At 45.3% G+C, this 207,389-nt stretch overlaps 4 protein-coding genes across 24 annotated transcripts; all 4 read left to right on the top strand.

Annotated features, from left to right (window-relative positions):
- The first annotated feature begins 7,557 nt into the window (after nt 1-7,557).
- ZNF148 (zinc finger protein 148) lies at nt 7,558-48,750 on the top strand. 6 transcript variants are annotated; one of them, XM_041124099.1, is made up of 8 exons: nt 7,558-7,887; nt 26,240-26,415; nt 29,264-29,609; nt 30,819-30,944; nt 34,012-34,135; nt 34,805-34,888; nt 40,849-40,967; nt 41,298-48,750. In XM_041124099.1, the coding sequence occupies exons 3-8, from the start codon at nt 29,280-29,282 to the stop codon at nt 42,888-42,890; spliced, it is 2,376 nt and encodes a 791-aa protein (XP_040980033.1). In that variant the 5' UTR covers nt 7,558-7,887; nt 26,240-26,415; nt 29,264-29,279; the 3' UTR covers nt 42,891-48,750. The 6 variants fall into 6 exon arrangements, with proteins under 6 accessions (XP_040980033.1, XP_040980034.1, XP_029872986.1 ...); XM_041124100.1 differs by lacking the exon at nt 26,240-26,415 and adding an exon at nt 17,157-17,284; XM_041124101.1 differs by lacking the exon at nt 7,558-7,887 and adding an exon at nt 25,042-25,275.
- On the top strand, nt 43,073-111,434 carry SLC12A8 (solute carrier family 12 member 8). 6 transcript variants are annotated; one of them, XM_041124103.1, is made up of 15 exons: nt 43,073-43,183; nt 52,534-52,646; nt 61,509-61,731; nt 62,484-62,630; nt 65,494-65,685; nt 69,295-69,526; nt 86,802-86,915; nt 94,354-94,441; nt 95,941-96,028; nt 99,199-99,345; nt 101,776-102,448; nt 103,318-103,415; nt 105,689-105,806; nt 108,053-108,113; nt 110,032-111,434. In XM_041124103.1, the coding sequence occupies exons 3-15, from the start codon at nt 61,663-61,665 to the stop codon at nt 110,195-110,197; spliced, it is 2,193 nt and encodes a 730-aa protein (XP_040980037.1). In that variant the 5' UTR covers nt 43,073-43,183; nt 52,534-52,646; nt 61,509-61,662; the 3' UTR covers nt 110,198-111,434. The 6 variants fall into 6 exon arrangements, with proteins under 6 accessions (XP_040980037.1, XP_040980036.1, XP_029872990.1 ...); XM_041124102.1 differs by having other exon boundaries at nt 110,029-111,434; XM_030017130.2 differs by lacking the exons at nt 43,073-43,183; nt 52,534-52,646 and adding an exon at nt 56,238-56,703 and having other exon boundaries at nt 110,029-111,434.
- An 8,566-nt stretch (nt 111,435-120,000) lies between these two features.
- Nucleotides 120,001-176,378, top strand: HEG1 (heart development protein with EGF like domains 1). 11 transcript variants are annotated; one of them, XM_030017488.2, is made up of 23 exons: nt 120,001-120,463; nt 139,732-140,010; nt 141,027-141,257; nt 141,634-141,927; nt 142,531-142,713; nt 143,215-143,523; nt 143,934-144,248; nt 145,333-145,659; nt 146,573-146,878; nt 147,572-147,901; nt 148,603-148,908; nt 149,446-149,787; nt 150,784-152,148; nt 154,399-154,518; nt 156,154-156,248; nt 157,555-157,613; nt 158,076-158,236; nt 159,991-160,125; nt 165,614-165,656; nt 165,768-165,805; nt 166,350-166,437; nt 167,902-168,076; nt 169,971-176,378. In XM_030017488.2, the coding sequence occupies exons 1-23, from the start codon at nt 120,292-120,294 to the stop codon at nt 169,980-169,982; spliced, it is 5,685 nt and encodes a 1,894-aa protein (XP_029873348.1). In that variant the 5' UTR covers nt 120,001-120,291; the 3' UTR covers nt 169,983-176,378. The 11 variants fall into 11 exon arrangements, with proteins under 11 accessions (XP_029873348.1, XP_029873339.1, XP_029873338.1 ...); XM_030017479.2 differs by having other exon boundaries at nt 120,003-120,463; nt 147,575-147,901; nt 169,706-176,378; XM_030017478.2 differs by having other exon boundaries at nt 120,003-120,463; nt 169,706-176,378.
- A 5,258-nt stretch (nt 176,379-181,636) lies between these two features.
- On the top strand, nt 181,637-205,736 carry MUC13 (mucin 13, cell surface associated). The gene is made up of 15 exons (XM_030016517.1): nt 181,637-181,844; nt 185,127-185,183; nt 186,335-186,391; nt 187,543-187,646; nt 188,697-188,808; nt 190,439-190,558; nt 191,487-191,593; nt 194,497-194,555; nt 195,974-196,119; nt 197,425-197,550; nt 198,683-198,794; nt 199,876-199,913; nt 202,172-202,259; nt 203,336-203,543; nt 204,790-205,736. The coding sequence occupies exons 1-15, from the start codon at nt 181,787-181,789 to the stop codon at nt 204,838-204,840; spliced, it is 1,443 nt and encodes a 480-aa protein (XP_029872377.1). The 5' UTR covers nt 181,637-181,786; the 3' UTR covers nt 204,841-205,736.
- Nucleotides 205,737-207,389: the final 1,653 nt, after the last annotated feature.

Here is a 207,389-nt window from a genome sequence, read left to right as displayed (position 1 = left end):
GCTGTCCTGAAGCTCAGCCACAGATTCAGTGCAGGTCCTTTCCTCTGTCCTTACTGTGCTGAGCTCCATCTTCTCCGGCTTGCTCCTAGACTATCAAGAGGAGGCTGAACCTGGACCCCAGCCATTCTTGCAGCCATCTTCAGCTTGGTGTAATCTGAAAATTTAGCAGTCTTCATCCTCCAGTTGAACCACTGAATAGTCTGGTACAAGTCCTGAGCAATTCCGTTCAATGCATCCTTGTATTTTGAAAAAAAAATCAGTCACAACTACTTTCACGAAGGGTTTAATAATTAGCTTGCGTTGGCCTTAGAGAAATTTCATCTAGTCCACTTCTCATTTTATGAGAAAAGTAATTTTCTCATGTGCCTGTCAACAGCTTTACCTTCTTGCTTTTCCCTGCCAAGAACCCCCCACCTGAAGCTGTACCTTAGCCATTTTTAATTTGTAAGGTATCTTAGCAGTTTGCCTTTTCTCCTAAATGCATAACTTCATGCAGATACAACTAACTTCTTTGGCCATTATATTGTCCATTCATTTAGCTTTTTTGAAGGTTCCTTTAGTCCCCTCTGGGGCCTGGTTAACTTAATAAATTCATACCTATGTTTTCTATTTATAACTATCGTATCCCAGTTTAGCATTCATCTTTTCCCAATCTGTACTGTAACAAACAACATGAAATGTATTTAGGATGGAAGGCTGAGGCCTTTGCTGTTAATCTGATGCCCTGATGAAAAGTGACCACCTAGCTTTCCTCTCTGCTTTCTGTCTCCTGAACAAATTCTGACATTTTAAATTGTCAAACATATTTTAGAAGACAAAGTAAACTTATGTTTTTCCTTATTCCTTACCTTACTGATAAAATCAATAATTCTAAAAGATTAGTGAGATGTGATTTTCATTTACAAAACCTTACTTGTCATAACATGATCTTTCAAATATTTTGAAAGGCCGTTCTGACCAATTTGCAGGTGAAGATGTGTGGCTGCACAGTTTTGCTGGCAGCCCAGTTGTTTCAGCTTCTGACAGTCATGGATATACTCTATGTGATCTGGAGAATGGTTAATAGCCTGTCTGGTTCCAACATTTCTTTATTATTCTGATGTAATTTTTGAGAGTACTACCAGAGGAGACCAGTAAAGGGAGAGCAACTCCATGATGCTTTTTATTATGAAACTGCAAAACCCTAAACCCTTCCTTTTTTTTGCTGTGTTGAGCAATTAACTTACAGAATTCCAGTTCCAGCCTTTTAAGACCTTTTTCCTTCTTCTCTTCAAGAATCAATCCCCGTTTGGTCTTCAAGGTCCGTTTGTGCCCTTCTCATTTTCCCTTTCTTCACTGCCAGCTGAAATTTGAGATTTTCCTTTTTACTGGCTTTCATAGCTTCAGCTTTCTATACTCTGTTGGCTTTCCTATTGGTTCAAATAATGTATGGGAACGTCCCATTTAGCATAATGGCTTGATTATTGTCACCCAGGGAATGTACATCCTCTTGGGCTTCATTGTTTTCAGCAGTATCCACGTCATCTCCAAAAGGTTTTATTTATTTTTCTTTTACATTTTACTTTTCCTGTTTTAACTTTGAACTTTTTGTTAATAAGTGTCAATCTCCCACCATTATCACTGCATCACAGTCTGGTATCCTACCTGCTCTTTGAATCATTGAGTCTCACTTTTAATTGGGTGAATGTCAGGCTTCTGAAGAGGTGTGAATCTGAATTTAAAATGCAGTAGCTGCTTTGCGCAAACTCTCAGTGTATGTTAGGTGGTGTGATGCAGTCTACAACACTTTAGTGTGAACTAAGAGTATTGACACAAAGTATATATGAAGCAGCTGGTTACTCTGCCCTGAGTAACCTCCTCACGTGGACAAGCCTTTAGCTAATGGTTCAGCTAATGCTATCTTTTGAATTAGATCCACTGTAATACTTCAAACTGAAGAAGTCAGCTGCAGTGGGACACTTGGGAAAGATTAAGATGAATTAAGCAAAGGTGTGACATTAAATTGCATTAGTTAAAGCCCACCAATCCCCCGTGTGGATGTTCTCTCTTTTAGAGATAAAATATCCCTAGCTTCCTTTACATTTCATTCTGAAAGGCTTAATCCTAAAATGTTCATGTGGGGGTTTAAGGCCCTCTTACTTTCCCATCTGCAGTTAATTCAACTTAAATGTCTTAGGTAGACAGCCAATCTAAGTTAAGAGTAGATGTTTTTCTGCTCTGCTTATAACTTGTGTTTTAGGGCAGAGAAATTGGTTCTCTAAATTCTGCCTCATTGTGTCATTTGACAATTTGTGTTAGGCAGAGTACAATATTATCATCATTTTTGTTGCTTTTTCTGCCTATTAGGCATCTCAGCATGGGACATTAAACATCCTCTTTTCTTTTAATCTGGAGAATTATAATGCTAATTTTACAGGAATGCCGTGTGGGACCAAGTCAAACATATTACAGGTATCTGAATGTCTCGTGTCTACACAAAACCATCTTGACTGATGCTGACTTGCTATCTTTCTTTTTTTCAGACAGGTATATCTCTCATCAAAACATTACTTTTCATTTTCTCTGGGATTTTTGCGATGTCTTCAGCTCAAGTTTTAAAGCACTTCAAGCTGCTGTATTATTGCAAAATAAATGAACGAGTCAAGTCAGGCATGTTTGTGGCATTAGAAACTAATCTGGTATGAAGACTTCTTCAGGGCTCAGGTGGAAGCAGAACAGTGTTCTCCTCTAAACAGATTTGAGAACAGAAAAGATTTTGGGAATAAGGAAAAGAGCCAGGTGACTTGCATGCACCCCTTCCTTCTGACCAATATTAGCCATAATTAATTACCTTTGTTTACAAACATCACATGCGCAGGTATTTTGAGACACACCATATCATCACATTTCTCTGCATCAGCTAGTGTCAGGATAAGCATACCGTACAACTGTGTGACTGATAACATTACGATTGACTCCTGATCTGCTAGCAATATAGGGCAATGCAGACTCAATTGAGTCAGGCTTATGGGGGATCATGAATTGAAAGTCTGCTATAAAAAAAATAATAATTAGAACACAAATTCAATCAAGGATGCTGAAATGAAGAGGAGCAATTTACAGACAACGTGAGTGGATGCTCAGACAATGGACTCATTCAATTTTCTGCATTGAATATTTGTGCTAGTTAAAGCCCTAGTGAAATATTTGAATTGAAAAAGAATGGATGGAAGGAGATTTTCTAGCTTTCAATAGCAGTTGTTCCCCAATTGCATCCACTGTTGAAATGTCAGGCATTCATCTAGGCATTTCTGAAGCATCATTCATTGTATCACTGGTACATACTAGTATTAACCAGGGCTACAGCGACCTTAGTGGTCCAAGGAAGGAAGGGAGGGGAGGAGAGAAATTGAAGAAGGCATTTAGTTTCCGATTCAGTATCTGATAGCTCAATTTAATTCAATGGGATATTTGCATTTTTGAAGTTAGACATGTGCTTGGTTGTGTTGCTGAACAGGGAATGAGACACAAATCTGTGATGAGGACTAAGTAGTGTTTATCTCCACTTCTGTGGCAACAAGGCATTTACAATAAACCAGTTTATATTTACTTCTTGCTCTCCATCCTGGATTTAGTCCTAATGATGATTACTGTTCCTTTATGCAGTTACGATTTGGTACTCATTATTGTCAAAGGGTTTCCAGGCAAAATTGCAGCTCATGCACAGTGTATAGACTGGTGAGACACACAGACACTAAAGCTTAAACTAACTTTCACATTAAAAGAATAACTCAAGTGGGTGGGGGAGAGCACATCTGTTATCTCTGAAAGTCAAGTTACTCTCATCCTCCACCAAAGTTATTAACTTCAATTCTTTGATGATTCCACAAGCACAGAAAAGGCTGGTTTAGCATTGTTTGGGAGGATGAATTGTGTATTTCCACAACCTATCACCCCATGCTTTATCTTGGATTTACCTTGGTTTTGAACTTTCTGTTTGCAAATACCTTTTTTTGAGAACATAAAGATTTTTCAGGCAGTGTTCTCCATATATAAACTACTGACATGAACTCTTCACTGATAATCTTAAGTCTGTTTCTTCCGAGACTTAGCATGCTTATAAAATACTCAGTAAAAATATTGATTGTTGACATGCAGATTGCTTTTCACATTTCCTTTGGCCTGATCCTGTAACCATGTACAGACATAGATTTTTTTTTTTTTTTTTTTTTTTACTCGAGAAAAGCCAGTAGTGTGTGTTCGAAGGAATGAAACTACTAACTGGGACTTGCAACATCCACACCGGGAAGGGGAGAAGACGGACAGGTTGTACCTTCTTTTACATGAGGAATGACAGAAAAGTAGCAAGGAAACTTCACCTTGGGCAGAGTCAGTAGGACAAGCCACATCACTAGACTTTGTACATCACTCCAAAGGGACAGATATAAGGTTACACGGATACATGGAATTGGGGGTGGGGGTGTGTGTTGGGAAGCTACACTTAATGTTTCTTGATCTACCTGTGGGCTAAATGACTGAGCAGTAGGCCCACGCTAACAATATTTTCAAACAAACAAAAAATACTTTCTGAAAAATTGGAAGGGCATTTTAAAAGAGTTACAAGGATAAAGCAAGACCTGGAAAATAGAGTTAAAAATTTGGATACATGGCCCTTGAACCCAATAGCTAAAACTAATGATTAGAAGCTCAGGCTAGATGAATTCAGACAAATATGAAGGCCTAACTTTAAGAGTTAGGCTAAGTGGCCATCTCAAAAACCTACCTAACCGGTGGATTTCTCTCTCAAATTCCCAGACTGGATCTTTCCAGATCAGCGGCTGCTTCACTAGAAGTTACTGCCTTGATGCCTTAATTTCTGAATGAAATCCTTCCGTTTGCCATGCAGGAGGTCAGATGAGACGGTTCTGCTTGTTCTACGCAGTTACTTCTGAAGCCACTTCCTGCTTAAGACCTTTTAAAACACACATATATTCTCCAACGATTCCCCAAAGCCACTCTTTTTAATATATAGCCTACTTGTGCTTCCTATTTTTCTTGGTTTCTAGATTAATACAGAAAAGGGAAGAAAAAAACAAACCTGGGGGGTGGGTGCCTTTTACTTTCCATTATTTAGCCCTCCTAAAAAAAGGAAACTGAAACGTACTGTGCTCCACGCTGCACACACATTGCCTTTTAGAGGGTTTCTCATGGGTGGGCAACTTCTGGAACTCAGAAGGGAGAGGGAAGACTCTATTAAAGACTATTAAATTTTTCCCTAGGGAAAAGCAGAGTTTGTCTGCTATTTACAGAGCAGCATCAGAAAAAAAAAAATGTAGGTCAAAATGCAAGTGCTCCTTTAAGCTTCTCAAGCTACTGGCTTAATATATTCCTTTTCCATTTTGTTACGTCAAAACACTAATATTAATAAATAAACACCACAGTATTAAATGTGTGTCAAAACACTAATACAAACACCATCAGTGCCATAGCTGTGTGACTTGGTGAGGAACTACCATCATTTGAAAATGCAGGTGGCAAAGAGGGAAAGGTCCAAGGTCTGACGTGTCCCTTGACTACCCCTGCCTCGGCGGGGGGGACTTCCAGATGAACAAAGCACTGTAAGAGTCTCAGTGAACTTGACAATTTGTAGGTGCTCAATTCCTCTTAAAGCAACAACAGAAAACCCCACCCTAACCCAAACTGACATTTGAAAATTGGAGCATGTCTTGATTAAGGTCATAGAAGAATGGTAGGAGAGTAATGAACAGAACCCAAATATGCTGAGTCTTACTTTTTTGAATTAAATGCAAGACAGTCTTTCTTCTTCACATTACACTGTTAATTGCCAAACAAAATTTTTTGAAAAGCAGGTTCCAATTGATGTGTCCTTGGAGAAAGACTTGTGCTCACCCTGCAGAAAGCTTTAATTCCTCAGTGTATTTTAAAATAAGGTTTTAGTGCTGAGCTTCCTGACTCAGACTTAATGAAATACAAAAGATTTTTTTTGACAGGTAAAAATGAATAGAGTCACCAAATTAATTGTCTTTGAAAGGAAAAAAAAAAAAAATCAAAGCTGCATAAATGTACATCTTCCCTCAGTTTCTGAAACTCTGTTTTTGGAAATGAAAGTTTCCCATTTTATTCAGCAAGCAGGTTAATGACACTTGTATTTATGTAAAATTGTAGATGACTGCATGAAATGTAGCCACATTTTATTAACTCCTTCCTCTGTTCATACAGATTGAGTACTCGACGCAATTATTTTGAAATATACCTCTTGCATAAAGTCAGGGCAGACCTTCAAACTGGGTCCTAATGTCATTAATATTTCCTTCTTAATGCAACTTCTGCCACTGTAACTGGATGGCACAATCCATGACCTGCATAAGGATGCAGAACCTTATTAATGCATCTCGTTAAAGGAACTAGAAACCCTACATGAAGCTGACTCACCAGGCAGATGCATCTTACTTCTAACAGGACCTGAACGAAGGGCATAAGCCTCGTCACAGAGACAGGGTGATCCTGTAGGACAACCTGGGAATAACTAAGCTTGTAGCAAAAGGCTTTGGGCTGCTGCTGATTGAATGACTGACTCACAAAGCTAAGCCCGACGAAGCTGGTAAATTTTACCCAACAGAGCTTATGCAGATTTTGGCTTCAATCCAGCAGAGCACTTAAGCACATGCTTAATTATAAGCAAGTGACATAAAGCAATTTAGTTAAGCGTGCGCTTAAGTGGGTTGCTGGGCTAAAGACTTTATTTAGAGAAACGTGGAAAAGTTGGTCACCCTTAAAAGAGATGTAGTTGAGAGATGCAAGAGAGACCAAGACACAGTCAAGGTTGTAAAGGCGCAGACGGTTTGGGTGGAGAGCTATCCCAAGGAACGCCCGGCCTTTAAGAAGATCTGGCCTCTAGCAATTCTCCCAATTGTTAACCGTGTGGGGTCACGGAGGACATCACGATCACGGGGATTACAGCGCAGAAGCCTCATCTCGGGGCTTCTCGATGGATTTGGAGGCGCCGGGAGTCCCACAGCCACCCCCCCCCCCCGAGCACACCGGTGGTCCGGGGCCTCCCGCGGCCTCCTGCGTCAGGCCCGCACCCCTCCGCCTCAGCGGGCCCCGGCCTCGGCCGAGGGAAGCGGGGTGCGTCGGGCCGAGGGGAGCCGGCCTCAGCGGCGGGGATGGGGGTTTCCTTCAGCCCCCATCCCTGGCACCGACCCCAGCCGTTCCGGCCCCTTCTCCTCCGAGAGCCCCCGCTGCAACGACGACGGGGGGACGGGGATGGGGGGGGTCACCCCCAGCCCCTCCGGCAGCGCCATCCCCTCGGCCGAGGCCTGGGCACCCCCCGCACGACCGCAGGGCGCTCCCCGCCCCGCCTCCCCTCAGGGCCGGCCCGGGGCAGCGCTCGGCCGGGCCCGCCCGGCGGGGCTTCCCACGGCCGCGCCGGCCTCCTGACCCGCGCGTAACCCGGGCCGCCGGCACCGCCCCGGCCCCGGCGGGAGGCCCGGCCCCGGCCCCGGCCCGTAGCGGCCCGTCTCCCCCTCTCCCCTTCTCCTCCTCGCTCGGCCGCGCCGGCGGCCCGCCGCGCCCGGGCGCCCGCCGGTCCTCCGGGCGTGTTTCCCATGCTGCACCGCGGCGCGGCGGCGCTCTGGCCGGGCTGTCGCTGTCACCGCCAGGAGGAGGCTGAGGGAAGGCGCCGCTCGCCCCGCCGGAGCAGGAAGAAGCCGCCGCCGCCAACTTCCCCTCGGCCTCCCCTCCCCCGCCGCCGCCGCCTCCCCTCCCCCGCGCCCCACCGCCGCCCCGCCATGCCCGGGGCCGCGGCACGGGCACTCTGAGGAGCCGCCGCCGCCGCCGCCGCCGCGCCCCGGCCCGGCCCGCCTTCTCTTCGCAGCTCTGCGGCCGGTAAGTGCCGGCGGGCGGGAGCCGGAGCGGGAGCGGGAGCTGGCGCTGGCGGGGTCCGGCCGGGCCCGCCCGCCCGCCCGCCGCGGCGGCGGCGGGAGGTGCACGGAGGGAGGGAGAGAGAGAGGGAGGGAGGGAGGAGGAGGAGGAGAGGGAAGGGAAGGAAGGGGGGGCCGCGGCTCGGCGCGGCCCGGCCCGGCGCGTCGCGTCCCGCCCGCATGGGCCGCGCTTGGCCCCGCCGGCGGAGAGGCCGGCGAGCGGGGGATGAGGAGCGAGGCGGCGGGCGCCCTCCTCCTCCCCCCGCTGCCTGCCGCGCGGGGGGGGGCGCCGGGAGCTCCCTTCCGCTCCCCCCGGCCGGCGGCGGGGCTTCCCCGGCGGAGCCGGCCCCCCGCGCGGCGGGCCGGCAGCCGCGGGGCCGCTGCGGGGCCAAGCAGGCCTCGCCGGGGAGGTGGGGATGGGGCCGGCGCTGCCAGCGGGGCCGTCTGACAGACGGACAGACAAAAGGGCCGGGGGAGCCGCGGACGGACGGGCGGGCGGGCGGGCGGGCGGGCAGGCAGAGTGTCCCCCCCCCCGGCCCCGTCCTCCCGGGCGGCCGTATCCTCCCGCTGCCCGCGTCTCCATTGTTCCTGGTGTAAGATGGGGTGAAGCGTGCCGACCTGTGGAAATTCATTTCGTTTAATTTTATCTTTTGAATAACCTTCTCCGAGTCTCGTCTCAGCTGCTCGGAGGAAGCGTTTGCAAAGGGACCTCTCTCCAGCGTCGGGAGCTGCTAACAAGTGCCAGGCTGGAAGTGGTTGGGAGGGCAGGGGGGACCGGTAGGAGTTGCGGAGAAATCGGCTGGGCTTTAAACACTTTCACTTTTCATCGCCTTTCCTCCCCCAATTCCTGCCAAACCTCAGCTGGGATGAGTGCAGCAGCGTCTGTGTTAAGCTGGCTCATAAAAAGGGAAGACATTTATGTTGCAAATGTAAATCATCTCTCTGATCACTTTGTCTTTGTAAACTGTTCAGAGCAGCTGTGAGGGCTTTTGCACAGTCGTAAAGAAAGTAGATATGTGGAATCCAGCGATCACAGCTTTAGTCTTGCTTTGAAAGTCTGCCTGGAGCATGACCTATCTCTCTGCCTGCATACATGTGACATTCTGGTCCAAGGAGTTTTAGTCGGGAGAGATGTCTTATTTCTGCTGAGCAGCATCTTTGCCGTTGGTACAAGACAAATGACAGAGGACTATGGTTTTTCTTTTGAATCGGATCTCAGTTGCTTTGTTTATTTGCTGTACTTAGTCACAGGTTTCAGTAATACTTTACAAGCTTGCTAGGAATATGTACCTGGGCCTGTCATGCTTAAACATTTTGGAGTGCCCATACCAGATTTTGTCCTTGTAAGTGGTACCACTTTTGCAGTCATTCTCCATGAGTTTGGTGAAGCATGCCTTGTGAAGGAAAGAGGTGGAAAAATAGCGCTAACCTGTATCAATTTCTGCAGGTGCCCTTATGCTGTACTCGGAATCAGACTAGCTAAACCAATGGTCCAATCTAGACTTCATATCTATCCTGCTGTGTAAAAAGTTCGCATACCTTCAGGCAGTGTTAGTTTTTCAGTGTTCCGCTTCTACTGTTTGGGATTCGTGCATGTGTCCAGTGACAGCTGTCATCTGCAGAAGCTTTGGCTGTGCTGGGAAGCTCTAGAGCTCACGAGGCCTGCCTTCCTGTGGATCTCACGGGATCTGCAGACTCCTGGTACAGGGTACAGACAGATGCATAGGAGAGGCAAGCAAATCCCAGTCTTGTTGCAGTAATTAAGGAAAACTCTACAAAATTGATTTTTCCAATTGCACAATTTCCTGAAAACCACTGTCATGGCCTTTCTTGATGAATATTCAGCTGAATGTACATGTGTATTCAGTTTCCAAAAGTATTTTCTTTGTAGTTGTTTCTGGGTGTCTGCATGCCCCTCTTGCCCAAATATATATGTAGTTAGTCAGTGAGCTCATGTAGCTGAATAAAGCTAGAAAAGATGAGGCTGACCTCTTGCATTTAGGCTCTCATGTGCACATGTACTTTTTCTGTCTTCACTTCTCAGGCTAAGGCCTGAGAGAACAAATGTGTATGTAATCTATGTTTCTGTTATTGTCCTTCTTGTCCATATGTATTTAATTTCTACTGTATTGCAAATGTATTCTATTTATGGAAAATCCCTAATATAATGGATTATGAAACCAAATCATAAGTAGGTAAGTAGCTACTTGAAGAACCACAATGATTAAAAAACATTAGAAGAAAAATTACTCAGAATGTGAAAAGTTATGTTGCAGGCTAAATTGTTCACCCGAAGGAACACATACTTCTGTAGTAATATTATGTAGCTTCTCAAAAGATGATTTACCCTCTCAGTTCCGTGTGTACAAGTTTATTTGTATGAGGATTTAAAGCTCTGTGAGCGTGCGTGTGTTCTAGAGACAGTTGGTGTTGTAAAACCATTGAGGTTGGAAGTTCTTACTTCCAGCTGAGAACTTCTGTGTACCAGTAATGTTAGAGTTGAGCTATGAGAATACGAAGCATATTACTCCAGTGAAATATGGTGATGGTACATCTAAAAGAGCTTAGCTTAATTCTAGATGGGTTCTTTGCACCACAGGTTTGATAATGTAAATTTGCAAATAGTGAAGTTCAGGGTATTGGTTGTTAGTGTAAGGATTTAGGTAAAACATTTTAAAATTTACTGATGGGGAGGAAGGGTTTGTTGTGTTCTAGTATTTTGGGGAAAAGCAGAGTGGGAGTGTCTTCTTCTGTATCTGCTGCTAGAGATTTGTGATGTTTTTTGTGACTAGCATCTTTGTAGAGTCTTCCTCTGGTGAGGGCCGCTATGTGGGCTGTTGTCCCGTTGTAAATATTACAGTTGGAGGCCTGTCTGTGTGGAGCAGCTTGATGGAGTGGGCCTTATTCTAACAAAACCACTTTAAGTGTTTAGCATAATTTGGGATTAAGTTTGATTTAATTTTGGCTCTAATGTAAAATACTTTTTTTAATGTGAAGTAACAAAAGTTAAATAAGAAATAGTAATGTTGGTATAACGTCTTTGATAAGTAAATGTACAGCTGTTACCCTAAACATGAAACCGAAGTGTCCAACTTTCTTGTCCAAACGTAACAATGTCTTGTATATTAAATGAATGGGACAAGGAATGGAAAGTAAATGCCATTGGAAAGATTTTTTACTTTGAAGACTCTTAAGTAGATCTAACAGAGAAATAGATATGTTTTGTTTAAAATAAGTACTTTTTGTGCCTTTGCCTGGCATTTTAATGATAGCTGCTTTTCAAACCAGCATCATTTATGATGAAGTAGATTCAAGCCTTCAGCTTGCAGTCTGATCTGCGTAACTGAGTGTTTAAAGACAAATGAAGTCCCAGGAAGTCTCCGTGGATCTAAGTAGACATGGGTGTCTGCTGCTATCAGGTTGCAGGGCTTACCTGAAGGATCAGTACTGTGATTAACTTGCACTTTAATTTGTTTGTTTTTTTTTGACAGAAATACTTTTGGGAAAATAGTATTTCTTGGAGTACTGAGATACATGAAATTTTTCTCTTTTCCCTTTTCCCTTCCTTTTTTCACTTCTGTATATTGGAATCTGTGCAGAAACCCTTGAACTAGTATAGAGTTTATACATTTAACTTACTGCTTTTTAACAGCTGAGACATAGCTATTGACAGCCCATGTCAGCAAAATACAGCCATTGGCTGTAATATATAGCTATATGCCAAGCAAAAACTTCCGTCTAACAAAAGAAAATCCATTCAGGTTTTCACAAGATTTATTTTCATTTACACAAATGCTGTTAGTTACTTTATTTCCAGTGAAGTTAACACGACTCCATCTGTTTAGTTCATTAGTACTCTATATACATTTTAAATATACATTTTTTTATCATCTACATAGAACAGAATATTTTATACATCAGCAATAATGCAGTAAACTACACAAGTGACATAGGTTTAAACTATTTAACTTATAAATTATCATACCAATTAAAATACAATAACATGTGTGAGTATTCCAGTATTATATGTGATTAAATTGTCTTCCCCTGCCTCCATATAGAGATATTTTTCATATATCATTCAGCATGTTGGATAAAATATCTGGAAAAATCCATAATATGTTCTCACAGAACTTGATTATAAGTGTGTCCTAAGGGGAAATTCGGTGTCTTTTAGAAAGACTGTGGAAAGCACAACATGCAGAAGGGTTAGAATCGCCTGATAACTTCTTCCATACTGTAAGATTTTTATTTTGGGAGATAATGTAGAGACTGATACTGCTTTTGCTCAGAAATAATTTTTAGTGTACTCTTATGATATTATCAGTGTATTAATGTATTCTAGGCTATAATATCAAGAGGTAACAGTGCGAATACTGTAATATAGTTAATGTATTACTAATTTGTATTACTTCATGATTTCATTGCACTTTGGAAAACAGCAAGACATAGCTCTTTAATGGGGTATGTATATTGGCCTGATCCTGCAATTGATATACTCTACTGGCATACTAGTATTACAGTATTACATCTTGTCACAGTTTGTGCAGAAAACTTAGGCAGTACTGTCTAATTCTTCCCTTATGACTAGGATGACATTTTTATAAGTGCAGAATTAAACAGTCTGATGATAAAATGAAATCTGTGTGGGAAGAAGTTCCAGCCTGCAAACAGCAGTAGGGTATAATTTATGAACAGCCTATCAAATATAAACTGTCTAGATATCTTGCACTGGGGGAAAAAAAAGCAGACCAAAAAACAAAAATCAAGGTGCCTGTAAAATGTCTGTAAAACAACATAATTTCTTGATATAACATGTGATACTATTAATGTGTAAAGCTGTTGTGATATCTGTGTAAATCAGCTCAGATATGAGGCTGATAAGCTTTCTGCTCTAAAATTGTTTCAAATGGCAGCTACATCTATAGGTAAAAAGATGCCCATTCATAAAAATTTTGACGAGTATCTTAATGTTTTTGTAATAATTTTTCACAAAGTCTGTATTAAATTTTACTACTTCTGTACCCCAAAATGGATATAAAAGACACAACTAAAAAGGTTTACAATGCCAGTAACATCATGACCAGGTCATGTTACCTTAGTGCAAGAGGTGAAGTAAGAAATATTGATGCTGGGCAGATTTGACATAGTCATATGTTGACTAGCAGTATTTAAGGAAGGGGAAACAAATGTCTTTTTAAACTCGGAATTTTAACAGCTATGTGATTGCCCTGAAAATTTATCAGATTTCTTTTTTTCTGTTGTTGGGATTAGATTTGAAACAAGAAAATGCTGATATGCTCCTAAAAAGTATGTGTGCATATGTATGTATGTATATGTAAAACACTTGTAGCATGTATTTATGATGATGTCTGGCCTAAAGCTCTAGTCATCGGGTATGAGGAATGTTCAGCATAAAGTGAAGTTTATTTTGCCAAGCAACAAGCAGCATATTATGTGGGTTAGCTGCCTGGGATGTAGCTGTGATCTGTAGTTCACTGGGAAGGGGCAAAGCAAGTAAGCAACTTCTAAATTCACCAGCTTTCTGCAGGCTTCCTTTGGTAGTAAAAACTATTGAAGTCCTGCTTTCAACAAGTGAATCTGTAGTATTGCATTGCAAACATTCTTCAGTTTTGTAAAGGGAGGGAAGAGGGAGCAAAACGAATATTAAAGCCAAGAAATGAGTACATTTCACAGGATGCATGGATGATTTTTTAGTCTGTAAGCATTATAACAGTCAGTATTTCCAGATGCAGTGGATGATTTCAGAGTTTCTCAAATAAGAGTACTCTGAAGCAAATTATCACCTCTGTTGCTGACCTCCTGAAGTACGATTCTCCTCTGTTTTTGGCCACATACACAGTGGTTCTTAACATAGGTCACTGTTATAGTCTCTGTCAGACAAAATGTATGTGGAATGGATGACAACTGTCAGGCTTTTAAGTTGGGTCATTTATAGCACTGAGCATTTCTGGATACAACAGTAACTATATAAATAAATTTAAGAAATCTTCTCATTTTGTGTCTTTAAAGTTTCTTTTAACAAAGAAGTTCTTCATGAAACATTGGTAAACTCAACCAACTCCCTTTTCGCTAGAGTAATCTTACACTTCTTACCTTGAAAATTTTTGTCATGACCACAGTAGATCAACTGCAGAGGGAGGTGGTCAATCATCAGGGTACCAAGATGCGATACAATTATTTTAGACCACAATCACTTGCGGATTTTCTAGATGTGTCCCTGGAATATTGGTTTTCAACTTATGTTTTGACCTTATAAGCGTTTTTGGGGGTAAAATCTAGTGTGAAGGTGCCCTGCGTGAATATTGCTTTAACAATATAAAACAAAAATGAATCATTCATATAGGAGAAAGGCTGCCATCATCCCTCAAGGAGGAAAGCTTTATTAGGCTGCTGTTCTCAGGAGCTTCCTCTGTCACTGGTGAACCTGACAGTTACACTCTGTAATGAATTTTCATCTGAGTCAGCAGAAAGACGTGAAAGTTATGTGATTGTCTTCTGGGGGTTGGGAAGGCTTGTATTGTTAGGGGGTGTAAGGAATTGAGAGAAAGCTACTTGGCTTTAATCTTGCTTTTTCCTGGTAGAGATTATAACGTTTTCTTTTTAAATGACTTGTAGAAAAGAGTATTTATGTACTTAAAAGGTACTTTTTATGATTATCAATGATTTATACCTGACGTGAAATTAAGGGATTGGGAGGAGGAATAAAATAGAGTTTATAGAAAAGGAGCATGCAGAGGATGAACATCCAGTTGTCACAGTATATTGCTTGAATATCTAGAATAGGTGGCAATTTGTAGACAAAACCGGTGGGCTTGTTGTCTTAATCTGGCAGTTAAAAGTAGATCATGCAAACCAGGTGTGTTCAGGCTTTTCTGGTGCCTGTTAGGAACCTATACTCAGTGTTATATACACTGTATTGGATCAAATATAAGGCAGCTTTAAGTGTGAATTTACTGTCACTTTTCAAGGAACAGCAATGTCAAAGGACAAACTGACAGAGGAGCTAATCTCTCAGTTCTTCACATGACCTTGCAATTTACTGTCTACTGAGTCCTTGTGTTGTCCCCAGCTTACGTTCCTTATAGGTCACAGGACAGGAGTGGGGCTTTCCACAGTTGTGGTGGTGATGAGAGTATGGCTGCATATCCAGAAAGCATGGGATCTGTTGTGGTTCTGTTACATGCCTAAAATTGGCTGTAACATTGGGCAACTCTTCATTACCCATCTTTGGTTGGACACAAGTTCAGCAAAGCGGTCTCAGCTCTAGGGCTTGCATCTTGCGTGCCTGAAATTGTTGCCTTGTTACCTATGGGACACATCTGTGCATTGAGGGAACCTGGGTGAGTGCAGCTGCATCAGCAGGTTGAGGGCTTGAGGACTTGAGACTCTTAACATCGTTGGATGAGAAGATAGTATCTGGAAAGCAGTCTATAAACGCAGGACATGCTGGGTTTTTCTTTTTCCAGACTCCTGTAAGAGTATTTTCTTACTTTACAGGTTGTTTTTCTGCTTGCTTAGTAATATGGGTTGTATTGAATGTATTTCACTAAAACTTGGCTTCATCACGAAGTTATTTGACTGTGGGTTCTCAGAAATTTCAGACCTGTTTGGGATGGTAACTCGTAATTGTTGGCCTGTGAGTTAATGGCATCAAGAACCTTCAAGATTTTTGTTCCTAATAATTATAGGAGTTATTATAAACATGAATCATATCTTTTGATCAATATGAATTTCTGTTTTAGTGTATTCTAGCACTTAATTAGCAAGAATTAGCTGCAGGGTACCAAAGTCATTGAGGTAGAATCCAATTTTCACAATCTTTTTATTCAAGAAGGCACAATCCTGAGAAGTCTGAGTTTTATTTTTTGGATTGTTTTCAACGTTAGTTAATGGGCCAGGATATCTATGTTATTACTGCTCTTATACAGTGGCTTCTAGACATCTCATGTTTTGGCTTGCCTTGATCTGCAAATGGGCTTAAGTGCTTTAAAATTGTTTGAGAAATGTAAAATCGTAATGAGGAGTAATCACCTTGGGGTATGTGATAGAAGTCAGCGGGATTCCTTGTTCGTACCGTTCTCCGAGTATCAAGGTGAAGAGTTACCTGGAAGTTCTTGTTGGGGTTGTGCATAGTCTTTTGAAGAGGATACACCGCAGAAGCACACTGGATTTAGTAGTTACCTGATTTGACTTTTTTTTTTCCTTTGGAGTGAAGATCAGCCAGGTTAAAAAAGGCTGATTTACAATTCTGGAATGTTATGTAAATGGGATAGGAATAGTTCTTAGTTGATTTAATCTGACCACAAATGTTGGTGGTCAGTAGGGAGGTGGTGGATTTGTTGCAACAGTGTGGAAAAAAAATCCTAACTATACAGAAGTGTACCTTTAAAAAACTTCTTTGTTGTCTTGGCAAATTTACATGGTCTGTAACATGCTTGTATTCCAAGAGGGGCTTTTGAGAAAGTGACCTAGTTGCTCACTTTCATGAATTTAAAGTTTATTTCTACTTCTTCCCCTTCTGGCTGATTTCATACTGTCTTTAAATACTAATGTGTGTCCGTTTATGTGCTAACTCTTCTGCTTATTCTTGATGAACATGCTTGATGCCGTTCTGATGCTGTTGTAACAGAGTGCTAGTTAGGCCACAACAATCCCTGACTCCACTGATGAAAATTGCTCCTTGGTGCACAGTTCATAACTGCTTGAATACCTTGAAGAGCAGTGATAGATATTTTTTTTGTTGTTCGCTGTTGGTCAGTGGTTTCCATAATGGAGCATCGCAAGATTCTCTGCTCCTTGTTTTTCATCATGCATTGAAGGAAAGAAAGGGCTACCACCAGAACATACTGTCCGAGATGCTGCTTCTAATGATACCTAAATCATTATCACTTCACTGTTTTTATATTCTTATATAGCTACCATCTCTGAAGGGTCCAAACACCTTATGGAAATGTCTTGTGCATTACGATTAGTTACTGTCACCTGTGAGTCTTTTTCTTTCCTCAGGGGATTATTATATGAGCTCATTTTGTTCATCGACTGTGTTATGTGTGTGTTGCCTTGTGTTTATGTTAGCAAAAGTGAAGTAGCTTTTTATGTGCTTGAAGTAGTTTATTTTCTATGTTTCATGTTTAGTTTCATAATTTTTAGTTGCTAGGTGTGTTAGTCTTGTGGAGTAGGTCCCTGAAAGGCCTTTATTTTTTTTTTTAGGTAGGGTAGACCTATGGCATTTGAGGAGTGGAACAGTCAACAGAGATCTATGACTTTGAACTTTAGGAAGGGCTCTTTCAGATCTTCTGGCCCAGCCCACTGGTGGCTCTGAAAGATGGCCACTGAAGGTAACACTGTGGTGTTTGAAAAACAATATAGAAAGCATAGGATTTGCTTGGTCTGTCTGCAGTGAATGTTTTACTAAAGAGGTATTCATTCTATCGTGTTTCAGACTAATTGGATTTTTTGAGGTTACTGTTCCACGTGTAGATGAAGGGTATGTTTGAAACACAGCTGAAATGAAATAAATATCCATTAAAAATGAAGTGATGCTGGGGTGTGACTCTGCCTCCTCAGCAGGTTTAAATGAGAAAATCTTCCTTGCCAGTACCACCATGTGAAAAGTTAGTCCACAGAGAGCCAACGATATTTTGCAGAATTTGTTTCTAGATGTTACACAGAATGTAATCTTACCCTGAATAAGTTTACCATAATGAAGTTCAGGAAAAATGTGTCCTTAGTGCGTGACGATACCCTAAACTTGAAATTGCAACTTAGGAGAATGGTTCCTGTATTCTAACACACTTGCATTGCCCTCACAACCTGAGAGTCTGTGTTGAAATAACGCTTTCAAATACTGAAGTAAGATCATAGAATCATAGGTTGGAAAAGACCTTCAAGATCATCAAGTCCAACCATCAACCTTGACTGCTAAGCCATGTCCTGAAGTGCCTTGTCTACATGCTTTTTGAATACCTCCAGGGATGGTGACTCAACCGCTTCCCTGGGCAGCCTGTTCCAATGTCTAACAACCCTTTCAGTAAAGAAATTTTTCCTAATATCCAATCTAAGATCAAGAAATGTTGCCTGTGCTCTGTAAGATCTGTTTTGTATTGTTATTCATGTCCTTCGCACCTATGGTTTATATTAGTATTGGTATTTTCCTGAAAGTTTTCTTTATGCTGTCATGTATGTAAATGAGGGATGTCTTCCAGAATCTGAGACCACTTTTGCTGCTAACTTCAAGGTTTTTTGATCAAAACCTTCTTGATTATACTTTTGTTAGCTTATTGTCCAATGTTATTTTGTCTACGTGGATATATTAAGTAAATATCTTGCATTTTTCTGTAATTACTGTTTTTCTTTAATGCGTGTAGATAGCCTTTTAGAAAACAATGAAGCTGAAGTAAAGATATTACAGGCAAGAAAAGCATGCTTTTAAAGAACAGTTTTAGGTGTAAGTCAGGCATGCAAACGTTAAAATTGCAGCATTGAGCTTTACCTATGCCACCTTAATTTTACCATCCTTACTATATTACTCATGTATTGTACCTTAATATTATATCGTAGTCTTTTGTGATACATGAACACGGTATTTCCCGCCACAGAACCCCCTTTTTTTTGAATGTACAGGATACGTGCTGCTCATTGAATAAGCAGCTGCTCTGTAATTTACTTTCTTCTCGTTGCATAACGTATGTTCTCTTACTGTGCTCTGCTTAATCCTGCTCTGAAGGCAGAATGAATATATTTCTTTGTGAAATTTCTGGAACGGTTATCACTAGGCTTGTGAGGCCCTCATAGATAGTTCCTACCTCTCTTTTCACACCTAAATCCTAGGTGGGTCATTGCCCCTGTTTTGGAGATAGGGAAGTGGAAATACAGGGCAGGGAATGATTTGCCAAGATAACAGATTTGCCCAACAGCAGTGCCAGAGCTGAGAAAAGAAGCCAGATCTCTTACAGTTCTGTTACAACATCATGGTGGTAACCAGTGTTCCTCTCTTCAGTCTCACTGTCGTGCTTACCTTTTCTTGATGACAGTCCTACATCTGTGTGCCACCATTCCTCTCGTGATTCTCCACCAAAGTGACTACTCTGTTAGTTGGAAACCTACTGGTTGGTTGCACTTTCTCATCAGTGATTAGGTTCCAGGAAAGGCCAGACCCCTCTCGCCCATCCTCTCACAGTAGTTACCTAAGTAACTGATGTGGGCTTACCTTTCCATCTTACATGTGCCACATTCTTCCCTCAGGACCTGTGCTGGCCACAGGAACAACAGCACTATAAACTGATTAGTTCACCCTTGTGTCCTATATTGAACGTTGCTTATTATTACAAGTACTTCACTATGCCTCAGGGAAAGGAAATGAGTATTTCTTTTTTTATGGCTGGAGAATTGATGCCTGGGAGTAAGATGAAAATTTGTGTTTGGTGTGGATGTCCACTGAGCTCTTTAAGAGCTTTTTTAAAAACAAGTAATATACAGCATTGCATTCGTCTTTGTATTTTCAAAGTACTGCTGTCACTGATTTAATTGCAGCCTTGAGTACTCAGCATTTAGGGTAAATCTGACTCAAATGTGTCAGGGTAAGCACCCAGAAAATGAGGAAAGTATAATTATTCATCACCTGTTTTTTTAAAAAGTTTGGTAGAAATGGCTTGTGTAGACTTGTGTAACATCTCTGGCAGGATCAAGTATAGGATCCTATTTTGCAAGATGGCATTCAACTCCTTAAATGGTCGTGACTTTCTTTTCCTGCTCTCTGTGTCTCATTTACATTCATTTCAGCCCTTGCAACAAATGGAGCAAGGATATTATAAACTATCTTACTAGTTTCACCTGTTCCTGTGGAGCAGTTCCATCCAGTGTGCTGAAGGAAATGATGCTTTGTAGAAAAAGATACACATGTACACACACACATGTACATATATGATCTTTTTATTTAAAAAAAATAAAAAAAGCACAGTGCCAATAGGCTAGAGAGGTGAATTATGATGAACCAAGGTATCTTAGTCGTGGTAATCCCTGAAACTTCTGTATGTTTGCATACAACTTCTTGTAGTCTCCCAGGGGTTTTAGTGTATAATGTTTTAAGGATTTTCAAAAAGCAATCTGGAAAGAAACACCAGAAATTCTGTTATACATACATGTATACAGACCTTTGCCATTTGGGCCAGTAGGGTAACTGATAGCAACAGCAGGTTGTCATCTTCTGTAAAACAACACTAGCATAGTGCTAGTAATGAGAAGAGATGCTTCACAGATATTTGCAGATAGTAGAGGAGTGGTGAGACCCAAGGACTTTAAGGGCTTGTAAACAAAAAAAAAAAATCACAGTTTTTAAAAAGCAACATATTTTTCTTTTCCATTTATTTTCAAGGTGAAATTATATGAGATGGGCTGAGATAGTTAGGCTGTGAATGCTGAACAGGGAAGGGCCCACTTCTGCACCCTGTTTTGAGCTGCTTCTTACACACTGTCTTTATGGTAAATTCAGTCAGTGAGTTAACCTGGCAGAAAATTAATAACTGGGGGGAAAAAAAAAAATTGCCAGGCTGGTGGAATCTATAAACCAGTATGTCTTTATATGAGCATCAGAGTAGGCACAAAAGATAGGGTGGACTCTCACAGGAGGAGGGAGCAGGATTGCCCCTTTCAATGACAGTTAGCTGTTAGATTGGCTCAGCTTTGTCGTATAACTGCACTGTTATCAAAACCAAATGAAAAAACATTTGATACATTATCTGAAATATTTTTACAAAGATTCAGCTTGAGGTATGCATGTAATACATGAAACTTCACAAAATTTTAACCAGTTGGAGTGAAGTTATAAACTACTAAAAGTACTTAGACGATGCTGGGTAGCCTTAGTTATGTGTAGTGCTTGCTTTCCTGCATATAAATTTTATCGGAAGTCTCCAGAGTGAGCACTTTCGAGTGCCTGGCTTTCATAGTGTAAGGGCAGAAATTCTGCATTGTTCTTTTGAGGTTAACTGTACAGTGGTAGAAATGCCCATATAAATTCTCAAAATTAACTGTTTTCTAGTAGTTTATAATTTAGTGCCACAAAATCAGTGGGCTTTTTTTCCCAAAGAAAAAGTAACGTTGCCTGTGATTTTTGGAATATTTAAAGTATGTTTGCTACACTGGTGACATCCCTGTGGATTTTGACATGTAACTGTACCTTTGTTAATATAGTATTGAAAGCTTTCCGATACACACGTTTGATATTAGATTATGGTTGTGCTGGTGATGATCTAATACTGATTTTTAGTATAAGCAAGGTGGCAAAGATTTTCATGCATGGATAATTTTATGCACGATAAGTAGATTTTCTGTGAGTAATCCTGTTGATTGTAATAAGACTATTCACAGCTCAGTATGAGTGTAAATCTTTGTGGGATCAGGCCCTGTACTGGCATGTGTTCAGCAACATGGAGCATTTAGAAATAACTGTGCAACAAGTCTTAAGAGTGTTTGTATCATATGTTACATTTTAGAATGTGTTAATTTTATGATCTGTGAACCTTTTCACAATGATTTATGTTTGATTACTCTCTTTTTGCAAGTCAACACATTTTAATTCATTCTTACACTTGTGTGTTAATTTCAAAATTTTTCTTTTAGCTATGTCTTACTTTTCTGAGTAGGGAGAAGAGATAATTTTATTTAATGTTCTTTATTTAGAACCATTAGGTGGGGTATTATTTTTTACTTTTCAGGCTTCTGCAGTATGTTAAAAATGAACTTTTCATATTGTGAAAGCTAGCTGTGTTTTCTTTTATATTGGACTGTATCCATATTTTAATAATGCAAATAAATATATTTTCTGATGTGAAAATACTCAACATGTTTCGTGGTCTGATAGGGTTTTTAAGTGGACATTAGGAACCTGTCAAGTTCTAATTTTTTCTTTCTTTTGGAGAGGATTGTGTTGATGGCAGTTTTATTCATGGTAATGCTTAAACATAAGTAGTTTTAAATATGCTGTTAAGCTATGTTGCTATCTCTTTCTTCATTAGCATTAGGAATTGCATAATTAGTTGTGACTTTTATACTTCCTTTTAGCAAGAAAGCACTTGAGAATGTAGATACACATTTTTCCCCTGATCTAAATAGCTGTCAGGTATGTCTGCCTGGCAGCTGTAACTTGTTCATTTGTGTGTGTACATTGCATTTGTGGAGCAGTTTCACAATATGCTTTAATCTAACCTAACCACTGACTGCTGCTGAAAGAAGCAGTCCTTTTCCCTCTTCCCTGCTTCTTCACGTCTTCATCTCCCATACACCCTGCCTGCACGGTCCTACTGATCCAAAGGAAACCTAATGGCTTTTCTGGTGGGTACGTTTTTGTCCAACTCCCTTCTTAGTTGCACAATGCTATGCTCAACCCAGTGAAGGCAACAAGAAGGTCTAACTGGGGGAGAGGTGCAACGCACTACCCCTTTGGGCAGGTAGCCTGTGTATCAGATTGTTTCTTGCAGCTGTATCATTGAGAGTTGGGTTGACTTTTTCTAAATAAGAAAACACCCCAAATGTCCCACTGGAATGGCCTTTTTGTTGTTTGTTTCCCTATATGAACTTCCTGAAGGATTTATTTTAATCTTCACTTTCTGATAGAAAAATGTGAACCTCTCCTGGGACGGTAGCTATCAGTTGTAGGTGATTTTATAGAAATTTGTCGACTTAGAAAGGTTTTACTAGTCGTGCCAGTAAAACTGCTCTGATTATATAGTGATTGGCTTTTTTTAAATTTAGAATAAACCCTTCCAAAGTGAATTACATTAAATAGGGAAGGAAAAAAAAATCAATTCTGTACTAGAGTAAGAATGTCTACTTAGGAGTTTTGTAGATTTATATATGCTATATTAATTTAAGTTTATAGTTTAGCACAAATCATTGTAGTATGACCATGGAGATGAGCACTAAGAAGCAAAATATGCTTAGAGGTTTCCATAGATTGCCTTTTTCAAAGTTTATTGTATGTACATTTTGCGCTAGTAGCCTTTATACAGTTTGTTGTTTGGGCCCTGCATGCATTCATTCTTCCAAATGCTGTTGTGGAAGCAAGGATGTGGTAGGAATGTGCTCAGGTACATACTCTGTACCTTCAGGTATTTGTTCATTAGGAAGTTTGCCTTGTCCTACCTTAAATGAAAACACACTTCCCAAAATGTGGAACTAAAATAATGTCGTCAGGCTACTTCCAGTGTAAAGTTACCATGAAACCATTTAATACCTAGAATTGAGCTCAGCCTCAGCTGTTGTGAGGGGAATCTCGGAGGTAGATGTTCTCATCAGAATGCTATCAAGTTGCTAAGGGCATGTTAGAATTGCTGTTGTGCATCCTGACTCCTGTGTTTGGGTTGTTGAATCTTGGAAAATAAGGTCAAAGGTATTGTGGCTATATATGGAAGTAATATTTCTATCTCAGGTCTTTGTTAGAATCCTTCAGAAGGAGCTAAGGTTTAACCCAGAAAAATAATTAAATTTTAACAAACTTTATTTTCCTGTCTCCCTCAACCTTCCTCCATTCTATTTTGCCTTGGAAAAACAGGGAGAAGTTAATATAGGAAAGAAATGGAGTTGGGATATGAATATAGAAATCAGCAAATCCTGCTTTTTAATGCTTAAAAAAGAAGTATTAAAACAACAAAGTCTTTTGCAGGAAATTGTTTACAAATGGAGAGAGTCCATCTTACTTTAAAAAACAGACCAAAACCATTAAATTAGTTCTGTTCTACAAATGCAGATGACTTTCATATTTTGTCTGTCTGTTATTAGTCCTTCACCATATTTTCTTTTTTAATCTCTCATAAATAATCTTTTAAATCCTAACTACAGAAACTCAACCCAGTACTGCATGCATGAATTTTATTTTTAAAGTGAACCCAATTAATATCTGTGGGTACTTGCTCATTAAATTAAATAATGCTTTACTACTTGCTTAAGAAAAGAAGGGAGAAGACCGAAAAACCCTTACCCACCATCAGTTGAAGTGGAGAAAATGAGCTGGACCATGTGTTGTACTCTGGTGGCTAACAAGTTTGCCACTTTCCTTCAGGATCTCTGTTTGGCTTTACTTCATAGCAGCCACCATCCCAGCAGACTTTTAAAATCCATTAATGTTTTCTTTTGATTGTATTTTAATTTTTTATTCTGAATTGGAAGGGTCATCACAATTCTCATTTAGTATGTTTTTGTTTAAATGGCTGTTTCTTTAATTAGGAATATTGTCTTTACTACTTAGCTCTCCAACTTACTGCACCAGTAATCTTTGGAAAAACTGATGTCAGGGTTACTGAAATGAATAGTTCTGAAGTACTGCCGTAGGGTTTGGCATAGCAGCAATTTTTGAAATGAAGCAACATGGTTCACTGGCTGTGGATGTTCTGCAAGCAGCTGTGGAGCACTGTGTGAAAAGAGAAGGTGCTGGGATAATCCTATGGGACCTTTTCTTTCCAGTCCCTCCCCTTCCCCTCTCTCCTCCCCCAAAATGTGTGCATACCCAGGAAGCTCTGCCTGTAGATGTATGTCTCTTGTGAAATGCTTTGCCTGGAGTAAAGGCTTGGAGAACCTCTACCAAGCAAAATGGATACTTGAAAGGTTTTGTTGACAGCTCTTTTTCTGTCAGCGTATAGAGAAACTATATATTCAAAGCAAAATCATATGATTATTTGGTGAAGCTTAATAGAAGTTCTGAAATTCCATGGAAAACATCTCTGCAATAAGGATAACAATGTCTTATGCCAAGAAACGGGCTTGTGTGCATTAGTATGTGGTTTGTATTATTGTAGCTTCCCTCAAGATAATCTCGAAATAAGTTGATCTTTATTTCATAGATGCATCTTGCACTTGAAATATTTATTTAATCTTTGCAGGCTTGGTAAAGTGAGCTTGTTCGAATGCTTTTAACTTACATTTTCTTTATCACACTGTCTTTCTTCCAAGAACACTTTTCCTCATCTTCAATTTAAATGATAGGATTCCTTTTTATGTGAGCCAAAAGGTGTCAGTTGACAAATTACATGTGTTTTACTGAATTGATTGCAATTGGGATACTTCTTGTTGGGATTAATAGCTTGTTTTTGTTTGTGGTTCTTCATTTTAAGACAGTACCTGCATGTCATATAACTTACATTGTGTTTCATCACTTAGATTATGTAGCCTAACACTATGTGTTTTCATTATTTTTCTATGAAAAGCCAGATGTTTGAAAGCCTGATTTAATAAGCAGTACACTCACTGTACCAGCTTCTGATATGACTCAAGATCATGACTGGAAAACAACTTGACTACTTTCGGTTGCATGACTCTGCTAAGCCTACTAGTCAGGGTGAGAAAGAAAGTTTCCATATCCTCGGCAATTGAGAGAACTAACAAGACCAATAAATAACCAGTACGCTGCTAGCCTGTCTTCTGGGCAGCTGCTGTATCTCGCCAGCTGTCCTAAGATTCTGCATGTCATGAGTCTTCCCGCCTCTGTTGGTGAGAGTAGCAGGCTCTTCTGCACTGTTAAACACTCGGTCTATCTGCATTTGCCTGCCTACCTTCCTGCCAGGAAATAGCTTTAAATCCAGGATTTCCGCAATTCTTACCTAATTTCAGAGTGATATGGCAGGATCCTCCATGTGGAACAACTTTCTGTGCTGTTTTCATCAGTGGCTTGAGCAGACAGATTAGGGCCACCGTGTTCTCACGCTTGATACTGTTTGTTCTCCCTTGAATGTGTTTCAGCATCTTGAGTTCTTGTATTCTAGTACCCATCCACGTCATTCCTCTAAAGAATCTGCTGTGAGCTTATGCTGTCATATTTCTGTAGTGTGGAACAAAAGCATAGGGAATGACAATCTGTGTGAGATGTACCCTGAGTATGGATTAACTTTGGTTAAAGGCTGAAATGAATAAATATATCTGCTTGTTTTCCTTGGAGTCTATCAAGCTACATATTTAAAATGCCCTACCTAAGAAACCAGTCTCAACCTTAGATCTTTTGCACTCATTATTGTCAAATAATGGCTCCATGGAAGACAGATTCTTAAGAACTTCAGTTCCTTCTTACATTTCTTTCTTGGCACAGGATATTCCACACTGATAAGATGATGAATTCATCCTCATTTTCTTCTTCTAGGATGTTGTTGCAAGATCTCTCTGGGAGATCTGCACTGGTGGAAAAAAATACAGCCTTAGTGCTGTGCCAGGTTTTTTTGTTTGTTTGTTTGTGTTATTGCTGAGAAACTATCAGTATGGTTTCCCAGTTACCTCCAAAAAATACTTCATGAATTATATAATGTCTGCAGGTGGCTGTGCGGCATACCGGATGTGCATTTTCCCTTGAAGCCATGTGAAATCTCATTCTCTTACTATAAAGTGGATTGACTTGGAAGTAAACTTGTCACCTAGCACTACCTGAGCTCACTCAAGGCATTAAAGAATTGTTGTCTGTATTTGAAGAGAGGTGCTGTGAAAATCAAGAGTAAGATTTCAAACTTCTTTATGTTAGAATTGCAGAAGAACAAAAAAGGAAAAATTGCAAGCATAAATGTTCTGAACAGAAATTTTCCCCATGTTCTTCTCCTGTCACAGGCTTTTTTGGTCCCTTTAATGTGCTTTTTACATAAGAAGGAAGAATATTAAAAATTTTGATGACATTATCATATATAAACAGATTTGGCTTGGTGACTCTGTCCTTCTGACTTCCAGCAGAGGAAGGCTTACTAAAAAAAAAATCAAATTCACTGAAAAGCTTCTTTCTTTGGCCTGCCTCTTAAATATTTGAAACTCAGAGAAGTCAGCCCATCCTGCCTGTCAGTCTTTCTGTGATATATTCAGAAATTTAGAACCTCTCATGATAGAGAATAGGGACAAATGTTCTTTCACATTTAAGTTATATGACATGAGTTGCTACCAGAAGGTGTTAATGGGCTTTGTTTTATTTGTTGGGGTAAGTGGTGGGTTGGTTTGTTTCTTTGGTTTGTTTTTTTTTTTTTTTTTAAGACATTGAGTGAATTTTACTTTCAGAAGGTTAAGAACTAACAGTAGTATTTGAAACAAAGTATCATGTAGGAGAACTTTGAGATCTTTTTCAGCTGTTTCTGCTGGTGGCTTGCATTCCTACCAAGTACTCTAGGATCTCACCTGAAGAAAGACCACTATTTATTTTGTAAACTCACTGTAGTTTGGTATATACAAATCTTCACAAATGTTTAAGATACATTGAGAATTTTCAAAAGATTTTCTTGGTGAAGAGAATGTTTTGGAAAGTGATCAAATGGATCAAACTGAAAATTGAAATTTAAACCTTTAATGTACATTTGTTTGATCCAGTCTTTCTGCACGCTGGCAGGCTGTTAGACTGGCAGGGGGTTATAGTGGTGCAGTTCTGCAGGGAGATGGCCCTGCCAGTTCTAGGCAGAGACATTTGATTTCTTTGGTGATGAGTTGTCATCGAGAGCTGCAGGGAAAGAACCATAGCCTCTGACTTAAAACTTGGATGGAGGTGGAGCCGTTCACCATGCTGTACTCTTAGGGGGACAGAATTTGAAGCTGATGACTAGCAATATAACAACATCACATCTATATCATAATTCTGAATGCATCAAAATCAAAGATGCTGATGCTATCATAATACTCCCCAAGATACCCATCTTGTGCTTTGGCTAGGCCCGCTGTGTGTTGTCCAACTTCACTGTGCCTCTGCTTCCATCCCTGTGTCTGCTGTAGCCTTTGTATAGCCTTTGCCCTCCAGCTGTGGGAAAATAGAGGGATGGAGGAAGGATGTCTGTGTGTCCATCTGAAGGAATAGACCAGAGCACTGTGGAACGGGTAGGAGTTCTGGGCCTGGGGAATAGGGTGAAGGAGGCTGACTGCAGTGACTGGATATCCAGTATGCCAAGGAGAAGAAGAGTCTTAGGACTGTCTTGCATATATAATAATAATAAGTAGAATAAGAAGATGCTGCCACTTCCAGCTTCACAAAAGCCTGCTGCCCTATGTTAAAAAACAATAATGTCATGACACTTGTTGGAGTATTATGATTTTATATCTATCTGTGTACCATAAGTCAATGTAAAGGTATTGCTATTCATGACTGGAATTTGTATTTCCTGACTAATGCTCCTGCTTAGTAGGTGTGAAAGTGAATGCCTTTTTATAAACAGTTTTGACCTCTCTAGTCTTTATTTGACATATACCTTTAGCCAGAAACTTGCATTTTCATGGAATTATAGAATAGATTGGGTTGGAAGGGACCTTTAAAGGTCATCTAGTCCAACCCCCTCTGCAATGACCAGGGACATCTTCAACTAGATCAGGTTGCTCAGAGCCCTGTCCAACCTGACCTGGAGTGTTTCCAGCAATGGGGCGTGATGGGGCATCTACCACCTCTCTGGGCAACCTGTTCCAATGTTTCGCCATCCTCATAAAAAAATTTCTTCCTTATACCTAGTCTGAATCTACCCTCTTTTTCTTTAAAACCATTACCCCTTGTCTTACTGAAACAGGCCGTACTAAAAAGTCTGTCCCCATCTTTCTTATAAGCCCCCTTTAAGTGTTGAAAGGCTGCAATAAGGTCTCCCTGGAGCCTTCTCTTCTCCAGGCTGAACAACCCCAACTCTCTCAGCCTGTCCTCATAGGAGATGTGTTCCAGCCCTCTGATCATTTTTGTGGCGCTCCTCTGGATTCGCTCCAACAGGTCCATGTCTTTCCTGTGCTGGAGGCTCCAGAGCTGAATGCCGTACTCCAGGTGGCGTCTCACCAGAGTGGAGTAGAGGGGCAGAATCATCTCCCTCGACCTGCTGGCCATGCTTCTTTTGATGCAGCCCGTTTTTCTCTCACTTGTGGATATTAAGATGTTCCAGCAGCTACAGTATGCCGTGGGGTAGCAGCAATGAAAGGGCACTTAAAGGACAAGGAAGTAAGGAGAACAGGACCAATATGAAAGAGGCATTTGTAAAAGACAGTCGAAATGGAAAAAGGGAACAGAGTAAAAAGGGCACACAGGAAAAAAAACAGTTTTCTAAGGAATGAGAAAGAAGAATTAGCTATCGTTTAACTACCAGAATTTTGCTAGTAATCAGAAGGCACTGTGATTTTAAACTTTTTATTTGGAAGTGTTCAATTGTCTACACATGCATGTGTGTGGAAGGAGAATCTTTTCATGTTGAACCAAGATATCCAACTTTTCACTTCTATTCAGATATCAGATTCAGGAGTGCATGTGTGTATGCTGAGTACTGACTGAGTTCTTATAAAATGTTTTTAAGTAAAAAATTTTAAGCAAGAGCACCAATTGTAGATGTTTACTATTAAAACTTTCTTTGTAGGTTATTGCACTTAAGAATGAACATTGAAGACAAGCTGGGAGGATTATTTCTTAAATGTGGTGGCATAGACCAAATGCAGTCATCCAGGGCTATGGTAGGGATGGGTGCAGTATCTGACCAGTCTGGAGTGTCGGGAGAACGGCAAGAGGCAGTGCTTCAAGATCGGACTATGGCGCACCAAGAAATTCTTGCAACAGATGAAGTGTTACAGGAAAGTGAACTTCGACAGCAAGAGATGATTTCACATGATGAACTCATGGTCCATGAGGAGACGGTAAAAAATGATGATGACATGGATACGCAAGATAGACTTCCTCAAGGGCTGCAGTATGCTGTTAATGTCCCTGTAAGCAATTTCTTTGTGAAATATTGGAGAAATTACTAGGAAGCTTAATCTGGTAGTCTAATCCTACTCTGGCAAGAATCTATTAATTGCTTGTTTGGATTTTGATTATCAAAATATTTATGAATGGATGCTATTTATGAAAATGTCATTTGCCTCTGGCTGTGGATAAATTTTGCCAATTAAGTATAATCTTTAAGTGTCTGTTTTATAAATATTTTATAAGCAGGCTGTTACCATAGAATTAATGCATTAAAATGTGTTCCTTTAAATATATTTAATGTTCAAGGGTAACTACAAACCAGAATAAATAGTGTTACTCAAAGGTGCATACTGTTTATGCTGTTCATAGTACTATTTAGTTTCTGCTATAGGAAGCATCTTGTATGTTTTCAAAGTATGTGGACGCTTAGCAATTGCATTCACACTGCAGGTTGGACTGTGACACTTCATACATGACCATAAATATGCCCCTCCTTGATATCTAATAGAAGGTGTACCTCAGCTTTCCCAGAGAGAATATAGATGACTTCCTTTTGAAAACAGAGCGTCTGTCTGTAATGCAGCACATCATCACTGTTACCCTTCAAACATACAGGATATTTACCAGGACTTTAAAAGTAGATAGCCTTATACACGAAGAATAACCTTCAGAAAGGTAGCATTGTTAAAACACTACTCTGTTAGCTGTAGATCAGGTGATTCAGGTGTTAGAAAAAATGTAAGAGTATCATGCTCTTTATTAAAGTTTACATTAGATCAAGAAATATTTTTTGGAAAAAAACCTCATTAGTACTGTTCTTCTTTTCTTAAAAAATACTTCTGTCTTAAATATACAATAAACTATTCCGTTAAATCTTGCATTGACAACAACATGGACTAAAGTAAAATAGGTATGAAAAACTGAATGGTTTTACAGATGGAAGTGATTTTAATATAACTGATCTCAAAATCACCACAGGTCAGAAAGAAAAAAGACCTTGGGAGGTGAATGAAAGGATACATCAAAATGTCACTGTAGAAATTAACTATGCCCTTTTTATTTAAGATACTTACTACTCCTTTCACTTAAATTTCTGAAAGAATGAAGCCACAAGATAATTCCCTTAGAAAAAGGTTTTCTGTTTCAGCAGTTTGTCATCTTCTAAAATTGAAAAATTGCTTTTCTGTAGTGAGAACCTTACCTGAAACTGGCACTTGGTATCTTAACAGATCAGTGTAAAGCAAGAAATTACCTTTACTGATGCATCTGAACAACAGAAACGAGACAAAAAACAAATACGAGAGCCAGTAGATTTGCAGAAAAAGAAGAAAAGAAAACAGCGTTCACCAGCAAAAGTAAGACATTGATTTGGCAAAACCAAGATTAAAAGAACCTGAAGATTTGGTTGACTATGACTAATTTCATTAGCATTTGAAGTAGTTAGGCTGGAAATTGTTTGTTTGCTCAGTAAAGATGCAGTTCTGAAGTTCACCAGAGACCCAAAACAAAACCTGATATAACAGTGTTTTTCTTTGAACTCTTTTTAGCAACATGAACCCTTGACATATTTTAACATCTGTCTCTCCAGGCAGTTCTCTTTCCAAATATTTTTTTTTAAATTATGAGTCAGTAGCTTTGTAGACAATTTATAAATCATTACTCTGTATCTATCTAATAATAGTTGTGCTTTTCTGTGAGCCTGATAATTTTATATGCTTCATGCATAGTAGTGAACAGTTTTTAAAAAGAAATCTAAAATGGTAGTTTTGAAAATTCTAAAAAGTTTACTAATATATATAAAATAATTTACTGGTAGGGAATATTCCTGTGGTCATAATCATCTTCATATATGTATTTATTTATATCAAAAGATTCTTACCATAGCTGCTGGTTTGTTACTTCAAAATTTGTTTTGTAGATCCATTCATGAAGAGTATGTATCCCTGTATGTCTGAAAACAATTTTCTTCTATTGAGATGCACTTCAGATAAAACCAGAATCATTTCACCTCATGAGGTAGCTGTGTTATATCTTCTAGTAATTCCCCAAATCAGTATTAATCTTCAGACTTAAAATAGAACATATACAGGCTGCTCTGATAGGCAAAAATCAGTTATATATTATCACACAGCAGCATTAAAATAAGCCTACTCTGAAATCAGCCCAGACTGTGTATACATTGAAAGAAAACTCACCCTAACACCAAGAAAAACTCCAAACCCTCCTTTTTGTTGGCCTGGGAGTGGGACCACTCAGTCCTCCCTCAGCACTGTCAAATTAGGTTGCACCTGTAGTGTTCTTGGAAAGTTGAGAAGTTGTTTCAGATTGGGTGTGGAAGCAAGTTCCAAATCCTGTGCATCAAGATACTTTTCCCTTTGATAGAAAAAGGAGATCTAGTTTGACTACATCCACAGATCACTTCCATGGAAACATGGCAAGGTAGGAGAGGCATGTGTCCCTCTTTCTACAGACATGTACTTGCATGCTTCCTTTTTATCTCCCAATCTGTCAGTGTTAGTCTTTTGAGATGACAAAAGATTGAAAAATGATCAGGAGAATTGTTAAACAGGTTCTTTTTCTGTCTCTCTTCCCCCCTTTTTTCAAAGTTGTCAGAGTAGAAAGGCAGAAAGAAGCTGAAGGACTGACATAGGTGAGAGCCTACTGCAGTTTAAGTTAGTATTCCCAGAGTAGAGGTTGATTTTTCCATCCAAACAGCAGCTGGGACTTTTACAAATGGAAGTCAATTAACATACTGAAACATTTTAAATTTTATTTTATATTAATGTAGCCATCATATCAATAAAAAGTCATTAGCTTTTATGAATCCTGTCTACTTTTCCCTCTTCCATGCACACAAACACACGTGCACATGCGTACACACAGGCATGCACGCACACACACACACATACACACATGCACAAGCTTTTTTGTTGCTTTTATTAGGCAAACTGCACTGACAAAGTTAACTTTCTTCATTTAAGAGGTGGTACAATGAATGGATGCAGTAGAAGAGCCCAGATTTAGGATAACCGTGAAATTAAGTGTATTTTCTGCACAATTATTTTAAAATTTCAATATAATATATGAAAAGCATTTCATAACCTGTATTTAAAGTTATTTTAAATAACCAGTCAGTGTTTCATTAGCTGTATGTTGTTACAGAACAGAGTTTTTGTAATTGTCTCTATCTGTGACTTACTGGAGCTGTAACATACCAATCTTACAAACGTATGAATGTGCTTGTCCTTCAGAGTGAATGCACAAGAATTTGTTAGCTTGAGACTTTCACTCTTGCTGAGTTTTGATGCAGCAGAATTAAAAATTGTTTAAGTAGATCCTACAGTATTTGCTACTATTGCAGAGATACTATGTCAGTTATTGACTCTCTCTTTCTCATCACTGTCATTATCATAAAACCTAAAACATCGTAGCTAATCAAATTGCAGATGTGTTTCCCCAGCAGACTTTTATTTTTGGTTAATAACAAGGGACTAAACTGTTTTATTTAAGGTTACTTAAGCTCTTCTTTATAGTTCTGTTTCCAGTTAAGTAAGACTTTTGGAAATGTAATTTGTTTACTGGTTTTCTTATTCTCTTGCCAGAGATAGTAGAGAGTTTGGGGTTTGTTTTTTTCTCTTTTTGACAAATTAGAGAAAACCTGTGATAAGCTTTATTAAATAAGCTAGATATGGTGCAATTTTTTTCATTTAAGTTTTTCAACTTTATATGAAAATAGTGGCTTTGTTTGGCAGCAAAGCAATTGAGTGTGGCAAGTTGAATTCATCAAGGAGATGCTCTAATATGTATATTGAGTGAGCAATACTTTATTGAGTGAAAAACCTGAAAGGGGAGAAGAATAATACTATTTTCTTGGTTGTTTGGCTTTGGGGTTTTGGTTTTTAAAATATAATTTTGCCTCTGAGACTATTGGTATTATGTAGATATAGATAATTTGTATGACTATCCTGGAAAAGTTTTAATGCCTTTTAGCAAACATTTACAGTTGTGATTTGAAAAAAGAATATAACTTTTCACTTTTGCTTTAAAATATGATTATCCATGGTTCAGTGCCCAGAGGTGGTTTGGTTACTTTGCATCCTTTCCAACAGACGGACAAAGTAAACGGTAGCATATAAAGTGACTCAGTAAATAGGGGAGCGCTAAGCTGATTTTCCATGAGCTGCTTTTGTCTCCGTCCTGTTGAAATATCTCTTAATACACAGCAAGACACAAGTTGGATTGGACTGCAATTGGAAATGTATACTAAAAGCCTAACACATAGCTTTGTAGAAATTAGCATTGTTATACCTGAAATATTTAAGTTTTCTGCATCGAAAAAATTAATGTTTTTTTTTTTTTTTGTAGTTAATAAGACATCTTTAGAGGGTAGTGTGAGAACAAATTTTACTCTTTTTAAAATAGATCCTTACAATAAATGAGGATGGATCACTTGGTCTGAAAACCCACAAATCTCATGTTTGTGAGCATTGCAATGCTGCCTTTAGAACCAACTACCATTTACAGAGACATGTCTTCATTCATACAGGTACTGCTTGACTTCAAATTTATCTTTTCTACTATATAAAGAGTTGTTTACTTAATGTTAAAAATGTTTTCAGCTCTATGCGAATTTCAGTTTTAAGAGTGTAGCTAACTTGGCATCTAAGCTTAGAGATTCCATGCACCAAAGTGTCAAAAGAATACCAGAAAAAAAAATAAATATCAACATATGTTTAATAAACTGAAGACCTAACTGTTTACAAGGTTTCTTTTCTTTCTTTATCAGAAAGTAATGGGTTGACTTGTAGCCTAAGTGCCAAAATTGACCCCTTTGTAAAATGTGCTCCGGCTGCTTATTTGCCTGATGAGGTATCTCTCTGGTTCGGAGAAGTGAAAAAGGTACTTACCATTATAATAGCTTGCCAGTATCCTGAATGCAGTCTTATGCCAGCATCGTGATTGATCTTGTTCATGAGGAAATTACAGCCATTTCAGATCACTCTTCCGTGCTAGTCTCAATGTGACTCTTAGGATCATGGAAAGAATTCTGCAGTTCATATACTTAGTAAGGCTAATGGTTTTTGGTATTAGAGTATTTTGGAATTCGCTCAGATGCTGGTTTTTTTAATAGACATTTTAATATTCCTCAAAAGTAGTTATCAGAAACAACAGTGTGTAGTTATTAACTTATGGATGTGGAATTATATTGTTCAAGGTGAAAAACCATTTCAGTGCAGTCAGTGCGACATGCGTTTCATACAGAAGTACCTGCTACAGAGGCATGAGAAGATTCATACTGGTGAGTATAGTGCCTTGAGTATCTTTCTGGCGTGCTTAAAAACTGTTTCCCCACTCAGGCAAGGTTTCTGGTAATAAGTATGCAGCCTAAAATTCTGTTGTAGTTTGTTTTAACTTAACAGATGTTATAAAACTTTTTAAAATAAATTAGTTTTGTGCTTTCAACTTGCTCCACTTTTCTTTGGCTGTAAAGTGAGTATAAACTCTAGTAAGCAAATCTGAAAGTAGTATTCTATAAATAACCCCAGAGTAGCAAATCCTGAAGTTTGTGCATTCATAAAAGTCAAGGTTTGTTAAGAAGTTCTATCTTTTGTTGTATCAAGTTAATTCAGACAATGGGGACTTCCAAATTACATTTTGGTAGATTTATTTATTTATTTATTTTGGAATTTGATGGAAAAGTGCCAGGACTAAAATGGCCAAAATGCCTAACCCCAAAGGTATTAGTATCAGCTTTACTTTTCACTTCTTTTTTTTTAAAGGTTTAATTCAGAACTGTTCTAAAAATAAGAGCCTTAGTTTAAAAATATGCAATATACGTCAAATAAGGCCCGAAGTTTTAAGCCAAAGAGCGTTAAAGTTTATACATGTTTATTTTTTTATCTTCTTGCACTGCACAAAACCATATTCTTTAACAGGTTTGGCTTCATTGGGTTTTTGGCATTTTGGTGCATGGCCTTTCAATCCCTCTTTAAATATTTTGTAATATGGTCCCTTTGGACTAGATGCCTATTTCTCAGCCTCTTTTTCAGAAAAGCAGAGCTGGTGAATGTGCACAGTGTTTCTTGGCCGTAGCATTTAAATGGATATGAAAGCTACTAACACGCAGTGCAGTGTGTGCATGTGTAAGAGTTGAGAGGGAGAAAAAACTCTGCAAAATGAATTTTCAGAGCAGTGTACAGGGAGTTACATGCACAAATGCCCTGTTGTTTACGGGATTTTTGTATCCTAGGTTGCCATGAGTCCAGACTAAGTAGGTTTCCTTCAGCCAGTCAGCCACAGAAGAGTCCTCCATTCTTCTGTCCAGTGTCTTTGTTCTACTCCTAGTCTTTCCTCTGGCTCTGAATTGGTGAACCATGCTGCCTCCACTTTGTGTAGATACTATTCTTGAAAAGAATGCTCATTCACTCTCTTCCATCTATCTGCCCACGCGCCCCCCTCCCCCTGCAAAAAAGGCAAAAATTTAAGTGCAGTCTTTACATTTTTCAGAAGTTTTTTGGTGGTTTTGGTTTTGTTTTTTTTTTTTTAATGAGGATTATTCCCTGTATGTGGCTTTGAAAATGAGAGTCTGGGCAATATAGTTAATTAACACTTGACTGCAAATATTTTACAAATGGATTTAATTATTTTTTAAAATTCAACTTCTAGCTCTGATGAGAATTGTGTGTTGATTGTAAGCTTTGGAGGGAGGGGGTGGTTGTGGTGGGGTTGCAGGTTTTTTGCCTGCCTTTTTGCAGCTCTTACATATACTAGTCTTTGTTTAGCAGAGAAGAAGGTGCCATTTAACAAATTAACCGTATTGTTATCGGGCTTTTTTAGATAACTATGTTTTCGTCCTTTCCTCAGCATCCTGAGGTATAGTTTGGTTGTTTCTCAGAAAATTGAAGATGGTGCTTGTGTTTAAATTGTTGAATTATAGGTGTTTTCCTAGGTGACAACTAGTAGCTGGTTAGGAGAACACATGTAAGACCCAGCTTCCAGGAGTGGAAGAAGCTTTTTTGAAGGCCGTTCAGTTAGCAAGTATTTGACTAGTGCTTAATTTTTGGCTTGGCCCAGTTATAGTCTAGCTAATTGGCATTCTACATACCTGTCTGTGCTTTCACTTCTGTATGACAATATTCACTACTGGGCCTTAGCTGTTTGTGTAGCGTTACTCTGTTGTTCAGGACTGCATAATTGAGCCCATCCAGAAAAGCTGAATTTTCAGCTTGCTTCTCTCACCAGAAGGTGAGCAGTGGGTCTGTGTTTCACTTTGATGGAAGTAAAGGAAAGCTCTCGTTGTATTATTCATACTCTTTTAAGAAATATTCCTTATAAATTCGATACTGTATTTTTTCTTCTTATTTTGCATTTTTATCTGTCTGAATGACCGCTTTTAGCACCAGCTTTTGTACAGTGTTCAAAACACTGGTGAACAACAGGATGTTTCTTACTCTTTTAAAGATGTTTATCAAATTTTCCAGTTTATTTTAAGCCAATCAAAGGTAGTGGTAACACATAGAAGCCCCATTTTATGCGTTACAAGCCCTGAATTTACAGGTGCTTCAGCTAGTTCCAGTGTGATTTGAATTCGGTACTCTGAACCACTCCTTCAAATGAAATGTTATGAGGGAGTTAGGAAGCAATCAATGAACAGCCTTATTCTGTGTAAATAATTAAATAGTTGCATCTAAAAGCAGACATTGCATTAATACAAAATTCACTTACTAGAAATAATTGTATGTAGAGCAGGGCAGAAGTGCTGGAACCCTGCTGCTAAACTTGTCACTGATGATACAGAAAATCACAATTTCAGTTTTAAGAGAGCGAAGAGTCATTGGTACACAAATATTTTCATATTTTGAGTTTACTAGGCTCATGAAGATGTACGTCTGCTTTCTTTTTGCTCAGAGTTGTTTCTATACACCTTACCCACTCATGTGTTCATGTGTCCTAATTCTGTAACCCACCCTACTTTCCATTTTAAACACAAAAAATGAGATTACATTTTAAAAAAAATAAAGCAACATTGGGGCTAACAATTCAAGCGCCTTCTTCAGTCATGCTGCTTTTTTATTGCCTTCTTTGGCATTTTATAATTTGTATTTTGTCTGTTTAGATTTTAAAATGCCTGGGGGTTTGTAATTGTTACAGCCTTCATACACACAGTATTTGTACTACACTTTATAAATAGTTCTATTGCTCAGTTTTAATAGATTTCCAACGTAGACACAAAACATAGGCTGTTTTCGCAAATAATGCATATAATTATTGTACTGTATTTTTAAATTTTTACTTTTTTTTTTTCTACATCTGATTCTTTCCCACTCACCAAAGTGTTTCAGAAAAATATGTCCTGGTTTCTCCTTACGTTAGCAAAAGGTTGTTAGTAATGATCTCCTCCATTTGCGATAGATCCTGTTTGAAAAGTACAACGAAATGCAGAAGGCATCTGAAGTTTCAGGCTTCTGCTAGGAAGAAATTATTATAGGAAACATACCTTCATATTAATTTTTAATCTTTTTCTAACATTATCTTCCTTATGAAGATTACAGCAAAAATTAAGTATGGTATCAGTTTCACAAAGTGTTTCTTAATCTTACTTCCAGAGTGTTCTGGAATTCAACTGAAAAATATTACTTTCCGTGTTGTGCTGAGTAATTAATTCAAGGGCAGCGTCCCCAAACATTTCTTCCTGTTGAGGCATGGCCAGTAGTGCCTTCGTATGTACTCTCAAAGTCTCCAGAGTAGCTGGTGGTGGTAATACTCTACACCGAAAAACCTCAAAACCCCTGTTTTGCCCTATTTAAGCCTTGAAATGGGAATAGGTAGCTGGGAGAGTCTTCTGCCAACAAATAGCCAGCTTGAGTAGACAAATGTTAAGGAACTCTGTGACCATTCGTTTACAGAAATGGGTATAAGGCTGAAGGTAAGTGTATTAATGAACTGTTCTGCATTTCCTGGGATAGCAGGATAGCTCCCTAGAGGGCTGTTCAAAGCTAGACTGAGGTGTCTTGCTTCTCTGACTTGGTTTGGCTTCTGTAAGGCTCAGGATAGTTTTCATCCCAAACAGCTGCTCCTTTCTCTAAAAAAAGTCTTAAGTGTGAAAGCAAACTTCCAGACAACGTAAGGAGAGTCGTTTTAAGGGGCGATTTAAAAGAAACACAAAGTAGAATAGTGGAGCAAAGGGAAAGAAAACAGTAAGTAACAAGGATTAAGTAACTGTCCTTGGGAATGGAAGAGCTCCCGTGTATTAAAGAAGAGCAATGAGACCTAAACGTTTTGCCTCATCTTCTTTAAAAGTGAAGACAAAGACTGGAATTTGATTCAGAAAGTCTCAACAGGCTTGGTGCAAGTAAAACACCCTTAGCAGTAAGGGTGCCTAATGAATGAAGAAAACATGAAGAATGAAACTGGAGTTTGGAAGTTAAGAAGTAGGCCAGAGAGGAGGATTTGCTTATAGACATTACGAGAGAGGATTATATGATAGGTGTTATAATTTATAAAGGGTGCTGAAAAAAGCTAAATATTATGGTGATTATTAATAAGTAAGAAATGGTAAAAGTTAGTCTCTGACTAAATGTGAAAGAAGAGTTAGGATGCTGAGGTTGTGAGCCTGTAGAAAAAGAACTGATGGAAGCTGAGAGATCTTAGGAGAGGAGATAATTTGATTTAGGAGAGAATAAATTGGAATAATTTAATCCAAGAAAGGGAATGGCCAAGAAGCCACATGGAGAGGTAAGAATTAATAATTGGAAATAGGGCATAGGCTTACAAAGGTAGAGATTTAGAAATTGCTTGGAATTAAGAAGGTTGAAACTCTGGGCATTAATGATCTGACTAGAAGCAAATGTGTGGGTGATATAGATATTTTTCATTCTAGTTTCTATAAATACTGGCATCTTATTTTAAGGTACCGTATTTCCATTTGTAGAAGGACGTGGCTAAATACGTCTATTCTAAATGGAAAATATACACTCTAACAACATTTAAAATAACATTTATTAACATTTTGATAATTAATTATTAGTAATAATTTAATAAAATTAGTTCATAACATAATTTTAAAGAATAAAACTACCTCAGAAAAATAGAAATAGTCTGCATATTTCTGGAAACAAAAGATAGATGGTTTATATCCCAAAAATCAGTAAAGTATCCAGAACAAAGAGGATGTTGACAGAGGCTGCCAAGACAATCCCTGCTCTCTATGTCAGTTGGAAAGATTTCCTAGTAAATATTAAGAGGAAAGATTACTGTTGTTCAGGGTGAGTTCTATTAAATAATAGCGAACTTTTGTAAGAGCAAAACTAAATTTCGAGTGCGCTTGGAATTTTTAGGTTTTGTCAGAGAAACCTGGAAAAAAAACCAATATCAAAGGGTAGATGTAAGGCAAAAGTTAAAAGAAATAGAAATAGAGGTACTCCATGTTCTGAAAGGATCATTGCAGGGCTTCTTTGTGAGGAAAAATAAGGGGAGATCTGCAGATGAATTCAGGGCAATGAATATTGTCTGAACAAATATTTCATGAAAGTAAAAACCAAACCAAAACCAAAACAAGCAAACAAAACAACCAAACAGAAAAACCTCTAAGTATGCAAACACCAGTTCAGCTACAGAGTTTTCTTGTTTCCAGCTTAATTTTTAAAATAAAATATTTTTTAATTAATTAATTACTTTAAAAAAAATAAATACATTTTGATTCCAACCCAAATACTAGGATTTTTTTCAGAGCAGTTATTTCAATTCTACATACAGGTAAGGGAAAAAAATATGGAAAATACAGAGCACCCTACAAAAATGTTCAGTTAAAAGCTTGGAAATGCATAATTCTCTTCTAGAAAGGGTGGGCTTGAGTTAATGAGTTGGTGAGAGAATTGAGTTATTTTTATACAATCGTCTGCCCTAAAAAAAATACTAAGTAGCAGCAGTTCAGGAAGGCTATCTTTGCAGTTCTTCATTTATTAGGTTTAAGAGAGATATCTGCACCTGCACTAGAAAGAGGGGGTAAGAATTTGGTTTTAAAGGTGGGTGTTGGGCTTTTTTTTTTTAGTGTAAAAGCTTAAAATAGTTTTGAGGCATCAGCTACTGAGTACTGGGAAAATAGTGATGTGAGCAAGCCCTATGTTATTTTTCAATATCAACAGAGTAAGTTCTCTTCTTTATTACTTCTAATAGAGAGTGTAGTATTTGACCTGGTGATTGTATGGAGGAACATTGATTTATTTTTTTAGATTAACATTGCTACGTGTTTTTTATCAGGTGAAAAGCCATTTCGTTGTGATGAATGTGGTATGAGGTTTATTCAGAAGTATCACATGGAAAGGCACAAAAGAACTCACAGTGGAGAGAAGCCTTACCAGTGTGAATATTGTTTGCAGGTAAGATGCCTTAGTGAAATCTTTCGCAATTGAAAAACAAAACACCAGTCAATTGCCAAGAAGTGCAGATAGGACTTTCTCCAGGTGTTGTAGTCATGTGCATAAAAATAAACGTATAATGAATGTTTTTTTCTGTTAAGGTGGGTGGTCTTGGTGCACAGGTGGAGCAGAGTCACAACTCTCTGTGCTTGGTTTTATACTGTTGTTTGACACTTCATTAGAAATCAGTAAAATGGATGAGTTGTCAAGTAAATTTGTTAGAATGAAAGGTTTCTTTTCTTTCTGCTAATATATTTATTTTTCTATAGTAATAATAAAAATCTTTTGCAGTATTTCTCCAGGACTGATCGTGTGCTGAAACATAAACGTATGTGCCATGAGAACCGTGACAAGAAACCGAACAGAAGTGCCACCAAAGTTGGCTTTTTGCCATCGGAGGAAGATTCTGGTTTCTCTACGCCTATGAAAGACAGCTCCTTGCCAAAGAAGAAAAGGCAGAAAACGGAGAAAACGAAATCTGGGGATAAGGAAGGTACAGATAAATCAGAACAGAAGAAGGACAAAAATGACTATTTGCCTTTGTACTCTTCTAGTACTAAAGTAAAAGATGAATATATGGTAGCGGAATATGCTGTTGAGATGCCACATTCTTCAGTCAGTGGAACGCATTTAGAAGAAGCAAATTCTGGAGAAATACACCCACCTAAGCTCGTTCTCAAAAAAGTTAACAGCAAGAGGAGTCTGAAACAGCCACTTGAGCAAAGTCAAACCATTTCACCTTTATCTACATATGAAGACAACAAGGTTTCAAAGTATGCCTTTGACCTTGTGGATAAACAAAGTTTACTGGACTCTGAAGGTAATGCTGACATTGATCAAGTTGACACATTACAGGAAGGGCCCAGTAAACCTGTACACAGCAGCACTAATTATGATGATGCAATGCAGTTTTTAAAGAAAAAGAGGTATCTACAAGCAGCTAGTAATAACAGTAGAGAATATGCCTTGAATGTAAGTACCATAGCATCTCAACCTTCGGTAACACAGGCAGCTGTGGCCAGCGTCATTGATGAAACTGCTACAGCTTCAATATTAGACACACAGGCACTGAATGTTGAAATTAAAGGTAGCCATGACAAAAATGTCATTCCAGATGAGGTACTGCAAACTCTGTTAGATCATTATTCACACAAGGCTAATGGACAACATGAGATATCTTTCAGTGTGGCTGACACTGAGGTGACCTCCAGTATATCAATCAATTCTTCTGAAGTATCTGAGGTCACCCAATCTGAGACAGTTGGAACAAGCTCTCAAGCTTCCTCATCAGATAAAGCTAGTATGCTACAAGAGTATTCAAAGTTTTTACAACAAGCTTTGGACAGAACTAGCCAAAATGATGCCTATTTGAACAACCCGAGCCTTAATTTTGTGACTGATAACCAGACTCTTACAACCCAGCCAGCATTTCCTTCCATGGAGAAGGTCTACACGTCTATACCCGTCAATAGCTTTCGATCGGGAATGAACTCTCCATTAAGAACGACTCCAGACAAGTCTCATTTTGGACTAATGGTTGGTGATTCGCAGCACCCTTTTCCCTTTTCAGGTGATGAGGCAAATCATTCTTCTTCCTCCTCTACACAGGACTTCTTGGATCAAGTAACTTCTCAGAAGAAAGCAGAGGCACAGCCTGTTCACCAAGCATATCAAATTAGCTCCTTTGAGCAGCCCTTTAGAGCTCAGTACCATGGGGCAAGAGCTGGAATATCATCTCAATTTAGCACTGCCAATGGACAGGTGAACCTTCGGGGACCAGGGACAAGTGCTGATTTCCCAGAATTTCCCTTGGTGAATGTAAATGATAGCAGAGCTGGGATGACTTCTTCACCTGATGCCACAACGGGCCAGACTTTTGGCTAAGAAATCTTTGTAAATAATACTGGCACTTTAGAACACATTTGTCAAAAGGGGGTTGCTCTGTATAAGATGGAGTTCTGTACAGCTTTTAAGAGCGCTATGTTAAAACAAAAGTAAGCTGATATTAGCAAGACCAATAACTGCTTCTTCTTTTCTTTCTTTTTTTTTTTTGGTTAGTCACCAGTCATTGAACTGCCTGATGTTGGTGCCCCTATCAAAGGCAGTTTATTATTCACTTGTTTGAATCCCGAAAATATTTTACCTTCTATGAAATTTAAAATAAACAAAATCCCCAGGTAAGACTTTCCCCCATGATTGTTTCCTTACTGGTTTCCTTGTATGCTTTCGGAGGACAGTTTATTGTCTGATGCTATTCATATTGTCATTTCTAAGCTTGTCAGTATAGTCATTGCTCTTCAGCAGGGAGTCAACATGTACTAAACACACAGAATAAATAGTAAGTTTCAAAGTCAAGCAAATATGGCTTTAAAAGATGGCATTTTCTAGAAAAATAATCTTTCTTCCATCTCTCTCAGAAATAACTTTAGACCATGTGCCCTTTATTTCTGCTTTGCATTACCTTGAGTTGTGTTTGGAGGAAAAAATGAATTCTGATAGACTAACTCTACTATTTAAAAATCTAATTAATTTAAAATACTTTAGACACTTTTTAAAGCAAAATGCCTAACTGCTAAAGCCTTTACTTCATTCCTGAAGTAATGTGTATTTCTTTGTACAGCTGAATCTAGATGTAACTTTTTAATGACTTTTTCATACGCAGATATCAAGATTTTGAAGTTTTAGTTAAAATACTCTGTAGATGACATTCCCAATTGCATAATGCTTACACAAACTGTGTATTCCAAGATTTAAAAGCTTAATTGTACCTTACCCTACATATTCATAATGATTAACATAGAGCACTTAGTCAACTTGATAGTTTTTGATTTCTCAAAAAATAAAACCATTTTTAGATTTTTAGGTTTGATACGGTTGCATCATTTTCATCTCATACAGCTCCAATAATTCTTTTCAATATACTTGAGATTGGGTATTCTTAGCTTCTGTAAAAACTGTTTTAATTCTCTGTCTAGAATTTTGACAATTCAGATCATTAAATTTATTGAAGTATCCCTGAAAGCTGAAGAAGTGGGCATTCAAATTCCCTATCTTTTTAGTGTTTGCTTAGTAAAAGTCATTATAATTTTACCAACCAAAACTGCTGAATAATGCTAGTGAACAGGATATCTTTTTCCAGCGTTGGCGAGTGATCAGAAGTTTTCGTTGCATTTCACAGTATAAATAAACCACAAAGTTTATCCCTGTACCATGAATATGTTTTTTTGAATAGTACTTTGTCTTGAAGTATACAGTATGGTACGATAAGTAGTTCTGTGTGCATTTTTAAGGTGGTAAGATTTGAGTAGCATAACTATTGTGTAGTTTAAGTTAACAAGTTACAGATTTTTGAACTGTATGTTCATTCTATTGCACCTTCCCTAAAGGGACACTGTCTGGTAGTTTAAGGCAGTTTAAGCCTAATGTAGGCTGGTTAACCAGGGAAAAACGCACACACACACGTATATATATAGGTATGTATGTATATGGTGTTGTTTTTTTTGTTTGCTTTTTTTTAAAATAGGATTGCATACATCCTTTTACAGCACTATTCCTAGCTGGTATCTCTCAGATGAAGCCATCAGCTAGGAGGAAAGACTGTGTCTCAAGGGGCTAAAATATATCCTGTCTTTTAAGAAAGGACTTGAGCAGGACATACAACAGTTCCCACTTCTTCCCAAAGCAGTAGCAATATTTTTCTTAATTTTCATTACTAGGAAACTGATCCCACTCTGTCTCTTTTCCCTTATGGTAGCACTATTATAGCACTAACTTCACTTGGTACAGTTGAGGGAGAAAGTGCATTTATTACCCATAGCTTGCTTCTTATATTTACAAGAAATACAATGTATGTAAACCTCTTGCGTAATATTTTTGTATGAGAAAACAGGTTCTGTTTTGATTCATTGACCCTGTGTATCATATAGGAAGGTGTTTAAGCGTGCTATGACTTAGCAGTAATTTTGTCTGAATATTTGGCCCCGAGTTAAGAAGAATGAGGATCAAGGGAGAAAAGTAAATTCCTTATGGATTATTAATGATACATGTAAAGAAATTTCTTTGAAAGAATATTTTTAAACTGCTTCATGTGTCTCTGTTTTTCTTCCTTCATGCTCAGTTTGATTTTTTTGACTTTCCATTCTATGTTGCACAGACATAATACATATGACCCCTGTATCCCAGGAAGCCCTCTCTTGCAACACGTTTCGTTTTCAGTGTTTCACTTCCATGACACCCTAGCTTGTGCCGTGTGAATAATACTGTGTTGGCAGCTTTGTTCTAATGTCCTGTTGTTGCAAGTAGATGGCCATTAATAGTACTATTTGTTAAATACAACAAGCAGCAAAAGCCAAAAAAAAAAAAAAAAAAAAAAGAAGCTAGATTATTACTGCACTTCTCTGGCCCCATAGGGAGGTAAGAGGAATAAAGCCTCCTTCTGCCTAAGGAGATTGACTGAGCTTTATTTTAAAAAGTTACTGTATTGATACTCTGCTGTGAGAAAGTGATCGAGGAGTAGGATGGAATAGCTCTCGCTCTATGCCATCTTCACACTTAGGAATTGCTGCTTGGGTGCATGAGGGAGCAAGGTATTGTACAGAGTAAGGAACTTGCTCTTCCATGGAGCAAAGTTGAGCATCCTCTGAGGAACTGTTATTCCTTATGTCGCAGCTCATTCTCTAGCCTGCTGCTGAGCCATTACAGCTATACTCTGTGCCTTAGGACAGGTTGTAAAGTCCCCTTCTAGCCCACAGGGACTGTCTCGCAGGGTTCTTCCATGTGTACAGTTAAGGCGGTGGTGTGAGTAGTTGATCTGCTGGTGCTTGAAGCTTTCTGTACTGGAGGAGTTAACCAAATATACTGCTATGATTTCCTGAGTACATGCCCTTTTATTCTGGAATAAGTGTGTATGGAGTTCTGGGAGGTTCAACTATGTAAAAAGCACTTGCCTGTTTAATAATTACATTATTTAATAAGATTTTCCACTGCTTGTGTTTTGCTGCTTTTAATCTGCTACAGATGCACACTCATCATTTTGATCTGGTCAGTGTTCATTTTTGTTAGTTTTCCGTGTATGTCTGGAAAAAAGCGACTTTGGTTTTCTGTTCTGTTCTTGTACTGATATTGTTCAGTCTGTCAGCATAAGGCTGGGGTGAGCATTTATATTCCACAGAGCTAACAACAGACGTTCTTACTTAAAGGTCATGCAAGCACTGAATGTGTGTGTGTGTGTAGGGTGGAATTTTTTGGGGATATCTCCTAGTGATAGAGCAATGGTGATTTTAAAAAAAAGAAAGTTGATGACATTTATTACCAAACTATATATATATACACACAATACATGTGTGTGTATATATATATACACACATGTATTAATAGGCCATATGTTGGTCCTAAATTACTTGACAGTGTCCCTTTTAGCATGAATCCTTTGATATGTTTTACCATTAATATAACAGACAATGAAGGAATCAGCTTGTAATGGTATACTAATAGGCATTTACATTTTCTTCATTTGATTTGAGAATGAATTAATCATAAATTACAAGGTTTGGGGAGAAGGATTAACCATGTGTATTACTGTATGTTGGTTTACGAATAACAACATAAACAATTTAAATTGGATGATAAAAGAACTATGTTTATGATCTTGTGTCTCCTAGTGTTGTCTTTAGGAAAATTGTGTTTCAAGAAGAAAATAGGACAAGAAAGTGTTCATGTGGAATAACACTTGTATTATTTTTATATTGTACTTGTCAATTTTTTGGATGACGGGAGCTTTTCATTGTTAATTGAGAAGTACAGTAAAATCTTGCTAATTCGCTGACCGCTAATCAGAACATCTCATAGGTTTATACATCCCCGATGGTCTCTTCCCCACCTCTCTGCAATGGTCTAAAAAGTACTGTAGTGAGGTCTCATATTGGTAATACTGTACTACTTCACCCAAGTATACTACAGAATCTATAGGAGTATACTGGGAGGTACAAGAAGTATTGAAAACTAAATTACAGTTGTCAAAATAAATGAACAAAGTACGTTTTGTGATGTGACATCCTTGCTTTTATTGCCTGCTTCTTCACTATTTTCAAAATTGTCATTTGTAAAGGGTTTCTAAGGCATTGCTGCGAATTATTGGGGTTCTACTGTAACTTTTGGAGTTTATTCTAAAGTATTCATGTTCTCCTATGAAAACTTTCCACTTGGACAGATACATTATATTCCGTGCTTGTTCAGAATATTTTTATAGTGTTTGTATCATATGTAGTAACTGTTTGAAATGAACCAGAATATTTGGATGAATCCACTCTGAATTTTGCAGCATTGGATTACTTTATGTATGTATATTTGCTAACTAAATTTTCTTGGTTTTGAGAGCTTTGATTTTTATTCTTCGTCGTCTGCTTGTTTTAATACCATTACAAATCACAGGGAAAATCCTAATACTCCTGGGAATCTGTTTGAAAATTTTAACAGGCAGAAATATGCTTATGGAGTTGGTACCAGTACACATGTGAACTTTCAAATTACATGGTTGGTACTGAAGCAAATGAATAACGTTACAGTTTCCTAGTGTTAAATGTTTTACTAAAATGAAGCCTTGTAACTTTGAAAGTTCATTCAACTTATGGTAATGCATGTTTATGTTAGGCATGTAATGCATTTAGCTAAAACTCACTTTGCAAAGGACAAGTTCTAAGAAAGTATTACTGCTAATGAAAAGAAATGTCTTTAAGTTAAAATTTAAACTTTTGTTCGGTTTTAAATTGCTTTGTGTCAGGGAAATAAATTTATAGTCGCTTTTGCTCTACTTGGCATATAAAACCTTATGTTTCCTTTTTAAAATTACATCTTTTGGTAGGAAACACAAACTGAGGCAAGCAAACATTTATAAGAGTTGTTTCTTGCTTTCCTTAATCCAATGGATGGAAAGGTAATATTGTGTAAACAACATTATTTTATTTTTTTATGCAATATCATGCTGTAAATATGATTTATCAAATAAGGATGTACCTATGATTGAATCTTTGATTCTGCACAGCTAGAGTTTATATATAAATATAAATGTGTCTTGACAATCAAGGACTTATGTCAGTCTTCCTTTATGACGTTTCTTATTGTTATGCATTCCATTTGTTTGACTTGAGTATTTGTATTGTCTGTAAAGTATGTAATGTTTTTATAGCTTGTTTAAAAAACAAACAAAAAAGCCTGTAAATACATAACGAACTGATCACAGTACCGCTCTGTTCGAAGGCATATGATGATGTACTGTTTGTAAGCAATAATACACGACAGTGCTAACTTTACAAGTAGCATAAGGATAAGTTCCAAAAATACCTTTGGGAGTTAATAGCCTTGTTTGAGTTAATGAATATTCTTACATCATTTTTTTAGAAATAAATTCAAATGTCCTCCTGCTGGAGTATATAACATTGTTTACACAGCACAATTTCAGTCACAGAGGGGACAGTCTTTAGATCTATGGCTTCATCCGTACACTTTTTGAGTAAGAAATGAATGGCTTGGCTGCACTTCTGCAAGATGAGGAAGACTGCAAAAGTTGAATAGCTGTGTCTCTAAAGGATGAGAGATACTATTCTGCTTCTGTGCTGATTCCTGACAATTCCTCTACTTAAATTTGGAGTCTTTAAGTCCTGATATTGAACTGACGAGACTTGGGCCTCCAGTAGAAAGGAGTAGTTCTCTTACTTCATATGCAGATAAACAGTGAACTTACACGTCACCTCTTCATTTGAGTTGCGTATTTTTCAAATTATGAGCTATGAGATGATGAAATGGGTTTATTCCGATAAATAAACTTAATGTCAAACTTATAGTTTGAATTGAATAGGTATTAGACTGTACAGAGCAGCATAACTATTTGAAGTCATCACTGCTTTAGAACCCCCCCCCAATTTATAAATGTATATGACCTACATTTTATAGAAAAAAAAATGTTTTTAAATGCTAGTCATTTATATAATATGTGCTTTGAAGGATTTGCTAGTCCACTTCTGTCACTTTTAGTACACTGGTATCTTTTATATGTAATGTATGCTTTTTATTATTATTATTATTATTATTATTATTATTATTATTATTATTATTATTGTAGTAAAGCATTTCAGTAGGAGGAATTTTGCAACAGTATGAGGGGTTGAAATTTTCATTGTCAGAAATGAATTATACTGGACTTTGTCTGTGTAGTCTTGTCTTTCTTTTAATGCTGTCTGGAAGGGAGCTTGGTATTCAATAAAGCGAGTGACCTCCTTTTATTTTGAAGGCATACTATGTAGTGCTGAATTGGATCTGGAAATATGATGAATTTGAGGACAGAAAAATTAGTACAAAATCTAGTGTACAGAAGAAATTGTGTTATGAAAAACCTGATGATATATATAGTGGAACACTGTTACAGTGCATTTCCGATATAGTGTTATTTTCCTGAAGTCCACATGCCTTCTTTGTATTTTCAATTAATTAAAAAAAAAAAAAAATCCGTATAGATAAATTTAGGATAATAGGTTTATTTCAATGATTATACAGCATTTCTTTATCCTACAACATCTATTCCGTCCCTTTATTATCAGACAAAAGACAGTAACCTGAATTCCATCAGTAAAAGTATGTATATAGGTGAGAGATGGTTTTGTAGGACCCTGAAAAGTATGATTTTGTATATTCCTTATGTTTCTGACAGAAATCAGTATGTGAGTCTTTCTTTATTCCTGTGAAATGAGGATTTCCTGATACCGAGAGAGAGAAAGAGTGTGTGTGTGTGTGTGTGTGTGCGCGCGCGCACGTGTGTGTGTGTGTGTAGGTACATGGAAGATATTTGAGTCTCATGGCAAAAATGATGCAAGTATAAAAGGATTTAATGTAGTTCAACATGTGACTTACATTTAATATGTAAAAGAAACATTTAAATTTCATAATTCAAAAAAGACAAAAATAGTTTTGCAGGAAACAAAACTATTTGGATAGCAGGCTTGACCAAATGAATTTTTTTGGTTAAACTTGATATATTTTAAATGATTCTATTTCTGCCTTTATTTCTGCCCTAAAAGCAACTTAAAATATTTTGGGAGTTACTCTTCCTGTTCATTTGACTGTGAGTGTAATTTATATCATGGTTTACAAAATGTGGCATGAAGGATTGGATTGTTTTATCTGTATAATACAATGAAAGATTGCTTTTTTTTTTTTTTTTTACATAATCATGGTGAATGGTATTGTATTCTTAGGACTGATTTATTCATTAAGTGACTTAATGAGTTTCATCACTTTTGACATTACTGTTTTCTTATGGTTAACTTAGTCTTTTTGGGTTTATAATACCCTTCTATGTATTGTGATACTAAGGGAAGTTATGTTTTTGCTTTATTTTTAATTAAACTAATAGTTTGATAATTTATATTTGCAAATGATGCATTTTAAATGTGGTCACTTGCTGTTTGAAAAATAAAAATATAGAATACTGTTTTATGAATAGACTTAGTATTTTTCATGTTAGATAATTTCAAACAAAATCTGCTTTCTTAATGAGACAGATGAAGGCATGTAAAGATACGTATCATGCAAGAACTGAAGTGGATACTTTCAACAACTAAATGAAATACTTAAATATTTGGTTTGAGACATACAAAACTTATGTGGGTTTTCTTCCCCTTTGGATCTCCTTCTTGCCTCCTCTGATTATAGAAAACAGAGTACCTGACCTTAATTTTAATCCTGGTCGTCTTAGAAGATTGCGCTGGAATCACTTTAATAGAAACACCTAGTATTAGACCAGCTTTCCTTTTGTGATTTTTTGTTTGCGCTAGAGGGAATTCATTCAGTGCCATCAGCTCTTTATGTAAATGAGAATCAGGACTTTGTTTTAAGGTGAACTTGATTACTCAAGTTTTCAAGTCTATTGGATAACAATATGCTGTGTGCACACTACATAATTTTGTAGCGTGTTGTATACAGAGTATTCGTTACATAGATTTTTCTATCATTGAAGCAAATATTTAAAAAATATTGAAGATCATAGCGTTTATGTACTTACAAAACCAGAAATGTGTCCCATAGCATTAATTACCGATAATTTAGTTTTCTCGCCTTTATTTATTGATGTGTTAAAGGCATTGTTTTCCCTGAATCTTTTGGTAGGGTCCCTTCTGATAAGGACTTGATTTTTGTGAAATGCGCGGCTCTGTTGATTTTACTTCATATAAGAACAAGTTTTATGTAAGAAAATGTTAAAAGCCCCCCACTACTTTTTAAAGAGGAAAAAAAATCTAGTGAAGTTCTGCGTCAAGACTTGAGCCGTGATCCGATGAGCACTGCAGAAAGAGCTGTGTGGGTCTAGGATGTCGGCGGCTCCCCGCCGGAGGGGCACAGCCCCGGTCCCGGAGCCCGCAGAGTCACTGCCTGGGCGTTCTTCGCCAGCCACCTCGGGGAGCCTCCTCCGGGCAGCGGTGGCTGCACGACAGGAGCTTTTCGTCTGGCCTTAGCCTAAAGCCCTTCTGAGGACGATTAACCCAGTTGACTGAATTTGCACGGAAGCAGAGAAAGGGCGCTCGAGATTTGCTCTAGTGTCTTACCCGGGGGACAGCAGCCCTGGCAGGGTTGGCCGCGCACAGCCGCAAGGCAGTAGGAGATTAAATCGGCACAGACATTTCTGAAACGGGCCCTGGGAAGGCTGCCCGTATTCAGTCCCTCTTAGCTGCGTGAGGCCGTAGGCATTGCTGTCTTGCAGTGCCTTTACGTACTTCTGAAGTACGGAGTGAATACAGCAACATGACTTGATGTGACTTTGTTTCAGTATTAGTCCAGTGTGCGCGTCTTGGTATTGTTTTTTAAAAGAGCCTATCAAGAGCTTAACGTGGTGTGGTAACGTCCAGCCAGTATAGTAACACGGTTTCATGTTTAATAGTTTTAAATTGTGGGTGTGCTCTGCAATGTGCCTGAGTAAGTAGTGTCTGTGTTCTTAGCCACCCTGCTTGTCTTCAGCTTTGTTATGTTCACTTACCTTAGTTATACCGATTTTTATTTGTTTTCATTATGCAGTGGAAATAAGAATCAAAACTTACAGTTTCTGCTTATTGACTTTCGTGATTAAAATTGTCAAATAGTAAAGTGATACTGAAAAGAAAGCTATTTTTCAATATTTTGATGTTAAAAAGAATTGCCCGAACCTACATTTTGTGTTGAGAAAAATAATCCACTAAATTAGCTTTCTTTTTTTTGCTAGGAGAAGGAAACAGTTTTCTGTTAAAATGATTGGTTATTTGTTTATTTAGAGGGCTGGAAAAAAAAATCTCTCTCTGAAATTAATATTTTTCTTGCACTGCACACGAGAAACTATTTTGTAGCTCCAGGATAGGCAGCAGTTTATGAAAGTAGAGAGATTTGGAGGTGGGTTGGTTTAGGGAGGTAGTCTGGAGTGTTCCAATTTGTTGGTTATCTTCTGCATTGCACTTGCCAAACCAACAGAAGATAGTTTCCTATAGAATATTGTTTGCTTTTTTGTCTGCTTTAGTTGTCAAGATAACGGAGTTTAAAGAAGAGAGCTTCCCACTGGAACAGGGGGTTAAAACCGAGCCCACGTGTGCAGTCCTTTCAGAAGCCAGCAGCCCTGCCCTGCTCGCCCAGGTAAGTTGCCTCCGCAGCGTCCTTCCCCTTTCACATCAGGGCTGGTCTTCAGGTTCATAACATCCCCGCTCCAGCATCTGCTCCAGCTTTTGAACTTCAAAGGCGGTCGAATGCATACACGTACGAGTCACTGGCAGAAATTAAATACGATGATTTGGTGAGGTTCCATCTTAAAACGTGTGCGTGTGTTTTGCAGTCTAGCCAACTACGTTACTTCTGCCAGTGTTGGCAGCCACGCACATCATGCAAAAAGCATGGGATCCAGTTCCTCCCTCCATTATTTGTACTTACTTCTGGATGCTTGTTGGGTGTGCAGGTAACGGCTGGTTTTCTCCAGTCCATCTACCCTGGGCAGCTCCACCTGTCTTACACAGGAGAGCCAAGGCGTGTTGCTGCGTGATAATTGTACGCCGCTGCCTGTTGGTAGCAAAGCGGCTTGGCTTTTGTTTGGCCAGCGGCTGCACCTTTCAAGCCTCTCAGCTAGAAATGCGGGTGCCTAGTCCCAACCCAAGCTTTGTGCTGATACCTTTTGACGTAGGTCAGTGCGTTGGCAGTAGCTTGTCCGTAGCTGCCTTCATCTAGAGGAGGTAATACCTTCTCGGCTGCACAGCCCGAGAGGTAAGCTGGCCCAGCTGTGGAAGTGCAAGCTGTGCCACTGAACACATGTTAGTGTTCACTTTTATTTACATGTAATCTTTTTTTTTTTTTTCTCGTGGTCAAGTGTGATCATTAGTGCCTTTTCAGAGAGGAAGAAGTGACAGAGCTTTTGTAACTGCTGTTAGATCAAAAGCACTAGCCTGGCCTAAGTGAAACCAAGAGGATTCCATTATTTTAGCAGTGTAATTTATAAAAAAAAAATAGCTCTGTGTTGTAAGATGAATAATGACTGTTCAAAATGTATAATTTTTATACTCCGAAAGCTCTTCAGGAGCAGCACTTCCTTAACCGGTCTGTCTTGTCACAAGATAAACTGAGTCACGAGAGATGATAAAGCAAGGACTACGAGTGCTGGGGGTACGTTCAGGGTAATTGCAAGGTAATCTCGACCACGCAGTAATGTGCAAGAACAAAGCAGAGGATGTCATCAGAAGCTCCCAGGATGACTTGTTGGTTTTCTCTCAAGTCCTGTGTTTTCTTCCATTTGTCTTGCCAGTTCCTGAAATCATCTTTGTTATAAAGCTAATTGTAGACAGATCAGAACAGCCTAAGAAAGTTACAGCTCATAAAGACGGATGACCAAGTGCAAGGATACCAGTGTGCCAAAGTGATCTTTTCCTCCAAAACAGGACTCAGAAAGGACGATTTTCTTTAAGATGGCATTTGTTAGCTTAAAGGAAAGCGTCAAATCAAAGTAAACAGGATGATCAGTCCCCTAGTCAAATGCGTAGCTAGAGCGGTGGATGTTGCAGCTACTTGGAAACGAGCCGTAAGGACAGCACGAGTCCCTGCATTGGATATGGAAACGTGCTTTGGCAGTGTTGGCTCTCAGAGTCCTTCTTGTTGCCCGAAACTCCATTTTTAAGGAATTGAAACAAGAATGTTGTTTGTGGTGATGCTCAGGTACTATATTGATAACTGCTGTTATCACGCGCTGAACAAAATCAGGTAAAAATGCATTTTAAAAGCAAAGCATATTACAGTTTACAACTATGAGTAAACTCGAATAGAAAAGGTCTGGCTCTTCATTTAGTCTAGGAACATACTCTTCACTCGTAACAGCCCGTTTTACTGTTGATCTGTTTGTAGGTCATTAAGCGATGCGATTAGCTAAATCGTGTAGTTTATTCACAGTTTGTGCTGTGTGTGTACATGGAAATCGGCTTGCATGTTGCCGTGTTAGGAAAGACGGGTATGTCTAGCAACTGAAGAAGATGGTGAATGAGGTATGTGATAATTAACATCCAGTCTACTAAGAATCAATCCTTTCCACGTTTCACGGGATGGCTCAGACCTGTGGGTGTTTCAAATTCACATCTTCTCTTGCTGACCGACCTCTGTGCTGCTACTTTCCCTCTTTCTGGCGGCCACGTTTGTATCTTTGACACCTCTGTATTTTTCCCTTACCTGTTTTATCCCACGTAACCTTTTGTCACCTCCTTCACTCTCTTAAATCCACCTCCAGACTCCATCCGCTGGAACAGTTTCCACCGAGTGACACTGTATGGACTGCCGAAAGTCATCTTCAGTCACAGTTCAGGATGTCCGATACTCGGGTCTGCCAGGCTTCGGATGGTCCATCTGACAGTCCCGAGGACCTACATAACTTGAGGGAAAGGATTCCTGCTGGTCTGTGGAACTTGCAGCATTCATTGCTAGCCCCAAAAGCACCCAAGAATTCGACTTTGATAAAACAATTTTAACTTTCAGTTGCATTTCCCGCCCCTTTTTCCTCCCAGTAGAGCTAAGGTACTCAGCGTAAGGAGAGAGAATTTTTAATTAGGACTTTTAAAAAATGGTTTGCAGTGGTTTTCCTGGAAGGTGGTGTAGACTTCGGAGCGGTGCAGAGGAAGGCTCGCATGAACATGCTGGTGGCTGAGCCAGCTGTGAGTCACGCAGCCATCCCAAGCGTGCACTGGGGGAATTGATACCATTCCACACCATCACATACTTGTTACGAGTAATCTAAGTTAGAGCTGCTTCTCTTGCATTCAGGTTGCCTCTTTATTTTTGAAGCCTGTTCTTTAAAGAAAGCAAACTGCTTTGCATGTGACTGCCCCTTGTTGATTGCATTTGGAGAAGTGAGAGTGTATGTCAGGCTATGGTTTTGCTCGTGTGCGAGTATGGAAAAGCGGCGTGCTCCTCAGGAACGCACGCAGCCCCGCCGAAGGAGTGCTGCCGGCTGGATTCTCTTGCCAAGGAGGAAAATGCTGAAAATTGCCATGATTTAAACAGGAGCAGACGGAAACCAATGCCAAGCACTCCTGAAAGTGCTTTTGTAACAGCGGTGCTTGGTGATTTTAACGTGTCGGTGTGGTCCTTGAAAATACCTTTTGCTGGATTTCTGGAGTTGTTATTTCCAGTAGAGAGGCAGGATTTCCTAAAGGAGTGGTCGGCAGTGAGGGGTGGCAGCAGCAACTGCCCCAAGAAACTTCTTCAGCTCTTGCTTAGCGTGCGTATGTGTGTGTAGGAGCAGATGCGTCTGCAGGCAAGCCACAGGACTTGGTGAATTAGTGACTCTTTAGCAGTTAGGCAACAAATCAAAGATACTTATTTCAGATTTTGCACTGGCCCTCAAGATAAGAGAATCTGGCTGAACCTGTTCCCTGGTAGTTGTAAAGAGTGTCCTCTTTGAAGGGAGCCGGAGGAGAGCTTCTGAAATATTCCAGGAATGGGAGGATATCTTGGAGAGAAATCTGCCGATTTCCTCAGCTAGGCTTCATCCTCCTCTGAGAAGTGTGGTCTGCTTGCTTTCCTCTTCTGCCGCTTGCTCGTCCTAGCTGTTTCTGTCCTAGAGTAAAGGCTTGTTTGCACTTCGCAGGGCATTGGAAAATCAAAGCGTGTTCGCTGGATTATACGGGTGTCTTTATCGAAAATTAAAATGGTCCTAACTCATTTTGGCTTACTTCATTTGGAAGTAAATGAAGCCAGTGAATGCTATTCAAGCTCTAAGGAAGGGTGTCTAGCTTTAGATTTGATGCTATTGAGACTATCCAAAATTCCTGCCGTTAATTCAGATGGAGCTTTGTCTATGCGGGGTCACAGGGTTTCTTGGCAGACCTGAAGAGGGAAGTTACGCTGAAGTGAGTTCGTATCGAAACCAGGTTGCAACCGCTCCTATGCGGAATCGGAGTCCCGTTTCCCTGTGGCTGGCAGCTTTCCCTCCTGCTGAAACCGAGCAGCCGTGAATTATTATTTTTTTTTTTTGTCAGACTCCTGAGAATTTCCGATTTAGTGGAAGTCTGCTCCTAAACCCTAATTAGTTGGGTTTCCTACGTTCAGCGACGCGCGTGCCGCCGATCGCTTTTGGCACCGCGACGTCTCAGCCCCTCCTGGAAGCGCTGGCCGGCGCGTTCCCCGAGTGGAAACGACCACGGAGCACGTAGATCGACCCGAGCAGGTGGGCGGCGGGGGGGGGTGCGCGGGTGTGTTCCCGCCGCCGAGGTGCGGCTCCCCGGCCCGGCCGCAGCGCCTCAGGGCGGGCGGCGGTGCCCGGGCAGACGTGGCAGCCGCCCGGGGCCGGCCCTGCGCGGGAGGCGGCGCCGCGGGAGAGCGGGCCGGGGGCGGCGGCCGGCCGGGAAGGAGGGAGGGAGGGCCCGGGCGCCGCCAGGTGAGTGGGGCCGGGGCGGCGGGGACCGCGGGGGGGCCCGCGCGGCTCAGCGGCCCCCTCCCGGCCCGCAACGGGGCCCAGCCGGGAGGGGGGGAACAGGGCTAAGCGCCGGCGGGGGTAAGGGAGGGGGGGGGGCAGGTGGCAGCTCGCTTTGCTTCGCTTCGGTTTTGCCGGCCGCTGCCTCCGGCTGGGGCGTCGCGGTAGCTCGCTCGGGGCGGGGGAGGGGAAGGTGGAGGGGCGGAAATGGAGGAAAGACAAGCGAAAAAAGAAAAATGAGGGGGGAAAAGGGGGGGGGGGGAGAGAAATTAAAAGAAAGGGGGAAAAAAAAGGGAAAGCAAAAAAAGGCGGGGGGGGGGAGGCAAAAGAAAAGTTACAAAAGGCAAAAAAAGGAAAGCAAAAGGAAAAAAAGAGGAAAGCAAAAGAGGCAAAAAAAGGAGAAAAAAAGAAAGGCAAAAAAAGGAGAAAAAGCAAATAAGAGGAAAAAAGGAAAGCAAAAAAAAAAGAAAAGCAAAAAAAGGAGAAAAAAGGAGAAAAAGCAAATAAGAGGAAAAAAGGAAAGCAAAAAAAAAGCAAAAAAAGGAGAAAAAAGCAAATAAGATGAAAAAAGGAAAGAAAAAAAGAAAATCAAAAAAGGCAAAAAAAGGAGAAAAAAGCAAATAAGAGAAAAGAGGAAAGCAATAAAAGAAAAGCAAAAAAGGCAAGAAAAGGAGAAAAAAGCAAATGAGAGAAAAAAGGAGAAAAAGCAAAAGAAAAAAGCAAAAAAGGCAAAAAAAAGGAGGAAAAAAAGAAAAGCAAAAAAGGAGGGAAAAAAGAAGCGCAAAAAAGGGCCAAAAAAAAAAGGGAAGAGCGAGCAGGTACTTGCAGCGTTTCCCGGGGAGGGGTGGGCACAGCCCCGGTGCGGCGGTGGGCCCCGTGGCCGGAGGCTCGGAGGTGTTGGCAGCGCCGCGGCCTCTGCAAAACCGAAGGAAGCCTTCTGACCGCACCGGGGAATTAAAGCTGCTGAGGTGAGCCCGGGCTTGTTTCCCATCTCTCGTGTTCCGCAGCGTTAGTTACGCCGCAGAGATACGCAGAAACAAAAAGAGTTGGGTAATTGTCCTGGCTGTTGCAGTAAATGAGTAACCGGGAATAACTGGGAATAACCGAGCGCTCCTATGCGTGGCGTTACCTTCGTTGCGCTGATGGCTGCTTTATTTCCCTTTAATTCCTGCCTTCCTCAGGGTCCCCTAAATTAGGTGTTTTTAAGAACTTGACCTGGAGAGGAGTTGAGGGGATTTATTAAAACTAAAGTGCGGTTGGCTGCTGGGTCCCTTGAGGGAGGGAGGCTTGGAAGTACCTTCTCTGGCAGGGATGGAGGCTTCGGAGGTCGTGGGACCACACGCAGTTGTGCTTGGGAAGGCGTTAACCTTTCCTCTTTAAAATCAGCCAGCAGTTGAGTAGCTCAGAGCAGCGATGCTTGGCTCAGAAATGGCTTTAAAGTGACAATCAATAAAATATTATTGCTTCGCAACGATGTGGAGGGCACAGAAATTTCATCTGTAGGAATCTGGTTTTGTAATTAAATATAGAAGCGTTGCAGGAAAAGGAGACGAGCCTTTGTAACGTTTCTGTGAGGAGGTTTGCTAATGCTCTTCTGCTCTCTCGAGTGCTAAATGGTATGGAAAGATTAAAACAACCATTCTTCTTTAATTTATAGACTGGTTAGTGGCTTTGGCAGAAACTTTAGGAAAAGCAATATCAATTAACTTTTGAGTTAGAGGTTCGCTTATATTAGAGGAAAACTGTGCCTGTTTGGGTTTTTTGGCAGACTGGTGTGTATAACAGAAAAAGCTTCCACTAGGTTGGTGACCTCCATGGATAATACCACCCAAAAACATCTCTGTGCTGTGCAGCAACTTAGAAACCACGCTGCGCTGGTAGCGTGCTGCACGGGACAAGAGGAAGGCTCCTGCCCCAAGGACTTTTCACTTTCAGACCCTAAATCGCAAAAGTAACGTGCACGTCGCGTGGATCGGGACGTGGCTGCGCGTACAGCGGCTGTCCTGGCATGTTTGTTCAGCTCTCGCTTCTGTGCCTTATACCCCCTCCTGTGTTTGCTTCGGTTACCTCGTAGGGCTGAATGGATCCATACGTTGAGGAGGGATGTAAACAGTTGCGGAATTGGGTAATAAGATATTGGGCGGTTGGAAACGCCGCAGAGGAGCCATAGCGGAGAGGCAATTTCCTGCGACTGCGGAGGAGAAAGCTCTTGAACCGGAGGGAGCGGGAGCAGGGCTGAGCGGAAAGGGCACGGGAGCACAGGGCTGGAGAGGGGTTTTAACACTGAGAAAAAGGAAGGAAATTGTGAGATAAGGGGGTTTAAATGTCTAGGAGGGTAACGTTTCCTGCGAGGTGAGCTCCAGGTCTGAAATCTGTGCGTGGAGCCCTTCTCTCTGTATTTTGCAAGTCTCAGATTGATAGTACGGGTTCATCAAACCTACCTGTGCTGTCGCACACCGGGCACGCTGAACGAGCGGCTTCAGCCACGCTGCGCTGCTGCAAGGGGTCGGGGCCACCTCCTTCTGGGCTCCCTTGGTGGAGCGGTTTAGGAGAGCCGGGGGCCGCAGGGCTGCAGCCTCCCTGTTCTTTCTACGTCCAGCTGGAACTGCTGTGAAAGGCAGGAGTTTGGATGGCCACAGGGAATCCTTTACTGAGTGAAATCTCTGGCGAGGAGGGGCTGCGTTGAGGAATCTTAGGAGAATATGACTATTCAGTTGTAATCTTGTTTCACGTCGTGTATTTTCTTCCTTTTTTTATTACAATGGCTATTTGCATAAAAACATGAGCTTTGTTTCGTCAGAGTTCATCTGCTCCTGCTGCTTTCGCCCCGCTTGAAGCCCCGATCTCCCAGTAACAGCGGCTATTTGTGATATTGTTAAGGGTTACTTGCTTCAAAAAAAGAGGAGGGAGCGGTGCGGAATCAATGAACTCTTATGGCTTTGGTGCTGCTTAACCGGCCACGTGGACAGGGTGAAGAAAATCCTCCTGTGCTGGCCATTGTACCCCAGCTGCAGGAGTCCTTCTGCGGCTGAAACACCGTAGTGGAGCAGCAGCAGCATTGGTTATTTATTTTCAGGTATTTAAAAGTAGAATAATAAAGACAGGATGGTGAAAGCGCCTATCTGGGAGCTGGGATTCCGACCCTGATGCAGAAATCTTGAGTGACCCAAAGTAGTTTCTGTACGTCTCTGACCCTGTGCAATAGGAAAAGCACATTTCTGTTGGTTGTCTTGTCTCCGTAGCTTGCAAGCTTGAGGATTCAGAGATTCCCACACTGCACCCATGATAAATTAGGTCTGTGGTCTCCGGTAAGGTGTCCAGCCATTGGTACAAGCCTTGCGTGATCATGGTTGGTTCTTGTAAGCATGTGAGCTCAACCGGCCAGGAAGCTGTCAGCCCCAGGAGAGCCAACGATCCAGAAAAACTGCCCTCTCCACATCCGTGGAGCATGTCTTGCTTCCCTCTGGCTGCAGCCCTCTTTGTCTTACCTAGGCACGGTGTAGCTGTGCTGAGGAATGGCCAGAAAGGCTCTGTTGGCAATTGGTGTGGGAGACCGTGGGTAACTGGTTGATGGCCATCACAAGACCATTTGGGCAAAGTTAAGGCTTGCAGCCAGCTGGAGGGAGGTGTGTAAAAGCAGCTTTCCACGATTAGAGGGAGAACTTCGTATAAAAACCACCCCAATGAGGAGAGGAACCAGCAATCTCGAGGCAGAGAAATGCTTGTGCTAGCTTTCCCCTTCTGTAAAGATGGGCTAAGTTATCCTTGAAATAAAGCCTGATGCTGCTTTCTTGGTACATACGTGGTGTTGAATTAAGCCTGACCCACTGCCGGAGTCTGCCTGTGGCAGGTACAAACCTGAAGTTGGGCCACTGCAGACAAGACAGCTGTACCTCCGAGGGCGGGTACGACCATGAAGAAAGGCTGCTGTACGTCGGTGCAGGGGATGTGGCTGAGAGCATCAGGAAGGCAGAGTGTGGGTCTGTGTTGGTGGACGGCTTCTGCTGCTCCAGTTCCATCGCTGCGTCATACTGGAAGAGGGGCAGAGCCGGGTAACGAGGTCATTTGTCAGGGGAGAGGTTACATCGGCAGGACTCTAGTCTGCAAAAGGTACAGCTGAAAGGCACGTGATCAAGGCTGTGAAGTGATTAGTAGTGCTGGGCAGTGAATAGTTCACGTGTCCTATGTCACCAGAGCACAGGGGCATGCAATGAAATTACCAGGCACCAGATTTAAAACCAATGAAAGGAAATACTTCTCCCAGACAGCACACAGTGAAGCTGTGGAGCTAGTGCTGCGGGATGTTGGGGACCCCAGGGGTGTGGATAGATTCGGTATAGGCCACCAAGGGCTGTTAAATGTAGGGCTGATGATAGAGCCTGTGCCACGGACAGGTCCTGGGAGGGTGCTGGGGCAGTACTGCTCTCTGCTTGCTGTGGTGTCACTCTGTGGTTCAGCATCTGCTATGAGTCGCTCTCGGCTCCGTCTAGGTAATAACCTTGTGCATCTGCAGACTCAGAAGGCAAGAGCAGTGTCTTCTATCTTTCCCGCTTTCGCAGTAAGTGCAATAAAATCATGAATCTTCTACAACGGGGGATCCAGCACCGCAGGAATTTGACCGAGGAGAATAGCTGACCTTCTGCTCGGATCAGCCTCGCCTGTTGTAGTGCTAGAGCTGCGCGTTGGGCAGGCAGAGGCGACACGAAGGATACGATGTTCAGCCTGAATGGTGCCAGAAGTGAAGGATATGTCCAAGAGCTGTTCCACGAGGAAGCACAGCAGGTATGTAGGAGAGTCATTTCCCTTCATAGCCCAAGTTTCCATCTCTGTGGTCTCCGCACCTCCTCCTGGTCACCTCTGTGGCAGGTAAACAGGGCTGAAGTAGCAAAACTGCCCTTCTTTTTGCTGCGTAAAGCTCAGGTGTATTATTTAAAAGGGAGAGAGGGGACTTGGTTTCCAGAAGGCAGGAGGGAGCAATTGCAACAAGAAAACTGCGGTTTCCCTGGAGTGTCAGGTCTCGGTTCCAGCAGCTCTGAAATTCACTGGTGCCCCGAGTACCAGAGTCCCGTGTCTCCTCTAGAAACGTGGTGTCCTGATCAGAGGTGACTGCGTGTGATGGGAAGACCATCTTAACCTACGCTGTCAGTCCCAGTTGGTCCAGCCTGGTTTGTCTTCTCATCTAAGAGACTTCTCCAGTGCACTGAGGACCCTGCTTGTCTTGGTGGTGTGCTTGGCAGGGACAGGAGGAGAAGCACAACATATAGCTGCAGGCTCTGTAAAGGACCCCTTGAATGGTGTTTTTGGTTTGTGTAACATCATCAAGGGGGTTAATTCGCTGAGGCTGAGTAGGATTCTGCTGCTGCTTATCCTACAAGAATATAAATAGGGTATTACAGGGAATGCTCTCTTGCAGCTAAGTGGTGTGTTAGCAGCTGCTGGTGGCCATCCCACTGTTGGTGGCTGGCTGTTGCACCACTTCTGCAGCCTGCCTGTAAAGCACAAGAGGTAAAACTGAAGGCTTTGCTTTCCTCTAGGTATCTCAAACACAGACCAAGCCCTGGTGGAAGATCCAGCTGTTTGTGTGGGAGCCGGTGCTTTTTGGAACGTGGGATGGCGTCTTCACCTCCTGCATGATCAACATTTTTGGAGTGGTTCTTTTCCTGAGGACGGGATGGCTTGTGGTGAGTGAGTGCTGACTTGGTTGAACGTGTGAACAGGCATTTTCCTCCTCAAGTCCTTATCTCGTATCTCTGTCACCACCCAGGTACTGTGGATTCTTTGCTGCTCGTTGTAGGCATTGCTTACATCCTCTGGTATTTTGTAGCATTTCAAAAAGTTCCACTAAAATGGAAAGCTGAAGCGGTCTTTGTAAGTGGTTTCCTATTTTAGCTTTGGGAAAGAAAAAGAAAAACCCAACAACCAACCTTGACAATGAGCAGGGACACCCTTGTGTTGTATTGTTGAGACAAAATAACCACTTTTCAGGTAAAATGTATTGCTGTAGTTACAGCTACTCGGCCATCTTCCCAACACCACTGAAGCAGGTCTCTTCCAAACGTGTCAGTGTTGGAGTCCTCAGTCAGGTGAAATTGTCATCGCTGCCAAAGGGACTTCCACTTGTGGATCCAGAATAGTATCTTACTGAGGGTCAGAGCCTGGAAGAGTGTCTCTGCTCCCCTCCTGATGCAAAACATTGTATTGTCCCTCAAAATTTCCCCTTAGAAGAAGGAAAGCTCCCCCAGGGACGGGTGGAATTTGAGCTTCGGGCAGAGTTCGTGTCACAGGCACGAATTCGTGTCACAGGCACGGTGGACATCTTCCAAAAGGAGCAAGAAGACACTTGCACTCTGTATTGAAAATTACTTCACTGGAGGCTTTGAGGGGAGCTGCAGTCATCGTGGTGGAGAGGTCGGGATGATTTTCCTAGCTCCCTTTTCCTCCTGATCTTATTTCCTCCACGTCTCCTTTGAAAGCAAGTTACTGCTGGAGCAAACACAAATAAAAATAAAGCCAGTAAATAAAAGAAAAACTGAACCAGCTGGAAGCTAGCATAAAAGGGAAGGGAGGAGAAGTCAGGGTTGGCAGAGAGCTCCCCTGGCAGAGGACAGTCATATGTCGAGCCGTTCGCAGAGTCAGGCTTTTGCTATAAATTTCCAGAGCCGGGTCTGGTAAAGCTTTGCAATTCCAGGGGACCCTAATCTTGCCAAAATGCTCAACAACTATTATAACACTGCACTAACCCCTTCCAGCACGCATGCATAAATAGGCATCAGTGTTTAATGGGGGCTTTTTCTTCCCACTTTCTCTGCTTGCTATTGTTGCTGTGAGTCCAGCCTTCCTCCCTGGTCTTTGTGTTAACCCTTTCTTCCGTGGGAACCATTGGACTGCCCATTAACTAGCTGCTGCCATAGCCTGCTGCCACCAGCAGATTCTGGAAAAGCCCAAGGCTACGTGTATGTTTGCGTATGTGTGCTATTTTATTTGTTTCTAACTGAAGCGTGTCGTGTTTATTAACCCTTTTAACCTCAGGTAAGCTGTTGAAGAAAAAAAGTCCAATTGTCCTTCTAAAGAAGGAGTATCAGGTTGTAGTGGGCTGTGGTGCTGACCCAGCCAGCAGCTGCACTTATAGCAAACCTTGGCTCCGTTCCCTACTGACCAGATAAAACCCCTGTCAAAGGCAGCAGGATGCTGAACCAAAATAGGATTTTATGATGATAGCAACATCCTGGATATGTTTCTGTTGTTTCACAAAAAAAAGAGAAAAGAAAAAAAATCTGGGATTTCAACCAACCCCAAAGCTGAGAAGCAGTCTTTTAGTGCTGGTGATAAACAAACCCTCATCAAGGCTAGTATGACCTCAAAAATGAACGTTGCTGGAGCAAGGTTGGAAAGGAGGGATGCGGACATGGCCTGTAATATGAGTAAAGACAGGGGAAGGGAAGGCAGACGTTAACGAAGCGCTGGGCACTGGAGGAGATTTCTGATTGTACAGTTGGAATCACTGTGCACCGGGCTGAGCGATTTGTCAGCAGGGGAAGGTGGGCTGGAGCACGAGGGAAAACTTTTGACCCTGGAAAATAAATTACAGCCGTGTGTGAGAGGGTTGGGAGGTTCCCGAGCTCAGAAGAGGTGCTTGAATGCTTTTGGAGGTACTAAGCGCCTTCTCTTTCTGAAAATCCAACCTAAATGGCAAACTGAACCCTCAAAAATAAGGGTGATGCTGGTCCTTGAAGCCGCTAACAGGGACCTGCAGCTGGGTTTGTTCAGAGGCTTTTGCTCCTCACCCCCAGCCAGACCATGGCTGATGCAGCAGCTCCTCCCGGAGTCCTCCCTCCGACCCGAGCTGGAAGGGGGTTGTTTTTTCAGCGGGGCTGAATCCTCTGCACAAAACTCCACCGAGCACAGGGAGGGCGAAAGCTGCCTGCCACTCGGTGTACGTCCTGCAGATAAGGCCCAGCACGCGCTGGTTTATGAGAGTGTTATTTATCTTCCACGCCGTGTTGCCTTTGGGGTTTTGTTCTTTGGTATCTCATTGTTTGGGAGGATCAGAGCTTTTAAAGGTAAATGTTCTGAAAAATTAAAATGTGAGCTTGATGCTGTTAATAAATCAGCTGTCACAAATCCCAGAGGTTCAATTTTGAAACTACTTTTTCTTATGAAAGTGTTTTCTTTTTTTTTTTTTTTAAGCGCGTCATTCTAAAACATACAAATAGGCGGTGATCCCCTGCCCTTGGTGGCTGAATCATTGTTTGTCCTCGTTCTTTTTAAACCAGAGGAAAAAAATCAGTGATTCATGCAAAGGTCTGCCCAGCCCCAGGACGAGGCAGGTCTTCTTCAGCGGGACGTTAATAGGATCTGTAAATTTGGCAATCAGTTACGTTAATTAGATAAGTAGGGTGTGTGGGTTTTTTCTTTTAATCTGTGATGACTCCAGTTTCATTGATCACTAGTGACGAGGAGCAGATAGGTTCTTTTTCTGTCTCGACATCTTCATGGTGTAGGTTGATCTTTATTTAGGTGTGTGGTTTTTTTTTTTCATTCCAGGGAAACACTGGCATTGTAATGGGCATGTTTCTGGTGTCCTTTGTCATCCTGGTTGCCCTGGTGACAGTCTTATCTGGAATTGGGGTGTGTGAGAAGTGCAACATCGGAAGTGGAGGAGTCTACTCCATGATTTCTACTGTCCTTGGAGGTCAAGTAGGGGGGACCGTTGGCCTCCTTTATATTTTTGGCCAGGTAATTAAAAAAAAAAAAAAAAGTTATTTAAAGAAAATATAGAAACTTTGCAATGCAGATATTAATCTTGTGCTTTCCCGCCGCAGGAAGTAATGCTCCAAGTAAAATCCGCGCAATGCTCCAGTGTGCTGGACAGCATGGGAGAGCAGCACGGGGAGCATTCAGCCCCACTCTGCTCCCCAAGAGCAAGCCCGTGCATGGCAATACACCGCCTGGCACGGGTCACAACGGTGCGGGAACTGGGTGTCTGAACAAGCAAACCGTGCAGGACATGCCCTCCCATCCCAAATTACCCCCATTGCCGGGACATGCCCTTGCCGGCGAGAGACTTGACTTAAACCAAAGCGGGAGAAGCCAGGGTGGCCACCTAAAGCACAGCGAGCGGCTGTGGGCTGGCAGGTCGGCCTTGGCGTGCTCCCTGCGCCCTTAGGGACCGGGCAAGCCTTGGCTGCTTCTCTGCGGGAGCCAGCAGAAGTGGAGCTGGTGTGGGAGGAGGACGGTAAGAGCCACAGCTAATTGTCTTCTTGAGATCTAAAAGTCACAGTTCTGGATTTTCTGAAAGGCCCTAAGGAGCTGTCGTGGTGGTGAAGCACCGAAATACACAAGTAATAAACATAAAGAATGGAAAGTAATCTCTTAAACCTGCAGTAACTTAACCCCCTCCCCCCATAAAGATGTTATGAACAGTATAAAATGTGGCGAGCAGAGAAGCATTTTTACTGAGGTTTGTTTTTAACTGACTGGCTTGCAGCAGTCTCCAAAAACCCTTAAAAAACCCCAAACCAAAAATAGTCCCCTCTTCTCCTTTCACTCCAGATTAAAAGCAAGTGTCCATAAAATACAAACTGAACACAGTTACAAGCCAAGATATGGAAACGGGCCACACATGAGAATCCTTCCTGTCATATTTTCCACTCTTGCTCTCCGAGCGGACCCCGTCTGGGAAAGCAATCAGGTTGCAGGCTGTCCTGAGGGCTGTAAAAGCTGGGCTGCGGCAGCCCCGGCCCCTGCCGCTGCCGAGGCATCCCGTGCACACGGGGGGCTGCGGGGTGGGAGCTGGCAGCTCGCTGAGGAGCGCTTTGCCTGCTCCCGAAAGCTGATGCCTTTCCCTTCTCTTTGGCCGTGCTTTCTGCCCGACGTGCTTTGCAACAGCTGCGGGCTGCTCCCCCGCTAAAAGATGCTCACGGAGCGCTGTAGCCTCTGTCACGAGGCGAGTCTGGCCAGAAATGGGGGTATTCCCTGTTCCCTGGTCTGACTGGGGCAAGTGGGGAACGACTGACCACGTGCTGCTGATGCCTTTGGAGATGAGAGGTGGCTCACTGCCCTGGGCTGCTGCAGAGATGGGCTCCTGCTGCATCAGCCAAGGTGAGTGGTGGCCAAGGTGGGCTTTGCTGTCCTCTTGGCATGCTCCAGAGGAGAGGCTTAATCAGACTGCCCTAAAAGATGCAGCACACGTCTACTAGGTCCTACGGAGACCGACGCGTGTTTAGTCACCACAGGTCTAACCATGAGGCTGGGGTTTGGTGCTTTTCTCTGCAGTCTCCTTTCCTGGAGCGGTTTGCAGTAAGACCTGCTTGGGCAAGCAGAGGTTTTCCAGGGTCCAGCCCTAAAATCCCAAAAGCAAAGGTAGTGGCAGCTCTTGTCTGGGTGTTGAAAGTCAATTACGTTCCTCGCCCAGCAAAGGGTTTGTTTTACAAAGGCTCGTAAGGGACTGGTTTCTGCAAATTTCAGCCTAGAACTCAGCTCTGATTTCGAGATGGGTAGTTCATGAGAAGCCAGCCTGTGTCACAGTGCCGCAGGGGCCCCGGCCATTGCTGTGTGCGGAGCAGCGGGGGGTTTGTGGGCACCCAGCTCTTCCATTCTGCTGGTGATGCTCATGGGCCGTCAGAGGAAAGGCTTCAAGGAGGCTTGCGGTGCTGAGACTGTCAGAGGCTCGCTCCGCTCTGCTCCCTTCAGAGTGTCCTTGCACATTGCCGTCCTTGGTGTGAAAGGAAAGAAAACTTAATTAGTTAAGAAAACGTAACTTCTTCAAAAACTGTTGTTGGTCAGGTATAGGGAGTTGGGGTTAGGTGATACTGCTTTCTGTCTACAGGGCTTTTCCTCACGTGAGAGGCAAGAACTGCACCTGGTTTTAATATGTTTATTGGACTGAGATTCTGTTTGGGGTTTTTTTGGCTTCAGGGGTTTTTTTGGCTTCAGGTCTCAAGTGGAGTTTTTGTGGGTGCCCCAAGTGGAGCTGTGCTGGCACAGGGTGTTATCCTCTGCTAGCTCAGGAGGGACTTGTTTTCCGGAGAAAGCACCCCTGTAAGACGTGTGCGGTCCACTCAGTGGTAGTGTAGGCCATGCTAAACACGAGTAAACAAGAATACATCCACTTATTTGGGGACTACCTTGCAGAGTCTGAGACTTCTCTGATGGACACATTCACGGTGGGGCTGCCAGCGAGAATGAGAGACTTTCAGGGTGTAGTTCACCCGGTCTGTGCTAGGTGTCTGCCTATGATGGAAGTGAATCCTTCTCCAGGATCTCCAAGTTGTAGGTGCCCAAGTTTGAACAGGTGAATCCCGTGCACCGTGCTTGCCGAAAACCGTGCGTGAACCCGCAGCTCCTGGGTGTGGGTCAGGTTGCCAACACCCTCAGTGGAGCGGTGCTGGGTCGGTCCAAGGGGCATCTGCAGCAAAGGAGGGGTCTGCTCTGACTCTTGCTGGCTTGGGTGGGTGTTTTCTCCCTTCCAGTCGTGTGGGAGCTGTGCTGCCCATCCCTCGTCCGTGGACGGGGATAGTGGATATGGTCGCTGGACCGGCATGCAGCTGTGCCCCGACCTGGTTTGCCAGGGATGCCGTGCACTGGAAGGGGGTTGTTGCTGAAATGTCAGTGAGTGGGAACCTCTGGAGGGAAATAAATGTCCTGGTATTTAGGATTGCTGCCCTGCAGTGGTGTTTGAGGCCTGAAGCTGTGCTGCAGATGTCCCGTCCTGCAGACTCGCAGCCATCCAGGGCAGAGCACGTGTCCTGCCCTGCAGCAAGACAAACAAGCAGCTTTCCCGGGAGCTCGGGGGGCATGGCTTGCACAATGCGCTGTCCTCAAAAGTGCAGGCTCCGTTCCAGCAGCGAGATGGGGAGCCAGTGAAACATCAGACTTTACATCCAAACTAAACACAAAGATAAAAATAACCCCTGGGAGGCAATGAAGGGGGAAGCAAACTGCCGTTCTTCAGGCAGGTGTTGAGCTGGGACCATTTCCTTCGGAGAAACAGAAGAAGGGAAGAAACTTGGAGGTTGACTCATCCTTTTCTCCCTCAGAGAAGCCAGCGTGGTTTCTCCTGGAGCATTAGTGGAGGGTAAATTTTAAAGCCAGTGGAAAGTTGCTGGGCTGCTGGCCCTAGCGCCCAGCCTTCTCTGTTTACCCGGACAGTAGGTATGCTGCCCTGGCAGTGTGCTGTCTTATAGCAATAAGGTTCAGTCCCTGTAGGCCAGAGTAACATTAAAGATTGTATTGTGACAGCAAACGTCTGTCTGTCTGAACAGAGAGCCACCCGGCCTGGCATGGGGGCTGTGCGTGGGGACCCCTTGTTCTCCCACGGGGCGCTCACTGAGCTCTGTCCTTCAGTGTGTTGCAGGTGCCATGTACATCACTGGCTTTGCGGAGTCCATCGCAGATGTCCTGAGCCTCAGCAACATCTGGGCAGTGCGCGGGATCTCCCTGGCTGTCCTGCTGGGCCTGCTGGGGATCAACCTGGCGGGGGTGAAGTGGATCATCAGGCTCCAGCTCCTGCTGCTCTTCCTACTGGCCGTCTCGACGTTGGACTTTGTCATCGGGTCCTTCACACACCTTGATCCAGGTAAAACTGGGGGTTCATCACATTGGGGTCAGGAGGCACTAATCCGCTGGGGTTTTCTCCTTAGGTGTCTTTGTGAAGTTACACATCTGGGCAGAGAGAGACTTCAGTGCTTCCAGATGTGTCCCCTGTCCTTTGGTACCAAACTTTTAGAGGCAACCTGTAATTTTGTAAGGAGTAAGTATTTCCAGAGTGTGACTGAAGATGTCTTATTAATTTAGGTGTGTAACCTCAGGAATTGAGCTCTCAATGTGTGCGCTTGTTATACTTGTATTGCACTTGGAAGTTTTCTAACAACAGAGAGTGGCTACATTTGCAGTCACTCTTTGTAGCCTTCTGCTGTCTAACTCCGCGTTAAGCATTGTGGCTACGAAAATGGAGGATTGTGACTTTGCGTTGAGGAGATCTTCTATCCAAAGACCCCCGAGGTCACTTAGACCCTGGCTGTGGTGAGCTGTGCCACGAGTGCTGACCCCAGGCTGCACACCGGTGCGTTTGCTGCCCAGGACCATGTTGGGGAGCCAAGGAAGGAGCTGGGCGGGCTGGGGCAGGTGACTGCTGGGGTTTCAAGGAGCCGTGGGTGCAAGTCTCCCCCGTTAACCTTCCCCAGCCTGACTTCAGCCTGCACCAGCAGCTCCAGCTTGGGCAAGGTGGAGGTTCGGGGCTCCCACCTGCAGCCCTGCTTGCGCCCCGAGTCCTCTTCCCCTCCCTCCATCCTCATCCCCAAGAGGTGTTTGCAGGGAAACACATCTCAGGATGCGGGGAGTTGCGGTGAAAGGGGTCCACGAGTGCTGCAGCGGCCACTCCAGCAATAACAAAGTGTAATTAACTGAGTAAACAGAAGGTGTCACCTTTTTCTTGGATTCCCCTGTGTCCAGCAGCACCTTAGGGGGTTGCAAGCGGCCTGCTAAAGTCGGTTTCAAGGAAAGATCTTCAGTTTTGATTTACAGTTGGGATTCAGCCGCCGAGCTGGGAGGCGGGAGGTGAGTCACGTAGGTGTTCGTCGGGCTGATGGCTGGTGGCACAGCTGTCTTTTCGTGCTGTGGTGTTATTTTGTGCTGCCGGTACGGTGTGCAAGGACGGTGGGGTGGGGACAGAAGCTGCTGCACCAGCAGCTGTTCCTTCTCACAGAGAGCCTTGTGGAAAGGTGTTTGCATTTTATATTTAGCGTGTAAGAAATGCCCCAAATGAAAGCCAGCAAAAGTCTCAGCAGGTACTTGGAAATGAGAATGAAGCGAGGACGGTTGTGCTCGGTGTGGCGTGTTTTGCAGAGAAGGCAACTGACTTGCTTCAAACAGCTGCGTTTCATAGGAAGTTGTTTTCTAAAGGAAGCGGGGGGTTTGCGTTTTGGCTGTGCTCAGAGGAGACCTTTAATGCGGACCTAGAGACCTTTCTAACAGTAGAGAGAAAACAAATACTTGGGGTGAGACCTGATGGTAGGAAAGTGAACATGGGACCAGGAGGAGAGAATTAGAGGAATACAAACGTCAGCAGGAAACATGCCCAAGTTGAGGTCAACGTAGTCGTCTTTGATTTCCTCCACTGCCGAGCACTATGTCATTTTCTTCTGACAGAAAATAGAGAAAGGAAGGGAAATGAGGCGGTTGAGCATTGCAGATGCTGCAGTTTAGCCGTGGCTGGCTAAAGAGAGGAGGGTTTCCAGTGCATGGAAGAACATCGGGCTGATGGTGGCCGGATCCAAGCCCCAAACGCCAGTACCCCAGACTGGTGCTGCCTGTATGATGGGACCTGCGGCCGTAAGGCTGCCTGGAGAGAGCTGTGGGTTTCTCTGCTTTTACAGACCGCTTCCGTGTGAGAGAACTGTTTCGAGCCAGGCTGAATGGTTGGTTCCTCCCAAGTCCTGCATTTCCCCAGAAGGCCTCTGAGTGGTGTGTCAGCACCAACGGTGAGCGCTGGGCTTCAAGAAGCCTCCTCACTCTGTCTTGCGTGCTTTCTGCAGGGCATGGATGGATGCTTGTCTCTTGGGTGCGATTGCACCCGTCAGCAAAGCATCCCTCCTGCAAGGAGGCTGCGCTTGTCCGTGCAGGTGTGGCTGAAGCTCCGTCCTCTTGAGTTGGCTGATGGCGATGGCAGGGTGCGGTGCATCTGAGCCCAGCACCTGGGGAAGCATTTGAGACCCCTTTGGGGTGGGCAGTCAACTCGATCAGCTCTCCGCAGCCTTCATGTGCGTGCGGCTCTTTTGGGTTTGGTTCTTCGGCTGCAGCGGTGACCGAGATGCGAAGGGTAGCGTGCAGGGAGAGGTAATTTTTGAGGATGGACCTGTGAGCTGAAAAGATTTCAGCTGACATCTTGTCTGGGTTGCTTCCTTGTTTTCTGACAGGTTTATGGGGTTTCAGTTCACAGCCTCAGGTCTCGGTCTCCGAACCTGTAAAATGGGCCTCATGCAGTCATCCTGCCTTTCCTGCTCCTGCCGTGGCAGCCTTTTCCCTCACTTAACATTTCCAAGTGCTGCGCACATACCAAAGGAGTGCGCATCTGCCAAGCAGCAGTTATTTGGATTTAAATAATCTCCAGGAATGCCTGTCCATCTTGAAGGTCTTAAACGGCTGCCTTTGTGTGGTTGCGCTGGGTGGAGTCCCCTGCTCTTCTCCCCATTCCCTCAGCTCACACCCAGGCACACACCAAATCGGATATTGTCCAAGCACTCACTCCCTTCCTGTGGTTTGCCTTTATTTTTAGTCTGAGGACGGAGCGTGTTTACACAAAAGGGGGCTTCTCAGCAGGGCTTCCCACTGCTTTTTCTCCTTTTCTTTTTTTTTTTTTCCCCCCCTCTCTATTGCTGTGGCTCGCTCCCGCTCTGAGAGCCGGCCGGGCTCCTGCAGCCCGGAGCTGGGGCTGGAGGATCCGAGCGTCCCCAGCACACAGGGATTGCTCTGGGTCGCTTGTCCAGATACTGCCGACCCCGCTGAGACTGCAGGCAGGCCTGCCTGCTCCCTGCCAGGCTGCGGCGTCCCAATGCCTGGCCTTGAGGGCTTTTGCTCCTTTCCGCAGGCTGCCTGCGGGGCGGGGTGGGACTGGCTGATTTTTTGGAGTCAATCCTAAATCCTCCTCTTGGCTCCGGCTGGCGCTTCCCCTGGGGACGGGTCACGGTCCCAGGCTGGGATCGTGGCCAGGCGTGGGTAGCGAGGAGAGGGGCTCCCTGTGCCGTCTGGAAACCAGCCTCATTGAGCTGTCTCTGGCCACTCACCTTAAAATTCAGTCCCACCTCCAGAAACGGAGTCCCCCGTGGTCCTTCCTTGGGACGGAAAACATCCGTATTCTTTTTCTCCCTAAGCACAGTTTACTGTTTTTACCAAACCTAACGCAGGTGAATTGAAATCAGGCAGCGCTTGATTTCTCAACCCATAACCAAGACCCAGCACTTGCTACACAATTGCATAGTAGCAATGCAGGGGATTTTTTGGCTTGTGTACATTTGCATTTTAATTCTGGAGGTCTATACCTCAAAGTCACCCTAAGTTGTTCTGGGGGGAGCGGTGAACGTAAAGGAGAGGATGCTCCTCTCCGTGACCAGCTCCTCAGAACAGTATGTGAAACTTTTTGGCCTCTTCACGTCCCAAACACTAGAGTCACGGAAAAAGAAGATAAGCCTGCCGTTAATGCCCACTCTTTTATTTTCCTAGCATATCTCTGCTAATTTTTGTGTAGGGTGACTCCCAAATACTCCCTTTCAATTAGGCGCCTGCTTTCCTGTTTTGGCAGTGGCTCTCAGGTGCCCTGTTAATGCAGAGCGGCTGCGGGAGTGCATGGCGGGGGCGGTTATTGGGGGGAGGGCTGGTGTTAATTTGGTTGCGCTTTGTTGCGGAGATGAAAGGAATCGCAACCCAAGCAAAAGGGGCCCGACTACAGCCTCTTAAATGCCTGGGGAAAAAAAAAAAAAAAAAAAAAATTGTTGGGAAGTCACTAATTGAGACCCCTTGGGCTAGGACCCCCCACCCAGTCCTGGAGCAGACGGTACCCCATGGCTGGGGCATGTGTGGAGCCTGGCTGCCTGGGGCTGAGCCCCTCTCCTGCCGGCTGGGAACCCTGGGTAGGTCATTTCTCAGGGACACAGGGAGGTTTGGAAGGCGTGTTGCTGTCAGGGTGCTTCTGCTTGGGATTATTTTCCAGGCAAACCACATCCTTCATATAACCCGCTTGGGTTTTAGCTTCCCAAAGTTGCTCTCACAGAGCCCAGAAAAGTCATTTATCATCTTTGCTTCTTCCTCCGAGGGTGAGTCATTTGGAGGATTCACCCCACTGCAGGCCTTCTGGGTACCACTGGTGAGGAGCTGTGGGAGGTGAGCTTCACCTAGGGCTGCTCCAGCAGACAGGGAACCTGCAATTGTTAAAGTGATTTATGTATATAAACACTCTGGTGTTGTAAAGATCCCTCAAATGGTGCCTCAGGGGCTTTGATGGATTGAATTAATTAAATATATTCCCACATATTTAACATGAAAGTAATCAAAGCGTCCTAATCAGGGGCTTTTGCTTGGCTCTGGGTTGTTTTATTTTATTTCTGGGCATGAGGGGTGTGCCCCAATTTCATAAGAGAGGGTGCAGGAAGGATGTGTGTGTCAGAAGATGATCTGCAGCTAATCCCAGAGGCTTTATCCAGGCTGATTGCTGACTTCCTGGCCTGAGACACATCTGGAAACTGGCATCAAATTCCAAGTAGAAATCACTGAGCGAGCGGCAGCAGAAAAAAAATCCCACTTTGCTACCGAACAAGGTAGACACCGTGGTGAATAAAAGCAGGAGGTTGCTAATACGCTCTTTATTTATTAAAAAACATGGGATTGCTTTCCCCAGGTTTTTCCAATTATAGCGCATTGAATGGCCCTGACATCACTCTTGAGCTGGGGCCAGCCTATTCAACAGTCTGGCGAAGACATTTATTAACTGGTTACCTGCCAATTGTCTGGGCTAGGAGCTGCGGGACAGATGTGTTTTGAAAAGTGATAACATTGTTAGGGGCCTTATTTAGATAGTGAGAGGAAAGCTACACCACTCTGTCCAGGCTCTCTGAAGTAGGTATTTAAAGCAGTTTATTTAAAAAAAAAAAAAAAAAAAAAAAAAGAATGAAAAAAAATTAGGTTGAGATGTAACGTTGCTGCGTGGTTCCACTCTGGCGTCCTGTTTGTAGGTAGGCTTTCATGGTGTTTCCTCGCTGGAGATCACCCAGCAGTAGGACTTTGTTGAGGAGCAGCGGTCTCGCCTGCCGGCGGATGCTCGGGGTGCCGGTACAGCTGCTGCTCGCCGGGCGCCGGGGCTGGCATCCCTGTGCCCCCGCTCCGCCGAGGCCAGGCGGGATTTCTGAGCCCATTGCCCTGAAGCATCTCGCAGGAGGTGGGTAAGGAGGAGGGGAGGAGAACTCAGGGTCTGCGGGTCCCTGCCCTCCTGCACCCGATGGGATGCGCTGGGGATGCCACGTGCATCTAAACCGCTCTTAAAAATTTCCAGTGATGGATCCTCTGCTGCATCCCTGGGGACCCTGCTCTAGCCGCAGCTGTCTCAGGCTAACCCCCCCTTCCTGCATCCGAAACGCCCTGCTTTGGGTCTGTCGAGGGCTTGGGGACCCGCTGATGTCCCTCCTTTCTGCATTAAACCACCTTGCTTGGAAGACCTCTTGTGCTTCTCTTCAGTCTTCTCTTCTCCAGGCTGCGCCATCCGAGCGGCCACGTGGGGCATGGGAGCGAGCTGCCCTTTGCCGTGTGCTGCCGAGGAGGAGGAGGGTCCTGGCCTCATTTGACACCCTAAAACGTGCCACTGCACGGTGCCATCAGGGCCAGGCTGGCCCGGGTCCATCCCTGGAGCAGGAGAGGGTTTGCTGAGGTTGTTACAGGTTTAAACTTGCTTAAGAGGTAATACTGCTCCTGGTTAATACAGGAGATTTTGTACACTGTTGATTTAACCTTTAATTTCTTTGCTGTTTCGCTGCGAGGCAATGCTAAGCTCGTCTTCCTAGAGCTTGTAAATAAATCCTGAAATACCTCGGCTGGCTTTGTCCTCCGCTAGATGCTGCCTTCACGTGGGCTTTCCCCACCAGCTCCCCCCATAAAACCTCCCGTGCAGAATCTCTGTTCAGCAGCAACTTGTTTAATGGTAGAGACCTAATAAAACTGACTGGCTTGAGGAAGGTGTATATCATCCCATAATCTCTCCATCTCTCCCCGTTGCTGTGTTTAAATGGGACAGCTTTATTTAATTGCATTGACTTTTTTCTTTTTTTTTGGTGCCACTACATAATTGTTTTCAAATGATTGAGATATTTTACCTCCTCTTTTTTCATTCCCCTAGTGTTTAATTCCAGTCACAGTTCAGCTGAGCCCTGAATCAGCTTTCCTTATTTAGGGATTTAATTTATGAAGATAATTTCTAGATATTAGATTCTTTCTCCAGCCGCTTCACTTCTAGTTTGCATTCCTCTCCTAGGCTAAAGAGAAAATTGTGTGGGACATGGGTCCTTATCTACTGCTTATCATCTTCTTTGGTGGCTTGTGTAACAGTTTTTGGCCTTTTTTGGCTGTAGGTAAGAGATTTTAGCCTGGTTGTACCTTCACTGGCCTGGATGATGGCCTTGTTCTCGCTGGTTTTCTTTTCTGCTCAAAGGAAAAATGCATTCATTGAAAAATGTGATTTTGGTAGGGAAAATGCATTCTCTGATTTAAACTGAATTCAATTAATAGTTTCAAACAAACAAAAAAAATCCTTTTAGCGGGCAACATCTTGCTCAACCTTTCCAAAATCAAACACTGTTTTATTTCCAGTTTGATTTGCAGTCTGAAACTAGACTTGAAGCTGTAGGTGTGTGTGTTGTATAGAGGATAATGAAAGCCTTCCAAAAATAAAATCAAACTATCATTTTGGACACAGAATCAAAACATCAACAAACAGAATAGTTCTCTTTTGAAATACCTTTGCCATCTGTGTAACATATGCATAACTTGGAAGTACACGATGCTCTAGCCATGAGTATGGCAGAAGACTGTAGACCACGGCAGAAGACTCTGTAGACCATGGCAGGGTCTGGTGGATTATGTTACATTTTGGTTAACTGCTTTCTTTTGAAAGATGGGGAGTTGATCGGCATGGATTGGGCTTTGTCCCAAGCAATACACAGAGTAGCTCCGAGTTAGAAAGGAGGTCATTCCAACGAATCCAAAGGATGTGTGTCATCGCCGCTGCCGCTCAACTGCTATTCATTTTCCTCCAATTGTTGTGCCTTGACTCAGCCTAAATTCTGATTTCTCAAGGCTGGGCTTTTTCATCAGAGAAGTTCTGCGGAGCCTCCCACAATCAAGGACTCTGGGCATGACTTCCAAGAAATACCACTCTATAATTAATAATAATATCCCATTGATGCAAACTATTTTCCTAGAAAAAGGATGAAGCAAGGGATGCTTTACTTCTCGTCCTCTTTGTAATGAATAAAACAATTTCTGCTGGCTGGTTTGAATACTGCTGAACAAGCCAGGTAGCGGATACCACATCAAAAAATAAAATAGTAATAGAAGGATTTTATACATTATGGCAAGTCTGGTGCTTAGCATTAAATAATATAAAACATCAGTGGACTTTATAAAGTTGAAATAACCATGTTAAAATCTCTTCTTTTTTTCTCCTAACTAAAATTTCAGATTTTCCACCTGCAGAAAATATCCATTTTTTGGCTTTTTTGCAAAAAATAATTAAAACCCACCAACATGTAGAGACAGAATAAATGCTAAACAGCTCTAGTAGCTACTTAGCTACTTCCACATGCGCATTCCTGACTTTTCCTTTATTTAAGCAATGCTGAGGCACTGGGCTTTCACAATGAGGAGCTGCTCGTGTGGGCGCGTTTGGGCTCCGTATGTGCTCTTGTGTACACCGGTGGTTTTCCACTTCATCCTCCCGAGAAGCCGAGGTGGAGATAAAGCAGGCGCATGGGGAGCTGGGCAGAAATTAGTGTTTCCTCCCACCCAGCCCGGTCCCACCGGAGACGTGATGTGGCTGGGGAGAGCTGAGGGGGAGCGTAGGCTGCTTCACGATCTGAGAGAGCTGACAGCATCCTGCAAATCAAAATTACCCCATTAGCTAAGTACAAATGTCGGAGACAGATTTAAGCAGCTCCCTTTGTTTATTCTGCCTTTTGTGCTATTTTTAGCTGTTGGCCAGCACCCATTATTGCAGGTCCATTGGCTTTAGGGAGAGGAAGATGCTCGTGACCTGATGGCTCTCGTGGCCGGGGTGCTCCATGAGGAGATCGGGGATGGAGTGTGAGTGCATTTACCAGGGGTGCATTTACCAGAGGGGGAGGATGGGAATACTTGAGTTTGTCCTGTATGCAAAGGACTGATGCTCCCCGAGCAGGTTTTTTGCAGGTTTCCTTAAACAGATCACCCCCCAGTGCTTCTGCTTGAGGCTTTCTTGGTCGCTCAAAGGTTTTCAGTGCACAAATCCCATGTTTCCCTGTGCCTCCCGTAACACGGCAGACTGTTGCACCGGCCGATGTTAAACCTCTTTCCAAGAGCATCCCGTGCAGGCCGGGCTGCAGGGCGTGCTGCCGAAACCCCGAGCAACTTGAGAAGAGGTCACCTGCTGCGTCCGGAGACTTTGGAGAAGAGCGAGACAAGTGAGTGCTTCCCCTCGACAGCGCTGTCAGTCTCCACGCTCGCTAATTTGTCTGCTCAACTGAGAAATATTTATGCACGGGGGTGATTCATCGCCCTGCAGCAAGGTTGCAGGCAGCTGTTGGCGTGATGCCTGTCTCTGTGCCGGTGCTCGAAGCGTGACCAAAATACCCCGTTTTCATCCCCAGTGGTGGTGGCCAGGACAGACAGGTGTGTGGGAGGTCGGTTTTCGGGAGAGGGTTAATGGTGGGATCCCTCGGAGCCCGTGGAGGCAGGAAGCTGTATTGTGTGTTGACTTTAAACAGGAGGTTTGGGAGATCAGCTCTGGAGCAGAAAACAGGGACTCAGGAGGAACAAACACTCGCTGCTTCAGAAGGGCGGTGATTTCCTTTTGGGTAAACACGTCATTAATCTCAGGGAGCACATTCTTTTCCATCAAAAGATAAGGAATTTGAGTTGCCTTTCTCAGGGCTTGGCCTTTTTAGATTGTTTTAACTGTGGGTTTCGCTCCTTCAATTACAGACTTTACATAATCTCTCATTTTGGGTTTGCCGGGCTTATTATGGGTGCAGAGAAAGTCTTGGGCAAGGGAACTCCTTTCCTTCTCTCTTTAAAATTGCTCTGATCCTTCTCCCCCCACCCCCTTTTGCTGAATTTTTTTTTTTTTTTCACTAAAACCTGCCTATTTTTTGCTATTTGCAGCTCTGATGAATTTGAAACAAGTGTCCTGTTTGTCATAATTTATGAAACCATCTCCCTAGTGCTAATGATAAAACAGGAGCTTATTTGCTCACCAGAAGTGGAAAAATAGCAATGGGCTCCTATCCCTGCCCTGGGCTGCTTCTTGCTGCTCAGCTTTGGTTTGTCATTTTTGCTGTGGCCAGCGAGGCGCGGGGAGGTGCTGGCTATGGCACCCAGCGCTTAATTTTCCGCTGGCACCATCCTGCCACGTGGGGAGACAGCAGCGGCAGAACCGCTGCTTTCGCTCCCACTGCCTGTGGCTCGGGGTCTGTGATCGCTCTGAGCTCTTTTCACGGTAAATGTGTTTAAATGGGATTTAGGGATGAAATTACAGAGGGAATTTAGTCCCTTCCCTTTCTTACCTCCTCTTCTTCCCAGTACTTTGTGCCTAGGGCTGTCGGCGGCAGCAGCATGGGTTGGGGTGGGGTAGAGCAGGAGCTGGGGAGCTCCCGCATCCCCCGTCTCTCAGTGCCCTGGCAGCTTGAGCAGATGCTCTGCAGTCTTTCTGCACTGATCTGTCAGTGCGGCCACGTGCTGTTGTGTTAACTGCGTAATAGCTGCGTTTTTATCACTGCATAATCATTGACCTGCATGTATTCAACATAAAAATGCCTCTCTGTTTTTGCCTTCGCCTGTTTTAAGACTCCCAAAGCAGAAATACTGAGGCTGTGGGAGCTGTCAGCAGGTAGGACGTGGCCCTGAGGACTGAGACAAACCCAAGGCATGACGTCATTTGTGACATACGGAGGGTGACTCTGCAAGGACAGGTATCAGAAGTCTTGTGTTTGCTCTTCTCCATCTGGCCTGGGCTGCATATGCCCCATTTCCAGCTACGGAGCTGTGCTGCTGCCCACAAGTCCAGCATGGAGCAGATGTGCTCCTGGCTCCTACGAAGCGTGCACTGATCCACGCTGACTCACATGGCACGCACGTTGCACTGGGGCTGCAGAAAAGGGCAGCCTGGGTTTGGTGAATGTGGTCCCTTGGGTAGATGAGTCCAGAGGTAGCTGTCAGGAGACAGGGGCATCGATCTCTTCAGTCCGTCCCATCCTCCTCCAGCTCTGCTCCCCTGCAGCTCTTCTCTTTTCCTTCTGTTTCTTCCCAGTATTCAAGCCAAAACTGATATATCCAAAGGTGCAGCAGGAGGTGCGCTGGAAGATGTTAAAACATTTTTGTATCCCTGTACGAGTTCAGCAAAGGTCATGTTTATTCTCTGTACCTGCCAGCGGAGCTCTGCCTGTTAATGCGCTCTGCTTTCACGACTCACCAGTTCCCTCTTAGAGGACTGGGACTTTCTGGTAAAAATCTGCTCATGCATCTCAAAGGCTGAGTGTCAGCCCACAGCAAGTTGAGCAGTGAGCTTGTAACACAGAAAAAACACCATGCTGTCCTCTGCCACCTCCAGTGCTGTTTCCCTTTTGCTTTCCCCCAACCTTTCCACATTTTTCTCATACATCTCTGCCTCCACCTGCCCTGTCCCAGGCTGGCAGCAGGAGGGCAACGCCTGGGAGTAGTGGTGATAGTGTTGGACTTGGCCTGGGAAAAAATACTGGGAGGACCTCGGGAGCTGGAGCTGGGCAGTTGCAAAGGCACGGCTGCAGAAGCGGCCTGGCCTTGGAAGAGCGTTGGAAATGTGATTGTTAATGTCCGTGTGAAACAAGCCCAAACACAGGAAGCCGAGCGTGTGCACAGAGGGATGCGGAGGGATGGGGCTTGTGACTGCACCGCTTTGATTGATTTATGTTTTATTCTGTTGGGAAAGGTGAATCAAGTGTTATTCGTGACCCTGGTGCCCTCTTCATGCCTCTTTGATGATGCCAATCCGCTGGAGAGGTGCACCGTTTTCAGTGACCTTCCTTGGGTGTGCTGTATGGTGCTGCTGCGCTATGGTTGCGGTCAGCTGGACCCACGTCGTTCTCCAGCACATGCGAGTACCCCCTTTGCTGGGGAAGCCCAGAGCCATCTGGAGCGTGGCTGCATCGGCGCAGAGCATCGTTCAGGGCTGTTGTGTCAGAGGATCCTGTGCTGCTTGTTGCCTCAAATTAAATTTCAGCATTTGCGAAGTGGGGGGGGGGAACACAAAGATAAAAAGACCGTGGGGTTTGGATGACATTCGTGGCTTTGCATCCATCTCTTCACATCCACAGTTTCAATGTGAATGGTTAATCCTGTGTATCTGCAATTACACACTGAGATGGTGAAAAACCTATTGCTCGTGGTGGTTTGGCATCATTAAAGCCAGGCATGCCTGACTTGCCCTTGGCAATGAAGATGCTGTTCTTGTGTGATAGGCTATGGGTCGTAAGTATATTTTTGTGAGTTTGGTGACCACTGGACCATCCATGGGTGAACTTCTTCTGCAGGCAGGGGAAGAATTAGTATTGCAAGGGCTTTTGGAGGGAAAATTTCACTCCTTCCCTGCTGTAGAGCCCTTTGACCTATGTAGAAATTAATTTGGCTTAGGCAACGCAACAGTCATCTGATAGACCACAACTTCTGGGAGTTACCAACCTGACAGGACTTGACTTGCCCACTGGGGAGTTAACAGCTCAAAAGTCCTGGGCTTGTACCTTGCCTTTGGCTAAGAGTTTGGAGGAAGAAAATGCAAGCATGCGGCTAGTGAGGAGTGAAGCTTTATCTTACTGCTGAGGTGTTCGGGTGAGGATGGCAGCTGTGGGACCAGGCTGTGAGGACCGTTCCTATTTTCTCCACACTGATGTGCCCGGGTATCTCCAGCACGTGCATCAGGACCTTGCTCCGGGCATGCACTTGGACTCGTGTCCAAGGGGAACGACTGGATTTTGGAGCTTGCGCCAGAAGGGTTTAGAGATGGAAGAAGAAATGGGAAAGAGAGAGAGGAGATAATTATGCCAAGGATATATAATTACTCCTTGGCTCTCCATGTCTTACATCACACAGGATCCTGAAAATTCTGGGGTCAGACCCGGGAAATGTGCTGCAAGACAAACACTTCCAGCTGTTCCTCTGAAAGCAAATCTCAGCAAGTACTGTCCAGGCTGGAACGTGTGGGCTTACTTATTTAGGAAAAGTAAAAATCTCACCATTTCAAGCCTTCAGCATTCACCTTCATAATTAAAATCTCTAATCACAAGCAGAGTGCAATACGTGACCGTCTTCTGGGAGCTGTTTCTTAAGGTGGTTTTCCATTTTTGCATTATTTAGCCCCTGCCTCGGTGCCAGGGTTTACTTAACCTTAAGCTTGTGAACAGGCTTATTGAATTTGGCCAAGACTTGACTAATCTGTAATGAGCTCCAGGTTGCCTGGAACTTGGCAGCGCCGTCGTCCTCTGTGCCGTTGCATAATGGCCTGACCCCGCGTAACCACGGCTTCGCCTCTCGCCCCTTCTCCAACCTCCTTGAATCCTGCTCCGAAACCCCGGGCTTCATGGAGGGGCCGCCCTGCTAAGGTGTGTCCCAAGCGCCAAAAACCTCCTCGGCTGCTTTTATCCTCTTCTATGGGGTGAGAGGTGGGGGAAAGTGCAAGAAAAGCTCAAATGTGGAAACCAGCCAGGGGCAGAGGGGGGATGCAGCGGTGGCAACCAGGTGAAGGCTGGTGCTTCCTCCCAAGCATCCATGATGGCTGGGGGGGACATGAGAATCCTGGCCATCTTCCTCCTCCTCCTCCTCCTCCTCTGCCTGCATCAGGCTGATGTGCAGCCCCCTGTAGTCCCCCTGTGCTTATGAATGGAAGATGCTCATCCTGGAAGCTCTTCCATTTGAAACTTGCTAGGTGGGGTTTTTTTTTATTATTATATCATTTTAATAAGGGCAACTGGAAGGACTTAATTTGTCAAAAATCATAGGAATAATTCAGATGTTGCTCTAAGTCAATTTTTTTCCCCCATTGTTTATTTACTTCAGCTCAACTGCTTGAGAAACCCATTATTTGCCTGTTCCTTATTGAGAATCTAATGATGAAAATAAATTGTTACCACTCTTTATTGTGCATTTCCCATAAGGCTGACACGGCACAGAGAAAGAACTGGATTCTTTTCCTTCTAGCATGACACTGGGAAGATTGTTTATAGCACTTCAGCCCTCTGCAAGCCAGCCGAGAGCAGGATCATTAGAGGCAGGATTTAGAGGCTGTGGAGTTGCATAAATTAATTGAGAGCAAAATTTGTCAGACAAACATTTTGTAATGAGCGAGGAGGGAGGAATCTGGCTTGGATCTTATGTACCCAGCAGTAAGCTGGAGGAAAAGATCCTCTCACAAAAAAAAAAAAAAATTAATAAAATGATCTTGCCTTGTTTGGAGATCAGAGAGCCAAATATAGACCCTATCGTGTTTCCTTCCCTCCTCCTTCCGAAGCTCATCCTTTTGAAGTGCACTTTCAATGGGATGTGGATAATTGACTCTGTGAACAACCGACCGAGTGCTCTGTTGGTTTAACCGATTGGTCTCAGTTGCTGATTCCTGTTTTGTTTTGGATGATTTTCATCCCAATTGCCCCGTCAGCTACAATTAGTCCCATTAATATGACAGCTGAAGGGTCACAGATGACTCGCTCCGGTCGCAGGCATGAGGGCAGCCAGGAGGTGCTCACAGTGTGTTGTTCTCAGCTCCGCCGTCGTGTGCCGATAGCTTGCTTGAATTGACGGCGATTGCAAATCCTGGTGTAAAACCGATCAAACGGGACGTGAGATTTGCTTCACGGGAGGGTGATTGACTGAGAAATGAGATTGCAATAGCAAGTAACATTTGGATGAACTTTTCTTTAATGAGACAAGAAAGCTTCTGGTTCTGTATAAAGGGGAAACGTGGAATGGCCGGGCTTCCTCTTGCCCGCCAGCGCCGCGAGGAAAGGAAGCAGAAGTGGGATGGAGTGGTAGGCGCATCCTGTGGCTCTTTCAACAAATCCATGGCTGTCATTTTCTGTGGTTCCAGTGACATCTGCCATGGTTTTGGGCTTTGTCTCTTCCACCCAGGATTTACGCTTAAGGGAATAAAATAGGAAAGGGAAGAGCTGATGAATGGATGGAGCACGAGAGATCGTTTGGCTTCTTAAGATTAATAGGAATCAGATGCACGCAGCTGCAGGTCAGATGTCGGACTCATGGGTCTCATGGTCTCTCTTTGGCCATGGTATGGCCAAAACGGTATCACAGAAAATGTAGTCTGGTTGTATACTTGATCTTTTGGATGAGAAAGGAGACATAAGGGACCCAAAGTACCTGGATCAGCCTATCGTTGAATAGCCCCAAAACCCAGTTGGAAGACCCCGGTTGGAGATGGTTCACTTGCAAAGCAGGACGCTGTGCCTGGTGAGGTTCTGCAAGGGTCTGGTTTTGGTTTGGTGTTATTTGGTATTTTCCTTAACTGCTTGGATGATGGAAAAAAGGATATGCAGATTCAATTTGCAGATGACCCCCAGCTAGCAAGGGCTCGCAGCAGCCTGGCTGAGAGGGTCAGACTTCCAGATGACTTTGCACAAGCTGGGGAGGTGGTGTGAAACGGATGATTTGCGGTTTAATGAAGACAAACATAAAGTTTTACAGCCTGGCAGAAGCTGTCAGCTGCACCAGTGCAGGATGGGGACTGTTTCCAGTAGGTGAAAGGATGCTATTAAAATATGCAAATAGCTTATGGATCAGGCAAGAAATAGCATCATGAACTTCAAACACGGTGATTTTGGTTAGACAGTAGGGGAAACCTAAATGATAAAGACAGGAAAATATGAGAGTAAACCATCAAGAGAGGCTAGAGTCCACTTTACAGGAGATTTTTAAGAAGTGGTGGGGCAAACTTTGGTCAAGAGTGACATAGATAAATTTGATGCTGCTGCTGAAAAGCACAAGTTGGAGAAAGTCTGCAGATCAACTTGGAGCGAGATGAATATTTTGCCCACTCCTTTTGTTTTACTAATGAAACATTAACATTTCTGTGAGGAGCACATACTTAGTGAAAAATCCCTTGGCCAGGGACCAAAATTTTCCTCGAGCAGTTTGGTGGGAACTTTGCAGCCAGCCCATGTCCATGCCGTTGGGGACACGAATTCCAGTTGAAGGAACTCAGGTCTGGTCTCGCAGGAACGTATAGGCTACACAAATCTCCCCCTTTTTTCCTCCAGAAGCTGCACTTTCTGCAGACATCTGTGAGGTCCAGAGGTCAGTGTGTTGCGCTGAGCTTATTCCCTTTAAATCTTGTCTGGGACTTGTTCCTAGTGAAGATAGCTGGTGCTTTTAAAAAGCCTAGCAGCAGGAGACCTCTTCTATCAGTGTGTTTCCATCCATGTTTGGGCAACACAATGAATGCAGATGTAGTAGGAAACTTTTGATTATCTATAGGATTTTTCTGTGGCAACTTCAAAGCTCTGTGGTTAGTTATATTCTGAGACTTTAAATGGATATGTCTTGCGTTCAGAGCTCTGATTTGATTTTCCGGTTTAATCTATTGTCCAAACATCATTAATGTTGTCTTTGAGGCATGGGACAGCTTTGATGGAGTCTTTTTTTAATTTCTGGCCATCACCCTGTGCAGCCATAAACAACATCCTGCCTGCTAATGAGAAAATTTAAGTTATTGCAGTCACATGTCTTGTGGAAATAGATCGTAGTGGCAGGAGAAAAAAAGGAACCGACTTTGCTCACCTCCCACCCCCAGCTGGCACGAGCATTTGGATTCCTGACAGGGAGGAGAAGTTTCCACAGATTAAGATACTCCATTAAAAAGCAGTGTTGCCTGTTGAAAATGAAATTATTAATTTCATAGATGTATCATTAATTCCTTAACCTGCTTTCATGATTTATCTTTTCTACTTATAACCATCTAAAACCTTTCCTAATTAATGTCCTGCTGGCACGTCGGCTGTCGGGCTCAACTATTCCTAACAAATCCAGGTTTGTGGAAGAATTTGACCTGTCCTTCCAGTGTGAAGTGAGGGAGCAGGATCCTCCATTACATACCCAGTAAACCAGTTGCATGACATTGATATCCTACCCATTGCTTTCCCCTCTCTCCCATCTTCTGTAAAACTTTTTGTTTGGAAAGTAAAACTTGCGTGTGTATGACCTTGGAAAGACTTGGCAGAAGTCGGTGTGGGGAGCGGGGCACAGCCCAGGGTCTCAGCATTTGCTCCTTGTCGCACCGTGATAAACATCTGCAGAAGATTTGGGAGGGGGCGGCTGGGTGTGATGCACAGCCCTGGTTCAGAGATGATAACGCAGCAACGGGAGAGCAATGGCATCAGGAGGGTAAGTGCACAATGCGGCAGGGGGCAGTTTTAGAGCACCTTATTCCTTCTCCACTGGGAAATCCATCTTGTAGGGGAGAGCCCACCCTGCAACAAACTGGCTTTATTGGCTCTGGGCTCATTGGCAACCAGTGTATAAACTGGGTGTGTCGGTAGCAGCTTCACAGCATGGGCACATCTCAGGTCTTGTCTGTGCAGGAGCTTGACTGGCAGAAACACAGAACTGGGATACGGTGTGAGATCTTGCTCAGGGATGCGGTTGTCTTATGGCAGCATAATTTTGCTCTATTTGGAAAGATTAAAGTGGCATGGATAAATAAGTATAAATATTAGCAGATCCCTGCAGCCAGCTTTCCTCCATGGACAGGTTTTACAGGAAGACGTCCTGCTTGCTCGCAGACAGGACTCAATACGATCCATGTTCTGGCTTGGCGAGAGCCGCCCAGCCTGGTGGTGCCTCTCGACGTGCTGACCTGCACCGCTGCACCTTTCTCTGGCATTAGCACCCTTGTAACCACACTGACCTCTTCTCTGCCTTCTCCCCCCACTGAATAAGTTGACATTCATCCTTTCAAACGATCTCTGGAAACAGCCGCTGCTGTCACACGTGTTTAGAGGACGGGTGGTGGCCGAGAGCAGGCTGGAGGGTCTCCTGCAGTCCCTGTGGTTCCTAAAGTTCTCCTCTTGCCCTCCATGTCTTTGCAGAGCACGGCTTCGTCGGCTACTCCGAAGAGCTTATGTTCAACAACACACTGCCGGACTACAGCCAGGGGGAGTCCTTCTTCACTGTTTTTGGAGTGTTTTTCCCAGCTGCCACAGGTACAGTTAAGTTTTATCCTCCCCTTCTTTCCCACCACAGTCACATCTCGGAGATGAGCAGAAGCAAGGTAAGTTCCTCTGGGCTGTGAGGTGAGGCGAGCGGGACCGTACTTGGCCGTAGCAGACTCATATGGTCGATTCAAAACGTTCAGGCTTTCCTCCAGCATCTCAAATTTTGCACACTCCTGTCCTGTTCACTTGAATGTGCTCTTCTGTCTCTCTGTGGTCAGAAACTGCTGGTCAACTCTATGGGTTGATGTGGTGGTGTAAATCCCCCCCTGCCAAGGACAAGGCTCAGGCACTGATCTTGGCCAGTGCTGTCAGGCCACAAGGTATCAAGCCTTTTTAAAAGCGCTGACCATGATTTATCTTATTAGATAAGCCTTACGACTTGATTGCACTGGGAGGGTGGGAAGAGCACAGGCGGGCTTTCCCTCCATCCTTGCCACGGGTGGGTGGCCAAGCTGCACCAATGCCATTGCTCATGATGCTGACCCACCGCTCTCTTCACCGTGTCACAGGTGCATCTTTGCGTGTCAGCAGAGTTCACATTTATGAGCTTCATTGGATGCTTTCATATTATTCATTCCCTTAAATTACTGGGAAGATCCATGTCCCCTTTCCAAAGCTGGCAGTCTCCAGTGGGAATGAAATAACTATCAGCTGGAATTACAATACCTTTTGTTGATGCTGGGTTTTTTAAGCTATAAAAAGTACCGATTATAAGCAGTTTCCATAGCGATGAATCCTTGGCTTACAGAATGAATTTTCAGAGGATTAGCTCTAAGCAACTCGCTGGAAGTTGTTTGCAGAATTGCTGTGGTACAGGGAGACAAACTAAAGGGTTTTGTGAAACAGATGGGACTGGAGGAATGGTCTGGTAGCAGAAGTCACTTTGTCAGGTGCACCTAGTGCAGGACTTCAAATTTTCCTTTGAAATCCTCTCTCCCAGCTTATCAGGCTAGCTGTTGCCTCCATGTAGACTTCCTCCTGGAAAACTCACCTGCCTGAACTGTTGGCACCATGGAGAAGTTGGCTTCTGCCCTCTTTTTTGTCATTTCTGGCTGGTCCAAGTGAGTCCCCCAGCTAAAGAAAGAGACCTTCCTTGTGAGCCCTGCCTCTGATGCAGGAAAGCAGTTTTTTCCAGCTCCCTGGCTGTAGAAGAAGGAATAGTTATGAGAAAGCTGTGCAGAAAATTACCGTGATTAACCATATTAAATGGTTCTTCATCACTGCTAGTGCTTGGCTGCTAGGAATAATGCCAAAGCTAATAGATACAATTTATTTAAAGCCCTGGCAGCCTGTTGCTTTGTTAGTTAGCAGTAGTAATACCAGTAGTAATGTTAAACATTCTCTGAAAATACAGTTTGGGATGATGTATAATTACTTTGGTTGCTGCACAGCTTTTTCGTGCGTTCTTTTTAATTGCTTGGTTATTTACAGGATTTGAATTATTCCTTCGGAGTAGCGGTGCCAGTGGTACCGTACAACATTGCTATTGCTCCTATTATTGCTGTTTGTAGCACTGCAGAGTTCAGGAGCCTCATAAAACGTAGGGCTGCGCTCGGTGCTTTACATGGAAGAACTTGTTATCTGATTAAGAAATTTTTAGGGTGGGAGTCAAGACTTCTCTGCTGCAGATCACAAACGGGGAGCCCAGTGCAACTTCAGAAGTGCTGGGAACGAAGCTCACATCTCCTAGGACTGGGGCGATGAGTGAGAGCTGGTTCCCCCGCGTCCTGCCTGACCCACGCTGGCTTAGCTCGCCTCCTCCCCCACGATGGGGCTGTGATGCTAGGGCTGCAGAGGGGACCCCGGCTTTCTTGGGGTCCCACGTGCTGGAGCAGAGCCGCTTCCCACCACATTGCGGGCGCTGAACTGGACGCAGCCCGAGCCCGCCAGTGGGGGACAGGCGGTCCGCGAGATCGGAGGTGACATTTCAGGGATGGGTTTGGCAGCGGCGTTAATAGCGGGCTGGAGAGATGCGATAGGACTGCCAGCACCTCTGAGGCAGGGCAGGCAGCGTGATGCAGATTGCGAGCGAGCGAGCGGCAGCGTCGGTCCCCAGCACCTCCGCGTGAAAAGGAGCGGCAGGGACACGTGAACATCACTCCCAGGCTGTCACCTCCAGCCTGTGCTCCTGCCCAGCACCATCCCCAAGCGGTACCCACCTCTGCTGGAACCCCCGCAGTGACCCGGCCACAGCACTGGAAGCAAAATCCTTTGCGTTAAGATGCAACAGAAATTCAGGGAGAGTTCAGTGAAACAATATGTTGTTTAGTTTTCAGGGGTTACTTCGAGCCAGTTTGAAACATTTCTTTGACCCAAAGCAATGTTCTGTTTATCTTTAATTATTAAATCTTTTTAATTTTTAGCATATGCTAGTTTACAATCTAAGATGCTCTTTTGATAACGAAGTTTCTTAAAAAAGTGTTTAGGAAATTGTGAAACAAGATGTTTGGTCCTTTCTGAGATGAAATGTTCCTCTTTGAAGTGAAACTATTTTGATCTCTTCAGGATAAGCTCTTTCCTCTCTCTCTTAAATGGTTATCTGAATTCAACTGGTTTTAGTTTGGTCTCTGGGATGTACTGAAAAGTGGTTTTAGGTTGCCCATTTCCACCAGAAATAGCAGTGAAACGGAAACTTCAGAAATACAGGCTGGCAGCTGTAAAAGCAAAGAGGGGCAGCCACTCTGGGGAAGGGGAGCAGGACCTGTGGGGAGACCCTTGCCGGGACCGAATGGGCAGAAGGAGCAGCTGGGTGTGTGCTTCGGCTGGAGGGGATGATTGTCCCAGCCTTCTGTAGACTGGTAGCGACATGCTGCCTCCTACGAGCATCCTCCTTGGATTGTTTTGCTCCAGGTCGGGTTGTTTTCTTTGTTTCTCTGTATTTTATTGGTACGAGTCCAGCAACGTGAATGAAGTTATCCCGGTTTTATGGTTGAGCAGTGGTAAGCAGAGGCTGGTCCGTTTGCTTCCTGGGTAATAGCTGTTTAAAGCATTTCAGCTGGATGTGCGGTGCAGCTGGCTTTATTCCCCCAAGTTTGTCATTTAATAATAGAGAAGTAGATGAGTGATCCAAAACATACATCTAGAGCTGGCCTAAATGGGAGTGCATGGGCATGGAAGAGTCAGATTTGCCGGCTTCAGTCAAAAAGACTAACGTACTTGCTATGGAAGCTGTGAACATACCCCTATAGAGATTCTGTGCATTACCCAGATGTTTTTCTGTGTGTTTGTAAATACCTTCTTAATGGACGTTTTGCTGCCGCGCTGTGATATGCAAACACCCAGCTACCAATCTAACCAGGGCTTTGCACGGGGAAGAAGTCTTGGGAACTGCCTGCCCATGTTCAGCTCCCAGCAGCAGCCACGCAACTGTCAATGCATTTTTAAAATGAAGTTAAACATCATTTCTGTTGTGCAGAGAATGTTTTTCTTCTTCTACTAAATCCCCGAGGTTTTCTGTCTAATGAAAGAAGTGTGTTGTCATGTGATACAAGAAAGTAAAACGACGTTTGAAGTGGCGTTAGTGGAAAATATCATTGTACTGAAACCAGTTTTGAAATAAACCGTACTTGGCACTTGCAAAATGACAGCAAATAGATTTAGAACTTTTGGGCTAAGTTATCAGATGATGTAAACTGGCACAACTCCATTGAAGTCTATGGAGAGGTGCCAGCTTACATCAGTGGAGAATTTGTCCCTTTTAAAAAATTAGCTACAATTCTTATCTAAGATTTTCCATTCTTCATCTCTTGGGTGAAGGAAAAAAAACCCTTTTATATTTTATAGTAAATTCACTGGAAAATGCAATGGGTGTTTGCAAGCGCTCATATCTACAGTTATAAGCCATAGCTGGTGGAGTTAGAAGCCAGAGCTGGTGGAGCTGATGGTTGTGTCTAATGTACAATGTAGGTGGTCCCCTCATGCACATATCCACCACCTGGATGATGCCCAGGACAGGATTATGCTGGGAATAGCAGCAATGTACAGACTGTCTCAGCCATAATTTCCTGGCTGAGTTGACCGTGTTTTCATGCTTCCTTGTCCAGAAGCTTTGTCATTATCTGCTGCTCTCTGAGATAATAGCCAGTGTGGAAAATCCAGCCTGCTATCTCGTTGAAACAGAGAGGTGGATAATTTTCTCCGTGGACAATCTGCAGATATGATTGCTTGAGTTCAGAAGGGATTGGCCATTTCCCTAGGGACGGGTCTGTGCCTGGAGGAAGGAAAGTCCCAACTTCTCTACTTCTCTATTGTTGAATTTTATATGCAAGTGTAGGGTTTTTCTTCTGTTGAGTAGCTAGAGTCTCTGGAAAGGCTGTTTGTGGCTACTCACAAGTCAGACCAGTTCTCTGGCAGGGGGTGACTGAGGCTATGGATGGTGGAGATTGTTTAGTGTTTTTTTTTTAAATTAATCAGTTTGTCCTTTCATTGAAAGGTGGGGTCGTTAGTTTGCTGCTCGCAGAAGACCTTCTCAGTACTGCTCTTTGGCAGCTGTTATCCTGTCTGGAAAATTACTTCTTGGGTCATGGTGGAGAGGTGGCTTTGGCATTGTCCATACGTCTGTACTACCAGATTGTCCCTACTTCTGTAGTAGCCAGGTCAGAGGCATAGTTGCAGCACGGAGGAGGTGGCTTTGGCCTGAGGGGCTGAGAATAAATGTGTTGGTTCCCTCTGTGGCGGCCTTGGTCTTTGGCAGTGGAAACCATGAGACTCCAGTGACCTCCTGGGGGTCCTGACAGAAGCTAATGGTGTGCACTGGCCTGGGTCTGACCCCGAGTCGCTGCTGGGCAGGAGGTCAATCATCAGTCTCAAGATCCCGTTTATGTGGGCTCTGGCAGGTCATCTCCTGGCTGCTCCCGAATATGCGTGGGTCTGTGGGAGGGAGGCAATGAGGCGGCCTAGGCTGTGCTGTCATCGCTGTGCCGATGACTCGCACGTCTTCAACTTTTTTCATATTCAGTCCAGAAAATGCCATTTTGGTGTTTCCCCAGTGCTTTGCTGAGGCAGGAGTTTGGATGAGGAAGAGGTGAGTCAAGCTCAAGCTGGAAGATTTAGAGGTCGTGCCAGATGTTTGGGAAACTTGGCCAAGAGGCACACGAGATTAACAGCTGTCCTTCTGACAATAGTTTGCTCCCTTTGGAAGAAAAATTCAGAATATTCTCAGCTTTCTCCTTTGCCCCTGAATTGCAAAGTAGCGTGTCACCGAGGAGTGCTTCAGAGAGACTTCATTTAACATGATGTTTGTGACCATTTCCGTGGACTTCTGCCTTCTTAACTTTTCTCACCTCCAGCTAAGCCCATTGTATAGCTGTTTAAAAGGAGCAGTGCTTGAACAGCACTTGGAAGCTTTTTCTGGGGAAAAGCATACCAGTTGACGGGCTTTTAGCAGTGCTATTCAGAAGTACGTCCACACAATAGTCTTCCAGGAGAAAATTAAGAGCTCATTTTGATTTGTAATGTTTTCAGTGTGGTGTCAAGGATTCAAATCTGGTCTGAATCTGGAAGACAGCTCTTCCAGGAGCTGAGGAATGCCAGGAGCCCGTAGGGACCAGCTCCTGGGGCTCTGGCTTTGTGGTGGAGAAGAGGACAGAAAGAGATGGCTGCTGAGTGGAATGATCGAGAGGAAAAAAAACAATGATCAAGGAAAAATATTAATAATAAATAAAGCCCTAGATGCTTAGCCGATGCGTTTGGCAACATGCGAGTGCCTTGTGCTTATTAATGTGTTATCCTCACGGCAGCACAGCAAGGATAGGAAGTGTTACGACCCCCCATCGAGCAGACGGGGAGATGGAGCTACGAAAACGCACAGCAAAGCCTGGGACAGAGCAGGGAGATGAGCCCCTGTTCCTCTATTAGCAACCCAACCGTTGCTCACTGTTGGCAGTCCTCTGGTGGCCGTGCGAGGTCTGTAGGGAAGGCATCCATCTGGCTGAGCTGCGTTTGTCCCTTTTACCCTGGGATTTGTCCCACGGCTCCTGTCTACCCTTCGTCTTGGGAGAAAACCCTCCCAAGCAGCAATCAATGTTTGAGCTTTAAAATGCAATGGGTTGTCACTGATTTAGAGCTGTAGTCACTCAGATTTGCGGCCTGACTTCGCCATTCTTGTGCCCTCTGAAAATGAGGAATGACTGCTGGACTTGGCAGCCGAGTGGCAGACTGACGCACGGTCGGTCCCCTGCTGCCGGGGCTGGCAGATGCTGCGAGCGCCGTGGCATTGGCATCCTCCTTCTCATTGTTGTTCCGTGGTGATCTCACCCCGGCTCCTGGGGACCGTCCCACGGGCGCTGCTGGCTGGCACCTGGCCCGCGTGTCCTTATGAAGATGTTAGTCTGACATCCGAGGGGTGGGACAGTGATGGGCAGAAGTTAGTGTCTTAAAGAGGCTCTTCTGTCCTGCCTTCAAATTGTCCAAATTTGCATCAGGATTCTAAATCACAGATTTTTTAATTTTTTTTTTTTATTTATAGCAGATATCTGAAGTCTTCTAGGAAAAGTTGTGGGATAACGTGACGAGAGAAGTTGTGTTTTCTTGCCAAATCTGCTGTGACTTCTCCTTCAACTGTGGGCAAAGCCTCTTGACCAGTTTGTGCCTTGGGTTCCTAGCCTCAACGTGGACACTGTAATCCTTTGCTCCATCCCGTTTCCCTTTCTTGTGTCTTTAGATGGTAATTTTTTAGGCAAAGGAGTGTCCCTGATTGTACAATACCCTGTACTCTGGCCTAAAATAACAGTTCAGTACTTTATTCTTAGTCCTACCACGTGTTTTCTACGTGATGCTGGGACAATCACTTGCCCTCTCAGTGCTTCTGTTTCCCTATCTGCAAAGTAGAGATAATGCCTACTTCCAAAGCAGATCCCCTGGCTGGAAGGTGCCACCTACGTGCTGAGCACTGTTATTCCCTCTGCTAAATGCGCATGTGATCATCATTAAACACGGACGGGACAGGCCGTTTTGTAACGGCAGTTGTCCCCCATGAATGCAGGGACCTGTAATGGATCTGGTGGGGGGGGGGTAGTACCACCTGCTGAATGCACTGCCGTGATGAACAGTAGCATTTTTCTTTTCGACAATTGGACAGCACTGTCTTCTGCGAGGTTTGCATTAAGATAAGATGGGTTTTGTTCAGATTTCTGCTTTTTTTTTGTTTGTTTTTTTCCTTCTCCCCCAGCATTGTTCAAGCTGAACAAAGGGTTCTTTGTAGATATGTTAGTGGTTGCTTGCTTCTATTAAAGACAGGAACAGTTTCTTACTAAGCAATCGATGGGAGCCAGTATTCGTGTGTGTGGAAGTGCAATGAAGTGATACAATTACTGTTCTGAAGCAATCAATGAACTGATTGATTAAATTATATTACATATTATAATATGTATTATATATGCTATAACGTAGATTAACTCTAAATTGCATTTATGTCTACAAAATACAGGTGTGATGGCTGGGTTCAATATGAGCGGAGATCTCCAGAAGCCTGCTACCAACATCCCCCTGGGGTCTTTGGCCGCTATTGGCACCTCGTAAGTCATAGATTGGGGAAAATTTACTCTTTGGAGACTGCCTTGGATGTGACCAATCCGTTTCATATTCCCATCAACCTTTTATTACTCAGCCATCTGGAAAATTAAAGTCTGGCTCACATTCAAATTATCCTTCATTACCACCACCTACTCTGGGTGGGTTAGAGAAGAGGTTCATCAATGCAGATGTAATCAGTCCTTCTTCCGCCGGATGGGATGTGTGTTGGTGCTGGAGCGGTTGTGCTGCTGCAGCCTGGCTGTCCCAGAGTGGGATGCAAGGTTCTCAAAGGCTTGGGGTGCATGATTTTGTCATATATTGCTGTTGATTTCAACGTGCTTTCTTTTTCTATATAAATAGAAAACATAAAAAATACAAAATATAAAAAATATGTAATTTTTATTATTGGGAAAATGGGTCCAAGACAAGTGAGGTGACCTACTGCTGCAAGGCCAGGGGAATGCAGGAGCCCTGCATCCCGGAGCAGTGCTCTCCCCTGGGAAATGCTGCTTTCCAGGAGTAAAATACTGTTACGTATTAAAAAAGACCTTCCGCAGGTTTTCCTGCCTGCTTTCATTACCACATAAATTGCTTTTGAAATTATTAATTTTAATTGCATACCAAGGTTCAGACAGAAAGCAAGGATCTTCAGAATTTAGAGGGATTCCTGCTGAAATTGGTGCTTGTTTTAAGTGAGGTGATTCCACAGGACACAGAAGTATCACTGATGGATGGGCTGTGGTCACTCATATCTCTGCTGTCTGGGCTTTGCAGACAGACTAGCTTATCCCTCCACCTGAGTACTGGAAAGGCCAGAGACACCAGAGGAGGATCGTGACTGAGGTTGCAGAGCAGGCTGGCTGTGGTGTTTAATGTTACTGCCAAATGAGGGGACCTGTGTACCTGCAGAATCACAGAATCATAGAATAGTTTGGGTTGGAAGGAACCTTTAAAAGTCACCTAGTCCAACCCCCTCTGCAATGAGCGGGGACATCTTCAACTAGATCAGGTTGCTCAGAGCCCTGTCCAACCTGACCTTGACTGTTTCCAGGGATGGGACATCTACCACCTCTCTGGGCAACCTGTTCCAGTGTTTCACCATCCTCATTGTAAAAAGTTTCTTCCTTATACCTAGTCTGAATCTACCCTCTTTTTGTTTAAAACCATTACCCCTTGTCCTGTCACTACAGGCCATACTAAAAAGTCTGTCTCCAGGACTGGGTTATTCCCCCCATGCACACACCAAGAGTGCAGGTAGCCTCCCCTCAGGGGTACCGTACCGTCACGCTGCAGCTCTCCCTGGTACATTGTAGTGGGTAAGTAACGTGGACTGGTGTTAAATTTAGTCCCGAGGCTAAATCATGCAGGAACAGCCCATGCAGAGTGATTGAAGACCCAGCTTGTGGGTACTTGACCATCTCCTGGCTCTGCTAATAGGGAGAATTGTCAATGGTCTTGTCTTCCTGGATAAAAAAAACCAGTTTATTTTTATTGTTTGCAGGTGGTTTCTGTACATGGTCTTTGTTTTTTTGCTGGGAGCCATTTGTACCCGTCAGTCACTCCGCTATGACTTCATGATAGCAGAGAAGGTAACTTGTTCAAATAACCCAGCGTGGTTTTATATAATGGTGCTTTCGGGTTGTCATCTGCCTTACTGAATGCTTGAACTTTTCCAAAAGCCTAAGGAATTTGGGTACCCATCCCTCATTGAAATTCAGGGGGATTTCCCCATTGCAAATCCCAGCGTACAATTGGTTTGAATAGCTTTGCATTCACCAGCATATCCAGTAATGCTGAATCTTGGCATAATCACCCAGCAATAGCTTTAAGAGCTAAAATATGCTAATGTGGTCTAATGATAAATGCTGTATTTTGTTCAATGTATCCATTCTCGTTGGTGAAAGCTTAGACCAAATTGAAATCTCTAAAGAACCCCACTGCTTATCTTTACTAAGTCAAGCGAAGCTTACATTTCCATATCTAGCAGGCTGTAATTGCAGGGCGAGCAATAGGATTATTAAACTCAAGACATTCCACATGGGTGTATATACACGAGGGAGGTTTGTAGTGTTACAGGCAATGAACCTTATCACTGCAGGCCTTTAAAAAGAGAGCAAAAGATTTTGGTGCGTGCCATTGTCTTACTTTAAATGGGATATGGAAGGGCTAATTTTCTGTTGTTCAGCATTATGCAGAATCATGGGTTCACCATATATGACACTATTTCTTGTGATTAATTTAAAATTGAGATGTTTGCCATTTATTTGCCTTGTAACATTGTTTGAATCTAAAATATCAACTTGAAACCCTGGCTTTGTTTTCCTTCTAAGTAATTGTAGCTGTAGACTTCCTCCAGCCCCCCAAATAAACTCCAAATTATTGGTGGGGCTCCTGCCACTTCCTGCTAAGGTAAAAAATCATCTTTGTTTCGGGATGAAAAGAATGAGCCTACCTTCTTTAAGGCAACGTCTTTGTGTGTCATTGACTTAGTGGGTGAAAAGTACAGTAACTAAAAGAATTAGCTTTAACTGAATCAGCTGAAGAGAAAGAGATCATTAAAGCTGTGTTTTAACTTCAGAACCCTTGGGGGGGGGGGGGGAGGGGAATGAAAAATCTCCCAGTAAAGAATATGAAGATATTTAATAATGTTAAATATAAACAAACGAACAAACAACCCCCCCCAAAAGCAAATTCAGTTTTCTTTTCCCTACTATGGAACAAAAGAGTGGTGCAATCCCAATATTCATGTTGCTTCTTTGAGTTATTACAAGCTGCTTTAGATTTTAATGACTTTGTTTGGAGAGATGGAGGGGGGAGAGATCATTACACATCCAAACTCTCCCTTTCTGTCACTCACAGGTGACTGACTGCTTGGCTGCTTTTCTCCCTTGCAATACTTGTTTGGCTTTTTAAATGTAAAAATGAGGCGCAGTAATTTCACTTCTAATGAGCTCAAAGTGCCAATTTCTTAGACAGTATTCACACTCTCTGTGCTCAAAACCCCCAGCAAACCCTTTCATCAGCCTCATTGAAAAGGACTCTTCCCCTCTAACCCTGAGTTGAATGTCAAGTAGTACATTTAAATGCAAGGATTTTTGGCAGCTAAAATAATATACGATGTCTGGCACAACTGATTGCTTCTTCCAAGTATTTCTCAGAGCAGGGCAGGATTAGAGGAGAGGGAAGGGAAGGTTCCCCATCGAGTGTCTGTCCATTGGTCTAATGGAAGTGAATATCTGCTCATCTTTCTCTCAAGTTTCTTCTGTCCCACGAGATAAAATTTACAAGGCCAAGTGGATTTTCATGGAGAGAAGAAACGTTGTGGTAGGAGGTTTGTACGGTTCTGGACCATGACATTAATTTTACATGCCTTCCCCAAACAGCAAGCATTTTATGGCTTTTTACCCAATCTCCTTTCTGCTGCATGTGGATTTCATAGATGAGGAAAAGGCAGATGTAACTTGAACCATCTTTAGCCATGTAAATTTTTGTAATTCCTTCTAATAAAGCATGTGCCACCTGACGTCAACAGGGGCAGAAGCTGGGAGGACCCGTGTTCTTTTAGACCTCGTTTTCCACAAGAGGAGGGGTGAGAGCGAAGGACGCGGGGGACCTGCATGCAGTGCCGTCCCTGCCACGGATGTCTGTGGGCACCTCAGCAGCTCGCTTCAGTGGAGTATGGGCAGGACAGATCTGGACCAAAATTTGGGGGTTTTCTCCCTGCCTGGCCTTTGTGCTGGTGTCACCCCCCCATGCCTTGCCTTTCTCTGTGGCTGGCTGCTGGCTCTCAGGCTCATGTGGTCTTGCAGGACTTGGGGATGGCTCAGGTGACCCTAGACCTTAGTCTCCTTGGCTGTGTCTGCCCGTGTCCTTCCACCATGGTACCAGGAGCGCTCCCATTTCAAAGCTTTCTTGCACAGCATTCATATTGTGGGGTTTTGTGTATTTGGGTGGGTTTTTTTCAGATATGCTGCCTGTGCTTGCAGCTCTTGAGAGTGGGGACATGCACAGGGGGGCCCCGGTCCTCGCTTCTGTGTGCTAGACCATGAGCTGCCCTCCTTTCCCTCCACGCCTGCAGGAGATGCTCCCCGTTTGAAAGGGTGCTTGCTAGAAACTGGTAATAAACCCAGCCTTGTTAGCACTGTGGCTTTAAAGATTTTTTTAAGTTTCATGTTGGCCAAAGGAAATTCTTTTCTCACTGAAGTCAGGAAAATAAGGTTATTGTATTGTATCCTTTGGAGCGTATTTTTTGAGATGCCATTTGTTTAAGTGGCAATTTTGATTTGGTTTTACTGTGGATTTTCTTTCAGGATTGGTTTTCCCCTCTGGGACGCAGGGGTTTGTCTTCCTGTTTTGGATGGTTGGAAGCCTGGGCAGCTTTTCCTGTATGATGTGCTCTGTATATAAGTGATCTCTCCTGAAATAAACTCACTTCCAGTTACTTAAGGGGAATCTAATAGCTCCTGCTTTGCCACAATTGCTCCAAGTGACAAAGAATTTCTTGGATATGAGCTTGTCAAATGGCTCTGTCGGTACAGGATGTTCAGTATTAAATTACTTTTATGGGATAATTTTCCTGTATTAATTGCTTGCACTTTATACCACAGACCAGTTAAATTGCTGCTTTCCCAGGGCTCGCTCTGTTCATTTAGCAATGTTACAAAATGTATGTGATCTCTTTAAATACCTGTATTTAAGACTGCTCGGGGGTCTTTAAAGAACAATATAATCAACTTTGTGTTCTCTCCGCTTCCTCCAGGTATCCTTGGTGGGTTTCTTGTTTTTGCTAGGGCTGTACATCTCATCCCTGGCCTCCTGCATGGGAGGGCTTTACGGAGCACCCAGGATCCTGCAGTGCATCGCCCAGGAGAACGTGATCCCCATGCTCGGCTTCCTCGGACGTGGGGTTAGTCATCCTTTCTCTGAAATTGCTGTCAGACCTTCACCTGAAGGAAGATCGGTGATATAAGAAGCCAGGATTTCGATGCATCTGTAGTGTGAGATGGGGGATGTATGAAATGCAAGGAGGGGAAGGCTCGGGATCTGGTACCCTATGCATAGGCAGAAAAGCCAGGAAATTGGTGGTTTTATTAAAAAACCAAGAGCCCAGCTGCCTGTGGTCCTTTCCCTGCCTGTCCCCTGTGCTGCACAGCCTCTGCCTTGAGCCCTCCCATGGGGCTCGGCACCGCGCAGGAGGAGCCCTCCTTCCCCTACATCTCGCTCACTGCTGCTAAGCTCTAGATATGCTTTGAAACAAAGCCTTGCTTTGAATATGACAAGAGGCTTTTTCCTTGTCCATACAAATAATCCTCATTCACATGAGTCGTTCTGCTGAGTCAAAGTACCAGTCACTAATGACTCTGTAGTCTTGGGCTATACACTCAGAGCAAACTATTTTTTATGGCTTTCCCTTCCTTTAAACAGGGAGTAAATAATTCTCTCACTCGCAATAACTTGCAGTACCCATCTGTCTGTACCAGGTGGCTGGGAAAACCTTACAATGTTTTGCTCCTTCAGAGCAGCTTGTAAATACAGAAAAATATTTTACAATATTGGTATTTATGAATGTTTTTAAATATTTAAATGTTTTATAAGTATAAGCATTTTCTATCCTGTTTTCTGTTTCTCAAAGTAATTTTCTAAAATTAAAGTTATAATAGTAGCAATAATAATAATAAATAGTAATAATTATAGGGGAAGCAGGAGCAATAACAACAGCAAAAACTTCCAGCTCCTGAAGGCAGTTGTCAGGTGATCCCGGAACAGGCTGTTCTCCACTTGGCAACCCTTGTGAAATTCTCAGTGATTTAGCAAAGTTGACTGCAAAGTTCCCTCTCTTCTCCGATAGTTTTCTGTCTTTTTGTCAAATTTTCTGCTCTGAACTCTGTCCAGGCAGAGTGCCATGATGGGAAGGGCTCAAAAAGAGGTGAGAAATCAAAGGCAGATCACTTTTCTATCTTCCTTCTCTCTTCCACCTTGAAAACTGTCTAGATTTGGTTTATGAAGAGTTAATAAATTTAGTTTGCCCTTACCAATCTGTTCCACATCAGTACTTCTTTTGCAAGGTTGAAGAAAGTGGTGTAGTCACCATAAGCCCAGCTGATGGGAAGCACGATTGTTTTCTGTAGAGTTAAACTCAAGCCAGAGGTATCCTGAGATCGTCCCAACTGTTCCCATCTCAGTACGTCTTTCTGATACCGAAGATACTTTCTGAGAACCGTGTTCCTTTGTCCCCAAGATGTATTTCTATTTCATTGTGAAAAGGCGTAAGGTCCAGAACTGGTCCCCTTTTCTATTAATAAATAAGAGTGGAGGAAATAGAAATAGTTTCCATTTGAGCTGTGTGTTTATTAAAGAAGCACATGCAATAAGTGAAAACCTAAGATATTTTGTAAGATATCTTGTAAGACATTTTCCAGCGAGGTCTTCACGCAGCCTGCATAGGCTTCTTGGGTACCGAAATGGTAAGACAGTGCCTGATCCAAGGAAGGGCATGTTAGACCTGGGATTAAAGTTCATGAGCTGATGGTTCAAGTCTTTCCACCCCTGATGCCCTTTGCTTTGTCTCTCTTTTTCTCCTCCTCTCCCTGCCTTCACTCCACCCCAAAGGAGAAGAGCAGGCGATGCTTCTCCTGGCTGCCTGCCTTCCCGACACGTGCCCGGCATCGCTGGCGGCTGACTCCCACCCTCCAGCACCCTCGGCTGCCTATCCTCTCTGCTGCTTTCCTCCTGCCGCAGCTTGGGTGGATGAAAGGAGGGAAACCCCAAGTGCAGAGGCTCGGCAGACCATGGATTTAGCTCAGCCTTGTGTCAGGGCAAGGCCAGAAGCTGCTGATGTGAAGGTGGCACTGCTCCATGCAGGCAGAGCTTCCTTGACTGTGTCCGGCAGCCGAAGCCTTTCCAACAGCAGCGTGCGGGAGCCTTTTGGGTAGGCAGTGATGCAGAATGCTGTAGAGAAATTAGAGATGAACAGTTAACTCTAATTAACACGTTTTATTGCCAGGCTTCCCGTAAGCCCCACAAATCTCTCTGAAGGTTTATTGCTGCTTTAATGACCGTGGAGATAGAGAGTGAGAGTGGATGAATTTTCCGAAGACAGAGCTTGAGTAAGGCTCAGAGGTGAGGTGGGAGCTCAGCAACTTTTGGCTTCCAGCCTGTTCTTTAATATATTAAGCCAGTGAGCCTCTGCTTGCACATGGATGCGTGTATTTCATGACTAAGGGGGTACTGCAGACAGCCCAGGTAACCACCCATGACAGCTGAGCAAGCGGGGAATCCTCACGGTGAGGCTCATGGTTATTAATTTAAATGTAAGTTTGATTTATTTATGAACTAGAAAGGACCCAACAAGACTCCAGTGGCTGCGATTTGCTTAACAAGTGTCATCACCATGGCTTTTGTCTTCATTGGGCAAGTGAACGTTCTTGCTCCCATAGTCACCATCAACTTCATGTTGACATATATTGCTGTAGACTACTCCTATTTCTCGGTCTCCTTGAGCTACAACGTTCAACAGAAACCTGGCGAGACCCAGATGGAAAACACTAGACCTGCTCACTCTTCCCAGCCTTTAATTTTCAACAAGCCCTCCAGCCGTGCAGCAGATGGAGTAATTCAAAGCAGATCAAATGGCACCTTGCTGGAATTCACAAAAGACATGGACCAGCTTTTTAAACCATTTCGTAGTGAGCGAGGTACTTGCAAAAAAGGAGCCGAGAATTTAACCCAAAAGGTCAAACAAAAGAAGGCAAAGAAGCCAGCCAAGCAGACGTTACAAGACAGCTTTCTCCTGGATCTCCACCACGATGCTCCCATGGCTCAGGGCAGCTGGGATGAGACCGCGGAGCCCCACAGCGAGAGCCGGCAGGACCTGGCTGAGCTGGGCTGTCGGCGTGACGCGGGTCCGTGCTCGTCACCCGCTGTGGACGCCCAGCAGACACCCGGGCTGCTGGAGCAGGGGGAGCAGCTCTGCAGCGAGGTGCCGGCGCTCCCCGGCCAGAGGGGAGAAGGTAAGGGCTGTAGGAGATGGACATCTCCATGCTCACGGGGGAATGGTTTATAACCTCGGTCCTCCCGGTGCTTTCCTGAAGGCAGGCATGAAACTAGCTTTATACGGGGCTGTCATTCAGTGATTCATAGCAATAATATCAGGTGAGGGTAGAGTTCATCGCAGTGCATCACAGGAGAAGTTCCAATGCAATTTCCTATGGAAGATTAATCACAGGAAAACAGGCAGGACTATATTTAGTGTAGGGTTGTTTATGGTGTACTCGTTATTCTACACATGCACTCTTAGCGCTGTACATTAAAAAGGTTTTGAGTATATCTTGGCATTTACTTCATCCTGGTGCAGGGTAGGAGGGATGGAGCCATGCAAGTCTAAAACACAGGCTATCAAAATGCAGTGGTCCCCATGCCGCAGGTGGAGTCCGTAATGCCACATCCACAGCTAAGAGTCTGAATTTGTTTTGTTGGTGATATGGGTTTTTGATACCATGTGTTTGCTCGGAGTTTGTCGTCTCAGTGCTGTAGTGTTTTATCAGCGTTAGTCAGTTAAGCTTCGTAAACCCTTCCAATGGAGAAAAGCTTTATTTCTCTTCTTTTGCAAATAGAGAAACTGAGGCAGAGATAGGCAGATGTGGCCTTCAAATGGACTCAGCACCAGAGTTGGCAACTTGGTTTTTTTCTTGCACTTCTTTTTTGTTTTCATTTTAGAGGTTTTGGTTTAACTCTGCCATACCCCGCTGTTAGCTAGAATTTCTGCTTTGGTTTTTTGGAGTGTGGTAATGTAGAGTAGGAGAAAAAAAATCCACTTTAACTCCTGTCTAATGTCTCTTCTTTTTTTTTTTTTTCTTTCTTTTTTTTTTTTCCCCTGTAGATTCATCTATAAAGCAAAAAAATCCAGAGCTGGGAATTCAGCAAATACCAGAATCCTTCTACTCCAAATTCTGCAACCACTGGGTTTCCTTTGCTGGTGTAAGTAATTTTCTTTTATTTTGAGCACTGGTTTGTGATCGTAAAAAACAGAAGGAAATTCCTCACTTGGTGCAGTGTAGATACGCTCCAGTACTTTAAAATGGCTTTTGTTTCTAGTATTCCAGGTCACCTGAATTAAGTACTCAAGGTACCATGCATCCAGCCATTCAAATTCAGAGGAAGCCAGATGACATATTAATTAAAACAACAACAGCAAAAACCCAAACCCCAACCCAAACCAAAATGATACAAATTCAAAGTCTGGCATCTTAGGACTTTAGAGATGCATGGCTGGCTGGGAAAAAAATCAGTGTCCCTCTTTTCACTGTCTGCTAGCCTGCTTTTTCTTGCCAGGGGTTGGAGTGAGACATCAGCTTCAAAGCTGTGTTGCTTTTATTTATGAGCCAGTTTCTGCAAGCTCGGGGTGGGGTTTCAGTAGTGCTGACCTCCTGATACCAGCAGCCTGGCTGTGAAATTCCATCTTTTGAGGGAGGAAAGTGGAGCATTCCTCCAGCACGTTACTTTAAAGAATAAATAACTTTCAAATAGCTTCTGTCTCAAGCCACTGAGGAGTTTAAGATGCTTAAATTCATCTTGGGAAGATGGATTTTGGGGCAGATGACAGGGAAAGGGTCAGATATGCATAATAGATGACCCATATCGTTTTGCTGGATGGATGGGAATTTCATAGATGCGTGTAAAATGTAACAAACCCGCTCGAACAACACAGTGAACCCTTTTAGTTTAATCCTCAGATGGAGTTTGACACCTACTTTTCAAATTCACTGCTGCTGCCAGCAGCCAGCTCCTGGCGAGGTCTCCCCCTGGACTGCAGCACCAGGGGCGGGATGGATGTGGAGGCTCCTCTAGCGATGACGTCTTTAGGAGGTTGCGCACTGATGCTGTCTCTGGGCTCGGTAACTAACGTGGCTCCCAAGCGCGTGTCATCGCGGAGCGGTCAGCGCTCTGCCTTCGCGAGGGAGTTTGCTTGCGGAGATGACTGACGTGTTCATTAAAGCAGATTTGGTTTCCTGTCAATAATCAGACTGGGGAGGAGGTTGCAGCAGAGCTGAGAAGGGATCAACGATGCAAAATAAAATCACAGAAGCAAAAATCAGACGCATTTATTCATCCTGGCTCCTTTCCCCTCTGCCTTCTCTCTGAGCTTCACCGATTGTGTCAGTCTGGACTCATTTAGCTCTTTCTTTGCATGCTGCCCCTTGCTGTTCCTAACCTCACCCGTGAAGATGCTACCCCTGCCCCCGTTCATACGCCCCTTGAGCCAAATCTACCTCCTGAGCTGGTGAGCCTCGGGATGCTCCTCTTGGAGTAGCCCAAGCAGAGACCCGAGGCCCACGCTGCCTCAGGGTAGCTCACTGAAAGCTGCCTCCATGCTGCTGAAGATGACGCTGTAGACCTCTGCTGTCCCGCCTTTTAACAGTGAGACCAAACGAAGCTCCCTGTAACATGGGAACCTCATTACCAAGAAACCTCAGCCGTGCCAGTCCCAAATCTTTTCAGATAACGCTGGGTGGAAATGGTCTGTGTGTGGCCAACAGCCGCGCACCGTGGAGTGTTTTGCAGGCAGGAGATGACATGGTTCCCCAGGGGTCCTGCAGCACCGCTGGCCTCAGCCAAAGATGCCCAGGAGCATCCATCCACCCACGTGGTTGCAGCTGGGATCGTTCCTTCCAGGGGCAGGACCTGGGCTGTGCAGCAGAGGTCTTGTGCAAGGAGAGCCTCTGTTGTGTCCCCATCCCTGGACATCGTTAGGAGGGAGACTCCTGAAAGGAAACACTCACCAGGATAATTCCGAGGGGCTGCATCCTGGGTCCTGACTGTGCATGTCTCTTTTACACAATGCTCCCAAGAAGACCCTGAGAAAGACAAAGCATGGAGATGCCATCAAAGCACTGGTTTTGCATGCATTTAAAACCAAGATGCAGCATTTCTGGCAAAAAAAAAAAAGAGCGTTTACTCATGCTTTTGTAACAACTTGAAAGCCCCAGCACTGCCTCTGTTATTAAAGAGTTTCCATTAGAGTTGCAGTACATGCTCATCTTGCCAGGTCGAGGAGCAAACTGCTGACCCGGTGTCAGGCTGTGTCTGAAGGTGAGCAGTCCTCCCCAGGCACTGCGCTGCCAGCTCTCCCACAGGGCCAGAGCGGGAGGTCAACGAAGCTGCTGGGCTTTGCAGAAAAAGAACCGTCACATTGTCATCTTCGTATTATCTTACAGACTCTGGGGTAACCCCAAACCATGTCTTTCCAACAGGCGATCGTGTCCCTCGTCATAATGTTTGTCATTCAGTGGATCTACACGCTTGTCAGCCTGGGTGCAGCCGTTATTCTGTATTTCTACATCAGCCAAGTGAGCCCAGGACTCCCCCTTGGTGAGTTTTTTTTCTGTATTATTAAATCTGCTTAAAAATTCATTAAGCTTTAATTTATCTTAATTAGGAATTGAGACTCTTGTATTTAATATGCAGGTGACACCATGAATGATGAGGTTTTGTTTCATTGCTAGTTTTAATACATTTTCTCTCCGACTCTTTAATTTTATTTTGGATTCTAACTGTCACTAGCATTGGTTTGATAGTTTGAACATTGTGCTTATTGCTTTATTACATTGTACTTTAAACGGCAAAACCAGATACTAATACTAAGACTTAACAGGGGTGGTGGATTGTAAATGTATCGCAGCAATGAGAAAAATCTGCCATAAATAGGTTTTAATAAACTTAATTAATCAATCTAAACCCACCTGAGAAAACTTTAAGGAAAATGGGAATTATGATGAGTATCTCATTAAATCTCAGCATTTATAACTGTGGAACAAGAGAGCCTTTTGATTCCAGAACTAAACAGGTTGAATATGTTGGGAAAGTAATCTGGGAAAATACTTTTAGGCAGAGGGCATTAGAAAGGTCTGTGCATGTGATCGGCTTAAACAAGTTCAAAATTAAACAGTGAAGCACATTCAGAAAGCAGCTCATGAGAGCCTACAGCTCCTTGGCACAGCCGCAGGAGGGGTTTGCATTGGTCTGTGTCTCTGTAGGGAGAGGGTGATACGCACACAGTGTGCGCGTACTCGCGTACTTATGCATACATCCATACGTAGGTGCATACATCCATACGTAGGTGCGTGCATGTATGCATACCTGCACACATGGATGTGCAATTTTTTGCCCGAGATGAGAAAAGTCAAAAGAGTCTCAGTTCGTATGTCTTTTAGGCAATGCAGAAAGAGCTACCTGGGTTTATTTAGATGAAAGATTATTAGACGCTAGGTAAGTAGGTACTAGGTTTCAGAAACCCAGACAATGAGAAACCAAAAACTAGTTGTCACTCCGTAACCATCAAAACATTGCTCAACAATTCTTCTCTTCCTACTCTTAAGTGACTTCTTTTCTATGTATCTTTATGGGATAGTAGAAAAGAGCTGATATTGGGGATAGTGATAGTACTTGCTAATTTGTATCTTTTGAAATATATCTAAGTTTTAACAAAGTTTTTTACGGCCCTCAAATATTAAACTAAACACAAGCAATGTTTTCAGGCTTTGGAGTTTTCTTTGCCTTTGTATGTTCACTATATTATATCTCTGTTATCTGCTTTTGAAATATTTAGAAATTACTTTAAAAAGAATTTCTCAGTCAGTGTGTAGAGGATTTGGGAAGGTGATCTGAGAAACAGCAGCATGACTAGACTTTTTTTTTCTTGGTTTCTTTTGCACGTGCATTCTCATGCATACAGTAAAACAATGCACGGCAAAGAAAAAGTTAGAAATGGAACACTCCACGTTCAGCCTGATTTTTATTTGGCTGTGAGCAAACGTTATTTTGTGGTCGCATGGCATCCGATGATCTGTGAGTTTGTTCTCCAAAGGACCGAATGATCCTTCTGTCTAGAAAGGTTGGGAGACACTGGCTTGAGAGACGCTCTGGATTACGGACTAGATGAAGACCTTGGGAGCAGAACTGCTCTGGGATTTCGACATGTCCCTTCTCCTCTCTCTTCCTCCCCAGCAGCCTAAGCCAAATCCAGCAGGCGCTGCCGGGTCTCTGTTCTCATCCCTGTCCCTCACCACAAACTTCTCCTGCTGCTTTTGCTGCCAGCTCCAGCACTTCTCTGCCCCTGCAGTGAGCCAGTGCAGGAAACTAACTCTACAGAGAAATCAGAAAAAAATAGTGTTGGTGTAATAAGCTAAGCCAGCTCTCCATGGGGTCAGACAAAAGGGAATGAATGGTGAGACTGCAGCCACCTTGGCTGAGGTTGGCTGAATAGCTTCTCCTGCCTCCACATCCCTGCAGTGGGAATGATCTTTGCAGTCCAGGGAGGAAAAGGTACTGGAGTGGGTGTTTGTACTTTGCTCATGGCTTTACTGGGGTTTAACAAGCTGTTGGTCTGGGAAAGGATCGCTGTTCTCCATGGGAAATTTGGGTTCATTTCTTGACAAGCGTTTAAAGGCCACAGCGTGTGGGAAGACTGCAGGAGTGTTCTCACCATCGCGAAATCTTTGGGTACTGAAGGCTAATAACAAGCATGTTGGTTTGAGATTTTATGCAAAAATTCAATGGTGTAATGCTATTATGAGAGAATTAGCAGCGTACTGACTTCTCATACCTTTTCTCTGTAGGAGCAGCAGCGAATTTCAGTTTCTTTGGCTGGATTAAGTCGGTTTTGATCACCTCGTGCAGGTTGGTACCAGTCACTTGGCAGTGACCGACGCGGTGCTCGTTGTTCCCGTGACCCACGAATGTGCACAGAGAGGGGTGGAAGAATTGACTTGCTTATTACCTTAAGCAGTCTGTCTGGCCCTTCTAGCATGCTCAAAGTTATTCTTACTTAATGCTAAAAATAACTGTTTGCTCCCGTTAGCCTGGCATATGGCTGGCCATGTAAGTGGGGGAGCAGGAGTGTCCTCTGCCTTGTGCGTGGACATGTCAAGCTGATAACCGTATCTTGGTGCCTGAAGCTTTATCTTACGGCAAAGGTCTGTGCTCAACCTTTATGGCTCAGATTGAACTGGAAAATCTGGTAGGAAATGAGAAATGGGAGACTCCATCTCTTCCACCCACCATCCAGTGAAAGTGAATTACTACGGTAGTGGTGGAACAGGCATGCGTGGCAGCTGTGCTCGAGTTTCAAAGAGGAAATTTGGGGGGAAGCTGCAATAGCTACGGGGCAAATACAATAAACAAGGTCTTCGGTGAAGGAACCGTTCAGTATTGAGTTTGCATGGGACTGCAGTAGCGTTGTCTCGGGCTTTTCCTTCCCAGAAGACCTTAAGGGTTTTGGTTGGTTGGTTGTTAACTAGTTTTGTTAATCTGTTTTGATCCTATTAATTATTAATGCCATCATGTTTGGGTTTCCCATAGCAGGTTGTGACCATCTCTGCCTCTGTGCAATGCAATGGGATTTGAGGTTCTCAATCTGTTGGGTTGCTTTTTCATTGCGGTGGTTGAACACCGTAGTAAGGACTGCACAACGCGAGCTGCCATGCGTTATATGTGCAAATTTGGTGGCTCCTTTAAAAGAAATGAAAGTCCAGGCATTTAAACACATTGGCTCATGTTTATGCCTATCTTGCCAGCTCCTGCCTCCGCCCACAGTCCCTATAACATGGCCACATGCCTTTTTGGTAGCAGAGGTGGCTTGGGAGAGAAGCTGGGGGTGACGGGCCTCTCTTAGGTTACCAGACCGGCAGAGTCCTTAGTGCTTCGATCAGTGCAATTGATGAGCAAAGACCGTGCCGAGGAGGGCTGAGTGGGGAGCTGGTGAGTGCCCAAGGCAGAAACTGATCCTATTTCTCTCTCCTAAAAGAGTGCGATCTCTGGGTCAGCCAGCCAGCTTGGTTGCCTTAACCTAATGCTAGGGCTCCTGCTCGTGGTGGCACAAAGACAGTTTTGGCTCTGCTTGGGGGTCGGGTGGGTCATTTTGAAGCCCACCGTTGCTACAGTGCAAAAAATTGCATTTTATTGAAGTAATTTACAAGTTTTTCCTAAGCTTTGTTTCCTTGAAATCCAGGCCAGGTATTTTAATGAATTGGAGGTCAAGAAGAAATCCTATTAGACTGCAAGAGAGTTGGAGGCAACCAAGGATCTTTGACACCTCTAAGGCTCTTAGGTGCTCAGTGAGGTCTGAGTTGGTGTTATAAGCTCTTACAGTTTTGATTTGCAGATGTGCATTAAGGTTTTCTTAAAATCAGCCTCTAGGATAAAGGGATTACAGGAAAATCTCTTTCGTTTAAGAGAGTTACAAAAATAATTGTACACTAAAGCTTAGGAAACTCTAAGAAGGGTATTTTTCATTAGAAATGGCTCACGCTCCTTCTCCTGCACGGTGTGGAAAGTGCTTGCCATAGCCAACGTCCAAAGAGGAAACTTATTTGTTAAGAAAATGCATATTTTCCAGTGTTGTCTGGGGGAAGGGAGTGTATTTTTTGTGCACCTTCTAAGAAAAACGCTTTCAGATTACCTCTATGCCTCCTAAGGGTGCCAAGAAGGATTTAGCCTCTTCTCGAAGCACCCTGTCTTGTTTGCGCAGCCAAGAGCACGGCTGCTAATGGATGGCGAACAAGGGGCGATGCAGGTGCCTCTGCTTTTCTGTTTGCAGGAGAAGGCCATCTCCCAAGGAGCAGATTGTGGTGACACCGTCCTTTGCAACAGTTGGCATGGAGACCACGCAGCTCACCGAGGAGAACGCAGACTTTGCCTCACGGGACCGCTATCACCAGTCCTCGCTTATCAGCAGAGAGGAGTTTGGGAATCAATTCCAGTAAAGGACACACAAAAAAATCAAGCCATCACTTCAAAAAGCATTTAGAAATGCTGATGGCTGCCACAGTGCCTTGTGAAATACTTGAATATATGCGAAAAGGATGTGAATAGTTATTTATATATTCGAGGCTTGTTTGTTTATGCAAACTACAACATTGCTGAGTTTCAAGTCTTACCCAAAATGGGGGAAAAAACGCAAATGAAAGGGCCAGTCCAGGGAAGTAATGAGTTAGTGAGGACAATATAATCTTTTCAAAGAATTCAATTACAAGCGTTATTGAGCTCTAAAGACCGTTGGCGCTATAAAAGCTTACAACACCCCATTTCAAATGTCCTCTGGGTGACTAGGGATGCTTTGTGCCTGGGAGCGGTGACCTCGGCAGCAGGAGCCAGCGCCCCGCTCCCAGCTGTGCCACAGATGGATGCGACCTTCCAGGTCAATTCACTTCTCTCGGCATGAATTTGCCTGCTTGTAATACAGTAATTTTCTACCTCAGCATTTCAATTACCAAGGTTTTAGAAAGTACTTTAAGGCATTAGACAATAGGCCAGAATCAGTGGCAAGTGCAAGAAGATTATGAAATATATTCACAACTGGAATCGCACATTTAAATGCAGTAATGCAGTGTAATGACCTCTACTGTAAAACTGTGAAATGATGTCTTAGAAGCTGTTCACAGTGATTTCCCACATCCTTTCTGACGTGACACCTGGGACCTGACAACATAGCTGGGTCCAAACAGAGCATCTCCTGGCTGAAGGGACAGATGATTCAGAAGTGCCTTAACAAAATATGTTTAGCCTCATTTTTGCTTATTTTGCATAAAGCCCATCCCATAGTGACCTCCCACAAGGAGCCATTTCTCCCACTGCCATGATTTGGGATGCAGGAGGTTCAGCCAGGGGTGCTGCAGGATTTCCCACGCAGACCTTGGGGTTGGTGGGCAGTGGCTGTGGCGTGGGGTGAGGTCTTACATGGACACCCCCATCACCGTCGCTTCTGCTCCCCAGGGAAAAACCCCTCTGTGGAGCACTGTCCTGCCTGCAGGCAGCAGTCCTGGCAGAGACCCGCAGAGGCACGAGGGAGAGCTCTGGGTCGAGGCAAGCCCCAGCACCGCAAATCAGTTCTGATGCTACAGGGATGGGGAAATCACTGCCTTTCCCTTCCTTTTATCTCTGATTGTTTCAGCCTTTAGACTATTTATTTCTCCTTCTGTGCAATAAAAGCTTGAGACACAAGGAACTCCTCTCCGTGCTTGCCGTGGGCACACCTTTGAGCACCGTTCCGCTTGCCAGCGCTTGGTGCCCTGGCATTACCAAGTTGTGGGGGGACCCTCTGTCCCATCTCGTGGTCTGGCCAGCTGCAGCTTTGGCTCTTCCAGTTTTCTTACAAAGGGAAGCAAAGGAGGCTTTCTGCTGAGATGAAGAAAAGAGCAATCCTGGCGCACTGCAGAAAGCGTATTCATTTTTCAAGGTCTCAGGTCTTTTACCAAGTTATCTTAATTATCTCAATAGAGGCAAGAGGGAAGTTATGCTTGTGTGGCCAGCTCCGAGCCAACCTCCAGTCAGTCATTCTGTATTGGACATGCTCCTTCCAGGGCTCCTTCCTTCCATTGCCTTTTGCCTTTGGTTTCCGAAGAGTCCGAATCTGTTGTGGGGATGTGTCTCTGTGCTGAAGCTTCCCCTGGGTTTCCTGGGACCAGTGGCTCCAGAGAGCCCTCCCTGTGCTTGCAGCATCCTTGATCTTGGCAGCTACTGCTGTTGTGCAGACTTCACACACTCCACGGTGCTGATCCACTGCTGGCAAGCCGCATGGTGCTGTGTTATCCCCTGTTACAGTTTGATACACAACCATAATGCTGTTACTGTAAAATCTTGTATTTCATAAAGTCCCATCGCATCAAAATATTGCGGGGTGTCTTCCCTCCCGAGATGGGGATTGCCCAGCCCTGCATTTCTCTGTAGCTTGAACAAAAGAAAACCCCAGAGCATGGCATGAAGTGATTAATGGGCAGAAATTCCTGGGTTAACTTCTTTGTTAGCTCCTAAACAATTTAGTTCCCTTCGTAAAATAAGCCAGCAGTCAGGAGGTCCAAAGAGGGAGGATGGGGAAGGTTCCTTGGCTGTGTACCTCACCGAGGAGCTGTGCTGGTTGAAGCTGGATGACTTGGTGGTGGCGAGCGTTTGCCTCCCTGGCACCGCAGTCCCTGCTCGTCCCCAAAACTGGGGTGTGATGGGCCAGAAGTACAAGCAGCTTCTCCCTTGGTCTAGCAGTATTGGGAAGGTGCCCCACAGCTTTGCTTTCAGCCAGCTAAGTCTGCAGCAGCAGCTGTCCCCTTCCCCTGCCACCACCGTCCTGCCCCTTTAGCTCCAGCAGCCCTTTGCATCTGAATATCCTCTGGAACAATTTTGGTTGTGTTTGCCCGCTGCCGAAGCCTCCGCTGGCTGCTGAAGAAAGGCACCGTGCTGTGCAGGGGCCTGGTGGGAGGATGTCCAGAGGGCTCTGGGGTGCAGGGATGGGTCGTGCCTTGGGATTTCTGGAAAAAGGCAGCGGCAGGGCTGGCATCAGTGCCAGATGGCAATAGCTGCTATCGTGGCCTGGCAGAGGAGGAGATGCTCTGCAGAACACGTCATTCCGGGGGTTTCTGGTCTTCGGGCTTCATGTACTGCTGCTGGAGAAGCTCTGCCACCTTCTCCACTGGCACCACCAGCACGGCAGGAACCAGCTCCCTCCACCAGCCAGTACGTGTGGGCACTTGGTCCTTTCCTCCTCTTGTAGCTGCAAGGCAGGAACGCATCACACAGGGCTGGTTTCCTTGCTGGTGTTACAGGTTATGAGTAGAGCAACTTCCCTGTTAAATGCTTGAAAAGGGATGTGCTGATCTTTCCTGGAGTGTTAGCTTTGATGTAGTTAACGGTAAGAGTGGAGGAAAGCCTTGTTTTAGTACTGATAAGCCCACAGGCTCGGTAGCGTTGGAGACTCGATGAGTTCAGGCCGTACGGGTTTGCAGGGCTTTGCACGTCAAGGAAGCTTTTCCAGTGAGAAAGAAAGAATAGTTGCATTGCCAAAGATCAGGGTGTCCTGTCAAAAAATGTCTGTAGCTTCTGTAGCACTCTGAAAAAATGCGTGAAATCAGGTGTAGGAATTTACCAGCTTCACGTTTAGTGGTTGAAGGGAAGAAAGGTGAGTGGGGATTGCTGCTGTGAGTGGGAATGTGCTGCTTTCACCCCCCCAGGAGCTAGGCTGTGACTCCAGATGCTGAGGCTTTCATGAAGCTTCAGGTTCCCTGAAGGTGGGTTTGGGACCCAGCTCTGACCATCGTATGTCCTGTATAGGTTGCAGCTTGGTTAATGTCATGAAAAGGCCTTCCTGTCTTCTAAGACAGTTGGACTCGATGATCTCAAAGGTCTTTTCCAACCTAAACAATTCTAGGATTCTATGATTCTAAGCCATGTAAGCTTTGTTATCATCTATATTTTTTTTCCTTCCAGTTGGAAGTTTGATTTTTTTTTTTATTATTATGTAAGAAATGAAAATGTTTTGCAATGGGTCAGGGTGTGAAAACATTTGTTTTTGAGAGAGATATAACAGCTCGGTCTTGTTCCTTTTGAAGACTCCACCTGTAAATTGGTGGCTCCAGTTTTGATGGCTTCCTTTGCAGAGCATACAAGCACAGAAGGCAGTGGAGGATAAATATTTTATTACTTGCCTTGCAGTATTGCCTGGAAGCTCATGCTGCGTTTGTGATCCCACAGCACTAAATGGGTCTGGAAATCAGAATCTTCTGCCTCAAAAAACCTGCAGCACAAATAGTCAAGACTAAGAATGGGCAGGAGAAAAGTGAAGTTTTATTGTGATATTGGCATTGAGAGACAGCTCCTCAGTTGGTATAAATTGTCATCATCTCCCTGGATCTGCCTATGTGTGCCATTAGGAGTCTGCATGGGAAGAGCCAAGCTCCTTAAATCCATAGCTTAGCTCAAACTTGTCTTTTTTTTCTCCCCTCTTGGCTTTCTCTTGATCAGCTTTGAGTTTCCTTGGATGCTCTTTGTCATGTATGGTGGCCAAGAAAATCACACACCTGCATGGTCACTTAGTCATAGCAGATAGTCGTGACCACAGTGTTGAAGTAGCAAAGAATGATGACAAAAAATGAAATGATGCTTCCGTGCATGGCCAAATTGAGGCACAGGGGGGCTCTCTGTGCCCCATGTGCTGGTACGCTCTCGCCCATGCACCTCTGGTTCAGACAGGCAGAGCTTCTTAAGCAGCATCATACTTAACACCTGCAAGTTTGGAAGAGATTCTCTGAATCATAGGAGCCAGCCTAGGATTAACATTTAGGTTAGTGGGAAACCAAGGTTATTTAAATTATTGCCCTTGCCTGGTGAATATTAGAAAAGGCAATTACTGGGATAAAAGAAAACTTTGTGGACAGCCTATAAATTTGGTAACTCTGTGTAAGAAAGGTATATAATGGACTTGCTTATATTCCACAGTGGTGTGTTGGTGAGACCTGGATTTGGCGTACCATCGCTTAAACCTGAGACGAGATGAGACCTCAGCAGTAACAGCCTTAAAAGCTATGGATGAGAGGCCCTAGCAGCAAACTGCAGGCTAGAAATAAATAGCTTTAAAGCCTGTGTGGCACGAGAGAGGCTCCTTCCCTTTCTGCCTGCTGCTCCTCGTGGCTTTTTTCATGTGACTTTCATGCACATTCCCCCCAATACCGGGGATTTGCCCCCGCCTTGTGTGAGAGCAAAGGGAAGCACGAGCGCGCTCCCAGAAACGCAGCGGTCAAGGAGCGTACCTGTAACTTTGTCAGATCCAAATGTTGCTCGTGAACTTTGGCAGGGGCTTCTTTCTGGAGTTGGAGGGCACTGCTGTGCAGTGTTTTGCTCAGCTCTGAAATGGCCGTTCTTTTCTTGATGCGCTCCAAACCAGAGCTGGCTGAAAAGGGTCCTAAAAGAAATAAATCAGAAATTTAGGATTGCTTCTTCTCAGCTAGTTTTCAATGGCTGATTTTTTTTTTTTTTTTTTTTTTTTTACCCCGGAAAATACAGGGTTTATTTCCAGTGGCAGGATTGAAAATGCAATGTCATTTTAATTTGTTGTGCATTTTTCTCTGAGGGATGAGAAGAGATCACAAGACCCATATCCATCCTGACCTCCAAATGTCAAGTATCTGGAACAAGCTGCTTCCAAGGGAGGTACAAGGCAAGCAGTTCTTGTAAAAATAAATCAATAAAATACCACCACCCCCAAAACTTCAAGAAAAATGGTCAGGTACTAAGTGCCTTTTGGATGATTGGGATCCATTAATGGATGGCTTACAGCATCGAGAGAAGATGGGGAAGGTAATTAATTACTCGGCTAGGAACTATCTGTCCGCTTCGGAAACTCAGGACTTTTAGTAACAAATTCCAGGAGTAGAAAACATTCACTTTGTACCTTAATTCATCATCAGCTTAAAACTTGTCTGAGGTTTATGAGCCTGATCCAAGTTTTGGACAGATCTGGGCTGAGTTTCAAGGGAGCTGCAGGGTTTCATGACATTGGCTGGGGCTGCGAAAGGCTCCTACAGGACCAGAGAGAAGGGACCAGTCAATGTAATCCTGACGAAGTGCTACGGAGATGCCTCTTCTGTAGAGACTCCTGTGGGTTTTGGTGATTTCAGACCGAAACAATGCAGAACTGGGCAAATTTGGTCATGTGTCTTCAGCCCCTCAATCTGGAGAGTGGAAATCAAGGTGAAATAAAAACAAACTTTTTTTTTTTCCTCCCCCAAAACAAAGTGATGGGTGGGATTCAGTTAATCAGTGTATAATATCAATCATGTTTTATATAGTTAGAGGCTTCCTGTGTTGATGAGGTTTTTGTTTCTTTGTTTGTTTTTAACTCCTTTTTGTGTTGAATGTGCTGGTTGCTTTCAGATGGAAGTGTTAAATGTATTTTATACATAATTCGGGGAGACGTTTGAGGTCACAGTGTCTTTCAGGAGGATGCGGTGGCATTATTTTACATCAGGGTTTCCCTGGCCCATCCGACTCCTCAGGCACAATTTCATGCATTTAAATCTCCTATTAGTTTTGTGCTCTGAAGGAGGGAGGGGAGCAGCCCTCAGCCCGGAGCTGCCCTGTAACGATTATTAGCGGGATGCAGCAGCGGAGCGTGCAGTCGTGCCACGGGGATAAACAAATCCGGGACCATGTGAGGAAAAGCCAAGCGCCGGTGGCCTTCGCTGAGCTCTCACGCTTCACGCAGCCACCTTCATCCTGCTGCAGCGCATCTTCTTCCCACCACCACCGATGCTTCTTCCCCGGCCTCCCAGGAGGGTGTCTAATGTGGCATGTGGGTGGCAGGGCCGGTATCCCCATGATATTACCGTCTGTGGTCCCAATGGATAAAAAAAATCCATTTTAAAAAAAAAAAGTCAGAATTTTTTTTTTCTATGTGTTTTCATGTGGCTTTTGGAGCTGGAGCTCAGATATATCAGGCATACATTGACTTCTTTGGTGCAGGGGTATTCCTTCGAAGCGGTGAAGGTAGAAAAAAAATAACACGGCAGGAAAACACAGTAGCCTTAAATTTACAGCCACTAAACCTTGGCAAATTAGGCACCTGCGGGGGGAAGGGAATGCATTTGGGAAGTCTGAAGTGGCCTGAATATCGGTGTTTCCTTTCCAGGTGCTTGTGAATAATGTGCTGCTTGTGACTGGAACCGTGACGGAGAGAGGAGCGAGATTATTTTCTGATGGTAAATACTGGTTTAAACGCATGGGTTCACACTGTGGGGCTTTTGCCCCAGCTGGGACGGGCGAAGGCAGCAGCCTCCCCGGTGCTGTGTGCGTCGGAGGCTGCAACGGGCCATCCCCAGCCCCACTGGCCCGCCTGCTGGTGTGTTTTCTCACCTATATTAAGCTCTGTTGGGACGCAGGAGCTTCAAGGGCAGCGCGGGACCCTTTGGCCGGCGTTTCGTGGTGCTAGCTGTGCGTATGGGTGTACGGTCCTCGTGGTTACCCCCCCGACAGTCACCGATGTCCTGTTTGGTTCAGAAATGCAGCACTACGGCAGCTTGGGCAGGTGTAATGGCAATTTGGGAGAGTGCATTAGCTGCCCCCCCCCCCCGCAGAGGGGGTTAATCCAGTTCTTCACTGCTCACAGCTCCATGGGCCATGCTATGAATGCACCACAGGGACGCGGGGAGATGGAGCCATTCAGTATGGGCACTGGTCCTTTCAGCAGCGTTCGTTTTGCATTTGCCTGCTTCTGCTATTGCTCTTGATGCGCCTGTAGGAATAATTTATTGAGACTTTTTTGGAAAAGCATTTGATACCGTGCTTCCTGCTGGTTGGATTTACAGCTTGGGAGAATGCAGTAAGAGCGGGGAGCTGCTACATGGCTTAGACATTGGGGAAGTCCCTTGGGAAAGGTGGGGGGAAAGGGATGAGAGCTCTAGCCTCGGTGTTAGGGCCCTCAGGCTTGAGAGTGAGTGGACATGAGAGCATCCATTTCATGTCGGGGCTGGGTTTAGCTTTGATTTGCCCCACGCAGCCCTGATGGAGTATCATTGATCTCGGAGAGGTTTCTCTGCCCCTGCTGCCTCACCTATATCTCGCAGTTAAAGGATGTAGGAAAGTGTCAGATTTGCTTGTTGGCAAGACTTTCATTCCAGAGACTAACAAAACTTTCTGAAGAATTGTAATTATTACTGATATTACTTATTATCTTAGGAATCAGTAAAATGGAGCCCTGCATTTCATGTATAAAGAAATGCTCAAGTATTTGAGCTGCTGCTTTATGCTCCCTGCGCCATCTCCCGAAGTATCAAAATACTTCACAGCTCTTCACCTGAACTTTAACTCAAGCCCATGATGGCACATTACTTAGTTGCATATTGATGTCTCCATCTTGTCAGTGAGGAAGCTATTTTTTTACACAACCTATTCCATAAAGAATGTATAAGTATATTGACATAGGCTGAAGGAGCCTAAAGATGTCCTGTGTGGATCATGTACCTTGGTGGTAACTGCCTGTGATTTCTGGGTCACTCAGATGTCCCCCTTTGCCAGGACTGGGATGTTTACCAGTATAATTAAAGTGTTGTCGCGATTTGTTAGTGCTTCATTTCCTAACGTGTAGTACTTCCCAAACTGACACTAGCTTGGCTTGTTCCTTGAGTTTAAGCAAATTTGAAGCAAGAAGATGCCAAAAGTTGTAGGGAATAGAATAGAGAATGGGTTGATAGAGGGGTGCCTCAAAGGGCTGCCTTTTCCAGGGCTTTCATCTATGATTATGCGAGCATCAGAGTGAACATTTCCAAGTGTGCTTCATTGCAAAGGTGCATGGGAAGGTGCAGAAAGCACCCGCACGTTGAGAGAAAAGTGAAGGAGCGCCGGAGACCAAGTCCTGTGTCTGGGTAAAGCCAAGGTCATTAACATGCTGCTGTGGGCTCATCAGTGCCACCTTTTGGGTGGAAAGAGGCTTTCAGGAGAGTTTGTGTTTGTCAGCCATTGACTTCTGCTTTTGGTGAAGTGAGAAACGGGGAGCGGGGGGCTGTGGACCAGATCTGGGTTTTATCCGAGGCTGTCTGGATGTGGTGGTGTATTGTCACTTGTCACCCCCCTTTGAAATGTTGGATTCTGCTTGGCTCGTGGAAATCAAGCCTGATTCTGAAATAGCTCGAGGGAAAAGCAAAGGGCCCAGGGGTGGCTCAGAGGGGAGAGGCTGCCCAGGACAGGTTTCTGTTCCCCGGGGAAGGAGAGCTCAGCTAAACTCGGTGCGTTGGGATGCCAGCAGCCTCGGCAAAGCCCAGCCTGCTGCTCCGCGGCGTGCTGTCTCACAGAACCAGGAGCATGAAGTTATGGAAGGGAATTTCAGAACAATAAAGGGAAATCCTTTGCCTCCCGTACAGCCCAGCCTGGGAAAAGAAGCTGCAGCCTCAAACGCTGCTGCTGGCATTTAAAAGAGAGTGGGTTAGCTTTATAACCAATAAAAGATTTGAAGTTATTTGGCAAGGACTTGATCTCGGTGGGAATTAAGTTTGGGGCTATCTAACGCTCACCGCACTCATCTGGAAAGAAACTTTCCAATCTTGCAGAGCAGCGCACAATCGGCCAGGTTTTCATCTGCTTCAGAAGCTGTATCGGTCGCAGCCCGAGACGTGATACCGGACTCGCTCGCTCGCTCGCTGGCTTTGTTCCCCTGTAGCTCAAAAACGAGCGCGGGAGCGTACCGGACCTGGGGACCCTGGCAGGGCAGGCCGGGACGGCGTGCGGGATGCCCTTATTGCAGCCGCCTTCTTTCGGCCTGTTCCCCCTGACCCCCTCCATCCATGGCGCCTGGGAAACGAAGCAGGGTAGCGCTGCCGTACGAGCGCCGGGAGCGGGAGGGGTGGCACTGCCGGCAGCGAGGCGGGGTGCCACTACCGGCAGCGGGGCCGTCGCACCCCGCCGGGGGCCGCTGCGCGGGGCGCGGGACTTTGCGCGCCGTTTGCCTTTCAGCGCGGTAGGTGGGGGGGGGGGGGGGCAAGGGGCTCGCCCGGCTCGGCCGGGAGATGCGTCGGGAAAAATAAAGTAAAAATCATTTTTAGTAATAGTAATAATAATAATAGCGCTTCGCACAGCCGGGGGAGGGAGCGGGCGGCCCGACGGCTGCGCGGGGCGGGAGGGGGCGGCCGCTCGGGGCCGGGCCGGGCCGGGGCGGGGGGGGGGGGGGGGGGGGGGGCGTGCGGAGCCGGGCCGTGCCGAGCCGAGCCGAGCCGCGGCTGGGTGATGTCAGGCTCGAGGAGGAGCCTCCGCCGCCTGCCCTTTTACTTTCGGGCGCCGGCACTTGGCCGCAGGCTGCTGCTGCCGCTGCTGGCCGCCCCCCCCCTCCCTTCGCCCCCCCTCCGCTATGGGTACCCCGCACTTTTAAGACCGGGGCGGCCGCCTTCTGCGCCGCCCCGGGGAGGGGGGGGGGCACGGTGAATTAATTAAAAATCGCTATCGACTCGGTTATTCATTGCCCCGCTCCGGGCATGTGAACAACCACCCCCCCCCCACCCCCCCCTACCCTTCCCCCCCCCCCCCCCCACCCCAATCCACCCCCAGCGCCATGCCGGCAGCTTGCACCCTGCTGCTGCTGCTGGGGCTGGTCCCGCCGGCCGGGTCTCTGCCCCTCGTTTCCCCACGGCGTCTTCCTCCTCCTCCTCCTCCTCCTCCTCCGTCCCGAAGCCGTCTCGGCCGCCCTTGCTCGCCTCCCGCCGCGGGACACGCCGGCAGCCCGGGTGAGTGCCCCCGTTCCGCCGTGGGGATGGGGATGGGATTTGGTCCCGGCAGCGGTCGCGGTGCGGCGGAGAGGGCGCGGGGGTCCCACGCCGCGCGGGACCCGCGCGGCGTGGGACCCCCGCGCCCTCTCCGCCGCACCGCGACCGAGGGTTGCTGAGCATCCCGACATCACCCAGGCTGCGAAGTGCAACCCCCCCCACCCCGCTCCTCCCCTCCCGAATCCCTCTCCGTTTTTAATTTTGCCCGGCCCGTCGCGGTACCGGCAAGTGCTTCAAACGGGGTGAAGGTTTGGGATGGGAATGGCGGGTGGGAAACTGTCGACGGCTTGTAGGTGCGCGGACGGACTCGAAGGCGAGCGGTGGAAACTTCACAGAGGAACTTGAGGAAGGCTCTGGTGGGTACCGGGGGCACGGCCAATGCGCGTCCACCCGCCAAAACGCTTCCCAGGTGGGAAATCGGCGGCTCCCGTAGGTGGTCTTCAGGGTCTGTGTTGGCTACCGCTTGTCTCCAGACATGCCCTCGTTCCACCTCAGGTGCTGACCCACATCCAGGTGTGGGGACAGATGCCGTCAGCTCTCTATAAATACCCTCTTTCTTTGCGTCGCCTACAGACCGTCAGATTAGTCACGTATAAAGTCGCGTTTTTTCCTTGCACGCCACATCTACAGCGTCGTTATCGGGAGCGATGACTGGTTTGGTGCTTTACAAGTGACACTGAATTTGGTTTCAGCACAGGATAGACCATATTTTTCCCAGAACAAGCAGGGCTCATTTCAAGTGTGACCCGGTAAACTGGTTTGCTTCCTCGCCGAATAAGACACACAGCTCTAAGGATGACTAATTCTTGATGAGTTTGGAAAGTGCTGGGTGTCTGCAGGTGGTATAAAGAAATCCTGTATGTCAAATTAGTCCTGTGTAGGTTTTAAGTAGGTTTTAGGATTGATCACCCACCTGAGCTGGACCGTCAAATTTCATCTTTTAATTTCTGAAGTGGAGAGAATATCACGCTTTGGTACTTGGGGTGAAGTTTACTTTCATGGAGCTATACAATTTCAGGAAATGCGACAAAACTACATCTATAACTTTTTAGTTTTGTTCACAAACCCAAGGCGTACCTTTGTAAGAGGTATCCCCACTAGACCAGATATATAGTTGGGGATATCGACTGGAATGTACCCTGCAGCGGATTAGAAAACTCCTAACTAACAGTGTTTGTGTGAGAGCAGCCTGGTGACTAGGATACTGCACTGAAATGAAGGAGATTTGGGTCTGTTGCCAGCTCAGCCACTTCTTTGTGCCACTCCAAGTGTCAGTTTGCCTTCCAAACCGGGAGAGAATAATGCTGTCTTACCTGCTGTCAACCTTGTGAAGATAAAATCCGCAACTTTCCAGCAAAGTGCTCGCCTATTATTTGATGAGAGCTGCACAAATTCCTCGGTGGACAGAAAAAACTATTTAATTTCGTCTCAGCTTTCGATCTGGCATCTTTTCCTGTGACCTTGATGACTCCTGAGAGTCAGCGGAGGAATGCATTTCCTTTGTTAAGAGTATGAAAAGCTCGAACTATCTGTCCATATGCTGGAAAAGCCATTTGTCTGGCTACCAGCGTCTGGCCGCCTGGCTCAGCGGCAGAGGCTTTGCTCCGTGCAGCCCGTGCTCGACAGCTACAGGTGCTCGTGAATCATGTCAACCCCATCCAGAAGGAACGGGGGACGCATCGTGAAGGAGTGATGAATAGCCCGGCAGTAGCTCGCTCCCTAGCAAACGGCATCATGAATTATGCTGGGTCCTGACAGCCGCGATTCACTCGCTGTTAGCTACAGCTCTATGCTTGTCAGTCAAGGGAATTGTTTGGTGTTAAGGGAGCAGGCTGATGGGATCTCCTGAATCACTCTCAGGTTGAGCTGTAGACACTTGAGAAATCCCTGTTGTCTGTCTCACTGCCGCTCCTGGCCCTCTGAGATGTTTTTCACCTTTGAAAACGCTTGCTTGAAGCGGGGCGGGAAACGTTTCTTGTAAACCCATCACCCCGGCGCTACGTGGAAGTGAAGATTACATCTCCGTCTGAAATGAGTCTGAGGTTAGGCGGCAAAAGCCCTTTCTTAGGCAGGGCTTAGCGAGCAGATGGTGAGGCAGTGGGTGTAGAAACGGGGCTTTTGAATCTCTCACAAAGCGTGGGGTGAGGGAGTGGGGCGAGAGCCCGGCTGCCCTGCGGAGCTGCCTTCCCTGGCCTGTCTGCGCCTCGGACCGCATCTGCCGTCCCTCCCCGCCAAACCCACCGTGGGCTTGTCTGGTGAAGATACGAGGACAGATGGCTTTCGCGTGTTGTTTAAAGTACAGGCTGAATCAGGGCACAGAAACGTAGGAAAAAATAGGTGAAGTAGGAAGTGAGAAACCTGGTGACAGTAGAGTTAAAGCATCATCAAACCCCTCTGCGAAATTCCTCCCGGCAGCTGTTTTACATGGGCACCGGACGAGCCGAAGGGCACCGTTTGCTGCCAGCCTGGGTCGGGCGGAGGTTCGGTTACAAGCTCTGTCCTCCTGCAGGTCTCCTTATTTCAGGTTTCCCATCTGTAAAATGGGAATAATTGCAGTGACACCACGGGGACAGTGGAGGTGGCACCGAGCCCCCCACAAAGTCAGTATGGCTGGGGTCTCCCCCGGTTTCTGCAATGTTCCTTCTCCCTTTACTTCTGACCCACACGGGTGCCCTGCCATGCCGCCCGGCACAGCGCGGGGCTGCCGGCAACGGGCTTGCCCTGAGAAGTTGATCTGCTTTTCTGCCATCTGTGTCTGGCCTTCTGTCCTTTCTCCCTCTCTCCTGTGCCAGCTGCTGCCTTTCTTTGCAGCTTCCCTAGTGGGAGCCCTGGAAATAAGGTGTGAAATCACCCGAGAAGCAATCAGCTTAGCTTGCAGCAGAGATTTAGGCTGGCTGCTAGGAGAAACTTCCCAACCCTAAGAGAGGGACAGAACAGTCTGCATTTATTTATGTTGTTTTTTTTTAAACTTTCTATCTTTGAAACTTTCTGTGTGCAGAAGAAGAAAATTTAGGAGTGAGGGAAGAAGATGATGAGGATGCCTGTTTGCACAAAAGTGTGGTATTGCCTCAAAACCTGCCTCAAATTTCACAGTACGGATTTTGTGGCTCCTGGGGGCAGAAGCCCGGCTCTCCGTGCAGTCACGCCGATGCAGAGAGGACTAACATGCTGCTGTTTAGCTTTGATAGGATTTCAGGTGACCGCCGGCGGTGCAGGAAGGATGCTTCCTCCCTCTGCGGCATGGGGACAAGGAAGGATCGCCTCCCGTGCCTCTGCATTGCTATCAAAAAACCCATAGGCTGCAGGGTTTTCTTTTCTTGGGCATCTTCACTGCTCCTCTCTGTGAGCTGTAACTGGATTTGGTTGGTGTGCCGCGAATGTGAAGTCCCTGGAGTTGTATAGATTTAGCTCTCCTCCTTTGGGGTACATAATTAAAAGCAAAAAAGAAAAGAGAAGGGAAAAAAAAAAAGCATTTCAGAAAAGGAGGGAGATAAGAGATTGGCTTCCCTGCCTGTTCCCTATCCCAAGACCCTGAAGGTAACAGGGGTCATGCACTGACAGGCTGGGTTTGCATCAGTCTGTAAAAGCACTTTGCATGATATTTAAATGATAAATGAATATGGTCCAAGAGATAATTGTGTAACCCGACTAGCAGGGAGCACATAGAGATGCGTATTGATTTACACCTCCATACGCAGAGAATGCGGCTGCTAAGCTGCGGCCAGCGCACAGCAGGTAAAGGGATAGCTGTAGCTAAAGCCTGTTATTGGGCTCTCCGCAAAGTTTAATTTCCCAGTAGCAAACCACCAGAGCCAGCCTGTGCCCGTTCAGCAGGCATTAGCAGCATGCTTTGCTGCACCAGCCGTCACCGCTTCAGAGGGATAATTTAATTTGCTTTAATTTTCTCTTGTGGCTGGGAGGACGCGGGAGACGGGTGGTTGCTGCCGTGTCTGCAGGGGCTGATGCCAGCCTTGCTGGTGCAGGGGGGCTTTCCTCAGGGAATATTACTTTCAGTATCAAAAGCCGCAGATATTGCTGAGTTTAGAGGAGCGTGGGGTTTCTGGGACAACTTGCTTCCTTCACTTGCTCTTTCAGATCCCAATTTTTGGGCTGGCAGGCAGAAACCCTCCATGATTGAGCTCCCAAGCTCCATCCTCCCTGTCCTCTTCATCTACAGGGGGCAGGTCACTGCAGCTGAGCGCCGTGTGGAGGCTAATGGCTCCATCACCATCACATCTCTCGGAGACGGCAGAGGATTGCGCTCGTTTGGCGGAGGGGGTGCGGTACCAGGCTAGGAAGGCAGTTAGTCTTGGTGTGGTTGTAGTACAAAACTCGAAGGGATGCTGCCGTGGCTGGGACTGTGCCTGTGCATCCGAAACGTAAAGCCGCTTCTTCAAACCCGCAGCGTTTCAGGCAGTCCTGCATGCAAAAGGGATTTTGGGAGGTGTCTGGGCAATAGGACCAGGGGATTGCTCTGTGCCGCTAGCTACCAAACCGGGCACCGAGCTGTCCCTTGGGTGAAAGTGGAGACCAAAGCCCGGCTGACTGTCGGTGCGTGCTGGCTGCCTGCTTGGGTGCTGCCGCCGGCCAGCCCGGGCTCCGGGGCCGTGCACGGCTGCTGCGGGAGCTGCTGCTGGCCCTGCTCGCTGCTCTTACGGCTCTGCAGAAGTGGACTGAGGGCTCAGTAGCATCAGTCTGGTTGCGATGGTTTTATTTATGAAGCATTCATCCAAGCTAATAAAAAGCAGCACAAAATAAGGAACTATTTCAGTTAACGAGATTAACCAAGGCGATAAAACCTATCAGTGTAGCAATAGTGTTTCGGTGCCGTGGTGTAGAGACTAAGGCAGCACCGAAGTCTGCGGCTCTTCTGGAGTCGCTGCTGGAAGGACCCATTGGCTGGTGCTGTGGGCTCCCCATCAACGGTAGCTACGTACCATTTCCAAAATAAGGATAGGTACGGAGTGGTAGGGCTCAGCTATGGCTGAGCCCGCTGCCTTTTTGCAGCACAAACCCGCTGTCTTTCTGCCTGTGTCTGTGCTGCTCTGGGGAGGCAGGAGGGAGGTGGGGTGCTCAGGGCAGGGCTGCAACCTCCTAAATACCCTGGGGACATGATCTGGAGCTGGAGGGATCATAGACAGCCAGTGTAAACCCTCTGGATCCTGGCTTTGCTTCTCCACGTAGCTTCAAGAGAGTTTCTCAGGTGTGGGGGGGTGAGGAGGGTCTGGGTGGGTCAGGGTGTCTCTGGGCAGATGAACAGCACCGCTCACTCCTGGGCTGATCCACTCAGACATGCACGGAGCTCCTCTGGAAAGAGGCATGGCCGGATCCTGACACCTGTTGCGGTGATTTTCTGCTGTTGCAATGGCGCAAAGAAGCTTTCAGGGCAGTTTGACCAGCCAGAGGGTCAGAAGGTGCTCCAAGCGAATTAAAGGTTGGTTGTTCATAATATTCCCCTCATAATGTCCAATACAAAATCCATAGTCTGCAGCTCGTGAGCAAGCTCGTCACGAGGCCTTAATACCCCAACCGCAGCCCTTGTTATTTACATTCGATTGAAGATGTAGGTCATACAATATGTTTTTTCTCTTTGCTGATCGGCTGAGTGTAAAAGGCAGAACCCAATTTTCAGTGGCAGTAGAACTGCTTATAAATTCAAATTTTTATTTCTCTGAGCAGTTTTGTGACATTTGCATTGTAATTTGCTGTTTCCATAAATATTAGAGGTTCATTTGCTGGGATATCCATCCAGAACAGACGCAAGAGGGTTATGAGCACAGGCTCAGGGAAAGAGTGAAGACTGTGGGTGCCTATCAGGAGAAAATGGTTTTGTGATATCTGGCCACCCTTCCCTCTCACCCTTTTCTGCGTACATACGGCTGATGCATGTACACCCATCACCATATATTTTTTTTTAATGCCCAGGTGCTATACCATAACATCCTGCTGCTTCAGCAAGGGGCACGGTTCATTTATGGCTCTTTGATTATGCAGAGTTCGCATTCATCCTTTCAGGCTGAAATCATTCGCGTCCGAGGACAAGGAGAGAACTTTCCCACCCAAAAGGGAAATGATGTTGCATTACTGAGCGACCAGCCCAAGTAATAATATAATCTTAGAAAAATGCAGTCCCCTTGAGTAAAGGAAGCTCTGTAAACTTCAGCTCCTCCAAGCTGTTAGTGTAGCTGTTGCCTGTGTTATAGTAACGCTGCTGTGAGACCCAGTCTACTGAAGTGCTCAGGAGAGAACAAGGGAAAAAGGGAATAAGAACCAGTTCCTGCTTAAAATGAGGACCTCTTGTAGGACCCGAATGTTGTCAGGTTTATAATACAGATTTTAGGATCTTGGGTCATATCTCTTCTTTGCTGTTAATTTGTTTTTTATCTCAGCTGGGTGCTGAATGGGGTGATGGTCACCCCTGGTCCTGAAGAGCTTGGAGAAGGGGCAGGCAGAGCCAGGGTGAACGGAGGGATCAACTGGAGGAAGGTAAAATGATGCGAGGTTTCCACTCACTGGGGTGCTGGGGTCAAAAGCGTGGTTGTGTAAAACCAGGGGAGAAAGAGGCTCACTTTTAGAGCTGTCAGTGTTTGGGCAAACCCATGCAAGGGAGAGACATGTGATAAAGTTACTCTGGGAGCAGTACGTGTGGTTCGCTCTCTTCTGCTCGCCACAGGGTGTGTGGCGTTAGTGTGTGCCGTGGTTTATTTTGGGCTCTGTGGGTGCTGAGTGTGTATGGGTCCCACGGCTGGGGCATGGGTCGAACCACGGGGACTCTCCTTGGTATGGGTGCAGCACCTCTCCAAGTCAGACACTCACTAGAGTCTTCTCTAGCAAAGTGCTGGTCTTCATAAAGTCTGTAGGAACTTGCTGTCTTGGAGGTCTCTGCCTTTCAGGCTAATTTGTTTCAAAGTAGGAGGACAGACAAAGCTGTCTCAGGAGCTTCATCTCTTCAGAATCCAGTAAAAAATGCATGAGATGATATAAAAATATCATTTTTAAAGGGCCTGAAATGCAAAATCCAACCTATTTCCTATAAGCGGGGCGCCTATAGGAAATATCCTACAAGCTGTCCCTGCTCCCGTGCTGCTCCCCCCAGTCTGTCCCATGGCTTTGGATGAAGGTATTTCCCGTTGCCTGTCCTTTGCACAGGCAGGGCTGTTGAGGAGGGTTATATCTGCTTCTGCATCCACCGTGCCCTTGACTTTGAACCATTTGATAAATAGTTTTGCAGTTGGTTACTTAAGCATCTCCCAAGCTGCAGTCAGCATCTCGGCTGTGGGCGAAGGAGCGCTGCTGCCAAAAGTCAGGATCTGTGTCGAGAGCTCCTAAGATTTGGCTGCCTTTCCTTAAAACCCCAACTCCTGTAGTTGTCATTACAGGAGAATTGCTTAGAGGGGGAGAAAAAGAGCTTCTGGCTGTCAAGGTGGTAGATAAAAAACCCCTTGCAAATGTGAGCTGCAAATCCAGGAGACGCACAAGAAGTCCAGGTTGGCTGTATTTAAAAATACCACTAGCTCAAAGCTGATCTCCAGAGGCTTTTGAGTCCAGACGGAGGGGCCGTTTCAGACACTCCTGCTTGGCAGGTCTCTGCCTGTGTGTCTGCAGGAGAAGCGCAACCATCTTAATTGTCTCGCTTTGCTAGGCAAAGAGAGGGTGCGCAAAGAGGTGCAGGGCAATGCAGCAGGAAAATTGGGTGCAACCTCGGTTGTTTTCTGTCCAGCTGTCCGAATACCTTGTGCAAGTGCCTTGACCTTGGCAGATTGACTCTCTGCTGGGAGAAGCAAGCTCCATCTGCCTTTTCATTCTTTGCAAGGACGTGAAGCTAGGAACACTTTTAAAACTGCTTTTGCAGCATCTCGACTGTGGACAGTTTAAGCCGTTTGAGGGTGACCGTGTCACTTGCAATGCAACCGAATCCTGCAGGTCCTTCCCTTTGCCCCCCTGCGTGAGCGCCCCAGTTTGGGTTCCCAAGACAGTGCTTGCAAAAAGTCCTCTGGAAACGCCGTGACCTTTGTGGCTCTTTTGCCAAGGCAAACACGGAGATGTTTGAGGGACCTTTTGCACAGTGGTTAGATGGCAACAAGGATCTTGCAGCTCAAGGCTGGGAGAAAATACCCGTTTCTTTTTAACCCTGAGCTCATTTAGCTCTGGGATGAAATCAGCTGGGAAAGGGCTGAGGAAGCATCTTAAATGGTCTGATAGATGAATTGTTAACCGGGAAGGGTTAATGGTTGTCCCAGGGATGCGGCACAGGCTGCATCTCCCAGAGGACATCGTGTTGCACACACACATTCAGGGCGTTTTTCTCAGCATTTTTCAGTGTGGTGTGATGGCAGAGGTTTTAAAGGCCTTTACAGGAATCAGTCTGACCTCTCGCCTCTATAACAAGGCAGACATAGTTGTCATTTCTGCTACCAGAACCACCCTCAGATTCCCTCAGGGATCTCCAGACCATGGAAGAAACTCTGTGCAGGAGTTTTGGGCTGATGGACAGGCTCCTTTGGGTTAGCCAGTAGCAAAGGAGGGCTCTTTTTTCCCTGAAGAGCACGCTAAAAGGCACTTCTGCATCTGGAGTGACAAGAGGAATTTGGACCTATAGAGCACAATTATCCACGTCACCGCTTGTTAGGATGCTGGCGTTAACACCCTTCCTCTTGTGGAAAATCTCTAAGCCCTGAGGACCGGCGTGAAACATCACGCTCTGTTGAACTTCGCTGAAGCGGGGATGAATCACACTAAGTTGAAGATTTGGCTTCAATGTATTATTGGAAAGATACCTTCTGTGATAGCCTAGCAGGAGGGTACTGCAGCCCACCCAGGGCAGCAGGACCTGTCTTCGGGGGAGGAGTATGCGTAAGTTGAAGGGTGGAGGTTGGAGTTTGGATATTTGAGGGGTTTTTGGTTTGCTTTGGTTTTTTGACCACTCTATAAAAGCAAAAGGCAGGTCTGGAAGGGATCTCAAGATATCTCCCAAGGGACCTCAAGACATCTCCCCTTGCAGGATCACCCCAGAAGATGTTTATCTAACATGTTTTTAAGAATTTACTCCAGAGAAAGGTTGCACAGCTTCTCTGAATAGCTGTCCTACTACATCTGTGCCATTATAGGTAAGAAAACACTTTCTTATCAGGGAAACTGTAGCAGCTGGTGGTTAAACCTTCTGCAAAGAAAGATATCCCATACAAGTGGTGGCCAGGTTTGACCCTGCGTAACTTCTAAGATCTCATGAACTGACGAGTTAAGGTAATTTAACAATCTGGGGAGGTAGCGCAAAAGGTAACCCTGTGTGTTGAACTAATTTCTTCCCCTGTGATGGGAATGAATTTCCAGGAGTGGAAACATCAGCAAACCAACTGCGCATGATTTGCTTTCCTTGTCAATTGGAATCAAGGACCCTGATTGTGGAGCATAATACTGCTCTTGTAATTCAGCCTTTATCTTTGTGCCGGAGCTGGGCATAATTGTATCTGTGTCTGGAGGGACAAGGAGAAGGGTTTCAGTAGCTGGTGCTCACAAAGGCATCTTTAGAAAGCTCCTTACCCCTGGTACAAGCTTGGAAGAGCTCAAAGGAAAATACCGCTGAGTAGCTTTAGGCATTTGAACAGTCATCATTGTTTGATTCGGATTCAGTTACAGGACTAACATCTAAATGTTAATTCTTTTTAGGACATTATCAGCTCTTTCAGCAAATACAGAATGGGGCTGCAGTATTAGAGTGGCAGCCAACCCTGCGGATAAAAGCCCTTTGAAAGGATGTTTCTTAGGAGGGAAACTTGATCAGAGAGTGCAGAATAATCGTGAAGATGGTCTTTTCTGAGGGACATGGAGCAAATATGATACATGAACAAAGCCAAATCGGGACCAGGAGGCTTCTGACCTGGGGAATGGGAGTACCAGCAATTTCGTGGCCTCTGAGAACGGTCCGTACCGTGCAGAGAGACATCCTCATAATCCTGTTCTGCAAATTGCTGGTACGCCTGGAGATCGTACAGTGCTGGGTAAGCCGTGTCACATGCTGGGTTAAGACCGAAGTTGATGATCACTTGATGGCAAGAGCATGCCAAGGCAGCCTGCGTGAGGTGGCTCTATGCTGGGTAATATGGGTCAGCGTGTGGGCAGATGGGGTTTGGGCGCAGACTTCTGGCCTCTTGATCTTCTGCGCTGCCTTGGTCAGCGCACAGTGCCCCTATGCACCCAGGTAGGCTGTGACCTGACCCTGACTCCTGTGAGTCCTCAGCGACAGCTCGGAGGGTGACGGCCCAATCCTGCCCTTCTCCATCACCCTTTTCCGCTGCTGGCCGCAGGGCTCGGCCACGGGGCTGCCTGCTGCAGAGCAGAGACCCACACGCAGCCGAAAGAAGGCGTCTTGTTTTCAGCCTCCCCGAAACGCAGGCAGAAAGGCCCTGGAAATGGTAAATCCCTTCCCCCCCGGTTCTCAGAAAGGAAACATGTGGCTGCAGAGGCAGTGGGAGAGCTGCACGGGGCGGCGGGAGGAACGCCTGCTCCAGTGGCTCCGGGGCTCCCTGCTCCTCTGCGGTGGCAGCGGTGACCGGCCAGCGGGGAAGGACCTGGCTCGTCCCTGGAAGAAGGAGGTCCGGCACCGTCCGGAGCCCCGCCACCGCTCCTTCCGGCGGCAGATCGGTGCGGTGTCATCTAGGAAATGCGATTTAGATCATCATCCTTTCGCAGCAGATGGGGGAAGGGAGGTGGGGGCCCTTATCTCTTCTGGGGATTAATTTCTCTTTAAGCTGCTTTATTTTTTTGCCTGTTTGCTTTTTTCTGCCCACGTCTCACCGTCCTTTGCTGGAAGAGTAGGAGCCACGAGAGCACCCATGGTTCTCACTGCCACGACACCATGCCCTGCATCCCACCTTCAGCTGGGAGGTGAGAGCTGGGTGTAAGGCTTGGGCTGCCATCAGTTTTCCCTTGGGATGGGGTTGGATTTTGCTAGTCTACGTGGAGGGAAGAATCCAGCGAGCCTTGTATCTGTGTGTCACCAAACTGCATCCACCCCTTGGTGGCCTTGTGATCCTCCTGCGTCTGAGAGGGCCCTTCATCCTTCTCATCCCCACCATGTCCTTGAGAAGTTGCTCAGTTCCCAGGCTGGTCATCATCCCTGGTGTGGCCGCCAGCCAGCAAAGCTCTTTGGTGCGTGCTTAGCATTAAGCATGGAGAATAGTTCCCTGGGGAGCTCTTCTTAAGTGCATTGCTGGAGCAAGGCTCTGGTCAAGACACCTGGACCAAAGCCCACCCTGCAGCCGTGGGCAGCATCGCTTGGCCCCCAGGGACCCGTGGCAGCTCCCAGCGTGGCCTCTCAACGTGGCAGCACTCCTTTTCCTACTCCCTTCTCCATCTTGCCTGTATTTATTGTCCCCTCCTGGCTGTAGGAAGCAGCTCCTGGGCTCAGATCGCTTTGGAGCAGGGACCTGTGGTTTTGTTTCCAGGGTCTGACATGAAAATACCACCTTGTTTCCTCCTGGGTCTGCAAAGGGCCAGAGTCCTCAGCTCCTGAGGTGGACGGCTCCTGCCACACGTACGCTTCACACCGCCGGGTATCGCTTTTTGATGTGCATTGAGGTTTTGTGCAGAAAAGTTTATGCTTCAGCCCATAGTTCTCATGGTTTTAAGCGCAATCCCTAATAATCACAAATACCAGTAGTTTGGTTTTTTTCCCCTGCAAAATCCATTTAAGTCAAATACAAGTCACTGAGCTTATATTGGGAGTAAATAACCTACATGGAATGACTTTGGTTATACATGAGGTCAGACAGCATGAGCTAATGCTCCCTTCTGGCTTTGAAATTAAACTTTTCAGGAAGCAAAATTTCATCCTGCAGCTTCTAAGCTGCTAGCACCTTTCCTTACAGAGGAGCCCAAGCCCCGGGGCTGCACAGTACTCTGTACCTTGTGAGGCTTCTCACCCTCTTATCGCTGAAATATAGCCCTGCTTGGAGGCAGTTTTCTTATATTACCAGTTTAAACGAACGTGGGCAGCTGCTGGGGGCATGTGATGGTGCGAGAAAGTCATACGATGGATTGTGATGCCCTGGTTAACATGCAAAGGGTAATCAATCTCTCCATAGCAGCAGCGGGCTAGCTTCCTTGGAAATATTGCCCCATGTGAGATTTTTACCAGTTGCAAACCTGGCTTACAAAAGCCAGCAACAGCATCATCCTGCTGTCTCCAGCCCTGTTTCTTTCCACTTAACCAGCGCTGTACACACTGCCATGGCTTTTTTTCCTTTTTTTCCCCCCCCCTTTCTTTTTTGCAGCCAGGATGTTTTTTCTTGCCTTTTTATTGTTCCAGTGACCTAGCAACTCCACTTTGGTGGAGCCCTGCCAGGAGACTTCCTCCCCGAGCCGTCTGACAGTCTCCAGCAGCACTGCCCTCGGATGGGAGCGCAAGTTAAAATGACACCGGGCTGGGTCCCTGCACGGCTTTTGCTCCGGCCTCGTGAGCGCCGGCGAGGGTACCGCTGCCTTCCCGCCGAGCAAAGCTTCCAGGGGACTTTAAAAACCCTGGAAAGAGGAAGGAGAAGTGCTGCGTGGGTGATATTTTCTATAACATTTCTGCAGGACGTTACGGAAAAGCCTGGAGGGTTTTAGAAGCAAATTAGGTGGTGCTGGGGTTTAGCATTTGGGATCCGCGGTGCAGGCAGGGTGGTTGGAGGCATTTCAGCATCGCAGGGCAGTGGGAGAGAGGAGGTGTGAGTGCTCAGAAAGCTGTGCTCTTCATGAGATTTCTTCTGGCTTATTTTTATTAATGTTTACTGAAAACAGTGAGAAAGAAATCCCTCTGGTAAGTGCTCCCGGGCTCTGTCAGCTGGTGCTGTGGCAGAGCTGACTTCACACCCCCGGGGGGCTGCAGGGGCTTTTCCCACATTAACGCCGGAGGGGACACTTCTGAAGTAGAAAATAAACGAGGCTGCAAGCAAGCAAATACAGCTAATTCAGGCTTTCTGCTCAGGAAAGGCAGCAGGGACACGGCTCCCGGGGCCCTGTGGCACCTCTATGGGCCTGGAGGCTTGGTCCCCTCTTCACTGGCTGTAGGGATGGATGGACTGAGATTTTACTGGAGCCTCAGCATGGCTGTGGGTTTTTTTAGGAGTATGGGTAGTCATGAGACAGCTTATCCCTGTTGGAAGTGGACTTGTATTTGAACATGTTTTCCAAAGACTCGACAATAAAACAGGAATCTTTTTTTAATTCAGTTGCCAAAAGCTGTTTAAAAACAAAAGCTCATGAAAAGAGGTTTAAGGCGCTGCTTTGCGCCCTGGGCTGGTGGTTTTCAGACAGCGTGGGTCCATGCGGTCCCAGAGATCTGCGGATTGAACCCAAACTGTCCAAGAAAGATGAGTAAGATACTCAGGGTTTCACAGGCTTCAGCCGGTGATCCAGGAGCCTGCACCTCCCCAGGGAAATGTTTAGGACACCAAAACTAAGAGGCTGGAAACCACTGGATAAGCAGGACAACATCCTGTCCCTGCACTGCGTAGGTTTTATCCCCAGTTGCAGGCGGGCCGTATGCATGCATCCCACACTTTTGGAAATGACCACAGGTTTCTGTGTGCTTTTTATTGTGGAGTACCTGTTTCTCTGCTTTAGGGTACTGCTTTTAAGAGCAATAATTGGATCCTTTTTTTTTTCTTATGGCATCTCTGAGCATCAGGCTCTGGGATCATGAATAAAAGGATAGGAAGTAAAGATGGGCTTTAGCATCCTCCCTGGTTTTACAGGTCCCGGAGAGGAGGTGGTGTGGATGTGCAGCGTGTTTTTGTCTCATAAAGCAGCACTGCAAGCAAAATGCCATGGCCTTGCATAGGAGGGGCTGAGGACAATGCTGTTGTCCCCAGCCCCGTGGGCACCCGTCACCCATAGCGGCCAGGTAGGTGTTAACTACCTGGACCTTGGCACTCGGAGCTTGCAGGGCCTGCTTCTGGCCTTAAGCCCCCATCGCCTTTCTTGAGCTGACGTATTAAAGCTCTAGTCACCCTTGGTGGCTCGATAAATCCTTCGTATTATGGTTAAAATGATTTAAGGTCCTGCGAATTGCTGTCCTGCTCTGCCTGGGACCCAGTGGGGAGAGGATGAGGAGCATGAGGACCAGAGTAAGGCGCTGCCAGGGGACGAATCTATAGGGTACCCCATCCAAACCGAGCTCTGCAGCAGGGCGGGAGGTGCTGGCAGGGCTCCTGCACCTCTTCGCTTCCCCATCCACCCTCTCTCGCCACCTTTCTTCATCCAGCCTGCATAATTCCTTTTATTAATATTGAAAGAATTAGCAAAAAAGGGTTGACCGCATGTGGTTAAAAACCTCTCGCATTCTTCCCGTGCTTAGTGCACACGAGGGACCTTCCCTGAGCAATATTATCAGCGTGTTTACGCTCAACTGACCCGTTTCAAGTATGAAATTTTTTTTTAAGCTCCATTTCAGCCCCCCCCCCCCCCGCTCCCCCCCTGCCTCGAACTGCTTCTTTCAGGGCAAGAACAAGGAAGGAAATTGAAAATCCCAGAGAGCCCTGGACGGTCCAGATTTAGGGCTGTAGCTTTTGTTCGCACAAACTCACTTGGCTCCTAACCGGCCTCCACCCATGATCCCGACATCCGCAGCAGCCGTTCAAAACAGAGCACAGAGCCCGGTCCCGGCCCCAGCCCCGGCGGGGACCGGCAGCTCCCCGTGCCACCCGCTGCGGGGCCGGCAGCCCCGGCTTTGCTCCCCGCTTCTCCTGCTTCGCAGCCTGCCTTTCCTCCTAACCTTTTCCTACAGCTGGCAAGGAGTTTTCTAAGTTGAGATGAGTTTTTTTTCCCTCCGCGAGCCTTGGATGATGTTAAGATTATGCAACGTTAACAGATGTGGGCTTTATAATTATAGCTGCCTATCCTCGGGAGGAGCCTGCTTTAGCTTCACGCGTGCTCAGCTCAGCATGGGATGCTCCTGGGGTGGCCGTAGCCCTGGCAAAACAGCTGCCGCATGGGCGGCCGTACCGGGATCGGTCCCCAGGGAATCGCCACCCTCCTGAGGAGGGACTGCTCTGGGGTGAAGGCCTGCTCTGGGCAGCCGAGCAACTGCCTTTGGCTTTCCTTGTATGCAAACACAGACTAAATTTGCGTTCCCAGGTCAAGGGAGTATTTTTCTGTCCTTTGAGGAGAAAAATCCCTTCTTCAGGAAGGCAGCGGGGCTGGGATAGCTCGTGGTGTGCCTTGGCTGGCTGTGATGCTCCTGCCAAATGCTGTCTGCAGGGATCCTGCTCCTCTGGCGTTAGCAGGGTACATGCCTCCTCATTCCCTGCCCTAAAATGTCTATAAGCGATCACAACTGCTGCTGAAAACTTGCAGTATTGTCCTTTTTGGTGTTGTGCTGTCCCATGGTTGAGCCTTGAGCATCACCATGACGTTGCCCTGGCAGCAGGCACCTCCTGGCCAGGGCAATGCCCATGCTGCACCCTGGGATGGAGACAGAAAATCGCTGGTCCAAAAAGGATTTTTCAGGAGTCTCACAAGGTAGACATCCAGCTGGGCTGCCAGGGGCAAACCCAAAGCCTCGAGAAATCAGCTGGAACTTGATCTGTTTGTCCTGGCCGCGTTATAACTCAGCTCCCAGCAAGCCGTGGACTTGTTATGCTTGCGAAGAAAAAGTAACTCCAAGCCTCGACCTGTCTGGTGAGCATCACTGCTAGTTTTAACTGGGAAGGAAAACACTGGTCCAGCGGGTGGCAGGAGGGTTTTGCACTGGAAGTCAAATATTTCTCTTGACAGCTGTGGTCACGTGGAGTTAAACAGCGGAAAGCAGTTGGCAGCTTAGGATGTGACGAAACTGTTAGTGACAAATGGGTACCTGAGCTAAAGGGCCCCTCTGCTTTAAGCCTTTAATGCATCAGGGAAGGCCAGATGGTCCTGAGTGTATTTTTTTGGAAGAAGCTTGCATCTGGTCCACCTGCTTCAGTGAAGGGTCATCTTTGAAGGCTAACTTCTGCAGGCAAGTCAGAGGAGACGATTGTGGTGGTCTTGCACTTCTGGCAGGCTTGACGGCTGTGTGATAAGCTGAGATTTCATGTCTATTTTGTTGAACAGCCTGATTTTTTCAGCTTTCCTTACTACATGCTGTGGGTTAGCTTTTCCAGCCCAGCTCATGCTCTGCACCCACCAAACTGGGGAGCTGAGCCCATGCTGGCGAGAGTATTTCCTCCCTGCACCAGGACCTGGTGTACCTTGCAGGGCAGACGTAAAAATGCCAGATGACTCTAAAAAGCCTGTGTAAATAATACCTTCTTATTCATCCCATCCACTCCCTGGCTGCACTCAAAGCCAGGTTTGCTGGCGCCCATGATAAGGGGAAGGGTTTTGCTTCGGTTTATTCCCAGCCGCTCTGCAGAGCCAAAAGAGGATAGAGAAAACTCCGAGGTGGATTTGCAGGGCGAACAACAACCAGACAAGCAAACAGCAGTATTTTACTTTTGAACAGATTGCATTCAATCAAGGGTCGTAGCTGAGGGTTTTTGCTGGCATTTCCAGGGTTATTTTTAAGAAGTGGCAATTAAATGCCTGCTGCAGTGCCCCGCTATATATTTTAGTGTGCTTGGCCAGAGCCCTTGTTGACATATGACTTGGCAACCTGAGAAAGCAAATTTCCCTGTCTACACTCATCCCCTAAGGGTTTCTTTAAGCATCTGCTGCTTTGCCTTTTTTCTGTGTAGCAAAGCTGGCTGCTGGGGCACAGTAAGCATGGGTTACACAGCTGAAAGCTTTTAGCAAGAGCGGAACGGAGAGAAATTCAGTGCGCCGCCCTCCAGCACACCCAGATTTTTCAGCATCGGGGCTGCTATAAATGGACTTGCGGCTTACAATTACAGGCTGGGTATTGGCTTGCAAATGAGCATAGCAAGCGTCCCCTGTGACTTTGCATCCCCTCATCCAAACGGGGACAAGGAGCCGCTTGTTCCATGGGACAGGAGGTGGCTCACAGTGGGCTCCAGACGGCAGTGGCTGCTCAGTGTGCTCGGCGAGGTGGGCATCGCAGCCACGGCTAGGGCTCTCAGTAAAGGCACCCAAGGGGCTCTGCTCCACTGCGGCTCTTGGCTCCTTCGGCCTCGTGGTGCTCGGACTGCCAGGATGAAATGCAGACTGTCCTACCTACGTGTCTCTTTTTTCTTGTTGAGTTCCCACTGAAGCTATTGCAGGTGGGTAGAGGAGACCACTCCTGAAATTGCCACCTCTGGTGTGGCAGGTACAGCAACCCCAAAGGAGACACTCAAGGCAAGGAGGAGTAGGTGTCCCGTGGGTGTTTCTCTGAGGCACAGCTTTCTTACAGAAAGTGCTTGGAGGCCAAGGAGAGATGTGCAAAGCTTAACCTTCAACATCAGATCTTTCGGGCAGAGACTGAGCGGTGCCTTTAGCTGCTGCCTGTGTATCACCCACAACCCTATTTTGAGATGCCATGTGCGCAACAGGCACGACATGTCCCAGAGATCTCGTGGATCTCTGAGCTGCAAAGTGGGGAGAGTTCCCCTCCCCAAATATCTGATTTTTCTCAATTTCTTGAGAGACTTCAGACCCTACATTGCAGTTTCCCTAGCCAGGCTCCCATTCTGCCCACTCAGCAAGTGGAGCGTGCGTCGGGCTATTCCAGCCCAGAGATTGCATTTTGGTTATAAGGAAGATGGGCAAAACTGGGATCTCGCTGTTTCAGATGACACAGCCATGATTTGGACTCACTTTGACTTGTTGTGGGCTTTGAAGAGCATCTGAGGCTGCAGTGCCAGCCAAGCCTCGTGGCTCTCACATGGGGCAGGGATGGTTGCTGCTGGTTTTCATGGGACCGACGTGCAGGGAAATCCTTGCACGGCTCTGGCTGGTACCACGGGCTGGAAACCCCGATTCCCCCGGCAAATCTCACTGGAACTGCTTACGGCAGCTGTCACTAGATGCTCTGCTCCAGGCAGTATCAGGCTGGATGACAGACCCAAGGCTGAAGCTACAGCACCGAGTCCTGCTGCTGCTGCTGCCGGCAGTCGGTGTTAATGATTGAGCCAAGAAGTTGGCTACTGAGTAATGTCTTAAGACCTGATTTGGGAACATGTTTATATTCTAGAGCTGCACATAGCCATCTGTGTGCTTTTGGAGATCCCGTAAAGCATGTAATGCCTATTGACATCCCTGGGAGAAGTCATTTTTGGGTCCATGAGATACAGCAGATGGTAGAAATGCAGAAGAAACTTGTGCAAAGAGGAGATGAGATTGCTGCTGTTATACATCGGCACAGTGGGAAGCAAGTGGAGGGAGGAGAAGAGCTAGCTAAGCTAAAGCGTTATGCTGGCTTGGGAACCAACATTTATTCCATAAATGTGTTTGTTTATTCATTTTCTAATGAAAAAAGAAAATTATTCTGGATAATGGGAGAGGTGGGAACTTGGAGCAGCCTTCCAGCAGGAGCAAGAGAGCAGACCGAACACTTTTAGGTTGGAGCAGGAGCTCCGGCCATGTTTGCTCACAGAAAATGGACCTGCAGGTGCACAAACTTCTCCATCTTTTTTCTCATGTTCTGGTAGACATTAATGTCAGATACACCAAAATGTCCATCACCTTGTGGTGCTTCAGGACCTGGATGGCCAGCGTAATCCACAACATACATTGATCTCTTCTGTCCCGGTGCCTTGTGGTGGCTGGATGAGTTGTGCCAACCCTCCTGTTTGCCCTGCAGTTCTCGGCCAGCTTCATGCCGGGTCTCTGGAGGTGGTAGGATTCGAGATGAGGCATCCAGCAAGCACTGGCCGAGCGGAAAGAGGGGAAGAGCTGTGGGGCCCAGCCCCCTCCCATCACGCCCTCGGGATGGGGCACACGGGCTGTGCTGGGCTCTAGCTGGCCATCAGCTCTGGAGACCTACACACTCCTCCCATGGACTCCACACGGCATGTATCATCTCCATTGGTTATTTGTTTAAGACTTTCTTTTTGCTCCTTTAAAGATTATTTCTCCTAACATACAAAAAGCATGGGGGTGCTGAATTGCATTAATCTTGTGCACAAAGGTGGGTTTCAGCATTTGGCCCCACAGACCGATCTAATTTCCACTGGTATGAATCCAAAAATAAATTTCATGTCTGTGTTTTGATTATGCAAAATTTTCTCTAGTGTAAATGAGATCAGAGCTTGGCCTCAGTGTTACTCCAATGAGCCAAGCCTGCACGTCCTGTGCTGATGGGATTTTAATTTTTTTCTTGTTTTTTCTTTCAGTCGTCGAAAGCAGCCATCAGGCGAGGAGAAGTTCGGACATGGAGATAAGGACTTCTGGTGCTCTCATGGACAGTGTGGAGGTGGTGACGATGCTGGCTGGGAGCAGGGAGCGGGCATCGCTGCCTGCCAGGCACGGTGCGGTGCCAGCGGCGAGTGGGGTCATGGGGCACGTTGGTCCCCCCACCGGTGGTGGGGATGTCACCCCACCAGGAGCAGGATCCCCGGACAGCCTGTCTGCTGGGACAGTGACCCACCTGCCTGCCCACAGCCATCCTCCCGGTGAGTTTTATTGATGCAAGTGTCCCTGTTTGCCGTACCCAGCCCATGGACCGAGCGTAGCTGGTGGGTTAGGAAGTATTCCCACCTGCTGCTAGAAATTCAGATTTTTGGAAGAAATCCAGTCCCAGGAAAGCTGGGTCTTTTTTAACATTACAATGAAGGTGATTCTCGTGAGCGGCTGTTGTCATTATTCACCACCCAGCAGCACTCCAGAGAGTCCTGCCCATCCACGGAGCTTGAAGGCTGCGTGCAGAGCGGAGACCCCGGCATCCCCATGCCTCCTCTCAGGAGGAGCTGAACCCCATCACAAACCCAACCTAGATTATAAGTGCCTGAGTTAAAAATATCTGACCAGCCGTGTCATGATTTGTAGCTGAGGTCCTCACGTGGAAATCGTGCAAGTGAACACTTACCTTTGGGCTTGTTCATAATCTTCTCATTTGGTGGGACTGTGGTCATGAGTAAACCAGTGTACTTTTTTAAGCATGCACTAAACCAAAACCTGTTTCCCACACCAGAAGGACAAGGCTGGGCTGATTGCCCTGTCCCCACTTTATTTTTTATCTTAATATGCCTGGGTGAAATAAGTGTCTTGCTGAGATATGAGCATAGAGGTTTTCTTTAATTTTTTAATTCCTCATTTTTTTCTGCTTAGGGACTAAAGTGTGGAGCTGGCATGCCCAGGCTGCCAGCTGCTGGCTGTCCTGATGTAACCTCCTTAGTGCCTTCTGCATTTTTAATGTTTTTTAAAAAAAATCTGGGTTTCTTTTGCCATGTACAAATGAAGACAAATTTTTAAATGCCGATAGTTTTTTGTGCCAGAAACCCTCTGTTCCCAGCAATCCCTCTTGCCGTGTGCTCTGCGTTAAATAGAGGAAACGCGGGGGATGCAGCAGTGACCCTACCTATTGCATATGGTGGGGCTGGGTACCACTGCGGGTGATGCTGCTGCTGCCCCAGCCGAGACAAATTAACTTGTCCAGGGGGAAGATGACCCTCTCTGTGTTGCTTTCTAGCTGCTGGAAGCCATCACCGTGCTGCAGGCAGCCGGGAGAGAGGCAAGAGGGCTTTGGCTTCTCCCAGCACCCCTCCATCTGCCGAGAAGACGCCGCTGGTTTTGGCAGCCGTCAGCACGGATTTGGCTGAGAGGGTGCTGGGCGGGCACGGCGAGGCCCAGGATGTGGTGGGGTTTGACAACGCAACGAGGACAGTGCTGCTACCTTCATCTGCGGAGACTCGTCGCCCAGGTAAGCCATCCCAGTTCAGCCTGGGAACAAGGTGGATGCTGTTCCCCAGAGAAACCGGGCATCGGTTAAGCCTGGCTCCGCTGCACTGCTAGAGATTTGTGCGCTGGATCCGGCCCTCCATCCTCACCATGTGCTCAGGGCAGTTTTCTGCCTCGCTTCGTGCACGAAGATGGAGAGAAGGATCCGTGTGGCTTCTCCTGGCCTTGAAAATTATGAATTACTTGGTGCAGCTCCCAAACACAAAGTTGCTGTAGGCAGAGGACAGACGAGGGAACTGTGGGCTGCAGGGGGAGGCGGAGGGTGACAGCGGACGATGCTGGGTGGGCAGCTCAGCCCATCTCTGTGCTCTCATTTGCTTTCCCCCATTGCCTTGCAGGCACCGGCGGCCCCTCTCGACTGGCGAGAGGCTGGGTGGGCACGAAGCCGCCTGGCAGCCCTCCCATGGGCACTGCAGCCACTTCACCCGGCCCCTCGGGGAGCGGCGGGGGGACGGTGCAGCCCCTCCCCAGCACCCCCTTCCCTGGCTCTTCTGGAAAGCCCCAGTCCTCCCCCCAAGCTTCCAGTACCCAGACTGGTGCAAATCATGTCATGCTACACCCCAGGGATGTCACGGGAGACTCCACAAGCCCTTCGCTCACAGCATCGCCTGCCACAGACAGCGCTTTTGGAGGTGAGCTTTGCTGGCCCGTGGATTTATTTTATAGCTTTAAGAAGCCTTTATATAGCTTTTCCTTTCTTGAAACAGAGAAGATGCTGTGTTTTGCATGCGCTCTGTTATTATTTGGATGGTTAGCTGACATTCCCCGCTGAAAGAAGGAAAAAGCAACGGAAAAAATCAGTTGGTCCAAAAACCCCCAACATTTTCCACTTAAAAAAACCAAAAAAGGATCTTTGGACCTTATCACCATGTTTCCTGCAGGGTGGGCATCTGCAGCTGTGAAGTATCTTGGCTGGTTCAGTGCCAGCTGCAGAGCAAAGGCAAGGTCCCAGCCCCACCTGAGCTGTGTGTCCCACCTGAGCTGTGTCGGTAACCCACGCTCACGGCCATGCCGGGTGGGTTTGCTCTCGGCTAGACAGGGTGAGATGCCTGTGCTTCAACAACCTGTACAGGACAAAAACCCCGAGATTCCTGGGCTCTGCGGCTTCCCCTCGCTTGCTTTGCAAGCAGCTAATTTCTGGAGCTCTCGAAAACGGAGACTTTGCCCCACTCCACATGAACTATTGAAAGCATTGGGTTCTCACACTGACACATCCCTTCCCTCTGTCACGGCAGCTGGGGCTGCAGAAAACCCGAAGTCCGGTATCCGAAGGGCAGCGCCCGGCTCCGCGGCTCAGTCCCTGGCCTTGGCACCCTCCTCGGTGGCCCCAGCGTGGGAACGTTTCCCTGCGTCCTCCGCAGAGCACCGGCTCACCCCTTCTCACCCAGCTTCAGAGAGCACTGCCACGGGTGAGCTCGGTTAGTCTACGATTTGTTGTTTTACCCTATTTTGTGCTTCCTTAAGCATTTTTCCTTGTGTCCCGTTAAGCCCTGGGATGTGTAGTGAGCTGCAGGCTCATATGGGAATGTGGCCGCACTCAGGTTCCCCCCCTTCGTTGTTTGATGCCGTGTTCAAGCTACAAAAAAATAACTGAGAGTGCCTGAGCCTATTTCCACTAGTCTTAGAGCAAAGGTGGGGTTTAAAGGCAAGTCCCCGCAGTCCTTGTCCCCTGTGGTTTCCCGCTGGCCGAGCCGCCGTGGCTCTCATGAAGCCGTGCTGTCCTGGCAGCGAGCCCCGGGTTTTGTGCAAGGTCTTCCTGCGATGAAGGGATTCATGCCTTTCCAGAAGAGCACTTTGTCTAGATTGAAAACTTCCTATGCTTAATATCTGCATGTGCGCTGTAAGCATCTGGGAAGAAAATGGATCCATCTGTTTATAATTTCATATGTATAAATCCAGGTTTTTTTATTGTGCCGTAGCCATTGGAAGCAGCTACCATCCATCCAGCGTCTCGGCCACGGAGAGGAGAGTTTCAGATTTCCCCACCACCGGCACCTCTGTTTCCACAACAGCCACCAAGGGTGGAGAGAGGACGTTAAGGTCTCTGCCAGCCAGTACCAGGCTGGCCGATGCAGCAGAGATTTCCACCTCTGGTACCGAAATCACCAGCTCTTCAGACCAGACCCAGTCCCCTGGGATGTCTTTGGGAACCCAGGGTGGTGGTGGCAGAGATGCCACAGACCCGTTACTCACAGGCTCACCGTCTGCTTTGGAAAGCGCTTCCACGAGTGAGTTTCGATAGCTAGCTGTATAACTCAGAACATTATTTAAAGACTCTTTATAAACAAAATACATCCTTTTTATTTTAAAGAAAGGAGGAATAATATTGTATTTGGCACATTCTGTACATTTAAAAACATTTCACAGAAATGAAAGTATGGATAAATATTATTCTTGTTGGAAGAGGAGGATAGATTTTCCTTGAAAACTTTCAGTTGAATTTTGCAAGCAATAACTTCATGAGTTCCTATACAGAGACCATTTTTTCCCCTGTCTTAATGATTTCCCAGTATTAAATATTTCCGTATTGAATATTCACACATACATTGTGTACATCTACTGATAGCGGGATGAAGCCTACCCAGCTGTTTTCATTCACAGTGTATGCAGTTTTATATTTCTTTTCTCCTTTTTTTAGCCTTTAGCAGCAATTACGAACCCAAGAGCATCCCTGCTGCAGAAGAGGCGACGCTGCACTCGGACGCCCGCGGCGCTGACGTACCCAGCGTGGCAGCGGGGGCACCGGGGTCCCCCGCAAACAGCCGCACAGCCAGGGTGACGAGGGGCTCTGCCACCAGCACCGACCCCACCAGCTCTTTGCGGGGGACCCTCTCTTCCTCGGGGACCGGGACACGCCGTCCTAACGGCTCACGGGAAGCCACCGATCTCCCAGAGCCTCCCGGGGAGCCTTTGCTCACAAGCTCCCTCTCTGCCTCCGAAAGTACTTTCAGAGGTAAATTTGTTAGTCTGAAAGTTGGCTGCTTTGGGGCTGAGCAAGATTCCGCATCCCCACGCTGTTTTTCTTTAGATATGGCCATCAGTCACTGTTGGATACATGGATATTTTTATTACCGGCTGCATCGGGCTGGCAGCGGGGCTGGTGGGAAGGGTGGGAGTGGATCTCAGCTTTTGGGTGAAAAAGTGAAAAACATCAGTGTCCTCATTGCTAATGAAACTCCCATGCTGGGAAAAGCAGCCATCGGTTAGAAATAAGTGCATGCACTTTTTCCCTGCCAGAGACACGTTTGCTGGCGATTTGCAGCCGTCGCCTGGTGCTGCGTCTGCCACGCAGGCTGGTCTGTAAGAGCGGCGGCATTTTGGGACTCCCCACAGCCACGACAGTGCTGACTCGCCCTGTCCCCTTGGAGTGGTCCCAAATAAGCTCTGCCCCACCATTCACCATCAATTCACAATTAAGCCCATTGCTCTGTGAGTGCAGCTCCTGCTCCTGGTGAGCTGGTGAAATATTGGCATCCCCAGCGCTGCGGTTTGGGAGAGCCCTGGGGCGGCACGCCTGCTAAATGTGGGGTAAATCAGGCTGGGTCAAACACCAGGCTGGGGCACCGCGGTGTTTCTGAGCATCTTATGGGTGAGGCTGTGTCCGGCCCTGCGTGCCCGATGCTGGGGGGGACTCGGCCGTCAGCCCAGCACTAAGACAGCAGCTTGGCTCTCTGGACTGTCACTAGAAAATGTAAACCAGGCCTGGTTTAGCTCATCCTCTAGGTTTGGTTTGAAGTTAGAGGTGTATACTCCTTATTTAAACAGGCTCAAAGGCAGCTTAAATGCATAAATTGGGTATTGTGCACAGCCTGCAGCTAAAAAACATGGGTTTCAGTTGAGATTTTCATGACTTTTTGTAAGCCACATGTGCTTGAACATAAGGGATTCACCTCTTCCCAGAGCAGCACCTTTTCCAGCTTGAGAGCTTGGTCTATTCAGCTTCTCAACGAACAGTGTAGAAATGTACGCTGTACAAACAATCCCTCAAAGGTATAGCTCAATACGCATAAATCAAACCCGGTTTTATTGTATCTTAGGTGTCAGAAGCAGCGACCGACCAGTTAACAGCTCAACAACAGAGAAGAACGCCCTTGCTTCCTCTCCCACCAGCACTTTCGTTGCAGCCACGGCCACCGGCAGCGGCGGGAGGCCCCCAGGGTCTGCCACAGGCACCAGCCGATGGGCAGCAGAAGTCTCCACGTCCAGTAGTGACACGTACAGGACCTTGGGCACGATCCGATCCTCATCCGTGTCTTCTGTGAGAGACACCTACGGAGTTCCTGGGTCCAGAGAAATCACAGATTTCACTGAGCGGGTGGCAGACCCTTCACTAGCACACTCTCCTTCGGAAGGTCCTTCCCCAGGTGAGCTCAAGTTAGGAGTGAAATACCATTTTTCTTGTGAGTAAAAAGAGGACTGTTACTGTATCTTACACTTGCCTGACTCTTCTCTGCTATGCAGGATATATTGTTTGGAAGGATGTGTGTGATTTTGTGTCTGAAATATTTCAGCTCTCGCTTGACCAAAAAATGTGGTTTGGGCTTTTTACAGAAAGGGCAGATGTGTGGAAAGTTTCATTATGCCAAGAAAAATAATTAACTTTCAAATCACGATTCTTTTTTTACTATCTCCAGTTGCTATCTCCATTTTATAGGCAAGAGAACTAAGCAAGCAAGGATTAGACTGTGTCCCTGCAGTCCCAGGGACCAGATTTCAGTTCTTGCCCTCTGTCCTACCCCTTGGACCATGCTGCTTCCCAGAAATTGAACCAACCAGCTCAACAAATTTAAGGCAACTTTGAATGTGCTCTCTGAGGTCCTTCATACCGCTGTTTGGTCTGCTGCAGTGCCGAGGGGGTCTGATCCCCCGATCCCATTTCTTCAGACTTCTTCTCTAAGAGCTTCACACTGATCAGCATTGTGCCTTGTCTGAACCGATTTCCAGACTTTTCTGGGTTGTTAGGGTATTTGTTTGTTCTAGCAGCATGGAGTGCACTTAGGCACATAATGGTGAAATCAAGTGCACAGCATTAGTAGTTCAGCAGTTTCTATGTAACAGCACTTTTCTTGGCATCAAACCGTGGTTTTTAGAAGACAAATTTCTGTAGGAAGGATTCACATCTTCGCAAATTTCCTATTTTCTCTGGATTGACATCTTCTCATATTTTCTACTTGTGCATGTACTTGCTGCCTCTGGCTGCTACTACAAGAAAGCTCGTCTGTTTATTTGTAGTTTCACATGTGTAAAAATGTAAATTGTTTCTTTATCACATCTTAGCTACTGGAAGCAGCCATGTGTCACTCAGCATCCTGTCAACAGAGAGAAGAACCGATTTCCCTACCACTAGTACCTCTGTTTCCACGACAGCCACCAAGGGTGGAGGGAGGACATTAAGGTCTCTGCCAGCCAGCACCAGACTGGCCCAAACAACAGAGATTTCCACCACTGGTACCGAAAACGTCAGATCTCCAGAGCAGGAGAGCTCTTTGGGAGCCCAGGGTGGTGGCGGCAGAGGTGCCACCATGTTGTCCACAGACCTGTTGCTCACAGGCTCGCCATCTTCTTCGGAAAGCACTTCCCCAGGTGAGCTCTGCCCATCCCCGTGGGGCTTCTACCTGTAGACCTCAAATGTCTGCTTTGTATGGAGGAGTGAGGGCATGCTAGAAGATGCTGCAGAATGTCACTGGGCATTATGGAAGAAAATTTCAACTTCCAGAGAAAAATGCATTAGCTGTTTTTTTGCATTTAGTCACCAGAAAAACCCAGCCTTACTGCAAGAGCAGTCTGGCCCCAAGTTTTGGTGTGTTTTCTGAGACAGCACAATTTCAAGACTGTCCCGCTGGCTGTGTTTATACAAGCAGAAGGCAACTCCAGTCATTCCTTACTCTCGCCCTGGGATGCAAATGCAGTATTTACTGATCCCATACAAGCCTGCCATGCTTTGTTTCGAGTATCCGTGCCGCTGTAACCCCACCTCGCTCACCACGGGTGCGTGATGCCCGCGGCTGGGCTGCGGCACCGGGAGCAGGGTGGAGGAGAAGCAAACCCAACAGCACTCCCATGACTTGTTCCTAGTGCCCTCTGCAGGGTGTCCTCCTGTGAGCAGTCCCTCCTTGCACAAGAAAGCCTTGCTTCTTCAGTTAGCATTTTCTCCAGGTTTGGATCATCTGCCACGTTGTATCTGTGCCGTCAGCCTAAGGGTCGTGATGGAAGAGAGCACGCCCACCCGTTTATAGCTTAGGGTGTATAAATCCATTTTGCTTTGCCCTTTCTCAGCAGAAGGGACCTCAGCTACAGGAGGACGCCTGCCCGACACCCCTCGCACCAGTACGCCCAGCTCAGCGATAGCCACCAGCGGTGGGGAGAGGAGCACAGTGCCCGTGTCAGATGCCCACGCGGCATCCAGCACGGCTGGGAGCTCCCCTCCCGCTCCACCCTGCACCAGCTCCTTGGACACGGTCCTTCTGCCGTCCTCATCGGCAACAGAGCCTGCGAGGCAGAGCGATGCTTCGCAGAGTGGTGCAGGACTCGGTGAGCTTCCAACGAAGTCGGTGCCTGCGTTTTCTCCCAGCATTTCTGTGCCTTCGCCTTCACCAAGTGCTTCAGGTGGGTCTTGTGGTTTTCTGGTTTGCTGTGGAGGACACCCCTCCTCCTTGCCCCCCTCCCGAGCTCTCACCTTCCCTTTTCTAGCTTTAAACTAGATTTGCCTTTTTAGTAAACCTGGTTTCTAGTGAAGGGCGTCTGAGCACTGCATGGTTGGTCAGTTATTCACCGGACGGTACTTGGGGCAGCTCTTCTCCTCTTGGGAACTGGATGGCCAGGCAGCTCTTCTGGGCCACCTGTGAAGGCTGCTATGGAGCCTTGACCTCAGCCCTCCAACCGGGGGAGCCTGGCACATGATGTGGCAAGGGATCGGTAGATCTTTCGCCGCCGCTTTTATCCCAGTTATCGTGTGTTTCAGCCTCAGCTCTGCTGCCAGGGTCCCAACAGAGCTGGTTTGAAACCCACTGATCTGCCGAAGGGAATTTTCTGCAGGACGTTCAAGACCAGGTCCTACCTCCCTGCCACTGTTCTCCTTCGGAAATGCCATGCACCCTAATCTGTTTTATTTTTCTGGTGTAAAGGGGAAAAGTACAGATTGCCTGGGAACCCCACTTAGCAAATAAGTGATGTTGATCACCAAGTGCCACCTCTGCTGTGGGGATTGAAATACTCATATTTTAGTCCCTGTAGAGACCTCAAAGGTATTATCAATATACAAAACATATATTTTTATGTATATATCCATGTATATCTTTTCTTTGCAATTCCAGAGAGGGGAAGAAGAGTTTCTGGTGCTCCTACTGAGACCATGTACATCTCAACCACACTCTCCAGCCAGAAGGAGGGGACATCTCAGGCTGCAGCTAACCATGGCACGTGGAGCACAGCAGCGGAAAGCCCCACATCTCACCCGGACACAGACAGGGAGCCCCGCACCGGCCCCTTCCCATCCTCCACAGCATGGCCTGGAGTGGGACACGTCTCCTCCAGCCAAGCAGGGTACCCAGAGCCCAAGGTCACCCTTTCATCCAGGGCCTCCACCTACTTCTCAGCCGCTGGTGAACCTTCCAGTGAGTTTTTCTGAACTCTGGGATGGCATTTGAATTAGGAAAAAACCCACTGCCTCTCCCTTCCCTTCTTCCGTGGGGTTGATATGACCACCAACACGTGTCAGAGCTGTTGCAGGTGTCATGAGCAGGATTTATAAGCAATGGTGATTCTGCTCCTTGGTGTTGTATATCTGCAGCTGATGATGCTTAACAAAAAAGTCTCAGGAATGAGATGAGTAGCTTTCTGCTGTAGGACACATCTACTACCCGCCTGGGTTGGGGTGATAATTATAAATAACATAAATATGCCATTATGACTGTAATGGTACCAATTGTCCTTCTGTATTTGGACAGTTCTGTTTCTTTGGAGTAGGCTTTGTGTGTTAAATCCACATTCAAGGTGGTAGATGTATAAGACCTACTTAATCTGTATTTAATCTGTGTTTACCTGTGCAATTTTATTAATCTGCATTTCCGAACAGAATTATTGTAAAACTCACAAGTGCTCTCTGCTCTGAGATGATAAAATCAGATGCCTGCTTTTTGCTCCTATTCCAGCCGTGGGCAGCAGCCATCACTCCCTAAGCAGCTCGAGTGCTGGGGAAAGGATGTCCAGCTCCATCACTGATGCTGCGTACAGTTCATCCACGTCTGCTGGCGGTGGAGAAAGGACGCCGCACTCGGTGACGGATGGCACGCTGGCCGGCGGCACGGAGAGCTCCGTTTCCGATGCCGAAACCACCAGCTCTCCAGGGCCGGCTCAGCCTGCGTCAGTGGAGCAGAGCCGGACAGCCAACACCTCCACCAGCAGCGGGGGCTTCGCGGGCTTTGCGACGGAGACGCTCTTCACACGTTCTTCCAAGATACCTACTTACTCTTCTTTCCAAAATGATCTCACAAGTTAGTGTCTCCCGGTGTACATTTTGGGAGGGGGAAGTTCACATTGTCCTGCATTTATCTATGTTGTATACAAAGTTCTCGTTCATTAATACATGCGATGCCACCTGCGGGTTCACTCAGGGGGCTGTTTTCATCAAAGGACTCAAAGCCAGACCCCACCTAGCTGGGGAATCATTCCAGAAGTGAAGCCATGAACCTGAGCAGGGAAACTCTTCTGTTTTGATGGCCGCATTATTTTTTTGCATCCTAACCAGGTTCTTTTGGGTGATGCTTTCAGAAGTGTTTCATGATGACCTAAGTCAATTCTAGAATTAAACCAAATTATCAATACCCTACTTTTTATTTTTAGAGATTGATGAACATAGCTGCACATCCTGAAATTCGTATTAGAAGATTGACTGCACCTTTTATGCTAAATAATCTGATTTTTTTGCAGACTGATGTGCTACTCATTTAGGATTTCCTGACTGCAAAGTTTTCAATCAATGAGTTCATGATAAGCTGCAAATTAACATAATGTAATAATTTCATCCTGCAGAGGCATGAAGTTCACTGTGTCTAAAAACAAATCGACTGAAGAAGATGGATATTCTTTAGTTGGGAATGGAGGATGAGAGGGAGAGGATATGAATTTCAAAAATTCTGAGTGATAAAGGGAACAGATGGTTTTTCCTGCTTAGCTTGCCACAAAATATCATGGAACGATAAGTGCTCAGTCACATTAGAAAAGCAATACTGGAAGAACAGTGTTTTAGAAAACTACAAGTTTCACGGGAGCCTTTTGTCTGTCCGAGTTCATCATTTTAGAATCAGTTAAGGAGTGCAGAAGTCTCCTAATTCAATATCCATGCTTGGATGGTGCTCTAAATTTTTAGAAGAGCATGGACCAGTTCACTGACAAGAACATTTTATGTATTTAGCAAGTGATTTTAATGTGACATCAAAATACTTTCACATTACTCTGTCTTTCTAATATATTTTGTCCTTTTACTCCAGGCTTTTCAAGTAGTCATCAGCCAGTCAGTAGCGTTGATGCTGAGAAAAGGACCTCGGTTTCTCATACGGACGGCACATACATTTCAACCACATATACCAGAGGAGGAGAAAGGACCCTTCTGTCTATCTCAAATAGCAGCACCTCTGCTGACTCCTCAGAAAGTTCCACCTTTTTTGCTGAAATTTCCAGCCCTTCTGATTCATCAAAATCTTCTGTGGTGCAGGACAGGAGGAGCAACGTATCCAGCGATGGCAGTTTTGTTGAACCATCTACAGAGCCGTTGCTGGTACACTCTTCCAAACCGTTGACTTCTGCTTCTGCAGGCAGCGTACAAAATACAACTCTTTTCAACACTGACTCTGAGTTGTTGACCACTGGTAGACCATCTCTATCTTCATCAGCATTTCCAGCCTCCTCCTCACCGTCATCACTGCATCACTCGCTGTCATCAACACCACCACCAACTTATCTGTTTACATCATCGGAATCATCTGAGCCACTCTCGTCCTCTGTGATGGCATCTTCCCCCCCTCTGCAGGCTTTGTCGTCCTCCTTGCCCACTTCCTCATTGCTTTCCCCATCTTATTCATTAGCATCTTTATTGCCTCTGTTTTCGTCACCATCATCTGTCTCGCAGTCCAACGACAGTGATCAAGCCAGCACCTCTGTAGCTACGACTGTGGTCAGGCGGGTGCCCTCCACGGCCGCCGTGGCTGGGAGCTCTCCCAGAGGTTCCAACAAGCTCAATGTCACGCACCAGCCCCAAAACAGCACAGCCTTCACCTCCACTGGGTCTCCTCTCCCTACAGCACCCACAGAGCAGCTTGGTGGACACATCGTGTCCGCGTCCGTTCCCGCAACGGTAACGGAGACCGCCTTGCCGAGAGCTGCCACTGCTCAGGGGGGCAGCTTTGGGAAGGCAACGCCGCGGCTCACCACGGCCAGCGATGCCCCACGGGCTGGGCCAACGCGTGCTCCCCTTAGTGCCTCACCAAGTGCAACAAACCGCAGTGTCACCGTCCCTGCGGTAGCACTGACCACGGTGAATCCTCCTGTGCTGACAACGCTGGCCAGTCGCCAGCCAACCCCAGGTGATGCTAGCACCATGAAAGCCCACAGAGCTCAAACGCCAGCTGCCACTAAGCACGTGCATACCACTGGTGAAAGCACAGAAGCTGTGGATCCCACCACTGCAAGGCCTGGTAAAGTCACCGAGGAAAACATTCCTGTTACGAGTCCTTCTGAAGTCCCTCCAACCAGCGAGACCACTGTCAGCATTGCAACTACTTTGGCTGCTACCAAATCAACCACTGTTCCTCTGTTGAGTAGCACAGCCAGGCTGAGGATGTCGTCTCCGGCAACAGGTAACACGTCTAATGGTGCTCATCAGTGGTGGGGCTGGGGACAAGGGGGCTAGGAACACCTGGGTGCCACTTTAAGGGTCTTTGAAGGGTTATGTATGTATCTACGACAAGTCTGTGGTCAGCAGCATTTGAGGATAAGAACTCAGTCTCCGTGTTGGTATTTTTACGCTAAGGGTTTAGCAATCAAGCTGAACTGCTGGAAAAGGGTGAGCATTTTGGTGAACATTTCTGATAGAAATGATAAGCTGAAATTTGAGAATTTTAAGAAAACAAAGCTGACTGGCCTTCCAGGTAAACATAGGATACATTTTATATTTGTTGAACGGTCGACAATATCAATCAATATTGATCAATATCTATCTTATTTGTGAGAAAAGGCCGTTGGCCAGCACTTGGTATTTGTGTTGGAACTTCTGTTATAATGACCTATGGTCATTTTCTCCCCACCTCACTAAATAACCTCCTACTCAAGGGCCTGTTGCTTTTCCTGGTAGGCTACATGCTGTAGCTTTCCTGAGTGTGTTGTCACAATCATTTATTACCGCTGCCAGGCTCCGTATCTTCTCACGTAAATACATTGACCAAAGTTTCATATGAATGGAAATCGACTGTGTGTTTAAAGTTCAGGAGCCTGGCCCTTGTGCCACTGTGGGATATTGTGTGTGCTAATTGCGTTAATCTTGGTGAAATACTGGCAATAGTATATATTTCATCCAGTAATTAAGTATTTAAAGGTTATTCCTCAGGCTGATTGGTTTTAATTATAGCTATGGCTTCATGCAAAAAAATTCACTGTAGGGGAATGGATTTTTTTTTTAATTGAAAAATTAAGGTAACATATCCCTTTTACCAACTGATTCACACTTTTGCCAATTTAGTCTTTCCTTTAAATACCAAGTTTTGCCATTTACCAGAAGGCAAAAGATCCTTTTGCTGCCTTGGACATGGTGCTTTGTATGTGGGCACTCAATGCCGTGAGAGAAGAAGCTGCCCTTGTCCCCGCTGTACACTGAAGGATGGCAAAGCGAAAGCCAATGTTTTAAAATATGCCCACCCATTTCTGGCTGCTTAGATCAGCAAAATCTCCTTCTCGCTGATGCTGAGGTAGCTATGCCAGGCTAGTCGAGACACGGACATTGCGTCAAATGGTGCGTGTCCCGACGCAGAGGTCGGCTCAGGACTGTCTGGTCTGCAGGGCCTGCGTGATGCCAGAGGGTATCGCGGCACTGTCAGAAATACACACACGGGTTTGGCTCTCGTGCTTTTTGCTTTAACCACAAAGCCCATCCCTCCTGCCTCTGCTGCAGTGCTTGGCAGCAGCCGCAAAATAGGTACGAGTGGTGTGTAAGCTGTCTTGCTTGTCTTGTAGCAATTTGTCGCCGACAAGTCCACAGCCCTGCCTACGGTCTGCCCTTGCACACATGTGTGACATGCATATGTGCTCTTGTGAGTCATACACACAGCGAGAGGATCATTTTTGACCAGGACGTGGGTTTTTTTCAAAGGGAAATATTGGCTATCTTCTCCAGAATTTGCAGTTTGAGTTGGCTAATCTCTGAAGCATCTGAGACTACAGTCATTAATCCCCTGATACTCCGTATTTCACAGTTGGTGTCTGCTTCCCAAGCCCTTGCTCACGCAGCGGGAGGTGCATTATGAGCGCTGGCACAGACAGGTATCGCTGCTGTGACCATCCCCAGCCTGGCACGGAGGAGGCTGCAACCCCGGTAAAGGAGGTGAGGGCAGCCAGGTGTGCCTCCACCATCACTGGGCAACCTACAGACTGCATCAGTGTTCAAGCACTAGCTTTGGATCACGGAAACAGGGCTTGGATGAAAAGGGCAGGAGTTTGGTGAAGGAGCCTGTGCTCCCGTGTCTAGCTCTGTCTGTCGAGGTCCCTTCTTCGGTCTCTCCATCCATAACCGTAGGGTTGTTTGTCTTTGAAAAGCACCCTGAGATCTGCAGGTAAGCAGTGCTGCAGACAAGCTGGGTGTTCATATTAACATGGATCGACACTGGGTCCCAAGGGCTTTTGAATGAATACTCACAAGAAAGTGGTTTGTATTTATTCTTTCAGCTCCAACGGAATAATTAAGAACAGGCTAAATAGTAAGTGCAAATGATGCAATGAAGCATCTGATAATGCTCAGGGGGTCACAGAAGAGGAGCCAAGCTGATCTTTTTTAGCCCAACAGTTGATGATTTTTGTGATTCTGTAACTCTAGCCTGGGTTTTTTTCTGCTTTTGTAGATGTGGATAAATGTCTTTCCAACCCTTGTCCTGCACTGGCCACCTGCAACAACACCCGTGGCTCCTATATCTGTCAGTGTCCTCTTGGCTATGAGCTGGAAAAAGGAAAGTGCAATTTAGGTAAGAAAAAAAAAGTGAAAAACCAGGGGAGAAAAAGATGGAAATAATTATCTGTAATCTTCTAAAATAAATTAACCTAGGCTCAGACTACTTTGGGAGCTTAATGTTCCTCCCAACCACCACTTTTAACAAGAGCCTTTTACTGTTTATACAAGTGCAATGTCTAATGCCTGTCGTGTTGGGCTGCCGTGGGGAGCAGGCACAGTGATAGCTGAGGGTTTCTTAAAAACACAGCCACAGAGAGGGGGGCTCAGGCTTGTTAGTAAGGACAGATGTGCCCCTTCTGTTCCTAATGTGTTTTACAACTCCCAAAAAGCATTCAGCAGCTTATCGTAGCTCCCAGCCCTGCAAACCCGGGCGACGGTGCTTGACTTGGGAGAAGTGAGTGGGGCTATTGTGTAACCTGGCTTCAGTGGGATCAGCCATGTGCAGAAAATTAAGCAGCCGTGAAAGTCTTTGTAAGATCAAGGTCTTGTTTCGTACCTTTAGCATTTTTCATGCAGCACAGTTATTAGTTGGAACTCAGGTTCTGACCCCTTCCTTTCTATTAGAGGACTCTCAATCTCAAGGACTGACAATGTCCCATTGTAAAGGGGAATTTGTTTTGCTAGAGTTTCTTCTGACCCTTAATCAGTGAGGATTAGAAGCATGGAAATTTTGCTAAGGAAACATGGGTGAGGTGTCCCTGAAGGGTGTTTTGAAACATTTCTTCAAGTTGGAATGTGTCAGCTTCTAATTTAGAGAGTTGTTTTGATTATGCCTTGAACTGGGATACGGGCAGCTTATATAAATACTGTGAAGGTGATTCTCATCTTATTTTTACCCAGAGTTGTTACATTAGAACTGTCTGGTATAAAATTTGTGGTGAAGATAGGCTCTGTGGATGGGAAAAAATGGGAAAGAATTGGAGGCTTTATAATGTTATCTGCAACTGTATTTGTTTTTCTGGCAGAACATAAAACTGGAGCTCTGAGTTCTCATTTCCACCGAGTATCTCATGACACTTAATACAAGATTTAGGGATATTATCTCTCCGAGTCTGGACAACTCCGATTATTGCATTCTGCTGCCATGAATCAAATATGAATCTAAGCACGGAAAAATGCATCTTTTGGACCTCTTTTCAAATGTCATTGCTCATTCTGTCCAACAATTTGAAAAATGAAAATGTCCTTTCTACAGTGCTTTATTTTGACTTGCTGATTTGCTTTCTTTCCATTGCAGGGAGGGGCAAGAGATTTGACACGTTTACCCCAAATTATTATAAATAGCTTTGGTACCTGGAACTGTCTTGTAACTAAGTTTACCCAGCTCACTCTGTGTTCGGGGGTCCTTTTAAATTAGTTTGTGTTTCTATATGAAATGTATGAACACTGCCGTGAAATGCTGGCTGTTCAGCAGCATTGAGCTCTGGAATCTGACTGGGGCTGTAGGAACATCACAGCAACCCTTGGGAAAAATCTGAAGAATGGGACTTTGCTTTATTGGGGCAGTGACTCTCAGATGTGAGTTTTCTGTTCGCTGCATGAAAGGGTTTTCCATGCAAACAATCTCTCGTGTAAGGCAGATGAAACCATAGCTACACATGACACAGAGACATATGTTCCCACTAAGTTGTCTTATTCTCCTTTTTAGTAAGAATATTTATCGGCCAGGTCCCCCTGAAACTTAATATTACCCATGGGAAGTATGCAGAGCTCGTCCACGTCGAGGGTGAAATCCTGTCAATGGTGAGTGTCATTGCCAGGACTTTGGCAATGCTGATGGGACAGGTCCCCTTCGCTTCTCTTACGGTTGTCATGGGAAGCCACAAGACTCTGTAGCATGGATTTAGCCTTTTTAATCATTGAACCATCCTGGTCTGGTGTAAGTAGGACTGGTGACATGTACACTTTTAAATCTCAGCACGCTTCTCTCCCCTGCCCTGCCCTGGCTGTCAAGACACCAGCAGAGTGATCTGGCTCCTATGGGGCTTAAGACAGCACATCTGCCCAGAAAATCCTGAAGCCTTTTTCATGAAGTGGTGTGTCTGGGTTCACGCTTCTATAGCCTCCATCCTTTCCTAGTGTCTTCTGGCTGCATCACCTTCTCCAGACCTCAGAAGGGCATTAGTGCTCCTCCAAGGTCAAACATTAAAACAGTAACTCTGGGCTTCACCGTTCATCAGTAAATCTCACAGGTGCTGGGGTGGGTTGGACTGCAGGTGGTGCCACCTTGCTCTTAGCCAAACCCTATGGGATGAAGCACAGCAGCAGCACCCACCCAAACATACCTTCCTTTTGGTGGAGTTTCCCAGCCATGCTATCACAACCATGTGGCCCTCGGTCAGTTGAGAGCAAGCACTGGCTGATCTGGTGGCTTCCCTATATGCTGTGCCATCAGTTGCTCCAAAAAGACCCCTGGGCTGGGGATAGGTACATCTCTATGCATTTTTTAGCGAGATCATTACATGCATGAGTTTGTCCTGTTAGCAGTTCCTGGGCTGGCTGCTGTTCATCCCAACTCTTTTTGGAGTAGGTGATGTGGAGATGCTGCCAAAGGAGGGGGGAGCTGCGGTGAGTCGCCTTGATGCTGCCTGCACGGCTTGTGCTGAGGAGTGAACACAAACAACCGCGCGGATCCAGGGGGAGGGAAGCTCCTTGGAAGATCGGCAGTCTCCAAGGGTGCCGCTTTGAGCTCGGCCTCGCACGGGGCTCTATCCCCACTGGCTTCTGGCTCATCCTTGGCCTTTGCAGTCATTGCACAGTGGGGCCCCAGGCAGATGCTCATGTCAAAATCCCCGGGTCGTCGTTCCTGTCCAAGGCTGCGTGATGGTGACTTTGGCCGTCCCTTGCTAGCAACAGGATGGCGCATCTTTCTTATTGAGCAGATGAACTGCTGGGATGCTCAGAACCCCCTCAGCCTCAGCAGGCAGCTCTGGCGAACGCAGGGGATGGTGTTGGTGACCCAGGAGGGCCGTCCCGTGCTGCGTCCCGCTGGGCTGCCTCCCTCCATCATCTCCCAGGACACTAACAGCTGCTCTCTCCTTCCTTGCAGCTCAATGCATCGCTGTCGGGCTTGCCAGGGTACCACCACTCCACCGTTAAGGCGACCAGGTAAGGCTAAGGCTACCAGGGGAAGAATGAGAAACTCGATTGTTTGGGATGGTCAACTTCAGATCCACGTTCTCCATTTTGAGTCAGTGCTGGATTTGATTCAATCTGGCCCAGCGGCAGCGCAGGGCATGGGGAATGGCTGACCACCTTGCCCAGCTCTCCTGGTACCCTCCTCGGGGCCTGAGCGGCCTGGGGACGGGCTTGTGAGCTGACAAAAGGAGGGATTTATGGCTGGTTTCAACGTGAGCTACCAGCACCCCTTCCAGCCCCAAATTTACCTCTCTGTGTAAGTTTGTCTTGTTTTTAAGGTCTGTTACAATGCGTGGCTGTTTCAGTATGTATGTAATATTGTGTCTGTGATAAGCATCGCTTGCGTTAATAAGAGTCCTATGTATAAGGTGCTAACGATGACATCAGACTGACCCGTGGTACTCAGGGCTGTTTTGTTTTGTTTTCTGTTAGGGAGGCAAATTTTGTGCATGTTTCAGTGCAATCCACGTTCTCTTTAGCATCCAACGTGACTTTCTACGACATTGTCAGCAGTGTGAAAAGCTACATTCGAGCTTGCAAATCCCCCACCGAAGCCTGCCAATTCATCTCCAGCCTGAAACCGCTCCACAGAGGTAAATATCTGGAGGGACTGTGATGAGAGGGGAAAGGGATGTTTTATTTGGCTTCTTTTATAACAGGGGGAGAAAGATTTTGGTGTTTGGAAAAACCCCTCTGAATCTTTTTTATCTTATTTAAATGGCAGTCATCTTAAGAGCCTCGCAGTACAAAAGGGATACAGATATCAAGCCTTATCTTCACCACATGTGTGAGAAATCTGCCTCTCTGTGACAACATCACACAGCACAGGATTAGAGGCATTGTAGGGCAGCCTTTCATCTCTGGGATGTGACACCGGGCCCCGGCCAGATCAAAACCCCATAAGTCTTAATTCCACCCGCACGGTCGGGGAAACCGCATGAAAGCCAAGAGGCAAAACCCCCCGGTGAAGTCGATTCGAGCTGCTGGAGGCTACGCGGGGACCTGCGCTCTCCTGCCTGCCCAATTTCAGTGTTGCAGGTTGTAAAAATGGTTCACAATTAAAAGCTTTTGATTTCTGTACCGATCTTCTACCTGCTGAAGGGGAACGTGGTTGTGGCACAGAGAGACCTGGAGAAGTACATCAGTGTTGTGCAGGACCTTCTCCAGGTGGACCCTGTCGGTGGTGGCGGCCCCGTGCCCTGCACCTCCTGGTCCTCCCTTTCCAAGGGAGTGATAGAGGAGATTTGGGCGTGAGAGGTACCTGCAGGACGCAGGGAGTGAGCACCCTTGAAAGATGGGCTCCTGCAGGGAGACTTCTGCATGCAGAGCTCTGTGACTTTGGGGTTCGAGGCTTCGAGGTTTGGCTTTGAGGATGAAGGGCGGCAGTGCTTAGCCTGGGTGTAGTCGGATCGTTTTGGCAAAGTAAACATGAAGATGAGAAATTTAGCATGTGCTTGTATTTTAACGTGCCATATTTTAAAGCCACACTCCACCACGGATTGCATTAAATTATTTTGGTAGACCCACTCAGATTATATCTAGCCTGATATTACCTCTGATACAGTGCTTCTGGTAAAGTCTATTTCTGACCTGAAATAAGCAGAATAAGAAACAAGTTATGTTCTTGTGTAAGTACTTAATGAAAAGATGTCAGATCAAAAAAAAAAAAAGATGATGCATCTAACAGGGAGAGGTTTATAAAAGGTCAATGCCAAATGAGTGACATATTTTCCATAAAATCCTATTTCTCATGAATATCTTTTCATTTGTTCATTCCATTTAGTCTGACCTCCCAGTCAAAAATGTAAATTCGATGACACAATTATCATCATTTACCCACAGTTTTGCTGAATACTCATTGTAACAAATCTGACTTTATAAAGTAAAACACTGCTTCAAAGTAATGTAAATGAAAGGACAAATTCTTTGTTTGAAAAATTAAGAAATGCAGTGCTTAATACTGAAATGGAAAAAAAATTGTTTTGGGCTGAGCAAAATGTTTTGCTTGCTATGAACTTAAAAATTGATCTGTTGAACTGTCTCAGGGGGTGAATGTGTTTCAGCTTGAGCCAAACCAAGTTTTTCTTTTTCATTTCTCCTTCTGCCTCCAAGCTGAAGCATTTATTACTTGCCCCCTCTATTTGCCTGTACGAATGATGGTAGATACGTAAGAAATGCTGACATTGTGTAATGTTGACTGTCTCCTAATGGAACAAATATTATTTAAAAAAAAAAGAAAAGAGATTAAAGCAGCACATGAGCTGAATGTGATGCCTGGGGAAAGCAAATGTGCACAACGGTGGGTTCAGAGAGAACTGGGCTGATATTGGCTGCCTCTTCCCAACAGTTGGCAGCTTGTGCAAGCAGAAAGACCCCGAATGCGACAAGGAAACTTCTGAATGCACCGACTTCGATGGAGTCGCGCTCTGCCAATGCAAAAGTGGGTACTTCAAATACAACAAGATGGACCACTCCTGCAGAGGTACTGCTCTTTATGTGGCATGTGTTGCCTGAATTTTGCTTAAACTTTTTGTTCCAGTGGAAATGAGTGTGTGTGTGTATCTCTGTGCATGTAAGAAGCTCAATACTATGAATAAATATTAGCAGCTCCAATTTCTTTTATTTAGTTAGGGGACTTTTCAGCAGACGCTGAAGATACAGTCTCTCTCTAGGAATAATATTATCTCTTTCTGGAGCACGCTGTGAGTCACAGTGATTGAGAAGAAGCAGAAAGGGGCCCGACTGCTTTGGGCTCCAGTTCAGTGGCACAGAGCAGAGATGACGTGCGTCTCTGCCTGTTTTGATTTTGTCTGAACTCTCAGCGAACTTAGAAGAATTGCTTTAAACTCACAAGCTTATATTAATACATCATCAATATTTTTAAAATAAGTATCTGAAAATGATTATGAATTTATTTTTCAGCTGGGTTCCTAACAGAGATTTTAAGCTTAAGGGTTATGTTATTATTTTTTAGCTGCTCCTCAGATAATGAAATAAGTTTTTCCTACATTTTAAACAAGGTCTTTGTCTGCATGCCAGTGGTCAAAATGACTTCTGTAAGATCAGGGTGTCCATTCCCTAGTTCCAGTGGTTGTTGCAGGGCTTCTTAAGAAAGGCAGTTTTCTGATGACATATCAATAAGAATTGCAGTGGTCTTTATATATTGCTTCTGGCAGCATCTGCTGGGTTGCTGTTGAAATAGGAGGAGATGCTTTGTCGATTCCAAATCTGATCAGAGAGTGAGAAAAATATGCTCGGAAATAACTCCTGTGCTGCAGGCTCTGGGATGGACATCTTGGAGATGAGCATCTCTGGGTCCCAGGTCATGGTCATGGCTCCAGGCGAAACCTTGCTCCTTTGTGTTTTCCTTCCCTCCCTTCATCTTGTATGTTGGGGGAAGGATTTCTATTAGGAAATACTGACCATCTCCATTGACCCTTGAAAGGCAGAGAAGGGCTTATGTAGTGAGTGGGGAGCTGAGCTGAAACCTGGAAGGCTTTTGCCCAATTCTTGCATCATCATCAATGGTGAGGACCAGGGCGAGTTACTCCATTTTTCTCGTCCTTGTCTTTTGCCAAGCAGTGTTGTGAAGATAAATACCTGAAAGGCTGTGAGACACTCTGAAGCGATGGTTGCAGAGGGCTAAAAGATCTAACAACTTGTACATGTGGTTACTCCCTACTTACAAGTCTTGTTTGCTGTGCAAAATATAAAAAATCCTATCTGCACGCAGTGAGGCCTCAACTCCACCTTCAGCTCACTGCTGTCAGTAGGAAACATCTTATTGACCATCTTGAGAGTGTCTGAGGGACAGGGTTGATGCAGGATTTAGGCTGCAGTGTAGTGGCACGAGGGTAGCACTGACTGCATGGTGCCACGCTCCAGCAAGATGACAGATTTTCAGCATCACTTTGTTCCCATCTGGGTAAGCCAGGTGGTTGGGATTTTTAAAGGCTTTTTCAAAAGCCAAGCTATGGCCCTCATTTGGTATTTAGGGCTGTTTTCTAAATATAGCATACAATATGCCAGCCTCTTTGAAAATCTCTGCCCTCTTAGTGACTAAACAGGAACCGAGGTCTCCTGAGCATCCGACCCTCATTGTGGGTCATGAAAATGTAGCACGGTAACTCCAATTACAGCATTTGCAAAGAGGGAAATGGCTATTGTGCTGCCCTGTCCGGTCTCCCCCATGGGAAGGCGGGTGCAGCTGGGAGAGCAGCTGGGGCACAGGGGATCAGCCGCCCCAACCTCCAGGGATTGTTCTGTCCTGCCCTCCAGTGTGTGTCCCCCGGGCCATGCTCGTAAAAGCATCCCCTGGACCAAGGAAGGGTTGGGTCTCTGAGCCACAGGAGTTTTGACATGTTGGCCGTGATACCTCTCGGTGTGCAGTTCCATCATCTCTGGGTCGTTGCTGGTTTTCAACCTTCCCTGTATCTTCAGGGCTGTTTTAGAAACAGGGCAACAAATCCAATGTGCCAGCTTTTCAAGGGCATGCTATTTTTAATAGTACAGAGCATTTCTGGAGCTAAGCAAGGAGCAGCAAAGCAGGTTTCCAAAGAGACCCCTGAACCTCTTTCGCAAAGGCAAAGGCAAAGGCAAAGGAATCCCGAGTAGAAAAGGAGAACTTGATAGCTTTGCTTGGCCCCTGACACTTAAGCCTTTCCTCTGTTCCCTGCTTGTGTTTGAAAGCTTGCTGAGTGAGTGTGACAGCGCAAGCTCTCCTGGGAGCATGTTCAAAGGAGCAGGAAAGATGCCAGAGGAGAAAGCAAAGGGGCAGGAAAAGGCAGGGTGAGGAGAGGAAAAGACATAAGTACCGAGTGTTTAAGACAGAGATGCACGTTTAGGACCTTGCTTTTCCTCTTTACTGCCCCTATAGCCTCCAGGCCTGAGAGCTGTGTGCCAATGGGGTCCCAGGACTGCTCCTGCCCAAGGCACGGCTCCAGCTTTGAGACCACTCAAGGTGTATGTGCCCTACACACATTATTGGGCTAGGGCTGAGGGGTGAGACTAGGCTGGGCTCCAGGATCCGCCTGTAAGCTCCTCCACGCCTTCCCAACGCACAAGTGGCAGGCTGGGGCTGGGGTACACGGGGCTGCTGCACTCATTAGAGGAGGCAACTCCAGCGAGCTGTCGAGGTGATGCCTCCATCCCCTTCAGTGCAGGTTTTGTTATTGCCTGATCTTGTGGCTTGCTTTGGTAGAACATTTGCTCCATAATGTTTTCGGTCTGCTTTTGTTAGTGAGTGAAAGGAGCAACCCATCCAGTCTCATTCTGCTGATACCTCGGTGTTATGAATGAGTCAGGATCCTTTGGGATTTACTACTTTTGCCCTGGCTGTTTGTTGACTGAGGCTCTTAACTCTTGTCCAGTTACTTCTTGTCTCTTCCTTGACTTCAGAGAAACCATCTTGGAGAGAGAAAAAGAAATCCAGTGCAAAAAGCATCATGATGAGAGGCAGCAGGGGTGCTACGTAAAGAGCCTCACTCTCCCCATCCCCAGCTCTGGGAGATTAAATGGAGTGAAAGAGATAGTGGAAGAGTAGCGGTGCTATATAGGGAAGAGAAAGGGGTGCAAGACCAGTTGTCGTGGACATCAGCCCTCCCATCATCGCTGGTGCCAGTTGCTATGGCAAGTCTGTGCCTAGAGCTGCAATATTCAATATGTGACTGCATCACTCATCTATGTCCACACACCGCGTGGGGAAAATGATATGCTGAGTAACATGAGACGCTTAATAAATGGTATATAGGCAAACAGTATTTCAATATGACCACAAGCAAGGCAGGGCATCCAAGAGCAGAGTGCCAGGCACACTGTGGGTTGCATCTCCTGGAAAGCAGAGACTTGGGCAGAGCTGCTAAGGGGCCTAGCAGGTAAAGAAGAGGTCCGCAGCTCTGGCTTCTAAGGCTAATATGGTCCCTGGGTGCATTTAGGGGGCATGGGCAGGCAGAAGAAGGGAAGTTTTGTTATCCCTGGGCTTGCGACATCTATTTCTGGGAATCAGAAATCAAAAGGGTCAAAGAGAACCTGTGAGCGTTCAGAGAAAAGCTGCAATAACGAGGGAGACTCAAAGATCTCAGTGCACTTGGCTTTATTAAAGGCAAATGAGTGATTTGATGGTGAGGAGGAGAAATGTGATCATATAACCTTTTCCAATCTAGCAAGTAAACATCCAAAGGCTGGAATTTGACACTGGGATAATTCAGACCAGAAAGAAGGTGAATGTTTTTAATGGCTGGGGAAATTAACTTTATGAGCATCTGACCCAGGGCTGTGGTTGATTGTCTGTCACTGAAAATATTAAAATCAATCTTGGATGGTTCTCTAAAATGTAGCTCCAGTTCAACTATTTGATTTGAAACTGGAATTAAATTCAGGGAAGTTCTGTGACCTGTATTATGAGGGGGAGGTCACAGTCACATTGCTCCCTGCTGGCATCAATATCACTTGTTATTGATGCTGGAAGAGCCATAAAATTCTGAATCCAGCCAGAATACTAGTGATCTCTCTTGGTTTACTATGATATTGCCAGCCTGTCCTAATGGACAATGTTACATGTTTGTCCTTCTTTTCTTCCTTCCTCCCCTTTCTGGGCTAAGTGTTTCTGAAAATACAGTCACTGGCTGTGCCAGAGGGAAAAAGGCATCTGGTGTGCTGGGAGCAGCAGAGGAGAAGGTGAGGGCTTTGCTGCTGCTTAGCTGGGACGTCTGCTGGAAGCCCCCTCCTCTCCCCGCAGATTTCCTTGCACTTGCTGAGGTTAGAGAGCACCCAAGCTTTTGGCTGTGGGATTTTCCTGCGGTTAGAGAGCGAGAGAAGAGGGCTTGAGAGCTGCTGTCTCACCATTTTTAAGCATATCATGTTTGAGGAGAAAAAAAATTCCATGAGCATTTTTGTTTTCACTTAACAATCTAGTTTTATTCCCTGTGGAGTGTGCTGCAGGGGTTTCCCAGACCCCTGGGTGATGTCTTGCAGACCCCCAAGGGCTGCTGCATGTGCTGGCCCTGGCTTGTCCCTCTGCCCAAAGCGACTCCATCCATGTCACTCGTACTCAGGTGTTTGAGCGACCACCTTCGCTGCCTCTGCAAAAGGCAGCAGATCTGCAGGAGCTCTGGTGGGACTGTTGCTGAGAAAAGCGGTGATCTTAGCAGTAATCTGAAGCTCATAATTGTATGTCCAGCGTATCACCACCTTTGCTGTTCATCAGAAGGGTAGTATAATTTTCTCAGATAATTCAGGTGATCAGATACCTGTCCATAAGCACAGAAATTATTTTATTTTGAAGCGATGGTTTCAGTTTTTCACCAACATTTTGTACATAGCAGTTTTCTGGGTTATTTAGACCTGGTAAATTTAATTTCTATTCTATAGTAAAATATGATATTTCAAAATTTGATTTAGCTCCAAATTTGAAAGAAGAAAAAAAGGTGACATGAGGCAAAACATACCGCACCACTTTGGGTTACCCCGGCTGTGTTTGCATAACATTTTGTTGCAATCCTAACATTTAAAAGTAATTAATAACGTGCATCAATGCTAAAGTAGCACTGCTCAAATGAGGTTTCAAAACAAGAACTGGAGACACTCGCAGGTTTTTTACACTGCTGTTTTGTGGGAAGCTGTGCAAGCGTGCAGTGAGTTTACATTTGGGCAAGAAGAGTTTTCTGCTGGGAATTACGTTACCAGCTGCCCCACCCTGTGCCACGCTCCACGCTAGCTCTGCCGGGAAGCCCTGAAATGGTCCCGTCAAAGCCAGCTGGAGGTGAATTTAAGTGCATGGTGTTTTGCCTAAACCAGAGGAGATATTGCATCACGTCAGAGTGCATCGCATTCCTGCTGTGCCAGCAGCCCAGACCGGCTCGTCGGTCCGCAAGGTTGTTTGGGGTGAGGCTGCCGTGGGAAGCGGCGATGGGAAATGCCTCCCCTGCACCACTGCGCGGTGCTCACGGCCCTTCTCTCGTCTGTGTTTTTAGCCTGTGAAGATGGATATAAGCTGGAAAACGAGACCTGTGTGAGGTATGGTGACTGTCGTGCCCTTCTCCTACCCCGCTGTCCTTCTTAATATTGCTGTGGTGACCTGTTGGCACAACTAAGCCGCTGAAACTCCCTGTTGTTTTCTGTCACCAGCTGCCCGTTTGGCTTAGGTGGATTCAACTGTGGAAACCGTAAGTACTGAGTTTTGTTTCTTTTAATCTCCACAGCGTCAGAAATGGGAAATTTGAAACAAGTAATTGCAAATGACTATGTCTAAAATGCAGTAGGTACATGCTACTCTCGTCAGTGGTTTTTTTTTCCTTCATTTCTGTTGAAAATTATTTTGTTGACCTTCTTTGACAAAGTTGACTTAATATTATCTCCTAAGGATAGGCAATCTCCTTTCTCTGGATAGTCTGTCATGATAGCACATATAGTGGGCACTCTTGTAGTGAGATATTTGGAGTTGAATCCATGAAATATGATTTGAATTATTCTGCTCTGTCAGTGAAAGAAATCCATTCCCTAGGCAAACAAGAGCTTGTTCTTCCTTCAGCAGGAGATCACCAACTCCATTCATTTCACTTGAAAATTTAAGGCAGTATTGCTAACAGAGGGAGGGAAGATGGGAAATAAACAGTTAATCCCTTTGCATGAGGACTGTGGATATGTTTACATTAGTATTTACAACCGCATGGCTGTTTCTAAGTGAATCTTTTTCTTTCCCATCTGTAGCGTATCAGCTCATCACTGTGGTGATCGCGGCTGCAGGAGGGGGACTTCTGCTTATCATGGGCATAGCACTGATTGTCACTTGCTGCCGGTAGGTACTGCCACCAGCCCTGGCTCGCGTGGTGTCCTCTCAGTGGGTTACACCACACTTAGTGCTCCACACGTGAACCCTGAAGGACCGAAACATAAGCGAAGACATAGGATAGCTAAGCAAGTGGGTTAATCAGAAATACTGAAGTATTACCTTGTGTTTTCATTTGGGGCATATCTTTTTTTTGCCAGCAACCAGGCTAAAAAATTGAACTGGGTGTCTCTTAAGGATGCACCTGGCAATCATGTCCTCTAAGGATGGAGAGGCAAAGGAGTCCTTCGCACTCAGAGCTGTAAGGCAGCCAGGGAGCAGTCTCCAAAAATGCAAGCTAAGTAGAAAGGAGAAGTTTAGGCAACAGGAGGGGTTGCTGGCCATTGCTCAAGTAGTGTTTGAGTGTATTTAAGGCTATTTTCATTTTCCTTTACGGATGAATCTTGCATGCGCTCTCACTCTGTGTCTCTCCCTCTCAGACACATGCACATGTGTACACATGTAGTTCCCATACCAGCAGGTAGCTTCGGACTAGAGGCAAGATGTTCTTGCCGAGGAAGCTCTGCTTCATGATTTATATATCATGAAAAGGGCTGCCTTGCAGTAACACTCTCTCCTCCCCATTCCAGCCCCCAAATTGAGAATTTCAAAGCTCTCTGATTAAAGTCAGCAGCTGGATTTATCAGTAACACAGATGTGGCAGTGGTTTGGTTGACACAGCGGTGTGTGCTCGTTCCCGCGTGTTTTGAGCCAGGGGGATGCCAGCAAGCCCCAGCCAGGAGGTATGATGGCCAGTACACCTCCAGGCCCCAGAGTGCAGATCTCTGCAGGGATGGACTGATCTTCTCATGAGTCCTGGCCTTTGGCAGGTTATGTGACTTCCTGGAGGGTACTCTGAACTGGAAGTGTCACCAAAGTCCAGTCATACAACATGGTAGTCGTGTAGGGGCATTTGGTGTCATTCTGACCAGCCCCTTGCAAGTCTTCCTTCTTAGGAATTAACATAGTGCCTAGAAGTGCTGTAGTTAAGCGCTTGGAGACTTGAATAGCATGGGGGCTCCCATATGTTTTTCTTTCTTCCTAGATATCCGTGACTTTTTCATTGACTTAGGTGAACACACACTAAGAGACAACAGGCGTAAGTTGTAACAGAGAGGTTCAAACTGAATGTAGGGAAAAATTCTTTCACCAAGAGGATAGTAAGGCAGTGGAACAGGTTGCTCATAGGGGTTATGCCATCTCCATCCTTGGAGATTTCAAATCCCACTAGATTAGGCCCTGAGTAGCATGATCTGACCTCATACCTGATTTTGCCTTGGAGCAGAAGATTGGACTATAGCCCTACTGAGGTGATCTTTGTTCCCAGTCAAGGTTCGTAACAGGAAGTAAATCTCCTGAGATCACATCAGAATTGCATACAAGATAGCATGATGAGTTGTATATTTTCACTTACCTTCATTCTTTTATAAACAGGAAGAATAAAAATGACATAAGTAAACTCATTTTCAAGAGTGGGGATTTCCAGATGTCACCATATGCTGAATATCCAAAGAACCCCCGGGCACAGGAGTGGGGCAGAGAGACCATCGAGATGCAGGAGAATGGAAGCACCAAGAACCTGTTGCAGATGACAGATGTGTATTATTCGGTATCTATCTGTAGCTTAACTATTAACCTCTTGTACCTCATACAGGAAAGGCACATTCCTTGATTTTTGGAAGTACAGATCCCTTGCCTGCCAAAGAAAAGAGCAAAGCAAACTACTTCCATAGACAGCAAGGCACTGAGAGTCCTATGGGCTCTAGCTATTACACGTGGTGAATATCACAAAGAGATGTCATTAGGAAGAGTGCTAGGGAAATGTCTAGGAACATTTTGGTAAATGCCCAAAAAGCCCAATCCTAGAGTAAGAAGGATAGTTAAAGGTTTTGGACGGACTGCTAGGGATCCCCGTGGGTAGTTTTCTCCCTTCTGCCACCACTGATGATGATGGGAGGCTGAGACCTGTGCCTGCGGGACTTCACCCCAAGATGGGAAGACGCTGGTGATTGAGGACTCCTCTTCTCTTCCACTCCTCCCCTCTCCAGGGTACAGACCCCTTCCTGCAGCAGGAAGGGTGCGTAAGGAGCATTCCTTCAGCTCTGAGGGAACAAGTGGCAGGGAAGAAGCGGTGGAGGAGTAATAGGCTGTGTAGGGCACAGAGAGACACAAGCACAAGACCTGCTGTCATGGTTGGTACTGTCTGCTAATGTCTGTATCCAGAGCTGTGATGCTGGTGTATCATCTGTCACTAATCTACAGCAACATACTGGATGTACCTAAGGTGTGTGCCCGTCACTCATGTGAGTGAAGGTTGCAGGATTTCACCCAAATCACACATTCTGGACTCCTGCTTTCCAAAGCAGAGAGCAGCAAGCAATACTTTTTTTCTGGCTTGTATTTTAAGTTTTCCAGTAAGCAAGTTACTGGATTGCACAGCATGAGGGGAGATAATCCTCCTTCCTGCTTCCAGTAAGAATGAGAGATTTGGAAATGAAAATGCATTTCCTAGACATTTGTTAAGACTTTTATTATGCTGGTGACTAGAAAGGGGAGCTTTTTAGCAAGCAGTAGGTGATGAGGGCTTTGCATGGATCTGCTCTGTAACAGATCAAACCAGGTGGCTTGATGTTGTTTACTGGGTGAAAGGATTGTACAGTCTTGGTCTTAGACATCAAAGCTCCTCAACCAAGTGTCCCCAGGAGATTTGCTTAAGTGAAAGAAGGGAAGAGAAAGGAAAGTCGGATCACTTCGTATTTGACATATAATTCATGTGCCTGTGTTGGGAGAGTAGGTACCTATGGTTAATGGGGAGACAAGTGCTCCCAGGTAATACTCAAAGCAGGAGACTAACTTTGATTTTCTAGAAGCATTTCGTTAAAAGATGGCTCTGGGACAATATCCTTTTCATGAGAGTTGTTTCAATACCTGAGCTCATCAGCACAATTCTCTTGGATTAAAAATTAACTGTGCACTTAGTCTGCACTTGGTGGAGTCAGGTAAACTTCAAGTCTGCTAATTGGCAAGATGTCGAAACTAGATTGCATCAGAATCATCCCTTCAGGCAATGCATAACTCCCACAGTAAAAATCATTCTAGGTTATAGAGATCATTAGTGATCACGTTGTTCCTTCTAGCTACTGAAATAACTGCTGGGAAAGGTGGTAAGGCTGTGCCTGAAAGAGGATTTGAGTGTGAGAGTAAGATCCTTTTTATTTAATTTTTTTTGCTAATACAGCCAACTGGACTGAGAAATCCTGAACTGGAAAGAAACGGACTTTACCCTCCCTACACTGGTTTGCCTGGATCTCGACATTCATGCATCTACCCTGGACAATACAATCCATCCTTCATTAGTGACGAAACCAGAAGAAGAGACTATTTTTAGCAGGGAGTGGAGAGGGAGTGGAAGATTGACACAGTTTTGTGGCCCTTGATACCCAGGTACAATCTGTCTCCTGGGCAGTTCAGCCCACATCAATCTTACTCTTCCCATTTAACAGGAAGGACTTTGAACTTCATGCCGAGTGTTGCTGCCCTGACGAACGGTTACACTTGCTGAGCAGCAGAGAGAAGGAGGAGGAGGAGGGAATGGCTCAAGGTGCACATCACTAAACGACCCAGGTGGAAGTTAACACATGTACTCCAGATTTGTTCTGTACTGCTTCTTCACTCTTTACGCTACATGGCAAGCATGAATCAGTACAGGCAGATGAACTGTGCCCAGCACTCTGCATTGAATACCACTAGGGAATGTTTTGTTTACAGATCTTGTTCACTGTTGACTGTGCTTGTCTTCTTAGCCAACCTTCATGCAAAGATTCACTGTGCAACTGCTTTTGGTAGGGCAAGTTTGTCCACTCCTTTTTACATTGCTGCATTGCTTTCTGCTTCATACATGACAGCAAAGCTGGCTTGTCTTCTGGCCCTCACCTTTCTACTGGTAGAAGTTCTCCAAATGGCTGGGTCCTTGCTGAAGCCTGGTGCCTGGCAATGGCTGAATTCATGGGTTGAGTGTCTTCAAGAAGTACAGGAAAGTTAGTCATACCACTGCAATTTTAACTGAAAAAAGACACAGTTGATCCTATGCACCACTTTGAAAACTTCCTATATATAGGGAAGAGTCCAAGTATGTTGTTGTTTTGTCAATCAACATTGTTTAGAAATGATGCCACTACACGTCATCATAGTGCTTCCGTATAGGATCTCATGGGGCTCTGTTTCCCTGCAGGGATTTAAATGCCTGTAGAAACAGCAGTATAATGTTAAATAATTGCTCACAGGGAAGAAAAAGATGAGCTGGGAATTCAGCATGCTTCTTATGAGGAATCTGGGAAGAAGCAATAATGCTATAGCGATGGCTGGGCAGGTGGAACCTCAGTTCTGGGCACTGCAGGTGGGACATAGTTCTGAAGCCTCCACAGCCCACCTCGACTTCTGTAGGAGCTGTGGAGGCTTTCCGTACATTGGAAAATAAGGCTCACTGCAGTCAGGAGCAAAGATCACTTATGTTGAACTGTTTTGTTTTCTTCCATCCTAGTTTTGAGTGATTCAGACCAGACAGATTTTGTCACCTAGGTTTGTTAATTTATATTAATCACCACAGCAAAAGCTGAAGAATGTAAGTTACTACATTTCTCACCAAAGGTCAGATTGAAAGCTCATGGACTGTATTCCGACCTGAGCTGGGTGTTGAAAGAGATCTTATTAATGAAGTGTATTTACTGCTTATCTTTACTGCAGTGTTAACCTGAGTCATCCAAACCCTGTCCACGTACAGGGTCCAGATACAGGTCCTTCCCCTGAATGTGACTGTGCTTTTAATCAAGGTGGCTGCTTGTATGAACATAAGTAGCACAATTCCTTAGGCATTAACCCACCATCTCTGTAGTGCATACATAAGCTGGTTTCACTGAAGGACACATACATAAGCTGGTTTCACTGAAAGGCACATACCCTCTGATATTCCCTTTTCCCCCACAATGCTCGAAAAGACACAGCACCTACAAGTAAGTTCATAATGTAGCTCAGCTCACTGAAGCACTAAGGACCGTGGGATGTGTCCCCAAAAGTGCCTAGCCCCAAGTGAGAACAGCAGTTCAGATGCTGATGTGTCTCCCCAGAGGTAAACCTGGGGTGATGAGGAGCCCTCCATCAGGGACCAGGTAGTAGTACTTGCATCCTTCAGATGCTGTGAGTCCCCAGATCCTTTCCCAGCACTTTGAATGCTGTTGTGTTCCCTATCAAAAGTGAGCAACAGCTACCCAGATGGAGGGGAGCTAGCACTAGGCAATCATCAGCTGTGTGGACTAAGAGGTTTCTGGTCCCTGCTCACATTTACTTCTATTTTTTCAAAACTGCAAGGCAGGAAAAGTACCACAAATGTGCTTGAGAAGACATAGTTTGGTGCACCAGCCATAGCACACAAACACAGCATCTTTATGCCTCACCCCTTATCTACTATGTAGAAACAGCAGTGTGAGCTTGCAGAAAGAGAGATCTTTATGGATGCCTAGGGCAGGATCCTTTGCAGTTACATGATCTTATGGTGACGATGCAGGCAACTTCATGCCTGATCCATAATCAGCCTTGCAGGTGGTAGTACACAGCTTATCTCAGCTGTAGGGAAGAAATGAATGGATGCTCATGGGAAGTACAGCTGCCTAAAGAGCTATATTTAACGCAAACTCTAATTACAGTATCCAAAATGGTGTAACAGGTAAAGCACAAGAACTAGCAGTTCCCTGCCACACTGATCAGTGTTTCCAGTCCCTAAATGATGTTCTTCTCCCTTTCGTTAGCAGCCAATATCTTAATTACACAGGATCCATTGCATGATGGGAACTAAGGGCTTGGCCCTGCTGTGCTGTGGTGTCCTTCCAAGAGGATATTGGCAGGGTTGTTTCTGTACGGGTGAGTTGCCTGTGTTTTTGAGAGTGTGTAGGACAGAAAGGACTGCCTTTCCCATGGTATGGAGGAGGGTTTTGTCTGTGTTACAAAAGGAAGGGGGAAGCTGGGATTAATGCTAAATCTAAATCCAAAGCGTATAGATGAGCACTGGGCTCTGCCCCTATTTACTAAAGCAGCTTACCAAAAAGGAAGAATGTCCCAGCCATGATGGTAGGATTTAACCACGTGCCAGCATTTTGTCAGGGAGGAGTTTAGGCACATGCTTATAGGCAAATATGTTTAATTGCTTGGTTAGCAACTGGGAAATGTTCCTGTGTGTGCCAAGTACAAACGACAAAGTAAGAAATATCAACTCACAAATGCAGATCAATCCTTCTGTATAAAGAGTAACATGGACTATATGAACAAAACTCCTGGTCTGTATCTCACAGCAAATAGCAAATTGCAAGGGATTTGAGTGGAAATGAGATGGGACTGTTCCTAATTGAGATCACACAAAAGTTTGCAAGTAATTAATTTTCTTTTCTTAATGATCTTCAAATGCTTCTTAATGCTGTAAATGGAGTGAAAGGGTCTCAGTAAACCCAGCAGGATTTTCTGAGTGAGGACTGCAAAACTTGGCCTTTTCCAAAAGAAAGAACTTCATTGCACTGAAATTTTCTCTCTGCCAGAGGAGGTAAACATTGGGAAATTTCTTATGAGAATGTATCCATTGCAACCTGACCTTCCTTTGATAAGAAAGGAGTCGCAGAGCCAATGCATAATCCACAGGAGTAGGAAAAGAGTCTCTCCTGACCTGCAGTACCTTCTCTGGGTGTCCTTGGCCCCACTCAGCAGGCAGGAGAGGATTTAGGCAGGAGTCAGCAGCAGGGCGAGTGCAGGTGCTTTCCCACGCGGTGGTCCAGGAAGTCTTTGTGGAGCTGGCAGATGCAGCCCAGGGTGATTCAGCCCCCGGGTCTCCACCAGCCCAGCCTCTCCCTCTGCTGCGATGCTTCCATCTTCACCCAAGTCCCATCGGCACCCAGCTCCGCTAGGGCAGAAGGGGTGGGTGCAGTGCAGTGTGTTTTGCCACAGTTTATGACAGTTATTTTACTGCAGTTGTTTATTACCACATCCCAGCAGCAATGGGCTTGCCCAGCCGCAGCAGGGATGGGACCTGTTTCTGTGCAGCTTGCCTCTGTTAAAGCTGCCACTGGGATCCTCTCCGTCTGCTTCTATCTCTGCCATAAACTAAGCACCCTCTGGCAGTGGAGTGGGGTTTGTCGCTCGTGTTGGATGTGAGAGGGGTCTTCACATGCCCTCAAGCCCACTTTCAGATGTGGATGCTTCTCTGTTCAGTACCTAACTCCCTGTAGGATGTCTAAATAAATGCAGCTTATTTCTCAGACTATTTAGATTACTTTTAGCTACCCAAAATTTCAAATTTTGAGCATACTGGATGTTTCTGCCGAGGGGAATTGCTCTCTACTGTCCAAGAGGATAAGATAGAAGTCGCATGTTTCTTGTAAGGAGGATGCAAGTGGTTCAGCCAGATGTGGGGAAAGGAAGAAAAACTACACCAACACTGCACAGAAATCTGTCTTTGCTCCCGGCTGCTGTGGAAAGCTAGGGGAGCAGTCAGCAAGGGCCCATGGGCAGTTGTGTGGGTGTATGTTTGATTAACTTTGGAAAAAATGCTAATTCTGTTGCTTGACAGGAAAATATATGGGAGGCGCATGTTTGCTGCTATGGTGCTCTGCCAATTGTGCTGACAAAAGCCCCTCACCCACAGAAATACCTCCAGCAGCCAGCCTAGGAGAGGCAGCCCCAGTGAACAGAGCAGCAAAATGCAAATTTGAGGGATCATTCAAAAGGGAGGCTCATACGCACAGCCTTCCTGTGTCCCTGCCATGCACCACTGCTCACCCTGGCCAGCCCTCCCAGCTGCAGTGGAAAAATCAGGAGCCTTTTGCATACTGTTGAAACCTCACAACACTGAATTGGGCTATACGAGATAAAAACAGGACAGGGGCATTTTGATGCCCTTTGGCCTCCATATTTAAAGCATTAGGTAACACAGCAGCATTGCTGTTGTGGTATTTCCCCTAAGTTCCACTGTCATGGTCACGTACAAAGTCACCCCTTGTGACCAGCCTTCTAAAATATATTTGCCTCCACGCTGAGCAGTAGTAAAAGGCTTTAAAAAATAGCAGTAAATTGCAATTAGAGAGAGGCTTTTCTCATTGTTTCTCATTGTGAAATTCTTTGCTGGGACCTGAGTGAGCAGCAGAGAGGGTTTGGACATTGCTACAGACATGCCAAGTGCTTCCCCAGGACTTGTCTCTAATGCTGGTCAATGGCCATATCCGTTCCAAATCCAGCTGGACTTCTCATTCCCTCATAGTGATGTTTAATCTTTAGCTTTCTTCCTTAAACTAACAAGAACGGATGCATTTTACTTAAATGCTCTTCCTATGCTGACTAAAGTTTTTTCCTCTTTACCCACAAAGGACCTAATCCAGCATCCATTACAGTGACCAGGGTAACTCTCCCATGGACTGTAATGAGATTTTTCTTTTAGGCCTGAATTATTCCACCACCAGGGCCACCTGTGTGTAGTACATGCTTTCCCATGGCTCTGTGTTCTGCCTATTTCTGTGATACTGTTGCTGCCTTTCTATGTTGTATTTATTTTTTAAAAGTATTCTTATTACTGTAGCAGGACCTGTATTATGTGAGATTGAACAAAACAGGTTCAAGATCTGAAACACCTTCCTGAGAAGAGAATGAATGTGAATTTTGTGTAGTTGTTTTACTGATCAGCCAACCTGTTTCCTATCGTGTAAGATCTTCTAGGGATGTAGAGGTGCTTCCTGCAGTCACAGATAAGAACTACTCTTCAGTTCACTCTTACTTGTCCCTTCAGAAATGAAGCAAGATCTCCCAGTTTCAAAAGGGGTATGTGATGTGTGCTTGTAAGATTTCAGGAGCTTTGCAATGTGTTTTTAATTCTTTGTTCCCTTGAACTGCTGAAATTGAAAAGCAGGACAGAAATCCATGAAAGGGTAAGAAATGAAAAAAAAAAAAAAAGAAGAAAAGAATGTGCTTACTTGTTTTGCAGAAGTAAACGTCTAAAGCAAGTGTGGCTTCTGTACTGGAAGGTTGTATGTGGGATGACACCTCTCCTGTGTCTAGTTTGTGTTGAATGTGCCTAATACCCTTGTTGAGGGAAAACCTAGAGAGGGTGCCTGATGTTCCTCAAAAGTAGTATGTAAATGCTAAGTCCCTTGGTCTTTATTCTGGTAAAATGCTAGAAGGGATGGGAGTCTTGCTTGGGTTAATGACTGCAGCAGGTAGCTCCCAGATCTGCAAAATCCTATATGGAAAAGTCCTGTGGAATACAGTAAAAACTGATCACTTCTCGTGAACAGTGCCATAGAATTCACCTGCCATAAAACGTCTCCAATAAAATCTGCTAGGATGGGTTTATTTTAATGAAAAAAAATCTCAACAGAATAAATACGTAATAGTTTCCCTTTTTAAAGAAAATTCTGTTAAACTCAGTCATTTGTTTTAAGCCCTGTTAAATTCTACAGGACTTTCTCCTAACAGAAGGTCAAACTTGGTGTGTAAAAACATAATGGTTTATTTGAGCAGCTTCCAGGTTGCAGTAGTAAAGCTCAGCTTTTGTGAGCTCTATTTCGAAAGATAAATTTTCAGCATTTGTTTGTGCTTCTTTTATCAGCCTGGATGTAAACCTGCTTTATGTTCTTGACATTGCCCTGTTCCCTTCCCTGTATCTCTGAATGTTTGCTTCCAAGTTGCTGGGGTTCTGAGGACATTTTCCAAACCAGTATTATTTAAAGTTGTATCATATTTTCAGCCTCCACTAATTATACAGTACTGTAGTAGCAAAATATAATTTTTAAGGATTGGATTATTTTTTATACCTGCATCCAATATTATTAAATCTGGCGTTCTAGTCAGTATTATAAAAGGATACAATAAAACTATGAATATTACTACGTCTCAGCTTTTTTATTGTCTTTAAATTCCCCTGTAAAGAGATACATACGCAACTTTTAGATGGTTTTAATTATAATTAGAAATCTAATCTAGAAAATAAGACATTTTATAGTTCTTTTGTTCCTCTGGTGGTGCTTGGTGATTGAATAACTAAAATGAAAAGCAAAGACGAGATGGTTATGTTCTGTTAGTTGTGCTAAACTAACTTCTGCTCAGCTGAAATACAAGTTGTATTCTGATACATTTATTTCAGTAGCTTTAAGAAACTCAGTTTAATTTTTTCCTCAATTTAATTTTTTATCCTGCTGGAATTGCAAGAGGATTGGTGAAGTTGTGTGTTTGCGTGTCTGAGTGCATGTTGGAGGAGAGGAAAATCTCAGGAGAGGTTGGTGCAGCAGGGCTGTTTCCAAGGGCAAGGGACTGGACCTGACCGCAATGAGATCAGTCCTACCTCAGTAAGTGCCACCGGGGACTGTGAAGAATATACAGCTGAGTGTCTCTCAGAGGAAGGAGGGTACTTTAAATCCAGATGAACACAATGTCCAGCCTAGGCTGCTGGGAAGAGGGGTGATGTGGAAGAGCATCTGGAGTAATAGCAGGTATGGTCATTTGGGACAATCTTTTCCTATATTGCTCCAGAGGAGTACAACACTCAACTGCAACAGCAATCAGATGGGACTAAGGTGGAATTCATCTGCTCTACCAAAAGCTAGGTGGCCAGTTTGAACCCACCATCTGGCTCCTCCAGTAGCCATGAAAAGAGACAAGCATCCACAGAGGGTAGCTCACCCCATGGTAAGATATCCCTTACCCTTGACAGTAGTGTCACAAGACCCCACACGAGCCAGCTGCCCTAGATGAACTGAGTGCCGCTCACAGAGAAGTGGTGAGTCTAGAACATACTTCTTGCTACACCCTGAAACTTTAGTCTACTTTCTACTGTGATATAGTACAGAATTGTGTTATATGCCTGCTCCTTGTCTAGTAAGACTCCAGTGGGAAAATAAAGGAGAGAGTAACTCGATTAAATCCTGGGGTTCTGTTCATTTGCAAGAGAAGGACTGTTAACAGTTTTGTTACCAATACTACTGCAAGTTGTTCTATTTTCTGTGTGATGTTGGTATCTTTTAAGGAAATTGCCAGTGCAAAAGGACTGGTCACAACATTGCCATGAGACTAGGCAAAAGCCCTTTGCATTTATGGGCAAGACATGATTTAACAGTCCTGCCCACTTCAGATTTGCATATCAGTGCCTCTGAGACCATCAAATGCATTCATAGTGTATGCCCTCAGCCATCTTGGGAACCACCTGAAAAGAAGTCAAAGTGTACCTGCTTCCCCTGATCATAAGCGAATCTGTATGTATAGCACTTTGATTTAGACTTTCTGGAGGGTTTTTTGAACTTTTAGCTAATTACAACATATATTTCTACTTGTGTATGTAATATACAGTGGATGAACCAAATTTACATGAGATAGCAAAATGTACAGGAATCTAATAAGGAATAGGATTGAAAAAATAAGCAGGAAGAAAGTATCAGGCTGACGCACATGAAAAGCTATAACAGACACTTTGTCCTACTTTAACATACGTCTTCTGACAGTATAATTGCCCCTTGATTACATGCAACTTACAGTTAAATAATGAGGCCGCACAGGACTATGTACCTTCCAATAGATAAACAACGCCTTTTACCTTTGATACTTCTTTTTCCTGCCATAAACAAAGATCAAGACAAAAGAACAAATACTGTGTTTGTTACTAAATATAGCACACTTTTTATTCCATAATACTCATTTGTCAGTACAGCTTCTGTAAAGTTACTTAGTTATTTCTGCAAAGAAAGTTTTCTCTGTAATTTCTTACAGGACATCACAACTGCTGTGGCTGTGCGAGTCTGTCTGGACTAACAGTCAGCTATCTGTTGTCCAAACGTGCTTAATAACGTCATTAATAATTGCAGTAGAGCTTCTGATGTTTCATTGACATCAGTTCTCCTGTTTTGGTAATTCTGTGTCTGTTCTCCTAAACCATCACATCTCTATTACTAATTCCCCCACAAACTGGCAAGCAATGGGGCACATACAGCCTGTCACCGCTCTTCTCCCCAGGGAGAGCCAGTTGTGACCACCAGTGTGTCACAAAATGGACAGGGAAGGGCATGCAGAGATGTAAAGGTCTGGTAAGTGACGGGGTGTGTCTGTTCAGCGCATTATTTTCTGGAGGAACTAGTGCCGTTGCATTGCAAATGATCCACACTTCCCAAACTGTGATCATGATAAACAGGAACAACCAGGTAAGAATGGAAGTGAACTCTAAAAATTTAGTTAATATGCCAGCTCCTGATGTGCATTCACTGTAAAGAACAGTTTTAATGTGCAGGACTATGCACTCAACCTGTAGATACCAGTGTAGCCAGCGAAGCTGCGCCATTTACACCTGATGAAGACCTAACCCTCATTTTCAACAGTGCTCTGGGAAGTTCTCTTGGTCCTACACACTCACTTCACAGCCAACAGGGAGATTTTAAGACCTGGATTAGTTTAGTTGCACCCTGAAGCAGCATCCTGAAAATGAGGATGTATCGTCATCACTGAAGAGTCTAGATTTGGGAGATGGACATCGCCAGAGGACCGGTGGCAGGCAGCTCTGCCAAACGCCCTCCGCAGCCAGCCTCGTCCCCCTCTGCACGCTGATTTCCAGCTAAGCGCCTGCTGTGGCTCCCCACACGGCTGGTGCCAGGGGTGTTGGGTGTCCCTGGAGGCTCACAGCACAGTCTGCTCAGGACTGAAATGCTTTATTCGAGCGGGAGTCTGGGTTTAGTTTTTGGGTGCCCCTGCCTTGTGTGAGGCAAAGCCGGGAGGGTGGTGGTGGCCTGGGGCAGAGGGCGGGCACAGCGCTCTGGTGACAAACGTTTTCCAGGCACTTCCTTTCCTTTTTCTGTCAGCTCCCTGGCAAAGGGGAGTTTTAAGGAGCGCTCTGGAGGAACTAAAGGGGCCGGGCTGTGTGGCTGTCATGGGAGCAAGCAGCAGCTGGGGCAGAAGCTGGATCCAGCACGGCCCGGGGGGGTGGCTGGAGTGAGGAACCCAAGCACGCCCCAGGCCGCCCCGGGGCTGGCTCTGACCCTGGCCGCTCTCACAGGCCGGCCCTGCTCCCTGGCCGGGGGCGGTGGGACGGGCCCTGGCTGCTCCTGGTCCCCCACCGCCCTCGGCCCCGCAGCTCCCTGACAGGGAGGGTGGGCTGTCTCGGGCCTAGGGCCCCCTGCCCAGCGCCGGCTCCTGAGGGACTCCCTAGCCTGGCCTGATCCCCCATGATGCGGCCCCCTGCCCTGGGCAGGCCCACCACCCTGGGGAAGGCCGGGGCAGCCCCCATGACCGGGCCCTGCGCCTGGCACTGAACCCCCCCCCGAGGGGGGGCACGTTGAGACCCCGATACCGGCCTCCCCTCAGAGCCTGGGATTTCTGCCACCCCACATAACCACCCTGGTGACCACACAGGCTGTCCGCCATGGGGCTTCCTGGGGGTCTGTGGGTCAGTCCCAGGCTGCCATAGGGCAGGTGCCGCCGGGGGGGTCACTGTGGGGACTGGGGGTAGGTGCGGGTAGCAGGCTGCACTGGAGGGGCTTCGGGGCCAGAGGGGCAAAAAGGAAGATGCAGACAAAACACCCCACGGTTCGGGCTCGGCGCCCTGAGCAGGTCCACATGGCAGGGCGCAGAGGGACGAGGCCGCTTGTTTTCCGTGCTGGCAGAGAAGCAGCCAACAGTTTTTGCTGTCCGTAAGGCACCAGTGTTTCCTGGTTCAGTGCAAGATAAAAGTTTAGGACAACCCTAAGCTCAGGAATGACTTGAGTAATACTTCTGGTCTCTCCCACCCTCCTACATACAAGGACAGCCACCCTCTTGAATATATGAGATTAGTACACGAGACTGCATGTCTTATTCTTAAAACAGCAGATCAAACAAAAGCAGGTGAAGGAAGGGGAGAGGTGTTTAACACACAGAGCTGTTACTTCACATTCAGAAACATGTATAACCTGCCAGTGTGGCTGGCAGTGGAGTCTGCCAGAGGAGACCAGCTCCACAGCCATTAGAGGTGGCTTTGTGGGGGATACACCAATGGGTTGCTCAACCTTCTTTTGCATGTCTGATAATGATGGGATAACCTGTGTTTATTTCACAGAAAGACTTTACTGGCAGCTGTGACAGGATCCAGGGTCACCCAGACCTTTGAAGTGAGAGAAATGACACCTTTGCCTGAAAAGGAGGAACTGAAAACCACTGTGGGCTGTCCAATTTCTATTGGGCTCAAGCAGTGCATTTCACTAGAGCACAAAGCAGAACAAACACACTGTTCAGCTAGAAAACTTGGGCAGGTGAGGCAGCTAAAAATAAGAGGGTTTGGGAAAACCAGGTCCTGCCCACAGAGACCTTTTCTTCCATCTTGGTCTCTATCTAGCAATTTTCAGAGGCTTCGTGGGATGCAATGTCAAAAAGTCTCTGTCTCCCACCTATTTTCCCTGTGTCACAGCTGTGTTACCTGCTCCATGGCCTTCTGGGCTATTTCTCACTTCAAGATCTGCTGTGGGCTCCCTGCTCCAGCCTGACCATCCCTGCTTCCAAATGTCCCCCCAGGACAAACATGCTTCCTCTCAATAAAGGAGGGCTGCCATCCAGATGAAGTCAAACACCTGCTGGCTGTCCTGCCTGCTCCCCCTTCTCTTGCCACCATTTTAGTGAGCCTGTAACACACATAAGATAGCAGCAAACAAAATAGCCATAATCACTGCCAGAAGGCCCAGGGTCAGTCCTGTTTCTTTGATGACAAAGATGTAGGTATTGTCTGTCACTTTTTACCCCGTTGAGCAGTAAGTAGTGCTTTGGCATAAAATTTTGCTTATAAGGAAAGAACAGTTGGAGTCTGAGTTTTAAAGCTTGTCTGTACTGGTAATTTATTGCAAAGGAAAGTGAGCATGTGAATCCCAGGTGCTCTGCTCCAAGTGCATAATTAGCAAGCCTTGGGATAGGATAGCTCCTTCCACTTTAAGAACAGATTATACAGCACCCTCCATTTAATTTGCACTGAAGGTGTCAGTATGGAGAGCTGGCAGGGGATAGCTGGTGTGCTCTCAGTTCCCACGTCAGCTTATTTAGCAGTAACTTCCTTGTGTCAACAGGTCTCAAGAATTTATGACTTAAAGGAAGAACACTGCAGGTTCAGAAATCTCCCAGCCCAAGGAGGAAGAAAAAACACAGCTTGGATCTATCATTTGCTGCTTGCCACCATGACGTCAGCTCAGGGCTGAACTCTCTACCTGTGGCTGGGACCTTAAATAGGCTGACACCAGAAGAGAAAAGCACTTTCTCTTAGGTTTAGCAGCAAGTAGCAGCAGCGACAGAAGCGGCAATGAGACGCTGCGTATTCCTCGCTGTGGTGCCCATCCTGGTGTTGAGCCTTTCGGAAGGTAAGAAACACTATCTTCTGTTTTGGGATTTATCAGGGCAGCTATTCTGTGGCAGTGAATGGATCACTTAGTACTTTCAGCAGCTGCTGAGAGGCTGGAGGTCAGTGGCAATACACAACTCAGCATGTCTAGATTTTGGTTACTTAACGATGAAAAATGTCACTGCAAGCCAACCGTTTTCCCTGTTCACAGAACAATGCAAAATCACTGGTGCTTGTGATTAACTTAATTTAGCCTATTCCAAGAGCAGTTTTGGGGACCTGCGTGCTAAAGCCAGGTAATTCAAGCTCTATTACAGTCATAACAAAAGGTGCGACTGTTCCACCCCAGTACCCAGGGAAAGGAGTGCTGCCACTGGCCTTCCGTCTGGAGGCTCCTTAACCAATCAGTCTGGAAAGCAGTGCCGCCTGAGCTAGCTCACAGACCATTTGTTCCCTCCTGTTGAAATTAATGGGAACTTCACCACCAACTTGGGTGGCAGAGAGTTGCACCGTGGTCTATTCAAACTGAAGAGCAGGTGTCATTCCTTAAGCCACTTACTACTTTTTCTTCATTGTGACAAATTCGGTAGTTGTGGGCCAGAGCCTCTGCCCAAACTGTCCTGTCCCTGATATTCAGTGACACATACAAGGGAGTGAAGGCTTTAGCAGAAGTAGACTTAAGGCAACTATATGAAGAGTTTTGTGGCAACTTGAAGCTGTGAGAGGACGGAAACTCCCAGCTAATAATGCAGATCAAATTACAGAGATATGAGCCAAATGAAGACCTTCACTGATGGTGTTGAGCTTGCAACTGGTGACAGATGGTTGTGGGTCTCTGTTGACTACTGTGAGTGAACATACGCATTTCCAGCAACACCTACAACATGCTACAGACCAATTTTTAGGTATAAATTATAAGCATAGAAGTCTTCAAGATTGTCAGTTGGTTAGTTTTCTGTTTGGAGGCTTGTGGGAAACAGCAAGATGTGAAAAATCTTGACCCAAGAGCTCCTGAAAGCAACGTGAGTCTTTCACTTACTTGAACAGACTTTGCATCAGGATGGGCCTGCCCAGAAACCTTTTTCATTCTAAGTAAACATTGTAAAAGGTTTGCAGGATGTGTCTGTTTGAATAGTACTGGCAAAGGCCCTGCCCTGCTCAGCAGCCAGATGTCTCTGTTATTCCATAACCTCAGTCGTAGCATCCATTTCTTTATCTCTATAATAAACACCTAAGTCTATTAGCACATTCTGTTTCCTTACACAGAAGGCTGGGCCTAGGCAGACAGAGCCATAAAATAGCCACCTTTGCTCAGGTTACCTTTGACAAGCCTGTCAGCCATGTTCAATTGCAGCTCATGTGCTCTGCTGTCACCACGGACGCAATTCTTCCTGAGTCCAAAGGATACTCCTGGATGACTGTTAGCCAGAGCCTCTACAAGGCTAACAGTTGTTGTAGACTAAGGACTAGCTCTGTAAGCGGTTACTGCCCCAACATCTATTTTGAGAAGGCAGTCTAAACAATGCTCCAAAACCATGGCCTGTGGCCAGCATAGATTCATGTTATCATGGTTATAGGAAAAATGTACATTTCTTTACATTGACTGGGGAGCAAATAATGCTGCCTATAGGACTTGATGACCAGTGGAGGCGGAAGACTTGGCAGAGAACTGGCACAATTGCTCATGTTTCCCCTTCACCTATAGGAGACTAACGGATTACTTCAGGCATTGTGTTTTTGATATGCCTTTTCTGTGTCGGCTTTATTGATCAGAAGAAAAAATTGTGTAAAATTTGCCTCACTTTGGATTTTCAAAGCTCTACAAAGCTTTTGAAAAGTGGAGTCTATTTTTCAAATGTCTGTTGAGATTTGCAATATTTTTTTTAATATACCAGCTATAAGAGTGTGTTAGTTCCAAGGATTTTAGCCACAAATACGTTAGTTGTCCAGCTGCGTGCTGTTAATGACTTAGATTAAATTATGATTGCAGCAGCATTAACTCAGAGTAAATACATTTATTCCTGACTCATATATTAACTATTTCAGATTAAAGTTAGATCGTATGATCCAAACTGGCCATTTGTCAGTATCACATATTTATCAGCAAGGCTGTTTTATTATTTGTTCTCATTACTTCTAGCCAAAAAAAAATATCCAAACATTCTTTATATCAAGAGTTAAGAATGACACAGTTTAAGTACAAAATAAACATCCTAAAAATAAATAAATAAAATACTTTGGAAGAGTAAACACAGCAACAGGTAATGCTGAAAGCAGAATGTGAGGAAAATATTTTTCAACTATTGTCTGGTATCAGCCAGGTTTCTCTCAGTTCAGAAAGAATTATAACAAGGAAGGAAAAGAATGAGAAAAATAATGTATACTGTCATAACTGCATGGAAGTGTAGGCCTGGAAAGAGGGTCTTGATACCACTGATGATAATTTAGCAGAATATGCATTCTTTGAATAAAAATTACTCTTCTTCCAATGTCCACTTGAGTTTGTTACAGCATAGGAGAAGGTGTTAGCAAAGGCAGTCATTCTTCCACTGCTGCTCTGAAAGAGTCCATATAGAGTTTTTAATGATGCTTCTCCTGAGAGCATCTTCCATATTTGCAAAAAATCTATATATGTATATCTTGCAGCAAATGTATTTTCTGTGGATTTAGCTGAGGTCTAGAGCAGAATCTCAAGAGCCACTGTGAAAAAGTTAACTGTGGAGTGAAATGTCATGTAAATCTAATTAAAAACGGTGCAACTACTGAAGATGCATAATGGTAAAGGCACTGCTTGTTTAAAGGATGAAAAAAGCAAATTGACATACCAAGAGAAGGAGGCAACACTGGCACTAAGTCAGAGATCAGCTAGCTCTCAGGCTAAAGCATATGTGCTAGAGAATGGGATTCCCTTAACCCTGCTCTGGCAGACAGCACTGGCCGTGTGGTCCTGCCTTGGGAAGGCGGAGGGAGCCGTATTGCAGAGACATGCGTATGCTGGCAATTGAGCATGCCACAATCGCCTAGGGAAGAAAGGCAGGAAGGGTACAAAACTGCTGTTGGTGTAAAGGAGCCAAATGCCAAGGAGTGGAAGAAGGACTACGAAGGAAAACATGACACCAATGACGCATTGGGCCACGGAGAGCCCAAAGTCAGGACATGGCTGCCCAGGGCTGTGGCTGCTCAGCCCCACGCAGGTCCCCCACTCTACCTACTCAGAGTTGTCCTGCGCACACCGAGTTCCCCAAGACTTTTCCAACACGCAACACTAAGCTGTGCTACCGTCTCCTTTTCCTTTCATCAGGAAACAGCACTGAAAACACTACTGCCACAGCTGCGACGACAAGCCCAACAACTACAGGTAAGGAGCAAAAGGCCTCAGTCATCCCTTTCCGAGGACAGATTGGAGTAACTCAGTCCCAGGGAGCTCTGCAGCCCCCACAGGCAGGGACAAGTTCCCCTTCCCATTCTCCTCCGAGTTCCTCTCCCAGGGGAGACAAAGGTGCCTCGATCAAGGCTGGGAATGCTCTCCACTCCTCCTCTTGCCTTGTTGGCCTTTGCTGCAATAGGGAGAGTGTTGGGGAAGATTAGAAGAGAGAGGCTGCTCTTTTCCTGCTTTGTGCCTTTAGCCTCCTGCACCAGTCCCGAGTGCAAGAGGATCCCTGCAGAGGAGGTGCCCAGGGCAAGCCACAGACTGGGACCTCCAAGGAGCTGTTTGTGTGGCTGCTTGGAGCATGGGCAGGGAGGGAGCCGGGGCACAAACCAGCATGGGGCTGAGTGCCTGGGGTCATGGCCGGGGAGCATGGAGAGTTCCCTCCCAGGCATCCTCCATACCTGGCCAAGCCCCCTGTCCCGGCATGGTGCTGGGGGTCCCATCCAGGCTTGTCAAATCTCCTGCTGGCGTCACCCCGAGGAGGGGAAGCCTGCCCACCCCTCACCTCTTCCTTCATGGTGCGCTTGGGCGAGCGCATTCTTCCTGCCAGCACCCCACGTTCCCATCATGCCTGCCCACCATCTGGAACTACCGGCTGCCTCAAACTTCCACCCGAGTGATCCTGGGGAGAAGGCCTCTGTGGGGCAGCAGAGGGTGTGCTGGCTGTACTCAGTCCGATGGCACCCCTCGACCCGCTCTGGCAGCCGGTCCTGGCCGTGTGGTGCCACCGTGGGTGGGCAGAGGGGGCTCTCCTGCAAGGAGACACGCGTGTGCCGGTGGCTGAGCTGCCTGTGGGCAGTGAGTGCAGCTGAGCTGGGGGCAATACACTGCCTGTGTGGGGCACGTGCTCAAGCCTTGGGATCTAGGGGAGAAGGGGCCATGGACATGTCAGACTACAGAGGCATCATGGCCAGGGAGAGCCCAAAGTCAGGACATGGCTGCCCAGGGCTGTGGCTGCTCAGCCCCACGCAGGTCCCCCACTCTACCTGCTCGGAGTTGTCCTGCGCACACCGAGTTCCCCAAGACTTTTCCAACACGCAACACTAAGCTGTGCTACCATCTCCCTTTCCTTTCATCAGGAAACAGCACTGAAAACACTACCGCCACAACTGTGACGACAAGCCCAACAACTACAGGTAAGGAACAAAAGGCCTCAGTCATCCCTTTCCGAGGACAGATTGGAGTAACTCAGTCCCAGGGAGCTCTGCAGCCCCCACAGGCAGGGACAAGTTCCCCTTCCCATTCTCCTCCGAGTTCCTCTCCCAGGGGAGACAAAGGTGCCTCGATCAAGGCTGGGAATGCTCTCCACTCCTCCTCTTGCCTTGTTGGCCTTTGCTGCAATAGGGAGAGTGTTGGGGAAGATTAGAAGAGAGAGGCTGCTCTTTTCCTGCTTGGTGCCTTTAGCCTCCTGCACCAGTCCCGAGTGCAAGAGGATCCCTGCAGAGGAGGTGCCCAGGGCAAGCCACAGACTGGGACCTCCAGGGAGCTGTTTGTGTGGCTGCTTGGAGCATGGGCAGGGAGGGAGCCGGGGCACAAACCAGCATGGGGCTGAGTGCCTGGGGTCATGGCCGGGGAGCATGGAGAGTTCCCTCCCAGGCATCCTCCATACCTGGCCAAGCCCCCTGTCCCGGCATGGTGCTGGGGGTCCCATCCAGGCTTGTCAAATCTCCTGCTGGCGTCACCCCGAGGAGGGGAAGCCTGCCCACCCCTCACCTCTTCCTTCATGGTGCGCTTGGGCGAGCGCATTCTTCCTGCCAGCACCCCACGTTCCCATCATGCCTGCCCACCATCTGGAACTACCGGCTGCCTCAAACTTCCACCCGAGTGATCCTGGGGAGAAGGCCTCTGTGGGGCAGCAGAGGGTGTGCTGGCTGTACTCAGTCCGATGGCACCCCTCGACCCGCTCTGGCAGCCAGTCCTGGCCGTGTGGTGCCACCGTGGGTGGGCAGAGGGGGCTTTCCTGCAAGGAGACACGCGTGTGCCGGTGGCTGAGCTGCCTGTGGGCAGTGAGTGCAGCTGAGCTGGGGGCAATACACTGCCTGTGTGGGGCACGTGCTCAAGCCTTGGGATCTAGGGGAGAAGGGGCCATGGACATGTCAGACTACAGAGGCATCATGGCCAGGGAGAGCCCAAAGTCAGGACACGGCTGCCCAGGGCTGTGGCTGCTCAGCCCCACGCAGGTCCCCCACTCTACCTGCTCGGAGTTGTCCTGCGCACACCGATTTCCCCAAGACTTTTCCAACACGCAACACTAAGCTGTGCTACCGTCTCCCTTTCCTTTCATCAGGAAACAGCACTGAAAACACTACCGCCACAACTGTGACGACAAGCCCAACAACTACAGGTAAGGAACAAAAGGCCTCAGTCATCCCTTTCCGAGGACAGATTGGAGTAACTCAGTCCCAGGGAGCTCTGCAGCCCCCACAGGCAGGGACAAGTTCCCCTTCCCATTCTCCTCCGAGTTCCTCTCCCAGGGGAGACAAAGGTGCCTCGATCAAGGCTGGGAATGCTCTCCACTCCTCCTCTTGCCTTGTTGGCCTTTGCTGCAATAGGGGGAGTGTTGGGGAAGATTAGAAGAGAGAGGCTGCTCTTTTCCTGCTTGGTGCCTTTAGCCTCCTGCACCAGTCCCGAGTGCAAGAGGATCCCTGCAGAGGAGGTGCCCAGGGCAAGCCACAGACTGGGACCTCCAGGGAGCTGTTTGTGTGGCTGCTTGGAGCATGGGCAGGGAGGGAGCCGGGGCACAAACCAGCATGGGGCTGAGTGCCTGGGGTCATGGCCGGGGAGCATGGAGAGTTCCCTCCCAGGCATCCTCCATACCTGGCCAAGCCCCCTGTCCCGGCATGGTGCTGGGGGTCCCATCCAGGCTTGTCAAATCTCCTGCTGGCGTCACCCCGAGGAGGGGAAGCCTGCCCACCCCTCACCTCTTCCTTCATGGTGCGCTTGGGCGAGCGCATTCTTCCTGCCAGCACCCCCACGTTCCCATCATGCCTGCCCACCATCTGGAACTACCGGCTGCCTCAAACTTCCACCCGAGTGATCCTGGGGAGAAGGCCTCTGTGGGGCAGCAGAGGGTGTGCTGGCTGTACTCAGTCCGATGGCACCCCTCGACCCGCTCTGGCAGCCGGTCCTGGCCGTGTGGTGCCACCGTGGGTGGGCAGAGGGGGCTCTCCTGCAAGGAGACACGCGTGTGCCGGTGGCTGAGCTGCCTGTGGGCAGTGAGTGCAGCTGAGCTGGGGGCAATACACTGCCTGTGTGGGGCACGTGCTCAAGCCTTGGGATCTAGGGGAGAAGGGGCCATGGACATGTCAGACTACAGAGGCATCATGGCCAGGGAGAGCCCAAAGTCAGGACACGGCTGCCCAGGGCTGTGGCTGCTCAGCCCCACGCAGGTCCCCCACTCTACCTGCTCGGAGTTGTCCTGCGCACACCGAGTTCCCCAAGACTTTTCCAACACGCAACACTAAGCTGTGCTACCGTCTCCCTTTCCTTTCATCAGGAAACAGCACTGAAAACACTACCGCCACAACTGTGACGACAAGCCCAACAACTACAGGTAAGGAACAAAAGGCCTCAGTCATCCCTTTCCGAGGACAGATTGGAGTAACTCAGTCCCAGGGAGCTCTGCAGCCCCCACAGGCAGGGACAAGTTCCCCTTCCCATTCTCCTCCGAGTTCCTCTCCCAGGGGAGACAAAGGTGCCTCGATCAAGGCTGGGAATGCTCTCCACTCCTCCTCTTGCCTTGTTGGCCTTTGCTGCAATAGGGAGAGTGTTGGGGAAGATTAGAAGAGAGAGGCTGCTCTTTTCCTGCTTGGTGCCTTTAGCCTCCTGCACCAGTCCCGAGTGCAAGAGGATCCCTGCAGAGGAGGTGCCCAGGGCAAGCCACAGACTGGGACCTCCAGGGAGCTGTTTGTGTGGCTGCTTGGAGCATGGGCAGGGAGGGAGCCGGGGCACAAACCAGCATGGGGCTGAGTGCCTGGGGTCATGGCCGGGGAGCATGGAGAGTTCCCTCCCAGGAATCCTGCAGGCTGCACCAAAGTCTGACCCCAGTGGGATTTTCCAGGGGGGACAAAGAGCCCCCATCTATGCTGTGACTTCTCTCTGCTCTTCCCTGCTGGCTTTTGCTCGAAGGGGAAAGTTTTGGAGATGTTGTTGCAGGCATTGTTGCTTTGTGCTTGGGATTTCTTACTCCAGAAAAAGTATTCCTCTTCATGAGGAGCTCTGGAAACACAACATCTGGAGATGAGCCCTCTAGCCAATGAAATTTCATTAAGTTTTTTCCTTTCTACTTTTGGGGAGATGAAAGAGAGTTACTGTGTTTTTCCGCATTGAACAGAAAATCTCTGCCTCATCTATGAGAACATACCTATGAAGTTAAGTAAAAGAAAGCAGGCAGGGTGAAAAGCAGAATTTGGTGACTTATAAGAAAATTGTAATTACTATCCTATATATAATGTATATTGAAATATAACTTTTGATTACTTATAAACTAATGAAATATGTATAGATATGAAATACATACTCTAAAATCCTTACCGAATATATAGCTACCCAGAGAAATTATAACTGTGGCCATTTCAGGCAAAGGGCATACCCTACAAAAAAGACAGCTGTTGACAGCTGTAAGCTCTGCAACAAATTCCTTACTTCAATAGATATCAGAGTATGCTGCTATGTATACTATAATGATTAATTTGCGAGCCTTTATTTTATTAATGTGTCTGCGTTAAAAGACCCTGCCATGATACTGTATTATAATAAGGCAAGTACATACAAGTGCAGTATTAAAGATACACAGGCTATTGTAGTCTGCCTTTTTCTAACTTATTCACTGATTTTGGGAACCCTCAATATACTTTGTTTGTTTGTTTTGGTTTTAGTTGTATTAAGTAGAGTTACACTGTGAATGCTCAGTATGACAGATAATGAATTTCAGCATTTACTCTGTGTCCTCACTGTGATATCCTGCTGGACTCTGTAGGGAAAACAGTTACTATACAGACATTAAGCAAACAAGACATAGCCATGGGCTCTTTAAATGCTTCTCTGCTCTATAAAACATACCTGGTAGTGTCCTTTAGTAGAAGTATATATGAACTATTTAATATATGAGCTACTTTATATATGAACTGGTTATTGCAATTTCATAGAAATCCTGACGTCACTATCTTTCATCTTTGTATCAGGGGACTTGTGCAACCCAGACCCTTGTGGAAAAAAATTGGCTAAATGTGTTGCTTTATATAGCACTTTTACTTGCCTGTGCCAATATGGATTCTACTATAGCAACAAGGATTGTCACAGAGGTGAGTTACAGAAGGGCAATCTATATTTTTAGTTCATAGATAACTGCTCAGGTGAATTTTTCTTCCCATATCCCTTGTTCTCATAACTGAAAACATAATCAGTCTGGGAAAGTGACTGCTGAATAATGCCTTGCTTTGCAGACAGCCACTGCTACAATGACCTAGATTGTTATCTCACAAAAAAGTAAGAGCCAAAGAGATTTATGTGCTAGGGAAAGAAGGTGAGTTCTCTGTCAGGGGTACTGGAGATTAAAATGAGTCAAAAGCAGAAAAAAATGCAAGTGTAAACCTGACATCAATATCAGTGGCCAGGATTTTAAAAAGCCCAAACTCATGAAGACCTATGAACAACTGGCTTGATTTTCCCTATTGCTAAACACTCATCACAGTCCTGCTGAAATGCATCTCTGAGATACCGCTGAAGGCCAAGCATGTGACCAATGGGGCTTCTTATTTAAGTGGCAACAAGCAGGATTCTCAAATTTACTTGTGAGCCCAAAGAAGCAGGTAGACACTGAATTGCTTTTTCAGATATGGTGAACCACGTTAGCTGCTTAGTGGCTGCAACTTTGGAGTCCTTAATATAGGTATTTTCTCACTAAATGCTGTAACAACTCAGATGGAGTTTTTTGAAACTGTAAGCTTCAGGCCATGCTTACAGTTTAATGTTATTCAGTTTCATAGTTTGGCCAGTTTGGTTGAGCCCAGGATCCTGCCTGCTTCTCAGGTAGCCAGAGTACATCCCCCATTGTAACTGGATTGATTAAGCAAATATTTGTTTGCTACTGATTCCTCCAGTATATGAAAAATAGCACTGATTGATTTCTCCATTGTATTTCCCTCTCTCTGAAAGCTGGAGAACTCTAAGGTGAAACCCGACTTAGTTGAATGCTTTCTAATTAATTACTATTCTCTGTTCTCATTCCAGGGAAAATATTCCCCGGGGTCATTAAACTGAAAGGATTTTACAGTGATAGCATTCAAACTGTAAATTCCACGCAGTATGAAGAGGTGTTCCAATATACAACAAAGTTTGTGAGTGACGATGTTTTGGTTTTTCTTCTGTTTATTTAATGCTATCCTGAATGTCATGCAGACAGAGGGGATACATGCTGCCTTTAATGTGAAGCCTAGAATGGTTTCACTTGAGAAATCTACTTCTTTCAACGATTGCTTCACAATAGTTTAGACCTATTCATAAAAGACTTGATTTTTGCCCTCAGATGAGTACATGCATGGCTCTTGCTGAAGTGATGTACCTGAAATAAGGAATATATGCATTTTTAGTGCCAATTCTATTCTGGGAAGTTCTCACATAAATTGCTCTGTATCTTTCACCATTCCCTGTCCAGAAACCATGGGGCTGAGTGAAGTTTTCCAACCCATTTAGTTTCTGATCTCTGCTATTTGCTAGGGGCTCAGTAATACTCGGTGGTATGAGTAAAAATGAGCAATTTTTTTTTTTTTTAACGAAAATTATTGTTTCCACACAGCACAAACTTTTCAGGATGGCTGTCCAGCTGTGTCTAAATACCTAAATAATAAGCCTCTTCCATAAGCATACCAGGATTAGTATTTTAATGCTATTAGTGAAATGGATATTACACATTTTGAGCATTCTATGATTATAGATAAAATCTGGTAAAGGATTTGCTGGAGAAATAAGAAGAACAGTTTAATTTTTACTGCCATGTTGAAACAAGTGGATTTGCTTATGTTGGTTTCTGAAAGTAAGGAAGAAGAGGTATGCAACTCTACCAGACAGCTGATCAAAAAATATTTACCAAATATTAATCAGAATTCATAAAAAATGGTTATCAAATTCTTCATGTTATTATATTGCTTCCTATGAATGTTTTATCAGAAAATAACCTAAAATTACCTCTCCAGAATGTTAAAAAATATTTTCCTCAATTTTTTTGTCCAACATCTTTTCATGACATGGCTACAGAAGGGCATGATATGCAGCACTAGAATAGATATGCAATAGCATGCAAAAGTGAAAATAGCATAGAAAATAATATTTATTACAAAGAAGGATAGTTTATCTTTCATGTCAGTTGACTTAGACATCTTATCCTTTTCTCACGGTGACTCCTGCTTGTGTGGCAGTTGGAGGCAGCTGCCTCCACCAGTTGTTCCCTGCTTCATACGGGCTGAGGGAGACCAGTGACTTTTCTACTGACCTCATCCAGTCCCCAGTGCTTTCAGGAGTGCTGTGCTTCTCCCCACAAGATCAACCCCTGATGATCCCACTTCACTGCATCTTAGGGACACATGCCATCTGTAAGGATGCCTAATTCTCTCTCTTCCCTCTAGTTGCACATAGGTAGGTGTCATGAAAGGAGAGGTTTAGATCACTTAAAGAATCACCATCAAAGATATTAGCAAAAGTGATTTTCTTAATGTGACTTCGTAAAAGTGCGACATTACAAATTTTGACAGCAAGGTTCACTCTATTACTTAGTACATGGGAGAAACATACAAAGTAAAATAAAACTAGAATTGAGTTAGAATGATTTACACAGAGACCGGAGATGCAGAAGGGTAAGGGAGACCTTCCCATTGAGTCATGAGGTTCAGAATGGGCCCACTTGCTTTCTAAACTCCTGATGGAGCTTAGGTGCAGCTAGATCCAACTTGGACAACGGTTTATGCCTAGTAGAAGGGATACAAAGTGTAAGGAAAACTCCCATTGAATTACTATGCCAGTTTGTCAGGGAATGAGTGATTATGGATCCTACATTACTTTGAGGTAGCAGCAGTTTAAGATTTATTAACACTATTACGGTAAATCACAAGATTAGGTTATATGATTTTTAACAATACTTATCAGTATATAATATCAGCCAATTATCAGAGTGATTTAATAAAGTTTGCTATCAGCACTACAAAGTTTCCTAACTCAAATTGCACACACACACAAACACACACACACAGATATAGAGGTTAACCTATAATCAAGATTTTTCTCTCTTGGCCAATTATAGTAAATTATTAGTACCAAATGATCTTTAAAACCTCAGGAAATCTAATTGTAGTGAATTAGTCACCATTGTCCTTCATCAACATTTGTCAGCAGACGATATTTGACCCCTTCTTCGTCAGCATCTATCAGCAGACGATCATAGAAATCCTTGCGAAATCTACTCTTTGAAATCCTCACGACATCTACTACTTAAAATCCTCGTGAAATATACTCTTAAAAATCCTTGTGAAATCTACCCTGAGAGGCATCCCAACTCAGAGGGAGATACTGGGTCACAGCCTGCAGTGATCCCAGAGAGCTCAAAGGGTCTCACTTACGATCACTATTTATAGGGTTGCGAGATGATTTGGTCAGTGTATTTCCATTCTGGCCAGAATTCTTGTCAGGCAATTCTGGCACCCTCCAAGGCAGGCTATGATCGAAGCAGCAGGAGTTTCAGGTACAGTTCCAGGCAACAGGAGTTTCAGGTATGGTTAGGGAGTGCCTAATCATCCTGATTCACTGTACCATAGGAAGGGTAAGAAAGTACCAGATTGTCCCAAGTCACTGCAAAAGAACACAATGTTGGCTGGTTCTGACATTGCAATGCGGCCTGGGGAGTGCTGCACCACCACAGTTGGTACCATGGAGATGCCCTTCTAAGCGATGAGTCTGCAAGGGAGCATCTGTAGCTATCCAGCCAGTCAACCCTAATGCACTGCCTGACATCCATTCAACTCTTGTCTCTCCATTCCTCCACTGCTCTCCCATATTCCCTGTTCTGCAGCACCACCCCACCGCTCCTCTTCTGCAATATCTTGCATGGTGGATGTGACAAATCAGCTTGCTCTATTTGTGCCTATAGTAGCATGTTCTGGATTAAAACTTTACAGCTGAAGCCTCAGTGGTTCATATGCTTTTGGTCTATGTTTCTGTTTGCCTTTAACTCCAATTCATTTCTCTTTTATAGTTTAAGGATGCCTTCAAATATTTAGCAGGCTTTGAACAGACTGTCATCGTGGAAATTCAGTAAGTTTGCCAGTTTGGTTTTTGCACAGTACATGCTTCCCACATACCCCATTTTAATCTGTTTCCCATGGAGTATTCAGTCTAAGAAAGGATAGGGGATGAGTTCAGTTCAGTATGCCTCCTGCTAATGGAGGACATTCTTTTCATATTTTTAAAGACATTTTTACCCCCTGGATTTCCAATATGTCTGTGAATTTGGATGGCTGAGACAGCTCCACAGTGCATGTCCCACTTTTAGCACCACGTAGGATATAGCACTGTGCTATAACTAGCAGTTCCTATGATATCTGACATGTCTCTGAAATTGTAACAGTTAACTCAGAGGTTCCTATGAACAGGTCCAACCTGGAGTCCCAGTTTAATTTAAGAAACACTCTCATTATAGAAGGCCACTGCATCTCATTGTGCATTTGCTGGTCTCTCCTGATGGCAGGCTGAGCAAAGATGTTATTGAATGGGCTATGGTGACTTTAGCTGCGGGCATAGGTCCTTTGCTGATCTAGGCAGACACTGTAAGATGTCCCTCTCTTCCCATCCCCATCTGTTACGTTACTGTCCCCAGAGCTCTGCCAGCTTCTCTGTGAGTGCTCCCTAACCCACATCAAGCAAAACCTGGCATGCTAGCAGACACAGCAGTGTAAACCCTTTCAGCAAACCCCATGGATTAAGCACTTAAGCAGACTGTTGTTCTAGCAGAGTTGTGAGGGCAGTAACTTCCAGCAGAGCGGTTGTGACAAACACATGGGACACAGTAACATCTTAAGGCACTACCGCAATCTAGCACTTAAAGGTATTTGTGTGCATATCCCAGCAGCACGAAGTTCAGCTGAAGAACAAGGTAGTCACTGCTGTTCTCCACCTCACCCCAGGGAGATTGCTGTCCAGCTGAACCCAACCCAGCCAGGATGCAGTTAGCATAGATACCTCTACATTGCAAACAGACCCTTCTGAATTCATTGCGGTCATACCATGAATTATACTCACCATGCTTCAGGATGGGTTCTCCATGTCATGCCTGTATAACATCACAGGCTGATGTGAACATATAAAAGTTAGGGTCTAACAGATAAGGTCCTCCACACAGCAGCCGGCTTGAGGTTAGCCCAGTAAAAAAATACCAGTTACGTGCCAAGAGCACACAAAGGAGTGACGCTGTTAGCATGAAATCAAACAGCCTGTGCTTACCAGCTACCTATTCACATCTGGATCTACTGGAAAGATGGCCATTAATGTATTCCTAAGCAAGATTTGAACTAATTTTCAGGAGTCTTAGTAATTACCTACATTGTGGGGTGGCAGAAGCTAGGGGAGAGAGGGAGGTTTGGTAGAAATCTTCTCTTGTCTGTGCATCTAGCTTGTTATCCATATGGATTATATGAGACTTTAAAATGATGCTATCAATCATCTGTACTTTTCAGACCTGTAAAAGAAGGCAGAGCTTCTCTTCCAGTGAGTGTAACAGTGGCAAACCTGTTTATGGAGAACTCAACTGTAAGCACTGAGGCAGTTACATCTGCAGGAACTGATGCAGTAGAAAATTCACCCTACGTCTCTCAGTACAGAGGTATGTAATTCCTTACTGTGGGAGTAAATAATCAGTAGAAACAGAGGTTCCTATCTTCAAAGCTGGTTAGAACTTCTCTGTGTGCAGCAAAGCCCATCAGACCACAAGCCTTGTTGATTTTAAGGAGCTGAATGTTCAATCTTAGGTAATTTTGAAGACTCAACCATTCCATGCTGGGCTTTTTTGTCTTATTAAGGCTTTCTACTTCCTATGTAAAGAAGAGAAGGAAAATGCTTATTCCCAAGTAAGCAATAGCATGTTGATTTTAATCTGCTGATTGTTAAGTGGCTGGAAAAATCAGGACCAAATATATACAGACATATATATTGCTTCTGAGAATAAGTCAGTATTTTACTGGCAAAATAGGATGAAACTCTCTTTAGACTTCTTCCATAATTAATTGAAATGAGGCCTCACTGATTAGCTACTGAGCTAAGTGATTAATTGTTCTAAACCGGTAAAGTCTTGCATTAGTAAAAGTATAATATTTGGAGAATGATTTTCTAAATAAAATATGGACTTTTTTCTCTTTAAAAAAAAAATATGCTCCTATTTTGAAATCAGCTTTTGCAAAAGTTGTAGCTAATAATTAAAGGAGTCCATTTCATGGCTGATAGCCTGAGTTTGGTCTCTGAAGGTGACTGTATCCACCTCAGTCATGACATTTCCTGTGTACTGGTCCTAAATGTGAGGGGGAAATAGAAAAAAACTGCGAGCTCACAAAGCACAGTGCAATCACATCCCTCCACTGCATGCCACCCACTGAGGTTTGCAAACCTTTCCCACCACCAGGACATGGATCTAAAGAGCAACACGCTGGGCAAACAGCATACTAATATTGCTCATGAAATGAGCTGCATGCCCATAAATATTTATATCTGTGTAGCACTGTATGGGATCTGGGCCTCACAGTTCAGTTGTAAGAAAAACTAAGTGAATAGTGCTGGGGGTTTTCTATAGTTTTTTTAGGGTAAGGCAGAAAGTCAGTGTTCAGAATATGAACTTATGGGTAGAATTTCCCTCTTGTGGACTGGAGGACAGGAAGGTTTGGAGGCAGTTGTAAGAGGCTGAGAAACAGAAGGTCAGAAGATGTGATGGAAACAGGACCTTAACTGGTAAAGAGCAAGGGAAAAGAAAGGGCTGATCCAAATACCTGCAGTATTGATGTCCAAAAAAAAAGACTTACAAGTTTTTTTTCTGAATTGCTAAATGATTGGTTTATGATTTACTGAGCAAGTGCACTGCTTTCTATGAAATGATATTATTAGTACTCAGGTTTGCTTCCTGACTGTTTCTGTTTTAAAGCTACAACCTACTGTGCTGCTTTTAAATGTGATGTTCAGACCACAAACTGCGTAGAAAGTATGTTTCCAAAATGCGTATGCAAAAGTAGTTTCTCAAAGACAGAATGGGATGATCGTTCTTGTTCAGGTAAGAACCTTATTACTTTATCTATCCCTGAAAGGCTGACCTGGTTATTCCCTGTCTCAGTCCCTTTTTGAAAAGGGCGCTCCACAAATGGGCTAACCTCTAAAAATTAGGGAATGTGTGTCTTTTTAAGAAAGCCACAGAAACACATTCTCATGTTTCACTTTAGATGGTTCCATAATTCTATTCCAGTAGAATAAACTACTAAAGCCTGAATAGGCAACTCTTTAAATGCATTGTTAAACTTTTGGTAAGAATTGAAACCTAAATAAGTAAAGGATGGAACAAATTGGATCCTAGATTCACAGCCTTCTCTGCTAGGACATATTTTGGGAATAAATTCTACATGCTACCTGGAGGCAGCTATGGGGGACGCTGACAGAACTGGAAGTCTCATGATGCACTACAACTATCTGTTAAAGCTCTGTCCCTCATTGGTAGTTCTAGGATTGCATTACCTGTATTTAGACAGCTTTTTGTGGGAAGAATGATTTATGTGATTTTTAGGAACTGTTAGTTGTTGGGGTTTTATTTACGTGTTCATTTTGAATCTTTTAATGAGTACTCTGTTTATATTTTTAGCTATCCTCCATAGCCCTGAGATGTACTGTATTTTCTAGTTATGAGCACTAAAATTTTCACCCTACAGAAAAAAGTCTAAGATACGAGATTTTAAGAAAAACAACAAATATAGCAAATACTCATGATAAAATCATGAAAGGTGGCTATAAAAAAGGCCAGTGAGATGTGATCCAGTGAAGGCCTTTGTGGCCGCTAACCTGTCTAAATCTGATCCAGTTTTAGATCAGTTGCAATACAAATATTCTGCTGTGAGACCACACTGCAGGTCATGGCTTGCCTATGTAAGATGCAGCCTAGCCAGATTTCCATTCTGATGAAGCTGAATGGTTTTAAACAATGACCATTTACTTCTAATTTTGTGCTTTTGTATTTCAGTTTCTGTTCTACATAGGTATAGCCCTAAAAAAGCCATTCTGGTGCTCTGAAGCACAACAAAGTTGTGTGTTTACAGTGCAATAAAAAAAAGGGGGGCGGGGAGGGAGATTTTCTCCAATGTTGGTGTTTTGGGGGCTATCTTCAATTCACTCTGTATTTTTTCCCTCTGAAAATACAGATTGCAGTAAAGACTGTTCTGCAGAAGAAAACAAGTACTGTGCAAAGGAAAAAGGGACTCCAACATGCAAATGCATGCCTAACTTTGAAAAGAAGAATGACAAATGTGTACCGTGAGTACTCAGCTTTTTCTTGCCTTCCTGTGTTCTAGGCAAAGATAGGGAAGAAGAACATCTAGCATGGGGTCACCCTCTGTCTAGAAGAACAGGCTGCAGCTAGGTGAATCAGAGAGGTGCCTAAGGTGGTTAGCAGGTAGACAAATTCCCATGGTATCACAAGTTATGGCTTTTTAACTGCTTGGCATTAGCCGTTGGTGTGCACTCATAATACTTCAGAGGAAGGTCAAGGAGAACCAAGGTCATCTGTGAATCAGTGAAGAGGATAAACTACTTCACACTTATTTTGTGGGTTGCCCACACAAACATAAACTATTCCTTCAGAGTAATTGAGCCATGAGAACTGGTATGCTGAAGCATTTAGTAAGCAACAGGCATTAGAGCAAGACTTGCCTCAAATCCCTGGAAAGTTTCCACTGATATCAGTGGGGACTCTGTTTCCTGATAACTTTCAGACCTATGTTATTTTGTCTTGGTTTTCTCTCTGCGGGTATTTCTGTCAGCTCAGGATCAGAACAGAGCAGTGTTGTTTGCTAGTGAAGCTAAGTGACTGGTTGTGCTCTGCTCCAGTGGATAAGCAGAGGGACCTTACTTCCCATATCCATTAATTCAGCTCTTTTTGTAGTTATTGCTTCTACACACTAAACACTTCTTACTGTAAAGTCGATATATTTTAAATACAAGAAACTAGTATGGGAGGAAAATAAAAAGCTACCAGTCCTTATATTGAGGCTTTTGATAAAGACAGCGGGTAGCAATTCCAAGCGGCTCAGAGGTGTAGGGTTTAGTTCGTTGGAGAAATTAGGCCCTTTTAACATTTTTCAGGCTGAGAACCTGAAACTTTGAGTGCCCAGCTGACCAGTCATTCTGAAAATCTCACATTGTTTTACTCTAACAACGAAGCTAAAGAATTTGATATTAAGATAGCATTAAAGAGGAAACCTTTAATGAACACACCTTGCAGAGAAACTGCTGATAAAAGGTGGAAATACACTATTGTTTTGTGATGATCTGCTTAATGACATTATCTTTTTTTTCTTTTCTTTCTTTCCCCTTTTTTCTTTTTTCTCTCATGTAGTTGTCCAGTGGGCTACTCTGGGGAGAACTGCAAGAACAGTAAGTACAAGAATTTCTGATTTTTAATTATAGAATGGAAAAATATCTGGTAATGTTTAATCTGACTGATATAAAAATAACAAGTAGTAGTCTTTAGGGGTGCCACCATCCTGTATTGATAGCAGGAAAATGTTAGAAAAAACCAAGCGAAATTCCATTGTTGCCTGGAAGGAAAAATCCTCCTTGAAACTCATGTTCAGACAGAAAGTAGCATTTTCTCTAATGACCTCTGCATTAAGCCCAGTAGTTTTTAGTCAAAGACAGGTTAGTTGACAGAAAAACATTTAGTCCTCATCTGAAGACGTGCAATGCTGAACTCAGCACCACTAACAGATTAGTTTCTCCTGTAATTAACCACTCCCTCTATTAAAACGTCAGTGGATTACTCTCATTTGAAATATTTCTGCTTTAATATCCAACCACTGGTTCTTGTTTGTGCTTTACCTTGCAAACACTGCATAATATTTAGTACTGTATACTGGTGAAGAGATGATGGCCCCGACTGTGTTATCCCATAATTGTAATCATCTGGACAAGCTAACCAGAGAGGCCTTCCAAAGCTTTTTCCCTTTTCTGAGTCAGTTTTGCAGCTGTTCACTGCACCTTCTCCAGTTTCCACCATCATATAGATTAGGAGAGGACATTTTTCATGCCTTCTAGTGTTTGCATGTGCCTAAACTTGGAATGTCTAATACAGTCAAAGGCAGACTTAAAAACAAACAGTTATGGGGTTAAACCATGACAACTTCTCACAACTCCTTTGGCTTTATTTGTGCAAAAGCTATATACTCATGTGGCCCTTCGGAGTCTCGCACTGCTGCATTCTTAAACTTATACATGTTTAATATACGTTTAACATACCTGTGTCTGCCACAATGAGATCTTCAAGGGGTTTTTTCTGGTTTTACCTAAAATTTTTGGAGATTGGCTAACGGTAGTTGTAGTGCAGCACAGTGAATCTTGCCAGGTATAAATGTTTGGCAGGAAGGATATTTTTTATCACATGGAACATATTTTTCTAGAGAAAGTTTTGGGAATTTTAAGGCCTTTTTCATAAAGCAAATGAAAATGCTAAATCAGCACAAAATCAACACATTCTGAATTGAAACACGAATTTGAGACATGCTGATAATAAACTCCATTAATAGCCTCATCTTCTCCATACAGCACTCAGTGGGTACTGATATAAAAAGTTTGCTGAGCATTAACCAAAGATACTTTACAGATGTGTTTGGCGTAACGTTCTTTCGACTAATCATATTCCCTGTTGTCTCGATGTATGCTCCTATGATTAAATGTGCTGGATTGTTCTGCTGGTAATGGCACAGTTGGTGGTCTCATGTTGTGTATCTCCAGTACAGGCATTCAGTGTATTAAATGGCAAACTCATAAATCCAGACTGGGATGTTCAAGTAGGTATCACCAGTAAGGTTGGGTAGCTCAAGAGACTGTCTTACTCTTCACACACTTGTCTTGAAATTATGCATTGCAGGACACAATTATCTTTTTTTTTTTTTTTCTTACCATGGCTATGCTGAGCTAAGACCAGGTTTTAGTAGCAATTCCATTCACAGTTGAAGGAAGATATACAGAATCCATGTCTTCCTCCCTTAGTCATGCTGTTTCTGCAGCAAGATCAGTGAAAATTAATTTTCCCTGCCAAACATTTATTCAGATATAGCATATTTATGCAGTGTTCATAGTGCCACATAAAAGACACCTCGGATTGGTGTGCCTTATGTGCCTAGGGCATGGCAAGAGCCTATTTGATGCCTAACTACTTATTTTAGCAGCAATACTAGCTTAAGCAACCCCTACACCCTCCCAGTTGTTCCTGTCCCTCAGCTATAACTATGTGAAGCCATTCAATGCATGGGATTAGGACCCTGAGCTGGGATCAAAATAGCCATCCAGAAGAGATGGTCTTTAATGCAGATCAGTTCTTTAATGTACATCTTTCTGTGTCCACAGACAGTTGTACTGAGACAGCACCAGAAGCCTGGGAATGAATAACATCTTCTTTCATATTTCTTTCATCTTTCTTTCATCTTTCTTTCTTTCTTTCTTTTTCTTTCTTTCTTTCTTTCTTTCTTTCTATTTCTTCCTTTCATATTTTCTTCTTTCTTTCTTTCTCTCTTCCTTTCTTCCTTTCTCTCTTTCTTTCATAGTAAGAGGACAGGGACAGGACTTGGTTTTCAATATTTACCATGAGTTTTCAATTGATGTTTCTTGTTTGTTTGTTTGTTTGTTTTTTCCAGATAGTGAACTCATCCTTATAATAGTGGGTACAGTGTTTGGAGCCATTATCCTGAGTTTAGTGATAGCAGTCTCTATTGTTTCAGTAAGGTAAGATTATTTCTTACAATTGAATAGAAGCTGCATTTCTGCATGTACGTAGAGAGCTAAGCAGAAATTTAGTGAGGGGCAGGGCTGTGAATGTGGTTGCATGCCTAGTTGGGCAGACAAGTTCATTTAAGTCATGTAGCCATTAGAATTTGGCTTTGCCTGTGTGCTCTTCCCGGAAGTATTTGTTCTCTTGCTGTGAATTCAGCTAAGAAAGCTTTAGCCAAGTCTTCAGAATACACATCTGACCCATTAATTATAATCCTGCCCTAGCCAGTCCTGATATGGCACCTGGATGAGATGGATGAAGGATGCTAATATCAGAAGACTGTGTGGCCCAAATTCAGACCCTCTGCAGCTTTCCCTGCTAGCACTTCAGCTCAAGGCCTGGCATGCTCCTTTCAGCTCAATACAGGCAGCATTTCCAGCCAAGCATCTCTTTAAAGCTTGCTATTCCCAGTGTACTGGCAAATCCCCAATTGCAGTTGCACCTCCTCACTTCTCTCCACACAATAAATATAGAAATTCTCAAGCAGCTCCTCTGCCTTTGCTCTCAGCACTGCCCAGGTAAAGATGCCTACAAGACCGCCCACAGCAGGCATAGCTCGCCAGCAGGTGCACAAGCTGGTGCCAAGTGTGTGTGTGCGGTGTATGGACTTGTGATCACAAACAATGCAAACGCATCATTTGAGTGTCCAGCTTTGGCTGCAGGCATGAGGGCAACTTTTCCTAACCAGGCCTAATGAATGCCTCATTTCTTCCTCTGAACAGTCAGTTAGAGCTAGTGGTGGTGAAGGAAATTCCTTCACTCTAGGAACTAGTTAAAAGAGGCCAAAGTCCCCCTCTGTCTCTCCTAGCAGCTTAGCCCCACCTGTGATAAGAGACACCAATCTTTGTACCCTATCATTGATAACAAGTGTTTTGCAATAGCTATGCTAGAAAAATCTGTTGCATGTTTCAGAACAGGACTGAGCATTCAAAATAAGGTGGGAGTGGATAACTCGATAAGTTGGACTTACTCAGTAAGGTACACTAAAATGTCTTTTAAAACTTCCTTTGTTCTTTCATTTCCTCTGAAGAGCCCGACGCAAACAAGATCCAGAGAAGAAAAGACTGATAAAGTCAGGAAATTCCAACCCAAATACCTCTGATGACAGACAGACCATGATGTTCCCCAGAGTCCAGACCACTTCTGGCCATGGAAACCCAGGATATCAGCCAAACAACCCATATGAGATGCGTTCCACAAATAGAGGTCATTTTCCGGAGAGGGATTATGAAGATTTGGTAAGCATTTCACACAGGCCTATGAGAATTGCGTTCCTGAACTGTAGCGTTATGGGCTACAGACATTGTTGGAACCTAAACTCCACTCTGTCCATCCTCCCTTGATCTAGAAGGCCAGAGTGGTGCAAAGGCAACCAAACAACTGTAGATGCAGCTGAAAAAATTCCCCTGAATACAGAGATCAGCACTCACCTTATGAAGACCTTTCTAAAGCCCCAGTAGTCATCCTTGAGTCACAGGAGGGATATGTGAAAAGCAAGGGTCAAAGCAACAGTTTGGCTGGGCAGTGGTCTGCTGTGTTGTAGGACATTTGTCCGCATTGACCGAACACATCCTTCAGCACAGGCGTACATGCAAGCATCACAGGCTGTTGTAACCTGTGCTGCTTTTAAGCTGGTTATAATGTCAATAGGTGCTGCACTGGCACTTCCTAGTTGCAGCCTCATGCAAGATTCACAGTCAGCTTAAGCTGGCACAGCTGCCCAGAGGGTCGGTGTCCTCCCACCCACTCTGCCAATGCCTAGTTCACAGCAGGACCCTCTGCAGTCGCTGCAGCATTGCAAAGGGGTAAGTGTAAAGTGCCATGAAAAAGCTAGCACAGCTTTTGCATTGATATAGCCCAGGGGAGCCTGTTCAGCAGAGGCATGTCATTAGCTGAAAGGTGTGTTCTGAAAAAACTGCCTGTTTTATCCTTGAACCCTGCAAGGGAGCTGTGGAGGAAGCAGGGGCTTGAGAATTGCTACACTGTGATATGATTGATTTGCTGGGTTCTGCATGCATTGAGTAAATAGGAAGCACATTGTCCATTCAAATTGTGTTTAAATGACATTTTAGCTCCACCTCTGCGGTGCAAGAAACTACCCTGTTTAGTGAAGAAAATCTGTTTAGTTGTAATATATACATGTTTGGAGAATTGAGGCCTAAACTGTGATAGAAGCAACACAGAAACCTGACGTTTGAAAAAAACAAAACCCGCTTTTAAAAAGCTGCCAATTAAGAGTAGAAAAACATCTATTTAGTTAGTTGATTGATCAGATTCATGTGGATTTTGCATTTCTAACTTTCCAAAGATGTCAGCTTCTTGCTGATGAAAATCTGCCTGTTTGGTTGTCCTTGAGGGCTGGTGTGTCACAGAGAGAGGGCTATCATGTGCAGTGTGCTACACGGTGAACTATTTTGAGAAAGGAGCTCTCTGACCCAGAGCTACTCTTTATTTCTTTTCTTTTCCTGTCCAAATTCTGTGTAGTATGAAGCATCACGGGAGTCTGAGGGCTTTAGGATGCAGAGCAGATACTAAGTGACCAGAGTGGTAGAAGGATGGATGACCACCGCGACCATGGGTCAGACCAAAGAGTTTCACAGCCTCTCAGCAATGCAGTTACTTCAGCAGAAAAGACAACAAAGTCCATAACCCCAGATTCTCTGAAGATTTCTAAAGGAAGACCCCTGCTTGAAAGAGATCATGGACAACTCTCTGAAATAAGGGAAAAATGAAGGAAAGAGTATGGAGAAGAAGATGACATTTAAAAGAACTAACGGACTCCAATAAACATTAGACTTCTTTCAGGAGGCCAGTACATTGGCAAGAGAGTGAGGGTAGACAAGATACCAGGATTTTAACCCTGCTGTTTTCAGTTCTTCTGGAAGATGGTCCAGGCAATATGCGTGATGCTGAAAAATGTCAGCACCCAGAGCTTTGCCTGTATTTGTGCTCACTCCATTTCAGCTACAGGCAGCCTGCATGGCTTTGGACAGATCAAAACTGTTCTTCATGAGAACCTAACCTGTTTCTCTCTACTGTATCAGATACAGTCTTTTTCCCCTCCTCAACCCCCCAATATTTCCTATCTGAAAGCATTTTGTTTGGATCTCTACTGATATGCATTGTGTGAGACAACGGTACTTGTCTGACCTTTTACGCAGCCTTCCTTCCCAATACAATGACAAGAAACAACATCTTCAAATAAACTCTGTTGTTCTCCATCTTGCACAACGACACTGATTTTACATTCTCAGCTCCTGTGGAAAGTGCAAGCTTTTTTTTTTTTTCCTCTTGCACTCTTTATGTTCTGATTGAATGATCTTATGGTTGGGTTTTTTTAAATTTCTTACATACACTCAATAAATCTGTAAAAGAATCCACATTTTACGGTACTCTACAGAGTGTGCATTATCTATTGACTAGCATTAACATTTCCTTATATATTTAAAATACATATATATGCACAAATATGTACATATATTTATAGGTTAAGTTCATTTAAAATATCATTTAATTCCATGTTGTATTTTGTGGTTTGTTTTTTATATGTGCAGATTAACTTTTCCTATTAAACATTACTGTTTCTCAGTACCAAGGCTTTCTTATGTTGCTGCCTGGTGGTGTAAGGGTTTTTTTTTTCAACTCCAGAGATTATTTTATGTTAAAACTTGTGCAGAGTTTAGACCCAAGTGTGCACAGACTGGTTACATCAGCACCCAGCTTTCACTCAGAGGTTCTGATCAGGAATATTATTAAATCTTAATGAAGCTTAAATGTTTATTGCTGTGAGGCTGGCACCAATTTTCTGTGATGGCTTTCAGTGGGAACTGGGTAGTTAGTGCAGCTGGGTCTCCTTTGAAAATGCTGGACAAGCTGCTTTCTGTGATTGCAGCTTTGTGCATATGGGTCTGCTAATGTCACACAGCTAAAAAACAGAAGTGTCTTTCAGCTTAAATGGCAAGTTTGGGGGCCAGTGGTAGAGAACACAGGGTGTGACTGTAGGGGTTACCAGGATGTGCGTGCAGACAGGTTGTTCCAGTGCTCTCAGTGATCAAAACCAGCTCCCACTTGCCAGTTATGCAGTTGAAAACTGGGAACTAAACAGTCCTGATCTTTCTCATGTGGTTTCTCTAGCAAAAGAAGATAGACCCTGCTTTCTCCAAACTGCCTGCAATGAGTGGTAGTTTAGAAGTAGCCTGGTGAGAAAAGGTGCAATTTTCTCTCTGTTGTCTAAATGGATTTTCACTGTTTCTTTCTTCCAGTTGACTCCTGTCCCTTTTGCTGCTGTCACCTGGCTGCACAGCACCTGCCGTTGGCAAGTGTCTGTAGGAGGCCAGGTTTTGGTGGCTTTAGCCACCCTCCACACTGGCTGTGTGCATCTCAACATGCACAAGGCGACCTTTACTCCATGCAAGCAGGGCTAGCTCGATTTAGCTATTCATGATACCTTTATTGAAAGGATGCTAGAGATTTGGTCTTATTTTCTTGACTTTTCCTCTGAAAGTACTCGCCCATGAGGAGCAAAGCGAGGCATGGTGGCTACCCTTAGCACAAGAGGTGGAGAGGCCCCGTCCTTCCTCCAGCTAGAAGAGCCCTAGAAGGGGGACCAGCTCCCTTCCCCAACAGTTTCATTAAAGTATGGCCCCCCGATGCCTGCTGCCCCCTTCTTTTTCTTTGAGCTTGTGTGTGTCCCACCCTTCCTAGGGTGAAGGAGATGCTCCCTGCCACTAATCCCCCTGCTAAGCCCTTTCCTTTTCCCCTTCTTTCTGATTTTTCAGCAGCAGGAAAAGGTTCTGCTGCCAGCAGAACACTCCAGGGAGTTTGCATGGGGTGGGACACTGAAAAATGGGTGGGATACAGGCAGAACAAGTGGCAAAAAGTCATGAAACTCAGTGTAGAATTCTACTTCGTTCAGCTGGCTGCTTTTGTTTGGATACTCCCTCCTCCCCTTCTTTGTAGGGCAGACTGAAACTTGGGGTTACATGGAGTCTAATAAAAGGATTTCTTTATATCAAGAGTAACAGCCCATGCATCATGGTCTTTCATTGAGATAAATTGCCTGGTTCCATCAGCTTAGTGCAGAG

The sequence above is a fragment of the Aquila chrysaetos genome, chromosome 6, assembly GCF_900496995.4.
Source record: "Aquila chrysaetos chrysaetos chromosome 6, bAquChr1.4, whole genome shotgun sequence".
NCBI classification, from domain to species: Eukaryota; Metazoa; Chordata; class Aves; order Accipitriformes; family Accipitridae; genus Aquila; species Aquila chrysaetos.
Note: the sequence above shows the minus strand (reverse complement) of the source record. Positions and strands in the feature narration are given on the sequence as shown.

Bases quoted from the DNA above. Each gene is read 5' to 3' on its own strand.
- MUC13 (XM_030016517.1), top strand. From the start codon at position 181,787: ATGAGACGCTGCGTATTCCTCGCTGTGGTGCCCATCCTGGTGTTGAGC. The intron at 181,845-185,126 runs GTAAGAAACACT...TCCTTTCATCAG, and splicing joins GGTGTTGAGCCTTTCGGAAG to GAAACAGCACTGAAAACACT. The intron at 196,120-197,424 runs GTATGTAATTCC...TCTGTTTTAAAG, and splicing joins CTACGTCTCTCAGTACAGAG to CTACAACCTACTGTGCTGCT.
- HEG1 (XM_030017478.2), top strand. From the start codon at position 120,292: ATGCCGGCAGCTTGCACCCTGCTGCTGCTGCTGGGGCTGGTCCCGCCG. The intron at 144,249-145,332 runs GTAAATTTGTTA...ATTGTATCTTAG, and splicing joins CTCCGAAAGTACTTTCAGAG to GTGTCAGAAGCAGCGACCGA. The intron at 158,237-159,990 runs GTAAATATCTGG...TCTTCCCAACAG, and splicing joins CCTGAAACCGCTCCACAGAG to TTGGCAGCTTGTGCAAGCAG.
- SLC12A8 (XM_041124102.1), top strand. From the start codon at position 61,663: ATGTTCAGCCTGAATGGTGCCAGAAGTGAAGGATATGTCCAAGAGCTG. The intron at 62,631-65,493 runs GTGAGTGAGTGC...TTTTCATTCCAG, and splicing joins TGAGGACGGGATGGCTTGTG to GGAAACACTGGCATTGTAAT. The intron at 108,114-110,028 runs GTTGGTACCAGT...CTTTTCTGTTTG, and splicing joins GTTTTGATCACCTCGTGCAG to CAGGAGAAGGCCATCTCCCA.
- ZNF148 (XM_041124099.1), top strand. From the start codon at position 29,280: ATGAACATTGAAGACAAGCTGGGAGGATTATTTCTTAAATGTGGTGGC. The intron at 29,610-30,818 runs GTAAGCAATTTC...GTATCTTAACAG, and splicing joins AGTATGCTGTTAATGTCCCT to ATCAGTGTAAAGCAAGAAAT. The intron at 40,968-41,297 runs GTAAGATGCCTT...AATCTTTTGCAG, and splicing joins AGTGTGAATATTGTTTGCAG to TATTTCTCCAGGACTGATCG.